The sequence below is a fragment of the Halichoerus grypus genome, chromosome 7 (assembly GCF_964656455.1).
Source record: "Halichoerus grypus chromosome 7, mHalGry1.hap1.1, whole genome shotgun sequence".
NCBI classification, from domain to species: domain Eukaryota; kingdom Metazoa; phylum Chordata; class Mammalia; order Carnivora; family Phocidae; genus Halichoerus; species Halichoerus grypus.
This window is the reverse complement of record NC_135718.1, coordinates 34,535,254-34,823,611: the sequence shown is the minus strand read 5'-3', so window position 1 is coordinate 34,823,611 and position 288,358 is coordinate 34,535,254. Positions and strand designations below refer to the sequence as shown.

At 38.5% G+C, this 288,358-nt stretch overlaps 3 protein-coding genes, 1 long non-coding RNA gene and 1 pseudogene across 7 annotated transcripts; 3 read left to right on the top strand and 2 right to left on the bottom strand.

Moving 5' to 3' along the window:
• The first annotated feature begins 42,991 nt into the window (after positions 1-42,991).
• On the top strand, positions 42,992-109,967 carry TNKS2 (tankyrase 2). 2 transcript variants are annotated; one of them, XM_036092763.2, is made up of 27 exons: positions 42,994-43,473; positions 58,068-58,292; positions 60,434-60,529; positions 63,651-63,687; positions 63,851-63,926; positions 64,298-64,392; positions 67,078-67,144; positions 70,629-70,815; positions 71,870-71,991; positions 74,566-74,657; positions 74,749-74,827; positions 77,684-77,855; positions 80,621-80,700; positions 83,377-83,522; positions 84,390-84,555; positions 85,516-85,735; positions 88,363-88,472; positions 89,179-89,367; positions 91,041-91,293; positions 92,149-92,231; positions 93,552-93,672; positions 96,367-96,464; positions 97,318-97,392; positions 100,082-100,187; positions 102,928-103,114; positions 106,649-106,805; positions 107,632-109,967. In XM_036092763.2, the coding sequence occupies exons 1-27, from the start codon at positions 43,275-43,277 to the stop codon at positions 107,692-107,694; spliced, it is 3,501 nt and encodes a 1,166-aa protein (XP_035948656.2). In that variant the 5' UTR covers positions 42,994-43,274; the 3' UTR covers positions 107,695-109,967. The 2 variants fall into 2 exon arrangements, 1 of the variants encoding a protein (XP_035948656.2); XR_013449677.1 differs by lacking the exons at positions 96,367-96,464; positions 106,649-106,805; positions 107,632-109,967 and having other exon boundaries at positions 42,992-43,473.
• Positions 109,968-142,516: 32,549 nt separating this feature from the next.
• Positions 142,517-149,518, top strand: LOC144382456 (uncharacterized). Its single transcript, XR_013449438.1, has 3 exons — positions 142,517-142,727; positions 143,875-143,978; positions 147,047-149,518. It is a non-coding gene; the product is annotated as an uncharacterized LOC144382456 (long non-coding RNA).
• Positions 149,519-151,425: 1,907 nt separating this feature from the next.
• FGFBP3 (fibroblast growth factor binding protein 3) lies at positions 151,426-156,972 on the bottom strand. The gene is made up of 2 exons (XM_036092769.2): positions 156,793-156,972; positions 151,426-156,488 (listed from the first exon to the last, which is right to left on the bottom strand). The coding sequence occupies exon 2, from the start codon at positions 156,406-156,408 to the stop codon at positions 155,638-155,640; it is 771 nt and encodes a 256-aa protein (XP_035948662.2). The 5' UTR covers positions 156,409-156,488; positions 156,793-156,972; the 3' UTR covers positions 151,426-155,637.
• A 7,113-nt stretch (positions 156,973-164,085) lies between these two features.
• On the bottom strand, positions 164,086-164,746 carry LOC118536074 (CCHC-type zinc finger nucleic acid binding protein pseudogene; annotated as a pseudogene).
• Positions 164,747-167,789: 3,043 nt separating this feature from the next.
• BTAF1 (B-TFIID TATA-box binding protein associated factor 1) lies at positions 167,790-273,842 on the top strand. 3 transcript variants are annotated; one of them, XM_078077372.1, is made up of 38 exons: positions 167,790-168,110; positions 182,447-182,570; positions 187,421-187,535; positions 189,736-189,882; positions 196,459-196,622; positions 199,570-199,706; positions 202,038-202,167; positions 202,415-202,483; positions 203,586-203,675; positions 204,354-204,449; positions 204,546-204,722; positions 205,760-205,900; positions 206,875-206,999; positions 209,450-209,570; positions 220,990-221,094; positions 222,784-222,933; positions 223,232-223,374; positions 223,606-223,780; positions 225,247-225,450; positions 234,311-234,737; positions 235,892-236,082; positions 237,820-237,973; positions 238,054-238,163; positions 239,653-239,854; positions 240,877-241,025; positions 245,935-246,087; positions 246,314-246,435; positions 246,527-246,694; positions 248,331-248,408; positions 248,549-248,678; positions 250,762-250,903; positions 250,990-251,120; positions 253,055-253,180; positions 254,585-254,737; positions 267,959-268,170; positions 269,949-270,108; positions 270,486-270,656; positions 272,290-273,842. In XM_078077372.1, the coding sequence occupies exons 1-38, from the start codon at positions 168,097-168,099 to the stop codon at positions 272,431-272,433; spliced, it is 5,550 nt and encodes a 1,849-aa protein (XP_077933498.1). In that variant the 5' UTR covers positions 167,790-168,096; the 3' UTR covers positions 272,434-273,842. The 3 variants fall into 3 exon arrangements, with proteins under 3 accessions (XP_077933498.1, XP_077933497.1, XP_077933499.1); XM_078077371.1 differs by having other exon boundaries at positions 196,459-196,655; XM_078077373.1 differs by lacking the exon at positions 182,447-182,570 and having other exon boundaries at positions 196,459-196,655.
• Positions 273,843-288,358: the final 14,516 nt, after the last annotated feature.

Here is a 288,358-nt window from a genome sequence, read left to right as displayed (position 1 = left end):
ATTAAAAATTCATTTTAAGAAACTAATTTTTATGGGACACCTGGGCTCAGTCGGTTAAGCGTCTGCCTTTGGCTCAGGTCATGATCCCAGGGTCCTGGGATCGAGCCCCACATCGGGCTCCCTGCTCAGCGGGGAGTCCACCTCTCCTCTGCCTGCCGCTCCCCCTGCTTGTGCTCGCTCACTCTCTCTCTGTCTGATAAATAAATAAATAAGTAAATAAAATCGTTTAAAAAAAGAAAAAAACTAATTTTTAGGACCTGGATATTATTTCACTGCAGTACTATAATTTATTTAATAATTACCCTATAGTGAACATTTCATAATACTTTATATTGGACATTTTCCCAATGTTTTATATAAATAATACTATGGTGATTATCATCATATTGAAGTATTTGTCCACATTTTTTATTATTTTCTTTTTTTTTTTTTTGACAAGGGTTATTTTTTTTTTTTTTTTTTTAAGATTTTTTTATTTATTTATTTGACAGAGAGAGAGATAGTGAGAGCAGGAACACAAGCAGGGGGAATGGGAGAGGGAGAAGCAGGCTTCTTGCAGAGCAGGGAGCCCGATGTGGGACTCGATCCCAGGACCCTGAGATCATGACCTGAGCCGAAGGCAGACGCTTAACGACTGAGCCACCCAGGCACCCCACATTTTTTATTATTTTCTTAAGATATATTCATAGAAATGTCTGTACTAGGAAGTTGCATTAATTCATTTAAACCCATGTATTACATGGGAAATGATTGTTTAAATTGTATCATTGCCAAGAACCTAACTGACTAATTTGCTAACAGGAAGAGAATGATTAGCAGCTACCCTCTAGTAAACCACAATTTCATAAGATTATTGTTTGTTTTACTAAAAGTTGGCCCTTGATTGCAAATCATTAGGAGCCAATGATAATGCAAACCCTGTATGAGTTCACAAGAGTGTTTAAATTTCACAAGCTTTGTATATCCCAGCACAAAGCTGAATTCAGTTTGGTGCTTTCATACAGTCTCTCAACCTTGCTTTTCAAAGAGTGCCCTTCATTTCCTTCTCCACATTTCCAAATGTCATCAGTCCATAAAGGTCCAAATCAAATGCTCTTTCCTTTAGGATCCCACCTTACCAAGAGAAACATCTGCCAAATCCTGCCCTCCTCTGTTCTCCTCAGCCCTCATGGCACTCTTACAACATCGAGCACTCTCTGCTCCATCTTACAATAGTTGTGCCCATATCCCATCTCCTATACTAGGCCATATGCTTTCAGGACACAATCTTTTATTCCCAGCTTTACTGAGAAATAATTGGCATACATCACCGTGTAAGTTTCAGGTGTGTCGCATAATGGTTTGACACACATCCATTGTGAAATGATTACCACAATAGGTTTAGTTAACATCCATCACTTCATATAAATACAATAAGGAGAAAAGAAAAAAATTTCTCCTTGTGACAAGAATTCTTAGGATCTACTCTCTTAACTACTTTCCTATATATCATCCAGTAGAGTTGACTATAGTCATCATGTTGTACGTGACATCCCTAGTACTTATTTTTCTTATGACTGGAAGTTGGTACCTTCTGATCACCTTCCTCAAATTACCCCTCCACTCACCCCCTGCATCTAGTAACCACAAGTCTGATCTCTTTTTCTATGACTTTGGTCTTTTTTGGTTTGGGGGCAGGGAGGTTTAGATTCCACATATCAGTGAGAATCATACAGTATTGGTCTTTTTCTGTCTGACCTATTTCACTTAGCATAATACCCTCTGGGTACATCCATGTTGTTGCAAATGGTAGGATTTCCTTGGTTTTTTTAATGGCTGAATGATACCGCTGAGTAATACTACTATATATATATATGTATATATTTATGTCTCAAAACTTCTTTATCCATTCATCCATCAATGGACATTTAAGGTTCTTTCCATGTCTTGGCTACTGTAAATAAGGCTGCTATGAACATGGGGGTGCAGATGTCTTTTTTGAGTTAGTGTTTTCATCGAGGACAGAATCATTGATTCATCTTCACATCCCACAAAGTACCTAAGGCATAGAAAAGACTCAATAAATAATTCTTGTAGACTTAAATGCACAAACGGTAACAACCCTAACTACACACAATTTCATTAACAACTAACCAAAAATATATATTTCTAGTATTAAAGAGTGAAAAATTAGCTTTTACTCAATGGTATTGAGGAAGTTTGTCTCGAAGAACATAAAGACTACCTTGATAAAAGCTGCCTAGTACTAGATTTGGACACATCAAAACCTAAGTAATTCAATATGATTCACGCAGAAATAACGTACAATTCAGAAATTTAGTTAATCTGAATTTTGCATCTAACATCGTAACTAACTTTATCTACCTAAGGGCTGAGAATAAGCCTAATTATACTTCCAAATAGCAAAGTTTCGTGATTTTTCTTCCTTTTAAATTACTTTTTTCCTGGAGTGCCTGGGTGGCTCAGTCGTTAAGCGTCTGCCTTCGGCTCAGGTCACGATCCCAGGGTCCTGGGATCGAGCCCCGCATCGGGCTCCCTGCTCGGCGGGGAGCCTGCTTCTCTCTCTCCCACTTACCCTGCTTGTGTTCTCTCTCTCTCACTGTCAAATAAATAAATAAAATATTTTTAAAAATAATAAATAAATAATTACTTTTTTCCTTTGGAATTTTTAATACTAATCCTTAACTACTTGATAAATGAATCTGACCACCAGTGACTATTTTGGTGTTCTCTTTTCTCCTGTCAACAGTTAAGTTTATAATGGATTGATATGTGACAATACAAATAGAGCGGCCTGTTAACTTCGGTATGATTTAAGTCAAAGGTTGGCAAACTTTGTCCATACGGGGTCCTACAGTAAGGACTTTAGGCTTTGCAATCTCCCTTGCAGCTACTCAACTCTGATGATGTAGCACAAAAGCAGCCAGAAACAATACATAGACTAATGGGCACCACTGTGTTCCAGTGAAATTTTATTTACAAAAACAGGCAAGCAACTGGATTTGGCCCGAGGACTGTAGTTTGCTGACTTCTGATCAGAATGGTGGGTATATTACTATACATTCTTTTGAATTTTCAGTGTGTTTTAAAGCTTTCATAATAAACTGTTGGCAGGAAAAATATGTCTATGAATTATCAAAAGGTTTTAACTATTATGCAAAGGTTTAAATATTAAAAGCTTATAATTGTCCCCAAGTCTTTGTTTTTATATATGTTCTTTGTTAAAGCCTTCAGATGGTAAAAGCTCTATATCAAATTGTCTCAAGTGTCTTTAGGTTTGGATGTTGAAATCATCCTGATGATTAATCCAAAATGGCAATAGGAAGAAGAAAAATTTCCTCTTTGCTTTTCTCCCTCGGTGCTGCATGGTGACTTTCCACTCAACTGGGACCTTTCTGTTCCTGTCGGGGGGGGAGGTGGATGTTTTTGTGGCACTATTACTTTATATGCAGTGGATGTGCCTTTTTCCGGGCTTGTTTTTTAATGTTCCATTATTTAAAGTTGACATTATCTGAAGTTGACAGCAGTGACTTTTCAAGTTGTGTTATTTCCCTGAATATTTCTGTCTTCATAGTGCTTAAATAATTTGACATATTTTCATTTTCTTCACAATGTGGATTTTTTAAACAGTTTTGTCTGATAGTTGTGACATTGATTATTTGAAGACATTAAAAAGAACCTCAATTTGTAGGTGTTTATAATTTCAGCCTGCTGGATAGAGCAAGATGACAAGCAAGACATAAGACCTCATTTAGGGTATATGTAGCCTTCTTGAATTCAGGCAGAAAAAATTCTGTTTCATCATTGGCTTAATTCATAATCAAAATCAGACCTTGGGAGACAATCATAGTGTCTTTGTTCCTGACAGAATTTTTCTTCAGGCCTATGAAGTCCTTCTGGCCCTAGGGCCAAAACTGTTCCCCATAGAAAACAAAAAATGGGAACACGGAAAAAAATTGTCTATGTGGTAGTATCATTCCAAGCACAATCACAGGTGCTTCTCTTGTGACTCCCAGTCCTCCAGGATGCTAAACGTTGCCTCTCTGCCAAAACTGAAGGTCCTGCCCAGCCTTCCTGCCTCTGGGCTCCTTCATGGAGACCCTTCCCTTAAGGTCTCCCCAGAGGGCTCGGCCCTCTTCCTGTGCTGCAGTCACCTGTACTAAAACCATGGTCGTTCTGGAGAGGCACCATTTTATTTTATTTTATTTTATTTTATTTTATTTTATTTTTAAGGTTATTTATTTTAGAGAGAGAACATGCATGTATGAGTTGGGAGGAGGGACAGAAGGAGAAGGAGAATCTCCAGCAGACTCCCTGATGAGCACGGAGCCCAATGCAGGGCTCAATCCCACAACCTGAGATCATGACCTGAGCCAAAATCAAGAGTCAGAGACTTAACTGACTGAGTCACCCAGGTGCCCCGGCACCATTTTAAATAAAGAAACTGAGGCCGAGAGAGGTTAGATTACTATACTGCCTTCCCTCCTGCTGGGGTGAATCCCCCCCCTTCTGGAATGCTTCTGCCTGGCAGCCCACTACCGTTTCCTGACAAGACTACTCTCTTCATGAAATGGTGCAGACAGTACAAATTCTGAACTCAAAGAGATCAGGGTTCAGCTCACACAACTGCCACTTACTAGTTATAGATTTGGTCAACTTACTTAACCCTACTGTTGTGGCCTGATGATGGCTCCTAAGACACATCCACATCCTAATCCTGGAACCCGTGAATGTTACTTTATTATATGGCAAAGTTTTTGCAGGTATGATTAATTAAGGATCTTGAACAGAGGAGATTATCCTGATTATCTGGGTCGGCCCTAAAGGCCATCCAAGTGTCCATACAAAAAAGAGACATGGAATGTAGACACCACACACACTGAGGAGGAAGCTGTGTGAAGATGGAGGTGGGGATTGAGTGTCGGGGCCACAAGCCAAAGAATACGACAGCCACCAGAAGCTGGAAGAAGCGAGGAATGGATGCTCCCCTGAAGCCTCCAGAGGAACCAGCCCTACTGACTTCTTGACTGCAGGCTCCTGGCCTTCAGAACCGTGAGAGAATTAATCTCTGTTGTTTTAAACCACAATTTCGTGGTAGTTTGTTACAGCAGCCACAGGAGATTAATATACCTGCTCAGACTCCATTTCCTTATCTGTTTAACAGAAATAAAATATGTGCCTTGCTGGCTGTTTTGATAAGATTAACAAATGTAAAATACTAGCTCAATCTCTTGGCACATGGTAGGCATACACAGCCGCTATTGTTCCTATTATAATTATCTTCATCATTTCTTAATATGGATAGAAGAGTATAGGCAGCTTATCCTAAACCCATCACCACTGTTTTAAAAATCAGTCAAACCAAATCCCCAGTGGTTTATCTTTGTATAGGAAGAACTGCATATTTATTTACAGTTTGTATCAAAATACTGCCTCTCATCAAAAAGCTCTTTTCTATACTGTTGCTATATTATTATGAAGTGCCGGATTTATTCATGCCAATAACTAAATAAGCCATGTTGCATTTTTCCAAGTATTTAATTGTGCATTTTATTGTAAATTACATGTTTAAAAATGGAAAATAAACATTTCCAGCTGTTTTGAGGACAGCAAATCTAAATTCAAACTGCTGAATTCTGGAAAAACTGCAGATCTCTTAAAGTATACTGCAATTAAAAAAAAAAAAACAACGTCAACTTTTGCTTATTCAAGACTTGAACATTCACTGAGGTGTAATTAGGGGAGGGTGGGAGTTTTATGTGATGAAAAATTGCCTCCCCACACACAGAAGTGTAGTAGTAGGGGAGTACTCATTCATTTCACCAACGATCATTACGGCACAGTGCCAGACGATGGAGCATGCAAGGATATGACAGAGCCTCTTCACCATGGAGGGATTCACAGGACAGTGAAGGACATAAACATATAAACAGAGTAAAACTCAGAATAAGTGAAGCTAACATTTACCATGTGTCTGCTCTGTGCAAGATACTGTATGACCCTTTACATGCATTCTCATCTCATCCTTACAACAACCTATGAAGTAGGGTTTTGACAAGGCTAACTCCCCAAAGGCCGCATGACTAGTTTAAGAAGAATCTAATTCCTGAGCCCTCTCCCTTAACCAATCCTGCAGAGGCATAAACTACATAATATGAGAACACAGAAAAGGAAGAAACTTACTATGCCTGAAGGAAGTGAGGGGGTTTCGTCTCACAGCTACATTTAAGCTGGACCAAGGATGAATGAATAGGAGTTAAGACTTCATTTTTTAAGGTGGAGAAAAAGTCAAAAGGCACCCCAGCGGGGAGACGGCTGTGCAAGTGGGAGGCATCAAGAAGGGACTATGTGTTCAAGACGGCTAGAGTGTCATTGAGCTTAGTGGTCAGGAGTAGTACACTGTACACAAAGAAGGACATCGAATATTTAAATGCTTTGGCGAGAGACCAGATCATATTTGCATTTTGGAAAGATGCCTAAAGATCCATGTGGAGGATGGGCTACACAAAAAGAAGTCAGTCCTGGAAGCAGGGACTTCTAGTCCAAGATGGGAATCAGAGCACTACCCACTTACCAATTCCAGTTGGATAATCAAACAAATGCAAAAGAAAACATTTTATATTATTGTTGGAAATCAGGGAAGAATGCCATGCACATACCAGAAGACACTGTGGCAGAAGAGATGGCCCTGGTTGGTCACACTCATCTAAAAATGTCTGAAACAAATTTGAAGCTCAGCTGAGAAACTCCCTCCACACACACTACATTAATATTAGACAAAATAGAATCCAATGGAAAAAATAATTTTTAAAAAAGAAAAAAAGGGTAATATTAGATGGATAAAAGGGAAAATTCAACCAAGAATACAGTCATGAGAGCGCCTGGGTGGCTCAGTCGTTAAGCGTCTGCCTTCAGCTCAGGTCATGATCCCAGAGTCCTGGGATCAAGCCCCTCATCGGGCTTCCTGCTTCTCGGGAAGCCTGCTTCTCCCTCTCCCACTCCCCCTGCTGGTGTTCCCTCTCTCACTGTGTCTCTCTCTGTCAAATAAATAAATAAAATCTTAAAAAAAAAAAAAAGGGGGGGGGTGCCTGGGTGGCTCAGTCGTTAAGCGTCTGCCTTCGGCTCAGGTTATGATCCCAGGGTCCTGGGATCGAGCCCCGCATCGGGCTCCCTGCTCGGCAGGAAGCCTGCTTCTCCCTCTCCTGCTCCCCCTGCTTGTGTTCCTGCTCTCGCTATCTCTCTCTCTGTCAAATAAATAAATAAAATCTTTAAAAAAAAAAAAAAGAATACAGTCATGAATGATCATGTACCATATAACATAGCATCAAAATAGATAAAGCCAAAGCTGCTGTAAATACAGAGAAAAGTCTAAAATTGCAACCGTAATAGGAGGCTTCAACATACCTCTCTCTTCTTAGTAGATCTAGTTAACAGAAACAAACATGGTTAGTGTATAAAAGCATAATTGAAAAGAATATATATATATGTATATATATATTTGTATATATATATATACAAAAGAATATAATATTGCAGTTACAGAATCTAAGAAATAAATAGAACACTACATATCTAAACATGTGGAGAAAAACATGTGAGAAAACTCAGAGGAAAATGTGAAGCTGCAAGTTTTTGTATTAAACAAATAAATAAATAATTCAAATATACTTTATTCGAGGAGCTGTAAAAAGTACCAAGAAATAAAGGAAATATGAGGAAAGACACAATGCAGCAGCTCACAGCGTAACCTAATCAATTCAAAGTATTAATTATTTTAAGAAATGGTTCATTTTTAAAGATCAATAAAACTTAACTCTGGAAGGCTTAATCAAGGTAAGAAGAAAAAACACAAATGTACTACATAAGGAATGAGAAATGGGACACAAACAAATTTTTAAAATTTCAACTAAATAGACAATTTTCTGGAAATATGTATAGATATATATTATAAAATCTTTGGTGAAAAGATGATAAATCTAGTAGGATAGTAACCACAGGGGAAGCTTTTTAATGAGTCAAAAATATCCCCTCAAAGATACCAAGTTAGAGTCTCATGTTGTTTCACAGATTGGTTCTTGCAAATCTTAAAGAGGAATACATAATTTATATGCTCAAGAACACAGAAAAAGAAGGAATGTTGCCCAATTCATTTTACCAGATGATATGACTTTGATACTTAAACCTGAAAAAATATGCAAAAAATACAATTATCTAACACATAGATTCAAAATTCTAAATAAAATATTGAAATTATAGCCTAGCAGTATATCTTTAGAATAACTTAATTTAGAATTCAATTAATGTAATTCACCATGTTAACAAACTAAAAATGTAAAAGCCATGTGATCATCTCAATAGACCTAAAGAAAGCATTTGACATCTAATTCTCAGTGAACTAGGAATACAAGGGAACTTTCTCAACACATTAAAAAATACCTATGAAAAATGTACAGCTAATATCAAACTCAGTGGTGAAGGTCAGGAACAAGACAAGGCACTCTTAGCACTGCTAGTCACCATTGTACTGGAGATGCTGGCCAGTGCAATAGGTAAGGAAAAAATAAAAAGCATCCAGATTGTTAAAGAAGAGGTAAAACTGTTGTTACTCACAGATGGCATATTTGTCTGTGTAAAAGTCTGACGGAATCTACAAAAAAGGTACCAGAAACTCATAAGTGAGTCTAGCAACATTGCAGGATACAAGATCAATACAAAAGAAAAAAATCAATTGTATTTATATACTGCAATGAACAATGAAAATTTTATATTTTAAAATAATACTATTCACAATAACAAAATAATATTTTTGGGGGGGCACCTGGGTGGCTCAGTCGGTTAAGCATCTGCCTTTGGCTTAGGTCATGATCTGGGGTCTTGGGATCAAGCCCCAGGTTGTCATCGGGTCCCTGCTCAGCGGAGGTCTGCTTCTCCCTCTGCCTCTGCCCCTTCCTCTGCTTGTGCTCTCTCTCAAATAAATAAATGATTTTTAAAATTTTTTAAATATTTTAGGGATAAATCTGACAAAAGATGTAGAGTGTCTATGCTCTGAAATCTACAAAACCTTGAGAAAAAAATTAAAGAAAAACTAAATACATAGGCATACCATGTTCCTAAGTTTGAAAATTCAATATTGTTAAGATGGTGATTTTTCCCAAATTGGTCTGTAGATTCAACACAATCCCAATCAAAATATCAGCAGTTTTTTTAAGAAGTGAACAAGCTAATTCTAAAATTCACATGGAAATACAAAGGACCTAAAAGCTGAAACAACACTGAAAAAGAACAAAGTTGGAGGACTAACACTAACTGATTTCAATACCTATTAAAGAGCTATAATAATCAAGATAGTGTGGTATTGGCTTAAAGATAGATAAATTGACAATGGAACAGAGTAGAGAATTTAGAAAAAAATGCATACATTAAGAACTAATTTTTGGCAAGTGCTAAGGGGTGAAAAAATTCTTCAAAGAATAGTCTTACCAACAAAGGGTGCTGGAAACTTAAATACTCTATACAAAAAAACAGCAACATCTGATCCATACCTTGCACCATATACAAAGATTAACTCAAATGGATCATAGACCCAAATGTAAGACCTAAAGGTATAAAACTTATAGAAGAAAATATAGGATATATTTGAGAACTTGGGTTGGGCCAAGATATCTTAAATATGACAATGAAAGCACAATCCATAAAAGAAAAAAATGATAAATTGGACTTCATCAAAATTAAAAACGGTTATTCTGCAAAAGACACTGTTAAGAAATGAAAAAGATAAGCAACAGAAAGGGAGAAAATATTTGCAAAGCATGTACCTGAGAAAAGATTTATATGCTGAATATATAAAGAATTCTCAAAATTTAACAGTAAGGAAACAAAGAACCCACTTTTTTAAAATAGGCAAAATTTTTAGGCACTTCACCAACAAAGATATATGGATGGCAAATAAGCACATAAAAAGATGCTCAACATCACTGGTCATTATGGAAATGCAAATTAAAGCCACAAGGAACTACCACTATATACCTATTAGAATAGCTTAAATTTAAAAGACTGACCATACCGAGTGTTGGTAAGGATGTGAAGGAACTGGAACTCTCATACAATGCTGAAGGAAGTGTTAAGTGGTACCACAATTTTGGAAAATAGGTTGGCTCTTTGTTTTAAAAAGTTAAACATTCTTCTCAGGTTTCCCAGCACAGATTCTTTTGCCTGTTTCAGAATTTCATCTAAATAGGATCACACAGTATTATTAAATCATTTTGGGTAAAGCTTCTTTCATTCATCACAATGCCTTTTAAGTTTATCTGTATTGTTGCGTGTATCAGTAGTTCTTTTCTTTTTACCACTGAACAGTATTCAACTGTATGAATAAACTGTAGTGTGTTTATCTATTCTCTTATGCATGGACATCTGGGCTGTTTCCAGCTTGGGGTTATTATGAGTAAGGCTATGAATGTTCTTGCACAAGTCTCTGTGGACCATGTTTTCATTTCTCTTGGGTAGATGCCTAGGAATTAAATATCTGGATCGTAAAGTGAGTCCATGTTTCCTTTAATAAGGTATTGCCAGAACTTTTTCCAAAGTGGTTGTACTATCTTAGATCTTCACCAACAATGTACAGGAGTTTCTGTTCTGAGTAGGTACTGACAGAGCACAATTGTGAGCAACTTCCCGGGGTGCTGGAAATGTCCAAATCTTTATATGGGTTCTGGGAGGCACGTATGCATGTATTTGTCAAAACTCAGCATAGGTACACTTTTGTGTACATTTCATTTCATGTAAACTTTGTATCACAAGAAAAAACTGCAAACAATACTGAATACTGGCTAATGATTTGGTTACTGAAATATATAGGGGGAATCGTACTGGTGTTCGTAATTTACTTTGTAACGCATCAAAAAAAAAAAAAGATTGGACAGAAGGAGGTGGACAGAGTGATGATTGCATTGATATTTGTCTCATAAAGCAAGTAAATAAAATGTTAATGACAGAATTTTATAGTGGGTAGAAAGGAGGTCACTGTAAAAATCTTTTCAACTTCACTATGTGTTTAAAATATTTCAAAAAAATGCTGAAACTGAGAAAAGGTGCAATAAACATATACCTACAACAGGAGCCAACTATTCCACTCCACTCCTGAGTATCTACCCAAGAGAAATTAAAGCATACGTCCATACAAAGACTTGTACACGGATGTTCAAAGCCACCCCCCCCAAAAAAAGCTCATACTGTATGATTTCACTTACATAAAATTCTAGAAGATGAAAACTAATCTATGGTGACAGAAAGCAGAACAGTAACTGCCTGGAGACAGGATTTGGGGTGGATTGTGGAGAAGGGCAGGGAGGGGAAGAGGGAAAGATTACAAATGAGAATGAGGAAGTATTTGGGCCTGACTGTGGTGATGGTTTCACAGTTATGTACATGTTTGACGTCAAAACTTATCAGATTTTACACTTTAAGTAGACACAATTTAGGGTTTATCAGTTGTACCTCAATAAAGCTAGGGGGTTATTTGTTTGGGTTTTTAAATCCTAAAGAAAATATCAGAAATTTTAATCCATCTAAAAAATGTTTTAGAATATTTTAATAATGTAAGATTTAAGCAATGAATGAAAAGATTATATAATATTGGAAAATTATTAATTGCTAAATTATATTTAAAATTTTACATTTTAAATATTTATTTATTTGAGATAGAGAGAACGAGAGAGACAGAGAAAACATGAGTTGGGGGCAGAGGAAGAGAAGCAGGCTCCCCGCTGAGCAGTGAGTCTGATGCGGGCTCAATCCCAGGACCCTGGGATCATGACCTGAGCTGAAGGCAGACGCTTAACTGACTGAGCCGCCCAGGTGTGCTGAAATTTTAAATTTTAATTAATATTTAAAATTCTGTATTTTTAATTCTAAGATAATTCATAAATATTTCGTAAAATGATTTTTAGAAGTTTCTCAAGCTGATATTCAAAATGGTATTAATGGTAAAATCCTATATGGTTTCCCATGAAGTCAAGGATGCCCACTATTGCTACTTTTATTATTTTTTTAATTAATCTGACATTCCTAGCTAATAAAATTAAATAAGTAAATTGAATAAGAGATATAAATATTGGAAAAGAAGTGATAGAAATGTCGTTATTTGTACATGAACTGGTTTTCTACCAAAATTTGTAAAAATAAATCAAATGGAAGAGTAGTGGAAGAAATTCCAGTAAGTAGGTGGTTTGTTATGAAACATGTAAAAATAATCATTTTCATATTTACTAAAAACAACAAAAATACAGAATATTCCAGAATACCTTTAAAATAAATATGCAGACCTGGGGCACCTGGGTGGCTCAGTCAGTCAAGTGTCTGACTCTTGATTTTGGCTCAGGTCATGATCTCATGGGTCACGAGATCAAGCCCAGCATCAGGCTCTGCGCGGGGCATGGAGCCGGCTTGGGATTTTCTCTCTCCTTCTCCCTCTGTCCCGCCCCCGACCCCCCACCCACCACCCCACACCCTCACGCTTTCTCTAAATAAATAAATAAAAATGCAGCCTTAATATGGAAAAAAGTTGCAAGTCTTTATTGGACTTGGAAAACTAGAGAGATGTTTTATGATCCTGGAATAGGAAGGTTCGGTGGTAAGATGTAAATTCTGTAGAAATTAATCCAAAACAACACTATGACAGTAAAAATATCAACAGAATTTCTCTTCAGTTTGACATGATTCAAAATTTTATCTGCAAGAATAAACATACAAGAACAAAAAACAACAATGTTGAGAAGGAATATCAATGCCTGGAAACCTGCCCAACAAGTTAATAAAATGTACTAAGAAAGCACAATAACTTAAATATTAGGCTGGAATTTGGACAGTTGTAGGCAGATCAGTGGAACAGAGTTTAACATCCAGAGAAAGACCAGGATATGATGACAGTAGCACCTCAAATCAACTCAACAGTATAAAGTGTAAAAACTGACAATAAAGACTGTAAACTTCTAACAGAAAATACCACAAACAAAAATGAAAAGACAGATTGTGGGGAGAAAAATACAACATGTGTGACAGAAAAGAAGGTTAGTTATTCACATACAAAAGGATCTCTAACAAAATAATGTGCCTCATTAGAAAAATGTGCAAAATGCTAAACAGTGAATTTTTAAGAAATAATAATGATGAATAGACAAAGAATGAACATAACCATTATTATAAATCTGAGAAATGCATATTAAAATAATGAGATAAAGATTTTCACCTGTCGAATGGGCAAAGATACAAATGCATAATAATACTAAATATTTACGAAAGTGACTTTTTGTTGCATTTGGCCAAAGGGAGGCACCAGAAAGAGATAGGAAGCAGGGGAGAAAGATTGGAATTTTTATTCCCCACATTAGGGCTGCTGTTTGCCATGCTGTTCCTCTACCTCTATCCACAGTACCCGTTAGATGGCCCCCCAAGAAGCTACAGCTCCCATCAGGTTCTAATAATAGCTTCCTCCCCATACCTCTTCAGACCCACGGGCATTAGGTAGAAAAGATTTCCTGCAATACCTAGTCCCTGGATATTCCAGCCTGCTGGTTCCCCTAACCCTGTCCCCACCCTTCTGTAAATGCTCCCTTTATTAAACTAACTCCCTTTAGCAACCTGGTTTCCTGACAGGACCCTGACTGATACATAACCCTACAGTATGAATTTATTGTTTAATTTAGTGTGTGTGTGTGTGTGTGTGTATGTATAAATGCAAATGTGCACTTACATGTAGGTAGAGACACTCAGAAAAATATCAGGATGTTTAAACACTAAAATGTGTTACGACAAATAACTTAGAAACACACACACACACATATATATATACACATACACATATACATAATATAAATTCAATAAATGATAAAGAATGTTGGAAAGAATCAGTCCAAAAAATGCCATCGCTTAGCTTTTTGTCCAAAAAGTCCATTTACACCTTAACTATAAAAAGATTATTTTAGGGGCACCTGGCTGGGTCAGTCGGTAGAGTGTGCAGCTCTTGATCTCAGGATTGTGAATTCGAGCCCCACATTGGCTGTAGAGATTACTTTAAAAAAATAAAATCTTTAAAAATATATATATAAAGACTCTTCTAAAATTGCATGTGAAAAAATTAAAACCTTAAAAGAAGAAAATATAAATTAAAATTTACCCAATCTCGGAGCAATAGGAATTTATAAGCTCCACAGGAAGGTTGGATGGGGAAGGTTTGGAAAAGATGAATCAACCTAACATTTAAAAAACTTAATTTATACTGGCTATAAATGAAACTGAATAAAAGTATATACAAAAAAATAATAATTATTATAAGACCAACAAGAAGTTCAGATCATTAATATAGAAAGGACAATAGCCAATGAGAAAAGAACTTGAATGGAAAGTCCACAATTTTTATACCTCCTTTCGAAACATTCAAGCCCCATCTCTTGTGGCCCCTTCTCAAACCTATGCCTGTTCCTTTGGCTTAGAATTCTCACCCCTTCCCAACCAAATGTTATCCCAGAACCCCACCTCCCCGGCAAGTCTCACCGTATCTGCCAACTTCACAGGCAAACATCTTACCTGGCAAAACCCCAGCCAGAAACCCCCCACCCACCTCTGTGCCTACACCCAGGCAACTTATGTTGCTGGGGAAAACCACACAACCGTGCAGATGATTTGGCTTTGAGTGAATGACCATAAATCCCAATCAGATAGATATCCCGCCCTGTCCTGCTCTTAAAGACAGTAACTGCATTTTAAAGCATTGTCTACAAACTGGATCCACTTCCTTATCTCTCGTTCACTTTCAGTCTCCCCCCATCTACCCCCTTCACTCACCCACTCTAGTAATGTGTTTCTTAATCAGGTTGCCAAATCCCATAGACACTTTTCAGTCTTCATCCTATTAAACTTCTCAACTGTCCACATCCTCCGCATTGAAACGTCATTCTCTTCTGATCCCGTGAAACTTCACTCTGCTTTGTTTCCTCTTTACCTTCCTGCTTGCCCTTTCTCAGTCTCATTTTCCAGCTTCCCTTCTCTTGCCAATGTCTAAAGAGTAGAGTATTCCAGGCCTCTATTCTGGGGTCTTCTCATTCTATATTGGATGATCTCATCCATTCACATTTATTCTAACATCAGTTCTGTGCTACCAACTTCCAGATTTTTACCTCCAAACCAGGTTTCTCTCCTGACCTCAAGACCCATATCACCGCTACATTCTTGACATCTCCATCTGGATGTCTTGTAAGCTTCTCAGATCTGATGTGTTCAAAGCAGAGCTCTTCCCTCTCTGCAGCCTCCCCCATCCAAGCCTGATGCTCCACATATCAGTAAATGACACCTCCAACAAACCAGTGGCTTAAACCAAAAACCTGGAAGTCCTCATTGATATTTCCCTCTTCCTTACCTTCCAGATCTAATCCATTACCAGTTTTTGCTCATTCAACCTCCGAAATAGATCTCAAACCCATTCTCCTCTACTGAGGACTTGGCCCCATCCAAGCCACCTTCATTTCCCTGCCAGACTACTTTCCGAGCCTTTTGACACTTCTCACTCCCACTGTTCCCTTTCTCCAATCCATTCATCACATAATGGCCAGGAAAATACTCTTGAAATGTAAATCTGATCAAAACTCTTCATCGGCTTCCTATTAAAATTAGGATAAAAATCCAGACTCCTCACCATGATTCTACAGTATCTGGCTCCATGTATGTTTTTTACTTCATTTCGTATCCTTTCTGACTTCTCATTCTACTCCAGCCACACTGCTCTTCCTTCAAGTCCTCAAACATACCAAACTCTTCCCATGTCAGGGAGGTCACGTGTGCTTTTCTCTCTACCAAACCATTTCCCATGACTCCTTGCCTGTCTAACCCCTATTTGTCCTTCTGGTCTCAGTTTAAAAGTCATTCCCTCCAAGAGGCTTTCCCCAACCACCACTAACCCCCCCCCCCCCAATCTAAATTTGGTCTATCTATTATACCGTCTTCTTTTTGCTTTCATAGAAGTTACTTTGGTTTGTATTATATACTTATTTATGCAATTATTTCTAATGTGTTTTCCCACTAGAGCTAGATCATATACTGCATGAGGACAGGTGCCAGCAAATATTTGCTTGGCTCATCACTTTTATAACCAGCACTCTGCCAGCACCTGGCACATGGTCTTGGGTTTTGGTTTTTTTTTTCCAACAATTGAATTAATGAATACATTAAGAGTCAGCTCAAGCCTTACTTCTTCTATAATTTCTTTCTCAATCACCCTCCTGTTCCCCCACACTGGTAGATTTCAGCACGTGTTTCCTTGTTCCCCACTGGGTACTGTACATATAACTCACACTTGACAGTCTCACTGAACTTCTTTTGGGTCCTTAGATGAGCCATTACTCTGTTGTTTCTGTGTCTTCACATATGCTATTCCCTCTACCTGCAATACTGCTTTGCTCATTTAACTAAATAATCCTACTCACATGGTCAGGGTCAATTAATGTTAAAGAATGAATTGTGAACCTGCTTGAACAGCTCGCTCCCTAAGAAGGTGAGAGTAGATCTGCTTAGAAGATCTACTTCTTACACTAAAATTTTCAATGTGAAAATCACATTAGAAATAGGAAATTCTAGGGGCACCTGGGTGGTTCAGTCAGTTGAGCGTCTGACTCGATTTCAGCTCGGGTCATGATCTCAGGGTGGTGTAATCAAGCTCCGCATCAGGCTCTGTGCTGGGCATGGAGCCTGCTTGAGATTCTCTCCTTCTCCCTCAGCCCCTCCCTGCCCCAACTCTCTCTCTCTAAAAAAAAATAATAATAATAATAATAATAAATAGGAAATTCTAAAATGACCGACTACTGTTCCCAGAATCACACTTTGCTTCTGAAAGTATTACAGACTTAACTCTATCTCCAACCAATGCAGAGGAAATAAATAAACCAGTTTCTCTGAATTGGCCTCAAGGGACAATGTCAGTGCTATCTGTGCTAACAAAATTTCAGGCAAAAAAGTAATGATTACATGAGAGTGCCTAATTTTCTACATAGCTGATTGGCTTTTTCAGAAGAACAGCCTTGAAAGTATCCAGAAATCAATTGATTGGGTAATGCACACTCAGCAACCCCAAAGTTGACATAGGATGAAAACCAGGGAGACCTTAATAGGCACTGTCCAAGTAAAGATGTGCCCTGAGAACAGAGAAAGAGGAAATGACTGACATATACTGATACAGAGTCAATCATCAATGATATGGCATGCGCTATTTTTTTATAATAACCCTGTCGCAGTCACCATAGGTTGGCTTACTTGGCATCCATCCCTACCCTTTGTTCCTTGGCTTCCTCTACTATAAAAGCTAGGAAAGCTAAATAATCACTTTCCCAGCCTTTCTCAAAACTAAGGATGGCTAGATAAAAAGTTTTGGCTGAATAAGATACCTCCATTCTCCCATTCGCTTAAATCAAAAACTTGGAGTCATCCCTGACTCCTCTCTCCCACACCCCACATCTGCTCCATTAGCAAATTGTTTGCTCCATTTGTGTGATATATTCCAAGTCCAAATATTCCTCACACTTCCACCACTATTATCTTGCTCTAAGTCAGCATTATCTGTTGTCTGAGCTATGGCAATGGTCTCCTATTTGGTCTTTCTGCTTCCATCCTGCCCCCCTACAACCTATTTTCCAAAGAACCCCTGAAGATCTTTTTAAAAATGCAAACCTCATCATATTACTCCTTTGCTCAAAACTTTCCAATGTCTTGGGGCGCCTGGGTGGCTCAGTCGTTAAGTGTCTGCCTTCGGCTCAGGTCATGATCCCAGTGTCCTGGGATCGAGCCCCACATCGGGCTCCCTGCTCAGCAGGAAGCCTGCTTCCCACTCCCACTCCCCTGCTTGTGTTCCCTCTCTCACTGTGTCTCTATCTGTCAAATAAATAAATAAAATCTTTAAAAAAAAAAACTTTCCAATGTCTTTAAATACAATAAAATATAAACTCCTTGCCATAATCTACAAGGCCTTGCATGATCTGACTTCCAGCTTCCTCTGTGGCCACCACTCTGCTGCTTGCTCGCTCTGTCCAGCATCACTGGCCTCCTTGCTGTTACTCAAACATGCCAAGCACATTCCTCATTAGAGACTTTCTGTTTGCTGTTCCCTCTGCCTGGAACACTCCCTCCAGACACATTTCCCCCTCATTTATTCAGACCTCTACTCAACTATCAGGGGCAACTTCCCCAAACACTATTATCTAAAATAGCATGCTGCCCATCATTCTCTACCATCTACCTTTCCTAACTTCATTGCACACATTGCTACTTGGCTTTATCTTTAATATGTATTGATTTCTTTATTATCTCTCTAACACATACATACACACATACACACGTATATACATGCACACTATTTTATTTACCAGTATATCCCCAGCATCTAAAAAAGTGCTTCACATGTAGTAGGAGCTCAATAATTATATTTGTTGAGTTAGTAAAGTTTCCATAGACCTCTGCCCATACTTGAGTTATACCATATCACCATTCTTTATCATTTCTTTTATATTTTCTAGGTTAATAATTATGGCAGACATTGTTCATTGTCCACCCATCACTTAAGCCTTACACCCTGCTTCCATGACAATAAAACTTTGATCTGTTTGGGCAACCATAGAGCCATTGATCTATCCCAATCCTAAATGATGAATCATGATTTTCCTAGACTAGTCATGGTTATTCTATTCCACTTTGCCACGATTGTTATACAATAGACATGCGATCTGATTTTGTCAAAGGGAAAGTTAACTAAAAGGTTTCTCTTCTCAAATAAAAGACAGAGTCTTAGAAGTAACTAATCTTTCGTGCCTGTCTCTTCTTTCCTTCTTGGAGTATGAGTGTGAAGATAAATGTTCAGAGCTGTAGCAGTTATCTTGCAGCCATGAGGTGACATGCATGAAGACTAAAAGTCACTCAGTGAGGATAGTAAAATGGAAAAGTAGAAAGACAATAGGTCCTTGATGACATCATTGAGCCAGTGACTAAACTTGGAACTGCCTACTTCCAAAGTTCTTAATAAGTGAACAATAAATGTCCTTATGGCTTAAGCTATTGTTAGTTTGGTTTTCCTTCATTAACTACCAAATGAAATCCTAACTGATTCAGTTATTTTATTTATGAATGTGTTTGTGAGAACAAATGTATTTTTCCTTTACATAGAACATTCTAGTTAAGAAAAGGAAAGGAAGGGCGCCTGGGTGGCTCAGTCGTTAAGCGTCTGCCTTTGGCTCAGGTCATGATCCCCGGGTCCTGGGATCAAGCCCCACATCGGGCTCCCTGCTCGGCAGGAAGCCTGCTCCTCCTCCTTCCACTCCCCCTGCTTGTCTTCCCTCTCTCGCTGTGTCTCTCTCTGTCGAATAAATAAATAAAATCTTTAAAAAAAGAAAAGAAAAGGGAAGGAAGAAGGGAGAGAGGAAAGGGAGAAACAAACTCAACAAACTAACTTGTGGATGACATAATCCTGGAAGTGGAGTAAATTACAGGAAGGATAATTATGTGTGTGTGTATGTGTGTGTGTGTGTGTATGTATATATATGTATGTATGTAGATATATGTATATATATCTCCCTCACTCATCACCTAGTCTCAACCTCCTCCACTTTGTCTTTATCCAATCTTTCCACTGATATTGAAGGATCATAAACTAAGCCACTGTTTTCATACATCTATCACCACACTATAAAACCTTTAATGGCTTCTCCTAATTTATCAGAGAATGTTCATCTAGTTAGCATTCAAAGATTCTAAGATCCAGTCACACCAATTCATTGAATTTACCTCCCACTATCTCCTAACCTAAGCCTTCCTGCTCAAATAAACAAATAAGAACAAACTCTCCTTATTGAATTCTTATTCCTTATTACATCTAAGTAATTGATCTTGACATTCCTAGCTGCTGAATGACCCAGTAGACAAAGTACATGTTTAAAACACTAGCAAAGCAGAAAGAGAGAGATGACTATAATGGACTTACCCAAAATTTTGCAACCAGAAAATATGGAATAAACCATTTTAATTTCATCATATATGCAGGTTTTGTGCTTTACAGTTTTAGAATTGTTTATTTTGAATTACATCTGGTATACAAACATCATAAATTTTCTTCTAAAGGTTAAATTAAGTGCTGACCATTTAGAACACATCTTCTATCTAAAGCCTGCTCCATCCCTCCAGTGCAAGTCAAAATCCAATTTTCTCCAAATAACCTAAGACCACAATAGGATCTTCTTAATTGCATTTTTAGTTTTTATTAAAAACAGTTTATTAAAAATAATATTTGTTAAGAATATTAAAAACTGGACTCAAGTTTTCACTTAAATATATACACTTATTTGTATCATAAACTGTTCTATGTGAGTTATAGCTCCTCTCTCTTATTAGACTCAAAATTTCCCACTCACAAAATCACCCTCTAGAATGCATCGTACTTTCGCTTTTGTCTCCCACATTGCAACTAGAACAGTAAGAATGCAATGAATACCTTTTGAACCCCTGACCCGCCAGTTTACATGACCAGTGTGCAAATGAATGTTTGAATAAAAGTATTTTATGTTTCAAGAGTTATCTGCAAACTATTAGGCTAAAGATAAATCTCGGATTAAGTTATAGAGCAAGATACTATAATCAGCATCAATAAATGAAGAACTGAATCCTCCTTTATGAAGTTCTGCAGGAGTCCACCAATTTTAACCAATTGCTCTTGCAGAGTCTCTCCTAACAGGCAAGGGAAGAGCCACCCAGGAACTCCTTTGGTCAGACATTAATCATCCTTACCCATTCCCGCTCCTGTCCCTCTCACCCAGCACTACTATTACCCGCATCATCAAAAATATGTCTGTTTTAAATCAGAACATAGATTGGCAACCAACAGCATCTATGCCTTATCAGAACTGATTGCCAACACATGCCAACCCCCCTGCTGCCTATGATTGTCTGCTACCTGCCTCACTGACAAAAACTGGCAGCCAGCTTGCTTCTTCCTCCACTTCATTGCTAGCGGGCTATCCTGCTCCCTCCCTGTTTGGAAATCATGTCCAAAGATGCTCTCCATGAGCTGCCTCCAACATGCCAAAGGGAAGGGAGGAGTACTTTGGCACCCTAATTTTAAAAAGGTGCCAGCCCATGATGTAAAAGGAAGACAATATTCTTCTGCAAATGTGGACACTGCCTATTTCCGTTACTGCAGTCATTAGCTGATGTCTTTGGCAGAGAACATATCGAGTAAGCATTTCCAGGATGGGCCTGCAGCCTTGGAAATATATCATCCAAAACAAAAAGCCAAACTTCTGATTGTTTCTCAACTTGCACCCACATATTCGCCAAGACACCTCATTTTAAAACAAATTTTTTAACAAAGCAAGAGCCAAATTCATATTCCCTCTATCCCCATGCCAATGACAGATCATTCTGATTTTTACTTTTCTTTTTGGCCTGTTTTCTTTCCCTTCTCAATTAAACATTTTCTGTCACCAGTAACTACTGCATTTCCCATTTGCCCATTTCTGTTCCCTGGCCTCATTTTTCCTGTCCTCTACCTGAACAATAGAAATTTAAAAAACTAAACTGAATTTTGGGTAATCTATAATTGAGATTTTAAGGTCAGTATATTAAAAACTGGATATGAATAGGACTTGACTCAATAGATAATTTATTTCCTTATAAATCTGAATATAGATGTGTTTAAGATTCATTATAAAGTACTTCTAAAGAGAAATGTAAAATTTTTCTCAGGAAACTTATTTTGGAAAGTTGTGTACTCACATTATGCCAATATCACATTATGATAGATAATAAAATTGAACTATTATAAACTCTTTTCTATTAGATTCAATGACATGAGTTTAATAGGCAATCCAGAGCTCCAACTTCAACTTCAATTCCAGTGTTAAAATACCTGATTATCATATGCTCCACTTAATGAGTAACTAGCTGGAGAGTGAGATCTCTTTGATTGCAGCATGATATGTACATACCAGACCACTGTTTTTTCCTATTTTTAACACAGTTAAAGAGTAACAAGTATGTTTTAGAAGGCCATGGAAAAATACCACATAGCTAGGAATGTTGAAAAAAAATAAATGCTTCTAATTACAAGTTAAGTTTCTCTCATTCTGGGCTTGATTTTCCTTAGGGTCTTAGAAGGATATTACATGATATATCAAGCCACAGAAACAATAAATAACTTCCACCAACATCCTATTATTTAAGGCTTGGTTGTCTAGTGTGAAAACTAGGTCTTCAAGCACTGATTCAAGCATACCCATAATTTTTAACCTTTTCCTAAGAATTGATCAAGATCTGAGTCCCAATTCTACCACTCAATAGCTGTGACATTAGCTTTTCTGGGTTTCAGTTTTCTTCATTTGTAAAACAGAGTTAATAACCCACTTCACAGAACTGTTGTGAGGATTAAATGAGAGAATATATATGAAATACCTAGTTCAGAGGCTAAAATCTAGTGAATTCCCTTCAAACCCCTCTTCATCTTCAAACTTCCATGCTTACTATTATGAGCCAATAGGGATGTATGTGAGCGTCCTTTCCACTCCTCTATAGAGATGAGTTAAATGAGTATCTTTGTTTATAGGTGGTCTTGCAAAAAATATTGTTTTGTGTGTGCACGTAATTTTAATTTATATAAATAGTATTATATAATATATCTCATTCTACTCCTTACCCTTTTTATTTTTTGGTTTAGGGCGTGGAGGAGTTCTTTGTTTCTTATTACTGTAGTTTGGGAAAAATATAAAACTGTTATGAATTAGTCCTTCATAGCTCCTTTTCAAAAGAGAGATTTTCTAAGTCAGGTATGCCCAGACTTGCTTGGAACAACTTTATCTGAAAAGATTAGATATATGTGCAAAGCAAATACATGATGAAAGCATGCAGGAGTTTTTTTTTATCTGCAGAGGTGAGAGGGTGCAGTGGATGCTCCAGGGTTGAGTTAATCATATTCTTCACAGTCCATTATCATCATTGGTCTGTGCAAGGCCTCGCCCTTATTTAATTTATTCCCTTTAGTCACCATTCTTCATGCCTTGTTCCTTCACCCCCTGATAGGCAGCCATGCCAATGAGTTGAATGGGTATCTTTTTGTTTATTAAGTGTACTTGCAAAATATATTGTTTTGTGGAAAGATAATTTTAATTTGTTTAAATAGTATCACTCTGTATCTTTTCATTTCTTATTTTTGTCACTCTGCACTATGCTTTTATTTTTATTTTATTTTATTTGTTTAAAGATTTTATTTTATTTATTTGACAGAGAGAGAGAGAGACAGCTAGAGAGGGAACACAAGCAGGCGGAGTGGGAGAGGGAGAAGCAGGCTCCTGGCCGAGCAGGGAGCCCGATGCGGGACTCGATCCCAGGACCCTGGGATCATGACCTGAGCCGAAGGCAGACGCTTAACGACTGAACCACCCAGGCGCCCCTGCACTGTGCTTTTAAGTTCATCTTGAGTGCCATGTGTAAATCTAAAATCTACTTAGCCATTTCTAATTCTTTTTTGTTCCCATGGTGTGCAATGATCATATTTTACCTAACCACTTTCCCAGCAATGGACACTCAAGAAAGCATCAAACCACCTACCACCACAAATAATGCTGAAATGAAAATTTCTGTATGAGTTCCTACATTTACCTGTGTGACATTTCTTTGACGTATATACCCAAGAGTAGAACTGCTATATACTAGCAATATAACTGTATGCTATGTACTAGTATACAAGTAGAGTATCATATACTCGCTATAAACCTCTAATTTTATCAAGTAATGCTGGATAACGCCTGTCTAACAGTACCAGCGGTACCTGGGAGTTCCTGTAACATCAAACCTGGCATGACATAGCTTTCTAATAAGTGAAAACTGATATCTCATTGTTTTAACTTGCATTTCTCAATTACTGATACATTTCTTCATGGGCTTGTTGGAGTTTCCTATACTGTAAATCAGGCAATTTGTGTTCCTGTCCTTTGCACATTTTCCTATTAGAATTATTGTCTTTTTCTTGTTGATTTGTAGGCGTTCTTTGGATATATTAAATATTAATTTCTTGTCAGTTTTAAAATTTCAAAATATATTCACATTATGTCATCTATTAATTTTGTCCACAGTATCCTTTGTGGTAACTGTTAATTTTGATGTAATACCTTTGTCTTATGATCTGTGCTTTTGGACTTTTGTTAAGTCTTCTTTCCTTGCCCCTGGGTTACAAAAAATATTCTTTTAAGTTTGCTTCTATTAGCTTTGTAACTTACCTTCCCCATGTCAGTCTTTCAGCCATCTAGACTCCAACTTTGCATGTGAGCTTAGGTGGAATCCAGTTTTATTTTTCTTCATGTACTGAGCCAATTTTCCCAACACCACTCTAATAAAATCCATAACACCCAGTGCTCATCACATCACGTGCTCTCCTTAATGCCCATCACTCAGTTACCCCATCCCCTACTTACCTCCCCTCCAGCAACCCTCAGTTTGTTTCCTGTAGTTGAATCTCTCCATGGTTTATCTCCCTCTCTGATTTCTTCCCATTCTGTTTTCCCTCCCTTACCTATGATCCTCTGCACTGTTTCTTATATTCCACATACCATGATGTTTATAATGCTGAGGTTAAAATACTGAGATTTCATAAGAAAAGTGAATTGTAGTGAAAATGATTCAATAGTCAAGAATTTCACACTGCCAACACTTGATTCTCTTTACTCTTTAAAGAAAGAAATCTATGGTATATTAATGGGCATATTTTAAAACTGCAACCAGATGCTGCAAGAGGATACCAAGAAATATTTCTTAGAGCCATATACAACCAAGGAGTGTGTTATTAGATATTCAAATGTTTGAAAAACTTGAAGCATTAGCATCTGACTGAGAACCAAATGTGCTGTTCAGAGAAAAATCTCCCCACACTTTTGGATCGGTATTCAATCCAAAAATCCAGAACTATCTGACAAAGTCTGCAAACACTTTTTCCCGCTTCTAATGACTTAAAATTGTGATTTAGCATTTTCTAATTTAGAAGAAAATAAAGAGTAAGAAAACAGCTACATAAAACCTGAACTACAGTTCAAGTCATCCATGATCAAACCTGTCAGAGAGTATTATTATTAATTTTAATATGCTTTACTTTTTTAAATGCTAATAGATTTTAAACCTAAAATTGGTGATTTATATATGCTCTAAAAATCCATTAAGTGGCCCGTGGACATCCAAAGTTAGAGAAACACAGGTGATAATAAGTTATGATGAGAGAGTGTTTTACTCTGCGCCTCTGCATACCACTGATTCACAGCTCGCATCCAAGGTTTCCGGCAGGAACCAGGAGAGAGTCACTCTCTTCCTAGATACATGTTGTTACTATACCAAACTATTTTTATAAACAAGAAAACTGTAATTTGGATAAGTAAAACGAGCAGAGTCATGTAGATTGCACACACCAGAAGCAGATCTAACTCAGGTCTTCTCACCCCTAATTCAGATTCTGCTTTGCACCATTCCTTCTCAGAATTGGAGCCTTTGGGTGCATTTGGCATAGAACAGTGCTTTTCGGTTTTGTTTTTTGTTTGTTTGTTGCTTTTTTCTTATTTAGTATTGTTCTTCTCCTCCTCCTTTTTCCTCTCCTCCTTCTCCTCCTCTACCCTCCCCCTCCTTGTCCTCCTTCTCCACCTCCTCCTCCTTCTTCTTCTTTAATATAGGTGGCACATTGCTTTAGCTATTTAAACCATCAACTTAAAGGAATACTTATCCTAGAACTCTAACTGGGTTAATGGCTACTAACTCACTGAAGTTCCTACATCTCAACTAGCTGCAAAGCACTTATTCTCTCTTTTGCACCTATTAATGCAAAGCATCGGTTTCTCTCCCTACCCGACAGCCTGCCTCCCACTTCACTTCCAGACCTGCACATAAAATAAGAAAGCATGTGAGTGCTGGATATTTTTTTATTTCTTTTTATGCCTTGAACCAACATTGTGGTTTGTAGTTGGGCTGAAGATTCATATTCATCCTCTCTGCCAGTCTTTAAAACTCAGTAAAACTATTGCCACTAGATGGCGGTCTTTACCAAGAACTGTAAGAGCTATGCCAGCTGGTGGCAATTTACAAGTTTGAAAGCCTACCTTTTACAGAGGTTAAGTATGTATGTGGCCATTTAGTAGACTTACTCATACAAAGCTTCTATCTAGGATCCCATTTTTTAACCCCCACTTTGGAAAAAGTCAATAAATGTTTAAAAATATAATGTGCTTTCGGGCGCCTGGGTGGCTCAGTCAGTTAAGCGTCTGACTCTTGATTTTGGCTCAGGTCATGATCTCAAGGTCTTGATCAGCCCTGCTTTGGGCTCTGTGCTCAGCCCAGAATCTGCTTGAGATTCTCTCTTTTCCTCTCCCTCTGTCCCTCCCCCAGCTCGCCCACTAAATAAATAAATGAATGAATGAATGAATGAATGAATATCTTTTAAAAATGTAATGTGGTTTTGGGCGCCTGGGTGGCTCAGTTGTTAAGCGTCTGTCTTCGGCTCAGGTCATGATCCCAGTGTCCTGGGATCGAGCCCTGCATCAGGCTCCCTACTCTGCGGGAAGCCTGCTTTTCCCTCCCCCACTCTCCCTGCTCGTGTTCCCTCTCTCGCTGTGTCTCTCTCTGTCAAATAAATAAATAAAATCTTTTTAAAAAAAATGTAATGTGGTTTTTAAAACATAGAACAACTGTGTTTCAAGTTGAAGTTTTTTGTTTTTTTCTTTTTTTGGTTGAAATATATTTGACCTATAACTGTGTCAAGATATCAACACGTTAATTTGCTGTATTCATATGTTTGTAGCAATAATTAGCACCTCTATCATGTTACATATTTGTCATTTCTTTTTAGTAATTGGAATAATTAAGTTCTAGTCTCTTAGCAAATTTGATGATAAAATAGTAGAGTTGTTTATATTCACTGTACTGTGCATTAGATCTCTAGGACTCATTTACTATTCAGTGCAAGTTTGTTGCCTTAAACAACATCTGAAAATTTTCTTAAAGAAATAGGGAGTTTTGGGGCGCCTGGGTGGCTCATTCGGTTAAGCGTCCTGACTTTGGCTCCGATCATGATCCCAGGGTCCTGGGATTGAGTCCCGCATTTGTTTTGCATCTTTTCTCCAGGTGATAAAAATATTTTTAAGTTAAAATATAATCTATTGAGGGCCACCTGGGTGGCTCAGTTGGTTAAGCATCTGACTTTTGGTTTCAGCTCAGGTCATGATCTCATGGGTTGCAGGATCAAGCCCCTTGTGGAGCTACTCCCTGACCACCCCCCAACCCAGGCGCTCAACGGGGAGTCTGCTTGAAGATTCTCTCTCTCTGCCCCTCCCCACACGGGTGCTCTTGTGCACATGCTCACTCGATCTCTCTCTAAGTAAATAAATCTTTTAAAATATATTATAGAATTTATTATGTGCTACAATTTTTCCTCTGGTCATCAATGAGATTGTTGCTTCCCCTCAGATGCCCTCTTATTTATTAATATTTAACAACTTATTATTTGATTAGTAGAAAAAATTGAGCACCTTGTTTGAAGGAGGATTGGTTGGTTGATAGTTTTTCAGTAAACTTTTTATTGAAGTATAACATAGCTAAAGAAAAGTACACAAATCATAAGCAGTTTGATTAATTTTCACAAAGTGAAATGAATGTGTTTTTGTGCAATTGCAGATTTTATGTTTTTAAAATTCATTTGCTATTTGTTTGGTTACACCCAAGTAATCAGCACCTAGATCAAGAATTAGGACACTACCAGCCACTCAGAAGCCTATCTGTACTCCTTCCGGGTGGTCACTCCCCTGCAATGGTGACCATTATCCTGACTTCTAATACCATACATGACTTTTGCCTCTTTTTGAAGCTTATATGAATCTTCTTGCTTCTGTTGCTTCCCATGGTGTTTGTGAGACTAATCATGTTGTTTTCATTGCTGCATATCACAACTTTTTATTCATTCTACTATTAATGGACATTGGTCTTATTTCCAGTTTGGAACTATTATGAATACTGCTTCTTTGAAATTCATAAATATACCTTGGATCAAAGTATGTATGCATTTCTTGGGGTGAGTATATACCTAGAATAGGTGGGATTGCTGGGTCATGTGATTTGCTTATGTTCAGCTTTGGTAAATACTGCCAGTTTTCTGAAATGGTTGTACCAGTCTACACTCCCACCAGCAAGACATGAGTTCCATTGTTCTATTTCCTCCCCAGTATTTGGTATTGTCAGTCTTTTTATATTGTAGCCTTTCTGATGGATAATTAGTGATTGATATCTCACTGTGGTTTTATTTTTTTTTAAAGATTTTATTTATTTGAGAGAGAGAGAATGAGAGAGAGAGAGAGCATGAAAGGGGGAAGGGTCAGAGGGAGAAACAAGCTCCCTGCCAAGCAGGGAGCCTGATGAGGGACTGATCCTGGGACTCCAGGATCATGACCTGAGCTGAAGGCAGTCGCTCAACCAACTGAGTCACCCAGGAGCCCCTCACTGTGGTTTTAAATTGTATTTCCGTGAAGACTAATGAAATTGTTTATATGCCTATTAAGAATGTTCCAGTCTTTTGTTCACTTTCTTGTCATCTTCTGTATCATTTTTTAAATTAATTTATAGGACTTCTTTATATATCTGAGGCTTTTCAAGTCAGTGGTCAGACATAAATATATTCTAACTATCTTTTCCCACTCTGGGGCTTGACCTTTTTATTCTCTTAAAGGTATTTACCAACTTTTTTCCTATGTTAGCACATTCTTTGGGCCCTCTTTTTAAAACTTTGCTTATTCCAGGAGTGCCTGGGTGGCTCAGTTGGTTGAGTGCCTGACTCTTGATTTCGGCTCAGGTCATGATCTCGGGGTCTTGGGATCAAGCCCCACATTGGGCTCTGCACTCAGCATGGAATCTGCTTGAGATTCTCTCTCTCCCTCTCTCTCTGCCCCTCACCCCACTCATGCACTCTCTAAATTAAATAAATTAAATAAATAAATAAATAAATAAAATATTTTTTTAAAACTTTGCTTGTTCGAATTTCATGAATATATTACTCTATGCTTTCTTCTTAAAGCTTTATTATTTAACCATTTATATTTAAATCTAATGCATCTGCAATTGTTTTTTGTGTGAGGTATGAGGCAAGAGCAAAAACTCATTTTATTTTTGTTAACACCAACACCATTTATTAAAAAGACCATCATGGGGCACCTGGCTGGCTGAGTTGGTAGAGCATGTGACTTGATCTCAGGGTTATAAGTTCGAGCTCCACTTTGGGTGTGGAGATCACTTAAAAATAATAAAAAATCTTTTGGAGTACCTGACTGGCTCTGTTGGAGGAGTGTGCAACTCTTGATCTTAGGGTCATGAGTTCAAGTCCCACATGGGGTGTAGAGATTACTTAAATAAATAAAAAACCTTAAAAATAATAATAATGGGGTGCCTGAGTGACTCAGACGGTTAAACGTCTGCCTTCAGCTCAGGTCATGATCCCAGGGGCCTGGGATGGAGCCCCATATCAGGCTCCCTGCTCAGCGGGAAGTCTGCTTCTCTCCTTCTCCCTCTCCCTCTGTGTGTGCTCTCTCTCTCTGTATCTCTCACTCTCTCCCAAATAAATAAATACAATCTTTAAATAATAATAATAACAAATCTTCTAAAAAATAAATTAAAAGACCATCATTTCACTACTGTACTGCCGTTTTATCTTTGTCATAAATGAGGTAACTATATGTGGGTTTCTTTCTGGAATTTTTGTTTTCTTTCATTGGTCTATTTGTCTTTCCCTGGCTCTTCATTATTATAACAACATAACAAGTCTTGACAACTGGTATTCCAAATCACCAGCCTTGTTCTTCTTCAAGATTATAGTATTGACTATCCTTGGTCCTTTGCATTTGCAGATAAATTTTTGATTCAACTTATCAATTTCTATGGGGCAATAAAAACAACTGCTAGGATTGCTATTAGAATGGAATTAAATCAATAAGTTAATTTGGGAAAAATTGATACCTGTGGTAGCTTTATAATGTGTCAGTTTAGGTAGGCAAAACTACATCTTCCAGAATTCCCTTCCCTGATGGTTTTTTGTTAGAGTGGGCCACAGGAGACTTTTTTGGGGGGGGTGGGGGGGTGGCGGGCATGAGATTTGAAGGGCAGAAGTAATGCACAGTCATAACTTTTATGTTTAGAATTCCGGAGCAGGCACTGTTACAGCTCGTGCACGTTGTCACCTACCTCATGGCTCACCTTGTTGGTGTGCTAACAGCAGGGGTGCTGCAATTGCTCCAACTTCCTGTGGGTGCTCTTCCAGCTTCTCTGACTTCTATTAATTTGGTCATCTTTAATTTATCTCCATAATTATTTGTAGTCTTTGGTGTGATGGTCTTGCCCACCTTTTTTATATTTATTACTAGGTATTTGATGTTTTTGATGCCATTGTAGATTTTATCTTTTTAAATTTTATTTGCTATTGTTTGTGGCTGGTAGATAAAAATACAAATTGATTTTTACATTTTGATCATGTATCCTACAACCTTGCTTAAATTTAGTTTTAATAGTTCATGAACACTTTTGGATTTTCTACATACACAATCATGTCATCTGAGATTAATCTGTTTCCTTCTTCCTTTTCTTGCCTTTTTTGGACTGTCTGGGACCTCCAGTACAGTGTTGAGTAGAAGTGATGATAAAAGGTAACCTGTGGGGGCACCTGGGTGGCTTAGTTGGTTAAGCATCTGTCTTCAGCTCAGGTCATGATCTCAGGGTCCTGGGATCAGCCCTGCATCACGCTCCCTGCTCAGCGGGGAGTCTACTTCTCCCTCTGCCCCTCCCTCTGCTTGGTAAACAGGGTAAACTTGTTTCATTGCCCATCTCAAGGGGGTGTTTTTAAATAACTTACTCTTACGTATTATGTTTTCTCCAGGTTTTTTGTAGATATTCCTTATCAGTTAAAAGAAATTCCTTCTAGGGACGCCTGGGTGGCTCAGTCACTTAACTATCTGCCTTCAGCTCAAGTCGTGATCCCAGGATCCTGGGCTGGAGTCCCACATTGGGCTCCTTGCTCAGCAGGGAAACTGCTTCTCCCTCTGCCTGCCGCTCCCCCTGCTTGTGCTCTCTCTCTCTCTCTGACAAATAAATAAATAAAAAACCTTAAAAAAAAAAAAAAAAGAAGTTCCTTTTACTCTAAATTTGCTAGGAGTTTTTATCATCAATGGTTTTTGCATGATCAAATGCTTTTTCTGCATCCACTGAGATGATCATGCATTTCCTCTTTTTTCCATTAATATGGTGAGTTACACTGATTAATTTTCAAATGCCAAACCAACCTCAATTTGGTCATGATATAGCATTCTCTTTATACATTGATGGATTTAATTTGCTAATATTTTGTTTAGGATTTCTGCATATCTCCTCTTGTAAGAGATTGTAATGAAAATCATTTCATTTCTTAATGTCCTTTTCAAGTTTTGGTACCAGAGGTTATGCTAACCTCTTAAAATGAGTTGGAAGTGCTTCATATTTTTCTATTCTCTGGAGGAACTGTATAAAAGTAATGTTACTTCTTCCTGAAATATTTGTAAGAATTCACCCATAAGGCCATGTGGGCCTGAAAACATCTTTATGGGAAAGTTTTTAATTACAGAATCAACTTATTTAGTAGATATGGGACTATACAATCTATGTTGTATATATCATCTTATTTTTTTTAATGTCTATATGATCTGTAGAAATGGCCTCTTTTTATTCCTGCTTTGGAATTTTGTGCTTTCTTTCTCTTTTTCCCTTGATTTACCTTGCCACAGGTCTCTCAAATTTACTAGTCTTTTCAAAGACCCAACTTTTGGTTCTGTTGGTTTTCTCTATTGTGCATTTGTTTTCTATTTAATTAATTTCTGCTCATATCTTTAATTACTTTTTTTTAAAAGATTTTATTTATTTATTTGACAGAGACAGAGATAGCTAGAGCAGGAACACAAGCAACGGGAGCGGGAGAGGGAGAAGCAGGCTTCCCTTCAAGGAGGGAGCCCGATGTGGGACTTGATCCCAGGAACCTGGGATCATGACCTGAGCCGAAGGCAGACGCTTAACAACTGAGCCACCCAGGCGCCCTCTTTAATTACTTCTTCCTACTTTTATAGATGTATTTTGCCGTTGTTTTTCTAAATTTTCAAAGTGACTATTTAGATACTTCATTTTCAGTCTTTCTTCTTTTCCAATATATGAATTTATTTTATTTTTTTTATTATGTTCAGTTAGCCAGCATATAGTACATCATTAGTTTTTGATGTAGTGTTCAGTGATTCATTAGTTGCGTATAACACCCAGTGCTCGTCACATCATGTGCCCTCCTTAATACCCATCACCTGGTTACCCCATCCCTCCACCCCTTTCCCTTCTGTAACCCTCAGTTTGTTTCCCAGAGTCCAGAGTCTCTCATGGTTTGTCTCCCTCTCTGATTTCTTCCCATTCAGTTTTCCCTCCCTTCCCCTCTGGTCGTCTGCGCTATTCCTTATATTCCACATATGAGTGAAACCATATGATAATTGTCTTCTCTGCTTGACTTATTTCACTTAGCATAATCCCCTCCGGTTCCATCCATGTCAACGCAAATGATAGGTATTCATTCATCCTTTCTGATGGCTGAGTAATATTCCATTGTATATATGAACCACATCTTCTTTATCCATTCTTCTGTTGAAGGACATCTTGGCTCCTTCCCCAATATATGCATTTAAAGCTATAAATTTCCCTGTATCTTTTTGGAGGAACACAATTTAACCCACTACACAGCCTTAAATTAATTGTTATTTTTACTACTTCCCTGACAATGCTAGGACTTTAGAACACTTTAACTCCATTTACCACCTCCTGCCTTTTGTGTTATTGTTATTGTACATTAATTCTATATATTTTAAATTGCAAAGAACATTACTGCTATTTTATATAGTTAAAATCCATTTATATTTACACATATATTTAGCTTTTTCATTGCCCTTCATTTGTTTTCTGCATTTTATTTTTCCATCTTGAAGCATTTGCTTTCCCTTTTGCTCTTAGTCTGCTGGGACTCAAATTACATGTATGTCAGACCTGTTCACTATGTCCCATTTGTCTCTGCTGAGATTCTCTTAATCTATTTTCTCCCTTTTTTCTATTTTCTTGACTATCCTCATCATAGTTATATTTTAAAAATTGGCTGATATCTATAATTCTAAATCACCTGTCTGATTTTTCTCTTGTGTTCATGGTCATTTTGTCTTATTTCTTGGTATGCCTGATATTTTTTCTTTTATATTTATTTTTTTTATTTTTTTAAAGGTTTTATTTATTTATTTTTTTTAATTTTTTTATTGTTATTTTAATCCCCGTACATTACATCATTAGTTTTAGATATAGTGTTCCATGATTCATTGTTTGTGCATAACACCCAGTGCTCCATGCAGAACATGCCCTCCTCAATATCCATCACCAGGCTAACCCATCCTCCCACCCCCCTCCCCTCTAGAACCCTCAGTTTGTTTTTCAGAGTCCATCGTCTCTCATGGTTCGTCTACCCCTCCGATTTCCCCCCCTTCATTCTTCCCCTCCTGCTACATTCTTCTTTTTTTTTTCTTTCTTAGCATATATTGGTATGCCTGATATTTTTGATTGATAGTCTGGTATTGTATTGAAAAACCATAGAAGCTCTGGATCATGAGGGAATTTCCAGGGAGGGTTCATCATTTCCTCTGCTAGGTAGGTAGAGTTAAGGCAATCACCTTAATCTAATCGAGACTGACGACTCAAGGTTAGGCTGCAGTTTTACTATAGGCTTTTTCTACCTCTTCATTATTCCCACCCCAGAGTACAGGCTGCAGAGTTCCAACCAACAACTTGGGCAGTTCCCCACAGTCCCCCCTTCATGACCTATCTTGAACTCTAATCCTTAACTCCTTGGTAGACTTAGGTGACCAAAAAACTCCACTCTGCTTTTCAGAAACTTTCTCCCTAGCTTCTTGCCTCCTATACTTTGTTACTTCAAGATTCAGCAAAATGGCTTGGAATAAACCTAATCAATGGGGCTCAGTTTTCTGCCCCTCCAGCCTCCAGTTTGTGTCTGTTTAGATCCACAGGACTACCAAAAGCTTTGATGGTTTCTCTGCCTTCCAGCAGCAACCCTTTCCCCCAAGACTCTTATGGGTTTCCAGCCACATTCCTTGAGCTCATATTTGTGAAATTCCTCATGGAAAAACATGACTGCAGAATGTTAGTTCAGCTCTCCATGGTTTTCCCCTGTTCAGAATCTTGACCTCTCAAGTTCTAAGTTGCCTTTACAGCATCCCCATACCCAAGATTTTTTTTTAATCCAACTTCTCCATTCTTTTTATTTTTTTTAAGATTTTATTTATTTATTTGACAGAGAGATAGAGAGCACAAGCAGGCAAAGGGAGAGGGAGAAGCAGGCTCTCCGCTGATCAGGGAGCCGGATGCGGGGCTTGATCCCAGGACCCCGGGATCACGACCTGAGCCAAAGGCAGCCGCTTAACTGACTGAGCCACCCAAGTGCCCCTCTAGTTATTCTTAAAGGGTGCATTTTTCTGCCATAAGTTACTCTATTGTGCTAAAAGTAGAAGTTCTAACCACAGAGTTTCAGAGCTTCCCCTTCAGTAAAGCTATTGATTATGATTTGGGAAGTTAGACTGCTGAACAAGAGAATTTATCTTTTTTTTTTTTTTAAATCAGTATATGATGGTGTCTAAATCCCAACTGTAATTAGGTGTCCTATAACAAAATATATATTTAAATTATAGAACTTATGCAATATATGTTAAGAAAGAAAAAAGAAGAAGAATGTAGCAGGAGGGGAAGAATGAAGGGGGGGAAATCGGAGGGGGAGAAGAACCATGAGAGACGATGGACTCTGAAAAACAAACTGAGGGTTCTAGAGGGGAGGGGGGTGGGAGGATGGGTTAGCCTGGTGATGGGTATTGAGGAGGGCACGTTCTGCATGGAGCACTGGGTGTTATGCACAAACAATGAATCATGGAACACTATATCTAAAACTAATGATGTAATGTATGGGGATTAACATAACAATAAAAAATTTTAAAAAAATAAATAAAATAAATTATAGAACTTGTCACTGGACACTTCTGTCTGTAAATTAATTTAGAAAAAGAAATATACAGGGTGCCTGGGTGGCTCAGTCGTTAAGCGTCTGCCTTCGGCTCAGGTCATGATCCCAGAGTCCTGGGATCAAGCCCCACATCAGGCTCCCTGCTCCTCAGGAAGCCTGCTTCTCCCTCTCCCACTCCCCCTGCTTGTGTTCCCTCTCTCGTTGTGTCTCTCTCTGTCAAATAAATAAATAAAATCTTTAAGAAAAAAAAAAGAAAAAAGAAGAAGAAATATACAAAATAAAAAACAAATCTTTCTCACAGTTCTGGATGCTGGGGCCGGCAGACTCATGTCTGATGAGAACCCTCTTTTTGGCTTGCAGATGGCCACCTTCTTGCTGGATCTTCACATGGTGGAAAGAGAGATCATCTTTCTCTGTTTCTTCTGAAGGCACTAATCCCATTATAAAATTCCACCCTCATGGCCTGATTACCTCCCAAAGGCCCCACATCCAAAAATCATTACACTGGGGATTGGGGCTTCAACATACGGATTTTGGTGGGGACACAAACGTTCAGTCCGTAGCAGCCATGAATTGTGGTATATGATTAAATCAATCTTCTGTAGCTATATGTGATAGATGCGGCATCTGCCACCCAGATCCCTCTTCAGAAACGGAGGACTTATCCCCTCAGCCCCTGCAAGTGCTGCAGGAGGACAGCCCTCAGCTCTCAGCCTTCTTTGGGGATTGTTTTGCCTGAAGAAAACTGGCCCAATATCCTACCTCCCTCCAAAGGTAGCTCATATCGAGTGACTAATCAGTGCAGGACATATAAGCACCTGTTCCCCTGGCCCAAACTTGGGACAATTTTGAAGGGCTGTCCCAGATCCAGAGTTTGTCTTCAGGTTGGTTGATTGGGACAGCATCTCAGTTCAACTTTCTCCCTCTACCCAATCCTGTTTCTTTTGCCCCCCTTCCCAAGACCACTCCCTATTAAATGGCCTGCACACTAATCTCCATCTCAGAGTCAGCTTCCCAAAGAACCCAAGTTATGACACAAACATTAATACAAGTACATGGTGTTAACCTTTGTTAACATATTTTTCCCTTTTGCTGACCTCTATTTTTCAAATTTTCAACAACAAACATTTGGGGAAAAGAACAAATATGAAAGGTTCTTTTTTTGTTTTGTTTTTTTTCTTTTTTTACAAAATAAGATGAGGATATATTTCTATCAGCTTTAGCAATAACAAAACATGCCAAATTTTTGTCTTGAACATAAAATATCTGAAAATACCATAGAAATTGAAAAGCCAAAATACCATCCCTATTTATCTAGAGAAATTCAAAGGAATACACAGATTAAAGTAAGTAGGCCAAATAAAAAATGCATTTTTATGAAGCCTGTGCATTTAGGTAGGTTTGAAGCTAGGAGGATTTTCTTTAGAATGCTCATTTGCATGTAAAGCACAAACTATGTTTCAGTTTAAATTCATGTCTTCCCTTTAATTTTTATGGGGAAGACAAGTGAGTCACAAACATTCTGTTGAAGGGAAATCTAGTCAGTTGCTTGAAAGAGCACAGCCCAAATAAAACAAGGACTGACTAGGTTGTAAAGAAATGACCTTATGATTTAAAAGAATTGCTGCTTTGACAGTACTTATTTAAAGAAAAATACTGTTGGAAAATTTCCAGTTTCTATGTTCACCATCTTTCATGAGATCTGACATATGTTGAAGTTATGTTTTGATTTGACACAGCATATTCAGTGATGGTCACTCACCTAGTACGAGACATGGAGAAGAAACCTTTGGACGCAGAGCAGATGACACCTCCTTCCGTTTTGTAGTGTATCCTGGTGTCATTTTCTGTGAATGTGGTCAGGTAGACTTGTTTTTGTTGTTGTTGGGCTTTCTTTTTTTTTTTCTTTTTTTTTTTTTTGTCTCTTTTGGTGGGGTGGGGGTGAGCTAAAGCCATAGGAAGAAAAATGTGACGTATGTGTCCAGTATATACTATTTTGTTTTTGTTTTGCAAGAAGAGTTGAACTATTTTTGGTAACAAGAGTAAATGGTGGAAAATGAAAAAAAAAGAAAAGAAAAATAAGAGGCATATAATCAGTTCCCATTAGGTAGTAAGTTAAATACCAAGCCAAAGCTTCCTCACTAAATCATTTTGCAGTGGCGATCTCATTCCCAAGCTCCTGCAACATCACACTTGAGCCGAGATTGCTTAGTAACACTTTTTCATTCCCTCACCACTTGTTCATTTGATCCATCTGCCCAGTCTACTATGATCTTGTGAGCTTTCAGTCCCACACATATCTGTGATTGACAAGCATTTCTTTTTTTTTTCAAGATTTTATTTTATTTATTTGAGAGAGAGAGAGCACAAGAGGGGGTACGGTCAGAGGGAGAAGCAGACTCCCTGCTGAGCGGGGAGCCGGATGCAGGACTCTATCCCAGGACTCCGGGATCATGACCTGAGCAGAAGGCAGTCGCTTAACCAACTGAGCCACCCAGGCGTCCGACAAGCATTTCTTAACAACCATCAGTGGCTCAGTGTATTAATTTCCCAGGGCTGCGTACCATGAACGGGGTGGCTTATAATAACAGAAATTTATTCTTTTGTAAGTCTGGAAATCAAGGTGTCGACAGGGCCATGCTTTCTCTGAAACACTCTATGGAAGATCCTCCCATGCTTCTTCTAGCTATTGATGATTGCCAGCAATCCTTACATGACATTTTCCCTATGTGTCTGTGTCTGTGTGTCCTTTTCTTTCTTATAAGGACTCCAGTGGTTGTATTTAGGGTCCATCTTAATCCAATATAACCTCAGCTTAATTACATTAACAAAGACCGTATTTCCAAATAAGGTCACATATTAAGGTTCAAATTAGACATGATTTTATTTATTTTTTTTTTTTAAAGATTTTATTTATTTATTTGAGACAGAGAGAATGAGAGAGAGAGAGCACATGAGAGGGGGTAGGGTCAGAGGGAGAAGCAGGCTCCTTGCTGAGCAGGGAGCCCGATGCGGGACTCGATCCCGGGACTCCAGGATCATGACCTGAGCCGAAGGCAGTCGCTTAACCAACTGAGCCACCCAGGCGCCCTAGACATGATTTGAGAGGAGATACCATTCAATTCAGTATAGTCTGCCCTCTGGCTCCCCCAAACCCACATCCATCACATGTGCAAAACACATTTTACCCCATCTCAAAATCCCCCCAAATCTTAACCCATTACAGCATTAAATCTAAATATCATCAACAATCAATTTGCTATCTATATGAAAAAAATAAAAGATATTGAAAACCTATCTTATGCCATACTCCAAAATCAAGGGCAGAAGGATTAAGGATGTAAGTGTAAGAAGCAAAAATTTTCACTTTTAGAAGAAAATAAAAAATATGTTTTCCATCTTGGGGTAAGGGAAAATTCCTTAAACACACACAGAAACACAAAGTAGATGAAAATATTCATAATTCAACTATATTAAAGTTAAGACATCTTTTCATTGGGAAAGTAAACAAGCAAACCATAATTGGGAGAAGATAGTTTCAACACTGATGAAGGATTAGTTTCCAGAATATATAAAGAATGCCCATAAGTCAATAGTAAAAGGTAAACAACCAATAGAAAAATGGGCTAAAGGTATAAATAAGCATTTTACTGCAAAGGAAATACAAATAGACCATAAACATGTGAAAAGATACTCAACTTTATTTGCACTTTATATCATCTTAACCGTTTTTAAGTGTACAGTTCAGTAGTGGTAACTACATTCACATTGTCCTATCACCATTTATTAAAACTCCTTCTTTTCAGATTAGAGTTGCAGTGCCACTTCAAGCTTCCCTATATTCATGAGTCTATTTCTGGACTGTATTTCATTCCATTGATTGATTTAGATATTCCCCCTCCAATACATCTTAACACATCCTCTAGGACTATCATAGTACAACTTGGTAGTAAATTTTAATATCAGGTAGGGCAAATCTCACACCTAACTCTTCCTTGCTTTTTTTTGAGATTTGGTCTCCCATATAAATTTTGGAATGTGTCCCGAGTTTAAAATCCCATTGGGAATTTGATGAGACTTGCACTGAATTTATAGATCAATTTGTGAAGAATTGCTATGTTCAGGTTATCAAGTCCTCCCATCCTTGGACGTAGCATATCTCTCTGTTTATTTAGGTCTTATTTAATGAATTTCAATAAAATTTTGTTGTTTCCTTCATATAGGTCTTGCACATTCTAGTTTTATTGCAATCATAAGTGGGTTTTTTTTAAGTATGGCTTATCAAACTACTGTAAAAAGACATTTTTGAAGCACTTGTTGACTTTTTTTTTTTAATATTTCATTTATTTATTTGACAGTGAGAGAGAGAGAACACAAGCAGGGGGAGTGGGAGAGGGAGAAGCAGGCTTCCCAAGGAGCAGGGAGCTGGATGTGGGGCTTGATCCCAGGACCCTGGGATCATGACTTGAGCTGAAGGCAGACGCTTAACGACTGAGCTATCCAGGCGCCCTGCACTTGTAGACATTTTAAATGGACTGGATATTAGATGATATTAAGGTATTGATGTTAATTTGGTTAGGTTAATATGTTCAAATGGTATTCATTATAGTAAAAAAAAAACAACAAGATCTTTGATTATTAGAAACTTATACCTAAATATTTACTAGTAAAGTGACATGATACTTTGTTTAAAAGTTAATAAAAATCATTTTACATAATTTATTTTATAAATAAGGGAAGAGATAAAAGAAGAATGGAAACATTGTGACAATTGTTGAAGCTGGGTAATGGTTACGGGGGAGTTCATTATACTATTCTCCTTATTTTTGTGTATGTTTGAAATTGCCCATAATAGACTTTAAAATATATTTTCTAGGGCGCCTGGGTGGCTCAGTTGGTTAAGCGACTGCCTTCGGCTCAGGTCATGATCCTGGAGTCCCTGGATCGGGTCCCGCATCGGGCTCCCTGCTCGGCGGGGAGCCTGCTTCTCCCTATGACCCTCACCCCTCTCATGTGCTCTCTCTCTCTCATTCTCTCTGTCTCAAATAAATAAATAAAATTTAAAAAAAATATATATATATATATATATATATTTTCTACTTATTTTTTGTTAAGGTATAGAAATGTATATACCAACTCTGTGGTATTTTATTATGGCAGCCCTAACAAACTAATACACTTCATATAAGTGGAATCATACAGTATTTGTCCTTTTTGCAACCGGCTTATTTCACTTAGCGTATTGTCCTCAAGCTTCATCCATATCATACCATATGACAGGAATTCCTTCCTTTTTTAAAAGTGGAATAATATTCTTTTTTTTAAGATTTTATTTATTTGAGAGAGAGAGCTCAAGCACAAGCTGGGGGGGGAGGGGCAGAGGGAGAGGGAGAAGCAGGCTCCCTGCTCCTCAGGGAGCCTGACTCCTGACTTGGGGCTAGATCGAAGGACTCCAAGACCCCAGGATCATGATCTAAGCCAAAGGCAGAAACTTAACCAACTGAACCACCCAGGCGCCCCTAAAAGTGGAATAATATTCTATTGTATATGTATACCACATTTCGTTTATCCATTCATCTGCTTGTGGACATTTGAGTTGTTTCTGGCTATTGTGAATAATGCTGCTATGAACACGGCTGTGCAAATATCTCTTAGAGATCTTGCTTTCAGTTCTTCTGTATATATGCAAGAGGGATTACTGGATCATATGCTAGTCTGATTTTAAATTTCTTGAGGAAATGCCATAATGTTTTCCATGGTAGTCACACCATTTTATAGTCCCACCAAAAGTGTGCAAGAATTCCAGAATTTCTCCACATCCTCACCAGCACTTATATTTTCTGTTCTTTTGATAGTAGTCATCCTAATGGATGTGCAGTAGTATCACATTGTGGTTTCGATTTGCATTTTCCTAATGATCATTCGGTATGTATAAAAATGCAGACTAAGACCTTTTTGAAATACCATTTACATCCACTATATTTATTGGAAAAATTAATCTGACAATACCAAGAATTGACAAGGACAGAGATTTAAAAAAAATACACACTGCTGGTGGGCATGTACATCATTAACAATCTCTTCAAAAAACAATTTGGCATTACCTTGTTAAGTGAACATTCATTTTCCCTCAGCAATTCTATTCCTAGGTAGTCCATTCCTGTGGTGCTTTTCAAACCCTGAGTCAACACTCATTTGTGAGTTCTGTAATCCGTTTACTGAGAATCACAAATAGCATTTTTTAAGCACTGGGGGTGTGAATATTTAACTATTTTGTTAAACTTTTGTTCTATATATGTGAGTGTGTTTACTGGCTGAAGACACCAATTGCATTTCTGTCTCTCAAATAAATAAAATCTTTGTAAAAAAATAAAATGATCATAATAACAAAACTTGGAAGCAAACCAAGTGGCCAGTAAAATTGTAAATTTGTGGTGTATTCATACAAAGCAACTCTATAAAGCAATGAAAATGAATTCATGATACTTACAAACATCTCCTTAAGTGAAAAAAGACCACAAAGACTGACATTTTTATAAAGCTCCAAAACAAGTAAAACTGAACAATATGTTGTTGAGGGATACACACATGGGAAAAGATTAATAAGGACAAATTAGTATACACAGAGTAATAAAACTAGGAACACATTTGGCAAGTGGATGAAATGGGAAAGAAAAGGGTAGATGCAATAGTATTGATGCTGTAGTTCCTACATGTATTCATGGATATTCATTTTATTAATATGCAATATAATTTAAATTACTAAATATATTATGATGTATATATAGTTATATAATTTATATATGTATAAAAATGTTCCTTCCTAAAAGTGTGCATCCTCTATCTTCTTGCACAGTAGTGAGTCAACATTCCCAAACAGAAACTGAATTTCCTGAAAAACAGGTTAAGAAGTTAAAGACAACAAGGGGAAAAATGCTTGTCAGCATGCCAAAGGTCAACATGTATCATTTCATGTAAGCGTACCTTACTTTCAAGCAGTTTCCTGAGGCCAGGGCATGGAGTAGGGAATGGTAGCAGCTAGATCACTACCTTAAGCGTGACAGTTAACTGTGCTTTCCTTCCTTTGATTGTCTATATATATATATATATATATGTATGTATGTATGTATATAGCAAATCATCAAACTTTGTCAGTGATGCGTATACCCAGTGTATCCACACCCCAAGTCAGTACAATGATGATATCCTTATGGGCACATTAGTAACTTCTGAGCTAACGACTTGGGAAGAGTAATTAATCAGAGCCATCCCTCTCAATTATTAATTTAGAATTGGAACAAACTTTCATCGCTTTCCTAATTTTTAAATGAACTTGAGGCAGCTCATCCAAACGTCCCATTAAGTGGAAAGAAATTCATTTGTTTTCGAGATGTGACTCACAAGAAACAACAGAATAGCAGTTGCATGGGGAAGGGAAGAGACAGTAAAGAAAACGGAAAAGAAATCCCTCAGGAGAAAGGGATTGTGAAAGCTGAAAAATGGAAAACTTCCACACTAAGAATTCCAAAATAATATGCAAGATTGGGGGCGGGGAACTTTCAAGGGCTCTTTTCAGTGTAATAACAATAAGGAAATTCAGCTCAGGAAATCCATGCCTTAAGAAAAGACAACCAAAACCATTCAACTTCAGCAAAACCCACTGCAAAGATGGCGGTGGGACGAAGCCCCTCTCCTCCCGCGGCCAAAGGTTCTCGCCTCGCATTTCCCACAAGCCCCTCCGCAAGGCCCCCGCTTGCCGAAACCTGCCGGGCCGGTCTCCCCCCACTGCGCACGCGCCGCACCACGTCACGTGCCCTCCCAGGGCTCAGCGGAGCTGGCAGGAGGGGCCTTGCCAGCTTCCGCCGCCGCGTCGCTTCGGGGCTCGAACGGCGGGTTCGCGCTGCCTCTGCCGCGGAGGGGCAGCCCAGGGTCGCGGGGCCGAGCGAGGGGCGCGCGGCGGCGCGGCCATGGGACTGCGCCGACCCCGGTGACAGCAGGGAGCCCAGCGGCCCGGGCCCTGAGCGCGTCTCCTCCGGGGGGCCTCGCCCTCTTGCTCGCAGGGCCGGGGCTCCTACTGCCGTTGCTGGCGCTGCTGCTGGCGGCGGCGGCGGCGGCCAGGATCATGTCGGGCCGCCGCTGCGCCGGCGGGGGCGCGGCCTGCGCGGGCGCGGCGGCCGAGGCCGTGGAGCCAGCCGCCCGCGAGCTGTTCGAAGCGTGCCGCAACGGGGACGTGGAGCGAGTCAAGAGGCTAGTGACCCCCGAGAAAGTGAACAGCCGCGACACGGCAGGCAGGAAATCCACCCCGCTCCACTTTGCCGCAGGTAACTGGGACCGACGTCGCCTGGCCTCGCCCTACACCCCACCTGCCCACCCTGGCTCTCAGGCCTGAAACCAAACACTGTGCTCCTCTGCCGCCAGCTGTTCCCCCCTAGGACTCCGGTGCTGGTCGTCTCGTTCTCATCGATTGGGGACCGAGGCGAGGACATAGGGCTAGGGGGCGAGCGTGCCCCACTCACTGGAATTTTTTTTTTTTTTTTTTTTGCTTTGTTTTGTATCAACAATACCTGTACCAACTTCCGGTCTTGCTACTCCAAGAGCGTTACATACACGAGAAAGAGTAGGGGACGCAGTAGACCTTGTGGTTGGAAAGGCCAGTTATCTCCAAAATTTATCGTTCTTGCAAGTTCCACGATAACTTTATCAATCCTTTGGGTTAGGGTCTTAAAGGCCTTTGTAAAATACAAGGATGTAATTTAGGAGGAGTAGCTTAATTAGCCATTGACACATTAGTGTTAATGGGTTTATCAGGGTAGTCAGTCATTAGCAAACTGGAAATAGTCAAGTTTGGGTGAACTGAGATCTGACTTAGGGTGGGTGGGGGCGGGTCGTGGCTGCCACATACAAGTTGGGGTGGAAAGTGGTAGGATGAGAGGAAAAGATGGTGGAGGTACTTCAGGTTGGATCTAGAATTGAAATTGGGACGAACCTCGCCTCATTCTGAGAGATCGTTTGAATTACATTTCCTTTAATATTTACTAGGTTGACTTTATGATATAAAGGTATTTAGTTTAATTGAAGAATTTAAAAGAACTAGGAATGAAATACTCAAGTTTATTTCCATAAAACATTTATACCTTTCACTTGGAGAAAAGATCATGACTATATTCTCAGGTGAGCTATGCATGATTGAAAATGGGAGTAGGTTCTCATACTTAACGATAATCATGGTTTTTTATTTTGTATTACATGATTGTTTAAAGTAATTTTTTGAAAAAGCAGAAGGATACGTTTTAAAATGTTCCCTCCTTTTGGAGTAGGCATGATGAGCAGAGAAAGAGTGTAAGAAAAATTTCCATGTTCACAGACATTGCCTTTACTTGATTTGTTTGCTTTAACTTGTCCCTGTTTTAAAATCTAAATCCTACTAGAAGGTATGCTTTCTTTATCAGTTCCAACTTCGTTGGGTTCCTATTTGGGGAGCCTTTTTAAGAGGAGGGTTTGGTGGGAGAACTAGAAACAGCCTGTGGGCAGCAGAAAGGGAAAGGAGAAAAATACTGAAGTCAGATCCCACCTGTTTGCCATTTTGCCTAAAATTTTAGTGATCAGTGCTATCTTTTGTCAGCTAATTTGGATTGTCCTGTTTGGCCATGTAGTCAACATTTAAACAACCGATTTGGCAAATTGTCATAACCAACTGATAAGTAATCCAAAGGGTAGTGTTACTTAGATTCTCTTCACTTGATCTGTGGGATAAAAATAGCCAAGCAAGATCTTAGTTGCTACCTTTCAAGAATTTGGTGTATTAATGAGTTCATATCTGAAAATAGTAATATTTAGAGGTTATGGGATTAGCTTCTTATTGACCTTATTCCTCCTCCACCATCCCACTCTCAGTTCTTTCCCAACATTTCAAAGTACTTTTTTACATAGATTTCATGTGGCTGTGACTGAAATGGAAAATTTGTTTTTGGAACCAGCCTGTCTCACTGTTTATCCAAATTATCTGGTAAGAGGTTATACAACTGAGAATTTAAGGTGTAAAAGGAGAGTAAGAAAATAAAAGTTGCTAATGGTGTACATTAAACCAGAGCATTAAAAGCCCTGCGTTTAAACCCAGGCATATAAGAAACTTTTAAAAAAATTAGCTTTGTAAATTCAATCTGAGTTATTAATTAATGAGAGAACCTATTTTAATTTTTAAATAAATGTATCCAGCTGCATTTTCTCTTATATGTGGAAAATACATTTTATAATCTCTTGTAGACAGTGAGCTGTCACTCATGTTGGTGTGCATATAAACATGCCATTGGAAGCTCAGTGTAGGTGTGGGGACTGTGGAACTGCTTGATGAAGCAGTTCCTGGTGTTTGTACATTGTAGGGTAAGCTGTGGAGGGAAATTCTTTTTTTTTTTTTTTTTTAACCAATTAAAGTTTGGCAGTTTTATGGGGACAGGACACATTTTTGTCTTTCTGTTTTGATTTCCAAGGAATAGGAATGAGATCTGTGCAGACTAAGGAAATGAATCATGATAGAACAGTTTAGGAAAATTTTGGTTTGTCTTCTGATCTAAAATATTTAGTTAAATTAAAAGAAGGGGCGCCTCGGTGGCTTAGTCGTTAAGTGTCTGCTAAGTGTCTGCCTTTGGCTCAGGTCATGGTCCCCTGGGATCGAGCTCCCTGCTCAGCAGGAAGCCTGCTTCTCCCTCTCCCACTCCCCCTGCCTGTGTTCCCTCTCCAGCTGTCTCTCTCTGTCAAATAAATAAATAAAATCTTTAAAAAAAAAAAAAAAAGAATAGGCACTTGCTCCCAGTAGTTAACTCCCAAGGAGTTAAGTTCTTCTGTTAATGAAAAATAATCAACATAAATAGGAACTTTTTTTCTATTGGGTGCTTTTTACTCTTAAACTAGATTGCATTTCTTCCAGATAAATATGATTTAAGAAGCCATTTGGTTTGTTTGTTTGTCTGAAGATTTATTTATTTATTTATTTTAGAGAGAGTGAGAGAGCTCAGGGTGGGGGGTGGCAGAGGGAGAGAAAGAATCTCAAGCAGGCTCTTCGCTGAGCTTGGATTCCAATGTGGGGCTCAATCTCATGACCCTGAGATCATGAGGTGAGCCAGAATCAAGAGTTGGACACTTAACGGACTGAGCCACCCAGGCGCCCCTTCAGAAGCCATTTCTTATGAGAAAAATTGTTTCCTCTTCAGTCCCCCACCACACACAGAGGATATGAATGATTTTTTTTTTTGTAATACATCACAAAACCTGTAGAGGCAAGTTGATAGACAGGGAGGCTGCAAGTCTAATTTTGCCGAAAGCAATAGCATCTGAAGTTCTTGACAGTATAATCCCCTAGAAAACAGCAGATTTCAGTAAAGGAGCTTGGTTCTCTGAATTTATTTCTGAAAAATAAAGAAGAAAGACAAAAACTTTGGGAGAAAGTCATGTTGTCTGTCATAGCCAAAGAAAGAAATACGTAGCATTCTCTAGAATCTTAGAATGGGGTTGGGGGTGGTGATAGAATTCCATGGCTTTGGTCTTTGGGGTGTGCAGAGAGGTATCACTCAGTAGAGAAATATGTAAAACATTTATTAGTTTAAGGAATTCACATGTAGAGATGATGGAAAGAGATGAAGTACATATTTATATGTTATTAGACAATGACAAGTTGAAAAGAGCTTGTATTGTAGAGTTCTAGCTAAACAAGGTAACACTTGTTTTGTATTTATATGCTACTCAGCTATCTACATTGGACTAAACCTGAATTTCAACTATTATATTCAGTTTTGTGTGAATTGCATGTAAAAGGGTTTTGGGGGGGGGTGGTGTCTGTTTTTGTTTTTGTTTTAAAGATTTATTTATTTGAAAGGGAGATGGAAAGCGTGCTAGCAGAGGGGAGGGGCAGAGGGGGAGAGAGACAGAATCTCAAGCAGACTCCCCACTTATGGGGAGCAGGGCTTGATCCCATGACCCTGCACTGAAATGAAGAGTCCAGCCGCCCAACCAGCTGAGCCACCCAGGCGCCCCTGGTTTTGTTTTTTATTCAGAGGAGGGAAGTGGAATTAGAGCATCTGGAATTTATTATAAAAGCAACAGATAGAAAACTAGAGTCACTTTAGAGATGAAAGAAGACTACAGTTAGACAATGTGACTGTCTTCACATATGTAGAAGACAAGTAGAAAAGTGAAGTGGATATTGGATATGAGTTGTGTGGCTTGGGCAATCAAAACCAGCGCCAGTAGGTGAAAGGTTACAAGGAGTCAGACTGCCTTTAATAATCTGTTCGACTGTGGAATTGGCTGGAAGTGTCCAAACAATGGTTGGAACATTGGCATCTTTCGGAGATGTTGTAGAAAGAGTGGGCAGTTGGACCAAATGGTCAGAATCTGGACTGGTATAAGAAAGTGGAATGTTTACCCCAAATGAATGTTCTAGCAAGTCAGCTACTGAAGATATAATAGCCTTTGTGATTGCCATTCATATCCTTTCTCAAAATGGTGCTGTTGAAGACCTCCAAAAACATCTCAATAGCATTTCCTACTTTTGGCTATAGGCCAAAGCCATAATTATAGGAGATGCACAAAATGGACCCATATTCCTTACCTAGGACTAGAATTATAGATTGTTTCCAGGATTTGTTTTTGTTGTGGGAAATGATTAAATCCCACATCAGTAAAAAACCCCAATATCAAGTAAAGACCAGTCGAAGAATTCAGAATCTTTCTTGACTTACCAGATCTCCCAGTATATTACCAAGACTTGAGCTATACCTCTTTCTTCAGATCTTGTTGGACTTAGAGATTGACTTCAGTAATAACTAGTTTGGGGTATTTGTTTCAGTACTGCCCCATTCAAATTGTCAGGATTTGAACAACCCAGAGGCTATGGCACTCTTTTCCAGGTTTCTCCTAGTCTGACCAGAGAGGTAGTGTATCTGTCCCAGGTTGAGCTGAGCAAAACCTTATTCCTTGTATTCCTCATTCTAAAGGAATATGTATGGAAAATACCTTTTCTGGCTCTTGGTAAACTAAAGTTAATAGTAAGTGAGAGGTTTAAAATGGCATCCCTCAGAAAAATCTGGTAAGAGTCCTGGCTGTCTAAGTCAAAGCTGAAGGCTTCTTGATTATACATTCCCAACTCCCAGACCACAAGAGCCTTCTCTGTCTCATGGTGTTTGTTGACGTTTTCTGTTTTAGAGCTTTTCCTTCTGACAAAACCCTGTGTGACACCAGCCTGGGCATCACTGTCATTTCATATCGGACAGGTTATATCAATGGCCCATCCCACATTTGGACTGTAAAAAAAGGGGAGGTGGTGGCCCTCGGTGAAGCTTCCTAAGAGTCTAAATTGGTTTTTCTGTTGTGACTTCCACTGCTCTTTGGAAGCCATTCAAATTAAATCATGTTTTAGTATAGTAGCAAAATAAGATGTTGTTAACAATAGTCATGGTTGGCAATAGTCCTGAAACTGATGACACCGAGATAGTAGTGAAATTTGGCAAGAAAAAAATTGAATAGACTCCTTAATGATCACAAATCATCAACTGCATATTCTCTTGTGAGGGTCATTTGCTTACTCTTCCAACAAAGTATTAGACAGTGTACTAAACAAATGTTTATCAAGTCCTACTATATGCCAGGTACTGGCCTTGGCCGGTGAACAGAAATGAACAGGACGGGCGCCTGGGTGGCTCAGTTGGTTAAGCGACTGCCTTCGGCTCAGGTCATGATCCTGGGGTCCCTGGATCGAGTCCCGCAGCGGGCTCCCTGCTCAGCAGGGATCTGCTTCGCCCTCTGACCCTCCCCCCTCTCATGTGCTCTCTCTCTCATTCTCTCTCTCTCAAATAAATAAAATCTTTAAAAAGAAAAAAAAAGAAATGAACAGGACATAATACCTACCATTAAGTGACACAGTTTATTGATCAGCAAATTTACTTTCCAAATAAGCCTGTTTTGTTTTCCTGCCGGTGCTTTTTAGTGAATTCAAACTCAATGTATGATTTCATCAGTATTTTCAAATGTGGAGCAGTATTTGAAGATGAGTCCTGTTCCATAATTATAAAATAGACTGCGGTGTACCTGAGCAGCCATGACTACTAACTTTAGGCTTCTGATACCTTTGTAAAGAGATCCTTAGGATTTGGAGATTGGCATTAACTCTAAGGATATGCCTTCTCATGTTTTACCTGGCCATGATTGGAATATATCCTGCAAAGCTTTTTTTTTATTTTTTTTTAATTTTTTAGAGTACTTACCAGAAGACTTTGAGCTGTTCTTGAGCCTATTAGAATGAGGATTTCATCAAGGATTAGCCCTCAGAGCTTGAGAAGCATCTTAAATCTAAAGGTTTTGGGCGCCTGGGTGGCTCAGTTGGTTAAGTGTCTGCCTTCTGCTCAGGTCATGATCTCATGGTCCTGAGATCGAGCCCTGCATCTGGCTCCCTGCTCAGCAGGGAGTCTGCTTCTCCCTCTCTGTCTGTCCTGCTAGTGTTCTCTCACTCTCTCTCAAATAAATAAATCTTAAAAAAAAAAATCTAAAGATTTTGCCAAACTCCTAACAATAAAAGATTTTAAAATTTGAAATAGCTACTTACTGACCCCTCTAAATAATTTTTTTTCATGCCAAGAAGTGGCTTCAGACCTTCAAAAGCTCCAACTCTTCATTTAGTCTTTCAGGATAGCAACATGACCTCCACTCACATATTGTAGTCCTTACAATGTGACTTTAAAAACATGCTGATTTTGAGGATGCCTGGGTGGCTCAGTCTGCCTTTGGCTCAGATCATGATCTTGGGGTCCTGGAATCGGGCTCCCTGCTCAACGGGGAGTCTGCTTCTCCCTCTCCCTCCGCCCCCCCCCATTCTCTCCCTCTCTCTCTCAAATCTTTAAAAAAAAATAAAAAATAATTTAAAAAAAATAAATAAGGGGCGCCTGGGTGGCTCAGCCGGTTAAGCGGCTGCCTTCGGCTCAGATCATGATCCCAGGGTCCTGGGATCGAGCCCCGCATCGGGCTCCCTGCTCAGCGGGGAGCCTGCTTCTCCCTCTCCCTCTGCCTGTCTCTCTGCCTACTTGTTCTCTCTCTCTCTCTCTGTCAGATAAATAAATAAAATCTTTAAAAAAATAAAAATAAATAAATAAATAAATAAATAAATAAATAAAAAGTGCTGGTTTCTGCTGTCAGTCTCCATACAGGTTTCAGTGATCTTAATGGCTAGGGAATCATGTTGATACAAAGCTATTGAATTAGTCATCTGTGTCTCAGACTGTTGGTAACTATGTAGCTATAATTCCACCCATATCTTCTCCCCAGCTAAAACTTCAGTTTTAGTATTCAGTCTAGTATTCTTTCATACATGTCAGTATTGAGTCTCTTTAACTCTGGTTTTAAGCAAGCCTCTTTTCTTCCCAAATGATATTTTAACAAAAGGCTACTTCTGGGCACCTGGGTGGCTCAGTCAATTAAGTGTCAGCCTTCGGCTCGGTCATGATCCCAGGGTCCTGCTTCTCTCTCTCTCTCTCAAATAAATAAATAAAATCTTTAAAAAAAAAAAAAAAGGCTACTACTTGACCTGTCTTCAGCTAGATCACCAATCCTTCAGAACAGGTGTCTTCCTAATTGACACTATCTGTTGCAACAACCACATGTTCAACTAAAGTTATTTCTGTGCCCACCTCACCTTTTTTGAGAAGTTAGCCTGTGAGTCTCCATTTTGATTACTTCAGATGTGTTGATTACCACTGAAAAATAGTGATCCTTCTAAAAGTGCTTGGGCACATCAAGTAACTTTCCAAAAGAAGAGATACTTTTACTAATTTTTCTTTATTCTGATTACTTTTCTCTTACTCTCCAGATCAAGAATTCTTTTCCAAAAGTATTTCTTCATCCATGTGGGTACTGAATGGCTGGGGTAGCAGAACCATTAATTGGGGCAACTGTGGATGACTTACTTGGAGAGGACAGTAAGATCAGTGATGCCCAGGCAGAGATAAGGAAGACTCAAGTCAGAGCATAGTGGCAAGAGATTTGGCCTTTTCCTCAGACTTGTCCTTCTTGGCTTCTGCAATGTCATTCTTGCTTAATTTTACTTCTCAGTCTCCTTTTCTCATATTATGATGTATTAACTCAGCAAATATCAATAAATTGCTATGTGCCACACAGTATGAAGGACACTGGGACTGTAATGATAAACTAAGAGAGACTGGTTCCTGCCTTTTATGGAACTTAAGGGTCCAGGAGATAAGTAAATAGTAAATTCAAATTTTAGTAAATGCCAGTGGACATTGCTGTGAACAACAAAGACAAAAATCTCCATTTTTCTGCAGCTTGCATTCTAGTGGAGAAGAGGGGGAGACCAAGTAAACAGAACGTTAAGATAGGAAGTAATACAGGTGAGTAGAATGGACTGCTTTAGGGAGGATGGTCAAGGATGGTCTCCTTAAAGTGGCGACATTTCAACAGATTAAACAATAAGCAGAAGGAATGAATAGTGAGGGATGGCTACAGTGAGTAGTGAGAAGTGCAGAGAAGAACAGAGGAGCAGCCCAAGCAGAAGGGCAGCATGTACCAAGTCCCTGAAGTAATGTTGGCATACTTGATAAGCTGAAAGAAAGCTGGGTCACAGCTTGGAAACTGAAGAGTGGCATGAAATGAAGTTAGAGAAGTAGGTAAGAGCTAGTTCATGCAGCATGCCTTGTAGGACACAGTAGAGTGATTGAATTTTATTCTGTGAGCAGTACTAGGAAGCCAGGGAACTATTTTAAAGAAATATTATATAACTGGGGTGCCTGGGTGGCTCAGTCATTAAGCGTTTGCATTCAGCTCAGATCATGATCCCGGGGTCCTGGGATCGAGCCCCTCATCGGGCTCCCTGCTCAGCGGGGAGCCTGCTTCTCCCTTTCCCACTCCCCCTGCTTGTGTTGCCTCTCTCGCTCTCTCTCTGTCAAATAAATAAAATCTTTAAAAAAAAAAAAAGAAATATATCATTGATAATATAATATAATATTGGTACATATTATATCACGGTTTAAATAATTTAAATAACAATGATTGTTTATTTGTTTTCTGGTGGAGGTTTTTTTTGTTGGTTTTTTTTTTTTTTTTGGTTTTCTGTTTTTTATGTAGGCTCCATTCCCAGCGTGGGGCCCAACCTGGGGCCTGAACTCACGACACCGAGATCAAGACCTGAGCTAAGATCAAAAGTCGGAGTCTTAATTGACTGAGCCACCTGGGCACTCCATGATGATTGGGGGTTTTTTTTGTTTTTTTGTTTTTTTTAAGATTTTATTTATTTGAAAGAGAGAGAAAGAGAGCACAAGTAGGCAGAGAGGCAGGCAGAGGGAGAGGGAAAAGCAGGCTCTCCACTGAGCAAGGAGCCTGACATGGGGCTCGATCCCAGGACTCTGGGATCATGACCTGAGCCAAAGGCAGCTGCTTAACCAACTGAGCCAGCCAGGCGCCCCATCCATGATGATTGTTTTTTAAAGGTCACTGGGAACAGAACTGAAGAGGCCCAATTAGACTATTGAAATAGTTCAGGCTGGAGACAGTAGTGGTTGGGTCAGAGCAAGGGTCATTGGAAATGAAGAGAAGTTTGGGAACATGTTGAGTTTGAGATGCCTTTGAAATATCTAGGTGGAGATATGTCCAGTAAACTGTCTGGAATTCAGCTGAAGAGTCTAGCTAGACTGGAGATTTAAATTTGGAGGTTGTGTATCTAAATGGTACTTAATGCTATAGGAGTAGATGAGATCATCTAAGAAGGGAAAAACGGATAGAGAACTGAGTCTGGAGGAATGCTGACATTTAGAAATTGGGTGGAGGAGGCAAGATGGCCTCAGGCAGATAGGACTGCCCAAGACTTGAACTCTTCCTCTTCTGCCACAAACCTATTTTGTCTTCAGCCTTCCCATCTAAGTTGATGCCAGCTCCACCCCTTTATCTCTCAGTCGAAAAACTTTAGTGTCCTCCATTAAATGTCATCCATCTCTCACTCTCACCTTTTCACCCCTACTCTCACCTCACATCCAATCCATGAGAAACTATGCTGGCTCTACCTTCAGAGTATCCAGAATCTGCCCTATTATCCTGACAGTTGCCACCAGATTCTTAGAGTGGTCCTCGAGCCTATATATCTGGCCCTCATTACTTCTGACCTCATCTCCTACTTTGCTGCTGCTTTCTCACTCAGCTCCAGTCACTCTGGCCCTACTGTTGGCAATTAGGCTAACTCCCTGTCTTTCAAGTCTTTGATCAAATGTTACCATCTCAACACCACCTATGGTGACCTCCCTATTCAACTTTATAACCCATCTCCATACACACACACTGATCACTCTCCTTATTCTGCTCTTTTTCCTATAACATTCTAGCATATTTATTTTTTGCATTTATTGCTCATCTCCCCCCATCCCACAGAATAGAAGTTCCTCAAAGGCAGGGATTTGGTCTCTTGTTCACTAGCATGTCCCAGGCACCAAGAAAAGTGTCTGCCAGATATTCCCTGACCGTTTGTTAAATGAATGGATGAGACAGGAGGAAAACCAGGAGTGTGTGATGAAATGGAAATTTTTAGAGAGGCTGTTTCAGCAAGGAAGAGAGTGCTTAGTTGCCAAATGTTGATGAGGGGTCTGGTCAAATGAAGACAAATATATGTCCCTTGGATTTGGTAACATGGAGGTTTTAAATGACCTTGATGAAAGCAGTTATAAGGAAGAAGCAGAAGCCAGACTGGATTTGGAAGAAGTGTGAATAGGAGATAGAATTGGTGACAGCCTTTAGAGATTTGATTATGCAGGGGAGCAGAGAAATGGAAATTTGAGTTTAGGGAAAATATTGTTCATAAAATGAAAGATGTAGAACATGTTTACATACTGTCAAGAATGATCTAGTAGAAAGAGAGAGGTTGTTGGGAGTGGGGAGAGAACAGAGACCTTGAGAAGGTAAGAAGGGACTAAGGTGCAAGATGAAAAGTGATGGATCTTTGGTAGAAAGTACACCTCTCAACAAAACGGATAGAAAACTAGTGCTTTGTAGTCAGCCTCATTTATTTTCACGCATGGCTTCAAATGCCATCTTGATGGTCACAGCTCTAGCTCATACTGGTTTCCTGAGTTCAAGATCTGCAGAACTTTCTACTTGGTATTTGATCCACAGGCACCTCACAAAGCATTTCCAAAACCAAATCATCTTAACTCTCAGAACCTGTTTTGTTTCTCAGAGATCTGATTGTCACCCCCATTCCTTCTCTGTCCCCAAATTAAGTCACCAGATGCTGTCAGTTTTCTCTTTTTAGTTACTTCTGGCAACATTGTGTACAGTAGCAAAAAATTAGTAACAACTATCCATGAGAAAGGAACTACAGATCTCCAATTGATAATGGTTTGACTTACGATTGTACAATTTTACAGTGGTGCAAAAGTGGTATGCATTCAGTAGAATCCATACTTCAAATTTTGAATTTTGATCTTTTCCTGGGCTGGCACTATGCGGTACAATACTCATGATGCTGGGCAGGGGCATTGACCTGCAGCTCCAGTCAGCCATGCAATCACAAGGGTAAACAACCAGTTCACTTAAAGCAATCCTGTGCAACCATTATGTTACTCTTTCAGTATAGTATCCAATCAATTACAGGAGATACCCAACACTATTATAAAATAGGCTTTGTGTTAAATGATCTAGCCCAGTTGTAGGGTAATATATGTGTCCTGAGCACATTTAAGGTGGGCTAGGCTAAGCTATGATTGACGTTCAGTGGGTTAGGTGTATTAAGTGCATTTTTTACTTAAGAGTATTTTCATTTTAATGGGTTTATCAGGATATAACCCCATCAGAAGTTGAGGAAGATCTGTAGTTAAATTATGATACTTCCAACAAATAAAATAGGTACTGATAGGAGTTGATTTCTGGGATATTATTAGATTTTTTTTTAAAGAAAGATACAGAGCAGTGGTTTGTTTTTTGTTGTTGTTTTTAAACACTACTAGGTATTTGCTTGTTCTTCAGTAACCTCTTAAAATGTATAGCAGTATTTTTCATACTATTTCTAAGAGATACCTCAGCAATACAGGGATAATTTTCTTTGGGTCTTTGTGAGGGCTTTTGAAGAAGGAGGATTCACCCTGAATTGTATCATTACACTGAATTCAGTTAATTTGCAACTCTGTGAGTGCCAGTTATGTACCAGGCATTGGGTATTTTTGCAGTGATCATGCCATATATTGGAATTTTATAAAATTCCGTTAGGAATTGTTAGCTCAAAAAGATATATGCACACCCCTGTTCATTGCAGTGTTATTTACAGTAGTCAAGACCTGAAGCAGCCTAAGTGTCAATTGATGGATGAATGGATGAAGGAAATGTGGTATATGTATATATTTATAATGGAATATTATTTAAACCACAAGAGTGAAATACTGCCATTTGTGACACGGATTGACCTTGAGCACATTATGCTAACTAAAAGAAAGAAATATTGTATGATTTCACTTATATGTGGAATCTTATAAAACAAAACAAAAACCCAAACTTATAGATAGAACAGATTGGTGGTTGCCAGAAGTAGGGGATGGGGAGGGTGCATGGGTAAAGGTGGTCCAAAGATACAAGCTTCCAATTACAAAAATAAGTGCTGTGGATGTAATGTACAGTATGCTGACTTTAGTTAATCACTATATATTTGAAAGTTGCTAAGGGATGAGAGATTAGATCTTAAAAGTTCTCATCATAAGAAAATTTGTAATTATGTGTGGTGATGGATGTTAACTAGACTTACTGTGATCATTTGACAACATATATAAATGTTGAATTATTATATTGTATGCCTGAAACTAATATGTTTTATGTCAATTATATCTCAGATTTTTTTAAGGACAGAAAATGATTCTATTAAAATCTGCTGCCTGAAAACAGTGTTAAAAAACACTATTCACTATTCCATAGACAAAATCCAGATGCTACCTTAGCATGACATATAAAAGGTTCTTCCTCATCTGGCATCTGCCTAATTGGCATTCTGTATCCTATTAGGAATGATTTGCTCTTTCATGCTTCCATGCCTGTGTACATTTTGTCTCTTCTGCTTGTGCTCTTCCCTTATTCTGATCCTTCCCCTCATTTTTCCTCTCCCTATTCTAATGACCCCTTAATTCTTCTGTAAGCCTTCAGCTCAGATGTCATTGCTGGAATCTCCTTGGGTAGTCCTTCTTAGTCTCTGCTTTCCCCCAATTTGGGTATTCCCTTCTTTGGACTCTAGTAACGTTTTATATATACCTCTATTATGGCAGTCATATTGTATTGAAATTCTTGGCTCTTCTTGTTTCTCCCTGTCTTAAATTGTGAACTCTTTGAGAATAAGGAGAATCAGAGATACAAAGATACTCATTTTTGTGACATGGAGCCTAGAAATATTAAAAGAAAACATAGAATCCAGTTAATCTTTGCAGCCATCTAATACTTCCATCAGCTGCAACTAGGCCAGCCCCGGGCATACACCTTAAAAGCATTCTACCGCTGCTTTCTCACTGTGGTCTTAGCCTTGGTGGTTTTAAGAATATTGGGGTAATGGGCGCCTGGGTGGCTCAGTTGGTTAAGCGACTGCCTTCGGCTCAGGTCATGATCCTGGAGACCCAGGATCGAGTCCCGCATCGGGCTCCCTGCTCAGCAGGGAGTCTGCTTCTCCCTCTGACCCTCCCCCCTCTCATGTGCTCTCTCTCTCTCAAATAAATAAATAAAAAAAATCTTTAAAAAAAAAAAAAAAAAAAGAATATTGGGGTAAAACTTTAGATGAGTGAGAAGGGTCTTCTGTCTCTCCCAGCACAAACGTATACCTCCCCATCTGCTTTAACATATGCCTGAAATTCTTTTCATTTCATTTTTTTAGCTGTAAAAAGGTTTTAAGTGCTGTTATGTGAGAATGAGAATGGTAAGAGATTGAAATTCATTGGTACTAAATCCGTAAACCATTATAAATGAGTTGTAGGACTTTTTCGTTTTGTTTGATATGGGGGCAGTTACAGCAGAACTGTGGGACATGGTTTTCTAAAGGAGGCCTCCTACCTAGAAAGAAGTTGCTTGTGTTGTGCATGTGACAAAGTTGGGGCTCCTTTGAAGACACCTGACGTCACACCTTTGCCTAGGATCACTTTTATCTTCCACTGCATAGACAAATATAAACTGTAAGCAGATTTCTTTTGTTGCTATCTCATAGTCCCCCAATTTAGTGGAACCATTTTATGAGATAGATGTGGGAAAGGGATTCTGTAGCAAGAGTTATATACTTAGCCCATCTGAAAATGTATGCACTCTAAATATGCAGAACTCCATATTTGCAATTAGAAATGCTATTCTAGAGTGGAAAACATTTGAATGTTGGGCTTTCGGCCACCTATTTCATAACCATTCTCTGAAGCTAGTAGTACAGTTGACCCTTGAACAACGTGAAGGTTGGGGTGTTGACCCCCTGTGCAGTCAGAAGTCTGCATATAACTTTCGACTCTCCCAAAATTTAACCACTTAACAGCCTATTGTTGACCATAGAAGCCTTACTGATAATATAAACAGTCAAGTAATACATATTTTGTATATTATATTTACTGTATACTGTATTCTTACAATAATAAGGAAGAGAAAATACATGTACAGAACTGTAAAAAATCTGCTTATAAGTGGACCCATGCATTTCAGACCCATGTTGTTCAAGGATCAGCTGTATTACTTAAACTGTTAGAGAGACCCTTGGCTTTCTCGTTAAGATTAGTGATATATTCCAGATCCTCTTTTCATCAGTTATTTTTTGAATTGTTGAATCTTTTGTTATTCTTCATCCAAAGACATTTTAGCATGGCTAGTACTTAGCGACACTAATTAATATATTTTCTTTGGGAAACTTAAATGTGGATAATTTGCTTTCTTCTAGGTTTTGGGCGGAAAGATGTAGTTGAATATTTGCTTCAGAATGGTGCAAATGTCCAAGCACGTGATGATGGCGGGCTTATTCCTCTTCATAATGCATGTTCTTTTGGTCATGCTGAAGTAGTCAGTCTCCTTTTGCGACATGGTGCAGACCCAAATGCTCGTGATAATTGGAATTATACCCCCCTCCATGAAGCTGCAATTAAAGGAAAGATTGATGTTTGCATCGGTAAGACTATTTACTTTCCTGAATTTTCCTGAAACAGTTTGTAACTATTCTAAGTCTAAATTGAATTCATTTGTTAATATGATCAAATTCTGCCAGGCTGAATTTAAATACTAAAGAACACTTTGTGATTTAATCTAACCATTATTTACTGAATGTCTGTTTTTATATGGTACTAAGCTTAAGTTCTTTAAAGAAGAGAATACAAAATTCCTGTTCTCTAGAAGTTTAGATTCTTCTGAGAGAGTAAGACACATGAAGAACCAGGTAAAGTCATGGTGGACGTGAACAGGAAGTGTTAGAGGGAACTGATTACAGTGACTTGGTTGGAGTCAAGTTGCTTCTTCCTGGAGTCTTTCCAGGAAGTAGTGGGAGAAAGATTGAAAAGGTAGGTAGACTTCTTTAAAAGAGCTTTGAATTTCAGGTTAGGGAGCTTGATATTTTTATGTAGGTAGTATGGAATCATTGAAGACTTCTAAGGAAAGTGTCTGATGAGAGTAGCATATTTTCAAAAGAATGATCTGATAGGGGGCTAGGTTGAATAGATGGCATCAGAGAGACCGGCTAAGAAGCTGTAGAATAACCCAGATGAGAAATGATGAGGGCATGAAGTAGGGCTTACAGAAACATTTGAAGGACAAATTATCAGTCGTTTAGAATGCTTTAACAAATGATAGAGAATTTCCTGACAGGTTGATCACTGACAAAATTATCATTGAAAAGGTTGCTTATTTGAGAGTTTTCATTAATCTGGTATTGACTTTTCTGAGCCTACCAGTCAGGGACTGGTAGTAAGCAGGACTCTGCTTACCTTAGCTCTATTTCCTGATGCAAAACAGGGGCAGTTGAAATCCTGGAGACAGATAGAAAACCAACTCTGTGCATTAGGAAAAGTCCAGGTGCTCTAAGCTGGACTTAACTGTTCTCCCCTCATCCCAATGCCCCAAATCACTATTTATACTGGTCAAGTTAGTTCAAGTTAGGTCATTTATAAAGATACAAACACATTACCTAGTAACCTCTGCCCAATTCTCCTTTCCTGTGTGTTATCTAAGTTGCTACTCCCTCTGCTCATAGTCCTTTTCTAGTTCCTGAGTCTCAGGCATATAAATAATCAGCTTTAATAATGTAGGGTTTTCCAAATATAGTTATAGGTCTTCACTGTCCAATATGGTAGCTGAGGACTTGTAATATGGCTAATTTGAATTGAGATGTACTTTTTACAAACCAGATTTCAGAGATTTACTTTGGAAAAAAAAAAAAAAAGGAATGCAAAAATCTCAATTTTATATTGATTACAATATAAGTAAAATACTGAAATGACGGTACTTTGGGTATATTGGGCTAAGTAAAACGTGTTTAGAATAACTTAACCTGTTACTTTTTATTTTTTTTAATGTGGCTACTAGAAAATTTTAAATTACATATATGGCTCACATTTTATTTCTATCGGCCAGCACTATTACAGGTAGTAGTAGAGTGGAATGAATATAACCCTGTCAAAGAACAGGAGGTAGGCTCCCTTTTCTGCATGTTATTTGCCTGTCTTTCCCCAGCACCTTATTTATAGAGTGTGCTAGAATATCCTTATATAACAAATAACAATACAGAATATAGCACAAGTCTTTTTTTATGTGCTCTAGGATGTAATGTAATGGTTTTGATTTGGGGTTTGTTAACCCTACAGAGAGTATTTTTTTCTTTTTTAAAGAATTTACCTGTGTGATTTTATTTTTCTTTTTTAATTCTATAGATCCCTATTCCTGGGCTATCCGTAGCTTTAGAAATTCCATTTTTGTTATGATAGGACAGTCTAACATAGACAGTCGTTCATTTGGAATGAGAGAACAAGCTTTCAAGCAAACTAGCCTTTTATTTCCTTATATACTTTTATCTCCTTAGTCACAAAGCAAAGGAAACCTGACATTGAGCTTAGGGGACATTTATTTAACGTGTCTTGTACCTTAAATAATGCAATATTTTATACAATCTTATCTTTAAAATATAACATTTAGCATGCTATCAGGATATGAAAGGTCTTTAAATAACTCAAAGACTTCTGGACCAGAATTTTTGAGAAGATGATTTACTAAAATCAGATTGTCATGATTACCATTTTGAAAGGTAGTGTTGCTCTGTTGCAGTGCTCTTACAGCATGGAGCTGAGCCAACCATCCGGAATACAGATGGAAGGACAGCATTAGATTTAGCAGACCCGTCTGCCAAAGCAGTGCTGACCGGTAAGTCTATGTACTCATTGGGTATTCTAGGAAGAATATAAAGAATTGAGCTTGCTAGGTAGACGGTCTGCTTCCTGTAGTTAATGACTTCAACTAGATTTTCAAAATACTATCAATTCAGTTGTTACTCTTTTCTACATCTGGACAATTGGCATTTGATTCTTGTCTAAGAAAAGTAAAACTTCTCTTTTTTTCTTTTTAAATTGGTGTTTAGATTTGTGCTTCCTGCCTTATTTCGGTCAGGGGTAATGGATTATTGTGTGTTACTACCATGTCTTCAGGATGTTCTTTAAATGTCCCTGACTTTTCCAAGCAAAAATAAACAATTGGGACTACATCAGAATAAAAAGCTTTTGCACAGAGAAGGAAACAGTCAACAAACTAAAAGGCACCCTACAGAATGGGAGAAGATATTTGTAAATGACATCTCTAATAAAGGATTAGTATCCAAAATATATAAAGAACTTAGAAAAATCAACACCCAAAAAACAAATAATCTAATTAAAAAATGGGCCGAAGACATGCACAGATATTTCTCCCAAAAGACATATAGATGGCCAACAGACACATGAAAAGATGCTCAACATTGGGGCACCTGGATGGCTCAGTCATTTAGCCTCCAACTCTTGATTTCGGCTCAGGTCATGATCTCAGGGTCATGAGATCGAGCCCTGCATCAGACTCCATGCCCAGCATGGATTCTCTCTCTGCCTTTCCCTCTGCTCCTCCCCACCCCACTCCTGTGCGCACGTGCGTTCTCTCTCTCTCTCAAAAAAAAAAAGATGCTCAACATCACTTATCATGAGGGAAATGCAAATCAAAACTACAATGAGCTATCCCCTTACACCTGACAGAATAGCTAAAATCAACACGAGAAACAACAGGTGTTGGTGGGGATGTAGAGAAAAAGGAACCCTTGTGCACTGTTGGTGGGAATGCAAACTGGTGCAGCCACTATGGAAAACAGTATGGAGGTTCCTTAAAAAGTTAAAAATAGAACTACCCGACGATCCAGGAATTGCACTACTGGGTATTTACCCAAAGGATACAAAAACACTCATTCAAAGGGATACATGCACCCTGATGTTTATGAAAGCAGCATTATTTACAATAGCCGAGATACGGAAGCAGCCCAAATATCCATCCATAGATAAATGGGTAAAAAAGATGTGGTATATATACACAATGGAATATTACTCAGCCATAAAACGATGAATTCTTGCCATTTGCAACAACATGGATAGAGCTAGAGAGTATATGCTAAGTGAAATAAGTCAGTTAGAGAAAGACAAATGCCATATGATTTCACTCTTGTGAGGAATTTAAGAAACAAAAAAAAACAAGCAAAGAGGGAAAAAAGAGAAACCAAGAAATAGACTCTTAACTATAGAGAACAAAACTGATGGTTAACAGGGAGGTGGGTGGGAAGATGGGTGAAATAGGTGATGAGGATTAAGGAGTGTACTTGTGATGAGCACCTGGTGATTAAAAAAAAAGGAAAGTAGCTTAAAATATTTGAAATCTCAGAAATTAATGTGACCAGTGAGTAGGTTTATGAAACATCTCCTTTTGAAATCAGAGAATTGATATTTCCAAGCTGGAACTGCCTAAAAATGCTACTTTTCTAAGCATTGCAGTTCTGATAAAAATTTTTTGTAATGTATATGGTTTTATGATAAGGTTTTATATAGACTGTCAGTTTTAAAAAGTAAAATATTTTAAAATCTAAAAAAAAATAATAAATGTCCCTGAGTTTTCCAGATAACATGTTTTACCCCTTTATATACTATTTTTTTAATGTGTTTTAATCTTCTTCTTCTTTTTTTTTTTTAATGAAAACCTTTCAAAAAGCTCTAACCGTTATCTTTTCTAAACAGTGGATTCTGGTCATACCAGTTTCAGTACCTTGAAGCATGTCAGTTAATGTTCTCTCGTAACATATTCATGTCTTTGGAACCTATTAACATGTATAAGGCTTAGTCTCAGGTTCATTTTAGACTGTCAAGCTTTTTTGAATGGTAGTATCCCCTTCACATGTTTCTTCCTCATCAGAGTGTTTCCTCTTAAAAAGCTCTCTGCCATATTGTTTTCTGGATTCTTATCTGTGTGATCACCATTAGAATCATGTCTGATCTAATAGTCAAGAGCCTGAGGGGTTCTGCTGTGAGCTCTTGTGCTTGGACTTTGTGATATTTCTTCTGGTATTACCAGGAAAATTTAGACCAGTCCCCAAAGAGGTTCTAGAAAAGTGAGCTGTTATTGAAACTATCACTTCTGTGTTCATTTCCCCCTTCACTATACCATTTTATTCCCTGCTTTTCTCTTTTTAAAAAATCTTGGGGCTCAAAGAATCCTCTTGCATTAGCAATCTGTATATATTTGTATTGTGGACAGCAATTTGGATTTTATTTCAGCAAATCAATAAACACTGTCCATTACATTAAATTATGTTAATTTAAGTTGTATTCATTTTAAAGTTTTGTTTGTATGCATTTGTAAATATGGAAGCTAAGCTATGGGCATAAAGAGTTTACATTTAATCCTGTTCTTATGTGTATATATTTAAAGTAGCACTATAATATAATTTTGGTGTTGGAAAATCTGCATTCATAAAAATATTAAGGATTATGTCCAGTTGGTAATGCCATAAGATTATCTTTTGTTATCTCTATAATGTTGGCATATTGGATTTTGTTTTGTGTTACTTTTGAATGAAGTTGTGGGTGCATTTTGTCCGTTGCACAAATAACATTGGTTTTAGGAAATTTGAGGAGTAAAAAGAAAAGGAAAAGCTCACAGTAACCTACCACCTAAGACAAACTTTGTTGAAATTTTGGTGTATTTTCTTCTTGGCTTTCCTTTTTTGGTGCATATTGTTTTCAAATAGCTTCATTATGTAATATTGGATTTTTTTTTTTACTTTCATAACAAATGTATTCCATGTTCTTCATATAAATATTTTTTAAACTGCACAATATTGTGTTAATTAATCATTTTGTATTTGTTGGAAATTTATTTCCAAATTTATCTACTTTGAATGTAGTTCATGAGGATCTTTATGCATTAAGTTGTTATTACTTTTGTGATTAATCTTTTTTAATTTTTTCCCCCTAATTCACAGGTGAATATAAGAAAGATGAACTTTTGGAAAGTGCCAGGTGTGTACTGGTGTTATAAATATGTATCGTGGATAACTTCATCATTAATTTTTTTAAATAATAAGCAAACTTTAAAAGAGAATGAATTTTTGTTTGCTCACATACATGTCTGCAGACGGGATCTGATGAATACAAATTGCTAATACGTTTTTTTGTGTGCTAGGAGTGGCAATGAAGAAAAAATGATGGCTCTGCTGACACCCTTAAATGTCAACTGCCACGCAAGTGATGGCAGAAAGGTAGTTCCTTTGACAGCTAAGCTGTTGTTCTTCCTCCTGGTAACATGAAAATGCATTTATCTTACTAAAAATTAAAACATTTGATGAGAATACTGATACTTTCTTTTAAGCAGTAATTTGGATTAATTCTTAAACTTAGTAAAACTTTACTGATAAACATTTAGTTGTTTGCTTCCTACTTACAATAATGAACTTACAAACTTATACTATGCCTTTGGTAAATATGTTGGATTTTGTAAAACCAAAATGAGAACTATGAAGATGGTAAGTTTTTTTCTGGAATTCTGGTATTATATTTGGTTTTTTACCTTTTCACACATTTTTTTTAGCTATTATTGTAATTTCATTCATTTCTCTGATTAATATTTCAGTCAACTCCATTGCATTTGGCAGCAGGATACAACAGAGTAAAAATTGTACAGCTGTTACTACAACATGGAGCTGATGTCCATGCTAAAGATAAAGGGTAAGTAAGCATTGGGAAAAAATGAGGATTTCTTAAATGTTACTGTCTTTATTATAATCTCTGTAACCATATAAAAATCTTCTTGCTAAATAGTGTAAACATTATTGAGCTTTTACAATATGCAGATTGCTCTGAGGACACAGGAATTATAAAACCTTAAAGCCACCACTTTAGAGGGCTTACACTACACTTTAGGAAGCATGACTAGATACCTCACAATATAAGTTCTCTACTAAGTGTGAGGTGATAATAGAGATAGTACTGTAGGAGTTCCCAGGAGGGAACTCTCAGTGATGGCTGTACTGGATAGAAAATCCTTCAGGAGGAGGTGATACTCAACCTGGACTCAGCTCAAGAAAGCAGAGAGTTTAGGGAACATCATTGTGCAAGAGAATTTGTGTGAGAGGATGTGCTAAAGCAGATATTACAGCATATTTAAGAAACAATGACTAGACCAGTGTGGCTGAAGCAGATGATTTACATAGGGGAGAAATGAAGGCTAGGGTTGGAGAAGTAGGTAAGAACCAGGTTTTAGAGGCCTTGATATTCCAGTCTAAGGAATTCACACTGTGAGCCACAGTAGCTGTTGAAAGATCTTAAGCAAGGGGAAAGATTTCTTCTAAAAGAGGAGTTTTAGGGGACACATTCTGGCAGCAATGTGTAAGGTAGTTTGGAGAGAAGGACCAGAGGTCAGAGAGCAGTGAGAGTAATCAAGGGTTCAAGCATAATGAGGATCTATAATAATGTTGCAGAGGAATGGAAATAAAGACACAGGTGCAAGAGATACTATAGTGTAAGAATGGGTAAGATTTGTTGACTCTCTGGATGTGAGGAGAGAGGAATAAAAAGATAACTACATTTCAAATTCTGAAGCTGAGTGACTGATACCCAGTGATACACATACTAAAATCCAGGAGGAAAAATTATTTTGGAAGAATTATTTTGGAACCAGAACTCAGGAAACTCAAGTAGAAGTAGCCAGTAGATAGTTAGGGAATGAAATTGGTGCTCAGGTTAGAAATCATACAATAAAAAATGGTGAGGGTTGCCTGGGTGGCTCAGTCGGTGAGCATCTGACTCTTGATTTCCACTGAGGTCATGATCTTCGGGTTGTGAGATTGAGCCCCGCATTGGGCTCCACACTCAGTGGGGAGCATGCTTGAGTGCTCTCTCTCTCTCTCTCTAAAATAAATAAATCTGGGACGCGTAGGTAGCTCAGGCGGTTAAGCGTCTGCCTTCGGCTCACGTCATGATCCCGGGGTCCTGGGACTCAATCCAATACCAGAAATCCAGAAACCACATTGGGTTCCTTGCCCAGCAGGGAGCCTGCTTCTCCCTCTGCCTGTTGTTCCCCCCTGCTTGTGCTCACTCTCTTTCTCTTTCTCTCTCATAAATAAGTAAAATATTAAAAGAATAAAAAATAAAATCTTAAAAAAAAAGTGGTGAGGAAAGCCGTAAACCTTTAAAGAAAGGACAGGTAGAATTAATGACTACACTGTCAGTGGCCATTACTCACCAGAGGCCATCATAGCAGTGTCTGTGGTAATTAGTGATTCCCCAAGTAAGAGCAGCTTAAAGATACAAGTCAGGATTTTAAGGTTCCACTGTACCTTCCTAGATAGAAAGTTCTTTCTCCATGGCCATCATGAAGGAATTGGGTTTAGTTTATTAATTTACCCTATAGAATCTGAAAAAAAGTTTCAAGGAAGAGCCAGTGTTCAAGCTCTGAGTTTGGAAAGGATTGTAGGAGTAAGCCAGGAGGGAGGAAATCTGTTCTACACCAAGGGGACAGTATGCCCAGAGGCATAGAGGGAACTACATGTGGTTGAGCATACCATCACTAAAGGGTAAGGCTCCAGAGTGTTAGACCATTGCATGCCAGGCTAAGCAGTTGGAACCAGTTTTCAAAAACAAGGAAGAACCAATGAGACATTAAAACAAGGAGTAACTACATCAGGGGTGCCTGGGTGGCTCAGTCGGTTAAGTGTCCGACTCCTGATTTTGGCTCACAGTCATGGGATCAAGCCCCACATGGTGCTCCACACTGGGTGTGGAACCTGCTTGAGATTCTTTCTCTGCCCCTCCCCCCACCCACTGTCTCTGTCTCCCCCCTTAAAAAAAAAAAAAGGAGTAGCTACATCAGATTTACTTTTAGAAAAATCTGGCTACAATTTGAAAAAGAAATTGAAATAGGGGCTGTTTGAGTAGTACAGGAAGAAATATTAAAGGCGTGGTGGTAGCCTTGGAGAAAAAAAAGATGGATGTGAAAGAGACTTGGAAGTTAGAATTACTGGAACTTAGTGTTCAGATGGATGTTAAATTTTGTGCATTTCTATTAAAGATCACAAAAGCCATTTGCTATTTAAATCTAAGTGTGGCGGGCATTTGGGTGGCTCAGTTGGTTAAGCGACTGCCTTCGGCTCAGGGAATGAGCCTGGAGTCCTAGGATCGAGTCCCGCGTCGGGCTCCCTGCTCAGCAGGGAGTCTGCTTCTCCCTCTGACCCTTCCCCCTCTCATGCTCTCTCTATCTCATTCTCTCTCTCAAATAAATAAATAAAATCTTAAAAAAATAAATAAATAAATAAATAAATAAATAAATAAATCTAAGTGTGAATTTAATTTAAATTAAATGAACTAACTGTAATAACACAAGCTTCTTTTCATCCCCCCGCCCTCATATTGTAGTGATCTGGTGCCCTTACACAATGCCTGTTCTTATGGTCATTATGAAGTAACTGAGCTTCTGGTCAAGGTTAGTTCTCTTCTGTTTTTCTTAGAATTATATAAAATCACTTGAAATACATCATATACCTGTTTACTTTGTGTTTTTAGTGCTTGGTGGATATAGAAGGAATACATATAATCATTCTAAGATGTAGATGATTGATAGGTCAACATTTGACTGCTTTGAGATTTTTGAAATACCTTAAGATTTTAAATATAAAATAGCACTGTCATCTTGTGAATAGCACCTTAAATGATTCTATAATTTGTGGCTAACGGTGAAGTTTCAAAATCCTTGAAAATACCAGAAAGCAATTTTTAGTGATTCATATATTATGAAAACCACCGGTTACATTTGCAAGATCTTCCCAGTTATACTTTGGGTTGCAGCAGGCTCATTTGGTAAGCTGCACTTCTTCCAATATGCTGGGCGGCTCTTGTTTAACAAGCAGCTTCCCAGGACCAAAAACAAATTTATTTTGCTCCCTGTTGGATGAAAATAGAAGATACATATTCTCCTTCAGAGTAGGCAGGAGGATGTTACCCACATCTATTTCCTTTTGTCCCCCAGTCTCTGCACATATATTTGACCACATTTTTTAGGCTTCTCTTACTCTGCACCATTCTGCCCCTTTTAATGCTTTCCCTCATTCTAGCAGCAGCCGTCATGGCAAAGATATGTTCCCAATGCCTCCATGCTTTCTTTTCGGCATGTGCTACAATGGGATATTTTCCCACAGAAACAACTTCAACGATTAGATACTCTCTGAGTAGCCCCTAAGCCTTTTTAAATGTATAAGGCGGTGGCTGCAACATTATACATTTGTAGCAGTAATGCTTTTCTTATTGTAAAACTGAATCTTGAATTCAGCAGAACATTTGGAATATTATTATGGATAAAAGTGAAACATGAGAGACTGCATTGGGACCTACAGACAACTGAACTGTGTTTTCCTAAGACCTGATGTTCAATAAATAAGAGTGGCAGGCTGACTAGAGGTCATATGTATAGAGGAGGTTAGCTGAGGTGAGGTTGCAGTTACCAGAGCACTCAAGCTCAGGAGTGTCTGGATTTGGCAAGTAGATAGAGACAGGGAATACAGGCAGAAGGTGTAGGCAACACTGAGTCAGTTGGCAACTCTTGCTAAACAGTTGGCTAGCAGAAGCTGGCATTTAACTGCAAACATTCAGTTAACTGCTTTTCATGACCTGGGCACTGTAGAAATTGTGATGTGATTGCTTAAGAAGCTAACATGATTTTATGCCAGGAGTAGAAGTAATAGTGTCAAAAGCAAATGTAGCAATAGATGGAATGTACTTTTTCTCAGACCACATTGAGACTCTGTTGTTATTCTAGGCACTCAATAATTTCTTTAATGGAGCTTTTAAACTAAAGTATATTTAGCCAAGGGCCGTGAGGGTGAAAGGAAATCTAGAAACCATCTGATAAGAAAGATGAGTGAAGGAGCTGAAGGTGTTTAAACTCAAAAACGTAAGAGTTGCTCTTAAATATTGCCAAGAATATGGATCTCTTTTGCTCCAAAGAAAATCAGTAGATCAAAGTTTAAAATACATATTTAACTTAATGTAGAAAAGAACTTCTAGTGAGACAAGTTATCTAGTAATTATGAAAAGTCATATTAGTTGAGAATTAGTTTCCCATCATTGAAAGTACTAAAGGAGTGAGTAGCTCATTTGCCATCTGAAGGAATGCTATGGAAGGGATTGTGAGAGATGAGAGATTGAACTAGAATGACTTCTGTGGTCTCTCCAACTCCATACTTGGAAATGGCTGAAATTAAAAAGACTAACAATACCAAGTATTAATAAGGATGGGGGAACACTAGAACTCAAATATTGCTGATGGCAGTGCAGAAATAATACAGCCACTTTAGAAGACTATTTGTCAGTTTCTAATAAAAGTAAACCTGTATCTACTATATCATCCATCCAGCAATTCCGTTCCTAGGGACATAGCACGTGTCCATAAAGAGACTTACAGATGAATGTTCATAACACCTTATTCAAAATAGTCAAAAACTAGAAATAGTCCAAATGCCCATCAGCAGGATGATGGATAAGTAAATTATGGTCTGTCAGTACAATGGAATGCTACTCAGCAATGAAAACTATTGATAACGACATGAATGAATCTCAGAAACATTGTATGTGAAGGAAGGTAGACACAAAAGTACATACTGTGTTATTCTGTTTTTATGAAGTTCAAGAACATATAAATCTAATATATGGTGCTAACAGAATGGGGGCATGAATTATCTATAAAAGGAGCATGAGGGAACATTCTGGTGTAATGAAAGTGTCCTGTATCTTGAATTGGGTGATGGTATCATGGATATATACACACACACACATTTGTCACAATTCCTCAAACTATTCACTTAAGAACTATGTTCTACTGTGTGTAAATTATACCTCAAAAAAGGGGAAAACTTAGAGAAGATGCAAGTTAAATCTAAAGCTTCATTCTTTTTTTTTATGTTAATCACCATACCTTACATCATTAGTTTTTGATGTAGTGTTCCATGATTCATTGTTTGCATATAACACCCCGTGCTCCATGCAATACATGCCCTCTTTAATCCCCATCACCAGGCTAACCCATCCCCCCACCCCCTCCCCTCTAGAACCCTCAGTTTGTTTCTCAGAGTCCATAGTCTCTCATGGTTTGTCTCCCCCTCCGATTTCCCCCCCTTCATTTTTCCCTTCCTGCTATCTTCTTCTTTTTTTTTTTTTTTTTAAACATATAATGTATTATTTGTTTCAGAGGTACAGGTCTGTGATTCAACAGTCTTACACAATTCACAGCACTCACCATAGCACATACCCTCCCCAATGTCTGTCACCAGCCACCCCATCCCTCCCACCCCCCACCACTCCAGCAACCCTCAGTTTGTTTCCTGACATTAAGAATTCCTCATATCAGTGAGATCATATGATACATGTCTTTCTCTGATTGACTTATTTCGCTCAGCGTAATACCCTCCAGTTCCATCCACGTTGTTGCAAATGGCAAGATTTCATTCCTTTTGATGGCTGCATAATATTCCATTGTGTGTGTGTGTGTATGTGTATATATACACCCACATCTTCTTTATCCATTCATCTGTCGATGGACATCTTGGCTCTTTCCATAGTTTGGCTATTGTGGACATTGCTGCTATAAACATCGGGATGCACGTACCCCTTCGGATCCCTACATTTGTATCTTTGTGGTAAATACCCAGTGGTGAAATTTAAAGCTTCATTCTTAACTGTTTTTAACAATAAAAGAGTTAAGTAAGGGTCCTTGTGCATACACCTAGCAACCGACTACTTGGTTTTCCATGGGGAAAAAATGTATTTCTGAAATAATAGGTTTAAAAAATGAATTTTGAGGGTATAACCTGTTTAAGCTTGCATGATGTTAAATTACACAGTACTAATAATTCTGAATTCTCTTAAAAAATTGAACACTAAATATATGCTTTACCCTCCCCCCCCCAATCCCTCAGCATGGTGCCTGTGTAAATGCAATGGACTTGTGGCAATTCACTCCTCTTCATGAGGCAGCTTCAAAGAACAGGGTTGAAGTATGTTCTCTTCTCCTAAGTTATGGTGCAGATCCAACACTGCTGAATTGTCATAATAAAAGTGCTATAGACTTGGCTCCCACACCACAGTTAAAAGAAAGATTATCATGTGAGTATAATATGATGAATGTTCAACTAGGATATTAAGATGCCAACAAACTAAAAATTTGTTCTTTCTCATTTGTTTTTAGAAATTTTTAAATAATGGAAAATTTTCCTTACCATGGGTATCTATTGTTCATACTAGCGTATTTAGTCATCTGGAGGTTTCTACTCATTCTACTCTTAAGATGCTATGAAAAGAAAATATATTTGTATTTGTTTTTTCAAGTCAAGTTAAATGAGATGGTAATGCTTTTGAAAAGAATGAATTTGGGTTTTGTTCCTATCTTTGGTGTGAGTTTCTTATTAATCTGCCATGTCATTTGTAGGATCACTGTCTTGTAAACATGGTCCCCAGATCCTAACCATCTAATATTCTTTGGTACCTGGCAGTTGTGTGGTTTTCTGTCTGTAACTGAAGTAAATGTAGTGAGAAACAGCCACCTAGTTCAGATATAGTATTGCTATACATAAATAGGAAACTTGTATTAAATTTGTATTATTCTGGAACAATAAAGGATAATGGGTGGTTTCATAAACCTGATGAATAAAAGAGGAATCTTGAGAAAATACTCTTTGATTTGTTCATCAGTAGGTGGCTCTTGGAAATACTCAATTTTCTGGTCACCAGTTCTCTGATGTTTGAGCAAAAAAATCATCTGCTACCGCCATGATGTTAGTGTACGAACCATGATCACTCTTTGTTTTATTTCTTTACTGAGAAAAGTTCTCTGCTTTGGAAAATTCTTAGAACTCTCAGGTCTGGTAATATATTGCAGTACTCCAGATTCCTACAGACCAAAATAGACCCTGAGTTGGCCATGGGCTAAATCCGTGTATACATTTAGGGATGAATTATGTCATAACTGAGGGAAACTGGTATAGCACTGTCTCTGTTTTGGGGGGTTATATTTGGAGAATATCTTTACAGCTTCTGTCTGACTATTTTGGTAGATAATTTTGAAAATAATTTCAAGAAAAATACTAAGTATCTTTTACTAGGTAAGTCCCATCAATTTGATAATTCTCATGCAGATTTACATGTTTTTCTCTTCATCTAGATGAGTTTAAAGGCCACTCACTGCTGCAGGCTGCCCGGGAAGCTGATGTAACACGAATTAAAAAACATCTCTCTCTGGAAATGGTGAATTTTAAGCATCCTCAAACACATGAAACAGCATTGGTAATGTTTCAGATTAAAGTTTTTAAGATGCAATAACCAAAAACATGTTGAACTGATCATAACGTCCTACTTCTTTTGATGATACAGAGTAACATAACGTCCTACTTCTAGTAAAAGAATTGTTTTTAAAAATCTGTGTTTTTTAAAAATTAATGCCTGAACATATATAAAGAAAAAATGTCAAACAGTACAGAAAAATAGACAGCCTCACCCCAAAAGGCAATACTATTATTCATTTGAGTATCCTTCCAGAAAAAAACTTTATTCATATACTGGCGTATGTGTGTAGCTTTTTTATTATTGTAATAGTACATATCGTTTCCTTTTTTATTATAAAAATTATAAGTGCTTGTGATTGAGAATTTTAAACCCACTGAAAGTAATGAAAAAGAAAATAATTCTGTCATCCATAGGAAAACCACTTGGTTTTCCTTCCAGTATTATAATTTTTTTCAAAATTAGATCTGAAGTCTGTATATATCCCCTCTATACTATGTAAGTAAAGTGTCTGTGTGAAGAGGCTACTTCCCTGGTAGAGGTAATAACACTTCTGTGGAGCTGTAACAGAGTAGATGAAAATCGGACAACCTATGGAAAAGCAGTCAGAAGAGAATGAGAGCTAGTAGGGATAAAGTCGTGGAAGATAGGAAGGCAATGGTGTAATCAGAGACTACCTTAGAAATACCAATTTTTTTGGAAGATTTTTATTTATTTATGAGAGAGAGAGAGGGCACGTGAGCATGGGGAGGGGCAGAGGGGAGGAAGAGGCAGGCTCCCCACTGAGCAGGGAGCCCAATGCAGGGCTCGATCCAGGGCTCAATCCCAGGACCTCGAGATTGTGACCTGAGCCAAAGGCAACACTTAACCAGTTGACACCCACACGCCCCAAATAACAATTTAGAAGGAAGAAAATCAGTCCTGCTCTATGAATTGCAGAATGTGGTTTGGGTGAAGGAAGAGGACCCTAAATAGACCAATGTGTTGCAGGGCAAATTTAACTCATACTCTTACCTAATATTTTGTAGGTAATTAATTTTCTTGGTTATTGATTAATTTTCTTCCTTATACCATGATGTACACTATGTGAAGGTTATGTAGAAACCTATCTATAAAACATATTAAGCCTTTTTGCTAACTTAAGTTGTAAAAAAAATCCAAGTAAAAAAATAACAAAGCTGCAGATTAATAAGAAATGCTAGTGCAAATTTAAAATCATAACATTATCAAGATTGTGCAGAGAAATTTAGAAAAACTGACAGGAAAATTTTCTGGCCTGAAAAGCTAATACTACCTATTATCTCCCCCTAAATATTCTGCTATTAAGCAACTTATTTTTGTTGTTAACCTTAAAACATAGTAGGAGTTAAGTATTGATGGACAGTTGTGGTGCAGGGGCAGTGTCTTCCAGGTTTCCAGACATTATAGGCACTGGCTCAGGATAGGACAGAGGAGTAGATGTGCTATTTTGAAATGGACATGATCAAGAATACTTGGAAATAAACCATTTCCATTCTGTGTGCTGTCCTGATAGATGTCCTGGGATGATTACTTATAACATACCAAAGTAACTATGTTTACCAGTTAGAAATGGTTTTATTGAGGGCAAAGGAATGATTTTGGTAACAGCAACCACAACAAAGAATGAATCTGAAGCAAAGTCATGAAGATCAGATAAGCTTTATAATTAACAACAGGTTAAAATAAGAGAATAAATTTCATATGTACTGTATATTTAGATGTATAGAACAACTTAGCAGTTATCCAGAACTTTTATTCCATGAATTCTCAAGCTTCAATTTAACTTCATATTTTTACATTGATCTAGTCATTCATGCATCCAGACATTTATTGAACGCCTGTTGTAAATGAATATCATCCTCAGAATTGGGGATGCAAAGATTTGGGACATGACCATGAGATACATTCTAGGTTTATAACTAGCAAATCCCTACCACCCGTCTCCTTTCCTCTTTGCTATATCATAGATATAGATGCTACAGACTCCAGTTTAGTGTATCATCTGCTCCCATTGATTTTGACAAACAGGTAGTCCAAGCTCCTTATTCTGTTTGAGCAACTAATTGAGAAAGATGTAAATACTAATCTTGTCAGCTGTTTGATCTGTGCTGTTACCAGGCAGCATCCAGAGCTGATGAGTGTCTTTTATTACTTGATGTAAAGAAACTCCAACCTTTGGAGTGTTTCATTAATTAACTTTTAAAAATAACATAGACACCGTGCTATGTGGGAATAGCTTTAAAAGGAGTGTTGGTGACATTAATTTAAATTTCCATCACATCAGTAGTGGCTTTTTCAAAGACAAAGGGCAACTATAAAACTTGATCAGAATATTTAGTAACATATCTGATAAATAGGATTTGCAGCCCCGGCCAGAATTTGGTAATTGTTGTACATTCTATCCAATAGAAAGCCTTTGAGTAGCAAAGTCAGGTCAAAAATAAAACAAAGAAGTTAAATAACTTCTTAGTTGTTCTTGATTGGAAACACAAATGTTCTTAAGTAAAAATTCGTTCTGTATAGTCCTTGATTAATGCTGCAATTTAAATTATCTAGCATTGTGCTGCCGCATCTCCGTACCCCAAAAGAAAGCAAATATGTGAACTGTTGCTAAGAAAAGGAGCAAACATCAATGAAAAAACGAAAGAGTAAGTCTACTTTTAGTAATTAAAAATTACTGACACTTTTTTTTTTTTTTTTGAAAATACATTGATTCTCGGCTGACTTTTTCTTTTTAAGATTCTTGACTCCTCTCCACGTGGCATCTGAGAAAGCTCATAATGACGTTGTCGAAGTAGTGGTGAAACATGAAGCAAAGGTATACTTCCTTTTTGGTAATCTTTGGTAATCCACTGAGTTATTTTCTGTTTAGCAGATGAAACTCCTGGCTTCCTAAACTGTTTACTCTCTCATAAGTATTACTTTTTTCCTCTTAATCTATACTTAAAAATAGTCTAGCAGATACTTTCCTTTATCTGATTTTTTCCTAGAAAGCCTAAGGATTTACTCAAAAATACATGCTTCCTATATATCCTTCCTTCTCCATTCCTTTTACCCACACCCCACTGGTCTAGTTATCCTTAAGGTCTTTTTTTTTTTTTTCCTTAAAGATTTTATTTATTTATTTGACAGAGAGAGACACAGCGAGAGAGGGAACACAAGCAGGGGGAGTGGGAGAGGGAGAAGCAGGCTTCCCGCAGAGCAGGGAGCCTGATGCGGGGCTCGATCCCAGGACCCTGGGATCATGACCTGAGCTGAAGGCAGATGCTTAACGACTGAGCCACCCAGGTGCCCCTTTTAAGGTCTTTTTCTAATAGAATACTCTTCAGAACATCCTCAGCTAGAGACACACTGATTATGACCAATCGTCTCCAGTCTTCTCTCACTCGTATCTTCTGTTCCTTGGCTACCATGATAACTCTTGTTGTTTACACTAGCCACAGTCTTTCTTACTCTGTTATTTCTGTGACTAAACCAAAGGACTTGGAACAGAAAGAAATAAATTATTTAAATAATTTGACTGAAAACAGTTCCCCTTTTTGTGAAGTCAGTGTTCTTTAATTGGCATTTGTATACAAAGCATTTTATTCTTGGAATAATTATGTTTTCATCAGGCTAGAAATCATCATTTCTTACCCAGGAACTTTAAAAAACACTACTCAGTAAAAGATACACTTGGCATCCCAGATTGGGAGAGATGACAGTCACCTAATTCAACAGTTTTCACAGTTTTTAGCCACGGATCCTTGCCTTTTCCAAACAAAATCTTTAGTAGAAATTCATTATGTAACAAAGAATGGTGCCACTCTGAATGAAGGGAAAAGAAAGGAGTAGAGACCCTTAGCCCTTGGGTGACCCCAAGGCTCTTCCCTAAATGTGCTTTGCAAAATAGTTTTCTGATCTGTCCTTTCTTGGGTTCCCACTCAAGGAACCACTTAGAATTCTTCCTACAACTTCTTGTTTGTGTTTCCTTTCAGTGTCCTAATTTCTCTTTGATTTGGGGGAATTCTTGATAATGTATAATCTCAATCTTTCCTATTGTAAATTATTGAATAAAATAAAGTTTATTCTGCTTGACTGCTTGGCATATCTCGTCTGTCTGTTCTATAACTTCTCATTGATTGCTTTTTTCATACATGTGGTACATTACTAGAATATCTGGATACATACTAAATGTGAGTTGTGAAACTCAATGAAACAGTCCTGACTAGTGGGACCAACCATCCAGGAACTGAGGGATTTCCAGAAACACGGGACTGTCAGTACTAAAACCAGGGAAGTCCCAGGCAAACCAGAACAAGTTCGTCACCCTGATCTTAACACAAAGTGGTACCCAACTAAAGTTTTCAAGTGGATGTATTTCACATTTCAGTGAGTTTTGGTATGTGAATAAGTAGATTAATTGTCCTGAGCAGATTAATTGTCCTGAGCATTTTAAATCAGTTTTCAAGTTCCATAAGCATGGAGACTAGCAATTTATAATCCAGTTTTTTTGGTTTCATTGAGAAAGTCTTACTATATTCCTGTTCAAATATTCTCCAATTCCATGGATATGAATCGGACTATGTGTCAGATCATACTAGTGGCCACAGGGTTGATTACTGAGGAACTTAATTTCTCACTTGTGTTTTAAAAAATTATTTACCTGGTGGGGAAGGGTGCGGGTACAGATGAGATGGGGGAGTTAATGTTTTACTATATTGTCTTATTACATATCCATCCGTTTCTCCCTTTATCCATAAATGTATATATACATATTAAACATTTCAAAGTAATTTGCAAATTGCTATGTACTTCTCCCTAAATATTTCCATGTATTCATCATCTAGAGGTCAGTATTTATTTACAGGTTTTTTGGGGGTGCAAAACTTACATGCAGTGAAATGCACAAATCTTCCATGAACATTTGCTGAATTTTGACTAATGTATACACCTGTGTTACCAAAACTCATCAAGGTACAGGACGTTATTTCATGGCTGAGGCAGGGCCCCATCCAAGGCAATCTCCACCCCTAGATGCAACAACCATTTCATTTATTTCCTAGGTAGATTAGATTTGCCTGTTCTAGGCCTTCATGTCTATGGAACTGTACAATTCATACTCTTCTCCAAGGCTTTCTCCTCTGTATATTTTGGAGATTCATCCATGTACTGATCCTTTGTTCCTTTTATTGCTTAAAAGTATTCTGTTGTGTGAATAGACCATAATGTATTTATCTATACAGATTATATTTGTAAAAAAGGTAGAAGATTAAGCCAGTAGGAATAAATATTTTAATGCTAAGTTAGTCTCTGGCTTTGTTACTGTTGTCTATCTTGGAGTTAGTCTCCACATTTCTGGACCTCAGAGATCCATAAAAACATATGGATTAAACTTCGTTAGGCAATGTCTACCTCTAAGTGCAGTAAATATACTAATACTTTTTAATGGCAAACACAACTGTTACTCAACATTTCCTGCTTTTAACCCAAAAAAGTCTTTTCTGATATCAGCCTTCATGAACTGGTGAATTTATGCTCTAAATTTGAGCAAAAACATTTGTTTTGGCCCTGGATAATAGGCTTCATGAGAGAATAATTGGGATTTTTAAATTAGTAACAAGCGTTAAACACATGATTGGATGGTTTTAAATTTTGAGTTACACCTAATTTTAGCACTTTCTGCATTGTTAAGGTTAATGCTCTGGATAATCTTGGTCAGACTTCTCTGCATAGAGCTGCACACTGTGGTCATCTGCAAACCTGCCGCCTGCTCCTGAGCTATGGGTGTGATCCGAACATCATATCCCTTCAGGGCTTTACTGCCTTACAGATGGGAAATGAAAACGTGCAGCAACTTCTTCAAGGTATTAAATGCTTTCATGAAATCAACTTTTTTTTTTTTTTTAAAGATTTTATTTATTTGACAGAGACACAGCGAGAGAGGGAACACAAGCAGGGGGAGTGGGAGAGGGAGAAGCAGGCCCCCCGCGGAGCAGGGAGCCCGATGCGGGGCTCGATCCCAGGACCCTAGGGTCATGACCTGAGCCGAAGGCAGACGCTTAACGACTGAGCCACCCAGGCGCCCTCATGAAATCAACTTTTTAAAATTAACCTTTAAATTTTTTCACATAGGGGCGCCTGGCTGGCTCATTCAGAAGAGCACGCAACTCTTGATTTCGGGGTCGTGAGTTTGAGCCCCACTTTGGATGTAGAGATTACTTAAATAAATAAAACTTAAAAGTAAAAATAAAGTTTTTCACATACTATGTAGAAGTTGGTAATGAAAAGAAAATGTAGAATATTTGACTGTTAATTCATTATACTCAAGTGTTCCAAATGTCATTAAGTCTTACTATGATTTTGTTCCAGAAGCATTATCTGCTCAAATTCTCTAATAGCTGGCTCTTAAGTTTTTATCTAGAAAGTATTTAAGATGTAATAGTTGCTATTTTTTTTAAAGACAGGAAAACATAAAAAAGTAGGTGTCTCTCAGTTGAGCATCCATAATGATAAATAATACTCTAAAAAAAAAAATAAAAAAAAAAAAAAATAATACTCTAAAGACTGGCCCTGCCTCTTCACTGTTTTTTTAGGTCTTTTATATATAAGGCATATAGAATTTTTGTACAAGGTAACCAACTATTTGACTTATTAAAACATATTTAACTATTGAATACTTGTATATTCATTATATTTTTAAATATTTAGATCAAATATCTATACATTTTACATAGGTTATACATTTCACCCTAGAAATCTGGTCCAATAAATTTTAAAGTGACTTTGACGTCTGAAAGCTCAGATGAGAAGAAATACAGCAGATCAAGCCTCTTGTATCTTTAACATTTTCGATGATCTTTATGCCTGTGATCTAGAAACCACCTTTTGAGAAAAACACTGAATAGATGAAGGCCGGTTGACAAAACAACCTGGAAACTGCCAAAACTGAACTATGAGACTCTTTCAGAATTCCCTTTAGTTCCTCATATAACACACATTTGTTTCAGTGTCAGTTTAGGGGTTATAACACCAGTCGATTCAGTTGCCTCGTGATGGACATTTACAGTCTTACTAGTTTTGTGCTAAGTGCGATTTCTTACCTTTCCAGCTAGTTTCTTTTTTCTTTTTTTTTTTTTTTAAGATTTTATTTATTTAACAGAGCACAAGCAAGGGGAGCAGCAGAGGAAGAGGGAAAAGCAGGCTCCCCGCTGAGCAGGGAGCCTGATGCAGGACTTGATCCCAGGACCCTGGGATCATGACCTGAGCTGAAGGCAGACGCTTAACCAACTGAACTACCCAGGTGCCCCTCCAGCTAGTTTCTAGTAAATTGTCAAGGTAGAGTTTCCAGGTCAAAGGATAACATGTAATTGTTAAATCATCTTCTAGAACAGTTATTAAGTACCATATTATATTCCTACTAACAGCATATGACAGGACTTGTTTGTTAGCACTGGGTATTATGATTCTTAATCTTTTCGTTTGGTGGACATGTGTGTATGAACTTAAGAAGTAATAGATGCTTTTTTTTAATAGAAATATTGTATAGTATAGAAATATTGTCAGTGTAGTTCCCCCATTTCCTCTTTGCCCACTAATGGATAAAAAAGAAAAACCCAGGATCTCTCATTTTAATTTGCATTTTTAAGATATATGTTGCAATATTTTTTCCATTTTTTATTTGCCTTATAACTTTGTTTAATGTTATGTTATTGCCTGACATATTTTTCCAAATCATCATTGGTTCTGCCTTTAGTGTACTACTCTAAGATGCTTTTCTACTCCAAGTATAAAAATACTCACTTATATTTTCTTTTAATATTTTTAAGGTTTAATTTTTTTATCTTAAGGTCTTTAATCCATTGGAGTTTATTTTGTTATAAGATACAAAGGTACATGTTTTCTTCCTTTCCTGTGAGATTTTAAATGAGCTATAAAACAGAATTTCAGATCTGAAAATGACTTTAGTTACCTTCTAGTCCATCTCTTCTCTTTAGAACTGAAAAAATCTGAGGCCCCTTGCCCCAGTTTAGATAGCTACTTAAGGGCAGAACCATGGTTAGGTCTCTGGCCATTGGTCTCCTAACTTAAAGTTTTTCTACCATCCAGTGGCCTTGGTTATAGAACATGCCATCTTTCATCTGTTTTATATTCCATTACATTGTTTAAATCACATTTATTATTCATATTTACACACGTTTTGCTTATTTATATGTATATACATGAAATGTTTCCCCAAAAAAACTTTTTTTGTCTCACAAAAAAAATTTTTTTTTTTTAAGATTTTATTTATTTGACAGAGACACAGCGAGAGAGGGAACACAAGCAGGGGGAGTGGGAGAGGGAGAAGCAGGCTTCCCGCGGAGCAGGGAGCCCAATGTGGGGCTCGATCCCAGGACCCTGGGATCATGACCTGAGTCGAAGGCAGATGCTTAACGACTGAGCCACACAGGCGCCCCTTGTCTCACAAAAATTCTTAACGATGTCTTCCTGGTTTTCCTCTGCTACCATGGAGATTTATTATATAATCTGCCAAACTGTAAAAGAACTTTACTTTGAGATAAGCTGCCTCTCTTAAAGCTTGGTCCTGCCTTTTCCATGGGAGTTAATCACTCTTTCCTTCTCTTTTCAGAGGGTATCCCGTTAGGTAATTCAGAGGCAGACAGACAATTGCTGGAAGCTGCAAAGGCTGGTGATGTAGAAACTGTAAAAGTAAGATATGATCTTATGTTTTTGTTAACTTTGGGTTTTTATTTTCCGTATTTAATGAATCTGTACTGTTGTAATGAAGAGCCTAGTTATTTATATGTGCCTTGTTTTAAAAGATAAATAATGATAATCTAGTTCTCTGAAAGTAAGAATCATTGTTCAATGAAAGAAACTTTTTAGTTTCACATGCATCTCAGTAAATACCTCACAATCACAAATTTAAATAAAGTGCATGTTTATGGAAATAAATTTCATTTAAAGAGCCTATTCATTTGTCCCTTTAAAAGAAAAAGATATCCAATTATTGTCCATTGTTCACATACGACACAACAGGAAAGGGACAAAGAAACAGTGTGTCACTGTGTCGATGTGTTTCTTCTGGTTTCATTTCTTTGCCCTCTCTACCACTGTGTTGCCCCTGTCTCCTAATAATCTTCAGTTCATAGAGCCAGCTTCACTCTTACACGGCCCATCTCCTGTGGTTGTCCTCTGTAGAATAACCCTTCCTCAGGCTTTCCTTTATTTTTTATCATAGAGTCATATATAATGTCTTAATAAAACATATTTGTTACCTACAGAAGTTGTATATCCCAGTAAATAACTCAGAAGCCTAACATTCTGAAAGAGCAAGACTACGTTTCCATTCAACTAATATGGATTAAAATTAACTCAACATGTTTTATGAATGAAATAATTCTTCAGTAATGCGATGGAGTTTGGGGGTTTTTTCCACTTTATTCTAATGTTATTTTAATTCCCAAAGCTAGCAGGGAGATAAAAGCTTTGTTATATTCGCCCATCCCTCCCCCCATTGCCCCTAGACTTTTTCAGAAATAGTGCTGGTCCCATTTGAGGGAACAATGACATATAATAAGTTTTATGAAAATCTAAATTTATTGATTTGTGACAGAAGTAGCTACATGAAGCAATTTCACTATATTTCTATTTGATGTCCTCAATCCTGAACAGATCCACCACACAAAGTCAATTTTAGATTTTCTGAGAATGAAATATGTTGGGCCCATCTGAACTTGAGCTCTGAGGAAACTTAATTCACTGTCCTTTTAAGTAAAGAGATTTTGGGAAGTTGATTTAAAAGTCCATGGTATCTTTTCCTACTGCTTTATCTGTGTAGATAGTACAATCATCTCCAAGTAACTTAAGATTTTATTTTTTAAATAATTTCATTTTTCAAAGAAAAAACACCATTATAATGGAATCTTACTATTTGACATGTTTTATATTTACATTCTCATTCCCTTAAGTGTGGGGTTAATAAGATATTAGGAGGATTTGGTTTCTGTTACTAAATACTGCTGACTTGTGGAAAAACAAGTCACTTGAGTTAAAAGTAGTGAGCTGATTTTTTTTTTTCTGGAAAATTGATTTAAAAATTAAAGGCAGGGGCGCCTGGGTGGCTCAGTCGTTAAGCGTCCGCCTTCAGCTCAGCTGCGCAACGGGCTCCCTGCTCTGCGGGAAGCCTGCTTCTCCCTCTCCCACTCCCCCTGCTTGTGTTCCCTCTCTCGCTGTCTCTCTCTCTGTCAAATAAATAAATAAAATATTTTTTAAAGAAAAAAAAAGAAAAGAAAACTTGTTTCAGAGTACACAAAACTAAACTGAGAAGTAGGGAGTAAAATGGCTGGTAAAAACTACCCAACGTAGCAGCTCTTGACACATGTATTAAAAATACTCATTCCTAGAGCCCAACTTCAAAGCCATGAAATACTGTTTCAAATGGGACCCTGAATCTATATCTTAACAGCCTCTTCTTTGGGAAGCATAAAAAAGCTTTATCAGTCCGGTAATTAAACCCCTTGAGGTGAAACCCACAGATAGCTACCTCCATTGAGTTATTAGGCTTAGGTTATCCCTAAGGGATAGGGTAGAATAGTAAAAAGTAAGACTTTTTACTAATATTGATAGTCTTTAAACTTTTCTTGAGCACCACGATTTATTATTTATGTTGCTTTTCTTCCCCAAACATTTGTACTTTTCATACAAGCATGAATAAAAGTGTTATTCTTAAAGCTTTTCTCAGCCAGGCTTCCTCATCGAAACCAAAGAACACAAAAAAGTACTTGAGTATTTTCTTAATTTTCCCAAGGATCATAAGTGTGGTTCCTTGACTATAAGCATCACCTAGGAACTTGTTAAGTTCTCAAAAAAAAAAAAAAAAAAGAAAAAGAAATGCAAGTTCTTAGGCCCCACCCCAGACACACTAAATTAGAAAATCTGGAGGCAGGACCCAGTGCACATGAAAATTTAAGAACTGCTGGTGTAGAGCAGAACTTTTTAAACTTTAACGTGCTTACAGATCATCTAGGGATCTTGTTAAAATGCAGATTCTGACTCCGTAGATGAGGGCAGAGATTCTGCATTCTTAACAAACCCCAGGATCCAGCGTACCTCTACTTATATTTGTCACAAAATGGAAGTTAGGATTGCTGATAATTGGTACTTTAGATTACATTTATGTTACTATTTGTAGTAGTGGTGATGATAAAATTTACCCACCAGCTTTAGCAAAAGATGATACAGGCGTAGATAAGAGGACCACAGGGATTCCCAATAAATGACAAGGTGAAATAAGAATAAGTAGTTTGAGAATACTGATTTAATGAGATAAGAAATTAAATCAAAATATGTAGTGTTATGTGTATACTGTGTTTCATCCTGCAGAAACTGTGTACTGTTCAGAGTGTCAACTGCAGAGACATTGAAGGGCGTCAGTCGACGCCACTCCATTTTGCAGCTGGCTATAATAGGGTGTCTGTGGTGGAGTATCTGCTGCAGCACGGAGCTGACGTGCATGCTAAAGATAAAGGGCAAGTACCAACAATTGCCATGGCCTCTTTTCCTTTATCTGACCTTTTTAGGAAAATCTGGAAAAACATTTTTTTTAATAATTTTATGATAATTGCTAGCTCTTTTGTTTTCAGGGAAGTCTGTTACCTAATACTGGCTTAAATGTAGCTTCTTAATTTCAGTTAAGATTTTATGATGATTAGCATATATATATGTAAAGACTTATTTGCATAATGCCTTATAATCTTATAATGACTAAGGAGATTAATGTGATTGATTTTTAATATAGTAAATTTTTCAGTTTGCATTGAGGATATTTGAATTCTTCCAGTTTATCTTAAAATTATTTTTTTTTTTAAAATACACAATTCTTGGGGTGCCTGGGTGGCTTAGTCGGTTAAGGGTCTGACTCTTGGTTTCAGCTCAGGTCATGATCTTGGGGTCAGGGAATCAAGCCCCACTTGGAGTCTGCTTGAGATTTTCTCTCTCCCTCCATGCCCCCCCATGTGTGCGCTCTCTAAATAAATAAATAAAATCTTTAAAATACACATACACACCTCAATTCTAGATCGAGTCTATAGGTGTTTGTTACGTTCTCTACAATTTAAAATATTTTTAGGGCAACCCTCTCACATCCCCTCCCTCTTCCGGAGCTTTGTACTAACACTTTACTATTGCTCCCACCAAAAAGAAAAAAATATATATTTTTAAAATTTCCTTCCCACACCCTCCAAAAATAATTCCATTTCTGCTTTCAATAAATTTAGGTTCTATAAAATATAAGCAGTGTGATCCCTTATGCAGTTCAAGAAATTTATCAACTATATGCAATTATCTAAATTAAACATATCTTTGTGTTGCATTGCTTATGTAGTCTTTCATTTCAGAGGCCTTGTACCTTTGCACAATGCATGTTCATATGGACATTATGAAGTTGCAGAACTTCTTGTTAAGCATGGAGCAGTAGTTAATGTAGCTGATTTATGGAAATTTACACCTTTACATGAAGCTGCAGCAAAAGGAAAATACGAAATTTGCAAACTCCTGCTCCAGGTATATTTAAGTACTTACTGTGGACCTAGTTTATTACATAGATGTTTATATTTCTAATAACTTTCAATATAAACTTAAACTGGTAAAGGGGTATGAAGCAAAGCTATCTAATTCTCTACCTAGATTTCAGAATAAATGTCATGAACACTGTATTTTAATCTACGAGGATGTTTACCACACACAGATTTATTACTGTATAAAGTCAGCTATCATCAAGTAACAGTTCTCTGATTATTATCCTAATTTTTCCTATATAGTACTTTAACTCAAAATATTTGATGGATTATGTAATTTATAAGCCAGGTTTATTTGGCACTAATAAAATTGATAGTACTGGTTTAATACAGGTACCCATGTAGATATTTTACAGTAAAAGCAAAAGTTAGGGCACTTGGCTGGCTTGGTAAGTAGCTCATGTAACTCTCGATCTTGGGGTTGTGAGTTCAAGCCGCATTTTGTGCGTAGCGCTTACTTAATAAATACATTAAATTAAAAAAAAGAAATACGTTAAATTTATACTTTATTTCAGGGTTTGTGGAAACGAAAAATAACATACATGAAAATAAGTTATTTATGAAATTCTGCCTTATTTTGAATGTAGTTTAAAATTTTTACTAAATTACGTTACAGGGGCTCCTGGCGAGCTCAGTCAGTAGAGCATGCGACTCTTGATCTCAGGGTCATGACTGAGTTCAAGCCCCACGCTGGGAATGGAGCCTACTTGAAGAAACAGTAATAATAAGTTGAATTGTAAAAGCCCAGTAATATTTAACTGTCTCTGTATTCTTTTTATTATAATTTTCTGTGTACTAAATTAAATATAACAAACGTTAACCTTTAAGGTAGAGTCTATCAGTATAAAATAGTTTTTTTTGCTATAGTTCCACTGACTATTTTCTCATAGATAGACTAAGGGCAAACTTAAGTCAGTTCCTCCTTATCTGTTTTTCACATGCCCAGCATGGCGCAGACCCTACAAAGAAAAACAGGGATGGAAATACCCCTTTGGATCTTGTTAAAGATGGAGATACAGATATCCAAGATCTACTTCGGGGAGATGCAGCTTTGTTAGATGCTGCCAAGAAGGGTTGTTTAGCCAGAGTAAAGAAGTTGTCTTCTCCTGATAATGTAAATTGCCGTGATACCCAAGGCCGACATTCAACCCCATTACATTTAGCGGGTAAGTGAATGAAATTTCACAGATTTAAGCTGGTGACATCTAAGGTTCATTTTACCAGAGTAAAATATTTCCTGAAAGTAAACTGAAAAGATGCAGCTCAAATATCTCCTAATGCCACCATAAACCTGAGTGTGTTTGTGCAGGCCAAGTGTGTTTCGCGTTCACTTTAGTACTGGTGCGGTTACCTGCAGTAAGAACAATGGAAGGAGACTCTGCCGTCAGTATAGTGCTTTGGAATCTTTATTCCAGTCACCATAGTTTTAAGTCCTCTTTGGTGAGTGAGTTTTGGCTATAAAAACTTGAAAAATCAGCCTGCTTGAACAGCCTTTCTCATGGGAAGTTAAAGCTTTCCATTCTTTTGAGGACAGCTGTTAAGCACAAGCAGAAAAAAAATCTTAAGGCTTTCAAAAGTTACATAAACCTATTACCAAAGTTGTTACATTAATTCATGAGGCCTGCCCTAACAAGGTACCACACACTGGGTGACTTAACAGAAATTTCTTTTCTCACAGTTGTGGAGATCAAGGCATTGGCAGCATTGGTTTTTCCTGATGCCTCTCTCCTCGGCCTGCAGATGGCCACCTTCTCACTGTGTCGTCACTTGGCCTTTTGTCTGTTGTGTGCACTTGCCTGGTGTCTCTCACTACATGTCCTAATCTTTTATAAGGACACCAGTCAGATGGGATTAGGGCCTTCCCTAACAGCCTCATTTTAACTTTTATTACCTCTTTAAAGACCTTACCTTCTAATACAGTCACATGCTAAGGTACTGATGGTTAGAGCCAATACAAGAATTTGGGAGACAGTTGAGTACATAACATTTTTGTAAGTTTCACTCATGAAATTGACACAGTCCACCTTTGTTTCTAGTGCAGGTGCACAACATTTCGGTTCAGCTTCTTTAGCTGCGTTGAAAATGCTAAGGAATGGGCCATTAAAATCACTGAGTTTACAGCTAATACTTCAGTGGTGTTACATTGTAGGCATAATTTGACTCAGACAAGTTTATCTAAATACATATAGTTTAAAAAGAAAAAAGTAAATAGAGAAAAAAGTAATGCAGATGATTCTGCCACTTTGTGTAATATGGGAGATGGAAGTCTACCCTTCTCCCTTTTTTTTCCTCTGTTTATTTTAGTCTCATAGTGTGAATAACTGAGTGTGTTCCTAGTATTTAAAAGATAATTTTGGTTATATGTGATTTTTACCTTTAAGTTTTCACCCTCTGTAAGTTAGGACCCCACTGTTCAAGGAAAAGAATTATTCTATCTATATGTCTTTTAGAGAATTTTGGAAGTGATAAGCACAAATGCTAACATGGTGAGAAAAGGCTTTTATACTTCCACTTGCAATCAGAAGTTTCTCGTCCATGCAAGACAGGATGTGACCTGTGTGTATCTGAATTATGCTGTGTATATTTATTTAGATTAGCTTTTCTATATCTTTATGGTAGCTTATCTAGAACATTTAATAATTACTATTTAAACCCATGTTGTTGGGCACCTGGGTGGCTCTGTTGGTTAAGCGTCTGTCTTCAGCCCAGGTCATGATCCCAGGGTCCTGGGATTGAGCACCCTGTCGGACTCCCTGCTCAGCGTGGAACCTGCTTCTCCCTCTCCTGCTCTTCCCCTCTGCTCGCTCTCTCTCCTGCTCGCTCTCTTTCAAATAAATAAAAATCTTTTAAAAAAAATAAAAATAAATCCATGCTGTCTCTGTGAGTGGTAAATAGGTTGTATATACAAAACATTTCTTCCCACTTGTGCAGTATTACACCTTGAGACTTGGAAGGACTTTGGATTCATTGTAATACTTAGCTTATGGTAGTTCTGTGGTTTTGTTTTTCCCTCCTTGATCTTATTAAATTTTTTGGCTTTAAATCCTTCAGCAAAAGAATAAAAACTACAAGAAAGTAAATGTGAAAAATATTTTGAACTGTTTTAAAGTTTCAGGTGATAGCTGGTTTTATTTTGGCGAAGTTCAGTTCCAGATTTGCTCTCAATCTGTGATACTAAGCTAGCTGACAATTCCCAAGATGACAGCTAAGAGGTTATGGTATATTTATAAAATGCCAAGTTTTATTTCATGGCTTCAGCAACACTAGATTTTGCTGCCAGACTTGCAGAGATTATCCCAAAGATCTCTCTCTACAAAATGTCTCTATGTCCTTCTGGGAAAATAGGGTCCTGAGCCCCATGCTGGTGTGCTATCTCCTACTCTGCTGGCCTCTTGTGTTCCTAACTTGGCTTTTATATGCTTGAATGCCTCTTACTTGTAGCCCTTGAGACCATGTACCTGAATTTAGGAAGTTGCATATAACAACCATAAAGGCAAAGACTTTGGTAGAAGATTTTAAAAGGAAAGATACAAGCAAATCCATCAGTATAACTTTTGAGAGTCTCTGAAATGAATGAGTGTCATCACTGAAAGCTTCCAACTTGAGACCAGTGGGCAGTTTTTTCCATAAGATAAATTTTTAATAGACTCCAATGGGGAATATCAGATTTCTAGAAAATCTCTTTATTTTTTAAAGAATGTTTGTGCTTTTTATACAGATATATACAGATACATAAATGTAATTAATTTTTATATTAACAAGTGATAGTAATTTTACTTCTTTTCTAAATTAGCTGGTTATAATAATTTAGAAGTTGCAGAGTATTTGTTACAACATGGAGCTGATGTGAATGCCCAGGACAAAGGAGGACTTATTCCTTTACATAATGCGGCATCTTATGGGGTAAGTTCTTTCATATTACCTTTAAAAATCTCTGGAATTTTCTAAGTGAAAATCAGTATTGCAGTTCAAAGGGCATTTAGTTTGACTTTCTCATTTTATAGAGGAGTAAATATGAGGACTAAAGAGATTAAATAATGTCCAAGTCTCAATTCTGAATCTCTTGTAAGTGAGCTGTGTGACATGCAGCACATCTGTCATTCATTGTATTACCTTTCTTAGCACCTCTTATTTTCAGTGGGATGTTGATGGTTTTGTTTATTTGTTGGTGCCGGGAAACCCACTAGGACTCCTAGGAATCTGTAGAGATTCAGATGCATTGTTCCTGAGTTTATAATAGCCCTAAATGTTATAATCAGTATTGACCATCTTCAATAGTATAGTTGGAATAAGTGAGAAAGGTTGCTGGTTTATAAATTGATGTTCAGCAGTTATAACACTTGAATAAATGAGAAATTGTTTAAGTTGTATTCATTTATTTAGTTCCCATCCTGTGTAGAATTCTTAAATATTTTCTAATTTCTCAAGTTATTAAAACATCTGTAATTTTTAATCAACTACCCATAAATTATGATGTTGGGGAGAAACACAATTTTTCATTTCCAGAGTAGGTTTGAAAATATGGAAAAATAGGTATATAGCTAGTTTCTTTTTAGGAACTAAAATGTGATAATATTTCAGAGTGTAACAGGAGTATTTTCTTTTACAGCATGTAGATGTTGCAGCTTTACTAATAAAGTATAATGCATGTGTCAATGCCACGGACAAATGGGCTTTCACACCTTTGCATGAAGCAGCCCAAAAGGGACGAACACAGCTTTGTGCTTTATTGTTGGCCCATGGAGCTGACCCTACTCTTAAAAATCAGGAAGGACAAACGCCTTTAGATTTAGTTTCAGTAAGTGATGGACTCTTTGAAAAATCTCAGTGCTTTTCTGATTTTTTAAAGTTCGCTTGGTGTATATAAAATGTCTTTGTGGTGAATGTGGCAAAATCTATTTTTTAGCCCAATTTAAACATAGGACTTCTTTGGTGTTAAAATATAATATGTAAATAATAGGATTATCAGTCAGTTATTGTATCCTGAGTGCTTTTGGAAATAGGAAAAAGAAGTACATGGTATAGCTGCTTACATTATAGTTGGGAAACAAAACAGGCGCAGGCCCTCAGTGAAGGCTGTTAACAGTGCATACTGTGCAGAGTCATACAGGACATACGGGTCTTGATGAACTTGCCTAGCCAGGGACATTGCCCTCAAGGTACAGCCACAGAGCCTGCTTCTAGTAGGGATTCCCTTTCCTCCCCACCGCCTCTTCCCAGAGTTCCTGTTGCTTACCTCACCAGTAGTGTTCATGAAACAAGCTTGTTCCTCCAGTTTTCTATGAAGTTTTTGGGTTTTTTTCCTTCTTCTCCAAGGGAACTCGTGTAGGCATCTCCACTGTAGCCTTTACCTCTGCTTTGGCTGCTGGGACACTGGCGCCTCTCTGGCCTCGACCACTGGGGAAATTGACCAGCGTGGTGGAGGGAAAGGGAGAAGAAATTCTTATTGCGATGGGATGGAAGGGAAGTCTCTTCTGCAGATTGCTTTCTACTGAGAGTCCACTGTTACAAGTTACACTGAGAAGCTGATTGAGTTCAGCTGCATTGGGGGTTAAATAGATTTTTCTCAGCAGGCTGACAACCCAACCGTATCTGCAGTATTTCTTCAGGGAAATGTCATTCTGGTTCCAAACTATCTGGGAAGTGCACTTTTCTAATTCATTCCACCCATTTGTTAGTCGACCAGACATAAGTGATGTGAAACAAAGTGCTCTAGAGGACAGGTATGAGCTTTAGAGTCCAACAGACCTGCCGTAGAATTCCAGCTCTACCACTTGGAGTTGTACAGTCTTTCACCTTGCCTAATCTCAAAGCGTCTGTCACATCATCTATAAATGGGGGTTAAATATGTCTGGTTAAGGGGCACCTGGCTGGCTCAGAAGAGCATGCTACTCTTGATCTTGGGCTTGTGAGTTTGGGCTCCACGTGGGGTATAGAGATTACTTAAAAATAAAATCTTTAGGGGCGCCTGGGTGGCTCAGTCGTTAAATGTCTGCCTTTGGCTCAGGTCGTGATTCCTGGGTCCTGGGATCAAGCCCCGCATCGGGCTCCCAGCTCAGCAGGAAGTCGGCTTCTCCCTCTGCCCCTCCCCCCGCTTGTGCTATCTCACTCTCTCTCTCAAATAAATAAAATCTTTAAAATAAATAAAATAAAATTGATACTACTATAACTCATTTCAGTGTTTTTCAGAAAATCATAGTATCAAAGTTAGATTTTTTTTATGCTTTGCCACATTTAACAGGTTTTTTTTATTTTCTGTGTCTTGAAACATGTTCTGAATTGTTTTATATTTAATAACAGTTTGATGATATCACTTGTTCTACTTTTTAAAATAATTGTTTTTATATAATATGCAATTCTAGTGCAAATCTGCTGAGTCTTTGTCATATTTTTAAATGCATTCTGTTGGGTGTAGGAGAATTTTAAAACTTGCTTATCACAGATTTAATCTCTCTCTTAAACACACACTAGGCAGATGATGTTAGCGCTCTCCTCACGGCAGCCATGCCCCCTTCTGCTCTGCCTTCGTGTTATAAACCTCAAGTGCTCAATGGCGTGAGAAGCCCAGGAGCTACCGGAGATGCTCTGTCTTCAGGTCCATCCAGCCCATCAAGTCTTTCTGCAGCCAGCAGTCTTGACAACTTATCTGGGAGTTTTTCTGAACTGTCTTCGGTAGTTAGTTCAAGTGGAACAGAGGGTTCCTCTAGTTTGGAGAAAAAGGAGGGTGAGACATTCTGCAAAAATAACTTTCTGTCTTGTAGCCACATATTTGTCATTTAGAATGCTAACAAGTCATTTTTTAACCTTAAATACAACTGTTAGTATCAGATTAATTAGCATAGCCTTCAAGTTTTAGTCTTTTATTGTTTTCTTCATGTTAGTAGAATTCCTAATGAAACTTTCTCCTTCTGAGTTGAGAGTTCACGAGTCTTATGCCGCTAACCTACTACTTAGATGTAAATATACTTTTTGAAAGGTTTAGAAGTCTTGTGGTTGAGTAGGTCTGCCTTTATTTACCTCTTCCAGTGCATTATTACAGTTACGAAATACCTTTATTCCATGTCAAAATACCCAATTGTGAAGATCGTTTTAAGAGACAGAAAAAGACACACATACTTACAGTCTATAAAACTGTTCTCTTTACTTTTTACCTGTCAAAATTTCTCTCACCTTATGCAGCATTGTGGAACTTGTTTGCATAAACTTTTTTGTGAAGTAGCTTACATTCTCAAAGATAAGGAATTTTTTTTTGAGCAGAAATAAAATTGACTTATTAGTTTCAGTATGGACACTTATTTTAAAGATACAGTTAAAAGTAAAAATTTTTTTAATGAAAAGATTTTTTTTTTTAACCTGAGAGTGCCCCATTGGCTGTTTCTTCTAATGATGTTGAAATTTTGTAGCTTTTTCTTTCTGCAATTTTTGATGCTATGTTCAGATATTCAGTATTATATCCCAAATGCCAATTGGTAATTTGCTTCATCTTTACATTCTTCATGTGTATAGTAATACCACAAAACTTTGATGTTATAATGTTGATATACGTTACTCTGTTCGTTCTGGATTTTTTATTTTCCAGTTCCAGCAGTAGATTTTAGCATAACTCAATTTGTAAGGAATCTTGGACTTGAGCACCTGATGGATATATTTGAGAGAGAACAGGTGAGTAGATGAATTATTTTGCTTGGTTTGGTTTTCTATGGGACCTCAAGGAAAAATTAGGACATACTTGAAATGCCCTGGACCATTCAGCCTGTTTGTGGGGAGAGGAGAATGGTTTTTTAAGACTGGAAATCAGTCACTCTTCTAATTTGGCTATCTTGGAATTTCTATTTAGTTTATTAGCACATAAAGGTGGACTCTCATGAAATTAAAAAAAATACATGGAAACAAATGAAAGTACACATTTCTTTCAAGTGCACATGAGACATTCTCCAGAATAGATCACATGATTAAGTCACAAATCAGGCCTGAACAAATACAAAAAGATGGAGATCATAGCATGCATATTTTCTGACCACAATGCTATGAAACTTGAAGTCAACCACAGGAAAAAGTTTGGAAAGACCATAAATACATGGAGGTTATACAGCTTTGCTATTAAACAATGAATGGGTCAACAGGAAATCAAAGAAGAAATTTAAAAATGCATGGAACAATGGACTCTCATGTAGTAATAGTAAAATAGCTTTCTCCAGTGGAAAGCTTAGCTTATTTAGCCCTTAAAGTAGGTTATCTTTGAGCTCTTGTTTGTTCAGGTCAGTTGTGTCAGTCGCTACCTGCTCTGACACTTCACTGGCCGCTATGGGAAGGCACAGAGGTACACTAGGTATATATCTGGGCTTTTCTGGAACAGTCCCAGTTTAAAGTACACTGTCAGAATATATTTACTGATTTTTTTTGGTTCAGAGAATATGGTTAACGTAGACTTATACCCCTAAGAAACTTTTGATCTACTTATGGAGCTCTAACAATATATGAAGAAATAACTTTGAGGCATGGATTTTAGAAATTCCAAGAAAAAAAGGTTACTGCGTGCTGGACTATTCAGGGAAAGCTTCAAGATTTCTGAATGTCTTCAGTTTCATAAAGTGAGAATAATATATTTGAGGGAAAAGGAATAGTTTGAACCCTGAGGCAGAAGTACTAGTTAGCGTAGTCCAGAGTCTGGAGGAAGCAGTGAAGGCATTGTATAAATAGGTTGGTTGTAGAGTGATGGTAGATAAGTGCATTTTTATTTTGCAGTTTAAGTCAGCTCAGGTTCTTATGCTGAATGAAAATAATTATATTTTTGGTAGTTCATACCTGTAATTTAATTAGCTGCAACTTTTCAGCTTCAGTTTAATAACTGGTTTGCTTTCATTTCTAAGCTGTTCACAAAAATCCGAAGTAAATATATAAATCTAATACATTATAAGAACACCAGTATATGAATGTCTAGCAAATGTAAGCCTTCTAAACAGTTTCATCCTCTTTTGTCAGATCACTTTGGATGTATTAGTTGAGATGGGGCACAAGGAGCTGAAGGAGATTGGAATCAATGCTTATGGACATAGACACAAACTAATTAAAGGAGTTGAGAGACTTATCTCTGGACAACAAGGTATTTCATTTTAAATTAATGCTATCATCAGTTTAACAGTTGGCATAAAGACAACCCTCAACTTACTAAATGATAATATATAAATCTGTGAGAGCAAGTCCATTTAACAGGAAGAACACTAGGATTCAGGAAACCTGGAATCAAGTTGTAACGCTGCTACTGTTAAGTTTCCTGAGCTTCTGCTGGTAATTTTGTGAACCTAAGTAAAATTTCTGGGCCATTCAGAAGTTTGGGAATTTTTTTCGCTCTTAAGTTACTCTAGCTCTAAAATTTTATGATTCTAAAAGATCAGAAACTTGAATATCTCCTATCTTATGGTAATATAATAGGCAACGCCTAGGCATTCAGGCTGCCTATAAAATCTTGTAAATCTCTCTTTTGTTGTAAATGGCTAAATTCTAAACACTTGTAGTGGAAGTACTGGGAAACAGTGTTCTGAGGAAATCTGGCAGAACAGCATTGAATAATATCTTTATTTCTTCTGAATGTTGGTACTTTAAAAAAGTGCAAATTGCATTTGTTCAACAGATGTTAACATTTCCTATGTACCAAGTCCTGGGTATGAAAAGGTGAATTGTTCTAAGTATCAAGACCACATTGTTAAACTGAGGGCGTGATTTACCATGCCTGGGGTCAGACACTTCCTGTCATTGAGGTCCTGGCTATACACATGGAGTTCAAAAAAAACCTAGACTAGCAAAAATGAAGACATTTTCAGGGAAGGATGTATGATAGGATAGGGTCCATCTCTTGAAAAAGAAAAAATACCTCTAAAAATTAGGTGATTGAAGCTAAGGAATACTTTAAACTGGAATTCTGGAATAGGATCAATTAAAGGTAGATGTACTTTACTTGCCTGGTAGGGTCTAAGGCAAAAATGTTTAAAATATGAGGTAGTCTGGAATATGTCTTATAATGACAAAATTGTATAAGAAAAAGGAGGGAACACCCATGGCTCCCTGGAATGTTAGTATACAATATAAAAAACATCAAAAATGAAGAGAAACCAGAACCCTCAGTTGTGGACGGCCATCATGACTCTACTAGAATAATAGGTAGATCTGGTTAGGATAGAAATTACAGTGGAGTACTGGAATAACGGATCATTTAGGATAAAGAGGCAGGTTAAAAAAGAAATTAGGCAGTGTTCGTTCATTAAACATACAGTGTCTGGGATACAGTTATTAAGACTGCATTGAAAGGCTCAGGAAACAATGGCAGAAACAAGATATACTGCCCCCAAGTGGCAGATGTATGTAACTCCATGCCATCTCTGGTCTGTAGTCATTCTGTTACATCCAGCTGCAATTGCAAAGGAACATTTGTTCCTACATGAAGGAGAATTGTCATGACACAGAATGACTGTGTCTGCTCTAGCACATCAGGGTCACTTGCCTGCATAAAGTTACCACCTTTCTTGTCTTCGTTTGAAGCCAGGATTCTATACATTTGTTATACCCAATTTTGCAAAGTGGAACCAGTGGTAGTCTTCTGACAGTCTGTCATTTTGCTGGCTTAGCCCTAGCTATAATTCAGTGCATCAAGTCAATAGATTACTTGTCCTTATCTAAATTGAGCACTGATAAAAGATCTTGGGATGGTACACAGATGCTTTAGTCAAGCATGTGTTGTAGTCTTTATTCTGTTAAGTCTTTATTCTCTGAAATATTCCCCTTTATAAGTCCCCACACTTCTTGTAGCTATTGTAATTCAGCTATAAGTCTTTATAAGAGTTTAGCATGTTGCTGGTAGTCTTGTTATTCAGACCAGTACTCAGAACTAGAATAGTGCTCTAACTCTCCAGGGCAAACTGCCATGCGCTGATCTAGCAGTAATGGATTTGATCCCTGCCTGGGAAAACAGCAGAGCTTTAGAGATCTTGTTGTAAGGACTGAAGGAGAAGTGTGTTACAAATATACCAAAGAAATTAGAAAATTCTTTTTGAGATTCCACATAAGAAACTTTTGTGAGAGTAAAGGTTCAAAATACATAGTTATCTTGACCATTGACGTTCAGAAAACACAACATTCATTGCTGAATTAAAAACTGTTATGGGTTAGAATAAGCATTAAGTAGTTAGTAAACATTATGGAATTATCATTCTGAGATGATTCAGAATTATCTGAGGCTATACAAGTTTCTGTCATAATTCATCCTCATATTTACAAAAATTAAAGACTCAATGCTGAAAGGGCTGTATAGTTAGTGAAGGAAGTAATCTGAAGAAAAAATGTGTGACAAGCGCCTTAAGAATAAGAGATAAAGAATAAAAAGATTTTCTGAACTATTCCCAGAAAACCCTTACAGCTTGTTGAGTCAAAATTAGTAGTCTAAATGCAGTGTGGTGTTCTGATTTGGATCCTAGAACAGAAAAAGGACATTAGTGGGAAAAACTGGTGAAATCCAAATAAAGTCTATAATTTACTAAGTGGGACAGATGCACTGTGGCTATATAAAATGGTAACATTGGGGGAGCATTAATGTCCTTAATGGTAACATTAGGAAGTTGACTGAAAGGTACACAGGAATTCTCTGTATGATCTCAGCCTTCCTGAAAATCTAAATTCGTCTAAAATTAAAAGTTTTTAAAAATCAGTAGTAAGCATCAGATAAATGAAGCGGCTGTTTTTGGTTGATGTTAATTGGGGCATTTTTTTGGCAAATATTTTTTTACCTTCAAATTTCATTTGCTAGGTCTTAACCCATACTTAACTCTGAACACCTCTGGAAGTGGAACAGTTCTCATAGATCTGTCTCCTGATGATAAAGAGTTTCAGTCTGTGGAGGAAGAGGTATGTTCATATACCTTAAATGAATCTTGGTTCAGTAGCTAAACTTCCTAGAGGTTTCCAGATCTTAAAAATGTAGGGTTTTTTAGTTGTCCCTAACTCTTTACCACCTGGAAAACATTCACAATCAGCCTTTAAGGTACACTTCCTAAGTAAACTTTAATTCCAGTAATTTGGTTCAGTACTACAATTAATACTAACCCAGAATTCTGTTGGAGAAGAGTTTACTGTCATTTGGGGAAAAAAAAAAAAATGCCAATATTCCCTCCCTTCATGAAGGCAATTACAAAGCCCAGTATCTCAGACAAAACCCAGAGTATGTGGATGCTACTTATCCAGGAAATTTTTCTTCCAGCTTTCTTTCCACAAAACTCTAGGATCTACTGAAATCTCTGAATAGTGCCTTACACTTTGAAGAACATATGTGTGAGGAACACAGAGATAAAAAGTTGAGTAGGACTGAGTTCTAAAATTCAAGAAACTCCAATTCTCAATGAAGTACAAATTGTGCTTTGTTATGAGGGCAACATGAATGGAAACAGATAAATAATTGTTTTGTTTTTTAGCATGTCAGGTGGTTAGCTTTGTATGTTTAACTCACCTGTGCATCTGTTTTTTCTTTAGTTTGCATTATATAATTTTCACCTGTAGTTTTCAGATTGACTAGCTAATTAGCTAATAGCTATCTCTAGAAAATAATACTTGTGAACTTATAGAACTCATTCCTTAAACAACAAAAATATTAAAATCTCATTTTGTATTCTCAAAAATAGAATCATAGGAGTCAAGAACCATGTTCCCCATATCAGAAAAAACAAAAGTTAATACACATATATTTGACATATTTTTCCATCAGATGCAAAGTACAGTCCGAGAACACAGAGATGGAGGTCATGCAGGTGGGATCTTCAACAGATACAATATTCTCAAGGTAAGAAGTTAGTGAAAATAAAGTTTTCTGAGACCATAGTTTTTCAAAGCCTGAAACGATAATTAACTTTCATAAGAATATAATGGTCTTTCTAGCCTAATAAGTCTTTGACATAGCATCAGAGGCTATTTTGGGAAAGATTATATCCTTGGAAGGTTAAGATTTTCAAAATCCTATACTGTTTTCTTTTTTTTTTTAATACTGTTTTCTTTTTGGTGCTGTTTTTGTAATGAATAATTAAGCCCCTGCTGAACATACTCAAGTTTAGAGGATATGCTTTATCTTGGAATAATGATAAATCCTGTAGGTTTAGGACTTTAAATATATAAACTACTGTTAAGGTACTCTGTTATAACAAAGCTGAATTTTTTTTGTGGCTCAGGAAAGGCCTCCATCTTTATATTTATACCATGCTTCCTTTTATTTGTCTTGTGACTACTCCAGGTTTCTTTTTTTTTTTTACTCCAGGTTTCTGTGAGTCCCCATACATATCACTTTTCTATAATTTTAATAGTACTCCCTCTATATCTTCATCTTTTCCAAAAACAGTCTTTAAAAAATGTTTTAAGTCATTCAAATGAGAGTCCTGTCTTTTTCTTGACAGGACTTTCTCAGGTATTCTTCTCAGGGCCTTTTCCAGCTTTGCTATGTTTTTCTTGAACTACAGCAAGCAAAAATGCATACTCTACTTGAGATGCATAAATATTTTTGTTAACTATGTTGATATATTTTAATTCTAAAATAAGACAATTAAAATGTAGCAAGTGTCTTTATAATACCTAAATTTTAAACTCAAAAATGAATAGTATCAAATCTTTCATCTGTTTTATATTACTGTTTCAGAATAATAAACTATTATGAGTATAATATTAGATATCATATTTTAGAGTTAGTGAATACTAAAACTATTTATTGAGATTGCTATGTTCATACTATTAAATGATTTGAAACAAAAGCACGCATTATTCAGGTAAAGGAATCCTACTTCTGGAATTTCCTTTTTATTAGTTTATATCATAGTATGACAAGAATAACGTCTTGAGATTTCCATTCATGAACATATATAGTAATTTTTAATAAAACAAATAATTATGCCTATTACAGGCAAATTTCAGTCAAGGCTGCATTATCTGCAAGCAGTAACAAAATGTGTAGAGATTTATTAAGGGTAAGGGCAGGAGAGAGAATATGTTTTTGATTTTCAAAATAGTTAAAGTCAAGCAAAGATATGCTGTTTTCTTCCTCTGTAAAGATATTTTAATGCAATATTTAATGAATTTTTCAATGATTTTTGTTTTTTTTTTTTTTTTTAACATGAATGAGATCTCTGTCAGTTGTGTTCGTTGATTACATCTGTGGCAGTATTTTAAGTGTTGTTTTTTTTTTTTTTAAGATTTTTATTTATTTATTTGACAGAGAGAGACACAGTGAGAGAGGGAACACGAGCAGGGGGAGTGGGGGAGGGAAAAGCAGGCTTCCCGCAGAGCAAGGAGCCCAATGCGGGGCTCGATCCCAGGACTCTGGGATCATGACCTGAGCCGAAGGCAGACGCTTAACGACTGAGCCACCCAGGTGCCCCTATTTTGAGTGTTTTTGAGCCAAGACTAAAACCACCACCTGCCAGATGTGCTCTAGGACCAGCAGGGGGTGTAACACCTTTAAACATAGCCAAGAAATAGCTCTAGGATTGTGAATTTTGATCCTAGAAATACTCCAAATGAGACCAGCATCCATCCATCTTTAACTCTTCTCCATACAAAAATTTTAGGAATTGGAGGGATAGGGAAGAGTAGAGGGTGTGTCTCTGTGTCTGTGTACGTATTTTAAAAATGGTGTTTGAGGGTGCCTGGGTGGCTCAGTTGGTTGGGCGACTGCCTTCGGCTCAGGTCATGATCCCGGAGTCCTGGGATCGAGTCCCACATCGGGTCCCGGCTTGGCGGGGAGTCTGCTTCTCCCTCTAACCCTCTCCCCTCTCATACTGTTTCTCTCTCTCTCTCTCTCTCTCTCTCTCTCTCTCTCAAATAAATAAATAAATAAAATCTTCAAAAAAAAAAAATGGTGTTTGGAGAACCTGGGTGGCTCAGTCGTTAAGCATCTGCCTTCAGCTCAGGTCATGATCCCAGGGTCCTGGGATGGAGCCCTGCATCGGGCTCCCTGCTCCACAGGAAGCCTGCTTCTCCCTCTCCCACTCCCCCTGCTTGTGTTCCGTCTCTCGCTGTGTCTCTCTCTGTCAAATAAAATCTTTAAAATAAATAAATAAATAAAATGGTATTTGGTGTGGCTATTCCAAATATTTTTAATTAATAACAGATAAAGATGATACTTTGAGCCAGATAAGGTAGGGAGAGGTGAAAGAGACTGTCTCTTTTTAATACTTATATACAGAACTCAACCTACCTGATCGGAAGATGTTTTAGTAATAATTCTAAATTAGAATGGAAGTATTTTAGTCAATTGACAGTATTCTTGATGTTCACATAAGGCTATATAAGTTTTTGATTTCCAAAATGTAGCTATATTTCTGTCTTTATGTTTGAGACCAAGTATTTTTAGTTGACTAAAATAAAACAGTTTACATTTCAGAAAAAACTTTTGCCTCTCTACTGGCTATGTGGCCCATTTTGGTTGAGATGAACAAGTAGGTAAGTATGACCTAAAGATTTTGATTTTTCCGATTTCTTTTTTATAGATTCAGAAAGTTTGTAACAAGAAACTATGGGAAAGATACACTCACAGGAGAAAAGAAGTTTCTGAAGAAAACCACAACCATGCAAATGAAAGAATGCTATTTCATGGTAAGAGTCCTCTTCCCCGAGATGCCTGGCTGGCTCAGTAGGGAGAACATGCAACTCTTCATCTCAGGGTTGTGAGTTCAAACCTTACTTAAAAAAAAAAAAAAAAGATTCTTCTTCCCCTACCCTACCACCATCCTCTTCTACATTAGTTTTTTTTGTCACATAGGAAATAATGAGTCTATTTTTCTCATGCCATTTTTTAAAAATAAACATTATTTCTGTAAATATTACATTTATATTTGTATTTCCAATCTCTTTTGAGTTTGTATATTTTATAATGGATTTATAAATAGGATTGCCATAAGGACAAAATATAGAAATGGAAATGTTAACTATTCATATTTTCCTATTCTCTTTATATCTATGCTGCATATTATGATCACTCTTGAGAAATGGTGTATTTTACTTTTAACTAGTTGATTGAATTAAAATTAAAATAAGGTCTGAGGGGCACCTGGGTGGCTCAGTCAGTTAAGCATCTGACTCTTGATTTCGGCTCAGGTCATGATCTCAGGAGGTCGAGCCCCGAGTTGGGCTCTGTCTGCGCTGAGTGTGGAGTCTGCTTAAGATTCTCTCTTTCCCTCTCCCTCCCGTCCACCCACCTCACACAAGCTCGCTTGCTCTCTCTCATTCTCTCTCTCAAAAAAATAAAAATAAAATGAAATAAGGTGTGAAAATCGCCTCAGAAGACCGTACACATCCTATTCTGCCTTTGATTCTAAGTGTCAAAACTACATTTAACTTCATTGTGTTAAAAGAGCCATTGTCAGTTAGGGGTGCCTGGCTAGCTCAGTCGATAGAGCATGCCACTCTTAATCTTGGTTTCCTGAGTTCAAGCCCCATTTTAGGGATGGAAATTACTTAAAAAAAATAAATAAAATATAAAAAAAAGCCATTGTCATTGAACTTAGGGAATTTTCTGAGAACTTCTGTAGAATTGAGAGCACCTTTATTCTTGAAATTTCTTGGGTTTTTTTTATGTTGCAAACTAACAGATGTTGATTGGTCTTTCTTTTTTTTTTTCTCTAAGCAGCGTGGAGCCCAATTTGGGGCCTGAACCCACAACCCTGAGACCAACACCTGAGCTGAGATGAAAGGTCAGACGTCCAACTTACTGAGCCACCCAGGCACCCCTGGTCTTTCAAATTTATAGCAAAGATGAATATAGATAGTAATATAGTGTTTATCAAGTCTTCAAGCACATAGTAGCTCCCATCTGTTTTTTCATTTGGCCTTAATTGCAGAAAATTTTTTAGAGACCTATAAAGTTCTATAAAACACAGCATTTAAATTTCACAATCCCCTGGAAGAATGGCTATAGCGGACTGAATTGGTGCATAATATCTAAATAGCATTTCTCATTCTGAAACCCTAAAAATCATTACGATAATGATTTGGCACAGAGTATTTATTTATGTACTGACTTGATGATTATAATGAATGATTTTTCTATTTTATAGTATAAATGATTTTGGTTTTTCCAAATTAATTCAAATAAGTGATTCTATTCTTCAGTGTATCTGTAAAGTGGAATTCAACATATTTTCCTGTCCCTTTATGAACGGGGACCTAATCTTGATGAATCAGTTAACTGTTATATTGGCTTTTCCCAACGCCCACCCCTCACCCTACTCTCCGGCCTGGTTCCCATGGCTACCTCCTTCCCTTTGGCTAAGCTCTCCTTGGCACACATGCAAGGAAGGGGGAGAAAGTAGTCAGTATGCAGAGAATGAAGGAACACACCACATATGCAGATAGAGTCTGGTGTAACAGGATGAAAGGCAGAGAAGTGGAAGGATGGGAGAGAAGAGGTATAAAGAAGAGAATGAACAGGGGCGCCTCGGTGGCACAGTCAGTTAAGCATCCAACTCTGGTGTTTGGCTCAGGTCATGATCTCAGGGTCGTGAGATCGAGCCCCAGGTAGGGCTCCACGCAGAGTCTGCTTAACACTCTCTCTCTTTACCCTGCCCCTCCCGCACCCCCCCCCACACACATACACATGCATGCATGCTCGTGCTCGCTTGCTCTCTCTCTCCCTGTCAAATAAATAAATCTTTAAAAAAAAAAAATGAACATGAGAAGACCACTTTGGGGATGCCTGGGTGGCTCAGTTGGTTAATCTCTCCCTTTGGCTCAGGTCATTGTCCCAGGGTCCTGGGATCAAGTCCCACATTGGGCTCCCTGCTCAGCAGGGAGCCTGCTTCTCCCTCTCTCTTTGGAGCTCCCCCTGTTTGTGCTCACGCTCTCTCTCTGTCAAATAAATAAATAAAATCTAAAAAAAAAACAAAGACCACTTTGGCCACTTTTGATACCTAGAAAATGTACACAGATATGAGTGTCAGTGTAAGACGTAATTGCATTCAGCCTTGCTGTATGAGGTGAATTGTAAAACTCTTGGTTCTGGATTTGTATGGATTTGGGGTCTGGAATTTGATAACTTTAGCATTGGTATTTCAAGTAATCTTTTTTCTAGTTGAATCTATGTGTGTCTTTTTTTTTTTTTTTGACAACTCATCCACCACCTTATTAGAAACATCAATCGATGTTAGCAATTCTTCTAAAGTAGTTATTTATTCTAAAAGCATAAACTAGCTGACAGTTAACTTGTTATCCTTGTTTTTTTATATTCTTTATTGTGGTGTTCATGTATGTATGTTTAAGAATTTAACTCCAAAGAGGATTTCATTTTATTTTTCTTCTAAGATAATTTTAAATTGTTACCCATCTACATGTATTTTAGGATCTCCCTTTGTGAATGCAATTATCCATAAAGGCTTTGATGAAAGGCACGCCTACATAGGTGGCATGTTTGGAGCTGGGATTTATTTTGCTGAAAACTCTTCCAAAAGCAATCAGTATGTCTATGGAATTGGAGGAGGTACTGGGTGTCCAGTTCATAAAGACAGATCTTGTTACGTTTGCCACAGGTAAGAGATTACTTGTTCTCATTTTTTTTTCTTTAAATTCGGTTAACATATGATGTATTACTTGTTTCAGGGGTACAGGTCTGTGATTCATCAGTCTTATACCCAGTGCTCATTACAACACATACCCTCCCCAGTGTCCACCACCCAGTTACCCCATCCCTCCAGCCCCGCTCCCCACCAGCAACCCTCAGTTTATTTCCTGTGATTAAGAGTCTCTTATGGTTTGTCTCCTTGTCTGGTTTCATCTTGTTTCTTTTTTTCCTCTCTTCCCCTATGATCCTCAGTCTTATTTCTTAAATTCTCATTTATTTTGATAAGAATTTGATAAGAACTGGTTTCATATTTGAGAAATTTGGGGAGAAGGGCATCATCTTCGACAACTTTAGGTATCCAAGCCAGGCATGTTTCAGGTTGCTTTTGGCCCTCTCACCAGTTGTAATAATAGCTAGTATTTATTAAATGATCTGTATAGGACAAGCATAGTTCTGAGAACTTGACCTATTTAATTTAATCATTGGAACACCTAGTGTTTTAAAGAATATGGAGTAGAAAATACCTTTGGACTTGAGAGATTTTATTGTGTCCCTTAAATATTATAGGACTGTAGATTTTTTAAAAATATAGTATTCAAGGGGCGCGTGGATGGCTCAGTTAAGCGTCTGACTCTTGATTTTGGCTCAAGTCATGATCTCAGGGTTGTGAGATCAAGCCGCATGTCAGGCTCCATTGCTGGGTGTGTAGCTGCATAAGATTTTCTCCCTCTCCCTCTGCCCCTCCCATCCCCCCTATTTAAAGTTTATGGGGTTTTTTTTTGGTTTTTTGTTGGTTGTTTTGTTTTGTTTTTTTAATTTGAGAGAGAGTGAGAGCGAGAGAGATCACATAGGGAGAGAGAGAAGCAGACCTGCGGCCTATCAGGGAGCCCTGTGTGGGGCTCGATCCCAGGACTCCGAGCCAAAGGCAGACGCTTAACCAACCAAGCCACCCAGGCATCCCCCCCGCCCCTCCTATTTAAAAATTATATATATATATGTATGTATATATAGTATTCATATATATATATAGTATTCATATATATATTATTCAAATGCTAAAATGGCATTACTTGCCAAGCCTAATTATTTCATAGAAATGCATGAGGGAGTGAGAGAGTCTCTCTTCCACTGAGATAGGATCCTAATCCTCTATTTATGATATTACTACTTGAAAAGCTACAGTGAAACATACCAATCCCTTTTAAAAAGCACGTTATTATCAAATAACTACTTCGCACTTTCTTTCTCCACTTTTAGTTACCCTGGTCTAATAACTCAGTTGTTAAAATCATTCAGATAACTTGCCCCTATTAATAAACTCCTCATAGGTAAGTATAAATTATCTTTTGCCATTTGAAAAATTGAGTAAAATTAATTGTTGAGATTTATTCTGTAGTTAGGACACTGCTTATAAAAATCTAGAACAATCTTCATCAAACATTAGCAAACATGAGAATCATTTAGAGGGCTTGCTAAAACAGAGATTCCTAAGCGCTACCTACTCAGTTGCTGATTTAGTAGGTCTGAGATGAGGCGCAAGAACTTGAATTTCTACCAAGTTCCCAGGTGATGCTGATGTTTTCTGATCACTGATGTAGAAGAAAGCCCGAGAGCAGTAGTTCTCAGCCTTGATGACACACTGGAATCACCTGGGGAGCTTTACAAACTACTGATGCCGATGTCTCTCCCCGCCCCCGCGCCAAGAGATTCTGTTAGAATTGATCTGGGCATTAGGAATTTTTGAAGTCTTCCCAGCTGATTTTTGAAAGGTTGCCAAGGTAAAGAACTGTAGTCCTGGAGGAAAACAAGGTCTGTTTTCATATTACCCTTGTTGGTTTCCCCTTAAATTTAGACTTGTGTAGGTGCCTAAAGTCAGCCCTTCTGGGCATGAACTCCCATCCACTTCTGTTTTAGATCATAAATTAATTGGACAGGTTAAAAGGCGTATAATTTCTTGAGATTCTATAAATTGAACTCTGCTGTCTTACTATCTGGAGGTAAAAGTTCTGAGCATTTAACCTATTTGACTTATAGTTAAATAATTCTGATTATAATAAGCAGTGTTTTAGTACCTCTTGTAAACTGTCTTTTAAACGGAATGGTTGGTTCTCTGCAAATAAGTTTATTAACTTAAGACTTTTGTATTTGGATTATCATAGGGCTGATTTTAACTGTAATAGAAATCTATTAGAAATGCTAAGGTTTCCAGCAGGCATATTTAGAACAAAAAGTATAGATAGCCTCTCTTCTTTGGAGAACAGAATCAGCTGGTTCACCAAAATCTTTTCTCCTCTGAAAAACAAGAGAAACCATGAAGTAATTAAAAAAAAGAAGTTCATTGGAAATAAGGAAGGTCAGTCATATGCCTGAGGGGATTGGGAGAGAATCTACTTAAACTTCTGGTAAGGGAACACTATTTGAAGAACTAACATTTTAGCTGAAACCTAAAAAAATGAGTGTTAGCCAGTTGAAGAGTGGCAGAATAGACACCATTTTTTGTGGTAGAGGAAACAGTGTGTATGATGGCCATGGGGTTAAGAAAGTTGGCCTGTGTGAAGAAAGAAAATTAATGTTCCTGGTGCACAATGAACACGAAGCAAGATTTGAGAATCTGGAGCCATTGTAAGGAATTTGGATTTTCTTCAAGTACACTGAGTAGCCTCTACAAAGTTTTAAGCAGAAAAGTGATGTAATTTGATTAATGTTTTATGTGTTGGGTTGTTTTTTTCTAAATAACTGGTTGCTTGGATGGAAAATAGTTTAGCTAGGAATTAGAGGAGAAATAGGAAGAGAAGTTCAGAAGCCATTGTTCCCAGTCCAAGTTTGTTTTTTTTGTTTTTTGTTTTTTTAAAGATTTTATTTATTTATTTGACAGAGACACAGCGAGAGAGGGAACACAAGCAGGGGGAGTGGGAGAGGGAGAAGCAGGCTTCCCGCAGAGCAGGGAGCCCGATGCAGGGCTCGATCCCAGGACCCCGGGATCATGACCTGAGCCGAAGGCAGATGCTTAACGACTGAGCCACCCAGGCGCCCCTGTTCCCAGTCCAAGTAAAAATTTTGGTGATTTGAACTTAACAGTAGCCATAGAATTAAGAGCATGAATTTCAAATACATTTTGAAGGTGGAATCAATTAGACTTAGTTAAATATTTAAGTCTTAGATAAATTCCAACTTTGCAAGTTACTTCATGGGAGTCCCTTAAATCCTCCTTCCCACTTGGGCTGTGGTTTGTGCTTTTGCTCTGGGTACAACAAGATAGCAGAGCCTCCATCTCTATAAGGTTGTTACATTTTCAGTTTATATAGTTAACATAAGAATTAAAGTGGCAAATTCATTAATGAGAGTAGTAGAAGACATTCTTACAAAGTTCTTTTTAAGGATGAAATGCCAAAACCAACTCTGTTTATGTCTGAGTACATTAAAAAACTTAGGTAGCGTACAGAAATGAAACTGCCCTGTACTTCCTTGTTGTCATGGAGATCTTTTCCTTTTCCTGTTACAGGCAGCTGCTCTTTTGCCGGGTAACCTTGGGAAAGTCTTTCCTGCAGTTCAGCGCAATGAAAATGGCACATTCTCCTCCAGGACATCACTCAGTCACTGGTCGACCCAGCGTAAATGGTCTAGCATTAGCTGAATATGTTATTTACAGAGGAGAACAGGTAATTCAGTTTTATTTGTTCATCTTCAGAAATGATTTAGAGCCATACTTCTTACTAGTCTCTTAAATTGACAAGGCATATTGCCTTAAAAACTGGGTTGGGGTTTTTTTTAACTTTTATTTGGAAATAATTTTAGATTTATGGAAAAGTAGCAAAAATAATAGAGAATTCCCGTATACCCTTTACCCAGATTTTCCCAACGTTAACATTTTCTCATTCTCCCGCGTATGTGCAAATACAGATTTTTTTCCTGAACTGCTGGAGAGGAAGTTGTAGGTTTGCTGTGTAACCTTAAATGCTTCAGTGTGTATTTCCCAAAAACAAGGACATTCTCTTTTAAAATTATCAACATTGGGAAAATACCATTGATAGACTATTATCTTACAGACTTTATTCAGATTTTGCCAATTCTGGTGGATCTTTTTCTTTTTTTTAACCTTCTGTAAAATATAATTAATCAGAATCCTGTATTTAGTAGTTAACCTGTCTGTAGCAAAGAAGCGTACAATTCCTTCTTGCTGTTAGTGACACAGATCCAGTCAAAAGCATCTCTAGAGCAGTATTCTGAACTGCGGATATGTAGCAGGATCACCTCAGTTACTAAAAACAAACACATGCTTAGGATTCATCCTAGACCTGACCTGCTTATTCGGAACCTAAGTGGGATTGAAATCAAGGTAAGGATGTTTTTAAGAAAATGTCCTTAGATGATTCAGATCCACACACTAACTTAGAACCTCTTCTCTAAAGATTAGGAATACTTATGGTAAAATCACCTTTCAAAAAAATTTGTTTACCAATATTTAAATTAATCTTTCTCTTCCAGGCTTATCCTGAATATTTAATTACTTACCAGATTATGAGGCCTGAAGGTATGGTTGATGGATAAATAGTCGTTTTAGGAAGCTAAATCCACTGAACCTAAAATCATCTAAGCAGCTGGTGGCCTCTTAAATTTTACTCCTTTGCTGAGAAATATCATCTTGTCCACAAGCCTGTGGCGAAAGGATAAAAAATGTGAAAGAAGTTTAACATTCTGACTTGATAAAGCTTTAATAATGTACAGTGTTTTCTAAATATTTCCTGTTTTTCAGCACTTTAACAGATGCCATTCCAGGTTAAACTGGGTTTGTCTGTACTAAATTATAAACAAAGTTAACTTGAATCTTTTGTATGTTATGCATTGATTCTAACAGAAATTGTAATCCCCTCAACAGAACTCATTTTACTAATACAGTACTGTGTTCTTGAAAACACAGCATTTACACTGAATACAATTTCATTTGTAAAACTGTAAATAAGAGCTTTTGTACTAGCCCAATATTTATTTACATTGCTTTGTAATATAAATCTGTTTTAGAACTGCAGCGGTTTACACATTTTTTTCATATGCACTGCACATCTGTACTTCATCTTGCATCATCATGATTGAGTGAACTTTACATTTGATTCCAGAGTCTGTGTTAAGCTGTTAACAAAGACTTTGTCAGTTGGGAAAGATTGATTTATCAGATTTAATTTGCTGATGGAAGCATTTATCTCTCATTAGGAATCTTTCCCATTGAAGAACTTATTTCATGAATACTCTGGGGATTTAATTTGTGATAACTTTGTATGTATAAGACACATTCCAAAGAGCTCTATGAACCTCCTGATTATTAAAGACACTTCTTTTCTGGGTTTCACATGGGAAAATTTTCTCATTTCATTTTGTGAAAATTAGAGCGAGTGCTTCTTTGTTTTAGAGGCTAAATCCTGCCACTGAGCAACTATGTATTCTTTTCGTGGAGTGTAAATAGGAAGTTACATTTCAGAGGTAGGAAGGGTAATCCTGAATAATTTTCCAATCTGTTCTAATTACCCTAAATCTAAAGGGGAAAAAAAAGCAAATGGGAGTGGGTCATTTTTTTTTGTCCTAAGTATTTTTTTCTTGTTCTTCTTCCTTGGCCTCACTGTTATAGCCAATCTGTACACCATAAGTAGGCTGAACCCAGAACCATGAAATAAATGTAGGTGTCCCAGTTCTCTCCAGGTCACCTGCATGGGCAGGTGCTGTGACACGGTGCTTCCTGGTCCTGGGTAGCCTCACTGTGACATTCACAGTCACTTGGAAATACGCTTTGTGCACACATGGTGACAGGTTTGTTGGGCAGCTCTAGAGGGGAATGCTGTCCCATAAAATGCCATTCCTGTTTTCTGATGGAAAACTTATCTTTTCCATGAAATAGGCTTAACGCTTCTTGGCACAGAAACATGAATTATATATAGCTTGGCAGTCTATTTGTTGACTCTAGCTGCCTCAGGAGGCAAAAGGCAGGTTTATACTGACTTAAGTCTCTGTAAGTGAGAATGTTCCCCTTCGCTCTATGTACCAGTTCACTTTTGTTTTATATTTTATTCCATCTCTAAATTATCTGGCTCTTTACAGTAACTTGTACATAAAGTGCTAGAAAATCATGTTTCTTGTCCTAAGTAAGAGTTAATCAGAGTAAATGCATATCTGGAGTTGTTTCTATAATGTAAATTGTGAGCATTATTTAAGAGGTCAATTTTTGACCTTGAAAGTGCTTTTATACAGCTCTCTAATAATTGCAATTATGATCCTAATTTCTTGGAACACAAGTGGAGTCTGCCAAATTTTATATAATTTTTCAGATTCTGGAAGCTTCCAGATTTTATAATTAGAAGATAATGAGATGAGTTAATGGAGTTTATATTTACATATCTCTCAACATTGAGCCCATACCACTCCCCCTATAAGTGAATCTGGAATTGCTTATCACATAAAGTCATCAAGGTCTCTGAGTTTATATACTGCAGCCTGTGTTGTTTCATCTAATCCATTGCTTAATTACTGTGTTTTCCTATGAATGATTACATTGTGGTTAATATGTTAGCATGGCAATATTTTCAGATAGCTTTTTGTTTGTTGGCAGTTTGGGGGTGGCTTAGGGGGTGGTTGGGAGGATTTTTTTGGAGTGTTTGCATGAAATATCTTACTTTATAATGATGGAATTGCTTTTCTTTTGTCTTGTGATTTTGTTTTTTTTGAAGTGAGATTTAACTTTGTGTGTGAATAGTGCTGTTCTATCCATCTGGGGTGTCTTGTACCGTATCACATTCCATTCCCTCATTTAATTCTTAATAAAGTGTTCATTGGTTTTTCTGGGTAGCATGGTAATTACTGGAATAGTATAAATATGTTGAATGGTCTTTGAGAATATGGATTAAGATTACAATAAACCACAATTGCAGGAAAACAATGTAGTTCTGAGTCTAACAGTGATAGAGTGCAGTTTAAAGTTTGAAATTTTGAATGTTGTGACCATAACTTACTCAGATGCTTTAAGATGGAAGTAACTGTAAGATGCTTTCAGACATTTAATTGCTCCAATACAAGTTTTGGCAAACCTTGAAGCTTATTCCTGGGAAATCTGTCTTCTTCTAAAGAGGAGTGAATTTTTTGTTTTCTTTTTTCTTTTTTTTTTTTCTTAAGTAAGCTCTTGACCCAGTGTGGGGCTTGAACTCATGACCCCGAGATCAAGAGTTGCTGTTCTACTGACTGAGCCAGCCAGCCACCCCTAAAAAAAAAACCTTTATAAATTTTAAAATCTTAAAGTTAGTGGTATTTATTACTCTTAAAAGATAGTAATGTCTCTATTTTATATTTCAGTATAAGTGTTTTTGTGTATGTGATCAATTCTCTGCTTTCCATGGTAAGAAAATAATGGTGCAGATAACCCATGAGTCATTTTGCTTTGAAAGATTTTTCAGCAGCTTTATCTTACTGCTTCAGTTAGGATAATATTAAAGTGTTTGCTTGCTAGTTCCTAAGCATCCCAGTGTCTGATATGATCCAGTTGTTTGCTAGGTGGTGAGGAAAGAAAACATGTAAATAAATTTCCATAAGCTTTTGTAATTAGTATTCCTGACTGGCCCTTTACCTGCTGTCCTGCCCTGTTAGAGAACTAGAGTGACAGAGGAAGCAAGTAGTAGTAGCCAATCTTCACCAGGAAAACGGTCAGATTTTTTTTTTTTTTTTAAGATTTTTTATTTATTTATTTGACAGATACAGCGAGAGAGGGAACACAAGCAGGGGGAGTGGGAGAGGGAGAAGCAGGCTTCCCACGGAGCAGGTAGCCCGATGCGGGGCTCGATCCCAGGACCCTGGGATCATGACCTGAGCCGAAGGCAGACGCTTAACGACTGAGCCATCCAGGCGGCCCACGGTCAGATTTTTATAAAGTTAGACTATAATGTGGCCTTTTCACTATCTGCTCAATCTACACCCCCCACCCTGCCCCCTCCTTTTCATGCATATTCCTTAGGCAGACTGTGACCTAAAATACTTAATTATACCCCCCTTTTTTTTTCAAATTTTTATTTAAATTCCAGTTAGTTAACATATAGTATAGTATTGGTTTCAATTATGCTTTTAGAAGGCTTTTGCTCCCCACAGAGAAGCCACCATTGTCAGAAGTATCTTTCTAAAAAAAAGATAAATTAAAAAAAAAAAAGTATCTTTCTACTTCATCATCCACCCACAGTTGTCATCCTCAGAGCCCCCCGCCAGGTGGTCTTCCAGTAGACCAGTGCCGCAGAGAAGTTCCTGCAGGGGGAGTTGCTCTGCACACTGTTTGGTACCAGCCCATGAAGAGGTGAAAACAAAATTGAGGGGAAATTTTTTTTTTTAAGATTTTATTTATTTATTTGTCAGAGAGAGAGGGAGAGCACAAGCAGGGGGAGCAGCAGGCAGAGGGAGAAGCAGTTTCCCCACTGAGCAGGGATCCCGATGTGGGACTCAGTCCCAGGACACTGAGATCATGACCTGAACCGAAGGCAGATGCTTAACCATCTGAGCCACCCAGGCGTCCCGAGGGGAAATTTTTATAGCAATTTGACATTGCTACAATGTTTTTAATTTCTTTAACAAAAATATTGGTCTGCAACAAATTGGAAGTTAAGAGGAAATAAAAACTGGCCCCTCACAGATCATTTGAAATAGGAAAAATATCTGTTTTGTTAACCTCATACTTATCACTTCACACATCTTGGCACATAATAGTTCCTCGGTAAATTTTTGTTGCGTGAATAAATTAATAGTGATTAAGTGATTGGGTTAGCGATTGGGTTCTAGTGTCAGATAGGTCTAGATTTGAATTTTACCCTGTCCCACACCAACTGTGCAACCTTAAATTATATAACCTTTATAGTACTCATTTCCTAGGGTTGTTGAGAGAATTGAATGATGTTCTGTATGTACCACTAAGTAGTTGGCAATAACTGGTTATTGTAACTAATATTACTGTTTCCTAGAATGCTCCAGGGCTAGTGGTTGAGTGTTCTCAGTTGTCATGGAAACATAGAACATAGAATTTTAAAACAGCAAGAATTATTAGCCACTGATCCCTTCAGTGTTCAAATGAAATCTTTAAAAGCTCAAAATGTCAAGTATATAAATCTTTAAATGCCTGAGAATCTTAGTTTGAAAATTGCTGATAAAAGCACATAGATCTTCTGGCAACCTGGTTGGAGAACCCACAGCCCAAGCCGCATCGTATTCCTACAGTACAGAAAAAACAAGTGGACTCATCAAAAACCATCCATTGTAAGCACAAGTCAGCAGACATAATCTTGGAGGATTAGCACCCCCACAAACTTAAAATAGTAGAGGGCGCCTGGGTGACTCAGTTGGTTAAGTGACTGCCTTCGGCTCAGGTCATGATCCTGGAGTCCAGGGATCAAATCCCACATCGGGCTCCCTGCTCAGCAGGGAGTCTGCTTCTCCCTCTGACCCTCCCCCCTCTCATGCTCTCTGTCTCATTCTTTCTCTCACACATAAATAAATAAAATCTTTTAAAAAAAAACTTAGAAGAACTGTGAAATAAAAATGGTTATAATGATTGGAGCAAGGGAAGAAAGCATACAAACCATTAGAAAAGACACTATGAAAAAGGCAAAACAGATACAAAAAGCTAAGTCTCTTGGAAAAAGTATAATTCGTGAAATTAAGAACACAGTGGACAGATTAAGCCACAGATTGGGCATATCTGGAGGGAATTGGTGAACTGGAAGATAAGTCAGGAAAATACCTGCATTGTAACAGAGGAAGAAATGGGAAATAGAAGAGGGCTAAGAGACAGGGAGTATAGAAGATCCAACTTAAGAGGGGAGGGAAGACATTTGAGGATTTTTCCGCAATATTAAGGACATGAAATTGAAAGAAAACATAACAAATATCTAGGAGGGTGAATGAAAACAAGTCTACTTCTAGACAGGTAGTAGAATTGCAAAAGACGAGAAAAATCTAAAAGCAACCAAAGAGAAAAGACATCACCTGCAAAGGAAAAATTACACTAACAGCAGGCTTTCCAATGGCAGCAATGCAGGCCAGGAGACAATAAAATAAGTGCTGAAGTTGTTGGCTATGAATTCTACATACAGATAAATTAGTATTTAAAAGGGAGGATGGGGGACGCCTGGGTGGCTCAGTCGGTTAAGCGTCTGCCTTCAGCCCAGGTCATGATCCCAGGTCCTGGGATCGAGCCCCACATTGGGCTCCTTGCTCATCAGGGAGCCTGCTTCTCCCTCTCCGTCTGCCTGCCGCTATCCCTGCATGTTCTCTCTAAATAAATAATAAATTAATAAAATTTTTTTTAAAAAAGAAAAGGGAGGATGGAAAAAACATTTTCAGATTTTGCTGAAAGAACATAGGATTGTTCTTTAGGAAAGAAGGCAGTTGAGACCAGAAGGAAGGAGTTAGATGCAAGCAGGATGAACAAAGAAATTGGTAAACAGAAAACTTCTGTAAAAACAGAATAAGTGTTTTATTAACTGGTAGGGAATAATCTTCAAGACATAACATGAAAAAGGCATGAAAAGAAAAAAGAGGTTAACCAATACTTATGATTGGCTACTATTCTATAAAAGGAAAAAATAAAATATGCATTTGCTTCTTTATGCATAAAATACCTCCGGGATACATATGAACTCTTGGAAGGACACCTGAGGTACCAGGGGGACAGAGGTGTTAAAGACTTTTCACTGTATATCCTTTTTTTTTTTTTAAGATTTTATTTGAGAGCAAGAGAGCAAGCATTAGGTGGGGAGGGGCAGAGGGAGAGGGAGACTCCCCACCGAGCAGGGAGCCTGACATGGGGCTCAATCCCAGGACCCTGTGATCGTGACCTGAGCCAAAGGCAGATGCTTAACGGACTGAGCCACCCAGGTGCCCCTTAAGGCACTGTATATCCTTTTATTCTTTTTGAATTGTGTATCAGGGCTATTTTATCTATTTAAATGAAACACTGTAATAAGTGTTGTCTATAAAAATACTGTAGAAGTAAAAAATAGATTTGATGTTTTAAAGACAAGGTGGAATGTACTACTTGACAATAATATAGAAGATGGGAGAAACTTTAAAATGTTGATGAATTTCAGAGTTTGTTAAGTGTGCATATTAAATTTTTAAGGATAATCACTAAAAGTGGAAATAGAATTGTAAAGGTAAAAAGGGTTAAAAAAAAATGAATACTCCCATAGAAATGAAAATAACAGACAAGTCCTGCACTTTTTTCCCATAAAATAACCTAGGGTAAGTGGGAAATACCTGTAAAGGGCTAAGAATAGGCTAGACACATTCCGGGGGAGAAAGGGAGTGGAGATTAAGAATATAATTAATGTTGGGGCGCCTGGGTGGCTCAGTTGGTTAAGCGACTGCCTTCGGCTCAGGTCATGATCCTGGAGTCCCGGGATCGAGTCCCGCATCGGGCTCCTTGTTCAGTGGGGAGCCTGCTTCTCCCTCTGCCTTCCCCCGTCTCATGCTCTCTCTCTCTCCTTCTCGCTCTCAAATAAATAAAATCTTTAAAAAAAAAAAAAAAAAAAGAATATAATTAATGCTTTAGCAACTAAGTGTAATATTGGTGCAGGAATAAGCTCATTTAACCATTTGAGCAGAGTATATATGGGATTTTTATATACACCAGAGATAGCATTACAGATAATGTGGAAAGGAGGACCTTATGGAACAACTGGTTATCCACATGAAAAAATCTATTTGGATACATACACAAAAATTGTAAATGTATTTTATGTAGTACTTATATATGAAAAGCAAAGTATGTTAAATGTTAGGAGAAACTATGGAAGACTTTCTGATTTGGAGAGACAAGAGAACTTTTAACTGAGCTTTAAAGAATGCTAGCCCTAAGACTGATAAATTTAACCATGTTAAAATTAAGAACATGTGTTCATCTAATAACGTCTAGTTATTAGTAGAGAAAGTAAAGAGGCAAGTACACAAAGTGGGAGAAAATATTTGCAACACTTATAAAAGGGCAAAGGACTCAGACTATATTAAAAACTGCATATAATATGTGTATTTAAATCAATTTTATGTATAAGCCAAAAGCCAGCCTCCTGCTTATGGGAGAAACTAAATCAAGAACCGGATGAAGGCTGCCCATTATCACTACTTAGCACTCTTCTAGAGGAGCTAGCTGATACTATTAGTCAAGAGGGAAGGCGTTAAAAATGATAAAGGAGATAGTGAAACTGTTTACTTACAGTTGATAGTATATGAAAAACGCAAGAAAATTGAAAAACTGTTAGAGTAAGAAAATTCAACAAGATGAGTAGGTACAAAATAAGCAGAAAGTAGTAGACTTCCTATTTATGCATAAAAAGCAGTTGTGAGATGAAATGGAAAGATCTCATTTATAATAACAAAATATATATAATACCTAAAAAATATGTAATGCTACTTAGAGACAGAAAATAAGACAGCACAAATAGAATACCATATATGCTATTCCTAGAAAGATTCAGTATGATAAAGATTTTGTTTCTCCCTAGATTAATATATAAATTTGCCATGACCTAATAACATACCGAGCCTTTTCTGTTTTAATTGAAATACAGTTGACACACAATGTTACCATTAGTTTCAGGTGCGCAACGCAGTGATTCCACAAGCCTGCTTACGCCTGCTCACCACGTGTAGCTCCCATCGGTCGCCTACAACACCGTCACGGTACCATTGACTATGTTCCCCATGCCGCACCTTTTATCCTGGTGACCCACTCATTCCATCACCAGAGCCAGTGTCTCCCACTCCCCTTCACCCATTTGGCCCATCCCCCCACCTCCTGCAACCATCAGTTTGTGCTCTATTTATGGATCTGTTTCTGCTTTTTTTTGTTTATTCACTTGTTTTTTAGATTCCCTGTGTAAGTGAAATCATACACTATTTGTCTTTGTCTACATGCCAACCTTTTTGATGGAAGGAGTGGAAAACCAAACATTCTAAAGCTACCACGGAAAAATTAATATACAAGGACTCTTACTAAAAATTCCCTAAGGGGTACCTGGGTGGCTCAATGGGTTGAGCATCTGATCCTGAATTTGGCTCAGGTCATGATTTCAAGGTCCTGAGATCAAGCCCCGAGTCGGGCTCCACGTGGAGTCTGTTTCCTTCTCTCTCTCTCTCCCTGTGCCCCCCTCAAATAAATAATAAATAAATAAAATCTTTTTTTAAAAATCTTAAGAAAAAAGTACTGAAGGACTATCAGCCATATCATATGTTAAAAATATTTTTAAACTATTATTAAAACAGTAATCCTGATACATGAGCTAATCAGTGGAATGGAAGAGGGAGCCCAAAAGTGTGTGATAAGGGAGCCCAGTATGCGATAAAGGTGTAGTATATTATGAAATTGTGGGAAACATAATGGTCTTGCAACAACTGAGCATTCATCTGGACCCAAGGCTTATTCCTTACATCAGAATATTTCAGGTGAGTCAAATGTGTAATGATAGAAAATGAAAAAACAAAATTATAAGAAAAAAGGCAGAACAGTGTTACTCATCTAGGCATAGTGAGGATCTTTCTGATGTAACACAAAACCCAGAAGCTATGAATGAAAGGATCTATAAATCCAACTTAAGAAAAATGTTACGTCTGCAAACAAAAAGGTAAATGGCAGACTGACGAATATTTGCAACACAGACAAGGAATTGATTCTCTTTAATAAAAAGCTCCTGAAAAATCAAGAAGCAAAACAACAACCCAAAAGAAAATGAATATACAGAAAAGGAAATTGGCATTTAAATGGCATTTAAAGAAGAGAAAGGCAACTTAACCCATGTACTGCGATACCATTTTCCACCTCTATTAGCAAAGATCAAAGAATGGTATTCAAAGTATTTAACACCCTGGCCCTGGTCAATCAGAACAGACTCTGAAGACTCCTTCTTCTGCCTGTTGTCAATCCTTCAGTTGGTGGATTGTGGGAGGGGTGTTGGAACTAGAGCGGAGATATCCCAGTGGAGCACTCGGGGGGCTTGGGGCAGCAGCTTGTTGCTGGTGGGTATGGGAGTATGCTGATATTTACCAGTACAATCCCACCAGTACAATACCAGTGCAGTGTAGCTACCTATCACACCTGGTGGAGGAGAGTACCTGTCTTGCATTGTTGGGAAACAGCCTCGAAAACGAAAACAGTATTATTTGCCCAAATTTTAAGTGGGTCCTTTGAGTGAAAGGATCCATGATAAGAAAATACATCACAGCCTTATTTGAAAAGACAAAGTTGTACGTAGCACATCTATCTATCAATAGGAAACTGGTTAAATAAATTATAGCACATTCATACACCGGAAAGTCTGGAGTTATGAAAAGAATGAGCCAGTCCTGTGTGTACTCATCAAGACAGATTATTGGAGAAGGGAGTGGGGAGCAAGACTCTTGATCTCAGGGTTCTAAGTTCGAGCCCCACGTTGGGTGTAGAGATTACTTAAAATATTTTAAAAACAATACATATATTTTGTTTTCATTTTGTTTTAAGATGAGATTAAGTTAGGGAATATCTAAGGGTTCTCTTAAGCTCTAAGTCTGCAAAAGGGTAACCAAAACTGAACTGAGAAGATCCCCAAACCTGCTCTATCTTCAGTCTTCCTCTTCCTGATTCATGGCCTCTCCATTCTTCCGGTTGTTCAAAACAGAAACCTTGGAGTCATCATCATCTTTCCCTCATGGCCCACATTCACCCTTGTCCACCACCGCCCCCCACTTCCAGATCCCATAGTTTTGGGGTTTTTTTATTTTTTAATTAAACTCTAGTCTACTTTCAATTCAGGAACCAGAGTAATCCTGTTGAAGCATCAGTCGAACTATGTCCTGCCTCTCGCTCAGAATTCTGCAGTGACTTCCCCACTTCGCTTAAAAAGATGAAGTCCTTCAAATGCACAGCTTGACATGCATGACCTGCCTGTGCCACCCCTCTGTCACTACTCCCCCCACTCAACCCCTGGCCACTTCAGCCTAAGGAACAGGCAGGCATCTTCCCCCCAGTATTCCCCATGACTTACCCCCCCCCACTTCCTTATTGTTCAAATGTCACGTTCTCCAGGAAGCCACCTTGTTTTAAATTTCATTGCATCCTCCCTCTTCCCCAGCTCACTCCAATCCTCCTTAACCTGCTCTATTTGTCCTATTAAACAGGTTCTAAATTCAATATAGTGTATTGATTATATTTATTGCTCATCTCCCCCCACTGAAAGATAAACTTCACAAGGACGGATTACTGTGATGTAGCCTGGTGCCCAGAACAGTGCCTGGCACATAGATGACAATAAATACCTGGTGAGGGAGTGGGCTTCTATGTTCTTCACTCAGGTCCTGTAGAGTCTACTTAACCATTCTATGGAGAGAGCAGTAGCTAATAGTGGTATTACCAGTAATAACAATCATAAAGACAGTCATTTATCTAATTCACTGCCAGCAATAATGTACTGTCAATACTTATAGTTATTTTTAAAGTTCACCCCGTGACAGTAATAGCAGCAATCCCCGTCGCCATGTATTAAGTCCTTACACCAGGAATCAGATAATCCCACATTGAATATCTTTCAGATAAGGGAACTAGAGCCAAGAGTTAAACTTAATGCCCATGGCCAAGGCTGATAAATCTTTTCAGATTCCCTTTCTTCTGTGTTCCTCAACCTTGTAAGTGCTCTTGGCAAGCTGTAGTCTTTTCTCGAGACTCTGTGGGAATGCCATTTGTTGCCCGAACCACACAGAGATGCAGGATGGGTCAGTCTCTGAGTTTTCTGCTACTTCCAGTTTCAAATCATGGGTCATGATCGCTGTGTTTCTCTCCAGAGCCGGCACTTCTCCGCACCTCAGTCAGCTCGCAGAGGCCGTCAGAGGAGCTTTATGTCCCTAAAGCAGAAAACTAGCCCACCGGGCCTGCAGTGCCTCCCCTCTTCAAACAGATGCTGGGAAGGATGTTTTTACTTAGGATCTCGAATCAACGGAATTTTAAACTGACCAATTGGAAGAACAGATGGATTCTGGATGAAGCTGTAATCCGGAGGTTGAAACTGATTTCTGTTGGCAGTTTCAACCCTATTTGTCAGGAGGGGAGAGTGGGAACTCTTCTGGGGGAGTGTTCTGTCCCAGAAAGAAAAGAATGTTTTCTGTTCTTACCACTGAATAAAGGGAGAATGAATCTAGGCAGAAATGACCTGGCTGAAGTTTAATAGATTTTAATATAAAAAGGCTAGCAGATTCCAGTGGAAGCGAATATAGTCAATTTGTATTTATAGACAGGGATTAAATAAACTAATCCGACAGGAGTCTTTGCAGGCAATTGTTTGGGAGCAAGATAGATCCATCTGCGTGCAAAGAATTGTGAATGAATGAGGATCCATGGCTCAGTGGGCAGGCGGAGCCTGGAGGAGACCACCAGTCCGGATAATCAGACATTCACATTTCCCACTGTTTTGTTCTATTGTATCCAAATGTGAGAAGCTGCTTTCCAGTCCCCCGCATACAAAGCTCTTTATTGGACTTTACTGAGGCATGAACCCCACTGCTTTGCTGAAGCTGCCAGCCTCAGAAGGAGTTTTGCTTGATGGCGTCTGGCAGCTTGGCTGTGCCCCCAAGTAGATTTATGAGCTGTGAAAGATGGTCAAATTCACACCCTAAGCATTCCTGATAGGATTAGAGGGTCGGAGACATGCCTGCATTTGCATACCGCCCTGATACAGGGCACAGCTTTGTGCCTTCCCAGCCCTTCTGGGTGGGGTGCGGAGAGGGGCGCACGAGGTGACACCACGCTCCCCTCTCGCAGCTGGCAACACAAAGGGTCACCAGGAGACTCCAGATGATGTTATTTGGCATTTAACATCTTCGAATGGCAGCATCTCCCAATGAAAAGGACTGAACTGAAGTGGTAAATGCATCCCCTTTCAGGGCTAGCTACCCGTCCAGGACTCCCCATGGAGAGAAAGATCATCTCTTCTCTGGGGGTGGGATTGACTCTTCCAACCGCCCAGATGAGCCCTGAGGGTGGGCCTTAAAAACACCCATTTACATCATACTAATTACCGATTGTTCTGATGGTAGCAGTAAAGCATAGTGATTGTAGAAAATCTGGAAAAGGCTGAAAAATACAGCAAAGTGAAAATCACCCATTATCCCATTTCTGAGAAATAGCTAACCATTACCATTTTGGTTATATTTATTTACAGTCTGCTTTCTAGGCACATAGGCAAGTAATTGGTGGTTTTTGTTTTAACAAAGCCGGATCTTATTGTATAACAATCTTCTAATATTCTATCTGAAGCATTTTCCCATGTTCTTAAGTATCTCTTTAAGAGAAAAGCTTTTTTTTTTTAAGATTTTATTTATTTATTAGAGAGAGAGAGAGATCACAAGTAGGCAGACAGGCAGGCAGAGGGAGAGGGAGAAGCAGGCTCCCTGCTGAGCACAGAGCCCGAAGTGGGGCTCAATCCCAGGACCCTGGGATCATGACCTGAGCCGAAGGCAGATGCTTAACCATCTGAGCCACCCAGGCGTCCCGAGAAAAGCTTATTTTTAATGACTGCATAGTGTTCCATCATAAAGAATAAAATATCTCAGCTTAGGTTACATTAGCCCAAGTAATGTGTTTTACTTCAGGGGACAACGTGCATGAACAAGCGTGTGCCACACAAACAAGATGAAGTATTAAGACTCTCCCCCTGAGTTTAGCCTGACACTAAAAGGCTATAGGAAATTATATTAGGCTAAAGGATATTCTAAGTCTATAATAATTAATTAAAATATGGGCTATCATTGCAAGAAGAGACTGAAAATTATTAAAACAATAAAAAATATTTCAAATCAATGGGGGAAGAATGAATTCTATAATGGTTCTAATACAAGTGATTAGGGGAAAATTTAAATTAAATCCTTACTTCAGGGGCGCCTGGGTGGCTCAGTCGGTTAAGCATCTGCCTTCGGCTCAGGTCATGATCTCAGGTTCCTGGCTGGGATCGAGCCCCCACATCGGGCTCCCTGCTCAGCAGAGAGCCTGCTTCTCCCTCTCCCAGCTGCTCCCCCTGCCTGTGCTGTCTCTCTCTGTCAAATGAATAAATAAAATCTTTAAAAATAAATAAATGCTTACTTCACATCATATTCTAAAATAAGTTCCAAGTGGGGCTCCTAGCTGGCTCAGTCCAAAGAGCATGTGACTCAGTCTTCAGGTTGCGAGTTCTAACCCCACATTGGTGTAGAGGTTACTTAAAAAAATAAAATCTTACAGGGCACCTGGGTGGCTCATCGGTTAAGCATTTGACTCTTGATTTTGGCTCAGATCATGATCTCAGGGTTATGATCTCAGCATCGTGAGATCGAGTCCTATGTTGGGCCCTCTCTCTATATATAAAATAAATAAACAAGGGGCCCATGGGTGGTGCAGTTGGTTAAGCACCCAAATCTTGACTTCAGCTCAGATCATGATCTTGTGGTCATGGGATCGAGCCCCATGGCAGCTCTGCACTGAGCTCGGAGTCTGCTTGAGATCCTCTCTCCTTCCCACTCATTCTCTCTCTCTCTCTCTCAAATAAATAAATCTTTTTTAAAAATTAAATAAGTGAAATCTTTAAAAATAAAATAAATATTCTCTACCTTCCCTCTACCCCTCGTCCCCCCACAAAGAAAATAAAATGAAATAAAATCTCGGGGTACCTGGCTGGCTCAGTAGGTGGAGTGTGCAACTTGATCTCGGGGTTGTGAGTTTGAGCCCCACGTCGGGTGTAGAGATTACTTAAAAAGTAAAATCCAAATAAATAAAAATAAAATCTTTTTTAAAAATAAATAAAAATAGGGCACCTGGGTGGCTCAGTTGGTTAAGCGACGGCCTTCGGCTCAGGTCATGATCCTAGAGTCCCGGGATCGAGTCCCACGTCGGGCTCCCTGCTCAGTGGGGGGTCTGCTTCTCCCTCTGACCCTCTTCCCTCTCGTGCTCTCTGTCTCTCATTCTCTCTCTCAAATAAATAAATAAAATCTTTTAAAAAGAAATTTTTTTAAATAAAATAAATAAATAAATAAATAAATAAAAATAAATCCCAAGTAGATTAAAAGTCAAATATTCTTTTTAAAGATCTAATTTATTTATTTGACAAAGAGCACAAGCGAGGGGAGCGGCAGGGAGAGGGAGAAGCAGGCTCTCTGCTGAGCAGGAAGCCCGACAAGGGGCTCGATCCCAGCCAGGACCCCGGGATCATGACCTGAGCCGAAGGCAGACGCTTAACCAACTGAGCCACCCAGGATTCCCTCAAATGGCAATTTTTTTGAAAGAACAACACTCTGTAGTGAAGGTGCTAAAAATGGGTACGCTCATACCGCAGGTGGGAGTGTATCGGGGGGACCCCTCTGGAGATCAATCTGTTATGTGTAACACCACACAGTAGATGATACTTGTTACTACTTCTTTTACTATCTAAGAACGGGGGCTGGGAGATGTTATTTGAGGGTTTCTAGATTGTACAGCAGTTAAAACATCTAACGCCATTCCATTTTGTCACACTGCCTCATGCATTTGTGGGTTAACGAGCGGTTGGAGAGTATGAGAAGGTCAGATTGTGGCCTGGGAGATTCCGGGTGGTATTGACCATAGGCCGGAGAGTAACACTGCACTTTGTTACAGAGCAATCATGACATTTGAGTCCTAGATCCTAAGACATAGTTATACAAGGAATGCCAATCTGTGCCCTGAATGGGGAGACCCACCGGGGCAGACCAATACAGGCAGAATCCCACATATCCAGCAAGCTGTTTGGTTTTGAAGTTCAGCATAACACTGTGCCCATTGTAAGAAGGAATTATCAGTATAAATCAGGGAAAAAAAGAATGAGAAAGAGAGGTACAACCTTCATTGTCATTTGAAGAGAAGTCTGAGGTCTTCCACAGTTCAGAGGAATAAGAAGGCATGTTCACTGGCACGTGGATCCCTGCGAGGAGGATACAGGTTTAATGCTTGATATGTGAATCCATGAGGAATGTCCTTCTAATTTTATGGCTGTGGGAATGCAAAAAATGACCCAGTAGGGGCTCTTCCATTTGGGAGTTAAATCCCCTGCTGTATTAGACTTCCAATCCTTTAAGTAAACCATGTCTCCTGGGTTTACGTGAGGTAGGTTGTTAGTAACAGTTAAATCAGTGTGGGGAGGATATGGTCTGTGTGTTCGTGTAGAGATTAATGAATTAGCCCAGCCTCAAATGAATAATTTAACAAAGCAGTATAGTCTTCATCTGTTGGTAGGTCTACAGTGAGAAAAGGCTTCCCATATAATAATCCAAAGGGACTTAGCCCTATTGGGTGTTTTTGGGCAACTCTCATTCTGAGAAGCCCTACTGGTAAAAGAGTAATCCAATTTTCTTGAGTCTCAATGCTGAGTATAAAGACTTTTCCTCTATCATTTATAAACCAGTCTTGGGCACTTTTTTTTTTTTTTTTTAAATCCCTGTTCCTGGGCTGCTTAGATTTCTTGATGTAAATAGACCAGGGATATATCTTTTATTGGTATTAGCACTGGTCCGAGACTCAGTATTTGCAGACATTGTGAGGCTTGCTTGGCTGCATGGTCTGCCAAGTTATTTCTTTTAGATTCCATAGACATGTCCTTTTGATGTCCCCTGAGGTGAATTACAGCCACCTCTTTAGGATTGTGTACAGCCTCTAAAAGGGCTATTATTTTAGGTCCGTATTTGGTGGGACAGTCAAGACTTGTTAATAACCCTCTCTCTTTCCAAATTGCCCCATGCGGGTGAGTGCTTTAGCTCCGCTTTCTGGACACATGTATTTGCTGGGAGGCCTTTGGCCTCAAGAGTCTGGGCTAGACTGACTAAAGCATTACCCAACTTTTCTTATCCCCTTTTCCATGAAACCACTGCCATCAGTAAGCCAGTTGTCATCTGCATTATCAATAGGAGAGTCTTCTAAATCTGATCTGCTAGCATAGACAAGACCAATCACTTCTAGACAGTTATGTTCTCTGGAAGTACCACGGTCAGGTCCAAGCATAAGGGCAGCTGGGTTTGAAGTCTGACAGGTCTTAACAACCACGTCGGTGTGTCCAAGAGCACAGCCTGGGATTGCGTCAGTCAGCCCCACCCCCCACCCCCCTTCATTCATTGGTGGCCTTTAGTGTCTAAAACACTTTCAACCTGACGTGAAGTCCTCAGTCAGGAACTGTCCCATAGAAAGTTCCGGAGGCTTCCTCTGGCAGGAGGGCTGGTGCAGCCCCTGCTCGAAGACAAGCCGGCCACCCTTGTGCTACGTTGTCAAGCGGCTCTGAGAAATAGCTAGTCTTGTTTCATTTCCTAATTTCTGGGTAAGAACTCCCAAAGCTTGACCCTATTTCTTGGCTACATATAAAGTGAAAGGTTTTTCTAAATTTGGTAGAGCCAAGGCTGGGGCTGATAAAAGCTTAGCTCTTAATGTTTGAAGGCCATCTGCTGGGCTTTAGTCCAAGTAAAGGCTCTTCATCAGGGCCTTTCACTGAATCAGAGCATGGCTGGGCTAAGAGCCCAAATCCAGGAATCCACAGGCGGCAGAAGCCTGCCTAGGAAAATGTGGAGTTGCTTCTTTGTAGTTGGGGGCTCAAGATATAATATAGCTTTTTTTTTTTTCTGTCAGTAGATGGAGTACAGTGACCTGGTGTTATTAGCTCGTATTCTAAATATTGTACTTTCTGTTTGGATATTTGTGCCTTTTTAGGGGAGATGCGATACCCTGTCTGCCAAGAAATCAAGGTTATAGAATTACTGTCAGACATTTCCTTGGTGGGACTACAGATTAAAATATCATTCACATATTGAATTATAGTCCCTTAAGGCAAGGATATATCAGGTCTTTACTAAATGCATTCGCAAAGAGGGGAGGACGGTCTCTAAATCCCTGGGGCAAGACTGTCCAGGTGGACTTGAAGGTGAGGTCCATTCAAAGGCAAATAGTGGCTAAATCTCTTCACTTAGAGGGATGCAAAAGAAAGGGTCTTTTAAACCAAGTGCCAGTTAGCATCACCTGGGTGAGAAGAGTATATGGATTTGGCACTATGGGATGAATAGGCACCACTGCCCCATTTATTGCTCTTAAATCTTAGACCATGCGACCCATTCTCCATTTGGCTTTTTTTTTTTTTTAAAGATTTTATTTATTTATTTGACAGAGAGACACAGCGAGAGAGGGAACACAAGCAGAGGGAGTGGGAGAGGGAGAAGCAGGCCTCCCACGGAGCAGGGAGCCCGATGCGGGGCTCGATCCCAGGACCCTGGGATCATGACTTGAGCCGAAGGCAGACGCTTAACAACCGAGCCACCCAGGCGCCCCACTCCATTTGGCTTTTTACCGTTGGAGTGTTATAAGGAGATTGACAAGGCCTTAAAATACCATGTTTAAGAAACTTATCAATATGTGGTTGTATCCCAGGTGTTGCCGCAGGTTTTAAAGGGTACTGTCTTTTATAAGCTATAGTAGTTGGGTCCTTTAGGGTCACTTTAAGTGGGTGGGCTTTAAAAGCCCATCCTGGGACATCACAATCCCAGACCTGTGGATTTACTTCCTCCCAGATATTAGAAGGGATATCAGGGTAAGGTCTTGGTTCCCCAAGTGTTAAAGAGAACAAGCTGTCCTTTTCTTTAGTAAGAGCAAATCTGCTCCCTAGTTTATACATCAAGTCTCATCCAAGTAATGGAGTGGGACAAGATGGAAGGACCAGAAAAACATGAGTAACCAATCGACTTTTTGTATTTACAAGTTAAAGGCATTGTCTGATGGCACATTTTAGTTTCCCCTTCTATGTCAAGTTTTATGGTTAGAAAGACAAGCAGGACCAGGAGTGCTGAACAAAGGGCGGAGTAAGTAGCTCCTGTATCAGTGAGAAAATTAATGAACTCACCTCCCCCCTCCAGGGGGACCTGGGGCGCAGTGATTTTGCTGTCAAAGGGAGCCAAGCCAGCCTCAGGGGCCCTTCATGCCAGATCCTCTGGTTCCCGCTCTCGGGCGGGGAAGTGGGTACCTGACTTCCTCTCTCTCGGGAGACAAGGACAGTCTCTCTCCCAATGTCCTTCTTGTTTCCATGCAGGACATGGCCCCGGGAGAGAGCTTTTGTCGGGACATTTTCCGCTCCCTCTGACACATGGGTCTTACCTGACTTCTCGTCTGCAGTCGGCCATTGCCCCTGCTCAGTCTGGTGTGTGTGGGGGGGTCCCCAGTAGGGATAGCCAGTACTCCAGCCTGTGTCTTACCCTGTAACTATGCCTTTCGGTCCTTTCCCTGTCTGAATATAATGTCTCTATTATTAAAAACTCCTGTAGCCACCTCCAGGAAGGATTGGACAGGAGTTTGAGGGCCTAAAGCCATTTTAATTACCTTTCGGCCGACGTCAGGTGCCAACTGATTCCTGAATGCATGTTTAAAATAGTTATTCCCCGGGGGCTGGCTCGGTAGGAGGAGTGTGGGGCTCTTGCTCTCGGGGTCGCGAGCTCGACCCACATTGGCTGTTGAGATTACTTAAAATAAATAAAAATTTTTTTAAATGAATCAAATAAAAGAGTTATTCCCTCAGGCACAGTAGGGTCCAGGTTTGTATATTTATGGATAGCCTCTCTGAAGCGACCCTGAAATAGGGCAGGATTTTCATCAGCTCTTTGAGTGACTTCCCAAATCTTGTCAAAGTTTACAGGTTTCATAAATCCTTTTTTCATTCCTTCTATCAGACAGGTGATGGATCATAACGATTTCTTCCCTGACTATCCTCTTGATGGGGGGGGGGGGGCACTGTGATTCAGTAATTGGGACAGCAGTGCCCCCTACTGGGTAACATTCCCTATCAATCGTCACCAGTTCATCAGCGAACCCTTGAGGCGCCCCCCCATCCCCCGCCCAGATCCCGCTTTTCCTCAGGGGTGCGGCAGAGAGCTAGTATGATTATATATCACACACACACATATACATATATACATATATATGTATCTTGCCAGGTCAAGTCAAACATATTGGACACTTGTTGAAAAACCTCAAAAAACTGAGAAGAGTTTTCAGAATATCATCCTAACTTTTTATTTGAGCCAAGTCTGCCATGGAGAACAGGACATGGACTCTGATAGTGCCCATTTCTCCATTAGCAACCTCCCTTCAAGGATCAAATCCTGATTTAGGGGGTATTCCAGGAAGATAAGGAGTCCCGCTCCTAGTGTGCCCTGCCAGGCTATGTGCAGAAGACTCTGGGGGCTTATAAAGAGGAGGAAAAGTGACAGAATCAATGTCCCCTTTATTTGGAGAGGAGGCCTATGATTCCTCCAGTAAGCTGAGTTCATTAGGAGGAGAAGCAGTGAGAGGGTCAGCGTCCCCTTCATGAGGGATGGCCTGTGATTCCTCTGGCAATCTGGGTTTCTCAGGGGGAGGAAGAGGCCTGTTTAGACAATCATCATCCAATATATCAGGAGGGGGCTTGTTAGCCTGGTTAGCAGCCAAACACATTCTGCAAGAGGCCTTTGGGTTGCAGTCCTGATTTAGGGCCACAAAGGCCTAAACATAGGATGTCACGCATGCAATTTTCACTTGCCTTGTTTCTACAGAAGAAATCTAACTAATAGATGGTATTGAAGTTTAGTGTCCCATTAATGGGCCATTTTTTCTTGTCTCCTAAGGGGTACTGAGGCCATGCAGCATTACAGAAGATCAGTTTTTTCTTTCTTAAATCTTGCAATCTGAATTGTTTCCATTGGGTTAAAAGGCATCCCAAGGGAGAGTCCTTGGGAACTGAAGAAGAAGATCCCATGCTCCTAGAAAAGTAGAGAAGGTCCATTCCTAAGAAAATCCCACCCCACCCTCGACTCCCAGGTGGCGTCCCACGAAGGATATGTCAGAGGTTCCTGGTGTCAAAGCAACCTGAGGCATCCCTTAAACAAAACCGCTATGACGACTGCCCTACCCAGTAGGAGGGATGCCAGCATCCCCCCACTTCCCCGTTGCATCCTAGGCTACAAATGGGTGCCAGTGAATGGACCAAAGAAGAACCCACTGTTCTAACCCATGGAGAACACTAGGAAAACTTTACAAGGGGAAATTACCCAATATTGTAGGCTGAGTAGTCAGTAGGGGTCATTGATGAAAAACAGTAAAGATAGAAATCCATCATGATCTCAGTAACATTCCAACGTATGTAGTCTTTTCAGCCAACTTTCCTAGAAAACGGTCCCCAGTTGGTGTTAATTCAGCCGGGTACTGGTTTCAGCCAGCTCTGAGTGGAGAACTCTTGGCCCCAAGCGGCGAGCCCAGAGATGTGGAGGCAATCACATTAGACCAATGAGGAAGAGACCTTACCCGGGAGTCAAGATCAGCAGCTGTCCTAGTGACGTAGGTGGCTGTCCCGTGCCCCAAAAAGACAATTTGTATAAGAATAGGGATAAAGAAGGGGCACCAAGTTTCGGGTCTGGTTATCATTCGGGCCAGGGTACTAGCTTCCAGCCAAAAGGCCCACTTTCTCCTCCCCATAGAGTAGCCAGAGGCTAGAGGATTGCAGCCTGAGCGATGGACAGGAAAGTGTTCCAGTAAGACCACACTCCTTGAAAAGTCCCTGGAATGAAAGTAGAAGAAGAGAAGGAGTACTCACCAAGTTGGCACTAAGGCTGAGTCCAGTTGAGAAGACTCAGGCCCCGCTTTCGGGCGCTAAAAGGATGTGATGTGGGCCAGGAGCGAATGGTCGAGAAAGAATTCTTGGGATGTTTTCAGTGCAAAAAATTTCCCTTATCACATTATACGAGGACAGGACCCATTGGCAGAAAAAGCTGCACCTCTGTCTGTGAGAAGTGACTGATTAAATACCTTCTAGTTAGTGGGGGACTGAGGATAGCTTAAGTCTCTAAGGAATTTGGAAGTGAAGCTGTCAGGACCGTGAGGGGCTAGCTGCTGCTAAGATAAGGTTACTGACTCCTGCCTAGCAACACAGATGACTTGAGACCCTTCGGATGTATGTCAGCGGGCCACAGGTTTGAAGGACGATTGCTAACATATATCTTGGCGAGTGTTTACGGCTTTCAGGGAAAGCGGCACTAACAAGAGCAAAGCTATGGTGCGAAAGCAATAAAGAAAGTCCTGGAGAGAGCTGTGGAAGCATGACGATCTGCACACCTCACGAGTTCCACCCGGAGACTGTGGGCTGAAGCCAAGTCTGGGCTTCGCTTCTTTTTCTCCCACCATTACCACAAGGGGGGCCATCCTGTCCATGGATAAGCCACGATCACTCTGTGGCCTGTTAGAATATTGTATGCCTCGCATTGGATATTTTTTAAAGCCTGTGTTTGGGCCTCTTGTCTTTTATTTTCAGGATTAAATTGTTAGTGGTATGACATAGGTTTTCAGAGCAGTACCCTAGTTTCTAGCCTTGTGTCTACAGAAAATAAATTCAAATTCTATTATTCAAATAAGGATTATCATCTAGGAGTCATTTAGGTTGTATTATTAAGTAGGAGGTTGTGTAAATCCACTGTGCTAGAGAGGGGTTCCCCATGCTGGCTGTCGGTAGAATCACCTGGAAAGTTTAAAAAATACGGCTGTTTGGGCCTCACCTCCAGAGATTCTGATTCAATTGGGCGAGAATGGACTTAGAGTATTGGTATTTTTTTTTTTAATCCCCAAATATCAGGGGCGCCTGGCTGACTCAGTCAAAAGAGCATGGGACTCTTGATCTCAGGGTCGTGAGTTCGAGCCCCATGTTGGGAGTAGGGGTTATATACATGCATAAATACATACATCCCCAAAAGTTCTAATGTGCAGCCAGAGTGGAGAGATGCAGTTTTTGATTCCTTGTTCAATTGCCTCTCCAACAGGGCTGCTGGCTCCATGTAGACAGGGACTGCTTCGGTCTTGACATGACTATCCGCCCAGCATCCAGCACAATGCCGGGGACATCTGTATTAAATGAATGTAATGATGTCCTTGGGAGTTCATTGATTTGAAGCTTAAATGGCAGCTTGTTTAGACCCAGTACTGGCTTTGGGCAGGGGTGGGAGATGGTGGAGGAGTTGTAGGCTCTAAGAACTAGTTTGAGCAAAGTTTGGAGGTAACTGAAGGAAACTGGTGAAGATAAGCCTATGATAGCTGACCAGGGTATGCGGGGGTTTCGGCAAGGGTTGGGGACAGGCTCAGCTGGCCCTGAGTGTGAGAAGACTGATTCAGTGTGAAAGGCTGAATTTACTTACTCCTTGAAGAACCCTGGGATATCAGTTGTATGAGAAAAGTGAGATGTGGGGCCGGTTAAGAGCTTGCAGTAGAGGCAGGGACTGGCCAAGCCCAGGGAGCTGCGGAGACCCCCATGGTGAGAGGCCCCCATGGTGAGAGGCATGCCCCTGCTTTCCTGTAATTCCAAGCACGAAGTTGTGCTATACATCAGAGCTCTAGAGACTAGAGCAATGATCAGAGGGCAAGACTGATGAAAACTGAGTAAGGGGGATGGGTAGGGGAAAGAAGGATTAAAAAGCTGGTATAGAACAGTTCTGAAACTAGAAAGCCAGAGGGAAGAGATTCGGCTTTGGATTTTCTGCAAGTGACTATCTGAAAGGATGAGGGGAGGCCCAAGGCCTGGCTTCTTTAGAAGTGTTGTGTCGTGTTGTGTTGTGTTGTATTTCTGGCCCGGAAACAAAACCATAATGGCAGTGCTTGGTGTAAAGGAGGGGGAAGCCAAAGGGTAATTTTTATATATTGGCTTGTTTTGAAATATTATTTCATTTTGAATAGGAATTATATTTACCATGATTCAAAATTATTAAAGGACAAAAAGGTATTCAATAATGCCTCTCTCCTCTCCTCATTCCCCAGTCACCGGATTCTCCCACATTTGATAAATGCTATTATGGTTCTAGTGTACCCTACTAGAGATTGTAATATATACACAAGCAAATAGAGTATCTATCTACGAATATGTCTTAGCCCCCCTTTAAAATTCATATTATACACACTATTCTGCTTTTTCTTGTTTTCACTCAATGACTATCTTGCAGATCTTTGCACATAGTATACGGAGAGTGTCCCCAGCTTCTTTACAGATGCACAACATTCCTTCTGTGGGTGGGTCACAGTCCATATTACCAGTCTTGTATTGCTAGACATTGACAATGTTTCCAATATTTGCCATTACAGAAAGAAAGAGAGAGAGAGAGAGAGGGAGGAAGGAAGGAAGGAAGGAAGGAAGAAAGAAGAATGGGGGGCGCCTGGGTGCCTCCAACTCTTGATTTCAGCTCAGGTCATGATCTCAGGGTCGTGGGATGGAGCCCCACATTGGGCTCCGTGCTCAGCAGGGAGTCTGCTTGAGATTCTCTCTCCCTCTCCTTCTACCCCTCCCTTCCCCCACCCTGTGCTCTTGCTCTCTCTCTCTCTAAAATAATCTTTTTAAAAAAAGATTTTATTTATTTTTTTGACAGAGAGCACAAGTAGGCAGAGTGGCAGGCAGAGGGAGAGGGAGAAGCAGGCTCGCCACTGAGCAGGGAGCCCGACGTGGGGCTGGATCCCAAGACCCTGAGATCATGACCTGAACTGAAGGCAGACGTTTAACCGACTGAGCCACCCAGGTGCCCCTCTCTCTAAAATAACCTTAAAAAAAAAAAAAAAAGAATGCTTCAGAACAACTATATGGTCACATTTCGCCTGTGTGAGTATATCTGCAGGATCAATTCCCAGAAGTGGAATTGCTGATCAAAGGGTCAGAGGGAGTGTGGGGGAAACCAAAGTGCAATTTAAAAAAATAAATGCATATAGTAGAAAATTCAAAAGATATAAAAGAGCGTAGAGTGAAAAGCAAGCCTCCCTCCCACACCTTCCCCTGCCACTCAGTTCCCTTCATCGAAACAGTCAGAATTATTCATTACCTGTGTACTTCCCCAGAGATTATGTGCATAATCAAAAATATATATACATATATATACACATATACATACATATATATACACATGTATATATACATATATACATACATACGTATATATATACACATATATATGGGTCATATACATACATACGTATATATATACACATATATATATACGTATGTATGTATATATGTATATGTATATGTATATATATATATATGTGTGTGTGTGTGTGTGTATATATATATATATATATATATATAGTGGTTTCTTCTTTCTTTTCTTATTTTTTTAACCCAAATAGTAGCACACAAAACACCTTGCTTTTTTTTTTTTTCTCTACACTAAATCTCCAAGATACTTCCATGTTGGTATAATGTCGCCTCTGTACAAAGGGGGATTTTCTTTTTTTTTTTTTTTAAGATTTTATTTATTTATTTGACAGAGAGAGACACAGCGAGAGAGGGAACACAAGCAGGGGGAGTGGGAGAGGGAGAAGCAGGCTTCCCGCTGAGCAGGGAGCCCGATGCAGGGCTCCATCCCAGGACCCTGGGATCATGACCTGAGCCGAAGGCAGACGCTTAACGACTGAGCCACCCAGGCGCCCCCAAAGGGGGATTTGCTAACCATACTCAGTGTGATGCAGTTGCACACACTCCTTTTTACTGTGTTTCTCATCTAGCTAGAAAGCAAGTTAGCTCAAGCCTGAGATTCTCATAGAGTTGGAAAAATTTAGAGGTTACATCTGTTTGTAAGATGTGTATGATGTGATGGGGGGTGTTATTATTTAAATATCCTACTTGCATTTCCATCTCTGAACCATAACGTGGGAAGGAGAGGATTCAGGAGGACAAACCCGAAATGAAGCCTCACGAATGCTCTGTACTGTCTGACTTGCCCAGTCCTGGGGACTCCTGGGATCTGTCACTTCAAGCTCCTGCAAGTCTCCTAACCCACTCAGCCTTCACCTGCTTTACGCATTGGTGTTCAGCATAAGATTTTGTTAGAAGCAAGGATTTGTGTCTTGATACACCCCCGTGGATTTCAGAAGAGGGTAGTGAAACCAAGAGAGATTGAGCAAATATTCAAGGTCACTCCGCTGGTATGAGCAGGACCAGAACCTGGGGCTCCCAAGCAACGCCTACATCCTTCTCCTCTCCTGTCTCCTCCTCATCCACAGATTGCGTCCTCCGTGGGCAGCAGGGCTTCTAACCAGCTCTTCTACATGGCACGGGCGCCTGTTATCATGCGCCACCTGAGCGAAAATAACTGCTTGCACAGCGGGTGTTCTGGGCGTCCCAGCAGCACCCACTGGGGGAACATCAGGGGAAGAAGGCAGTAGGCAGATCCCTCCCGCAGCACTCAGTCGTCAGTGCAAGGCCAAGGAAACGGCAGACCCAAGAACTCACCAAAGAACCGTGAATCAAAATGAGACACTCCCGGGTCTTGTCCAGATGATTTGCATGGTAGTTACCAATCGTGGTATTCTTATCAGAAGCATCTGGGCAATCCGCAGGTTAAAAATAGTTTCCCAGGTGCTGCCGCCCGGGGTCACTCTTGGAAGATCAGAGTGGGGTCCTGAAATCTGTATGTTTCCCAGGCTCCCCGAGTGGTTCAAATAGAGCTAATGCTGAGCCCAGGTTTGAAGAAATCCCAGTGACTAGAAGGAGCATGTTAGAGTCAGATATGGGTTCAGGGGCAGCTCTTTCCCTCAAGACACCTGCTCTGAGCCTCAGTTTCCCACAATGTTAAATGTAGGGAAAGATCATGCATGCCTCGCAGGGTGGCTGTGAGGTTCAGACGAGGTAATGTCTGTGAAAATATCTGGCAAATTATTCGCGGCATAGAAATGTGAGGAGGCGCTACCCCGCTGTGCCCAAGAGGAAGATATTTGGAGGAGTCTGATTTATTTTCAGAGCTCAGCAGCAGCTCCCAGTTATCCTTGGGAAGTCAGCTTCAAACTCCATGCTCCTTTTCCTACTGAACATCCTCTCCTTCCCTTGCCAGCGGGCTTGGCTTGTGACTTCATTTGAGGTCAGCTTCCCCTTTCGGGGCTTTGCGCATTGGTTGGTTTCAGAGGCTCGGACTCCTGGCATCAGGTATGGGACAATGAACAGTCCTCTCCCCACAGACCCATTCCCGGCCCTGCCCCTCAGGGTACCCCGGATTTAGGAGCGCCCTTGTGGTTTGAATCGAGGTCACAAAATTGCCTTTGGTGATCCCGCGAGGTCCCGGTTGCGGCCGGCGCGGCAGGGGAGGCCACTGAAACGGAATAGACGCCTTACGTTTGCCTCCCCGCTTTCCTACAGAGAGATGCAAAGGTGTCTAAAGGTTAATCAGATAGAGCCCGAGTGAGGTTGGCTCCCTGGGGCTCTCCCTGAGGGCTGTGATGTTGATTCACAGGGTGTTTAGTGAGGCCTTCAGTAGGACTCTTAGAATGGCAGATAATAGCACCCCCTCCTCCCAAAAAAAGGAGTTCCCACTCTCTGGTCTCTGATCTAATGCGAATGCAGCCTGCCTCAGCCTGGATTAAAGGAGGTTTTCTTTTCTCTCTCCCTTTTAAAGTGTCTGTAGGCTTGGAACTACCATTTAAAACAAGAGATAAATGGCAATAGGCCATTTCATTCCGAGGTGGAGTAAAATCTCAGAGAAGGTTAGCTAGCAGAGAGTGATGGGCAAATCCTTCCCTTCCTTCCCCCTCCCGCCGCGCGGGCCTAGAGCGTCTCCCTGGGCGGAGAGAGCTCGAGATTCCCACCTGCACAGCTGACCTCAGCTGACACGAAGGACTATTCCTTCCTGTGGCCTCCTCCCTAGGCTGGCTGTTCTTGACCTTCCATGGCTAATGTACATGGACTCATCATTTTGGCAGGCCTTGTGATTTTTTTAATAGAAAAGGGGAAGCCATTTGAAGATAGGAACCATAGTTCATCAACTGTTGTCTATGAATGGACAATTACAGCACACAGCTGAAGATGAAGCAGGAAAATCGAGAAAGGAGTGAATTTTTTCCAGTTGCCAAAATGCTGCATTTTGCCTTCTCTTTAGGTGAGGACCTGCCAATACAAGATTTACACCCAAATTCGTGCACAGTGAGTGTGAAGGGCATTTTTTAGGAAGACCTGGGTTTTTGTTGTTTTGTTTGCTTGTTTGTTTTAAAAGATTGATTTATTGGGGTGGCTGGGTGGCTCAGTCAGTTAAGCATCTGCCTTTGGCTCAGATCGTGGTTCTGGAGTGCCGGGATCGGGCCCTGCATTGGACTCCCTGCTCAGTGGGGAGCCTGCTTCTCCCTGTGCCCCTCAACCTGCTCATGTGCTCTCTCTCTCATATAAATAAATAAAATCATGATTTATTTATTTATTTGAGAGAGAGAGAGAGCAGGGGGAGGGGCAGGAGAGGGAGAGAGAGAGTCTCAAGCAGACTTCCCATTGAATGCAGCCTGATGAGGGGCTCCATCCCACAACCCTGAGATCACGACCTGACCCGAAACCAAGAGTTGGACCTGGTTTTCTTATACATCTAGATTTTGATTAGCTTTTGCTCCAACTTCAGTAAACATTTCCTGAATGCTTTTTAGGGACAAGGCAGTACAAAGGAGGAGGGAGCAAAGAACAATTTCTAGCGCTTATTACGTGCCTTGCAGCAAATGTTTGCCTTCAGAAAACGAAAAACCATCAGCTTCACTCCCTTTGCCTTAGTAATTGCCCCGACTTTGCTCTATGTTGGAATTACCTGGGAACTTAAAAAAAAAAAAAAATACTGACTTCACATTCTCACCCCCATTTTGATTTAGTAGGGGTGTGACATAAGCCACCAGGATTTTTAAAAGCTCCCCAGGTGATTCTAATGTCCACAAAGTTAGGGAACCACTGGCTTAACTTCTATCTCTTCCTTCAGGAAAACTTCCCTGACTTTCCCCCTCTCCTATCATCACACACATTCATGACCCTGACCCTGTGGGGTGGCCCTCCCATGGGCTCCTGTGGGACCTGCTACTTAGCCTTTCACAATACTGGTCACTTTACTCAACACTCATCCTTGGGAATACTGAGAGATTCTTGAGGGCAGGACCAGTGTGAATCCCCACAGCCGGGCACATCCTGGGCTCTCTAAATTCCAGTTGAAGGAGTGAATTAATTTTCCTTGTGTGTGTGAATTAATTTTCTATTTGGACATGTCATTTTACTCATTGTGACCATGCCAATTACCTTTCTCTGGTCATAGATAATAAATGTAATTGTGTATTGCCCACTTAATCACACTTCCTCCAATTTTCATGGTCATTGGATCATGTAATAAAAATGAAGCTTTTACAGTATTTTATCTTTAAGGTATTTTATAAATTATTTGAGGAAATACTGCCAGCTCAAGCTATCAAATAACAGATCCAAAAATGTGGTTTTTCACAAGAGAAGGTTAAATGATTAGACATGGTGCAGGAGCGTTACATGTGAAAAGACGTATTTTCATTTAGGTTTCTGTAGACTTGAAACTTGGTTTTTCCCTTTTATTTAAAAAAAAGTTGATAAGATACACTTTGCAAAATTAGGCAAAGGCAAATCAGTAAAAATGTCCATTTTGCTCCGTCTATATGGATTTAATGAAAGGGCGCGCGCGCACACACACACACACACACACACACACACTTCTGAAGTTGAACCACGCTTTATTTCCAAAATCAGACAAAGACACAGATCTGCAAACACAGGCCCCCTGTAACATCACGGAAGGGCTCAGATTACACGGCGGGACGGCGGGGGCCCTCAGAGCGCCCGTAATTGTCTTCACGTTCCCGGCCCCGCATTTCCAGCTCCGGCGACGCCCGCGGACTCCTCAATGCCCCGCTTTGTAACCCCGCGGGGCCGCGTGAATGGCGGCGAAGGTGACGTGACGGCGCCGCGCGGGGCCGCCCAGGGAGGGGCGCGGGCCTGGCCAGTGGGAAGGGCGGACGCGGAGCAGCGACATCACCCCACCGGCATCAGGCCACCGCCTCCATTCAGCGGCGGAATGTGGGCGGGCGGGGGGCGCGGGCCCCTCGGCCCGCCGTTAACCCTGTGCGCGCCCCGGCCCGGGCCCCACCCGCGCCCCGCGCCCCGCGCCCCGGCCCGGGGTCCTCGGCCCCACGTGGGCGCGCGGCTCTTTCGCTGTTGTCCTTTTTGGTTTTAATCTCTCCATTTAATCACTGTGATCACGTCCCCCACAACCATATATTCTCGCTGCAATTCAGATGCTTTAGAAAGCGTTTTAAGGTGATCGGGGGCCCGGGAAGCCAATGCAATGTTGGTGGCCTTTCTTCACTGGAAGTCCTGGCACAAGCGCCCCGAAGGGGAGCCGGCGGCCCGGCAAGCTTTAAACGGCTGCCTCCTTCACACTTTGCACCTGGGAGCACCGAGGCAGAAGCCCTCTTTCTTTTCTCCCCGTCTCTGTAACTTAATTAAATTCCTAAGTAAAGGCGTGATCAGTTTCCAGTTAGTTTTTCTTCAAACTTTTTTTTTTTTAAAGATTTTATTTTTTTGAGAGAGAAAGAATGAGCATGAGACGGGGGAGGGTCAGAGGGAGAAGCAGACTCCGATATGGGACTCGATCCCAGGACTCCGGGATCATGACCTGAGCCGAAGGCAGTCGCTTAACCAACTGAGCCACCCAGGCGCCCTCTTCAAACTTTTTATTTAGGAAATAGTCTAACTTACAGAAGAGCTGACAGTGGAGTGCCATAATATAAATGAACGTTCCATCTAGATTCACCGCTTGGTAGCATTTTGCCTTATTAGCTTTATCATCCGTATAGAGAGATTTCTTGCTCCTGCATCTTTTGAAAGTAAATGGCTGATCTCATGACTTTTTGCCCTGAAATAATTTGCATGCAGCAACTAGGAATAAGGACGGTCTCCTTCATAACCACAATTATCACACTTAAGGAAATTAACCCTAATTAAATAGTACCACTTAAAATATAGGCCACATTTAAATTTTCTCAGTTCAAAAAAAAAAAAAACAACTTTAAAGTAATTTTTAAAAATCCAGAATCTAGGGATGCCTGGGTGGCTCAGTCGGTTAAGCATCTGCCTTCGGCTCAGGTCATGATCCCAGGGTCCTGGGGTCAAGCCCCGCATTGGGTTCTTTGCTCACCAGGGAGCCTGCCTCTCCCCCTGCTTGTGTGCCGCTCTCTCTGACAAATAAAATCTTAAAAAAATAATAAAATTAAAAAAACAAAAACAACAAGGGGGCGCCTGGGTGGCTCAGTTGCTTGAGCATCAGATTCTTGATTTCCACTCAGGTCATGATCTCAGGGTTGCAAGAGAGAGTCCCATTTCCAGCTCTGCAGCAAGGTGGAGTCTGCTTGTCCTCCTCCCTCTGCTCCTCTCCCTGCTCCCTGTCTCTCTCAAATAAAATAAATAAAATCTTTTTAAAATAAATAAATAAAGGGGCGCCTGGGTGGCTCAGATGGTTAAGCAGACGTCTGCCTTTGGCTCAGGTCATGATCCCAGGGTCCTGGGATTGAGCCCCACATCGGGCTCCTGGCTCAGCGGGGAGTCTGCTTCTCCCTCTCCTTCTGCCTCTCCCACTGCTCATGCTCTCTCTCTCTGTATCTCTGTGTCTCAAATGAATAAAATAAAATCTTTAAAATAAATAAATAAATAAATAACTATGAAACAACAACAAACAAATAAATCAAGCTTTTGAGAGAAATCCTTTGTTGCTAAGCTTCTGGTACAAATCTTGGGTTTCACATGCAGACCAATGGGCCTGTCTGCCCTGGGGTCTCACCCTATGCTTATGCAATAAAACTCCCTTTCACAGACCCTTTTCTCCAGAGCCAAGTGTCCCGTGGTGGCTCTTAGTCTTTCCATTTTCTCTTACTTCTCCTTTGGATCCCAATGATTTACTTGCTGCTTTACAACAATTCTGATTAAACCCAAATTAAAGCATTCTGTTTTCTCTTTTTACGTTGACCTTTAAAAACATTTTTGAACTTCCCCAAAGTTCTATCACTCTTGTTCCATGTGTGGACCTCAGAATTCTTTTCCTACAGTCCTTATTGCCTTTTTCTCTTGGCTTAGATACAATGTGTACTGAGTGCTCGCTATATGGCAGATACTATGTTAAGTGCTTTATATACACCTCACTTAATCCTCAGAGCAGTCTTAGAAAGTTGGTACCATTAATATTACTTCCATTGTCTTAACTTTTTTTTTTTTTAAAGTAAGCTCTTTGCCTAACTTGGAGCTTGAACTCACCACCCCGAGACAAAGAATTACATGCTCCGTGGAGTGAGCCAGACAGGCTACATTTCTTTTTTTCTAAGAGAGGGGGTGAAGTGGGCGCCTGGGTGGCTCAGTTGGTTAAGTGACCAACTCATGATTACGGCTCCGGCCATGATCTCAGGGTCTTGAGATCAAGCCCCATGTCGTGTTCTGTGCTCAGCCAGGAGTCTGCTTGAGATTCTCTGTCTCCCTCTGCCCCTCACACTCTCTCTCTCTCTCTCTCTCAAATAACATAAATAAATAAATAAATAAATAAATAAATAAATAATTAAAGTCTTAAAAATAAATAAATAAATGCTCCTAATGCAGTAAGACTTAATTTAGACAAGATATGTGTGGGGCGCCTGGCTGGCTCAGTCAGTGGAGCGTGTGACTCTTGATCTCGGGGTTGTGGGGTAGAACCCCACATTCGGTGTAGAGATTGCTTAAAAATAAAAAAATCTTTAAAAAAAGATAGAAGGGGCGCCTGGGTGGCACAGTCCACTGAATGTCTGATTCTTGATTTCAGCTCAGGTCATGATCTCAGGGTCATGAGACTGAGGCCGAGTGGGGCTCCAGGCTCAGGGGAGCCTGCTTAAGATTTCTCTCTCTCTCCCTCTGTCCCTCAGCTCCCTGCCACTTGCACTCTGTCTCCTTCCCTCTCTCATTCTCTAATAAAATTTTGTAATAAATAAATAAATAAAAATTTAAAAAAGAAGAGCATGCAACTCCTGATCTCTGGGTTGTGAGTTTGAGCCCCATGTTGAATATAGAGGTTACTAAAAAAAAAAAAAATTTATTTAAAAAAAAAATTAAAAAAAAGAGAAATATCGTATGGTTCTAGATATTGCTTTAAGAAATGAAACATTGGGTGTGCCTAGGTAGCTCAGTCGGTGAGGGGAGCCTGCTTCTCTCTCTGCCCGCCACTCCCCCTGCTTGTGCACTCTCTCTCTCTGACAAATAAATAAATAAATAAAAAGAAAAATCTTTAAAAAGAAAGAAAGAAAACACTGCAGTATAAGTGATAGCAATTTGTATGATGAAATTAAATTATTTAAGAATACTTTCTGCAATGTCAATTTATCATATGCAATTCCAATATAATCCTTGAATATAATATGTAAAACTTAGGGTTCATTTCTGAATTGAAGAAATTTATTGACAAATCCAGTTGCTACCGCCTCAGCAGAATGAAGTATCTCAAAATTGAATTGAATAAAAACCATCTAAGAACTATATAGACTCAAAAATTATTCTCTAATTTGGCATTTCTGGCAATAGACCACAAATTATGCTGTTATAATCCCAACAGCGTAATTAGCAATTCTGCTGAAATGAAGACAAAAAATATACAATAACTTGTGAATTATATTTTGCTTTTACTCATCCTACATTCACTGCCCTATCAACAGAACACCAGACATGCACCATAATCATTAATTCCATTGTCTTGGACATTTTGCCAATTTTCATTCATATAAAATCATAGTTTTCATATGTAGATATTTAAAATTTTGTTATTTAAAGATAGAGTGAAGATAGGATAGAATATATTATAAGCTTTTGTTATGATTATTTAATATTTAGACATATAAGTGAACTTCCCTCCATTGGAACTCTCACCCCAGGGCCTGCAAATGTTGGAGAGAGACCTAAAGAGGCAAGTGCTATTTGGTGTGAGGTTTCTGTCTAGTACTGGGGCACCTGGGTGGCTCAGTTGTTGAAGCATCTGACTTTTGATTTCAGCTCAGGTCATGATCTCAGGGTCGTCATGGGATCGAGCCCCGCTGTCAGTGGTCAGTCTGCTTGGGATTCTCTCCCTCTCCCTCTGCCCCTCCCCCTGTACTTTCTCTCTCTCTCCCTCTCTAAAAATAAATAAATACTAAAAAAAAAAAAAAATCTCAGTATTGTCCACCCCTGTTTCCACAGCTCTGAGACCCTTACCTCCATGACCTCTCCTGCTGTCTTACCCTCTCCCTCTTGGGTTTCCAAAGAGACATGAGTGGGACAGAGCTTCTATGACACGTACTCCTCCGTTCAGTGCAGCCCACCCCTCCCCGAGAACCCGGCACAATTTACTAGGGTTTGGACCCCCGTCTGTCGGAGCAACACCACGCAGTATAAGGTGCCTTTGACTCCCACCAGCTCTTATACCTGGGAGGTTAATAGGCAGCAGTGGTTGCCCAACCACATGCAGGGTTCGCACGTGGGAACGCCCCCGGCTCAAGCCCACAAGCTCACAGAGCGCATTAAGTCTCCTCCCACACTCAGATCTGAGCTCTCCCTTTCAATATTTAGCAAGTACTGGGAGATCTGTGAATTTCAATTCAGAACTAATGGCAAACATTGAGATAAACAATAAAATGACAAACAAAGGAACTTTTGTGTCATCGATACTGAATTTTGTAAAACTGAACTACCAAAATAACACCCCGGTCTTGCAAATTATTTTCAAAGTTCAAAGAAGATACTTTAGACACTAAACAATAGTTGTGGTGGTTCAAGTGGCAAATGGAACTGCGTGGCTATTAAAAGAGACTATCTCTTCTGCTATTTTATTGTATTTTATTTTTTTTAAAGATTTTATTTATTTATTTGTCAGAGAGAGAGAGAGAGCAAAAGCAGTGGGAGCAACAAAGGGAGAGGGAGAAGCAGGCTCCCCACCCAGCGGCTCTGATCCCAGGACCCCCGGACCATGACCTGAGCCAAAGGCAGACGCTTAACCGACCGAGCCACCCAGGCGCCCCATCTTCTGCTATTTTATTTATTTATTTATTTATTTATTTATTTATTTATTTTAAAGATTTTATTTATTTGACAGAGAGAGAGACAGGAAGAGCAGGAACACAAGCAGGGGGAGTGGGAGAGAGAGAAGCAGGCTTCCCGTGGAGCAGGGAGCCCGATGCGGGGCTCGATCCCAGGACGCTGGGATCATGACCTGAGCCGAAGGCAGACGCTCAACGTCTGAGCCACCCAGGCGCCCCTCTTCTGCTATTTTAAACAAATTTACCACTAAGTAGTTGTCAAATTTTGAGGCTCCTAGGAACTTAGGGCTGCAGCCAAATGCCCCTGCTGGCCACTGCCGGCCCCTCCCCTCTTACATCCTACCAACCAGGCTCATTATCCCGCCGGCAAAGAACGTCAGCGCACCAGCCTTCGCTCCGCCCCAGCCTTCCTCAGGCAGCCTACTTGCTTTTAGGGACACGTGTAAGCACACATGCTGGCGCTGAGGTCCCCCTTCATTCTGGGTGACTCACTCGAAGTTTTTTATAACACTGTAGGCGCCAGCCATTCAGTTACTCAAAGTGGCTTCACCCTCCAGATTTTCCCAAGGGTTTATGTTGCAGACTTTCCAGGGCTTTGCGGGAACATCCAAACCTATCTAAGGAACCAGTTGCATACCCACAGGTTGAGGCCGCAGGTGTGAGCTAAAGAATTAAAGATAGGACTGTCCTAAATATCTTTCCTCTAGGCACACTGCTGCTGGTAAGTTTTCAAAATATTCCCACCCTCTGTATGTGTGTGTGTGTGTGTGTGTGTGTGTGTGTGTGCGCGCGCGCGCATGTGTGTGCTGTTGTGTTGGGTATTGCTTTGCTTTGCTTTGCCTTTTTTTTTTTTTTTTTTTTTTAATTGAGAGCATTCCCTAGCCTTGGGGCAGGGAATGGAAGGGATGAGAAGAGAGAAGGATAAATAAGTCCTGTAAATGCGGGTAAATATTTCATCCTGGGGTACTGCGAAGGAATACTTACTCATGGTTGAACATAAACTGTGACATCTCCCCCTCCTGGGGATCCCACACCGGCCATCTTCCCTTCACCCCTCGCCCCACGTCTTCAAATCAAAGCACCAGGGCCCTATCGCTGTCTCGATTTGGAGAAGAATCGTTCTCATTGTGATCATTGTACGTGGGAACAAAAGAACTTATGGATCAAAGGTTTAGGGTCTTCAGCCCCACCACGATCACATGACCACCCAGCTCAAAGGAGGCAACTGTCAACTGAAGTATTGGTTGGAAGCTTCTGGCCTTTCACGGAGAGCCCCGGTGGTTACCTAGAAACAGTCCTCTCACGTCATTTACATTGTTTAGCAATGTGCTGCCAACAGTCCTTGGGGAGATTCTGTATTTAGCCATTTCCAGTTGTATGCTAAATGAAAGCATCCTTTTTTTTCTTTTTGGGTCTCTCTGAAACATAGAGTCCTGCTCCCTCCAGCCCCCCAGATTAATTTTGGGTTTCCTTGAGAACTTTGGAATCAGTGGCCTCACACTCCAAAATCCTGGTGGAGGTTTTATTGTCATCATTTTTACATGAGTAAATATTTTACATGATGTAAATGTAAATATTGTTTTAATTGAATAGATTATTTACTGGTTGACATTTTTTAAATGTTAGGACTTTTAATCTAATAATAGCATTAAATGCATTTGTCTTCCTTTATTCAGGTCTTTCCTTTCTGGCCTCAGAAGTGTTTCTGTGTTCCTCATATGGCTCTTGCAAAAGTCCCGAGTTTGTTCTTAAGAATTTTACCTTGTGTTGCTATTACTAATGGCACTTTCCATGATCTTTTCTAACTGCTGTTGCCTGTATATGATGACCACCCATAATATTGCTGAAATGGCCTTCTTGTTTTAAAGGAGAGAGGAGGGCTTTGCTCTGCTGTTATGCCTGCTTTTAAAAACTGAAACAGGGAAGAGTTTGAATGTGGTGAGCTGGAGGTCACAGGAGGGACACACTTGGGGTAAGTTCATCAAAGCCCTGCAGCTGTAAGCATCGGTCAAGGAGTAAGGAGAGTAGCTCTTTGAAGCTTTAAGGAAGCTGTGGAGCTGGGAGGTCAGCTGTGGTCCAAAGCCTCCAAGGCCACAAATGTTCTTGTCTCTTTTCAAGCTGTTCTCATCGAAGGAGGTCTCACATACCCCCTTGCTTCCACATAAGGGATGTGAGCACTAGATCTCATACTCATCAGATACTTCTCTCTTCTGCAGCTACACGTTTCTTGCATATTTCTTTTCATGCCGTTCTTACTAAGGTGGAGGGTTGCTGATCACTATCTTGTGTAAGCGCCCTTTAAGGCTGCAGGTTCCCCTTCGATGCTTGCACTGGAAATGGGGGCACTTACGGCATGTTTGCAATGTGCCAGGAACTGTGCTTTCCATGAGCATCTCACTTAATCCCCCCAACAACCCTATGGGAAATTACTAGTATCTTACTCCCTATTCTACATAGGAGAAAACTGAGGCTCAGAGAGATGAATACATTGTCCAAGGTCACACAGCTGGTTAGTGGGAACCCCAAGACTTGGACCCATGCATATTGGTCTCCGTCACCCAATAGCCTTTTGTGGTAGTGGAAGAAAAAAGACCTAAATTATGCCTCAACCAAACGGAAATTGTTTCTTTTATTAAACGTGTGCGGCAGCCGTGGGCGTGCACTGCTCAGATCTCCCCTTCAGTGAGAGCCCATCGTGAGCGGTGTAGTTAGCTGACCATGTCCAGCAGCAGCGCCTTCAGAATCTACCACAGTGTTTACACGGAAAGCGTGTCCTTCCCAGGCCACTCCCAGCCCACAGCTGTGCCAGCAGGAGAGCTAGAACCAGGCCATTCCTGTCCACAGTGGGACTCCTCCAATCTCTGTGCTGGGGCTCCACACCGGCCAGGCCAAGGTCTCCTCAGAGCTGCAAGAGCCAAGCCTCTTCCTATCCAATCCTCTTTCCTACCGCTCTCCCTGCATAGGACTCAGAGGTTCTCCCCAACATGAGGCTCAAGCTCACAACCCCTGAGATCAAGAGTAGCATGTTCTACCAACTGAGACAGCCAGGTGCCCCTGTAATGTCACTCTTTCTCCTTTTTCTTTGTGTTGGAGTTTCCTTTGTTGGATATTAACCTAGCCCCTTGTGGTAGGCAGAATAATGGCCCCCAAAGATGTCCGTGTCTTTTTTTTTTTTTAAGATTTTATTTATTTATTTGACAGAGAGAGATATAGTGAGAGAGGGAACACAAGCAGGGGGAGGGGCAGAGGGAGAAGCAGGTTTCCCGCGGAGCAGGGAGCCCGATGCGGGGCTCGATTCCAGGACCCTGGGACCATGACCCGAGCCGAAGGCAGACACTTAACGACTGAGCCACCCAGGCGCCCCAAGATATACGTGTCTTAATCCCCAGAATTTGTGACTAAGTTGTGTTAGATAGCTATAGGGTAGTGAGGTTGCAGACAGAATTGAGGTTGCTCATCTACTGGCCTTGAGATGAGGCGACTATTCTTGCCTATTTGGGCAGGCCCAACATAGTCACAAGGGTCCTTTTATGTAAGAGAGGGAGGCTGGAAAGTGAGAGAGCAGGAGATGTGGTAATGAAAGCAGAGGCCAGAGAGAGGTGATGGCTGACTTTGAAGATTGAAGGCAGCCATGAGCCAAGGCATGTGGGCAGCCTCCAGAAACTGGGAAGGCCAAGGAGATGGATTCTTCATTGTTTCTTTTTTCTCAGGTTGGCCTGACTGCCTACTGCTTCTAGCTGGACCTTTTCAAGGAATCTTGTTTTGTCTTTGAACCTTGTCCTGTTGAAGTTTCTTTCAGTCATCAATTTTCTTTCTGTCATTAGAATGCAGAAAATTAAGACAGATTTTTCAGGTGACAGTTTGCCCAGGCAATGAGATATGGTTGCAAGTTGGCATCTTATGGGCCCAGTAATATTCCTGTACATATTTGCTTTCTGGATTGAAAATGCAGGGCAGACTGACAGCCTGCCAAGTATATTGTGACTAGCCATTTCCCATGAGTGCCAAGCAAATTTATAGTCAAATTGGATTGGTCTCTAAATATCTCTTTCTAGTTAAATAAAATTGAGAGAGGAAAAAAATTAATGAAAACTATATCCATAGCAAAAGGGAATATTTTTGTGTATAATAACAAAAGGACTGATTTTTTTTGTGGCAGTTGAGGGGGGCAGAGAGGTTTATTACCATAAATAATGGGTTGAATTGTGTCCCCTACAAAATTCAGTTGAAGTCCTAATCCCCAGTGCCTCAGAATATGACCTTATTTGGAAATAGAATCATGGCAGATGCAGTTAATTAAGATGAGGTCCTATTAGAGGGGAATAGTCTCCTTTTCTGGTGTCCTTTTGTAAGCTCTGTCATCTTTATAAGAAGGGGACATTTTAAAAAAAAAGAGGAAGAAGAAGAAGGGGACATTTAGATACAGACACTTACAGGGAAAATACCATGTGAGGAAGGCAGGAATCTAAAAGCAAAGGAGGGGCGCCTGGGTGGCTCAGTTGGTTAAGCATCTGCCTTCGGCTCAGGTCATCATCCCGGGGTCCTGGGATCGAGCCCCGCATCGGGATCTCTGCTCAGCAAGAGCCTGCTTCTCCCTCTCCCTCTGCTGCTCCCCCTGCTTGTGTGCTCTCTCTCTCTCTCTGTCCAATAAATAAATAAAATCTTAAAAAAAAAAAAAAGCAAAGGAATGTCAAATATTACCAACAAAATGACGAGAAGCTAGGAGAGAGAGATGGGACAGATTATGTCTCATAGTCTTGAGAAGGAACCAACCTTGCTGATACCTTAATCTGGACTTCTAGACTCCAGAATTATGAAACAATAAATTTCTATTGTTTAAGCCGCCCCGTTTGTGGTACTCTGTTATGGCAGCCCGAGAAAACGAATACAATTACTATTTAAAGAAGTATAAGTGTAGAATAAAACTTTATGGAAGTACTCAGGTGATTTCAACTTTGTGATCATTTCCTATGCAGCTAAAGAGATTTTTTTTGTTTATTTAAATAACAAATTTTTAAGAGATTTTCTTTTTCTTTTAAGTAATCTCTACACCCAAGGTGGGGCTCGAACCCACAACCTGAAGATCAAGAGTTGCACACTCCACTGACAGTTCCAGCCAGGTGCCCCAAGAGATTTAGTTTTGTTCATCAAGAGGGAAGTGGTTCCTGTGGAAAACAGTATGGAGATTCTTCAAAAAATTAAAAATAGAAATACTATACAATCCAGTAATTCCATTACTGGATATTTACCCAAAGAAAACAAGAACACTAATATAAGAAGATATATGTACCCTTATGTTTATGGCAGCATTATTTACAAGAGCCAAGATATGGAAGCCAAGATATCTATCGATGAATGGATAAAGAAGACGTGATGTATATATAAAATGAAGTATTACTCAGCCATAAAAAGAATGAGATCATGACATTTATGACAACATGGATGGACCTAGAGAGTATTATGCTAAGTGAATTAAGTCAGAAATAGAAAGACAAGTAGCATATGATTTCATTTATATGTAGAATCTAAAAAACAAAACAAAAGAACAAAGCAGAAACAGACTCATAAATACAGAGAGCAAACTGGTGGTTGCCTGAGCAGAAGTGTGGGGGGATGGGCAAAATGGGTGAAGGAGCATGGGAAACACAGGCTCCCAGTTATGGAATGAATAAGTCACAGGAATAAAAAGTACAGCATAGGGAATATAGTCAGTGGTATTGTAATAGTGTTGTATGGTGACACATGGTAGCTACACTTAGGGTGAGCACAGCATAACAGAGTTGTTGAATCACTATGTTGTACGCTTGAAACTAATGTAACATTGTGTGTCAGCTGTACTCCAAAAAAAAAGGGGGGAGTATTAAGTACAACTATACTTATTTTATGTTCATACTTTGTGTTATGTATCAATGAAAAAGCCTGAAGTCTAATTATATTCACATGTGCTAATTTGGAAACATCTTGAAAATATATTATGTGAAAAGTAAATTGTAGCATAATACATACAGCATGATTCCATACAAAACCCAGTATATTTGTAAATACATATATGCACTAGTACTGAACAAGGCCTGAAACTTTACATATACCTTAAGTTAAGAACATCACACCACTTCTCAGTGGTCTTAGTATCTATCACATCCACAGGGGAAAAACAAAACCCTAGTGGTTCCCACCAAATTATAGCAGTCAGTGGTTACTGCCATGAAGAGGAAAGAGAGGAGAGAGAGAAAAGCTGAATAGAGATTTTCACATTTTACTCTTTATACATCTATATTTTATTTTTCTAAAGATTTTTATTTATTTATTTCAGAGAGAGAGAGAGAGCACAAGCAGGGGGAGCAGGAGAGGGAGAAGCAGGCTCCTCGCTGATCGGGGAGCCCAATGCGGGGCTCTATCCCAGGATCCTGGGATCATGACCTGAGCCAAAGGCAGACGCTTAACCGACTGAGCCACCCAGGCGCCCCAATTATTATTATTTTTTAAGTAGGCTCCACGCCCAATGTGGGGCTTGAACTCACAACCCTGAGATCAAGAGTTGCATGCTCCACCAACTAAGCCATCCAGGAACCCCTATACATTTATATTTTAGAAAACTTCAATGAAAATGTCTTTATCAGAATTTTGTTGGTACAATGTTATGGAAGGCCTTTTAAACACCTCAATACCTTTTAAAATCCTAAAGGCAAGGCTCCTGGGTGGCTCAGTTAGTTGAGCATCCGACTCTTGGTTTAGGCTAGGTCACGATCTCCGGGTCATGCCCAGCTCTGCACTCTGTGCTCAATGCGGAGTCTGCTTGGGATTCTCTCTCCTCTCCCTCTGCCCCTCCACATGCTCATATGCTCTCTCTTTCTCAATAAATAAATAAATAAATAAATAAATAAATAAATAAATAAATCTTTAAAAAATAAAGTCCTAAGGGCTCATGTCCTCATGTCCTTTAAGCCACAGATTCCATGTATGAGAATTTATCTTACAGATACAGTTGCACGTGTGCACAATAAAATAATTTCAAATGTATTTTTATGTATTTATATTAGTTATCTACTGCTACATAACAAATTGCCATGGACTTAGCAGCTTAAATAACACACATTCATTATCTCACACTTTATGGGTCAGAGACAGCTCAGCTGGATCTTCAGCTTCAGAATCTTTCATGAGGCTTCAATCAAAGTATCAACCTGGGCTTCAGTCTCATCTGAGGCTCAGCTGGGGCAGGATCTGCTTCCCAATTCAGAGTTGTTAGCAGGATTTAGTTTCCTGCAGATGTCAGATTGAGGGCTTCAGCTCCTTGCCAGTTGTCAGCCAGAGTCTGTTTTCAGTTCCTTGCCATGTGGGCTTTTCTGTATGGTGGCTTACTTCATCAAATTCAGCGAAAGAGAAAATCAATAGAGAGTCTACTAGCAAGAAAGAAGTTGCAATATTATGTGATATAGTTATGGAAGTGACATTTCATGTCCTTTGTTGCATTCTATTGAGGTTGGAAGCAAGTCACAGGTTCTGCCTATACTCAAGGAGAAGGGATTACACAGGGGTGTGACTACTAGCAGGTGGGATAAATATAAGTAATTATATATACTTCTATACTCATATATACAGTCTGCCACAGTATATAACTCAGAGTGGCTAAAATCAAATAATATAAATATTTATTCTTATTTGAAGGATTTGGATTTAACTTTGATTTCTTTTAGATAGATTTTATTTTGTTTGTGGCTTGAGGTCATAGGTGTTTAGGTTGCAAGGACCAAGAACTTATTGTTTTAACGTAATATGCAACTGTATGTTCCAAATGGAGGACCAAAATATTCAGGATAAAACTACCCCCCTTGTTAAGAAGAAAATGAAAACTGAACTTCAAGATTGGGAGTGAGTAGTTGTCAAATGGGATCATTGCATTCTGCCAAGTTTTCACTAACAATCATTAACTGGTATTCTGACTCTCCCCACCCCTCATCCTGATTATATTTATATATATACAAATATATATATAACAACAATATATATATTTGTTACTTGTTTTCTTTTATTTAACGGTATACCTTTTATAGTGTTGGATATCAGTTTATGGAGAGATCTTTCGTTTTTTAAGTGGCCACATAGTATTGTATTAAGTTGAACCATATAAAATTGTCATTTTTTTGAGGTCAAAATGGTCAAATGATAGTTTCATATGTATTCTGTGAAAGGGAAGTATATGCAAAATGACCTCCAAGGCTGAAGGACCATAAGAGGGAAGAAAAAGGCCAAGAAATCCAGCTTGACAAGAAATGGCTTATTAAGGGGACTTACAGAAGCATGTCTTGGGCTCTGCAAAACCAATAGATCTCCTTGACCCCACCTCCCTTAACACCTACTCTTTTAGCCCTGGAGGCTGGGGGTACCTGTTGGGGGACACCCAGGAGGAAAATGCTTAAGAATATCTGTGTGTCATAGTCGTATCTCCAGGGCAGATCAAGCATGTTATGCCCCTAGGGTGTGCTTAAGAGTGTGGTTAAACAAAAGGAAAGAATGTGGGAGGGAAGGGGCCTGTGTTCAAGGAGGTTTCAGGTCACAGCACAGTCATCATGGTGGATTTGTCCAAAATGGCCTTAGTTTGGTTCACACAATATGGTTTAATCTAACATAAATGAATTTCAATTTACTTAATCAATTTCCCATTGATTGAAGTTGTTTCTAATTTTTTACCAATATAAACAATGTTGCTATAAATAACTTTGTATGTGTTTCTATGCATCCTTGTACTAATAAGCCTTAGGATAAAAATAGAGAACTCCCAGGTTAAAGGGTATGGATATTTTAAATTTTGCTAAAATAAACTGCCAACTTGTCTTCCATTGAGGTTATACCAATTTACACTCCCACCGACGTTACCTGAGAGTTCTTGTTTTCTGGAGGCTTCTGCAGCATAGTATACATTTTTTCCTTATTCCATAATGAGGCACAAACATCTTTATGACTTGCCCAGAATTAGATCTAGAAGCAGAGCTGGGAGTTGGCCCAAGAATTTTAGATTTACATCATTTCTTTTCATCATTTCATTTAGGGTTTCACTCATTTCCCACACCTGTTTTTTGAGTTACACCAAAGTTTACCTCAAGCTAACATCTTCCCGGTGGGTTTCCCAGATAACCAGACCTACACTCACCTTTCATCTTCCTAATCTCCTACATGTAGAAGCCTAATTTCTTTGGTTGGTGTTCTCATTGTTTTCAAAGGGTTTCACAGTGTAATCCTAAATTCCAGCTTGTGGAAGGCTAGTACTCTGTCAGGGTATCCCCACCCCGCTTCCTCAGCCCCAAACAAAGTCCAGGGCATCTGGCACATTATCAACAATTATATGTTTATTGTTTAATTAAGTCATTTAAAAATTTATCATTCTGTAAGGGAAGAAGATGTAATAATATTTATTGGGTACCTATTACATGGCAAATATTGCGTGGTGCTGGGCCGTATTCAATATGTCACATGATTTATTCTTCATGGTAACCCTGGAAGTAGGTAACCCTTTTTCAACAAGAGAAGAGAAAGAAACATGAAGGGATTAAGCAACCTTCTCAAAGTAACCCAGAGTAGGAGGTGGGCAGAACTAGTACTCAAACCAGTCATCCCTGACTCCAGTAGCAGTGCTTGCCCACATCACAGGGGCTGCCTCCTAGGGCCAGGACTAGGAAGCAAGTGGGACTGGTGAGACTCTTTGCCTCGGGGGCAAAATATAATGGAGTACCAACAAACTCACTAGTCAAGATAAATAATGTTTTAATGCAATATTTTTAAAAAATCAAAATTAATGCAAAACAATCCCTGATAAACAAAACATCAAAATTTTCAATTAAGACAGTATCATTCTTCACTGATTTTCATTTCTTGCCTCAGGCTCCAATATAGCTTCCCATAGTACTGTTGCTGATCCTGTCCTTATTTAAAATCATAAGTGAGGTGCCTGGCTGGACCAGTTGGTAGAGCATGTGACTCTTAATCTTGGGATCATGAGTTCGAGCCCCATATTGGGTGTAGAGATTACTTAAAAATAAAATCTTAAAACAAACAAAAACCATAGCTAAGTCATTGGGGGAAAATGTTGTTTTAAAGGATCAAAATGTTGGTGGTATGTCAGGGCAAACTGAAACAGAGACTGAAGGACTTTGAAAGTTGAAAAGACTTTGCCTGGGGGCACCTGGCTGACTCAGGCAGTAAAGCATGTGACTCTTAATCTCAGGGTCCCAAGTTCAAGCCCCACATTGGATGTGGCGCCTACTTAGAATTAATAATAATAGTAATAATAATAAAGAAATAAAAAAAGAAAAGATTTGCCTAGTAGAGATGAGTTCAGAAAAGCAAACTGGGAGGGGCACCTGGGTAGCTCAGTCTGTTAAGCATCTTACTTTAGCTTGGGTCATGATCTCGGTGTCCTGGGATAGAGCCCCGGGTCAGGCTCCCCACTCAGCAGGGAGTCTGCTTCTCCTTCTCCCTTTGCCCCTCCTCCTGCTCATGTTCTCTCTCTCTCTCAAATAAATAAATGAAATCTTTAAAAATAAAGACAAGCAAACTGGGTATAGAGTACATGGGTGTAATTCCACTTTTGCCTTCTATCTCTGTGCTAAATAATTTGGGAAGTACAAGAGAATAAGATGGTTCAACACTTTTAATAAATTCTCTGTCTCCAATAGACTGAGTGACAGATGTCTTGCTACTTCTGATGCCCATGCTGATCCCAGCTCTGACAGTAAACTCGGAGGTGCCCTGGCAACTTTCCCTTCTTTAAAAAAAAAAAAAAAGATTTTATTTTTAAGTAATCTCTACACTCCATGTGGGGCCCTTACTCAAGACCCCAAGATCAAGAGCCACACACTCCACTCCAACTGAGCCAACCAGGTGCCCCTCCCCCTCTTGATGGCACCTGCCAGGGGAGAATACCCAAGTTCTCCCTGTCCATCCTCCTCATTATTTTAGACATTTTGATCCTGTCCTCTCCCACCTACAGATTCGTCCTTCTGGCCCAGCCTTCCAAATCTTTCTAGATGCTCCAGATACAGAAGCCTTCTCTACTTCCCTGGCTATTTCAGTTGTCTTTCTCTGGAGCTTTTCCAACTCCATAATCTATCTTGGGGTATAACATGTAATACTGTACACAGAGTAGTTGTTGATTTTCACGTGTTATTATCACTGTGCAAAACGATGTATAGGATTCTGGAGTGCGAGTAGTGTGCGATAGGAACCTCAGATTTAACCTAGCCTAACTCCCCTCGATGTACATATTGGAGACATTGGGACTTAGTCAAAGTCACTCCAGAAGCTGATGGCAGGATGTGTCCATTTCCCTTTCACTGCAAAAAGAGAATATCAGTCCGTATTCTGTTCTTGAGATGAAGTCCTCGTATAGTTCTTCTTAAAGAGTAAAGGATCAAAAGCAGTAGCAATCTGCATTGTGTACTTGGGCCTAGAATTTGGCCTTTCCTTCTTTCATAGAAGTAAGTTTATTAGACTGTCAAAGGGCACACAAGAAGGATTGGCACTTGTCTTGTATGGAGAGGTAAAACTATCATTCTAGCTATGGTTCTAGACAGGGGTGTTTCATTTCTAATACGCTTCTTTGATGACACCTAAATTTTGCCAAACTTTTTAAAGAAAGTGTACATTGGTCCCTATCTTAAGGGAATGGTCTCTAGCTACTCTGAACTTCCTTTCTCTGGCCAAGATGAATTTTATCTAATGGTCAATGTTACTCAGAATGTGACCTAATAAACCTGGCCTGGAACAATGTGCAATCTGAATATTTTGCCAATTGTATGAATATAAGAATCTACAGAATAGGTAAGAGATAGTTAACATTTCCTAGAGGCTGGTCAAAGAGGAAAGAGTTCAGGAGATGTTTACTATCTGTAAGACTGTTACCTTTACCACTATTTTGAAGGGAAGGGTGTGAGAAGAACAGATGGTCAGCAAAAAAGTAAAAGCCTTATATCTATCAGGGGCTTAAATGTCTTATGGGCTCAGGCTTGTAATATAAATGAATAAAGTTTATTGATAAGATTTGTAGGAGCAGTGCAGAGAACTCTAGAAAACATGCCTCATCTAAAGGGGGCAGCCAATATTTAGTGTCAGCCAATTGTTGCCATATGGGAAGGGAGGTCCAAATGTTTGCAGGTCTAATTTTTTTAAAAGATTTTTATTTATTTATTTGACGCAGAGAGAGAGATAGTGAGAGAGAGAGATAGTGAGAGAGAGAGAGAGCACAAGCAGGGGGAGAGGCAGACAGAGGCAGAGGGAGAAGCAGGCTTCCTGCTGAGCAGGGAGCCCAATGCGGGGCTCCATCCCAGGACCCCGGGATCATGACCTGAGCCAAAGGCAGCCGCTTAACTGACTGAGCCACCCAGGCGCCCCTGCAGATCTAATTTTTTAAGAGAATTCGGAAATCTGAATTTTTACATGAAATTTTTAAATTTTTAAATGCTGGCAACAAATCTAAATTGGGAGGGAAGAAGAAGAGGAAAAATGAAAGAGAACAACATGCAGGCCAAGCAGAGCAATGATACAACCCAGGTTTTGCCAGTTTGTCACTCTTGCTTTATGCAGACTGCTTGTCTTTTCCTAACAACTGGGGACATGTTTGGGAACTTACTTCAAGGTGTACTCAGAACTATATTATATGCAGTCAGAATTTCCATTGCCCTGCCAGTTCTTTAAATCAAGTCATACAGTTTTTATTGAGCACCTAACATGTGCAAAGTTATCATTACATCTTACTTAAAATGAAATATGTTAACAATTAATTACATGAAACAGAGATATAACTTCCGTAATGGCCCAAATGACTCTGAGATACATGCTTAATTTCAGCTATCTTTTTAAAAAAATATGATCAAATATAAAGAGAATTCTTTTTAGAAACCTATGTGAGCACTACAATTCACCTCTGAATTTAAAAGGTTAATGGGAAAGTTTCAAAAGAACATAAGGCATCCCTGTGTTTAAAAGTAACACTTCTAAAAGAATCCAAGGGCAACCACCCTGAAAACCTTCTCATTGGAGGCAGTTTGGACCTCTGAATGGCTTCTATCCCAACAGAAGTCATCTATGACACCAAGCAGTACCCAAGTTCATACTAATTCCAAAAGGAAAAAAAAAAAAAGTTGGGAATCTTGTCATCTGATTGGGTGAGACGTCACTAAACAATTCAACCCGGCTCAGGTTACCAATTGCTCGTGACGACATTTTAATATAAACGTGTTAAACAATATACATAGTATCCTGCTTCCCACATGAGATTTACATCGCTTTCGTCACTTTTCCCCCTTACTTTTTTTCCAGCCTTCCTCTGTGCTCGTCTCTCTCCCAGTCTACGGTTTTTGTACACTTAAGGTATGCCTACTTCTGTTTCCACTATTTCTTCTGCTCTTCATCGGGGTCGGACTTTTCAAAAAATTAAACGTCTCTGCTGTCTCAGAGATTCTCCATACCCCTTACACTCCCATCCCGAGGCCCATCCCCTCCCACCTCCCCAGCCCCATTCTAGAACCTGGACTCCCCACGCTCCATCCCTTATCTCTTGGCCTAAGATGCCCTCAACGTCTCCTCCCCGGCTGCGTACCTCCCCCCACCCACGTTCCTCCCCGGGCCGGGCAGCCTCAGCCATTCCAGAAATTGACAAAGAAGTTGCAAAGGGAGTGCCACTTCTCAGCACAGTAGGTCTCCGTGAGCTTTGCGTTCTCGTCCAACCCGTCGGGATCCGGCCGGGTCCCCAGGGCGCGCTCCTCTTCTGGGTCCGAGGCCGCCTTCCTCTTGCCCGCTTTGGCCTTCTCAGAGGGCTTTCCCCTGGGAGACTTGCTCGCGGGAAGTCGGGCCCCTCCGGCGGGGGCGGGAGCTGGCTCCCGGAGCCGCCCCCGGCTCCTGACCGGGGGCTCGGGATCCCGGGGGAAGCCGGCCGCGGTGGGGCGCACGGGTGAGGACCCGTGGGGCACCAGGCGCAGCTCGGCGCCGTGGCCCTTCTTGCCGGCGCACAGGCGAGCCTTGAGCGGAGCGGGGTCCTGGCACGGCCGCCGCTTCCTGCGCAGCCGTCCCAGCACCTGCTTCCAGTAGTGCGAGCCGCGGGCGGCGTAGGCGGCGCAGCGCTCGGGCTCCCCGCGGTAGGCGCACTGCTGGAGCGCCCCGGCCGGGTCCAGGCAGCGCAGCGCCAGCTCGCTCCCCGCCGCGGGCCCTGGGAGCTCCCGCAGGAGCTGCCAGCTGCACGCGTGCCGCTCGCGGCTGAGGAAGCGGCCGGACGAGCCGCCAGCGGGACCCGAGGCCGGCTCCGCCGCGCTGCCTGCCGCCCCCTGGTCTCTCCGGGCGGCCGCGAGGAGGCAGCCACCCAGCAGCAGCAGCAGCAGCGACAGCGACGCTCGCAGCCTCAGAGGACTCATGGTCCGCGCTCAGGTCGGGTCTTCCGGGACGCCTGGGCGCTTCAGTGGTGGCTGGGCCAGGAGAGCAGCATCCCTCGGACCTGGGGACAGGGGCAGAGACGGCTGCTGCAAATGCGTCTACGAAGTCCCCTTCCCGTACCGTCTACGGTTCGCATACGCTGGTTTCCAGTGGGCAGCAGCAGCCTGAGAGAGACCCTCTGAGAAAATCGCTTACTGTCTAAATAATCGTTTTTATATCTTTCTGAAACCCGTGCAAAGACGAAAGCAAAGCGATGCCTGAAAATTGCCACCTCCACACCCTCCCATCTTCACTCTCCGATAAACTACAAAATCATTTCAGATTGCTATTGGGAAACATGCATTTTTACTGCACTCTGAACTTACCGAGTTCTAGGAGAGGTGGTGGAGTCTTATTAGGGTAGAGGGAATGACTGCATGAGAGATTAGTCCGTTTTCGCCGGCTCGCAGTGAATGAACGTGTTATGAATGGGACAGGAGGGGCCTCCCCCACTCTGCCCCTCCCAGACTTCTCTCACACTGGGAGATTTCCCCCCGCCACCACCACCACACACATACCCCCCCCAAATGTATGAGAGAAGTGACACTGTGACATGAAATATCAATCTTGTATTTAGCTTCCGATGTTCAAAAGAATCACGCAAATTTTAACAAGTCATTCTTTTCTTTCCGTTTACATATTTAATCATCCGGACATGAAGTTAAACAGAAAGATCTAAGTTTTTAAGGGTTAAACAAAAATTTCATGTTAGAAACAAAACAACTGTCAATATTCTAAACCAGGCACTACACTCTCTTCTTCATATCATTCTGAGTTCTGTGTTCTCACCCAGCCTTTGATAGTCTTTCTTATCCTAATAATGTAACCTTAATCCTAATAACTGTTAACTACTAATAAAAATATGCTCTCTTTTATTAATATACCATAGTGTCCTGAAGTTCACCCAGGGTGGGCATTTGGGTTTTGGATTATTCTTAGGTATTATTAAATCAATTATAAACTGCTTGCAAAAATTAGAAGTTTAAAAAATAATTTATTTGGATTATAGTTAGCAGGTAATATTACCAATTCAAATGGTGTAATCTTTAAGAGTTGCTGTGTTCTTGAATCTTGAGAATTTTATATTTAAGCAAAGCTTAAAATATTCCATCACCTTTTTAAAAAAATATTCTCAGTAACAAATGTGTTTTTTTTCATTTCAAGAGTTTTTATACTACTTTACAATTGTTTTATACATGTGAGTACTTTCCTAAAATAATTACCCAAGATGTCAAGAAGTCTCAGTATATTTCCTAATGTTTTGTTGCAGATTATATTTTCTATTACTGAACTCACTTTTTTTTTTAAATCTTTTTTATTTTGTTTTTGTTTTTGTTTTTTTTAAAGATTTTATTTATTTATTTGACAGAGAGAGAGACACAGCGAGAGAGGGAACACGAGCAGGGGAGTGGGAGAGGGAGAAGCAGGCCTCCCGCGGAGCAGGGAGCCCGATGCGGGGCTCGATCCCAGGACCTGGAATCATGACCTGAGCCGAAGGCAGGCGCCCAACGACTGAGCCACCCAGGCGCCCCTGAACTCACTTTTGATGTTGTATTTGAACAGTTATAATTTGATCTACTATAAAAACCAAAATATTTCAGAATTAGAAGAATATATTTAAATATATATTAGCATATATTAAATATATAGTAGTGTATATTGACCTAAGAAAGGAAATTTTTACTACTCTGGTGAGATCAGAAAGATTGAATGACTTATGAGGTCACACATAATTTAGTGATAAAGCCACATGCCACCTGACTTTCAGGGATCAATAATCTTTACATTTCAGGGGCGCCTGGGTGGCTCAGTTGGTTAAGCGTCTGCCTTCGGCTCAGGTCATGATCTCAGGGTCCTGGGATAGAGTCCTACATCGGGCTCCCTGGTTAGCAGGGAGTCTGCTTCTCCCTCTCTCCACTCAAGCTCTCTCTCTGTCTCTCTCAAATAGATAAATAAAATCTTTAAAAAAATAGTCTTTACATTTCAGCTTTGTATTACACTGTTATCACTTTCAAAGTTAGTTATGTTTTTGTTACATCAATCTGATTTATAATGAAAAGCAATTAGTACCTATTAGGTTAACAAATATTAATGTAAGTTTCATAAACAAGAGTAGCTTACTGGGGCGCCTGGGTGGCTCAGTCCTTAAGCATCTGCTTTCGGCTCAGGTCATGATCCCAGGGTCCTGGGATGGAGCCCCACATCTGGTTCCCTGCTCGGCGGGAAGCCTGCTTCTCCCTCTCCCACTCCCCCTGCTTGCGTTCCTGCTCTCGCTAACTCTCTCTCTGTCAAATAAATAAATAAAATCTTAAAAAAAAAAAAAAAAAAGGAGTAGCTTACTAATGTACTTCAAAGATGGAAACCGTCTCTTTCCCAGAAAACTGTATTTGTAGGAGTAAAGCACTGATGAGGAGAGTTAGAGGCTTTTGTCTGTTGCTCTGGCTTTACTTACTGTTACCAGCTACCGAACTGAATTGGAAGAGTTTTTCAGCTAAATAGTGACATCTTGTGACATGCACACTAATTACAATGAAAAAGTTCATTATCTGGAAAGTCATCATCGTTAAGAGAGATATTCCAGAGACCAAGCTTTCTGTCAGAAACATTGTTCACCGAGGAAAAGGGACACACAGATGTGCTTTGCCACATCAAAAAGAGGTATGTCTTACTACAAGTTACATTTTATTTTAAGATTTCACTTATTTATATTGAGAGAGAGCTCATGAGCGCAATCCGGGGTCGGGGGCAGGTGCAGAGGGAGAGGGAGAGAAAGAACATCAAGCAGACTCCACGTTGAGCACAGAGCCCAATGCAGGCTCAATCTCACTACCCTGAGATCATGACCTGAGCCTAAATCAAGAGTCCAATGCTCAACCCACTGAGCCACCAAGGTGCCCCCCACAAGTTACTTTCTGTAAGCTGTGGTCACAACATTTGCCATTTTAACCATTCTTCAGTGTACAGTTCAGTGGCATAAGTACATTCACACTGTTGTGAAACCATCACCACCATCCAGCTCCAGAACATTCTTTATTTTCCAAATGTACCCATTAAACAATAACTCCTCGTGTCTTCCTTCCTCCACCTCCTGGTAACCATCATTCAACGTTCTGTTTCTATGAATTTAACTACTCTAGGCACCTCACAGAAGTGGAATCATACAGTTTTTGTCCTTTTAGGATTGGCTTATTTCACTCAGCAGAATGTTTTCAAGGTTATTCCATGTTGTAGAGTTTGTCAGAATTTTCTTCCTATTTAAGGCTGAGTAATATTCCACTGTATGTATATACCACCTATTAATCTATTAAGGGGCTCTTGAGCTGCTTCCACCTTTTGGCTCTTGTGAATAATGCTGCTCTGAATATGGCTGTACAAATATCTGTTTGAGTTCCTGCTTTCAATTCTTTTGGGTATTTACCCAGAGTGGAATTAATGGGTCACATGGTAATTTTATTTTTAACTTTTTAAATTTATTTTTTTTTTTTAAGATTTTTAAAAATTTATTTGACACAGAGAGACACAGCGAGAGAGGGAACACAAGCAGGGGGAGTGTGAAAGGGAGAAGCAGGCTTCCTGCGGAGCAGAGAGCCCAATGCGGGGCTCCATCCCAGGACCCTGGGATCATGACCTGAGCCGTAGGCAGACGCTTAATGACTGAGCCACTCAGGTGCCCCTAACTTTTTTAAAATAAGGATTTTATTTATTTATTTGAGACAGAGAGAGCACGCATGAGAGAGAGAGAGCAAGTGAGCAAGCAAGCACGGGGGGGGGGGAGGGGCAGAGGGAGAGGGAGAAGCAGATTCCCTGCTGAGCGAGGAGCCTAATGCTGTGGGGCTCAATCCCAGGACCCCGAGATCATGATCTGAGCCGAAGGCAGACACTTAACTGACTGAGCCACCCAGGAGCCCCTACTTTTAACTTTTTGAGGAACCTCCATACTGTTTCCCATAATGTCTGCACCATTTTACATTCCTGCCAACAGTGCACAAGTGTTCCAATTTCTCCAAATCCTTGCCAATACGTGTTGTTGTTTGTTTGCTTGCTTGCTTGGTTTTGTTTTTATGATAACCATCCTAATGGGTGTGAAGTGATATCTCATTGTGGTTTTCATTGGCATTTCTCTAATGATTAGTGATGTTGAGCATGTTTTTCTTCTGTTTATTGGCCATTTGTATCTCTTCTTTGTAATATGTCTGTTGAAGTCCTTTGCCTATTTTTTCAATGAGCTTGTTTTACTGTTGTTGTTGAGTTATAGTTCTTTATATATATAGATATTATATATTCTAGATATTAACCCCTTTAAAAAATTTTTTTTAAGATTTTATTTTTAAGTAATCTCTACCCCCAACATGGGACTCGAACTCACAACCCTGAGATCAAGAGTTGCATGCTCCACCAACTGAGCCAGGCAAGTGCTCCTAAATATTAACCTCTTATGGATATATGATTTGCAATATTTTCTCCCATTCTGTAGGTTGTCTTTTATTCTGTTGATAGCGTCCCTTGATGTACAAGAGTTTTAAATTTTGATGTAGTCCAAGGGAAGACATTTTTAAAAATATCATGATGTGAGATGTGTAAGAAAGCATGAAATAAATATTTTAATATTGATTTAAAAAGTAATCTTGTTTGCATCAGTGATCCAACAGGTCTGTTTGGATTCATACCATATGCCACCTAATAGTTTAGAATGGGGTGAATTTCTTGATAATTTTAGTGATTAACTTCTTAGTCCTGCCCTGTGAATAATACAAAGGAAATATATTACCATAAGGAACTATGTAGCACCTCCTTCCCTTCTAGAGAAGGTTAGCTGCAGCACCTGACCCACAAACTTCTATGGTGAATAGGCCTCCTGCCTCTTGGGTCTCCCTTCCTCCCTCCCTCCTTCCCTCCCTCCCTCTCTCTCTCTCTTTCTTTCTTTCTATCTCTACACACAATGTGGAGTTTGAACTCACAATCCTGAGGTCAAGAGTTGCGTTCTCTACCAACTGAGTCACCCAGGTGCCCCAGGTTTCTTAAGACTACATAATTCTTTCTGCATGTAAAATCAGCTTTGCATAGTTCAATATTCAAATTTTCTTTATTTCTTCAGTATTTGCCTAATCTTGCAAATTATAATATAAGCTTTCTAGGCAAGGATAACTTTTTTAGTTCTTTTGTACCTAATACAATGCTCAAGGCAAAAAGCTGATTGCTTGAACTCTCACATATTGCTGGTAGGAGCATAAAGTGGTGCAACCACTATAGAAAACTGTTTGACATTTTCTTGTAGAGTTACATACACTGTGATCCAACCATCCTTCTTCTAGGTATTTACCCAATGTAAATGAAAACATATGACCACAAAAAGGTAAAAGAATATTTGTAGCACTTTATTCATTGTAATAGCCCCAGAGTGGAAACAACCTAATTATCCATCAACAAGTGAGTGGATAAACAAATTGTAATAAAAATCTGCTTATTACTCAGCAATAAAAAGGAATGAACTGCTGCAGCATGCAACAGTGTGAATTAATCTCAAAACCACAGTGTTGATCAAATGAAGCCAGGCACAAAAGAGCCCATATTGTGTGATTGCATCTATATAAAATTCTACAGCAAATGAAACTAATCAATGATGGAAAAAAATTAGAATAGAGCTGCCTCTGGGGGATGAGTGGTGGCTTGTGTTACCCAGGAAGGGATATAAAGGAACTTTCTAGGGGTTATATATTTCTACATAGTATATATCTATATTCTATATTTTCTACATATTTTATTTTGATAGAGGTTTAGGTTACACCTAAGATTTATATATTTTGTTGTATGTCAGTTTTACCTAAAAAAGAAGCCAAACCTGTAAATAATTATTCAACCTAAGTTAATGATATCAATGTTGAGTGTTTAGGGATAAAGTGTATTGATGCTTGCAACTTATTTTTAAATGTATAAAAAATCTGGATGATATGAATAGAGGGAAATAAGTAGTAGTTATGTTATAAAACTAATATAATAAAATATTAATTGTAGAATCTAGGTCATAGGTATATGGGTGTTCACTGCATAATTTTTTCAACTTTTTTTGTATTTTTGAAATATTTTACAATAAATGTAAAAAATAGAGAATAACAAAAACAATTTTAAAAATTATATTCCTACAGTTAAGAATTAACATATATTAATATCTTGTTATATTTGTGTTCCACAATTTTTTTAAGGAAAAAATGTCACATGACTCTTCCATTTTCATTACCCCTATCAAATCCCATTTTCCTCCTGCCCCACTCCCAGCCAGGATAGCCTGCATTTTATCATAAGTTTGGGGCATATTCTTTCAATACACTTGCAATAATTTTATATTTGTTTATGCACATATATGTAAAGCTCATGTCAAGCACACTCATTGCAAGGGAGCTTGGCTGGCTGAGTCTGTAGCATGTAAACTCTTGATCTTGGGGTTGTAAGTTCAAGCCCCACATTAGGTGTGGAGATTCTTAAAAATAAAATATTAAAAAAAAAGTATGCTCATTGCAGCTTCATTTATAATAGTGCAAAATTGGAAAAACCTAAGTATCAGTAAAGAAGTGAATAAATTAAGGACTTTCATATAATGGACTAGATCTTGGAAACATAATGTTAATTAATTAGTTAAACATGAGCTTATAAATGATACTTTTTGTTCTTTATGGATACACATATATATAGCAAAATGATAAAAACATGGACAGGAAGTATATACACAAACTTCATAAGTTATTTCTGGGAAGGTAGGGAGGAGAATGGGATTATGGCATTTTGCACCATATACATTAAGGAAAATTTGAAACAAACAAAAAGAACTTTAGTCAAACTCCCCTTCCTCCTCCAGCTTTATTGGATAGTTTAAAATTACATTTCTATTTTCTAGGACTTCAGTTGCTTTTTTCCATCTGACTTTTAAAAACTGAAACACAGTTGTCTAAGTGATATAGTACACAAAAATAACAGCGTGATTTCTGTGAAAATGCATTTCTCTGCAATTCCTGAATAACTCCAAATTATGCTAACTCTGAGCATAAATGTTTACTCTGGGTTTTAGACTTAGTCTTTGAAAAAAATGTGTTCTAAACCTTTGCCATCACCTTGTGTACATCCAGCCTCAGTGCTGTGATGAAGTTGTTCCTGTTTGGGCCTTTATCTCAATTTTTCTCACACAGCCATTAACACACATTTGTCTTTTTATTTTGTTTACTCCCACTCAACTGTATGTTCTATGTAGGGCTTCATACAGATGTTACTTGATATTATTTAATAGCTACGGGGTCAGACAATCCAAGGCCATCATTATGCTAAACCTTTAAGTTATTTATGGAAACTCATAGATACTTCCAGAATTGTTTTTACTTCCTACATGGGAACATATCCAAGAAATGCAGATCAGGCTTACTGGTCTGACTCAACTCTTCCCATTCATCAATCCCTATTCACCAGTGGGGCGGAAAGGGGTTCTTTAGCAAAGCATTATACATAGCACCTCTAGCAAACTAAACATAAACTTTTTTTTTTTTTTGGTAGTTAAATGCAGAAAGTCGATTTTTTCCCATTTTCTCCTTCTACATGGCAAGTAAAATTCACGGGCCTGGGAGTAGACTCTGCCAACCTTTGGCCAGTGAAGAGGATTCAGAGAAAATAATACAACCATCAATCAGAAAAAGGAGGGGCAACAAAGGAAAATAATTAAGCTGTGGCTTCCATCGTGCGTTCCTGTGCAAGGTGCCCTGACTCACCACAGTGCTAACAGTTGACTTCACTTGTTCTCCTGCAGTTGATGGCTATGTGACCAGTTTCACCACACCTATCATGCTTCACTTTGGAGCAGTCTTTCTGAATGTATCCAAATTGTCCACAAGAACAGCACTTCTGCTCATCCTCATGGTCACAGTCATGAGCCAGACGGCCTGGTCTGCCACAGTTGTAGCAGCACTGCTCTCTTTCTCTCTCTCTCTCTCTTTCTCTCGGGCTCCTGGCAGTCCTTGGTCATGTGGCCACGTCTACCGCAGTTACAGCAGGCATCCTCTTGAAGATCACAATCATCGGCAAGATAACCAGACTCACCACAGTGATAACAGGTGTCTGGAGGAGATAAGGAACCAAACTGGAAACTTTCCACCTCTGCCACAGCTTCTCATTCCATGACCATGGCCTCCACTACTAGGGCATTCCTGGGCCTCCATAGCCAGATCATCCACACTTGAAACACTCATTGCTGCTCATGGCTGCAGTTAGATCTTCGGTGTCTGAGCAGGCCTGCAGTGGTGGACACTCAGACACAGGCCCAGGGAAGGCCTGCCACTGATTTTTGAAACCACCTTTCTGGTGGTAAAAAATGACAGCTAATATCTATTTAGCCCTTAGTATTTTTTAAGTGTATCATGTATTGCTCATTTAACCCTTACCATAACTTTACAGAGTACAGGTTTGTAATCCATTATTTATAATTCTGAAACTGGAAAGGGTCTAAAAACCATATTTAAAAAATTCTTTTGGCAGCAAAACCTGACCTGAACTGGCTTGCAGCTATTTACAGTCTTTGATTTATTCCTCTTACTATGGCTGGCTATTCATATGTTTTGCTGCAGAGCTATAAATGTATTTGATTATAGGGTGCTGCCCTAGAAGCTGTTGGGTGTGACATAATACAAGGTATATGCACTGGATTACTAAATCCAATCAAAACCTAAAATCTAAATCTAAATCTAAATCTAAATCTAAATCTAAATCTAAATCTAAAAAAACTCTAAATTCAGAAAACCACCTGGCAGGGATTTCAAATATGTGTTGTGGACCAGTATGATGATCATCACCATTTTACAGATGAGACATAGAAGTTAAGTCACTCACTCAAGGTCACATAGTTAACAAAAAGAATAATCAATGTAGTTAATAATTTTGCATGCTTATTGTGGCAGTCACTTGGTTAAATGCATTTTATTCATTATCTCATTTAATACTCACTGCCACCGTAGGAGGTCCTATTCCCATTTCATGGGTGAAGGAACTGGAGCTTAGAAAGGTCATACAACTCCCTTGGACACACAGCTGTTAAGTGTGGTGAGGAAGGATTTAAAAACAAGACAGTCTGACATCAATATATTCGATTATTACACTATCCCTTACAAATCTATGATACTAGCCATTTCCTCTCTTCTAAATGTCATTGCAAACTATATATCTACTTACCTCTGGACATTAAAGAGTAAGATTTTTAATATATATATATCAGATAATTTTAGTCACACGTTAAAACTCTCCTATGACTTTCTACTGCATCTAGAGTAAAATCCAAATTCCTTACAATGGCCCCTTTCTATCTCCTAGTTCATCTCCCCACACAGCCGACTTTCCTTAGGCTTTTACACTAGGTGTATCCTCTACCTGGAAGTCTCCCCAGATCTTCACACAGCTGGCTCCCTCTTGTCATTCAGGCCTCAAGTTTTTCCCTAATTACCGAGTCTAGAGTCTCTAATCACCCTATTTATCCCATCATTCTGCTTTACATGGAATATAAACATGACATTTTCTTGTTTATCTGTTTACCCTTTTTCCTTCCATTAGGATGTAAGTTCACCAAAGTGAACACCCTGTCTGTTTTGGTTTCTTTTGAAGCTCTAATCTCTGGTAGAGTTCAGCAAGTGGTAGGTACTTAATTTTGGCTGAATGAATGAATGTAGTACACAATCAGTTAAGTAGTATGTGCTTTTTAGTTTCAGTGGTGGGAAATACATTGAGAAGGTGGGTGTGAGAAGACTGTGAAATGTGAAGATACTTGAACATCAGCTTAATTGGATTTTGCCTAACAGTACAAACAGTGCCTGACACAGAGCAGGTGCCAAATAAATATTTGTTGAATGAATGAACAACAGTAAATATTACTAACTTGGATCGTGGGCAAATTACTTAAACTTTCTGAGCTTAGTTTCCTCACCTCTAAATTAAAGATTAATGGGTGCCTGGCTGGCTCAGTTGGTAGGGCATGGGACTCTTGATCTTGGGGTTGTGAGTTTGAGCCCCATGTTGGGTGTAGAGATTACTTAAAAATAAAATCCCCCCCAAAAATAAATTGAAAGTTAAAACTCACTTTACAGGGTTGGCCTAGGAATTATAGGAGATAATGTATGCCAAATGCCTACCACATAGCAGGCACTTAAGTTCGTTTCTTTTCCCTTACATTTATATACTACTTTATGGTTTATAAAGCTCTTGTAAGCTTTCCTAGATACATGACCTCATTTTATTTCCATAACCTTCTATGGTACTTCTCACTAGCTTCATTTTATAGATGAAAAGCAGACGCAGGGGTTGAGACAGACTCTTCAGGTAATGAGAAGCCAGTGGACAAATTCTATATGCAGAGTGACATGATAAAAGCAGTGGTTTTGTGTGCGTGTGTTTTTAAAGATTTTATTTATTTATTTGTTGGAGAGAGAGAGCACAAGCAGGGGGAGCGCCGACAGAGAGAGAGGGAGAAGCAGGCTCTCAGCTGAGCAGCGAGCCCGATGTGGGGCTCAATCCCAGGACCCTGGGATCTTGACCCCAGCGGAAGGCAGCCGCTTCACCGACTGAGCCACCCAGGCGCCCCCAAAGCAGTGTTTTTTGATATTGATCTCTTAGTGGTCTCTAAGATGGACTTGACTGAAGCTGGAAAAATAATACCTTTAGCCACTATCATAAAAATCAAGTTTAAGGTGGTAAGGACTTGCACTAAGTGACGGAAGAATGTTTAAAAGCCTAATGAATTAAGCGACTCAATAGCCAGATAAGCCAAAGAAAAAAGGGGCGGTGGCTGGGAATTTTCACATGGGGTTGAGAAAAATCATGTATCTATAACATAGACTACTGAGAAAACAAACTTGGTTTGGCAAAATGGTTGGCAGAAAGCCTTCTCTACGATAGCTATGCAGAACTTCTGGCGATTATGGCAAACACTGGAGCCCGTGCCCTAAGCGCCACTGCAGATCTTTCTTGCTTTCTCCCCTCCCACTGGCATCGCCACCTCGAGTAGAGCACCTAAGTTCTTCAGGATCCTGTTTTCTCTAGCAGTCTGGTTCGATGAGGATCAAGGCAATAAGGAATTAAAAACTAAGTTTCTGAACTTCCAGAACCTTGGCTAAATCGCCTTTTTTCCATCTCTAGGAAATAAGTGTACCCTTATTTATCTCTCCTGCCTCGTTATCGACAACGAGCCACAAACATTTTCTTTCAAGCGCCAGCCGCCGAGCAGAAACTACTCCTACGCTTTCGCCTCACTCGCGCAGCGGAGGCCCTGGCGGTGAGCTGACGTCACTTCCGGCGCGCTGACGCTCAGTCCAGCGTGCCGACGCCTGCGTCAGCAAAGAGCGGGGCTGGGGGCCCCCGGTTTGAAGTCGTGCGGGTCGGAGGACTGCCGCCTCCGCCGCCGCCTCAGACCCCTGCTCCCCGGCCGCGGCGGGGACGAATTCGGGCAGGCGGCGGGGCAGATGCTCAAGGGCCCGCGGCGGGACGCCCCGCGACGCACCGGCCGCTCCCCTCTGACCGCGGCCTGGGCCTTCGCCGCTCTGCTCTCTGGAAACTAGCGCCTCAGCGGTGCGGCGCGTAGCTCGCGGGGAGCCCCGAACCGCCGGCGCCCGGCCATGGCGGTCTCCAGGTGGGTATTGCTCCTGAAGAGAGGACGGGAAGGTGGCCGAGGCGAGGCACGGTCTCCTCTCGGTGCCCACAGTCCTAGAAAGGAGCCGTTCCCATTGTCACTGGGCTCGGGCGCCTTCTTCCACCGACTTCGGAGTTCGCCTCTCGGTCTGTGAGGGTTTGGGCTCGAGTTACTCCTCGTAAATCCGTTCAAAAATGTCTTTTTCTTGTGGCCTGTGCCACGTTAGAACTAGTTTTTCTCTTTCCTCACCATGCTTCTCTTCTCTGGTTTCTCTTCCCCCTTTCAGTTCTAGAGCCTGTTACCTCTCTTAGTGTTCCTAAGGCTGATCCCTAACCTCCATTTCATGGGAAAACTTGGTAGTAACTGTCGAGGTTTGGGAGATTTGAATTACTATTATCTGAGTGAACTTCTAATTATGTTAGAAATTATTTATGGCTTTAGGGATATGTTCTTTCCTGAGGACTTTTTTCTTAGAGTATAATTCTTTTGTTTAGCAGTAAACATTCAGTCGTCCGCACTGTAATCTTTGGCAAGTTCTTGTATTAGCACCGTCTTTCTTAACTAAGGCGTGAAAGATACCACAAATCTTAAATTACTTTATTTTTTTAAAAAGATAATATTTATTTATTTATTTGACAGAGACACAGCGAGAGAGGGAACACAAGCAGGGGGAGTGGGAGAGGGAGAAGCAGGCTTCCCGCGGAGCAGGGAGCCCGATGTGGGGCTCGATCCCAGGACCCTGGGACCATGACCTGAGCCGAAGGCAGACGCTTAACGACCGAGCCACCCAGGCGCCCCTTAAATTACTTTAAAGTGTTGCCTATCAACAGGAACGTCTAGGAAAACTGTAGAAAAGCCAACAAGACGTATAGCTATGGGAGGAAGGTCCCTTCCTCCAATGCGCTTAAGAATGGTGGGAAAACTTTGTTAGAGGTTTGATTTTGGAAATGTAGGTAGGGAATAGTCCCTCTGATAGCAATCAGGAATCACCAAGTTCACTAGAGTTGATGAGGTAAGTTTTCATGAGAACTGGGTCTGTCACATAGACTAAAGGAAGCAATGATACTTCAGAAAACAAATAGTTTTCATTCATTTTTCACAATTGAACACACTTCTTGACGTGGTAGGTGCTCAAGCTGTGTCTGTTTTGCAAGCCAAAAGGATAGCCCATCTCTCACAGACTCCCTAGATAACTGATGAAATAGTGTGTGGGAGAAGTCCATGGGAGTTGGTTTAAGGGGGTTGCTAGGTACCTGTAGTATGGAGCATCTCATTTTTATTTCATACATTAATTGAATCCAGTGTGAGGAAAGTCTTATTTTGGGATACATAAAATTGCCTTGAGAGAATAAAGTGGTAATTTAACTTTTTGCAAATAACTGAAAGGTGTATCTTCTAATTTGTTACCTCCTGTATAAATATATATGTATGTTATAAATACATTGATACAGCAACTTAATATGAGATTTATTTATTAGATGATACAATGTTTAAGAGAATGAGTAGCTCCTGGGGCGCCTGGCTGGCTCAGTTGGTGGAGCCTGCGGCTCTTGATCTAGGGGTCGTGGGTTCAAGCCCCACGTTGGGTGGAGAGTTTACTTAATAAAAAATTAAAAAAAAATTAGCTCATGAAATTCCTCTTAGAGCAGACTGTTTTCACAGTATTGGGTATAGTTTTATAGAGACAAAATGAGTATTTAAAGAGAAACTAATCTGCTTGGCCTATGCTAATCTATTTACAGAAGTTTAGGGCATGTAAATTTCTGAATGAATGAGTGGGTTTTGAAAGCTACTGCCTTTTGTTCGTGACATTGGATTTCAAAGGGTAGTGCTCTTTTTTATGTAGATTCTTACTTTGCCAAAATTCTGTTAAATTCTTCAAAAAAAAAAAAAGCCTGTCAATGGTTTTATGTAAAAGCTACTCCTGTGTATATTTTGGTGATACGATGGTTCAAGAAAGACACTTTTTGAGATACCTTATGTGTTTTGAGGATACTGTCAGTTCTTGCTTTTTTTGTTAGAAGATTCATTTTGAATAGCAAACTTTAATTTCAAGCTGGTCTTCTCCGTACACTAAGCATGTTTCTTTACTAACTGAATTTCCTTTCTTGTTGGTGTATGCTTGTAGAATACAGACTCATTTGAATATTTTATGCAGAATAAGTAGAAAATAGCTTAAGAGATAAAAATCATATTTGCCAGAATCAAATCTAAAATCCTTTTTTGCACTGTAATATTTTTAGGACCTTGTAAATATTTCCAACAGAAGGGAAATGGTTAGTTGGTACCATCATTCCCTCAATTGCCAGGTTCAGGAATCTGGGAATAATAAATGATTTTTCCCTCTCTCCTCTTCCCCCCATCCAGCCATTTACCAAATCCAATCCTGTTAGTCTATTTTTCTAATCTTTCTCTGGCCAGTCTTCTTTCTTTCCATACCAGTTACCACAATCCTGCTCCATACCACCATCATCTCTGATCCAAGACACCTGCAGCAGCAGCCACTTGCTCTTCCTGCCTCCCATGGCGTCTCTAATTCTTCAGCCATATTTTGCTAATATGCAAATTTTAATGTCTTTTTTTGCTTAAAACCTTTAGGTGTTTTCTTTTGCCTTAGCCTAAAGTCCAAATTCCTTAACAGACTTAATCTTACTAGGTTCTCTGTGATCTAGTTCCTGCTTCACCTTTTTAGCTTCACCTTGTGTCAGGTTCTCTGCATCTCTCTCTCTCCCTTTCATTTTGAATCTGTGTTCTCACCTCACATTCTTTATGTCTGGAACATTTCTTTCTTCCCCTCCCACCCCCCTCCCCAAGTCTGGCTAACCTTAGTTTTTAGTCCAGCCTTAGTTTTGGAGTCTAAGCTTAAATGTCACTTTGGGGAGCTTTCTCTGGTTTTACTTCATCTGAGTTATTTGCACCAATATGTACTTCTGTCAATCATTATATATTTTGTAATTGTTTAATTGTTCTCCTCCCTGCTTGGATTTACATACACTCTGGAGAGAAGGGAGTATGTCTGATCTTTCTCTTTCCAGGAGAGTGCTTGGCTCTTAGTAGGTGTTCTACACATTTTTTTTAAACGAACGAGTGATTTTGTTTCCTGTTTTAATAGCTGTCATGATTTTACCATAGTTTATGTATGTAGTAGAATATTTCCAGTGTTTTTCAGTGAGTCCTTATAGTTCAGCTATAGTTTTTCCCTAAGAAGACAAACTTTCACTATACCTTTGAATATTAGCCAGGATTATAATTTTAAAAACACAATGTTATCAAAACTATTTTTAAAAGTGTATAGCATATTGAATTCTGTGATAGTGTGGCCTTTTATAATGCAAATGGGATATGATACAGCTTTGCACTCAGTGTGATCAAATTTTTTAGACCCTGCTTATAGTTTTATAAAGGTCTAGTTTTATACTTTGAATTGTAAGAATGTGGCAAAATTATCAAATACATAGTCAACTCTTGATTTGTGGGAGAGTTGAATCTTGCAAACAAATAAACTTTGAAACTCTCTAAAATTGCAAATATAGTTATAGCATTTGAAGTTCTCTGTAAAATGCAGTGAAGTATTACTGAAAAATGTATGACTCTTTCAGACCCTTAATAAGAGAGAAGTATACAAATGTAGGAGTAGAGAACAATGTTGCCCTTAAGATGTGAATACTGGAAAATCAGCTAAGCTCATTCACTAGCTACTTGCTCCCACAAAACCAACCTCAGCAAAAAGACAAATTAATATGTATTACGGCTTTCAGTGTTGCTTGCAAACAATTGTAATAATAACTGTTAAATCTTTGAATACTGCTGTTTTGCTTTGTGAGCCTTTCTCCAGTATCATTTATCACTTGGTTGGGGTTGGGCCATCGACAGTAAAGGCAGCCTTAGAGGAATTGTTAAGATATGTTTATTACAGAAGATGGTAAATTGAGTACCGTGGCTTATTACAGGTTTTTGTGTGGTTTTTTTTGTTTTTGTTTGTTTGTTTGTTTTTTAAAGATTTTATTTTATTTATTTGAGAGAGAGAGAGAACATGAGGGAGTAGGGTCAGAGGGAGAAGCAGACTCCCCGCTGAGCAGGGAGCCCGATGCGGGACTCGATCCCAGGACTCCAGGATCATGACCTGAGCCGAAGGCAGTCGCTTAACCAACTTAGCCACCCAGGCGCCCTGTGTTGTTGGTTTTTTTTAAGGTTGTTTTTCATACCTTTGCCAGATTATGCCATAATTGGTTGAGGTGACTATTGTATATTGACTAGCTAATAGGAAGATAGTTTTCCCTTGATCATATAAATTTAAAAATACAATTTAGAAAATTTTTCCTCAGTGATCTAAGCTATAAAGGTCATGTCTAAAAGGTCTAGACAGTAGTTATGATATGACTGCATTATTAGAAACTTTCTCAGGCCTCTGACATTTTTGCATTTGAAAATAACGCAGTGTTCAGAAAGCTTTCTGGAAAAAAAGGGAACACACCCTGTTACGGAAGAAACAAATTGCTACATTTGATCAGAACTTTGCTCAGTTTTGTTAATTCTCTCTGTATTGCTGATACTTCAGAGAAACATTGTTTCAACAGTCCTATTCTACCAAATACAAGGAAGTTTCTTGATGTGGGGGAGGTTCCAGTGGATCCTTCCTACTGACAGGGAAAATGCTAAAATGATCTTGATCTCTAGGACAGCACAGGTTTCTTGTGTTTGTTAGGCCTGTTTCTCCATTACTGCTAATTTCAATCTGTTATAGGATTGACAGAAAGAACTATTGTAGATAATAATATGTCAAATATTTTATACTTTAAAAAAGTTAGGGACAAAAAAGCCAGGAGAGGTAGAAGAGGTATACAGAAGCTTTTACACTTAAGTCTGTATGGTAAATGCCTCCCTGTTCTTTGGTTTATTCCTCAGAGTACTTATATAAAGCGTTTTGTTGTTTTGTTTTTAAATTGTGATAAAATACACGTGACATAAAATTCACCATTTTAACCATTTTAAAGTGCACAATTTTGTATGAACTTTTAAAGTAACAGATACTTCTTCTGAAGAACCTAGATTTTATCTTTAAGATAAAGTCATGCAAAAGGCTGTAGCTTGATGGGTGGGTCAAGAGTAGAGGTTAGAAAAAAATGTCCTAAAGGAAATAACTGGTTGTACTATTTCAGCATTCTTTAATGAGTATTTATAGAATGCTTTCTATGTTCTAGGTACTAGAGATACAACAGAGAACAAAAATAGAGTCCCCATTTTTAAAAAAAATTTTAAAAGATTTTATTTGTTTCTCAGAGAGAGAGTGTGAGTGCAAGCATGGTGGGGGGAGGGAGAAGCAGACTTCCTGCTGAGCAGGGAGCCCAGTGCTGGGCTTGATACCAGGGTCCTGGGATCATGACCAGAGCCGAAGGCAGATGCTTAACCTACTGAGCCACCCAGGTGCCCCTAGAGTCCCTATTTTAAGGAGTTATGTTCTAGTGTGGTAGTGAGGGAATGCAGTTTATTCTAGCGTGCACCTGGCCTTGCACCTGGCTTTGGTGTGGTTTCACATCTTCATGTTGATTCTCAGTGTACTGTGTGGTGTCTTAAAGTAATCTTCCTTGTTTAAAGAATATAACATTAACATAGTTTCAAATTACCCACAATATGAACTAGAAGGTATACATTTAAAAACATCAGTCTAGGGGCACCTGGGTCGCTCAGTCGTTAAGCGTCTACCTTTGGCTCAGGTCATGGTCCCAGGGTCCTGGGATCGAGCCCCACATCAGGCTCCCTGCTCCGCGGGAAGCCTGCTTCTTCCTCTCCTACTCCCCTTGCTTGTATTCCCTCTCTCGCTATGTCTCTGTCAAATAAATAAATAAAATCTTAAAAAAAAAAATAAAAACAAAATAAAAACATTGGTCTAGAGAATTTCTTGGAAGTTGTTTCTTTTGACCATAACTTTCTTGCCTAATGATAATATGTGAGACTTAATACAGTGTTTATATTAAATATTTAATTTATTTTCTTATTCCCTAAGTCACACAGAAAAGTAAAAAAATTCAAATAGTTTGTTTTAAATTTTACTGCACTTTTGTTAAATGTAAAAAAAAAAATGTATAACAAAATAGACAAACTTGACTGATAATTCTCTTAGTTAAGGTTACAAAGCTTTCCTTGTGAGGTATTCTGCTAGTTGACCTTTACTATTTTTCTTTTCTTTTTTTTTAAAGATTTTATTTATTTATTTGACACAGAGAGAGACAGAGAGGGAACAAAAGCAGGGGGAGTGGGAGAGGGAGAAGCAGGCTTCCCGCTGAGTAGGGAGCCCGACGTGGGGCTCCATCCCAGGACCCTGGGATCATGACCTGAGCCGAAGGCAGATGCTTAATGACTGAGCCACCCAGGTGCCCCGACCTTATACTATTTTTCAAAGAGATTAAGTTTAAATTTATTCTGAGAATATGGAGGTTGGACGTAGATTGAAGAAGTTATATATATATATATAACTAGGTACTAGCTAGGTACTAGCTTAAAGTCATCTCTGCCCCCCAATGTAGACTTAAACTCACAATGGTGAGATCAAGAGTTGCATGTTCTACCGACTGAGCCAGCCAGGCACCCCTATACCTTTTTTTTTTTTTTTTAATTTTCAACTGGTTTAGGAGTGGAAATGCAACATATACTTGTTTATTAACAATGAAGTAGTAACATAGGACATAGTTCAAAATGCCTATGATTTCTGTCTGTATCTTTTTATATCTTTACTTCATGAATTATCATAATGCAAACAGCTGAAGAGAAGAGGGGTTAGATTGCAGCTGCCAGCATAACCTCTACAAACTTCCACGTACTCTTTCCTTTTTCTAGTCAGTCTTTAGAGCAATTGCCTGAAGTCACAGGTTGGTAAACAAAACATGAATCATGTCTTGTATAATTCTCTCTGAATTAAAATCAAAATTGAAAATGGGCCAGATTTCTTATCAGTAAATTCATAACCAGTAGGTATTATCAAATATAATTGCCTTATATTTTATTTAAATTATTCTTCCAGTCTTTGGTACCTTTCATACAGCTTGACATCTATTACCTCTTTCTCCTCCATCTGTCTATCCTTCAAAAAATGAAGAATGGCATTTTTTTCCTACTAGCAGTTCTGCAAGAGAAGTTTTAGCCAAAAGAAGTATTGTGGTAAGTACTGTGTTTCCTCAGTTAGCCCTTCTTTTAACTTCCTTTCTCTTCTGACCACCTAGCTTCTGTCACACCCTCCCTCACCGAGGCCCCTACCCGCCCTCCAACATAATACTGACCCTGTCTCAATGCCCTTTAGAAACCTTTCCCCCACCAGTTCACTGTACCAGCCTTTTCCATTGTGTCCTGGCCCTGATGCTTACCCTGCTTGCCTCATAGCTGGCTACCATGGGGTAACAGGTCAGACTGCCCTCTTGTCAGATCCTGGTCTGCTCATCCCTTTGTTCTTCCTTTTGTGTGGTGTTTATTCTGCTGTTCTGGATAGAGGAAGGGAGAACTCAAAAAAAAACAACAACAAAGAAGTATTCTTGTATCCCCATTCCTCTATTCAGGGAGGCAAGTTTGGCTACCACCAAGGTGGAAGATGTAAGGATAATTAGGCCTGGATTAGGTGAGAGAGTGAGCTGATCTGTTACCCCCAGGACAGTTGGCTGCTGGAGGAGCAGAGGTTACATGACATGGCATTGGGATAAAGGCTTTGCATAAAGGAGAGGCAAGAGGAACTGTGTGGCTTTGAGACAGGATCAGCATTAGGTTAGAGAGAAGTCAAAGGTCTTTGGCCAGGAGTGTGGTTCTAATGAAGCTGGGTAGCAGGAGACTAAAGGAAAGTTTAGAAAGGGTGGAGATTTTTGAAGGAATACAGTGCCTACTTCATGGTCTCTTTCTCAGTTTGCTATTTGGAGCAGGTATAACTTGATGTTCAGAATGCTAAAATACTGCTGGGCTGATCTTATCACTTACTGAAACATTACCTTAGCATCAGTTCTGTTTTTTTGTTTTGTTTTGTTTTTTTAGATTTATTTGAGAGAGAGAGAGAGGGAGAGAGTGGGAGGAGGGGCAGAGGGAGAGAGAATCACAAGCAGACTCCCTGCTGAGTGTGGGAGCCCGATGCAGGGCCTGATCTCATAACCCTGAGATCATGACCTGAGCCAGACGCTTAACCGACTGAACCACCAGTTCTGTTATTTTTATAACTTGTTTTTACATAATATAGCTATTACAGATTAAGGGTGTTTCTCAAAGGAAGAAAAAAAATTCTAATATAGCTCACTTTTTTTTAGCACACATTCTTTACTTAAAAATAATACTTAAACTTGGCCCCAAGAAACTTGCACTTTTCTTTATAATTTTAATTATAGTAAATACCAACTAAAGAGTTATTTGAATACTGAGCAAAGACATTGCAGAGACACTATGCAAAGTATTTTGGCAGACAGAAAGAATCATTGAAGGAGGTGAAGCCTCATGAGCATAAGACATCATGTGACAGATTAGTGTAAGAGATGCCACAAAACAGCATAACAAATACCAAAATGGTTATTCAAGATGAGAATTCATGTGGATTTCAGAAGAGGAATTCCTCTCTGTCATGCAGCAGTCTGAGATGGTTTCAAGAGGGTAAAGGACTTTAAATCCTGATGTATGGGAGCTAGCTGAAAAATTGAGCCAAGAAAAGACATTCCAAGTGGAGAATGGTATAGAAGATGGTTGGAAGAAATTGTGAAAATCAAAAAGGTCCATGTTTGGGAGGTACTTTTTTGTTTTTTATTACTATCTGATAGGTAATGATGAGCCATTGACAGTTTTAGAGTGAGGTAATAATTTGATCAAAAGATGCTTTAGGAAGTAAATCTGGCAATAAGATCATGTTACCTTGAAGTTAGGCTCACCAGGCAGTTGAAAGTGTGACTCCCAGATGGACTAGATTTGGGGATGATTTGTGGTTTAAACAAATAACAATATAGTTTCCTCAGGGTGAGGAGCCAAGGATTGAATATGGGAGAATGTACGTATTAAGGGTTAGAGATACCAGAGGAAGAATTGAGAATTCAGATAAGAACCGGGTAATATAATGAGAAAACTTAGGAAGAAAAGTATCTTAAAAATGGGGTACTTGCTGATATCAGATGTCATAGAAGAGTCAGTAAAATTGGAATTAACCAAAAAAAAATTGGATTTGGAGTTTACAAGTTCATTGGTGACCATCAGGTGTGCCATTCAGTAGAAGAGAAGAATTGAAACTTGACTGATAAGGATTAAATTGTGTATAGTGAGGAAATAAAAGAAGTGATTTTAAACACTTGTTCATGATGCTTGGCAGTAAAAAAGAAAAAGTATGCTGGAAGATGAAAGTCAAGCAGTTTATTTCCTCTTTAGAGACAGACCTCTGCATATTTGAAGGTAGAAGGGAATGGCTTAATAAGGCAGTGATTTAAGGTATTAGAGAAAGGATAATTGAATGAAGATAGAAGGGGGATGGTATCAAGGAAACAGTGGGACAATATCTAAGCCTTGAAGAGGAGTGAGGATAGTCTTTCCATTTGAAATAGAGAGGATGAGTGTAAAGAGCAATCTTTAGAGGTAGTGAGGAGAGAACTTGAGATAATTTGTGTTCCAAAGCCTAGAGATCTACTCAGTAAAGTAAATAGTCCATTCCTTTTTTTTTTTTTTTTGCTTGAGGAAAGTGGAAATGATTGGGGAGAACTTTGGAAACTGTCCATTTTCTTTTAACTTCTTACACACAGATTTATAAACAGGTTAGTATTGTCACTTCCTTATAGTGTTCATTTTGCAGCCAGCTTTGCTTTCAATCAAAAAAGCAGAATCTGGGACACTGGGTGGCTCAGTTGGTTAAGCGTCTGCCTTCGGCTCAGGTCATGATCCCAGGATCCTTGGATTGAGTCCCACTCGGGGACTTCTGAGGGCTTCTCCCTCTGCCTGCCACTTCCCCCGCACGCACTCTCTCTCTTACACACACAAATAAATAAATAAAATCTTTAAAAAAAAAAACGCAGAATCTCTGTTATGGAAAAAGAATTATGTAGTATTTGAAATCTTTCCAGAGGTGCAGTCTAAGGAACTTGGCATCAAATAAGTCAAAGATATGACAAATGTTATGTTACGTAAGGAAAAGAAAAAAAGAAAAAACTCACAATGATGCAAAACTGTAAAATATGCCTAAATTACCTAGTTTTACCCTCCAAAGTAAGAGGTTAAGTGAAGTTAAGTAAACTTCCCTAAGTCCTCCAACATGTGACAGAAGTAGGACCTTTAAGAGTCTCCTAACTTCAGTCTAGTTTTCCATTTTGCCCCAGTTTTCTATAGGAAAGTCCTAAATCTGTGTGAACTGTACACATATAAGAGAGCCCAATATTGTGAGGGGTTTTTTTTGTTTGTTTGTTTTTTTAAAGAGCAGGAGAGGAAAGGAGAGAGAGGTCGGGCGGGGCAGAGGGAGAGGGAAAGAGAGAATTCCAAGCAGGTTCCACACCCAGCGTGGAGCCAGATGCAGGGCCGGATCTCACAACCTGGAGATCATGACCTGAGCCGAAATCAGGAGTCACCACCCAGGTGCCCCAAGAGCCTGATATTGTTATAAAGAATACATGCAGCAGGTCCACTTAGAGTAGCATAAATTTGACCTAAGACTAACCATTTCTTTGTAATAAAACTTACTTAATTTTTGATAATTTTGCCTGTCATATAATATGGAAGATTTTTTTTTTAAAGATTTTATTTATTTTAGAGAGAGTACAAGCAGGGGGGAGGGGCAGAGGGAGAGGGAGATGCAGACTCCCCGCTGAGCAGGGAGCCTGAAGCGGGGCTCGATCCCAGGATCCTGAGATCATGACCTGAGCCGAAGGCAGATGCTTAACCAACTGAGCCACCCAGGCGCCCCGGAAGATTTTTTTTTTTTAAAGTAAGCTCCATGTCCACTGTAGGGCTTGTCTCGTGACCCTGAGATCAAGAGTCGCCTGCGCTACCAACTGAGCCAGCCAGACACCCATAATATAGAATATTTAAAATGAATTTTTGGGGGCGCCTGGGTGGCTCAGTCATTAAGCGTCTGCCTTCGGCTCAGGTCATGATCCCAGGGTCCTGGGATCGAGCCCCGCATCGGGCTCCCTGCTCGGCGGCAAGCCTGCTTCTCCCTTTCCCACTGCCCCTGCTTGTGTTCCCTCTCTTGCTGTGCCTCTCTCTGTCAAATAAATAAATAAAATCTTTAAAAAAAAAAATGAATTTTTGTCTTGATAATTACAGAAAGTTGTTCATAGATGTTTGAAATTTCTTTTTTTTAAAGCCTTTTTAAATTTTTTATTTCTTAAAGATTTTATTTATTTGTCAGAGGGAGAGAGCACAAGCAGGGGGAGTAGCAGGCAGAGGGAGAAGCAGGCTCCCCGCTGAGCAAGGAGTCCAATGCGGGACTTGATCCCAGGACACTGGGATCATGACCTGAGCTGAAGGCAGATGCTTAACCTACTGAGCCACCCAGGCATCCCAGATGTTTGAAATTTCTTTTTGCAGATTTCATGGACAAAGTCATACGGTCATGGCAATGTGCAGATGTTTTTTGTGGAGGTTCAGAGATGATTCTCATGAACTTTAACATCACAACTCGATTTAAAGATGAAAATAATTCAAGGGGCATTCTGAGTTATGTATGGGATGGGTGAGGGAAATCATTTTATGGGAAAGGGATTTGTGTCTGACTTAGTCTTAGAACTTTTAAATAACACCAGCTGTCAAAAAAATGTTTTCTCCCTTCCTTTTCTTCTACTATCTGAGTCACTGTTCACCAAATCCTGTAGCAAAACCTGATGAATGAATGGGTAAAGGCAAGTATTTAGATAGCCTTGAATTAATAAGGAGAAATACTGTGTTAGCAGGTGGAATGTGTCTGTGTATAGTGTATATATAAAGTAAATTAATTTTCGCATGTCTAATAAAAATTAAGTTCTTTGTAATCATTCTGTGTGCCATTCAGTATATTGGAAGCAGAAACTGTGTTGTATTACTCTGCTTTATGCCACTGGCTTTTTTATTACCTCACATATTTTTCTTGAAATTTGTCCTTCCTACATACCCTTAACTATAAATTTGAACCTTACCTCTTAGTGTTTTGTTCTGAAGCAGTTAAAAACTTTTCATAGTACTCTTAGCATTCTTGAATGAAAAAGATCTATTTTAGTTCTATTTCTTACTACTTACAATGATTTTGTGCTTATTAGTGACTGGCTAGTTTGATAAATACTACCAGAAAAAAGAAAAGAACGATCCTGCCCATTTCATCTGCCTCTTAAAGGTTTATCTTTTCTTCGAAAAGGCTTTCAGAGCTTTGTTGTGTAATTTTTTAGCTCTCAGTGATAGAAAAATAATCCCAGAAGTAAAATATGAGCTTCATTGGGACCTTACTTTCTGTTCCTCATTAGATGAAATTTGAAAATGTATTCATTAAATCTCCCCTTGTATAGGATTGGGCAGTCAATATAACTTTGCCCCTTGTCATCCTCCATCTTTTTAAAAAAATGTTTTTACAGATTTATTTATTTTAGAGAGAGAGCGTGCGAATGCATGCGTGCAAGTGGTGGGGAGGGGCAGTGAGAGAGGAGAAGCAGACTCCCAACTGAGTGTGGAACTGGACTCGGGCTCCATCTCACCACCCTGAGATTATGACCTGAGCTGGAAACCGAGAGTTGGATGCTCAATCGACTAACCCACCCAGGCGCCCCATCCTCCATCTTTTTTAAAAGTACCCATTTATTCCATATATGAAGTATGAAGCTGCCTTCTTTTCATTACCTGTGGCATTCACTTTGCCTTATTGAGCCTGATTAGTAGTGTGATAGGAAAGCTAAACCTATATTATGATATGTGGATAGTTGGTGGTAGTTACTTGTGACTTTGCCTTTCTAAAACCTTAGGATTTTCCTGTATTCCAAAATGACAGTAACACAGTGTTCCACTTCTTACCTATTCCAGGTATAAGGCATTGTGATACTATTCCAAGCTTTATTCATTGGATACATGGCAGAATTGGAATTTGAACTGTGGTGTTGTGGCTCTAGAATTGATGCCATTATGCTGTATGCCTTTGGAAACATTTTACTCAGAGATCTTATTTATTGCCGTATTTATCACTTCTATACAAATGACCCCATATACCTATATACCTTTAGTCTCAACTCTTCCTGAACTTCAGAGCTCTATTCCAGCTATCCGTTTTGGTCTCTCCTAGCTATCCTGTCCCCACCACTAGTAAACTTACCATCTTTTCCCATCATATTTTCTCTACTAGTTCTTCCCATTTTTAAAAATGACATCTTCATTTTCTAAGATTCAGAGTCTGAGAGTCCTTTAATTTTCTTGACATTTCGTTATTGCACCATGTATGTTTATCCTCTGCAGCCTCTCTCCCAACTTCTTTTTTTTAATTAAAAAAAATTTTTTTTTAAGAAGATTTTACTTATTTAGGGCGCCTGCGTGGTTCAGTCGTTGACCGTCTGCCTTCGGCTCAGGTCATGATCTCAGGATCCTGGGATGGAGTCCCACATTGGGCTCCCTGCTCAGCTGGAAGCCTGCTTCTCCCTCTCCTGCTCCCCCTGCTTGTGTTCCCTCTCTTGCTGTGTCTCTGTCAAATAAATAAAAAAACTTAAAAAAAAAAATAAATAAGATTTTACTTATTTATTTGAGAGAGAGAGAGCACACAAGCAGGGGAAGGGGCAGAGGGAGAAGCCGACTCCCCAACTGAGCAGGGAGCCCAATGCCAGGCTCTATCCCAGGACCCCGAGATCCTGACCTGAGCCAAAGGCAGCTGCTTAACTAACTGAACCACCCAGCAGCCCCTCTCCCAACTTCTTTATAGGCTTCTCGCCATGATGGTAGTTTAGGTCTGCACTTTTAGCCTAAAACTCTCTAAAAGTTTTCTTCCATTACACTTCATGCTTCACACTGCTGCCAGATTAATCTTCCTAAAATAGCGCTCCAGTTCCACCAAAACCTTTGTGGTCGACCTATTAAGGTCTATCTCATACACCATTTATTTTATGAAGCCTTTTCAGTATTACACAGTTGGGGATATATAGTATTTGCTCCCTCTGTTCCCACTCTTCAGAGCACTTTGTATTTCTTTTCTGACACAATGTTATTGTATCCTGTATTCTAATTATTTGTGTACTTGCCTTCCTACTTACCCTACCCCCAATTGCAAGTTCCTTAAGAGTAGAGATTCTCCTGTAGCCCTAGAATAGGTCTTCGTTCATAAATGCTCAATACATTCATTGACTTAAACTTACACCAATGAGGAAACACGTTTCAGAATAATCATTATATTTTTGTTATTTTAGGCTTGACCGTCTTTTTATCTTACTGGATACTGGCACTACTCCAGTTACAAGAAAAGCTGCTGCACAGCAACTTGGAGAAGTGGTAAAGCTTCATCCCCATGAACTAAATAATCTTTTATCTAAAGTAAGAACTCTTTTTTTCTTTTAGTATAACGCAGTTGTAGAAATTTGTGGATAGGAATATAACAATAGAAATTCTTACTTTTATTTAGTGGCAGTTTGTGGTCTTCAAATTCCATTAAATATCTTACTATTTCTCCAGATATTTTTTTAAATTTGGTCTTTCTTTTTTGTCACAAGATTTAAAATATTTTGGGTTTTTTTGCATCAAGTTTAATTGTCTAAGTGATTTGACAATATACAACCTTTTGCCTGTGGCACAAATTTGAATCTGACCCAATTTGGTAATGAACTACGTTGTTAATCTAGTTTGTTAGTGGTCTGACTTGTTCTTAACGGCTAGTAATTATATCTAGTTGGCAGTCTTCAAATGTATTGAGTACTCATGGGAAATGATTGAAATAGAAGCTAGCTGTCATTACATTTTAAGTTATCACCTGTTTGAAAGTGGAGGCTTTCTGCTTTGGTGGATCAGTGTTTTTCATAATACCAGCCCATATTCTTTCCCTAAGCAATGGCTGTATTTTTACTGAACTCTGGCTTGTAGAAGTGTGCCTGATGATGGTAAGCAGCACATTCCATGTGTTTAATAATTCTCTGGCATGCAGGGGCGCCTGGGTGGCTCAGTCAGTTGAGCATCCAACTCTTGGTTTCAGCTCAGGTCGTGATCTCATGGGTCGTGGGATCGAGCCTCATGTGGGTTCTGTCCTCAGTGGGGAGTCTTCCTGAAGACTCTCTCCCTCTGCCCTTACCCCCAACCCTCCCTCCTTGCGTGCATGCACATGTTCTCTCTCTCTCTCTCTCTCTAAAATAAATCTTTAAAAAAATTTTTTCTGGCATACAAAGTAAAACCTGGAATGCTTTGTGTGTTGGGGGGCTCGGGTGGGAATAGAGGATAGGGTTGGGGAGCAATATCGAAATCCCAAGACCCCTCTCTTCCTCCTGGCCGGCATTCCTTCTTTCCTTCCTCCCTTCCTTCCTTCCTTCCTTTTAAAGATTTTATTTACTTATTTGAGAGAGAGAGAGAGCATATGAGCAAGGGATAAGAGGGAGAGGGAGAAGCAGACTCCCCACTGAGCAGGCAGGCAGCCCGATGTGGGGCTTGATGCCAGGACCCCAGGATCACAACCTGAGCCAAAGGCAGCCACTTAACTGACTGAGCCACCCAGGCGCCCCTTACCCCCTCCTTTGATTCTCATTTGTCCCTTCTTGATTCATATGAGTAGGAGTTCTAAGGCCTTGTGAATATACAAATCTGTATGATATGGTTCCCACCATGAGGGCTGACAGTAACTGTCTTTTCCAATATATTTACCACTTAGATATTATCAGGATTTTCTAACCAATATGTAGATGAAGAGACAGTGATTTGATATCCACAGGCTCCATGTTCTCAGAATGGAGAAGGATGCATATTAGACACTATTCTCAATGTGTAAGGTAGGGGGATAGAGATGCATACTCATTTCTTCTGACCCCAGAGGAAAAGATGGGGGACTGAATGAGCAGAAACTGGAAACTGGGAGCAAAACTAATTTGTGCTGAACTGAGAAAAGGTTTCCAGCCTTCTGAGTTCTGTTCTGCTTAACTTAGATCCTGGCATATTGGCTGTCATCAAATAATTCCAAAAGAGGCAAAGTTTGTCTTTCATACCTTCTCACCTCTTAACCTCTTTTCTCTCCCCTCAGTGTTTTCCTGTTGCCTTTTGGTTTTTTTTTAAACTGCTTATTGTACAATTCCTTTGTTTTATTTTACTTTTTTAAAGATTTTTAAGATACATTTTTTTAAGATTTTATTTATTTGACAGAGAGAGACACAGCGAGAGAGGGAGCACAAGCAGGGGGAATGGGAGAGGGAGAAGCAGGCTCCCCGTGGAGCAGGGAGCCCGATATGGGGTTTGATCCCAGTACCCTGGGATCATGACCTAAGCTGAAGGCAGACGCTTAATGACTGAGCCACCCAGATGCTCCTTAAAGATTTTTTTTAAGATTTTATTTTCAGGTAATCTCTGCACCCAGTATAGGGCTTGAATTTACAACCCCAAGACTCAGAGTCACATGCTCCACCCACTGAGCCAGTCAGGTGCCCCTCAATGATTTTTTTTTTTATTTTTAAATTTTAAAATATTTATTTATTTGACAGAGAGAGAGAGATAGCGAGAGCAGGAACACAAGCAGGGGGAGTGGGAGAGGGAGAAGCAGGCTTCCCGCAGAGCAAGGAGCCTGATGTGGGGCTCGATCCCAGGACCCTGGGATCACAACCTGAGCCGAAGGCAGACGCTTAATGACTGAGCCACCGAGGCGCCCCGCCCCTCAGTGATTTTAGATATGTGCAGTCATCACCACAACCTAATTTTAAAGCATTTTTATTTCCCCAAAAAGAAACCTCATGCCCATTAGCAGTCACTGTCCATCACTCTCCCTCCCATACCTAGTCCTAGGCAACCCCAGTCTACTTTCTGCTATAGATTTGCCTATTGTGAAAATTTTATATTAATGTGACTGGTTTCTTTCACTTAAAATAATATTTTTAAGGTTCTTTCATATTGAAGCTTGTCTCATTACTTCATTCCTTTTTATTACCAAATATTCCATTGTATGGATGTGATCTGAATATATTATGTGGATATACCACATCTTATCTGTTCATCAGTTGGTGGACATTTGGGTTGTTTCCACTTTTTGGCCTTTGATGAATAATGCTGCTGTGAAAATTCATGTACAAGTTTTTGTGTGGGGTGTATGTTTTCATTTCTCTTGGGTTTATACCTGTGGATAGAATTGCTGGATCATATAGTAACTATGTTTAACTTTATGAGGAACTGCCAGACTGTTTTCCAAACTCGCTCCATTGTTTTACATTCCTAACAGTAGTGTATGAGAGAGCTGATTTTTTTTTACATCCTTGCCAATGCTTGTTATTAACTGACTTTGATTATTTCCATACTAGTGAGTGTTAAGTGATATGTCATTGTAGTTTTGACTTGCATTTTCCTGGTGACTAGTGATGTTGAACATCTTTTCATGTGTTTATTGACCCTTGGTGTATCTTTTTTGGAGAACTGTCTCTTCAGATCCTTTACCCATTTCTTCTTTTTTTGGGGGGGGAGGACAGAGGGAGAGGGACGGAGAATCTTAAGCAGGCTCCATGCCCAATGTGGAGCCCAATGTGGGGCTTGATCTCATAACCCTGAGATCATGACCTGAACTGAAATCAAGAGTCAGATGCTTGACCGACTAAGTCACCCAGGCGCCCCTAGATCCTTTGCCCATTTTTAAGTGGGATATTTGTTCTTTTAATATTGAGTTGTAATAGTTCTCTATATATTTTGGATACAAGCTCCTTACAAGGTATTTCATTTGCAAATATGTTCTTCCAGTCTGTGGTTGTCTTTTCACTTTCCTGATGGTATCCTTTGAAGCATAAAAGTTATTAATTTTGGGGCGCCTGGGTGGCTCAGTCGTTAAGGGTCTGCCTTCGGCTCAGGTCATGATCCCGGGGTCCTGGGATCGAGCCCCGCATCGGGCTCCCTGCTCCGCGGGAAGCCTGCTTCTCCCTCTCCCACTCCCCCTGCTTGTGTTCCCTCTCTCGCTGTGTCTCTCTCTGTCAAATAAATAAATAAAATCTTTTAAAAAAAAGTTATTAATTTTGATTTAGTCAGATTTATCCTTTTTTTCATATCCCTTGTGCTTTTTGGGATCATATCTAAGAAATCTTGCCTGATCCAAGGTCACAAAGATTTACCCCTGTGTTTTCTTCTAAGAATTGTATAGCTTTAGATCTTACTTTTAGACTTATGGCTCATTTTGAGGTGTTTTTGTGTGTGTGTGTGTGTATGGTGTTAGGTAGGGGTTCACAATCATTTTGTTGCCCTAGCACCGTTTGTGGAAAAAACTATTCTTTCCCCATTGAATTGTCTTGGCACTCTTGTTGAAAATCAGTTGACTATAGAGAGTTTTATTTCTAGACTCTCAGTTCTGTTCCATTGATCTGTGTATCTGTCCTTTTGCCAGTACCACATAGTAAGTTTTGAAATCAAGAAGTGTGAGTATACCAACTTTATTACTCTTTTTCAAGATTGTTTTGGTGACCCTGGGTCCCTTGCATTTCCATATAAATTTTAGGATCAACTTGCTCATTTCTGCAAAAAAAGTGAGCTGGGATTTTGATAGGAATTTTGTTGAATCAGTAGATCAATTGAGGGAGTATTACTCTCTTAACAGTATTAAATCTGTAGATCCACAAACATGAGGTGAGGTGTCTTTCTGTTTATTTAGATCTTATTTCCTTTCTTTCAATGGTATTTTGAATTTTTCTGTAATTTTCAGTATATGAGTCTTGTACTTTAAGTTTACATTTAAGTATTTTATACTTTTTGGTGCTATTATAAATGGGATTTTAAAAATTTTATTTTCCAATTGTTTATTGAAAGTATTTAGCAAAACAGTTGATTTTTGTATATTGATTTTATATCTTCCCATCCTGCTGAACTCATTTGTTCTTTCTGCTAGTTTTTACAACTTAACTCTTTGCATTAAGTAATGGGACTTAATGAAAATACACATTTTGCTTTTTACTATATTAAAAGGCAGGTTATTTTTTAAATGTACTTAAGTATCTTTTAACTAAAAGTTTCCTGTTTCCTTTTTTTTTTAAGGGGAGTGATATTTCCTGTGAATGATAGAATCTTGTAAATGATATTAATAATTCCAAGGTGTTTTATATAAATTTTTATGTAAAATCCAACGGCTGCTAAATTATAAATTAATAACAAGTAAATTTGTATTTCTCTGTTCTGGCTACTTTGAACAAACAATATTTTGGTATAACTATTTTATCTTACAATTTTTTAAGGTGTTGATATATTTAAGGAGTACAAATTGGGATACCCGGATTGCAGCAGGACAAGCTGTTGAAGCTATAGTGAAAAATGTACCTGAGTGGAATCCAGTACCAAGAACCAAACAAGGTGCGTTTAAGTGGTAAAAGTAGTTTGCAGTAACAGTCTACCTATAGAATTAACTATACATTTTATATTTTAATAATTTCAATTTTAATTTAAAGGCTTAATTCTCAGGTACAGCTTTGTCAGGAAATGACAATGAATAAGGTGATTTTCACCATACTTTTTTTTTTTTTTAAGATTTTATTTATTTGAGACAGCTTTTGCGCGCGTGCATGCTTGAGGGGTGGGGAGGGGCAGAGGGAGAGGGAGAAGCAGATTCCTTGCTGAGCACGGAGCCCGATGTGGGGCTCAATCCCAGGACCCTGAGATCATGACCCGAGCTGAAGGTAGACAGCCAACTGAGCGACCAAGGCGCCTCTTTCACCTTGCTTTTAAAAAACTACTAGATAAAATATGTTTTCATATATATTTTTAAAATTATTAACTGTACAGTATGCTTGACTTAAAGAGATTATTGCTTCCCTCAGGAATTTATGTCCTAAAAAAAGAAACTAAATAATGCAGCGTAAATATTTGAAGCAGTGTTTTTTCTTGTTGCTGGGAGAATAGTGTAATTATTTTCTAAATTTAAGCACAATTATTTATGGATATTTGGAAGGGTCTTTAGTTTCTAATGTGTCCTTTAGATGTCTTGTAGTAGAAATTATTTTTCTGACTGCCTGCAACAATATTTAAGAATGAGCATATGCTTTTAAAAATTTGTAAAGATATGCACTTTAAGTGAAATTATTTTTTAAAGATTTCATTTATTTGTCAGAGAGAAAGGGGGGGAGCACAAGTAGGGGAGCATCAGTCAGAGGGAGAAGCAGGCTCCCCGCCGAGCAGGGAGCCTGATGTGGGACTCGAACCCAATGTGGGACTCGATCCTGGGATCATGACCTGAGCTGAAGGCAGATGCTTAACTGACTGAGCCACTCAGGCATCCCTTAAGTGAAAATTTAATGTGGTGCAACCTGATTTCATTTTCAAGTCCCTTTGATAACCTCACTTTTATCATACATTTTAGCTTGTCTAAAATTTTGCTTTAATTATCTGGCACCTATTATGTTGAGAGACTGTATTAATTTGTCCTCTCTCATCAAATGAAATACATAACCAGAAGAAGTTATAACTTGTTTTAGAAAGGAGCTTTTTCTTTTTTAGCTTATTTTCCCTGCTTATTTTGGTATATAGAGATGTTAGAACTCAGATTCTTTTTACAAAACATTAAATTAGTTACACCAGCATTAAAATTTATGGTAAGGTTGCTTGTCATCACTGGAAAACTTAAAATAATTATAGTTTAGTTTAATAAATGAATTATATGCAAGTAGTAGCTAAACAAAGTATTTAAAGTCAGTGAACAATTAAAATATATTTAAAAATTTATAATGGCATAACCTTTTTTGAGGAGGAATACAAAACATTTTATGATGCTTTTAGGCCTCAGATGGATATATAATTTTAGCAATTTACCAGGAGATTATAATTTGCTCATATTATGAGGAGTCCTATTGAATGAAGAGTTGCTTTGTGTCATAGATATTCCTTAGCTATAGGGACGAATGATGCTTATTAGCTTATATATGAATATATTCTCTAAATATGTTTGTTTTCCAAATTAGCACTATGATGAACTCAGGCTGTTACCTTGGTAGTGTTTTCAAACAGTTAAACAGTAAATAGAGACTATATATATATATATATACATACACACACATACACATAATATATATTTTTTTAAAGATTTTGTCAGAGAGAGAGAGAGCATGTGCACAAGCAGGGGGAGCAGCAGCAGAGGGAGAAGCAAGCTCCCCACTGAGCAAGGAGCCCAATGCGGGACTTAATTCCAGGACCCTGGGATCGTGACTTGAGCTGAAGGCAGATGCTTAAGCGACGGAGCCACCCAGGTGTCCCGATACAATATGATATTTAACATACATATTTCAATATGGGATGCATTTCTTCATATAATAATATGCCTTTTTAGTGAAAAACAGCTATACATACACCGACATTCTGATAGTTTGTACAAGGGGAGCCACCAACTAAATAGTTTATTCATAAATAAGAGCTGATCATAAATAATTCCACAATAGCTTTTCTACTTCCTCTGCCTTTTATTTTTCTTAAAATGTTATACTACCACCCCAAGTAATGCTGTTTTCTTTCATTCTACACTTTGGCTTTATGATCAAATTAAGTATTTTTCAACCTCATTTAGAATCTACTTCAGAAAGTGCTATGGAAGATTCACCTACTACAGATCGATTGAATTTTGACAGATTTGATATATGTAGATTGTTACAGCATGGGGCATCACTTTTGGGATCTGCTGGTGCAGAATTTGAAGTACAAGATGAAAAATCAGGTATGTAGTAGTCCTATAGAAGAAAATCTGAAATGTTTGTGTTCAGGCTAAATTATCACTTGGTATGCTACATATCATCATGCAAAATCTTAATAGATGTTACAAAATGTAAATTGGAGTATGCAGTTGGGGAAGGGGAGGCATTGTGGGTGGAGAAGATAACCAAAAGTATTTGGTCTAAAAATATGCTATATGAATATTTTCCTCCTTTTAAGTGAATATGTACCATATCTATACATTGTTAATAGATACATATTAGTATTTCAGCAGGCTTTTTATTATGTAATAGAGAAATTATAAAGTGTACCCCAAGAGCCTTGGTTGAATAGATTTTAAAAGCCAGGATTAGTACAGTTTGTGATACCGTTTTCATAACTCTGTACATTTGAGAGGCTTTATGACAGCTTTCTTTTTATCATGTGTTTAAAAAATTTAAATAATTGGATCTCATGCTGGTGACCAAAACAAACACTAAAAATGAAAAAAATAAATCTTGGATAGGAAATCGTCCCACTGTCTTTAAACTTACAGAATCCATCTGGATATAAAATAAATTTTTTGGCCATTCAAGATTGATGCCTTGAGTGGAAAAAACCTTGATGTTTTTGATGGATTTCTGTAAGTAAGTTGCTCTTTTGACTAAAATCAAAACAACAGTTTTTGTTACTAATAAAATTAATCATTACTCAAAGCATATCTATCTAGCTAAGTTAATGAAATGATCACTTGTTCATCTTAAAAAAAAAGTCAAACACCCATTTACTCTTGCTTAAATATGGTTTCTATTGAAATATTTCTGGTTAACCTCAGAACAGCATTGGTTGTTGAAATGTGCAGGTCCCCTTATATGCAAATTTTTTTTCAATAAATACAGTATGGTACTGTAAATGTATTTTCCTTATGATTTTCTTAATGTTTTCTCTAGCTTAGTTTATTCTAAGAATATAGTATATAATACATGTACAAATACATGTTAATTGACTGTTTATGTTATTGGTAAGGCTTTTGATCAACAGGAGGCTATTAGTAGTTAAGTTTTGGGGGGGTCAAAGTTATACACAGATTTTCAACTGCTTGGGGAGTTGATGTCCCTAATCCCCACATTGTCCAAGGGTCAATTGTACTTTAACTATTTTTGGAGAGAATTAAGAGGAGAATTTGGTTAAGTTCCAGAAAAGCATAGTTTTTCTAATAAGGGAGGTAGAAGTCATTTCAAATACTTTCTGATTTGAAAAAAGTTCTCTCTAAACAGTAAGTTTACTAATTTTACTATTGTACTCATATCAGAGATCATTGGCCCTTATCCAGGAGTAAAAGACAGTGTCACCGTTGTCACTTAAAAAAATATATGTAGTTGGGTCTTATCGAGATTCAGATTTAATAGACTGTGGAAAGTTCTAGGACATTGTATTTATTTATTTTTATTTATAAATTTTTTTTAAAGATTTTTTATTTATTTATTTGACAGAGAGAGAGAGAGAGACAGTGCGAGAGGGAACACAAGTAGGGGGAGAGGGAGAAGCAGGCTTCCCGCCGAGCAGGGAGCCTGATGCCGGGCTCGATCCCAGAATCCCGGGATCATGACCTGAGCCGAAGGCAGACGCTTAACGACTGAGCCACCCAGGCGCCCCTATTTATTTATTTATTTTTTTTTTTACTTTTTAAAGATTCTATTTATTTTTTTGACAGAGAGATAGCACAATTAGGCAGAGTAGCAGGCAGAGGGAGAGGGAGAAGCAGGCTCTGTGCTGAGCAGGGAGCCCGAGGTGGGGCTCGATCCCAGGACCCTGAGATCATGACCTGAGTCGAAGGCAGCCGCTTAACCAACTGAGCCACCCAGGCGCCCGTATCTATTTTTATTTTAATTTTTAAAATTTTAAATTTAAATTCAGTTTAGTTAACATATAGTGTATTATTAGTTTCAGGGGTAGAACTTAGTGATTCATCACCCAGTGCTCATTATATCAAGTGCCTTCCTTAATGCCCATCACCCAGTTACCCCATCCGCCCACCCACCTCCCTTCCAGCAACCCTCAGTTTGTTTCCTATAGTTAAGAGTTTCTTGTGGTTTGTCTCCCTCTCTGTTTTTATTTTATTTTTCCTTTCCTTCTATGTTCATCTGTTTTGCTGCTTAAATTCCACATTGTAAGTGAAAACATAATGGGATTTGTCTCTCTGACTAACTTATTTCGCTTAGCATAATACCCTCTAGTTCCATCCATGTCATTGCAAACTGCAAGATTTCATTCTTTTTGATAGCTGAGTAATATTCCATTGTATACATACCACATCTTTATCCATTTATCCATTGATGGACATCTGGGCTCTTTCCATATTTTTTTTTTATTATTAACATATATTATTTGTTTGTGATTCATCAGTCTTACACAATACACAGCGTTCACCACAACGTGTGTGATGTCCATCACCCCAGCCACCCCATCCCCCTACCCCCATCCCCTCCAGCAAACCTCAGTTTGATTCCTGAGATTAAGAGTCTCTTATGGTTTGGGACGCCTGGGTGGCTCAGTCGTTAAGCGTCTGCCTTCGGCTCAGGTCATGATCCCAGGGTCCTGGGATCGAGTCCCGCATCGGGCTCCCTGCTCGGCGGGAAGCCTGCTTCTCCCTCTCCCACTACCCCTGCTTGTGTTCCCTCTCTCGCTGTCTCTCTCTCTCTGTTGAAAAATAAATAAAATCTTTAAAAAAAAAAAAAAAAAGAGTCTCTTATGGTTTGTCTCCCTCTCTGGTTTCGTCTTGTTTCATTTTTTCCTCTCTTCCCCTATGATCTTCTGCCTTGTTTCTTAAATTCCACAAAGCAGTGAGATCCTATGATAATTGTCTTTCTCTGATTGACTTATTTTGCTTAGCGTAATACTCTCTAGTTCCATCCATGTCATTGCAAATGACAAGATTTCAATTTTTTGATGGCTGCATAATAATCCATGGTATATATATATACACCACATCTTTATCCATTCATCTGTCGATGGACATCTGGGCTCTTTCCATAGTTTGGCTATTGTGGACATTGCTGCTATAAACATTGGGGTGCAGGTGCCCCTTTGGATCACTGCATTTGTATCTTTGGGATAAATACCCAGTATAGTGCAATTGCTGGGTTGTAGGGTAGCTCTATTTTCAACTTTTTGAGGAACCTCCATACTGTTTTTCAGACTGGCTGCATCAGCTTGCATTCCCACCAACAGTGGAAGAGAGAGGGTTCCCCTTTCTCTGCATCCTCACCAATATCTGTTGTTTCCTGGCTTGTTAATTTTAGCCATTCTGACCAGTGTGAGGTGGTATCTTATTGTGGTTTTGATTTGTATTTCGCTGATGCCGAGTGATGTGGAGCATTTTTTCATGTGTCTGTTGGGCATTTGTATGTTTTTGGAGAATATGTCTGTTAATGTCTTCTGCCCACTTCTTGATTGGATTTTTTTGTTTTTTTGGGGTGTTGAGTGTGTTAAGTTCTTTATAGATCTTGGATACTAGCCCTTTATCTGATATGTCATTTGTGAATGTCCTCTCCCATTCTGTAGGTTGCCTTTTAGTTTTGTTGACTGTTTCCGTTGCTCTGCAGAACCTATTTATCCTGATGAAGTTCCAGTAGTTCATTTTTGCTTTTGCCTTTGGAGATGTGTCTAGCAAGAAGTGGCTGCAGCTGAGGTCAAAGATTTTGCTGCCTGTGTTCTCCTCTAGGATTTTGATGGATTCCTGTCTCACATTGAGGTCTTTCATCCATTTTGAGTCTATTTTTGTTTATGGTGTAAGGAAATGGTCTAGTTTCATTCTTCTGCATGTGGCTGTCCAATTTTCCCAACACCATTTGTTGAAGAGACTGTCTTTTTTCCATTGGATATTCTTTTTTGCCTTGTCAAACATTAGTTGACATTGAGTTGACAGTCCATTTCTGGGTTCTCTATTCTGTTCCATTGATCTATGTGTCTGTCTCTGTGCCAGTACCATACTGTCTTGATGATTACAGCTTTGTAATACAGCTTGAAGTCCAGGATGTTGTATTTAAAAGAAAAAAACTACGGGTGACTGATACATAACCAAGATTAGGAACCCCAATTTTTGGGCAACTCAGATTTTAATGCTGTTAAGTCGCAGTATGCTGATTAGTGCTCATTAAAAATTCTCTTAATTAGATTTTCTTTACGTGTCTGTTTATCTGTGTTTGTTTCCGCATACACGAAGGACACATCCATGATTAGTATAGGTGCTAGTCTGATTTTCCTTTGCAGTTGTATAGGTTATTTTCCCCAATAGGGCTTTCCCTGGAATGAGAGGACTGATTTTGGGTTCTGTGTAAGTGTCATGGACTTGTGATCCAGCAGTCTTCACTTTTGGATACCTAGTGTTTTTCCCTCCAGGTAGAGCAGTCTTAAATTTTTAAATAGCTTTATTGAGATAAAATTCACATACCATACAGTTCACCCATTTTTAAAGTGTACCGTTCACAGATAGATGTAGTCAGTTTTAGAGTATTTTCCTTATCTCAAGAAGAACCCTATAACCTTTAGCTTTCAACCTCCTACGCCTACTTCTTCCCTTCCCTTCCCTTCTAGGCCGTAAGCATTTTTCTGTCTCTGCCTATTCTGGACAGTTCTTATAAATGGAATTATCTAATATGTGATCTTTTGTGACTGACTTCTTAGAGTGTTTCCAAGGTTTATCCACCCTGTAATATATATCAGTACTTATTTCGTTTCCCTAAATAGTTTTTATTACTGGATGTATCAGTTTTTTAATTGTGGTAGAGTGTAGATAACATAAAATTTACATCTTAACTATTTTTTTATGTGTATAGTTTAGCAATATTAAGTACATTTACATTGTTGTAAGCCAATCTCCAGGACTCTTCATGTTGCAAAACTGAAACTTTATACAGTAGTCCCCCTTATCCACAAAGGATATATTTCAAACCTGAAACTGTAGGTAGTAGTACCAAACCATATATATACTCTTTTTTCCTGTACGTACAGAACTATGATAAAGCTTAGTTTATAAATTAGGCACAGTAAGAGATTGACAACAACAATAATAAAATAGAACTATTATAACAATATATTTCAATAAAAATTATAGAAATCTCTCTCGAAATATCTTCCTGTAATGTACTCACCCTTCTTGTGCTGATGTAAGATGATAAAATGCCTAGGTGATGAGATGAAGTAAGGTGAATGACATAGGCATCGTGATGTAGTGTTAGGCTGCTATTGACCTTCTGACAATATGTCGAAAGCAGGATCATCTGCCTCTGTACTGTTGTTGACTGGGGGTAACTGAAACCATGGACCGTGGTAACTGACAACCACGGATGAGTGGAAATTACTGTACCCATTAAACGATTCCCATTCCTCACTCCCTCCAGCCCCTGGCAACCACCATTCTGCTTTCTGTCTTTATGAATTTGACCACTCTAGGTACTTCATATAAGTAGAGTCATAACAGTATTTGTCCTTTTGTGATTGGCTTGTTTCACTTAACATAATCTCCTCAGCATTCATCTATGTCATTGTCTGTGTCAGAATTTCCTTCCTTTTTAAGGCTGAATATTATTCCAGTGTGTATTTATACCACATTTTGTTTATTCATCCATCAGTAGATATTTGGGTTGCTTCTACTTTTTGGTTATTCTAAATAATGCTATCTATGAACATGGGTATACAAATATCTTTTTGAATTCCTGCCTTTAGTTCTTTTGGTTATATACCCAGAAGAGGAAATACTGGATCACATTATTTCTATTTTTAATTTTTTTAGGAACTGCCATACTGATTTCCATAGTGGGTATACCATTTTACATTCACACCAGCAGTGCACAAGGTTTCCAGTTTCTCCACATCCTTGCTGTGTTGGGGGGCCCATAGATGGTGTATTAAATTAAGAACATGCAGATTATGACCTGCTGAACAAAAATGCATAAACTACTCACATGGAGTTGGCAGGTAGCTCCTCAGCATCGAGTTCCCATTTTGGGGAAGTGAAAACCCCAGGTTGTTTTGATTGCAGGCATGATTTCAGTTCACTCACACAAAAGAAATACAAAGTCACATTGGGTGTGGAGCCTATTTAAAAAAATAAATAAATAAAATGGTTTATTTCCACAGGAGTGGATCTCATTTTATATATATTTGATAATTAACAGTAGGGCAATGGGGGAATCTCAATGAAAAGTCCTAGAGTGTTTTGTTAGCTAGAACACTATTTTTTTTTTTTTTTTTTAAGATTTATTTATTTATTTGACAGAGACACAGAGAGAGAGGGAACACAAGCAGGGGTAGTGGGAGAGGGAGAAGCAGGCTTCCCGCCGAGCAGGGAGCCCGATGCAGGGCTCGATCCCAGGACCCTGGGATCATGACCTGAGCCGAAGGCAGATGCTTAACGACTGAGCCACCCAGGAGCCTCTAGAACACTTTTTTTTAATCATAGTTAGGACTCACAGAGATTGTGAGTATGGTTTGTTTTGTTGTAATTTTAATAATTAAAATTCTTAATCAAGTTTGATCTTCATTTATTAGAAAACTTCTTACCTGATTTGGAGGAAATATATTTCTTTTCTGTTTAAAGGTGAAGTGGATCCTAAAGAGAGGATAGCACGACAACGGAAACTATTACAGAAGAAACTTGGTCTTAATATGGGAGAGGCCATTGGAATGAGTACTGAAGAACTCTTCAATGATGAAGATTTGGATTATACCCCGACTTCAGCAGCCCTTGTAAACAAACAACCTGTAGGTTGTTTGATTGCAAATTATAATATAAAGGTTTTGCCTCATTTTGCCATGTAATTGCAATTAAAAAAAATGCTGTTCTTAATTATGCTCATTACCGCTTGTGCCACCATAATTTAGTGTCTTCGTAAATGGATTTCTAACAACAGATTCTTAAGAGACAAAGTTCAGCCTACCTTGTAGACTCTGGATTGACTGTTAGATAAAAGCTGTGGGGGACTTTTTAGGAGCCACTGCTGTTGAGAGATCCTAGTTGCTTTTTCCTTTGTTTTTTAGTGAAAAAAAAAAAAAAAAAATGCTTGAGAGACTGGAAGATAGTAAGGGCTAGTGTGATGATACTAAAAATCTTTAGAGCTATGACTTATTCTTTTATTTGAGAAAGTAACAGACATGATAACAAGAACACTTTTCAAACAGTGCAAAAAGGTATACAATATGAAGTAAAAGAAGTTTTCAATAATTGATGGACACCCATGTCCCCATGCCCCACAGGCAACCCTTTAACTTGTACATATATACCCGAGTATTTGTGTCTTTTTAAGCCATATTTACCTTTTCCCATTTCATATAGCTGAACATATCAATATATACAGATTGATTATATATTTTTTGATAGCTTCATGCTCTGTTGTATTGGCTGTACCATAATTTGCTCTGTTTTCCTCCCTTTTCTCTATTCTTCCAATTCCCATTGGATGCCTACATGCTGTTACTGCCTTTTTTTTTTTTTTTTTTTTAATGTCCCAAACTATTTAAGCTCCAGTAAAAGCTGTGGCTCTCTTCTCAGAAAAATTCACATGCAAGTGAAATATTACCATTCAAGGGGTTTGGTATTCTTTCCTCTTGCCCCTGCAGTATCTTTTAGGGTTTCCTGGTCCTTGTTAAGAATTCTTGCTTTGTCGGGCGCCTGGGTGGCTCAGTTGGTTAAGCGACTGCCTTCGGCTCAGGTCATGATCCTGGAGTCCCGGGATCGAGTCCCGCATCGGGCTCCTTGCTCAGCGAGGCGTCTGCTTCTCCCTCTGACCCTCCCCCCCTCATGCTCTCTCTCTCTCTCATTCTCTCTCTCTCAAATAAATAAATAAAATCTTTAAAAAAAAAAAAGAATTCTTGCTTTGTAGTCATGAAACACTTACCTTCTCTTTCTTTTGGCCTTTTCTTTTGCCTTTATACTAGTTGTTCTCTAAACTATCAGAATTTGCAGACTGTTTTTTAGGGTTAAGGGAGTATGTGTTGATGAGTAACTTCTGCAGACAAGAAAATAATTGGAACATTCCAGAGGAAAAAAGAGGAGTACAAAGAGGCAGAAGATATGACATCAGGAAGGAATAGAAAGAAGTGGGGTACAAAGGGAAGCATAGGTGTAAATAAAAAATAAGAAAATAGAATAAAGGAGAATAAAAATGTAATGTGATCACAGTGCTGTAATTGTGTAGGATAGAAGAAAAAAGGTGGGCCAGGGATATTAGAGAACATGGGCTATAGACAGAATAGTTGTATATGGGATGGGCAACAGCCAGTTTGAGGTTTGCAGGATCCAAGTTGGGTTGGCCTTATATGTCATAGACCTATGGTAGGAGTTGCTTAATGTTACTTGTTGCCCTAGGTTCATCACTGCTTGTATTTTTGCCAGTGGTCCCTGGACCAGGACTATAGTAGGGCATCCATATGAGTGACCCTGATTGGTTGTCAAAGTGTGAATTTCAGTTGAATATTAATCAGTTGAGAGCAGAAAGGATTTTTAGGCTTGAGTTCAAAGCATTTCTACCTCACAGCCTTTAGAATGTCATGAATTTCGGAAAAGAGCAAAAACAGTAGACAGGGGCCCCTGGGTGACACAGTCAGTTGAGTGTCCCATTCTTGGTTTCTGCTCAGGTCATGATCTCAGGATGGTGAGATTGAGCCTGGTGTTGGGCTCCGAGCTCAGCAAGGAGTCTGCAGAGTTTCTCTCTCCCTCTCCTTCTCTGTGTGTGTGCATGTGCGCACGCACACTCTCCCTCTCTCTCTTAAGTGAATATATAAATCTTTAAAAAAAAACCCAAAAAACATAAAAGCAAAAAACAGTGACTGCTTAAGAGGGAAGGAGCAATATGGGCTAAGTTGACTATAGGATGCTAGATCACTTATGGCTGTAATTTTCAGTTTTTTCAACAGATTATTATCAGTTTCTTTTATTGATGTTCTTTATTATAACTTTTGGGTGGTATTATGGTTATTTATTAATATTTTTTGGTTTTTTTATTTTAAATACAGTATAGTTAACATACAGTGTTATATTAGTTTTGGGTGTACAATATATTGATTCAACAATTCTATACATTACTCAGAGCTCATCAAATAAGTGTACTCTTAATCTCCTTCACCTATTTCACCCATACTTCCATCCACCTCCCCTCTGGTAACCATCAGTTTGTTCTCTACAGTTAAGAGTCTGTTTTTTGGTTTGTCTCTTTTATTTTTTTCTTTGTTCATTTGTTTTGTTTTTTAAATTCCAATTATGAGTGAAATCATATGGTACTTGTCTTTCTCTGACTTATTTTGCTTAGCATTATCCTCTCTAGATCCATCCATGTTATTGTAAATGGCAAGGTTTCATTTTTTTATGGCTGAGTAATATTCCATTGTATCTATATACTGCATTTTCTTTATTACTGTGGCTGTTTTGAAGTATCACCTTTTCAAAACCCTCTCTGTGGGTTATGATCATACATTTGTGCCGCATCTGTGACAATAAAAATTAAGAAACACACAAGCATCTTTTGGGAATTGGAAGAATAGGGAAAAAGGAAGAAGACAGTGAAATTATGGTAGAGCCATACAACAGGATAGCATGATGTCAAAATGTGGTCAATTTGGATATAGTGAAATTAATAGACATAGTCCTCTCCTGAGGCTAAGACTATGGGTATTTAACTTCAAAAGTTAAAACAGCATTCTTTTATTCTTTTAGACTCTCCAGGCAGCTGAATTGATTGACTCAGAATTTCGAGCAGGAATGAGCAATAGACAAAAGAACAAAGCTAAAAGAATGGCCAAGTTATTTGCAAAACAGAGATCCAGGGATGCAGTGGAAACTAATGAGAAGAGGTAGTAATCTTTTTTTTGCTTATTCATTTAAAATAATGATGCTTTATAGCTTAAATCTGTGTCTGCTTGATTTTTAAAAATATTTGCTGACATTGTCTTTAGCTGTGGAATACCATTTGGATTGTCTTGCTCAATTGTCAGAGATTATTTACTACTACTAGGAACTAGGACAGCTTCCCCAGAATAATTTACACATGCAGATTTTTTTTCTTACTATTTATGACCTTTGGATGAAGGCTGAAGATCTTCCAAGGGAAGTGCATTCCAGGTGGAGAGAACAAGTGTAAATGCCTTAATCATAGACTATTCAAGAAACAGAAAGGCCGGGCGCCTGGGTGGCTCAGTTGGTTAAGCGACTGCCTTCGGCTCAGGTCATGATCCTGGAGTCCCGGGATCAAGTCCCGCATTGGGCTCCCTGCTCAGTGGGGAGTCTGCTTCTCCCTCTGACCCTACCCCCTCTCATGCTCTCTTTCTCTATCTCATTCTCTCTCATATGAAGGTAGAAAGTAAGTGTCCATGGCATTTATTTAAAGACTAGGCACATAGGGGGAATAAATAATAAACATCTACTTGGTATAAATTTTTACTTGGGGTTAAGTTGTTTTTTTGTTTGGTGGGTTTTTTTTTTAGTATGAAAATTTTATTAAGCTTTTATTAAACTACAGGGTTTTTTAAGCAAACAACTAGGATTGTATATAGTAATCTAATAAGTTTCTGTTGGCTTTATTCATATAAGCATATTTACCCAAATATTTGAATATTGAAATAGTTGACCTTATTTTTCAGAGTCTATGATTCATTCATTCCACAAATATTTATTGACTACCTTCTAAGTGCTAGGTACTGTTTTAGGCCCTCAGGATGCATTGGTGAATAAAACAGATAAGAATTCTGCCTTCGTGGAGCTTATATTCTAGAGGGAAAAATAAATGAGGAAGAAGAGGGGCACTTGGCTGGGTCAGTCAGTACAGCATGCAACTCTCCATCTTGGGGTTGTAAGTTCAAGTCCCTTGTTAGGTGTAGAGATTACTTAAAGTCTTTTTTTTTTTTTTTTTGTAAAATTTTATTTATTTGAGAGAGAGAGAGCACGAGCGGGGGGTGGGGCGGCAGGGGGAGAGGGAGAGGGAGAAGCAGACTCCCCACTGAGCAGGGCTCCCGACACAGGGCTCAGTCCCAAGACTCTGGGATCATGACCTGAGCTGAAGGCAGATGCTTAATCAACTGAGCCACCCAGGCGCCCCCAAAATGAAATCTTTTAAAAAAAGAAGATAAATAAGTAAATATAGTGTGTATATATATGCATATATCATGTTAATGATAAGGGTTAAGAAACACAAAGGAGATAAAACAAAGAACATGTGGAATGTTTTGTGGGGAGCTTGAAATTTTAGATAGGATGGTCAGGGAGGGATTCACAGAGATGACTTTTCATTAAAGATCAGAAAGAAGTGAGGATGCTAGTCCTATGAATATTTGGAAAAGACATTCCAAGTAGAGGGAACAGCAAGAGCAAATGTCTGGAAGGAGAAACATGCCTAAAAGTTCAAGGACAGTACAGTGACCAACCAGTGTGGCTAGATTGGAGAGAATTAGGGGAAGAATGATAGGGAGTGAATTAGGGGAATAATAATTAGAAATGGTATTAAGGAGGGTCAGATTTCTTTCATCACCTTTAGAAAAATGGTTGGCCAAATAAATCATATTATTAAGATGGAGAGGATATTTATAGAGAATAATGCTGTATATACCTTAACTGTGCTAATTGTCCTTTCTTTTAATACTGAATAAAGTAGTTTAATTTGCCTTATCTTCTGTAATGCTTTACTATTAGGCTAGCCTCAATATTTTTGTTCTGGTCATAAAATAACATTTCCTCAGGTTTTCTGGACACATTTTTCATCGGTCAGTTATCTCTGTGTTTTTCAAGAGCTAGTAGAATTATAGTATGTTACTCAGTATGTTCGTTTCCTTCAGGGTACAAAAGCTTAGTAAAGTTATGCTGGGCCAGATTTAGGTTGTTAGACCAAGACAGTTTAAAACAAAAAGGTGAAGAACTGGTTGTTGAGAAGAAGTAAAAAAGACTTGTTAGATTTGAGATTCAGTTTGAAAGCGAGAATTTATGGACCTATTTTACATTCATCAGTGAGGGTAGGAGAATATATTTTACTCAAAACTTTTTAAGTGGTTACTCTTATTTGATAGTGAAATTTTAAGTAAACTATATAAGTAGAATATGGTAAAACATTTGTTCAAATGATGGATTCTCTTACATTCTTTGTGGTTCACATTATTCCTTATTCACTTTTTTAAATGGTGCCTTTTATTTTTTAGCAATGATAGCACTGATGGGGAACCAGAAGAAAAGAGACGAAAAATAGCAAATGTTGTTATTAATCAGTCTGCAAATGATTCCAAAGTCTTGATTGATAATATTCCAGACAGTTCTTCCTTAATTGAAGAGGTACTATTGAAATGCCTTAAGGTGTCTTTTAAAATTGTTTATAATTTTATTATACTAATGTGTCAGTAGATAATATTTAATAATCTATCCATTGAAGTATCTTTACTTCATTAGTAAAAATTTTAATTATTTAAAATTTTAAAGCTTATTATTAGATCTACAAATAAATACACTTTATTAAATTACTTAAATTGTTAGCATAAAACAGACCTTTTGAATTAGTAGTAATTCTGTTTTTCTTATTCAGACAAATGAATGGCCTTTAGAAAGCTTTTGCGAAGAACTTTGCAATGACCTTTTTAATCCCTCCTGGGAGGTAAGATTTCTTCATTCCAGCTTCTCTCAGCTCTACTTTTTTTTTTTTTTTTTTTTTTTGCTAATGAAGGGAGTCATGTCAAGCGCAGTCTGTTTTTGTTAGGGTCCCTATTCTTCCGTTGTGTACCTCTCAGAACCACTGACCCGGGCAATTCATATCAGTCACCTTCTAAGTAGAAAACTTGAGAGTGATTTTCACCTTTCATATACATTTTGGTCATATTTCTTTAGTGAATTGTTCATTTCTTTTCATTTTTTTTAGCTGTAGTATAAGAACTTGCATATCTCGCCCAAATAGTAAAAACTTCCTTTTTAAGTGGACAATTTTGATTCAGAGCAGTAGTTTCCAAACCAGCTTTTTAGTCTCAGAAATATTTCTTCAAAGAAAATCTTGATCAGATTCCAATATGTAAAAGAGATGAAAGTGAAATTCCTCTAATTGAAGTTGAGGGTTGGTGGTCTCAAAGCATTCTGTCCTACATTGGTTGGCTTCTGGGTAATTTAAAAAGCACTGCTTTGGAATATCTTTTAGAGTTTCTGCTCCTTGATGTACTTCTGTTTAAAGTTATTCAAGTCTTAATTTAAATTGGGTCTTGAATAAGTGGGTGCAGTGTCAGTGGCCTGTTTCCTCCCTTCCGGATGACACTTCAGAAGGCCACACGGTGACGGTGAAGCATTAGTCATGAGACAGTTGAATTATTTTCCTTTCACATTTACCCTGGTAGCTTTGGAAGTTAGTTTTAATATATATATTTCTAAAATATTGATGTTGGACTTAGAACAACATTCTTTCCTCTCTTTTTCTGAGGATAATGCTGAATGCAGATAAAGGGTAGGGAAGTGATAGCCAAATAGATTAATATCTCAGAAGGATTTTAGAATAATTGTTTTCTTAGCTTGATTTTAGAAAAATGCAACATACCCAAATTGTGAAATTAATATATGTAAATTTTCTTGGATAGCAGAAGAAAAACATATTCTTTTCAAGTGTCACTTTATTCTGATTTCTTAAAAATTTAATATCCCTTTTTCATATTGAAGAAAAGTTAAACTCAGTTTTTTAAGCATTTAGCCTCTGACATTTGCTTCTTGTTTGTTTTTAGGTTCGGCATGGTGCAGGCACTGGTCTTAGGGAAATCCTTAAAGCTCATGGAAAAAGTGGTGGTAAAATGGGAGATAGCACTTTAGAAGAGGTAAGTGTAGTAAAGGACCAGTTATTACCAAATTTCAGTAGTTGGCTTCTTTTCCCAAGACAGGGAAGTTAGAGAGTTTGGGCCATGACATAGAAATGATAAATAGATAAATAATAAGAAATATGGAAAGGTGAATATGAGGAAAAAAGTAAAAAGTTAGGAAGAAGTCTATTTATTAACAGAGAAAGAATGAGTTCATGGGAAAGATACGTTCAGAAACATTGAGTAGAAAAATATGTAGAAGCAAGAGTAAGCAGGATGTAATGGATTGGAAAGTAGAGGAAGAGGAATAATAAGAGGATAGTTTGGAGGTCATTAAGCAATATGATTGGTGTAGCATGAGACACTGGTAATAGGATAGATAATAGATACATGACAGATATGATTGAAATCAGAGCAACTTTGAGTAGTTTCTTAATTTCTCTTGGAGTGCAAGTAACATAATAGAATTCATGAATTTTAAAGATTTTGGTATGGTATGTTTGAACCTAATCAATCAACAAACATGATGTGGTTAATTTAAAGGTAGTAATTGGGACTGTGCTATATTTTGGTTATTGCTCCTACAGCTAAAATAGTCTATCCCAATATTTTAGTTTTGATTTTGGACCTGTTTCCTCAGCCCCCAATGTGAAGTATGATCTTGATCTGTTAATTAAAAAATGATTGTTTTAACAGATGATTCAGCAGCATCAAGAGTGGTTGGAAGACTTAGTTATTAGACTCCTTTGTGTTTTTGCATTAGACAGATTTGGAGACTTTGTTTCTGATGAAGTAAGTATCACCTAAAGGAGGCTTTGCCCAATCAAATTTCAAATTCCACAGAATAAATTTTTTTGTAAATGAGTTTTCTTCCTTTCTCATTCATAGGTTGTGGCACCAGTTCGTGAAACTTGTGCTCAGACATTAGGTGTGGTGTTAAAACACATGAGTGAAACAGGAGTTCATAAGACTGTGGATGTGCTGCTTAAGTTACTTACACAAGAACAATGGGAAGTTAGGCATGGTGGTCTGCTGGGAATAAAGTATGCTTTGGCAGTTCGTCAGGTAAACACTTCAGGTTTGGAAGCATGTATGGGAGAGTTTTTTCTCCCCTCTTAGTTTATTTTCTTTAATTATATGAAATGGCCCTAGATTCTTAGTGTTACAGATAAGCCAGTATTTCAAGATTTGCCTTCTTGAGGTAGTGTCATAGACCTAGGTAGAGCTAATAAGAATTTAAGTACAAATCAAAAGATGGTTTGTTAGGTTTGGAAACCTGTTCCTGTTTCATAGCAAGACCAGTTCTCAGGGAGATTCCTAGTGTATGATCCTAGGAGTAGCCCCTGTGGGCTAGCTCTTTTGGGGAAATTGAAAGAAGAATAGATTGGAGCTAGAAACTAGAAGGGATGGCTTTTCCTGCCTTCTTCTCTCACACCCCTTTTGGTTGTCATTGGTGTTGAATAAGAAATAGAAGTTGAGGTTCTAGCACCAGTGGTATGTATGTGTGTGTGTGTCTGTGTTCACACAGGGAGTTCATAGTGAAAACATGTTCTGATGTTTTAAGCCACATTGAATAATAAAGTACTTGATACTGTTGTAGTCTTTTTCAAATGGGATTAGTTACACATAGGCTTCTATTGATGTTATTTTTCTTTTTTGTTTATATGATTCCTTTTTTTTTTTTTTTTTAAGATTTTATTTATTTGAGAGAGAGTGAGCATGAGTAGTGAGGGGAGACAGAGGGAGAAGCAGACTCCCTGCTGAGCAGGGAGCCTGATGCATGGCTCAATCCAAGGACCCCAAGATCATGACCTGAGCCAAAGGCAGATGCTTACCGACTGAGCTACCCAGGCGCCCCTGTGTGATTCCTTTTTAATAAAGATTGGGATTTATGGGGCGCCTGGCTGGCTCAGTCAGAAGAGTGTGTGACTTGTGATCTCGGGATCGTGAGTTCGAGCCCCATGTTGGGTGTAGAGAGTACTTAAAGTAACTTAAAAAAAAGATTAGGATTTATGTTTTCATGTGGTAAATTTAGTAAAAAATGTTTAAGCACAATAATTGAATTATAGAAAATTAATCTATTTTGATGTACTGTTTTACAGGATGTAATTAATACTTTATTACCTAAAGTTTTAACTAGAATCATTGAAGGACTTCAGGACCTTGATGATGATGTCAGAGCTGTTGCTGCAGCATCATTAGTACCCGTGGTAGAAAGCCTGGTGTATCTTCAGACACAGAAGGTAAATTAAATATTTTTGCATTTTCTTCTATAGAGCTTGTTTACATTCAGGGTGTAGAGTATTAGCAAAAACATTGAGTACTTTTTTCTCCTTCATCCTCCCCCCCCCCTTTTTTTTAAGATTTTATTTTTAAGTAATCTCTATACCCAACGTAGGGCTCAAACTTACAACCCTGAGATTGAGAGTTGCATGCTCTACCAACTGAGTCAGCCAGGCACCCCATCCTCCATTTTTCTTATGACAGATAGTGCTCTCATGTTGCAATTTCAATTATATATTATTCTTTGAGGAGTGAATTTTGTCTACTAATCTACTTCCCCATCATGTACAGAATATACATAGGGAACTTCTTTGAGAAGAAAGCAACCATTTCTTCTTTATTTCACTCCTGGTTTTTAGATATATGGAATTTTTTTTTGTTTTGATTTTGGTTTTGGCTTTAGGTTTTTTAAATCTAGTCTCATTTTTTGAAATGGCCTCTTTTAAGATCTCTCTGACTTCCTTTTGTATATCAAAACCAGAACACGTATATTTAGAAGTGCAGCAAGCAGTATTTACTTAAAAGCTCAAAAACTAAATTTGTCTTTTCATGATGATTAGTATTGTTTTAAATATATTAAAGTTACTTTATACAGAGGGTGATATCTTGTGTGTGTACACTGTATTGTTTTCAGAGTTTTTTTACATAAAAGAGAGTATTGGCATAAAATGGAGTATTGGCTATCTTAATTCCTGAATTCTCCCATTATGAGCCTGGTTAGAAAGGGAAGTGCCAAAGTAGAGTTGAGTGGCATTTAAAGAGGGGTAGAGAATTACTAAACGCAAATAATGTCTCTGCAATTTTGCTCAAAACTGGTACTCTCCAAGGGCATGGGAATTGTATGTTTTTGAATCAGTAGTGGCTACAGTCTGGCATGGCTTGTGCATATTTTGTGTAAAATAAATAACTGTTTTCTTAATAACTGATCCTATAGGTACCCTTCATTATAAATACACTATGGGATGCTCTTCTGGAACTAGATGATCTTACAGCTTCAACAAATAGTATTATGACTCTTCTTTCATCCTTATTAACTTATCCTCAGGTCCAACAATGCAGGTAATTATTTGTAGTTAGTGGAATAAAGTAAAAAGTGTTTACATACATTTCCAGATAAACCTAAAAATACAATAGTGTAGCATCTTTAAGAAAAGCACTGTAAGTTGGGGATGCCAAAGAGTACTATTTCCAAGCAGCCTTTTCTTCTTTACTCTCTAACCACCAGCACATTTGGGGCAGGAACTTAAAAAGGTCATATTCTTTACCCTTGGGCTACTTTGGTTATATAATTCTTCATCTTGTTCATCCTATGATAGTTAACTTCAGAAATAGGATCATTGCAGATTATCTTCATCTCTAGCCCCAGAATATAGAATTTCAGCTTTATTTAGAGACATTTAGCTAATAGAATTATAATTGAATTATCAGCATTACATTTTCCAAAATTTGCTCCTCTGTGAACTTTTTCTTGTAATGTTCCTTCCAGGTCTTGCTCTTGACTTCCATGATTTTACTGATCAGGAAGGGAATGCATAATAGTATAATATAATTAACAGAGGTAGAGACTGAGTGAGGCCAAGACATAAACCAAAACTTTTAAGTGTCACCTGTTTTCCTGTCCTGATAATTGAAATAAAGTTCAGCTAATTAATGTATTCCCTACCTTTTAGACTGCCACTGAATAATACTCTTTCTATTAATAGTATCTTTGGAGATACTAAAGAAAAAATTCATATGCAACTTTAAAAACCACAGATGAGAAAATTAAGTACTGTCTTAGCCTAGTGAGGATGTTTAGTGAATATTCATATGATTATGATTATAAATGATTTCTGGCTCTGTGAGTCTATTTCCAGTGAAAATCATAGATGTGTTAAAAATATGTACAGAATGTTTCAAATAATACTGACCCTGATGGAAGTACTTCAGTGTTAAATTCAGGCCTACAAGTTGGAAGACCAGAGTAAGTGCCTATAAAAGCAAATGAAGAGAAAAAGTGGTAGTGCATATATGGTATTTCCTAATTTTCAGGTACTTTTCAATTAGTAGTAAAAGCTATAGGGATTAAATGAGTTCATCTATGTGAAAGCCCTTTTCAAGCCACAAAATGCAAGAGTTTTTAATTAACCCTAAATCAGAGGTTGGCAAACTTTTTCTGTGAAAGCCCAAGTGGTGGTAGTTTTGGTTTTATGGGCCATGTCATCATTGTCAAAACTACTCAGCTATGCACATTTTAGTGCAAAAGCAGCCATAGACAGTACATAAAGGAATGAACATGGCTGTGCTCCAGTAAAACTTTATTTTAAAAAAACCAGGTCGAGTGGGTTTGGACCATGAGCCTTTGTTAACAGCTGCTCTAAATAAAGGATTTAGGATTAAAAAAAAAAATCATTGAGTAGGTAGTGTCAGGAAAGCCAGATAATATAAGAAAATGAAAGTAGTAATGAAAATTCTGTTAATTCAATGTGAAATAATGTAGCTTTAAATTTTTTTCAAAGTTGCCATATTAGAAAATTTGCTTCATATATTATATTTGACAGATACTTTCCAGCTTATGTAAGAAATGCAGCATGTCATTGGGAGCATGAACAGTTATTACACTATTACCAAGACCTTGTTATAATGCTTTTACATAGATCAAATCTGTTTTAGGTCTCTGTGTGCATGTATTTAATTTACAATTTTATAAGTAAATTTACTAAATGTGTAAGTAAATGTAAGAAGTGATGTTCATCAAACCTGCAAATAATGAGAATAGTGTTAAAAGATAGGCCTCCTGAGGTGAACCACAAAAGAACAGATAGTTACACCTGCCATATTCTTTTTTGTTCATGCCTTTTTCTATAGTTACATATTTCAAACACTATTTATAAAAAAAAAATCATTTCCTAATCCAAGGTAATTTTTATAAATGACTCATGGTTGTGACAGGAATTCTGTGGTCCAAATTGTTAGCATAGATGTGGCTTTGCTTGTTTTTCCGCAAAGTTCTAATCTGTGAGAAGGAAGATATTTGAGTTTTCTTGACTTAGTAATGCTAAATCAGGATAGCAAATTTCAAAGCTACTACCATACCATCTCTTGCTCATTTGATATGTGGCAGAGGTGACCCCAAAGGGGAATGTAAGTTAGGTGCAACAATTAACAGTCTTGATTTTGTGTAATCTGATTACCAGTTAAGATACATGTCCCATTTTCCTGAGTAAGAACAGATTGAAATTAAGGGCAGTTATATTAGAAAGTTCTTATTTGAAAAAGTAATTCATGGCATTAGTGCCATAGAACTTAATGTTAATATTTTTTTATGACTACGTTTGCTCTGGCTATTCTGGTTCTGTAACAACAGTTCTGAACAAGGATGTTAAATGAATGTTCATATGAAAATTGTATTATGTTTTTAAAATTTATTCATCAAGAAAGGTACTAGGTCCATATGGACATATTTAGATAATGTATCAACAGAGTTTCAACTGAGAATGAGTAAGATTAATTTGTGTTTTCTTTATTAGTATTCAGCAGTCACTCACAGTTTTAGTTCCACGTGTCTGGCCTTTTTTGCATCACACTATATCATCAGTTCGAAGAGCAGCATTGGAAACTCTGTTTACGTTATTATCAACACAGGACCAGGTAAGAACTAATAACTGTATAGTGATCTTGAAATTATATAAAATAATTTTATAAATCTGACCACCAGGTTATCCATGCTACATATTCAAAGCTCAGGAGAATGCTGGGCCTAGTAGAAGTGGTATGGTGACCATGTAGACACATAAGAATCATGAGGGCAGAAATATTTTAATATTTTGTTCTAGATCATAGTCCCAGTGCTTGGAATAGTGCTTAACACATAAGAGCCTTCAACAAATATTTGTTGAGTGAAAGATTGAATAGTCTGTCAGAGATCTGTTATTCAGTTTTTGCTTGCTTTGTGTGGTTGACAGCTGGATGGTTGGCAGAGCTCATCCCAGGTTAGGCTACATTTAGAGCTCTACAGTGACTTCTAAAGACTGATGATGAAACTCCTAGGCACTTGCCTCCTCTTAAGAATTACCTAATCTTTTTTTTTTCTTAAAGATTGTATTTATTTATTTGAGAGAGAGAGAACGCTCACGCACAAGCAGGGGTAGGATCAGAGGGAGAGGGAGGAGCAGACTCCCTGCTGCATAGGGAGCCTGATGCAGGACTCAATCCCAGGACCCTGGGATCATGACCTGAGCCGAAAGCAGATGCTTAACCACTGTGCCACCCAGGCGCCCAAGAATTACTTAAACTTAAGAGCATGGTGTTTCCAAGGATAATATACTTCAGGAGTCATACATGGAAGTGCCTAGAAAGATCTTTCAGGTAATATCACTGTGTGAATGGAGTCTGTGCTGACTTGAGGAGTCTTTGCCCTGCCTGTAAAAGGCTTCACATTTCTATTTTAAAAATAACTATAGGTCAAACAAAATACTAGAATTTGGAGAAATACCATTAGGAATCCATTCTGACATGCTGTTATTTGTTGGTACTGCAGATTGAGCCAGTCATCTTTCAAAAGCAGTGGTTGATTTTTTATTTTATTTATTTATTTATTGTTAGACAACAGATTATGGTATGGGTATATGTCTCTCGTGTTCACTAATCATGTATTTCTGTGTGATTTAGGAATATTAAAAGAGGGGGGGATATTCCATGTAGACTTGTTTTAATCTGCAGCATGGTATTGTGTTGCACTTATGTGATTCAGTATGTATAAATTTTGTTTTGCCTTTTTTTTTTTTTTAATTTTATCTAATCAGACTCTTCTGAGGAAAAACTACCAGGTTTGTTTTATAATCCTCAGTTGATCAGGCATGACAAAACTGACATGAGTTGTTTTGAATTTTCACTTCTTTTCTGTTTTGTGGTTTTGTCTAAATGTTCTGATGGAAGTATTCTTAAATTTACTTTGGTTAGCCTTCTTGAAATTACCAGATTTCTTCACTTCATGTTGTTCTTTATTATTCTTCTAATAGACTTTAAGAGCAGTTTTAAGTTTACCGAAAAACTGAGTGAAAAGTACATAGTTTTTTTTTTTTTTTTTAAGTACATAGTTCTCTGGGCGCCTGGATGGCTCAGTCGTTAGGCATCTGCCTTCAGCTTGGATCTTGCTCCCAGGGTCCTGGGATTAAGCCCCACGTCGGGCTCCCTGTTCGGCGGGAAGCTGACTCCTCCCTCTCCCACCACTTATGCATAGGTCTCCGATATTTGTTAAATAAATTTGTATAAAATTCTATGCAGGGTGTTCTGAGAAATTTTTTAAAATTCCAACATTGTTCTTATTCTTACCTTGCAAAAGTTTACAGTGTAATTGTGACAAGACTCTTCTATGATAAGTTTAATAACCTCTGCAAAGAGTTAAATAATGGAAGAGCAGAATATGAGAGGTGTCAGAAAGCAGCATTGAGGGCTAAACTAAGTCCTGAAAGACCAGAAGGATTTAGGTGATAGGGTTAAAAAACTAATCTTCTGTTCTCCCTAATTATCTAATATCTTCAATATGCACTTTTACAAACATACCATTTTTCTGAGTAATATGTCAGTTTCAAATTAGGCAAGTATACAGAATGTGTTTTGGAACAAAGAGCTTTTCCAGTCTATTCCCTTTAGACAATTAAATGTATCCTGCTTTTGTATTTTTCTTCGTTATTCTGGTATGTGCATGATCCTTTATTTTTTGAGTTTTCATGTTTATTGTGTTTCCAATATCCTTTTGTGGTAGTTATCTATACCTCTAACTTCTTTTTCTCTTCTTGAAAAATTTTTAATGATATCACTAATGAAACATCCTGTTTCTATCTAGCTTCTGTCTTCAGATTGTCTCTTTACTGAAAGTCATGCTATCAGCAAAACTTAATATTGACGCATATAGAATATTTTGTGTTTTGTCACTGCCCTGAGCCTTTCTCTCCATATTCTCACCATTGAAGACTTAGAGCTTGGAATTTATTACCCACTCTCAGTACATCCCAGTTTTGGCCCCCACATATATGCTTTACTGTATTTATTTGGTTTTTCTATTTTTTCAAATAATAGTATAAAGCCAAACCCTTTTAGAAAACTATTTTCAGGGGACTCCTGGGTGGCTCAGTCAGTTAAGCGGCTGCCTTCGGCTCAGGTCATGATCCCAGGGTCCTGGGATCGAGTCCCACATCGGGCTCCTTGCTCAGCGGGGAGCCTGCTTCTCCCGTAGCTACAGCTACAGTTTTGATTACTACAGCTTTGTATTATAACTGCTGCTCTCCCTGCTTGTGCTCTGTCTCTCTCTCTGACAAATAAATAAAATCTTTAAAAAAAAAAAAAACTATTCTCAGGGTGTATGGGTGGCTCAGTTGGTTAAGTGTCTGCCTTCAGCTCAGGTCATGATCTCAGGTTCCTGGGATCAAGCCCTGCATTGGGCTCTCTGCTCAATGGAGAGCCTGCTTCTCCCTTTCACTCTGCCTCTCCTTTCCGGTTGTTCTCTCTCTCAAATAAATAAATCTTAAAAAAAAAAAAAAAACTTTTCTGGGCACCTGGGTGGCTCAGCCGTTAAGCATCTGCCTTTGGCTCAGGTCATGATCCTAGGGTTTGGGATCGAGCCCCACATCAGGCTCCCTGCTCGGTGGGAAGCCTGCTTCTCCCTCTCCCACCCCCCTGCTTGTGTTCCTGCTCTTGCTGTCTCTCTCTCTGTCAAATAAATAAATAAAATATTTTAAAAAAATAAATAAAAAGTAAAAATAAAAAAACAAACTTTTCTCAAGACCACAACCTATTCCCATTTTTTAATTTTGGGAAGTTTTTAAAATAGACAAAAGAGCAGGGAATTATAAAACAAGATTTATATATCCATCATCCAGTTATAATTCTGTTTTATTTGCTTCAAGATTTTGTAACCAAAATATTAAGAATAAGTTGTAATCCCCTTAGAACTTCACCTGTTTTCTAGTTTACACACGTTCTTCCTTCTATATATTTATAAGAAATAGTATCCTACTTTCCTTAGTAGTTTGCTCCTCCTTATGGTTTGGAATCAGGTTTTGTAACTTCAGTTTCTACACAGTAATGGTATTTGTAAAAGGGGAGAATTTGAGTTAAGGATAATTTGGGGGACTGTAGCCTCAGTTACTTGCAAATTGGTTAGTAATTTGTTATTGCCTAGTACATTAGAATTAAATTCTTGTCTCTTGGTCTTTTGTTGTTTGGCTCTTATCAATCCTTCCCCCTGCTATTTCCTAATATATAACCTGGAGTCAAGAAAAATTTTCAAGTCCACCCCTGTATCCCAACTGTAACCATGTTATATTTATTTGATAAGAATTTTTTTTTTACTGTGACAATGTTGTATTTATTTGATAAGAATTTTTTTTTACTGTATCAATGTTATATTTATTTGATGAATTTTTTTAAAAATCCATTATAGTTAACATACAGCAGTATATCATTTTCAGGTATACAGTATAGTGACTCAGCAATTCTATACATTACTCAGTGCTCATCAAGATAAGTGTACTCTTAATCCCCTTCACCTGTTTTACCCATCTCCCCTCTGGTAACCATCAGTTTGTTCTCTATGGTTGAGTCTGGTTTTTGGTTTATCTGTTGTTTTTGTCGTTGTTTGTTTTCTTTCTTAAATTTCACATATGAGTGAAATAATATAGTATTTGTCTTTCTCTGACTTATTTCAGTTAGCATTATATCTCTGGATCCATCCATGTTGTTACAAACGGCAAGATTTCATTCTTTTTTATGGCTGAGTAATATTCCTTGTGTGTGCGTGCACACGTGTGTGCCTGTGTGTGTACATGTGTATGTACCCACCCCCCACATTTCCTTTATCCATTTATCTATGGATAGACACTGGGCTGCTTCCGTATTTTGACTATTGTAAACATTGCTGCAATAAACTTAGAGGTGCATGTATTTTTTTGAATTAATGTTTTCATATTCTTTGGGTAAATACCCAGTAGAGCAATTACTGGATCATTTGGTAGTTCTATTTTTAACTTTTTGAGAAACCTCCATACTGTTTTCCACAGTGGCTGCATCAGTTTGCATTCCCACCGACGGTGTCAAGGATTCCTTTTTCTCCACATCCTTGCCACCACCTGTTGCTTCTCATGTTGTTGATTTTAGCCATTCTGACAGGTGTGAGGTGATATTTCATTGTAGTTTTGATTTGCATTTCCCTGATGATGAGTGATGTTGAGCATCTTTTCATGTGTGTGTTGGCCATTTGGATGTCTTCTTTGGAGACATGTCTCTTCATGTCTTCTGCCCATTTTTTAATTGGATTATTTGGGAATTTTTGGTGTTTTGAGTTTTCTAACTTCTTTAGATATTTTGGATACTAACCCTTTATTGGATATGTCATTTGCAAGTATCTTCTCCCATTCAGTAGGTTGCCTTTTAGTTTTGTTGATTGTTTCCTTTGCTGTGCAGAAGCTCTTTATTTTGGTGTAGTTTCAGTAGTTTATTTTTGCTTTTGTTTTCCTTGCCTGAGGAGACATACCTAAAAAAAATGTTGCTACAGCCAGTGTCAGAGAAATTACTGCCTATGCTCTCTTTTAGGATTTTTATGGTTTCAGGCTTGCATTTAAAGGTCCTTAATCTTTCGAGTTTTGTTTTTGCGTATGGTGTAAGAAGGTGGTCCAGTTTCATTTTTTTGCTTGTAGCTGTCTAGTTTTCCCAACATTATCTGTTGAAGAGACTGTCTTTTTCCCAGTGCATATTGTTGCCTCCTTTATCAAAGTTTATTGATCATATAATCATGGGTTTATTTCTGGCTCTCCATTTCATTGATCTGTGTGTGTGTGTGTGCCACCACCATACTGTTTTGATTACTACGGCTTTGTATTATAACTTGAAATCTAGGAATGTGATACCTCCAGTTTTGTTCATCTTTTTTCAAGATAACTTTGGCTGTTCAGGGTCTTTTGTGGTTCCATACAAATTTTAGGAATGTTTGTAATAGTTCTGTGAAAAATGCTTTGGTTTTTTTTGATAGGGATTGCATTAAATCTGTAGATTGTTTTGGGTGGTATGGACATTTTAACAATATTTGTTCTTCCAATCCATGAGCATGGAATGTCTTTCCATTTGTTTGTGTCATCTTCAATTTCTTTCATCAGTGTTTTGTTTTTCAGAGTACAGGTCATTCACTTCCTTGGTTAATTGTATTCCTAGGTATTTTATTATTTTTGGTGCAATTTGTAAATGGGATTGTTTTCTTAATTTCTCTTTCTGTTGCTTCATTATTGCTGTATAGAAATGCAGCAGATTTCTTGTTCTTTTTGTTTTTTAAGATTTTATTTATTTAGGGACGCCTGGGTGGCTCAGTCGGTTAAGCAGCTGCCTTCGGTTCAAGTCATGATCCCAGGGTCCTGGGATTGAGCCCCGCATCGGGCTCCTTGCTCGGCGGGGAGCCTGCTTCTCCCTCTCCCACTCCCCCTGCTTGTGTTCCCTCTCTTGCTATGTCTCTGTCAAATAAATAAATAAAATCTTAAAAAATAAAAGATTTTATTTATTTTTTTGAGAGAGAGAGCACAAGCAGGGGAAGTAGCAGAGGGAGAGGCAGAAGCAGACTCCCCACTGAGCAGGGAGCCCGATGTGTGGGACTCGATCCCAGGACCCTGGGATCATGACCTGAGCCGAAGGCAGATGCTTAACCAACTGAGCCACCCAGGCGCCCAAAATGCAGCAGATTTCTGTATATTGATTTTGTATCCTGTGACCCTACTGAATTCATTTGTCAGTTCTAGTAGGTTTTTGGTGGAGTCCTTAGGGTTTTCTCCATATAGTATCATGTTATATCTGCAAATAGTGAAAGTTTTACTTCTTCTTTACGTATTTGGATGCCTTTTGATTCCTTTGATGAGAGTATTTGACACATGACTCATCACTTGCCCCCTATAATTCCCTCCCCTGCACATAACCACTGTCCTTCCAAAATATTATCTCCCTTTCTTCCTCTTTCTGTCTTTCCTTTACTTCAGGGAACAGGTGCCACAAAACAATTCCAATTTCTACAACTCACTGTGATTTTTTTCTTTATCTAAAGTCATTAATAAGTGACCATTTAATGGTTATTGTTACTCTTAGAATCTCAGCAACATTATTTGCTTTCTGAGAAAATATCAGAGTAAACCATATCTGATGGGTTGTATCTGTTATTGTATTCTTCACCACAGCTTTTCCTGATGTGTACTCATGTTTTTAAAATTATTTTTAAAGATTTTTTTTATATCTATTTGAGAGAGAGAGAGAGTGTGTGTGCAAGAGTGGGGGTAGGGACAGAGCGAGAAGCAGACTCCACCCTGAGCAGGGAGCCTGACATGGGGCTCAGTCAATCCCAGGACCTTGAGATCATGACCTGAGCTGAAGGCATACGCTTTACCGACTGAACCACCCAGGCACCCCTCCTGATGGTTACTATTGATTGCTTCATAGCTACCTGCAAACTGTCTTGTAATACAAGTTCACAGTCTCTTATTTGCAGTTTTGAAATCCAAAGATTTTTTTGTAAGGTGGATCAACTTACAAAACTACTCATTTGGTGTAAAAACTTGTTCATTCTGAAGAGAGACTGTTCATAAGTTTTTATCCTACTAAATGTGCCCATTCACAAATTTTGCTTCAGAAATATTAACATACTTTATTTGGGTGCTACCTCAGACCCTGTTTGAGGATATTACATAGCATGCAGCTCATACAACCTCATTATTCTAAAATTAGAATAATTCCGAATTTCAAAACACATTTGGCCCCAGAGAATTTGGATGAGAGATGATAGACCTATGGTGATAAAAATCTGTTCGCACTTTAACTTGCCTTACTTTTTCTTTTTTTTTTTTTTTAAGATTTTTAAAATTTATTAGAGATAGAGCAGGAACACAAGCAGGGGGAGTGGGAGAGGGCGAAGCAGGCTTCCTGTGGAGCAGGGAGCCCGATGTGGGGCTCGATCCCAGGACCCTGGGATCATGACATGAGCCAAAGGCAGCCGCTTAACCATCTGAGCCACCCAGGCGCCCTTTGCCTTACTTTTTCTGAGCTGCTTTCTATTACTATTGTTTCTTTAGTGGTGTAATGAAAAGATCGCTTAACTAAATAAAGAATCTGGGTTCTAACCTCAGCCCTACTATTTGTTAAATTTATGACCTTGGTCAAGTTTATTTAACCCTTCTGGTGATAATCTCCACCCAGTCTTTCTCAGAGTTACATGGGCTAAGTAAGATAATGTACATGAAAGTGCTTTAAAATGTTAATGCTATACAGATATAAATAATAGTACAGATAGTAAGAACAATAATTAGCACTTCCAGTTCTGGGAATTCTTTTTCTTTTTTTTTTTTTAAGATTTTATTTATTTATTTGACAGAGACACAGCGAGAGAGGGAACACAAGCAGGGGGAGTGGGAGAGGGAGAAGCAGGCTTCCCGCTGGGCAGGGAGCCCGATGTGGGGCTCGATCCCAGGACCCTGGGATCATGACCTGAGACGAAGGCAGATGCTTAATGGCTGAGCCACCCAGGTGCCCCAAATTCTGGGAATTCTTTCCTAACAGTTTGGAACTCTTATTTATATGCTGAGGTGTAAGAATGATATTTAATTATAGTAATAATCCAAGTTATTATTGAGGGCTTACTTTATGCTGTGAACCCTGGTAAGCATGTAACATGGGTGGCTGCTGCCATTCCTGTGTTGCAGATGAAGGAACTGATGACCAAAAATTAAACTTCCCCAAGTTCGTGTACCTACACAACTCACAGTAAGTGATTTGGCTCAGATTTAGATCCAATTCTGGCTGACTTTCAAAAGGTTTTAAATTTTACATGGAGACAAAATGGATTAAGTGTCTATTGAATTGCTTTCTCACTTTTGTATATGAAGTCATCTTAAGTACAAAGTGAAAAAATGAACTCATTTTTAGATTACTAGCAGTTCTATTCTGGTTTCATTTTCTAACTTCTCAACCCTTTCCTCTCAGTAACTGCAATGTTGAGGCTAAACCTGGCTGTAGCTCAGTGCATCAATACCCCTTAAAGACTGATGCCTTTATTTCCTTGAAAGTATTCTGATTACCTCCATTAATTTTTTTTGTTTTGCTTTGAAGATTTTATAACAAAAATGTCCTTAATCTTAAAATTTATCCTATCATGAGTATGTATGCAGGCATGTACATCTCTAAAATATCCTTAAATAAAAAGACAGTTAATACAGTTATTTATGAAATCTTATTACCATTAGACTTCTCTGTGATACACCATAGCATCTGTGATGTTAACACGTGAAAGTATTGGCAAGCCTGGCCTCTTAGGGCACATGAAATAAGAACTTTTAAGCAAACCAAACTAGTTTTCATTTGGTAGGGACATAAAATCAAGGTGTAACTTTTTTTGTTAAACTGGCAGTTTGGCAATCAAAGTGAATTTTACCACTTGATTTTCCTTTCTGTATTGTCTCTTTAGCCTATGACTGTGTTTATACATATAAGAGTGTATCTATGAGTCTGTATGTTTGTCAGTGTACTACTTTACTGGCATTGTTACCAATAAGTGTTATAGCTAGAACTTGACTCAATCTAGAAAAATATGTTGGACGTTAACCTTTTGTTCTGCTGACTGGGTCAACTTTTCCGTTCCACTTGCATCACAGCCACTTTATGAGTCATTCCAAAATTTCAGTTACGTACAGCATTGACTTGTTTGAAAGGCAAGCTTTAGCATGAAACTTAAATTTAGCATGAAGATATATATATGAGATTGAGTTGGAATCCGAGGACCTAGGATGTAAGAAATTTCTCATATGCATATGTAGAAAGGGAAAGAAAGACCAAAAGAATACATTTAACTAAGACTGGCATTAGAGAACATTATCATAATTAGGTATTGGCCAGATTTTACAAAGGTATTAAAAGGCAAGAGCAGAGGTTAAATATTTAGCTGACTTGCAGTAAATATTGATTGGACAAATGAATAGAACAGGGCATTATAAATTATGTAAAAATATAGTTTGCTTCGTGTGTGTGTGTGTGTGTGTTTCTTTTGGCAATGGGCCAAAATAGGATTTCAGGCCAAATTAATGAGAGGACTCAGTGTGATTCATCGCTTTGTTGTAGCTTCTTTCCAAATCTCCTCCCCTGCAACCCCAAATCATTTGATATGGAGATAAGAAATGATGAATTTGCCTACAGGCAGGAATCAGGTGTTCATGGGAGTGATGATCAGACTGCTGCTTTTTTTGTGCATCTGACCATGTTGTGGGAAGATAAAAGAAGGGGCATAGCAAAAGGGTGCTGGTAAGAGCTTACCCTGTCAGTTTTGCAAATTAGGGATTTAATACCAACTACAATTGTAAGAAATTTCACATATTACTAACTATTCTCTGTGACATGGGACCATTTCCTGTAAGAATTCAACAAATATTTTAGTGCCTACTATGTGCTTACAATTCTTTAGATACTGATCGGTAAGAGACAAAGTCTCTGCCCTTCTGTAGAGCTTAAAACAGGAAACTAAACAAGACAGGAGAAACACAGACAACTGGACAAGCTCTAATAACATAACGAGGTAAGTATCTGGTAGGGGAAGTAGATGATGCTGTTTGATCCTAGCTAGTGAAGTGAGTGAAGGTCAGAGAAGGTACCCTACTCACTGAAAGTGAAGATAAAGCTGAGATCTGAAGGATGAGTAGAATTTAAGCAGGTGAAGAACAGGGTCAGGAAGGAACAGCATGTGAAACTCTGGAAGCAAGAGAGAGCATGATGGCACTAAAGAGGAAGTGAAAGGAAATTGGCTGGAGGGTAGAGTGTGAGGGAGTATAGATGGCTAGAAGTTTCACCTTGATTGTCTGGTACAGTGAATGGTCTGGTAGTCGTCTTTCCATTTGTCATCAACTCTCTTTACTCTGAGTTCCAGGAAGGCAGAACACAGCAAGGAACATCAATCTTAATAAAGCAACTGGGAAGAAACTACCCCATCTGTGTCACACTCCATAACCATCAGTCATTTTCCTCAGTAATTCCCAGAAATGTCGTCTCCCCACCCCCACTTGATGCTCATTAAAAAAATGTTGGGGACTACGTTTAGCACTAACATGAAGTGGTAATAATCACTCTGTTAATTATTTAACACAGACCAAAACATTTTTTTCAAAAGCCCTTGTAAAGCTTGAATTTACTTATAACTTGAGTAATAATGTTCCTGATTATAGTTAATTTAAACTTGGTGAAGTAAACAGACTGTGGTAGGAATTTTTCTGTATTTTAGTTTACACTGTGCTAGACTAATGCTAAATGGTCATCAACACTTTGTAGATATTCCCTAAGATTCGGGGGGATATTTTTGATAAGTAGAGTCCTAGTTAGTAGCATACTAAAAGTCTACTAACTACTTTAAAAAAGTTCTGGAGAGAGGAATTTGAAGGAGGATAATCTCTAAAGGACTGAAAAATAATAATATGCTCTTCACTGTACCAGTTTCCCCACCAATCTAATTAAATAAACCTATAAATACAAAGCAACAGTATTAGATTTTCGGCCTATATCATGCCTCCTGGAAGGCAGGTGCAAAATTAGTGAAAATAAGTGGGCCAACTTTCAGATCTACAAGAGACAGATTGGCCCTGGATGGGCCAGATTATACCTTGCAATTTTTATAAGATAATATTGAGCTAAAGCCATATTATTTTTTGCAATCATATCGAAAAGGAGATGCTTGCACAATTGTTCAGGTGAAGTGAATTTCGCCTTCAGATGTTTTCCCAGCCTTATCTTGTATTTTCTACTAAGCAGACTTTATGCTATGCTACTAGAGAATCTGCATTTTAAAAATACTAGTTCTCATGATACTTAATTTTTCCAAACCATTGGAATAACAAATATGATACTGTTGCTCCAAAATCTTGTAAAAATTTGTCACCCAGTCGAACCTTTTTGATAAAGCCATACCATCTTTTCATGGTAACACTTGTATTATTTGACTTGTAGCTCTTCAAATAAGCTAACACCTAAAAATTCTATACTATAGATTTGATGCTGTTTTTGTTTTCAGAACTCTTCATCCTGGCTTATACCTATCCTGCCTGATATGCTGCGGCACATTTTCCAGTTTTGTGTTTTAGAAAGCAGCCAGGAAATTCTGGACCTCATTCACAAGGTACATAGTGAATATATCTGTATTCTTTTCCCCGGTAACTTGGTAGATTTTTTAAAATTTTCATAATTGCTGTACTGTTGTTGGTCGGAGATTTTAAGAAATTGGAAATCAACACATTTGAAAAGTGTGATCTATGTGACAAGGAAATAGGCTTCTTATGGAGTATAATAGTTAAGTCTACTAGGCAAGTGTTTTAGGCACTTTCTGATAGCCTCGATACAGAAAATAAAATGAAGAAAAGACGTCTTTATCACTTATTTTGCTGTTTATCCGTATGGTTATTGATTCTGTGAAGTATCTTTTGGGATTCATTGGTAATATATAGAGTCTGATTGTTGTGGTTTAGGTTTATATTTTTTTCCCTTACTTAGCAAGATTGGTCAGTCATGTGTTAAAATCTTTAAAGAAGAACCATTTGATATAATTAATAATATTTATTGAGGGAAATGGTACTGTTGTAATTCAGTCTTGAATCATTGCCTCTGAAGCAGCTCATTGTTAACAGCCTTGTATTAACAGTGGTGTTATTTCTATATGTTTTTAGTTATATTTAATGTTAGGCATCAAGAAAGGTACCTTATTGAGTAAGATCATGAATTAAGACTTAAATTGTTCTTAATTTATACTAGGATATTACCATCTCTAACTTTAGCAGAGGATATCTATCAGGAGCTGTTATATCTTGAAGTCTGTGCGTGTGGTTTTTTAAAAAGATTTTATTTGGGGGAGAGAGCATATGAGTCGGTGGGGCAGAGGGAGAGGGAGAAGCAGACTCCCCGCTGAGCAGGGAGCCCGATGCAGGGCTCGATCCCAGGACCCCGAGATCATGACCTGAGCCGAAGGCAGATGCTTTTTTTTTTTTTTTTAAAGATTTTATTTATTTGAGAGAGCACGAGAGAGAGCATAAGAGGGGAGAGGGTCAGAGGGAGAAGCAGACTCCCCGCTGAGCGGGAAGCCCGATGCGGGACTCGATTCTGGGACCCCGGGATCATGACCTGAGCTGAAGGCAGACGCTTAACCAACTGAGCCACCCAGGCACCCGAAGGCAGATGCTTAACTGACTGAGCCACCCAGGTGCTCCTGAAGTGTGTGTGTTGTATATAGGGCTGCATTAGTATCAAGCTTTATGATATATGCAAAGGATTTCAATGACTGAAATTTTGACAACTTTTATTGTTATGGGTATCTTATATTTTAAATGATTTTCACAAAATACTGAAGGAAATTCTTTCTGTTCCTCTCTTTAAAACTTTCTTTTGTATTCTGTAGTATACAAACCTATCAAGCAGTATTTAAAAATAAGCCTTTATATTGACTTTTAAAATTCATCTCTGGGAGCGCCTGGGTGGCTCAGTTGGTTAAGCGACTGCCTTCGGCTCAGGTCATGATCCTGGGGTCCTGGGATCGAGCCCCGCATCGGGCTCCCTGCTCGGCAGGAGGCCTGCTTCTCCCTCTCCCACTCCCCCTACTTGTGTTCTCCCTCATGCTGTCTCTCTCTCTCTCTCTCTCTGTCAATTAAATAAATAAATAAAATCTTTAAAATAAAAAAAAATAAAAAAATAAAATTCATCTCTGTGCTTGCTATTTCCTACTTTTTTTTTAAATTCAGTATCCCTAAAAATAAGTATTAGGTTTTATTAGCCCTCACTAGGAAAATTTCACTTTTCATGTTTCTCTTTTACTCTGTAGGTTTGGATGGAACTGTTGTGCAAAGCTTCAGTTCAGTATGTGGTAGCAGCTGCTTGTCCATGGATGGGTGCTTGGCTTTGCTTAATGATGCAGCCTTCTCATTTACCTATTGATTTAAATATGTTGCTAGAAGTAAAAGCTAGAGCCAAGGTAAGTGCAGAGGGACATAATGTATTTGTATGTTCAGCTCTATTAATATGGTAACCATGTAAGAAATTTGTATTGTTTTATTTTAATGAAGTGTGATTTAATTAATTTAATGTATGGAGAAATTATTTTATGAGGAACTTTGCAAATGCATAATAATTTTTATCCATTAAAATTTTGTGAAAACTGTTTTTTATTGGGAGAACAAGTGAAAGTATTTTTGTGTACAGAGGAGAATTCCCTATTAAATTTTAATGATTGATTTTTACTTAATATTATTTTTTCTCCTCTTTCCCTCTAGGAAAAAACAGGTGGTAAGATACGCCAAGGCCAAAGCCAAACAAAAGAAGTCCTTCAGGAATACATTGCAGGAGCAGACACCATCATGGAAGACCCCTCCACTAGGGATTTTGTGGTTATGCGGGCCAGAATGATGGCAGCCAAGTGAGTATACAAAAATTCAGAAGCCTTTTAACCAGAATATTCTAATGTGTTTGTCAGTACTTCCTCCAGCACACTAGTTACAGAGTAAGAAAAAGTGTAAGAAAATGTTTTTCATTTTCTTGAAGTTGTAAATAAGATTTATATCTTTCTATGAAGATAAAATAGGAGTTATGTCTTTGTTGGGAAAAGTTATAGCTTCAATAAGGGGAACTTCTTTTTTCTCCCTCATAGATTGTTAGGAGCGCTTTGTTGCTGTATTTGTGATCCAGGTGTAAATGTGGTAACCCAAGAAATTAAGCCAGCTGAATCCCTTGGCCAGTTACTACTCTTCCATTTGAACTCCAAATCTGCCTTACAGAGAATTAGCGTTGCTTTGGTAATCTGTGAATGGGCTGCTTTACAAAAGGTAAGATTTTGCCCAAAAAGTAATGAAGACAAATTAAGTAAACCAATTTCCATTAGCTGTTAGGATTATTTTCATTATATTTTACAAACAAAAAAATTTTCTCTATATAAAAACTCAACAGTTCTAGAAAAGTATTCTAAATTATATAATGTGAAACATTGTTTCTCTTCCATTTGCTTTTAACCTTAGAATTTTTTCTTAGGACCCCTAGTCTGGTACCTGAGACTACTAGCTATGACCATATTTAATGTTTGCTCTTGATACTACAATCTGTTAAGAAATGTCCCTCCTATGTGTGGAAGCCATCCAGAAACTGTTGGTCATTCATTCCTTTATATCTCAGATGTTCCTGAAAACTATAAAAGATGAGAGGCTTTGAGTAATAGAGATCCATTTGTATGAGTAGTAGCAAGGGCAGAATTTTGGGTCACAGGAAGAATAAAACCTCCACATTTAAATGAAGATCTTCATGTTTTCAAATAAGCCATTCCCTGCAGCCCCTTTAACCTTTAACTTCTAATAAAATGTGTGATTTTGTGTAAGACTGACTTCTGTAAATCAAAGAAACTTCCTGCTGGCTTTGTTTATTCCATTAACTGGAATTCTAGAAATTTAACTGTCTGCACTTGCTGTGAGAGTTTCTTGTTACTGCCTCTTAGCAGTTTGTCAAAGCTATAAGCTATGTCTAAAAGTAACTGAGCCATGCTCTGTTGCAACTGAGACCCCAGCTTTGCCTCTGGAAAGAAGCAAGGCTCATCTGTTTTTAGGCAGGACTCGGTGTGCTGGAGAGGCAGTGATGCTGTGTTTTTGTGCCTCTCAGACTCAGCAGCAAGTGTTGACAGTTCGGTTTCTGGACCCTCACAGAGCTTCTCTGGACTTACTCTGTGAAGCCCAGGCTGATCACCCAGATCCCCTCATGGCTCACCACTGAGGCCATTCCCCCTCTGGTTGGGGCAGGCAACAACCAGAGAGAGTGGGAAGGGTTAGTTAAATTTGGGGGCAGGTAAGTAGCTTTTAAATTATATATCCATTTCTACAGTATGGCATGTGAAGCTATGGGTTCAACTGTTAAGAAATCTAATAATGAGTTTTCAAATAACATTTTTAGTGCATGCTAAGTGTTCTTTTCTGACTGATTTCTTTTTACAGTTACATATTTTTAAATCTGTGCTATATGTATGTAAACTTCATATAAATTCAGAGTAAAGTAAGAGTAATTAGTTGCAAAATTTAATGGAATTGTAGTTCCATGTGCATGTTCTGAAGTCATTCATATTAAAATTTTAGAGTAGTTTGTGTGATACCTTTTCTCTGTGCAACTAACGATGTTGTTCTGGGAGGTAACAGAACATAGATTCAAAATGAATAGGAATTTAGAACTTTGTAGTTTGCAAGTGAAGATGTATATATCTCTAGAATTATGTTTATATATTTGCCCTGAATATTTTTTGTCTGTTATATTTTAGGAGTGTAAAGCTGTTACCCTAGCTGTGCAGCCACGTTTACTTGATATCCTTTCAGAACATTTGTATTATGATGAAATTGCCGTTCCATTCACGCGAATGCAGAATGAGTGTAAACAGCTTATTTCATCATTAGCTGATGCACATATTGAAGTTGGTAATAGAGTAAACAACAGTGTTTTTACAATAGATCAAGCTAATGACCTGGTGAGTAAAGAAGTGACTTTCTTAATTTTAGATTGAGCATGAAATAAAGTTTAGAAATTTGTCATGTGATGTTTACCACAAAAACACTAATTTGTTGAATCTGTCCATGGCCTGATAGCCTGCCACCCATACCCTATAGAAAAGTTACTTCATTCTATTGACTTTTTTTGAACTTAGAGGATGGGGAAGGAATTTTCTTTAAATCTCAGATTCTAACAAACCAGTATACCTTTATCAGAGAAAGCTGTTCCATTTTTTGGTCATTTCTCAGTTTTGCTTAAAACTGGTGGAGTAGAGGGGCACCTAAGTGGCTCAGTCAGTTAAGGGTTCGACTCTTGGTTTCGGCTCAGGTCATGATCTCAGGGTCCTGAGGTCAGCCCTGCATCAGGCTCTGCACTCAGCATGTAGTCTGCTTGAGATTCTTTCCCTCTCCCTCCTCGTCTGTCCACCCTCTGCTTTTACATGGACTCTCTCTCAAATAAAAACAAAACAAAACAAAAACACGAAAACTGTCAGAGTATAGAAAAAACTGCTTCTATATAAGTTGCTGAGTATTTCTCATCCCCTCTCTCAACTTACAATGAAAATATTCAAACATAAAGAAAAGGTAAGAAGAGAATTACACAGTGAACATTCATATACTCACCAACTAGATTGCATAATTAACATTTTACTAAATTTGCTTTATCACATATATATGCAGCTATCTACTTATCCAGCCATCAGTCCATCTTATTTTTTTGATGCATTTCTAAGTAAGTTGCAGAAATCAGTACACTTCAGCATGTATATATATCATTAACTAAAATTCAGTATTTGTTTTTTGCTCTATTGTGAGGTTAAATTTATTTACTGTGAAGTACACAAATTTAAACTATTTGATGAATTTTAACAGATGGATATACCTATGAAACCCAAACCCGTATCAAGTTGCAGATATACCATCACCACTTCACAATCAATCCTTGCCTATCCCTGCCCTCAAGTAACCATTGTTCTGATTTTTCCTCCACCATAGATTACTTTTGCTGATTCTAGAATTTCATATAATTGGAATCATACACTCTGTGCTGTTTGGTTTAAGATTTTTTTTTTCAGCATGATGTTTTTAAAATTTATCCATGTTATGTGTATCAGTGACTCATTGTTTTTATTGATTAGTTTTATTCCATTGTATACACCACAGTTAAGCTCTTTTGATGAACACTTGGGCTGTTTCAGGTGTTTGGCTATTATGACCAGAGCTGCTATAAACATTGTTATACAAGTCTTTTTGTAGACCTATATTTTCATTTCTCTTGGAAAGTATGTATGAGTAGAATTGCTAGATCATAGGGTAGATGTTTATTTAGTTTTATAAAAAATTGCAGACCTTTTCCCAAAATGGCTATATCATTTTACCTTCTAACCAACAATATGTGTGAGTTCTGGTTGCTCCACATCATCACCAACATTTGGTGTGGTTTTACTTTGTGTTTCCTTGATGACTAATATGTTTGACACTTTTTTTATGTCTTATTGGCCATTTGTAGATCTTCCTTTCTGAAATGTCCAGATTTTTTTTTATTTTTAATTAGGTTGTCTTTTCATTATTGAGTAGTAGGAATTTTTTTTTTTAATTTATTTATTTGAGAGAGAGAGCGAGAATGCGAGCCAGGAAGGGTAAAAGGAGAGGGAGAGAGAATCTTAAGCAGACTCCATGCTGAGCACGGAGCCCGACACTGGGCTTGATCTCACAACCCTGAGATCACAACCTGAGCTGAAACTAAGAGTTGGACACTTAACCAACTGAGCCACCCAGGCTCACCCATTTTTTTTTTTTTAAATGTATCCTGGAATACCAGTCCTTTGTAAGATAGATGCTTTCTGAATACTTTCTCCCAGTGTGTGGCTTTCCTTTTCATTTTCTTAAGTGTCTTTATTTAGATGAGCAGATATTTTTAATTTTGATGAAATTTAATTTATCAGTTGTTTTTTTTTATGGTTATTGTTTCCTTTGACCTAAAGTGCCTTTTCTTATCTCCAAGTTGTGAAGGTATTCACCTACATTTTTCTCCTAAACTTAGCAGTTCTAGCTTTTATGTTTAGATTTGTCATCCATATTGAATTAATGTTTATAGTGTGAAGTACAAATTGAATTGTTTGTTTTTCATAAAGATAACCATTTTTTCTAGCATCATTTATTGAAAAGATTTTCCATTCCCCATTGGATTGCTTTGGCACCTTTGTCAAAAATTTGTTGAATTTTAAGTGTAGATCTGTATCTGTACTCTATTTGTTCAATCTATTTGTCTCTCATGCCATCCCCAATGTCTTGATTACTGTAGCTTTGTACTTAGTAGGTTCTTGAACTTAGGTGTAAATGAGTTCTTCCTTTGAGTTACAGGATCAGAAACTGAATCACTTCACTTGTGTTGGTTCCTGTGAAAGAGCAGTCTTCATTTCTTATCCCCTTTTCTAATATTAGAAAATAGTTGAAATTTTTTTGTCCTTACCTGTGAGAAAAAGCTAAAATTGCTTTTTTTTAAAGTTGTTTATAAAGTTGTTTTTCTGATTTTTGCTGTTCTATAATTTATCCATTTCCCCCTTTCTTCTCTCTCTTTTTTTTTTTTTTTTTGCCTTCTTGGAATGAAATCTCAACCTTCACTCTGTCTTCCCTCCCTACTGAGGGAATTTTTTTTTTAATTTTATTTTTCTTACGATGAAAACTTCTAAGGTTTACTGTCTTAGCAACTTCCAAATATGGTAATATTATTGACTATAGTCATCATGCTGTACATTACATTCCCATAACTTATTTATTTTATAACGGAAGTTTGTACCTCTTGACCTCCTTCACCCATTTTGCTCTCCTCCAAACCTCCCTCCCCTCTGGGCAGCTACCATTCTACTCTCTGTATCTATTAGCTTTATTTGTTCATGTGTTTTTTAGATTAAACATGTAAGTGAAATCATAAGGTATTTGTCTTTCTCTGATGTATTTCACTTGGCAGAATGCCCTCAAGGCCTATCTATGTTGTCACAGATGGAAAATTTCATTCTCTTTTATGGCTAAGGTAGTATTCCATTGTGGATATATACTGCATCTTCCTTATTCATTCATCCATCCATGAACACTTAGATTGTTTCTGTATCTTGGCTGTTGTGAATGATGCTGTAGTGAACAGAGGGGTGCATATATCTTTTCAAGTTAGTGTTTTCATTTTCTTCAGATAAATATCCAGAAGTGGCACTGCTGGGTAATATGGTAGTTCTATTTTTAGTTTTTTGAGGAACCTCCATACTGTTTTCCATAATGGCTGCCCCAGTTTACGTTCCCACTAACAATGCACAAAGGTTCCCTTTTTTCCACATCCTTGACAACACTTGTTATTTCTTGTCTTCTTGATAAGCCATTCCAGTAGGTGGTGAAATGTTATCTCATTGTGGTTTTATTTGCATTTCCCTGATGTGAGTGTGATTATAGAGCATCTTTTCATATACCTATTGGCCATCTGTAGGTCTTCTCTGGAAAAATTATTCAGATCATCTGCCCATTTTTTAATCAGATTGTTTTTGTTTTGTTGTTGAGTTATATGAGTTCTTTATGTATTTTTCATATTAATTCCTTATCAAATACATGATTTGCAAATATCTTCTCCTATTCAGTAGGCTTCCCTTTCATTTTGTTGGTGGTTTTCTTCCTGTGAAGAAGCTTTTTAGTTTTTTTTTAATTTATTTTTTAAAGATTTTATTTATTTATTTGAGAGTGAGCAAGAGAGAGAGAGAGAGAGAGAAAGAAGGAGCAGGGGGAGGGGCAGAGGGAGAGGGAGAAGCAGACTCCCCGATGAGCAGGGAGCCTGACATGGGGCTCGATCCCAGGACCCTGGGATCATGACTCCAGCCGAAGGGAGACAGTTAACTGACTGAGCCACCCTGGCCTCCCCCGCCTTTATTTTTCATTTATTTATTTATTTATTTTAAAGATTTTTATTCATTTGACAGAGAGAGACACAGCGAGAGAGGGAACACAAGCAGGGGGAGGGGGAGAGGGAGAAGCAGGCCTCCCACAGAGCAGGGAGCCTGATGCCAGGCTCTATCTCAGGACCCTGGGATCATGACCTGAGCCGAAGGCAGACGCTTAACGACTGAGCCACCCAGGCGCCCCTCCCCCCCCTTAAAAGATTTTATTTATTTGAGACTGAGGCGGGGAGAGGGGCAGAGGGAGAGGGAGAAGCAGACTCCCAGCTGAGGCTGCCAAGGCTCCATCCCAGGACCCTAGGATCATGACCTGAGCCAAAGGCAGACATTTAACTGAACTATCCAGTTCAGAGAGAGAGCGCGTGAGCCTGCGTGTGTTTGAGTAGGGGGAGGGGCAAAAGGTTTGTAAAGCCCTTTAGTTCCACTCTGAAGGCATCCCTCCCCTGCTTAAAAACATTATTTTTGTTTTCCTTGATTTTAGTTTTTTTCCTTTCTTTCTGTTCACACCTTCTCTAAATTCCTCATCTCTTTCATTATTTCTCAATAATGGATATAGTCCCACTTGGTCTGGTTGGTTTTTTTGGGTGTTTTTTTTGTTTTGTTTTGTTTTTTTGCTTTTCTATGGAAACGTTTTCCTTTTAAAGCTATCAGGGGCACCTGGGTGTCCCAGTCGGTTAGGTGTCCAACTCTTGATTTCAGCTAAGGTCATGATCTTGGGGTCGTGGGATCCAGCCCCACTTCGGGCTCTGTGCCCAGTACGGACTTTGCTTCTCCCTCTCCCTCTGCCCCCCCCCCACTTGCACGTACACACGCTCTCTCTCTCTCTTTAAAATAAAAAAATAAATAAAATCTTTAAATAAAAGTAAAGCTATCAAATGACCCCTTCTTCAGGCTTTTCTTATTCAAACCTCTTACTCTTCAGTGAAACTACTGTTCTGTTTCATGGACTTAATTAAGTGGTTTTGACCTAGTACATCAGAATCTCAGGAAGAAAGTATTGAGCGAAGGGCTATTTATTTTACTTTAAGGTTTTTATTTTATGCCTGCATACAAGAGTACATACTGTAAGATTCCATTTATATGATGTTCTAAAAGGCAAAATCAACCTATAGAAATAGGAATAGGAAAACTGGTTGGTTCTTAAGCAGGTCGGGGGAGGGGTTGACTAAAAAGGGGCAAAACTTTCTAGGGAATTAAAATGTTCTGTATTTTGATGGGAGTGGTAGTTACATGGGTGTATCAACAAATTTTACACTTTTGATCTCTGTAAATTATGTGCAAATCATTCTATGTAAATTATATCCGACCTAAAAGTACTGGCAAATAAAAACACTAGTCTTGGCTCACTTAAAAAAAAAGTTTTTATTTTAATTCCAGTTAACATACAGTGTTATATTAGTTTCAGGTTTACAATATAGTGATTCAGCAATTCTGTGCATCACCCAGTGTTCATCATAACAAGTACACTCCTTAATCCCCATCACCTATTTCATCCACCTCCCCAACCCAGCAAGGGCAATTTTTTAATATTTATTTATTTATTTATTTATTTAGGGCAATTTTAAAAGGTTAGTCTTATTCTTGGCTTAGAGCAGCTATTTCATTAATCTTTCCATTGACTCCCTATTTTTCTCTTACCTGCCAAATATAAACATTTCCCTAAGATCTTTCTTTGTCACCATTCCCACAATTTAGTTCTTATCCTTGTGCCATGCTTTCTTCTCTTGATCTCTTGAAGTTCTTCTATTAGGGATTTTTAGTTGCATAGCTCATTGTCACTTCAGCTTAACACAACCAAAACTGGAATTTTTTTTAACAGTAAAATGCCTTTTTCAGTTTGCCTTTTACAGTTGTAAATCTTGCTACCATTTCCTTTCAGAAAGCCTCATATGTTTATCTTTTCTCGGTTTTCATTGCCACAACCTGGTCAAGGGCCTTAGTACTCTATGACTAGGTCCTGACTCATCTCTAATGCTGCAGGTGGTCTCTGGTCCATTTCATCTCCCACGTTGTGCCAGACTTGTAAAGCCCTTTAGTTCCACTCTGAAGGCATCCCTCCCCTGCTTAAAAACATTATTTTTGTTTTCCTTGATTTTAGTTTTTTCCTTTCTTTCTTTTCACACCTTCTCTAAATTCCTCATCTCTTTTCTTTTCATTATTTCTCGAACTTCCTCCCCTTCAGCGTAGTTAGCTTTTTTCCTTGCAGAAGTGTACCATGCTCACTCACTTCCTGTGCCTCACTCATTCTCACTTCTGAGTGTGAGATCCTGTTTCTTTTGTCAGGAATTGCCTGCCCTCAACCCTCTGTGTTTATCCCAGTTTCATCTCTTTAACGTTCCTCCATCTGCACCCTATACTCAGGCCATGATCAGCTGTTCTCAGTTCCCTGGAGAATGCCTCACTTTCCACTCACCACCTCACTTTATTTGCCAAGATGTCCTTACAACTCCAGACTTAACCCATTCTTTAAGAACCCCATCACAAGGGGCGCCTCAGTGGCTCATTTGGTTGAGCATCCAATTCTTGGTTTTGGCTCAGGTCATGATCTCAGGGTCATGAGATCAAGCCCCATGCCCAGCTCCGTGCTCAGCACAGAGTTTGCTCGAGCTACTTTCCCTCTCCCTCTGCCCCTCCCCCTGCTCACGCATGCGCACTCTGTCCCTCGAATAAATAAAATCTTCAAGAAAAATAAAAATCACAAGTGTTAACTTCATCTGGCAAGCCTCCACTAATCTTATCCCCTGAGAAGAGTTAAGCAACCCATGTGTCCCACAGTAACTTGCACTTACCTCGGTTATATGTTACATTGTCTTGTTTACTTCTGTATCTTTACATTTTTTGAGTGTATGAAGACATTGTCTTACTCATCTTTTAGTATTTTTCAGTAGATTCTTGTTGAATGAGTGAACGAATTAATGAATTTGGGGTGATTGGAAAGCTTTTCCTTAGCTTAGAATCATTGAAAATTGACAGAAGCATAGTATATTTAGGACAGTCAAACTTTTAGCAGTGAAATCCTGTTTCTGATAAATCTTATGCAGAACTCAAATAAATAAAATGAAGTGGAAAGTATAAGCTGGTATGTGATTGTGTTTCTTTGTAGTGAGCAAATGGACAAGGTCAAGTAGATACAGCTCAATTTAAAGAGTTTCGTATTTTATAATCATAAAAGGAGATCTTAATTAAGTGTGCCTGTTTTGTTTTTCATAATAAGAGGCCAGTATTATCAGTCTTGTCCATAATAGAATTATTTGTAAGTCTGAAAAATTTAGGTTGTCCATTTAAGAAAAAAAAAAAAGATTCTTCAATGTTACAGGCTTCTCTGACTAATATTCATCAGACTGGATCTATTTATAGAGCCTCTAAATGATTACAGTTACCGGTCAAACAAGAAGACTATTTTTGTTATGTAAGCCATCACACAATCTCTAGATGGTAATTAAAAAAACATGCTCATACAAAAACTTGTACATAAATCTTCACAGAATCATTATTCAGTATAGTAACTAAAGGGTGGAAATGATCTTTAAATAATGAATGGATAAATACAATGTGGTATATATCCATATAGTGTGGGATATTTGGCAAGAAAAGGGAAAGAAGTACCACATTTGGGACACCTGGATGGCTCAGTCAGTTAAGCGTCTGCCTTCACCTCAGGTCATGATCCCAGGGTTCTGGGATTGGGTCCCACATCAGGCTCCTTGCTCAGCAGGGAGCCTGCTTTTCCCTCTGCTTGCCGTTCCTCCTGCTTGTGCTCTGTCTCTCGCTCACTTACTCGCTCTCACTCTTGCTCTGAGAAATAAATAAAATCTTAAAAAAAACACTATAAAAAAAAGAAATACCACATTCATCACTACAACACTGATGAACCTTGAAAGCATGCTAAATGAAAGAAACCAGTCACAGGAGATTACATACTGTATTAGTCCATTCATATGAAATGTCCAGAATAGGCAAATCTATAAAGATAGAAAAATATCTAAGTGGTTGCATAGGGCTGGAAAGAAATGAGGAATGATTGCTAATAGGTATGAATTTTATATTGGGGATGATGAAAATGTTCTAAAATTGTGATGGTTGTACAACTCTGTGAATAGAATAAAAATCATTGAATTGTACACTTTGTGTGTATTATATATGTAAATTATATCTCAAAATTGTTAAAGATGTATTAAACAGTCATTTAATGTGACTTGTAAAGTTGTCTGATGTCACAGGGTTATAGCTTTAGGCAGCTCTTGGTAAGTAAAATATTCATGACTATTGCACCAGTTTCTTTCCCTTTTTTATGCTCCCCCTGCCCCAACCCCTGGGCATTTTCGCGAGAAGGGAGGTCAAAGAAAGAATGAAAATAATTCAGTTAGCAACACTTAGCCACTTAGCAATAGCTGCCCCAAAAGTTTTTAAATTGGGAAGAATATTTTTCCCTGAAAGGAGGTTTGTGAGATTTGGTATCCCTTAATTAAGTTAGTTTATATTTGCTGATAGGTTTCTCATTTCACCAAACTACTATGTTGGCATTCCATGTAATTTTCTCTTAAACTTATTAGATATATTTAAGGGATAGGTAATTTTGTTCATCTCGGTAGACTTTGTGTGTGTGTGTGTAGTTAACACACCAGTGTTACATTAGTTTCAGGTATATGACATAGCATAGGCAGTGTAGTCAGTGGTATTGTGATGGTGTTGCATGAAGACTATCTTAAAGAATACAGTGCTAATGTTAAGTCAGATTAAAGTTTAAAACTGGGATGTTTTAGATATTTAGTTTACTGAATACTAAAATAATACTAGATATTGTGAAACTTAAAATTGAAACAAAGCTTGCTGTTGCCCTTTAGTTTACGGACTGTTTGATTGATCTCATTAATGATTTTTAATTTCTCTTTTTTAATAGGTCACTACTGTTTTTAATGAAGTCACATCATCTTTCGATTTAAATCCTCAAGTGTTACAGCAGTTAGATAGTAAACGACAGCAGGTCCACATGACAGTTACAGAGACCAACCAGGAGTGGCAAGTGCTGCAGTTGAGAGTGCATACTTTTGCTGCATGTGCAGTTGTGAGTTTGCAGCAGCTTCCAGAGAAATTAAATCCTATCATAAAGCCATTAATGGAGACGATTAAAAAAGAAGAGAATACACTAGTGCAAAACTATGCAGCTCAGTGCATAGCAAAACTACTTCAGCAGTGTACAACAAGGACACCCTGCCCCAATTCAAAAATTATTAAAAACCTCTGTAGCTCACTTTGTGTGGACCCTTATCTAACTCCTTCTGTCACATGTCCAGTACCAACACAAAGTGGCCAGGACAATTCTAAAGGTATATATCTAAACCTACATTTGGGGTAGAGAATTAACCATTTAAATTTGTTTTCATTTACTGTAGGCATCATTTAAACACAAATCCAGTTTATGTTAGAGCTTTTCCCATTTTGCATATATTGGTAATCAAATAACAACCCTCTAAACTCAAACTATTCATAAAAGACCTGATATTTCATATAAGATGACTGAAATTTATGAAACAGGTGTTAACCCTTCCCTCTCTTTCCAGATCATTATAAGGTTTTACTGTTTATGGGGCTAGAAGACTTAATTGTATCAAATGTTGAATAAAAATTCTTCCTATAAAACTCTGGTTTCTCTAATTTAGTGCATGTCTTATAAGTGAACTCGCCTTTAGCAAATAATGCGTAGCCATTCTGATTTCATCTGGAAAATAAGAATTGCTCTCTGCAGGCTAGTATCAAGGACCAATGTTTCTTTACATGCCTTAGTCCTATATGATTTTTTTTTGTTTGTTTATAAGATTTTGGAAAAGCAGATTATTCAAAATGTAATAAATTTACAACTTTGGCACAGTATAGGTCTTAAAAAAATGTGAACAAACGAAAGAGAAAGTGGCACTTTGAATATTCTTATCTTAAAACTATAATAGGGTCAAAAACTAATGATGTAATATATGGTGATTAACATAACATAATAAAAAACATTTAAAAAAAATACTATAATAGGGTAACAGCCTCCCTCCCCTCCCCCTGCCAACCCCTAGTGTTATTTGAGCCAGTAATTTTGGCAGTGGTTGATGTTTCTGAATTTATGGTGACTGTGGACATTTCTTTTAGAACTTGCTTGCAAGTTTTTGTTTCTTTTTATGCCTAGAAGCAGTCATTCATTTTTTAAAAATATATACTTTGAAGGCTCAAAATCATTCTTGCGTGTCATATTTCTTGTTAACATGATTCTACAATTTTATATTAAGTATGGTCCTATGCAAATATCAAAACATTTAACTTAATGTTGTAAATTATTGACTGTTTTGTTACCATTTCATTGGCTAAAGAAAATGTCATTGGCTTATAAAAATTGAAGCTTAAAGACATAGTTTTAAAAATATGTTGTATCTGTTTTGGAGCAGGAAGCATTTGGTCACCTATATTATGCTAAAAAGTTATTTAACTTTTTTCCTTTTAGGATCCAATTCCGAAAAAGATGGGATGCACCATACGGTCACCAAACACAGAGGTATAATTACACTCTACAGGCATCAGAAAGCTGCTTTTGCTATCACAAGTAGGCGAGGTCCTACCCCTAAAGCAGTAAAAGCTCAAATAGCAGATCTTCCTGCAGGAAGTAGTGGAAATATCCTTGTTGAACTTGATGAGGTAAACAGTTGTTTTGGGTTTTTCTGACTACTCTGATTTTTAAACAGATACCTTACAGATTGAGAGCTAAATTGTCATATGAGCCTCCATTATTTTATTTTATTTCATTTTTTTAAATTTATTTTAAGATTTTATTTATTTATTTGACACAGAGAGAGAGAGAGAGCGAGAGCAGGAACACAAACAGGGGGGAACGGGAGAGGTAGAGGCAGGTTCCCGCCGAGCAGGGAGCCCGATGCGGGGCTCAATCCCCGGACGCTGGGATCATGACCTGAGCCGAAGACAGACACTTAACAACTGAGCCACCCAGGCGCCCCGAGCCTCCGTTATTACATTTTTATATTTTTAAGTGATAGAACTGGAATTAACCTTTTGAGTACCCCCACAACATGATCCAGAAAAACTGTAAACTTCTTCAAGTTTCTGTTGATACTTTTTTTTTTTAAGATTTTATTTATTGGAGATAGAGTGAGAGAGAGAGAGAGCACAAACAGGGGGAGCAGCAGGTAGAGGAAGAAGCAGGCTCTCCACTGAGCAGGGAGCCCGACGGGGGGCCGATCCCAGGACTCCGGGATCATGACCTGAGCGGAAGGCAGACACCCAACCGACTGAGCCACTCAGGTGCCCCTCTTGATACTTAATTTATAAGTGTCAAATAATTATCACCTGCTTGACTTTTAGTCAGCCTGGAATTTATTAAATGTGTGATATGAGGTAGGGATCTAAATTTATTTTTCCATATGAACAGCCAGTTATCCCACTATTGAATCCTTTCCTCCCTGATTTATAATGGCACTTCTGTTATATATCATGCTTCATATATGTGAGTATGTATTTGGGCTTTCTTTTCTGTTTCATTGGTGTACTTGTCTACAGTACAGTCTTCTTTAAGGACAATTAAAAAAGTGTTTTTTGAAATGTTTATAGTCACAGTATTAACGGTGGAATGATGCTTTAGGTAGCTCCTTTGGTTGGCATGACATAGAAATTTACCTGAATTCAGCAATAAACTATCAATGCTAAAAGACATGTGTCTGATAGATTTCTGTAAAATATATTTTTTAAGTTTCTTTTTTAAATAAAAATTTTACCTTCTTACCTGTATTTCTTTTAAAATACTCTGTGAATGAATGTTTTTTTCACTGATTCTATTCTTCCCATAATAGTTTTAATAAAAAATTTACTGTGATTTTGGTATTTATATCTCTATGGTTTACATAGTTCTTCCTTTACTTAAAAAGTAATTGTAAAAACATATGCCTCTTTCTGGAGGGACAGTTTTTTTGTATTATAATGAAATTATTGCCAAGTCAGAGGTTATTAATCTTGTGATTATACAGATGTTTTTATTGTATACTTTAAGTGAATATAAATAAAAGGACAGATCATTTTATCTCGTTATCTTCTCCCTGGCTGGTAGGTTTCTTTGGGGCAGGGAGAAGGGAAAAAATCGTCACTTAGGACTATCACTAGAAACTGCATATTCTTCTTTTCCGTATTTTTCAGCTCCAAAGAAGTATTTTACTTTGGCTGGAAAAATCTAGTTTGGGGTTTTATGCCCATGTAAATTTAATTATTAAAAGACATTTATAGTGATAAAAATGTTTATAGTTGCTTAATTGGTTAATGGTAACACCATGAATTCTTAGATGGTGACTTTTAAATTCTCTTAATAAAATTTCAAATCCATTATACTTTTTTAAAAACTCTCCTTTATCAACTAACATTTCATTTTAGGCCCAGAAACCCTATCTGGTACAGCGAAGAGGAGCTGAATTTGCCTTGACGACTATAGTGAAGCATTTTGGTGGTGAAATGGCAGTGAAGTTGCCACACCTCTGGGATGCTATGGTTGGTCCATTGAGGAATACAATCGACATAAATAATTTTGGTGTGTACATATTTTTCTGAGTTGGACTTTGAAAAATTATTTGTAAGATGATACACACTTAAATCAATATATTTTAATAGATGGAAAGTCCCTCTTGGAAAAGGGAGATGGTCCTGCCCAAGAATTGGTGAATTCTCTGCAAGTTTTTGAAACAGCAGCAGCCTCAATGGATTCTGAGCTTCATCCCTTGGTAACTAACTAATGCAGGTGTAGTTTTCTTCTAATAAAACAAGTGGTTTTATTAAAAAGTCTTAAGGCTTAAAATGTGTAACTTTGATGTCATCCCTAGTAATTGCATTTTCTTTTATGTGGTATAACTAGCTTCCTTCTTTATTGACAGCACATTTCTTGTGGGCTTTGAGGCAGAATTTGGTGCATGAATGTTAGAAAACTCACTGTGGGAGCTTAGAATATGGAGCAGTGGGGACAGGGCTCTGATGACACAGAAGCCAGGTATAAACGGAAAGAAAGTTACAGCCCTATTAATTTATGCCATATTTAGTAATACAGCTCCAAGAAAGGAAGAGCACAGTTAATAAAACTTTTTCCTAAGGTAAGTGTAAAGGTAGAGGAAGTTACCTGCCTGAGATGAAGCTAGTTAGTGGCAAAGAAAGAACACTGATTTGTGTTTTTTTACTATTAACTAATTTCCAAAAAAAAAAATTGTGACAGAGGGAGGAGTAAAATAGACTAGAGAATTAAATATCTGGTTTTTCCATAGAAGAAAGCAGTATTCTTTCCATATAACTACAGTAGGAACTCTGCAATTTACAGCGCTGTTACATGTGCTAGCTCCAATTCCTTATTGATATCTAACAGAAAAGGGTGAATCTAGGAGAAAGAGAAGAACCTTTTCTGTTTATATATAGTAATGAAGTTATATCTTTTTACTTGTTAAATTTCGCTGATTTATCATTAGTAGAGAAGGGCAGAATCCATCTGTATGCTCTCACCCTTCTATGATCAGCTTAACATTCATCTGAGCTGCAAGGGTACTCTATTCAGCATGTACCTGACTCTCATTAAGATTAATCCTGGTATTCCATGCAGCAGGCATTTATTAATGAGATATATCATGCCCTTGTGATCATAATGCCTATGGTAAGCCAGGAGGTTAAAGTGGGAGATACCTACCAAAGGATGGTGCCTGGAACAAGATCAGAATCACTCAACCCAGTGAATAAAAAGTATGTATTTAGGGGTGCCAGCCTGGCTCATTTAGTAGAGCATGTGACTCTCGATCTTGGGGTCGTGAGTTCAAGCCCCACATTGGGCATAGAGCTTACTTGGGAAAAAAAACCCAAAAACCAAAAACATATGTACCTAAACCTTAGCCGGAGCTACCAAACTGGGAGGGGACTGGTGACGTGTGATGTCATTTCTCCAACCTCAGGAAAATCTTATAGGTACCTTTTAATGTGCACCCTGATGCCTTAAAAGGAACAGAGGAGAAGTTATGCACCTTTTATTTTAAAAAGAGTTTCAGTACCTTAGTTTGGATTTAGATTAATTTTTTATTGAGGATGTTTTGACAATAATGTTTGAAGTGATTAGAGATATTCTTGGATTTAGAGTCATTTAGAATATCAAGAACCTCTCAGTATGGGTTATAATAGTTATATTTTACACAGTAGATCCCCTAATGAATATTCTGATTGTTTTGAACTTTTTGTTTTTAGTTGGTACAGCATTTGCCTCATCTTTATACGTGCCTTCAGTATCCCAGCACTGCAGTGAGGCACATGGCTGCTCGTTGTGTAGGCGTCATGAGCAAAATAGCTACCATGGAAACAATGAATATTTTTTTGGAGAAGGTTCTTCCATGGCTGGGAGCAATTGATGACAATATCAAACAAGAGGGTGCAATTGAAGCACTTGCATGTATCCTTTCTTCTTTTTACAAACTTTAGAAATTATTTAAGGATGACTAAAATAAAATTCATTAATTCATTTAAATGTTCATAAATAACCTGTCTTGTTCCAAAAACAAAACTACTCTGTTATATTTTATTTTGAAGTATCTTTATATTACATTATAAATACATTTACAAATATATTTACATTTTATTTTGAAAATTTTCATACAGAGAGTTTTAAGAATTACTATTAATTTTAAGAGATCTTTTTTAATAGGCAAAAATAATTTTAGGTACTTTATGAAATATATTTCTAGTAACTGATTATTGGTTTATAATCACTGTTGTATTAATACTAATCAGACACTGTGTATGTAGTCCGTATTTTATAAACATACTATGTTTTCAAAGTTCATTATGTGGGTGGAAAATGACTAACTGTAATAAATAACTAGAAATAAATATACAGGCAAGCTTTTTACTATGGGTACAACATCCATTGACATTCTTTAACTCGAAGTATCTGAAAGATATTTCTAAGAGCAAGAAATATGGATGGAGATCAAATCAGTAGAAACTCTGGTTCAGAAATGCTGAAGATTGCAGGAGGACTGAACTTATTGGGCCCTGCTCTGTCCACTTTATGATGGTCAAGATCCTGGTTGGAAATTTGGAATTAATCTTTGAGTGACATTGAATTGTGCTCCCTTGCTTGCAATGTAGCTCATTTTATTTTGGTATTGGAATTCTAGCAACTTGCAAGAATTTCTCTATGAGAAAAACCTGATTAAAACTTCCTCCAGCCTCTTTCAGGTGAAAAACCTAATTTTATGGTCTTAATCAAGAGAAAATTACATAATATTTACAAAGGAGGAACGGTGCACAAATGCTGTTACAATTGAATCATAGATCTTGAGAGACAGTCTATTCCCTCATGATATAGATGAGAAAATGGAGAAACATTTTAGAAGTTAAAATCTTGATATATCCGTTTATGAAAACATTTACCTCAGAAAAGTTTGAAAATTTCCTTAATAACTTACTCAGGTGTAATGGAACAACTGGATGTTGGTATTGTTCCATATATTGTCCTTTTAGTTGTGCCTGTGTTGGGAAGAATGAGTGATCAGACAGACAGTGTAAGATTCATGGCTACACAGTGCTTTGCAACACTAATTAGACTCATGCCACTTGAGGTAAGTTGAAATATTTGGTTTACAGACTTAATGTTTTCTATAACTTCATCTGTAATAATTGTAACTCTTTTAAAACAATGTCAGGTTAAAAAAACCATTGTGAATATGTTTACAAGCATTAGGAATTTTATATTTTAATGGATATATATATATATATTTATGTTTTTTTTTTTTAAAGATTTTATTTATTTATTTGAGAGAGAGAGAACGAGAGACAGAGAGCATGAGAGGGAGGAGGGTCAGAGGGAGAAGCAGACCCCCTGCTGAGCAGGGAGCCTGATGTGGGACTCGATCCCGGGACTCCAGGATCATGACCTGAGCCGAAGGCAGTCGCTTAACCAACTGAGCCACCCAGGCGCCCTATATTTATGTTTTTAACATAGGGTTTCAAGTAAACTATGATACCTAAAAAAAATGATCATTTATTGATGCTATTCTAGAAACAGAATTGTTTCTAAGTATCCCTGGTAACATCTAGGTAAAGATTCTGTGCCGACATTTACATGAAAGGTAAATTTGAGAGATGATAAAAGAAACTGTAAAAAGCAAATGAAGTGTCTGTGGGAGTATGGAGAAAGCAGACTAGAAGGTTGGTTGGAGAATTTTGGAGTATATTCATGGGCCGGAAATAAAATATGTGGCCAGTACAGGAAATAGAAGTGGCTTGAAGCAAGGGAAGGACCAGGACCCTGCCATCAAACTGCTTAAAATATTTTGATGGAATTTTTATAATTCAGGAAATAAGTAGATACACAGTTCATCCATGTTGTAGTATGTATCAGTACTTCCCTTTTTTGGCCAAATAGTATTCCATTGTATGGATGTGCCACGTTTTGTTTATCCACTCACCATTGATGGACTTTGGATTATCACCTTTTGACTATTACAAGTAATGCTACTATGAACATGCACTTATAAGTCTGTGTGGATATATGCTTTTATTTCTTTTGAGCAGGTATCTAGAAATGGAATAACTGGGTCATATGACATTGAACTTTTTGAGAAATTGCGAACTGTTTTCCAAAGTAACTATACATTTTAGATTCCTACCATAAAGTATGAGCATAAGTTGGATAGCCTCTATAAAAAAAGGTTTGGCTATGTCTGCTGAAGTTGAAGATTCCCATCCCAGTAACCCAGCAAATTCACCCTAGATATATAGCCTAGAGAAATTCATACACATGTACCAAGACATATCTTCAAGAATATTTATCATAGCATTATTTATAATAGTCTTAAGACCACTCAAATGTTCATCATTGGTGGAGTAGATATGTTAACTGGATGATAATGGTGATGATGATACTACAAAAGAATGAACAAAATAGAAACACAACAATATTAATCTTTAACATAAGATTCCCATTTTTATGAAGTTCAAAAATAGGTAAAGATACATGGGATGCATACTTAGGTGACAAAGGTATAAAGAAAAGTAAGAAAGAGGTTGCCATGAAAGTCGGTAAAGTGATTACCTCTTGGGGAAAGGAGAATGGGTTGTCACTGAGAAGGAGCATATGGGATCTTATAGGATTATGGCAGGGCTGTTTTTATTGATCTGGTAATGGTTATAAAGTTGTTTTATAAAATTGTACATTTATTTATATATTTCTCTACATGGTTTATTCCACAATAAAAAGTATTAAAATAACTACCATGACAAAAAAAAAAATACTAGACTATGGGCGCCTGGGGTGGCTCAGTCACTTAAGCGTCTGCCTTCGGCTCAGGTCATGATTCCAGAGTCCCAGGATCAAGCCCCGTATCGGGCTCCCTGCTGAGCTTCTCCCTCTGCCCTTCATCCCGCTCGTGCTCTCTCTCTCTCTCTTTCTCAAATAAATAAATTTCTTTGAGCAAAAGAGTAGATGCTGAAAACAGTATTTTAGGAAAATTAATCTAACAGCTGAAAGCAGTTTAATAGCTGTTTATGGATTAAAGTGGAAGTATCCCAAAACAGAGCCCAATCCACTGTGAGGTGATAAAGTCTTTTTTAGATTTTGTTTTTAAGTAATCTCCACGCCCATCATGGGGCTCGAACTTAAAACTCTGAGATCAAGAGTCGCACGTTAACTCCAACTGAGCCAGCCAGGCACTGGAGTCTTTTTTTTTAAAGGGGAGACTAACAATATTTGATCAACAGATTGGCAAAGTAAAGAGACTTTGACCTTTAGAGATTGAGAAAAGATTAGTAAAATTCTCTTTGATGCCAAAATTACAAGAACGTGATCTGTAGTTTACTTTTGGCTATGATAGAAACACAGGGACCGGGGCACCTGATGGGCTCAGTTGGTAGAGCATACAACTCTTGATCTCAGGGTTGTAAGTTCAAGTCCCACATTGGGTGTACAGATTACTTAAAAATAAGATCTTCAAAAGAAAAAAGAACAACCAAAATTATCTTCCCATCTTAACTAGAGGAGTACACAAAATCAAACAGTGGTATTCAGGTATTAAACAACAGGCAACACAGAATAGTGATTCATGAGAGAAGAGAAACAAATGAAGTGTCCTAGCTTGCTGCCTGGAGTGAGTTTCCAGCCCATAAGATGGGGAAGTGAAACCTAAACAGAGCCTCACAGTCTCACCAAGTTAAATGGTCATGAGTTCAGAGTGTAGGTAGGACAAGATGGCTAGAATTTGCAAGGCAGATTACCCAAGAAGTAGTAGCTGCACGAAAAAGAAACTCCAGAAGTCCGCACCAGGGCTGAGTATTCATCTGGGCATATTTATGTTTGAGACTAGGAGAAAGGATGATTGAAAGGCATAGGTGGCTCATAAAGGGCCAGGAGTAGTTTGTGTTTCCACCAAGCTGAATCAGAAGACCTTCCACCATTTAGAGTATTAACTACAGTCCTTAGAAGTATATTGCCTGTGTAGTGGGATCAAATTAGCCCTTGGCAAAATCTTTATTTGGACCTACCTTAACAAAGTTTTAAAATAAGCCTTAAAAGAGGGATTAAAATGATTTCAAGTAACTTAAACTGGAATATATATTTTAATTGACTTTAATTGAAATTCTGTTTCCAGAATTTTCCATTTCTTTCTCTCCCCACCCCCCCCCCCCAGAATTTTACATTTCTTAATTTTAGAGACACCACAGGGCAGTAGGACTCAAACTTTTTGGTCTGAGGATCTCATTACATTCTTAAAAATTGAAGACCCCAAAGAGCTTTTATCATATTTTCTATAATAGAAATTAAAACTGAGAAATGTAAAAATAAAAAATTAATTCATTTAATAAACCCATTAGATGTTACCATCAGTAACATTTTTGAATGAAAAAGAACTTTTCTAAAACAAAAATAAGTTAGTGAGAAGAATGATATTGTTTGACATTTTTGCATATCTCCTTTATGCCTGGCCTAATTACAGATAGCTTGATTCTTATATTTGCTTGGGCATTCACTCTGTTGGAAAATATTTCTTGGGTTGAGGGTATAGTCAAGCCTCAGAGATAGGTAGTTGGAAAAGTGAGCAGCCTTTTCAAATAATTGTGGATATTCTTTTATCTGATAGCACACCAAAACTCAAAAGGAGAAAGCTTATTAAATTTATGTGCAGTGTGGAATCTAAAATCCTATCAATGAATGTAAAATCTCTCTACGTTAAAATTTATTGGTTTATCTTTCACTTTCCAGTAGATCTTTTACCCATACATTTTTTTTTTTTAACATAAGCATTGGTCACTTGGAAAATATTGGTTCACTGAGTTATGTCAATCTTTTAAAGTTGGTATATTTCGTCATAAAATAGCAAAAAATCAGATTCATAATATCACCAACAGAAATTCTTTTTAAATATTGGGACGCTTATACTTACGTTCAAGCTCACAATGCTGTTTCTTTTGGAAGATTGAATTTTATGACTGACAAGTTATGTCAGTTGTTTTCCTTGAAGTGACAGATTTATTTTGAGAAAAATGTTGGCCAAGTAGCCAAGTCAGAATAACTACAGTTTGTCAGTCCATTCAAGTAAAATTGTCTATGAAAAATGGCTCAGTCAGATCACAATTTAAACAGTCTTACAAGTGCTTTTCCTCAGCATATTGTATTTTGATAAGCAGCAAAAGTGCTTTATGTGAACTTCGCATTTTGTTGCACAGAATATTAAAAAGATGTGCATTCAAGGATTGAGGTCTAATAAAATTACTTTTACTGCTTTAAGGACATTCTTAGGTGAAACTAGCTTTTTAAAAAAAAATGCTGGTGCATGGCTGTAACACAGTGACTACTGGTACATTTAATGCTGTTGCCTTGATTCTTTCTGAGACATAAGCAGTTTTGCCTACCATTACTTTTGCAGCATCGGTGTAAATGTCAACACAGTGAAAAAAAGTAAACAATGTCTTTCTTTTATTTCTTTTATTATGAAATAGTTTTGACCTCAGTGATTCTTTGAAAAAGTCTTGGGGATCCTGAGGAGTCTGCAGAGTATATCTTGAGAGCCAGTACCCTGGGGCATCATAACACTAAAATTGAGAAGCTCCAGTAGCAGCATTGTATTTAAAATAAGTTATGCTGCCTCTTTATCAAGTAATGCCTGGTATGGGGAAGAAAGTTGTAACTGTGTTCTTTGAAATACCTCAAATGTGTTTATTTAGTAGTCCCATGGCACTTTTAATACCTGTCAAATTTAAACTATTTATTGCCCAGTCTTTAAAATTATTTATTATTTATTATTGGGGCACACTTCCTCTGCCCCCGCCACCCCCGCTTGTGTGCTCGCTCACGTGTTCTTTCCCTCAAATAAAATCTTTTAAAAATATATTACTTATTACTTTTATTTATTACTATTTTTGAATTATTTTTCTCTATTATATTTTGATAAGATTTGAAATTATTCATAATCTGAATATGAAAAAATTAACTGTGGTAAATAGTTTTAATACCCTTTAAAAAAATCACTTCAGGCAGGCATTCCAGACCCTCCAAATATGTCAGAAGAACTAATCCAATTGAAAGCCAAGGAGCGACACTTTTTGGAGCAATTATTAGATGGGAAAAAATTAGAAAATTACAAAATACCAGTACCAATCAATGCTGAACTCAGAAAATATCAGCAGGTAAAGTTTTATACTTATCTTATAAATAGAGATTATTCCTTTCAATGTACTTTGAAGAGTTTTTAAAATTGACTTAGTAAAAGCTTGTGTTTAGTGTTTATACCCATTTATTTCTCTTTTGCCTATAAAAATAAAGATTTTTGGTCTGTGCATACATGTTTTACAAGAAAAAAATTTTTATGATCTGTTCATATTTCTAATTTTCCTCTTTCTCCCAATCTTTCAGGATGGTGTGAACTGGTTAGCATTTCTTAATAAGTATAAACTTCATGGAATTCTGTGTGATGACATGGGTTTAGGAAAAACTTTACAGTCCATCTGCATTCTAGCAGGAGATCATTGTCATAGGTAATTTAAAATATTATTTGTTAGAAAGAGCTTTCAGATGCTAAGAAATGTAAACAAGCCAGTTAATTCATTGTGTTTTATTGCTGTAAAGGGCCCAAGAATATGCAAGATCAAAATTGGCAGAATGTATGCCACTTCCATCCTTGGTGGTTTGTCCGCCAACATTAACAGGTCACTGGGTGGATGAAGTAGGTAAATTTTGCTCCAGAGAATATCTCAATCCATTACACTATACTGGACCTCCTACTGAAAGAATAAGGTAAGAACTATACAGCAAAAAATGTTTAATCTTTTGCTTTAAGAACTTTAGGATAAAATTTATTAAAAATGAACTCTAGTTTTTTTGGTTGTCAGAAACTTTAAGTTATTTAAGAAAGATGAATATACATTATAAAGATATAATCAGTGAGACTCATGAACGTTTAAGGACTTCAGCCATTTGGGTGTTCCAAGTATTTGACCTAGCAACCAAAGCCATTCTCTGTGCCCTTCTTGAGAACCTTGTGATCATAGCATATCTTTCTCTAAGAGCCCTCTAATCCCCAGAATGCTTTTGCTTTGAAGTGGCTGCTCTGGCTGCCCTGATACCATAGCACTGCTAGAATTCTATTAGCTTTATCCTTTTTCTCTTAAACTAGTACATCCTTTATGTTCTAAATACAAATTTTGAAGAGCAGAATTTCATTGATTTCAGTTCATCTTTTAAAGCATGGAGAGTCTTAGGTTGCTGATTAGTCCATAGATTTGCTCCCCCTCTGTATATGTAATAGCTAACATATGCTGGGCATTTATTAGCCAGGCATTATTCTTAGTAGTTTCACATTTATGTAAAATTGTGTATTATGTATTCGCACAATCACCATATGAGGTATGGTTATTATTTTTGTTCCCAGTTTGCAGATAAAAGTCTAAGACATGGGGCCTGGGTCCAAGGTCATACAGCTAATTAAATGGGCAGAGTGAGGATTTGAACACAGGCAAGTCAACAGCTTGCACTCTTAAAAGAATTTAGTGTCAGAATTTATTCATTTAAAAGTACAGAAACTCAAACTAGCTTAAGCAAACAAGAAATTCATCAATTCACTAAATTGAGAATTTCAGGGGTGAATTCTTGCTTCAGGCACATCTAGATGGCTCTCATTTGCTCTTCCTCCCCATACATAGCTTGTTTTATTGGTCTCTGCAGTTGGTGGATAAGGTGATCATAGATGGGAGCGCCTGGGTGGCTCAGTAGGTTGAGTGTCTGACTCTTGATCTCAGCTCAGGTCTCGATCTTCAGGTCATGAGTTCAAGCCCTGTGTTGGGCTCCAACATGAAGCCTACTTTAAAAATAAATAAATAAATAAATAAAAGATGACCACAGACAGTCTTAGAGCCACATTCTCTTAGCTGGGCAACTGGAGTAAACAGAGATCTTCCTTCTTTCCTCATGATTATATCAATACTGGAAATGACTGACTGGCCTGTTTGGGTCATGCTACCAAACCAGTCTTTGTGGTCAGGGGATAAAATATTGTGAATGGCTCAGCCTGATTCATTGCTTCATATCTTTGGTGATTATGGGCACTTGTGGCTCCTTCTCACCCCCCAGCACAACATGAAGTTTGGAAGGAATAGTGCCTTTAAGGAAGAGGTGTTAGCAAATTGTCCACCAGTTTGAATCAGGTACCCATCTCTTTTCTAGTCAGACTGAGTTAGGCTAACAAGGCCAAGTCAAAAGAAGAATGGTCTTCAAGTGGCAGGGTCATGGATGTAGAGTAAGCAGAAAGGAAAGTTGGGCTTAGTAGGCACATTGAAAACACCTTGTAAGATGGTAGTGGTAGCATCCCCTTTGAAATTATATTACAGACTTTGCAGGTTCCTTGCTTCCTAATCTTACTTCTTTTTAAATACAGGTTACAGCATCAAGTAAAAAGGCACAATCTGATAGTGGCTTCATATGATGTTGTGAGGAATGACATAGATTTCTTTAGGTAAGAATTAAAATTTTTTTCTTAAGAAAAACTTAGTATCAAATTTGAAGAGAGTTAATATTTTCCTGCCTGAAAGACTCTTCATATAGTTCTTGCCATATACTAAAAGATGCTAAATTTTTTTGCTTATTCTCCCTTAGAAATATTAAATTTAACTACTGTATTCTTGATGAAGGCCATGTCATCAAAAATGGAAAAACAAAATTGTCAAAAGCAGTAAAACAACTGACTGCTAATTATAGGATTATTCTTTCCGGAACACCAATCCAGGTAATTATTAACTGTTCTCTCTCTCTCTCTTTATATATTTGCCATGTGGAAAGAAGCCTTGACATTTGGCCGTGAATTAAAGAAGTATTTTTCTTTTCTTTTCTTTCTTTTTTTTTTTTTTTTAAGTTTATAGGAATGATAATTTCCAGTAATTGTGTTTTATAATGGTTCATTTGGTATGTAACAGTATCTGAGCAAACCGGGTTTTAAAAAAAACAATATGAAGGGATACCTGGGTGGCACAGTTGGTTAAGTGTCCGACTCCTGGTTTCAGTGCGGGTCATGGTCTCAGGGTCATGAGATTGAGCTCCCGCTCAGCGTGGAGCCCGCTTGAGACTCTCTCTCCCTCTGCCCCTCCCCACCAAGCTTGTGCTCTCTCTCTCTAAAATCTTTTAAAGATTTTATTTATTTATTTGATAGAGCACAAGCAGGGGGAAGGGGCAAGGGGGAAAGGGAGAAGCAGACACCCCACTGAGCAGGGAGCTTGATGTGGGGCGCTATCCCAGGACCCTGAGATCATGACCTGAGCCGAAGGCAGACACTTAACTGACTGAGCCACCCAGGTGCCCCTAAAATAAATAAATCTTAAAAAAACAAAACAAAACAAAAAGGCAGTATGAAGAGCACTGGGTGATGTATGGAATTGTTGAATCACTATATTGTATACCTGAAACTAATACAATACTGTATGTTAACTATTCTGGAATTAAAATAAAATAAAATAAAATAATAATAAAATGTGATTTTAGGCTATGTAAATAGAAGTCTTGTGTCCAAAGTATGGGAGACTAATCAGACTTTATTCCACACTGGCCATTCTCCTTCTATGGATGTACACCGCAGTCTGATTTAACATTGAAAAGCTAGAGCTGGTTCAGAGGGGAATCATCATATAGTAGAGGTGTGAATACCTGGGGTTAAGAGGGAATTGGAAGAGATTACAGAAGCTTATGTTGGAAAAGGAAGGAGATGGGTAAATTTATAGAAATATTCTGATACATTTGAGAGGTTCTATTATCTTCTGGAGGAATTGGTTGCAAATGTTCACATCTAGCTTGGATAGCCAGCTCTAATGGGAAGATACCCTTCATCATTCTCCAAAGAGTGGAAGGGTGAACACCAAGTGACCTCTAAGATTCCTTCTGATGCTAAAAAAAATTGACAGTTCTTTATTTACATCTTTGTTACTTTTCTTTTAAATTTATTTTTGGTGGTGGACTGATTATTATGTTAGGGTTTTTGTTCATTAAGTGAACGCTTTTTGTTCACAATATTACTTTCACAACAAGTTTGTGTTTTTTTTGTTTGCTTACAGGCCCTCTTTTGTTTCTCCCTTCCCCACCTGAACATTTTAGCTCTGAAGCTTATAAGGGTTTCTGCACTGAAGACCCATGGTAGCCCAGAGTTAGGAGGCAGAGCCTAAGTGGGATTAGAAGGGGAAGACAACCCACTATGGTGAACCAGAGCCCCAGCAGGATGAAGAGGGCTTCCGGAAGGGGATAAGGGGGTGGGATGGTACCTTAGGATCCACACATACTGGGAATGCATCTAAAATGAAAAAGTGCTGATTTTTTCTCTTTCTTCCTTTTTTAAAAATGAAACTTCAAGAGTAGAATTGGAAAGAACCTGTGCCTGTTCATCATGGCCCTTGAATACTGGATAGACTTGACCTATAATGAAACTCTTCTAGGTTTTCCTTAAGAAATAGTGATGTTGACCAAGTTCTTTAAATCTTGCTATTAATTTTAGTGTCAAAGATAAAAGAATCAGAAACATATTCATCTTCCTGCTCTTCTGTTTATTACTTGATAGATGCCACCAGTAGGATTTAAACACTATGGACCAAGGCTTATTCTGGTGGAAGAGACTTGAGAATTCCACCCAATAGGATAGAATATTTTCTCCAAGGATACTGATGTGAATTTTACAAATTAAAATACGGACTTACACAATATATGTAAAAATGTGGTTGATTACCCCTCATGTATGTCATTATAGTGGGCTTTCATTAATATTCCATTTTTCAAGTGTAAGGAAATAATCCCAGTACAAAAGATAACTGATGTTCCTTTCTTATGTTCAGAACAACGTTTTGGAGCTGTGGTCATTATTTGATTTCCTCATGCCAGGATTTTTGGGGACTGAACGCCAGTTTGCTGCTCGATATGGTAAACCTATATTAGCAAGTAGGGATGCTCGAAGCTCTAGTCGAGAACAAGAAGCAGGTATGAAAAAGATATAATTTTGTACCGTGCAAGTGACTATACCTTATTCCTAACTTTTTTGAGCCATTTTCTCTTACTGTTAACAGGTGTTCTTGCGATGGATGCACTGCACCGCCAGGTCCTGCCTTTTCTTTTGAGAAGAATGAAAGAAGATGTTCTACAGGATCTCCCACCCAAAATTATTCAAGACTACTACTGTACTCTTAGTCCTCTCCAGGTTAGAAATCTGGTGATTGTGGTTGGTGGTGGTATGTTTATTAGGAGAATGCTTTGAATAAGCCATACAGGTATTGAATAAAGGGAATTAGACTTTGGTTTTATCACTCAAATCTAGCTTCTGCTTTCATAGACTTTAGGAATATTCTGTTCCAAACGTGTAGAGATAGGACCTGAATGAATCTGTTTGGACATGGTGGATATACATTTGAATATATGCATTTTGAATATGGCATTAAAATAAAAGCCAGTATCAATCATAGTTGCTTTCTTATATGTTGAATTAATTGGAAAAATTGCAAGGTTAAACTGATAAAGAAATGAGCCAAAGTTTATAAGGGCCAAAAATCTGCCTGTAATGTTATATCTTCACAACAGCATTATAAGTATTGTCAATCCCCATTTTTGCAAATAAGGAAAGAAAAGCTTAGAAAAGTTAAGTAACTTGCTCGAGGTTATAATAAATATCAGGACTGAGTTTCAAACCTGGGAAGTGGGACCGCATCCCTTTAAAAGTACTGTTACATTACCAGTAAGTTTTTGAAATAAGACTTAGCTTTTGTACAGTTGTGATTTTGTACAGAGACCATTATCAAAGGAATTTTTTTTTCCCCAAAGGAATTTATTGTATGCCTTTCCTTCTGTAGTATTTTGTGAGGGGAAACTGTCCCTTTTCTTAGTAAGACATGGCCTATAGTCAGAATTTTCTGTTTTAACTTTAGGTTCTAGGTTAGTATGCATCCATCCATTTCAGTATTATGAGTTGATTTATTATGATAAAATGAATTAAAGGTATACAGACACACCCAGAAACTTACTTTTTTTTCCCTCTCCTATCTATGCAACTTGAGTTAGCTTAGCAGGACACTAACCTAGATGCTGAGATCTCTGTGTTCATTTATATTATCTACCTCATCTGTCTGGGCCTCCATCCCTCACTTGTAAAAATTGGATTAGTATTCCTTGAAAGGAATATTTTAGGAGCAATGAGATGAAGACTGTTTGAAGTAAGTATAATAAAGAAAAGGTGCCATATGAAAAAAATCTATGGTAGGGGCACCTGGTTGGCTCATTCAGTAGAGTATGCAACTCTTGATCTTGGGGTTGTGAGTTTGAACCCCACGTTGGGTATAGAGATTACTTAAAAATAAAATCGTAAAAAAAAAATCCATGGTATGATGGTGGTATAAAACACATTTAAGTAGCCTGAAGGAGAGGAGCTGGGAGGGAAGTGACATTTGGCTTTATTTAGCATTCATGCATTTTTATACTCTGACTTCTGTTTTTTAGCACTCTAGATTTTCTTCCCTTTCATATTGTTTTAGCATGTACAAGGCAGGAACCCAGACCCCAAGGTAATGCTTCAACGTTCATGAGTTCTCCTTTTAGGTAGTAGTAGTATTCTCTTACTTCTTTTTACCTTTTTTTTTTTTTTAAGTTTTATTTATTTCAAAAGTAATCTCTGCACCCTACCTGGGACTCGAACTCACAATCCTGAGATCAAGAGTCACATGCTCAACTAACTGAGCCAGCCAGGCACCCCAGCAGTAGTATTCTTTTAAAACTTGGTCTTTTGGCATGTACTTACAGGGTACCACATAACTTAGAGAAGATTTTCTCATTTCTAAGGGTTCAGGTTCTCTTTTATTGGTAATGTATTTATTTTCCTCAACAGAGTGGAAAAATTGAGTCTAGGACTATTTGATTAGTTTTTAATATTTTAGCAGCCAAGCTTAATGTGTTATGCTTGTATTCTAAATGTAATTTTAAGGAATTTACCAAGATGCAGTGGATAATTTGTAATCAGGAGTAAAGCATAGGTATCATACTTTCTTTAATGAGGGCTGGTTTAAATCAGTGCTCTTACTGGCATTTGCTAGCTATGTTTTGAACAATTGAAAATAAATATGCTTTTGTGGGGGTGCAATTTTACAGGTTCAGCTCTATGAGGATTTTGCTAAGTCTCGCGCCAAGTGTGATGTTGATGAAACAGTTTCTTCAGCGGCACTTTCTGAAGAAACTGAGAAACCAAAGCTTAAAGCTACAGGCCATGTATTCCAGGTATAGATTATAGTCTCCTTTTTAATTCTTGAAGAATCATATTCTTCAGTGCAGCAATTTTTACATGGAATACTGAAGTATGGGTTTATTTAAGTTTTTTCAATATTGTATATACATTCTTGAAAATAAAAAGTACTAATTTATTTTCATATTTATAATTAGTAATTAATAAGTAATTTAATATTAAAATTATACAAAATGCAGTATGTCTTTGTATACTACATGAAAAGAGTTTTAGAGAATCTTTTGCTTTATGTTAAAAAAATATTGGAATGCCTGCCATAAGGCAGTAATTTTTGTAAGCTCACGGGTTAATTAAAGCACTGGAAAAAACAAACTCCTTCCCTTGTAGCGTTCAAAAAGGAGTAAGTAAAACACATACTATGTAAGAGAAAATAAAGCAGAATATGGGGTTATATAGTATAGGAGTTGTGGTTTTTAGTAGAGGGATCAGGAATGGCCTCACTGAGAAGGTGACATATAAGCAGAGATCTAGAGGACTGAGGCATGCAGATATGTGGGGGGAAGTGATTTCCAGGCAAGGATACCAAAAGTACAGACGTGTTGAGACATGTATGCCTCATGTGCTCAAGGGAATAGCAAATGAAAAAGAGAAAGTGTCAACTCAGTCTTTCTGTCCCTTTTGAAATATTCCACCATAGAAATCCTCCCCAAACCCCTTTGCCACCAATAAATTAAATACTGTAACACTTTTAAAGACAGAAGAGGGGGAAAGGTAGTTGTGAAGGTTGATACCTCTCCCACAGTTTCTATCATAGTGTCCAGCAGTCTCTTGAGGCTTGTCAGTGGAGCTTTCTAATACAAATCTCAAGACCCAAATCATAAGCCAAGTAAAAGGCAAGAGAAAGAATGTAGCTGAATTAGAGAAAAGAAAGGACCGTATAGGGTTTCTTAAACACAGCCACTTGAAATAACCACCTCATTCCACCTTCACCTCTCCCTGACTTGCTGAATTAGAATACTGGGTAGGGGAGAGATTTGCAGATTTATAAGGTCCTCAAGAAATTTTTATATCCACTGAAGTTTGAGAAACCCCTAGGAAATCTTTAGGAAATGTTGCCTTATTCCAGAAGCATCTGTAAGCATTATCAGGCACGTTGAGTGGGAAAGAGGTCTTTCTGTCATGAGAAGCTCATTGTCTAGTGAGGGAGAGAGACGTAAACTGTACAATTTATACAAGCTGTAAATGCTCTCATATACTGCACAAGAAGCACAGATGAAGGCATCCCAGATGAGATATTTGAACTGGTTCTTGAAGAATGAGTAGGAGTAGCAAGAAGAGGAAAAAAGGCATTCTATGAATGGAATAGAATAGGAAAAGATATTGAGACACAGACATTTCTGGCATGTATGGACTTGTATATACTTTTTTCCCCCTTGAAGGCATTACAGTACTTACGTAAACTGTGCAACCATCCAGCATTAGTCTTAACACCTCAACATCCAGAGTTCAAGAGTACTACTGAAAAACTGGCAGTTCAGAATTCTTCTCTTCATGATATTCAACATGCCCCTAAACTCTCAGCTTTGAAACAGGTAAGTAGGTCTCATGAGTGTTAGATGTGTGTTACACATTCTTCATCTGTAATACTGGGCAAATTGGCTTTTCCAAGAGATTACTGAAGTGTTTACCATTTCTTTTATTTTTTAATTTGGTTTGTTCCATTTTTGGTTTAGCTTTTTAAAAAAACTGTGGTAAATATATATAGTATAAGACATGCCATTTTAACCATGTTTAAGTGTACAATTCTGTGTCATTAATTACATTCACAATGTTGGGCAGCTATCGCCACTATTTATTTCCAAAATTTTGCCATCACCTAAGCAGAAACTCTGTACACATTAAGCAATAACAACTTCCTATTCTCCTTTCAACCCCTGGTACCCTCTAGTCTACTTGATACCTGTATGAATTTGCCTGTTCTAAACATATCATATAGGTGGAATCACCCAATATTTGCGCTTTTGTGACTGGTTTATTTCACTTGGTTTTCAAGGTTCGTTTGTGTTTGTAGCATCTATTAGTACTTCATTTTTATGGCTGAATAATATTCCATTGTTATTATTATGTATATACCACATTTTGCTTATCGTGTTGGTGGACACTTGGGTTGTTTCCACCTTTTGGCTATTGTGAATGATACTGCAATGAACATGGGCTAATAAGTATCTGTTTAAACAGCCCCTCTTTTCAGTTCTTTTGGATGTAGACCGAGGAGTGGAATTGCTGGATCATATAGAAATTCTATGTTTAACTTTTTCAGGGACTCTCAGACTTTTCCATGGTGGTTGTATTCCCACCAGCAATATGCCACGGTTCCAATTTCTCCGCATTCTAGCTAGCACTTCACTTTTTTTTTTTTTAATTGTAGCCATCCCAGTAGGTATGAAGTGCTTTCTCATTGAAAATGCCTTTTAAGTTCTTGGACCATTTTTAAATTGTGTAGTCTGTCTTTTGGTTGAGTTTTAAGAGTTTTTTTTATATTCTAGGTATTAGGCCCTTATCAGATACATGATTTTGCAAATATTTTCTCCCATTGTGTAGATTATCCTTTCACTTTCTTCAATACTATCTTCCATGGTTTCTGATGAGAAATCCAATATTAACCTCACTGAGGATCCCTTTTACATGACGAATTCACCTTTCTCTTGCTGCTTTCAGGACTCTCTTTGAATGGTTTGATTGTAATATGTGTCAGTGTGGATCTCTGAGTTTTATCGGGAGCTGCCTACTCTGCCAGTTTGCTCATGTTGCTCTCTTGGAATATAGCTTTCAGAAACAGAATTTTTGAAAATTCTAAGATTTCAAAAGGTTAAACTTTTAAAAAGAACCAATTTCAAGCACCAAAATGTTGAGGCTAATACATTTAGTTCTAACTCGTCTTAAAAATTAAGAGCTTACTATAAATCTGGACTTTAGTAATTGTTTTTGCTTTCTGTAGTTATTCTGGCCTAAAATTTTTTTTTTTTTTTAAGATTTTATTTATTTGACAGAGAGATAGCGAGAGAGGGAACACAAGCAGGGGGAGTGGGAGAGGGAGAAGCAGGCTTCCCGCAGAGCAGGGAGCCTGATGCGGGGCTCGATCCCAGGACCCTGGGATCATGACCTGAGCCGAAGGCAGACGCTTAACGACTGAGCCACCCAGGCACCCCTGGCCTAAATTTCATTGAGAATAACTAATGAAAGATTTTAGATTTCACGTGGGTTAATATAAAAAATGTTATATAATGACATATATGACATCCAGGCATGTATCCTTATATTACTAAATGTGAAAGAATGGATTTTTACCATAAAATGGAAGAATGACTATTGCCTTTAGATTGTTTATATATGGAATAGTTTTCTTATTTGACCAAACTAATTTTGTATATAAAATGTTCACAGTTTTCTTAACATAGCTGATACACATTTTTTTTAAAGATTTTATTTATTTATTTATTTATTTATTTATTTATTTATTTATTTATTTATTTGATTGAGAGAGAGAGAGAGAGCATGAGTGGGGAGGAGGGACAGAAGGAGAGGGAGAAGCAGACTGCCTGCTGAGCAGGGAGCCCAATGTGGGACTCGATCCCAGGACCCTGGGATCACGACCTGAGCCGAAGGCAGACGCTCAACTGACTGAGCCGTCCAAGTGCCCAACATAGCTGATACATTAAATAAAGCTATAAGGTATACTTAGTCAAGGAATCAGCTAATTAGATTTCCAAAAAAATGTTGAATTTCATCCATACTTTCATTATAGGCTTTAAATTATTTTTAGTTTATCTTTTTGCACATTATTTTTTCTCCCTGCAGTTATTACTTAAACTGATCTCTCATTTTAGAATGCTTGTCATTCTGAAGTGTCTGGAATTAAGATGCTTAGGAACTCTGCAGCTTAGGCCCAGATTGTTTCTGGCCATACCTATGGAGGGCTTTTCTAGAACCTCTCTTTTCCATTTTCCCAGTTCTTTTCAGCCATTGAGAGCAAAGGTTCTGTCTTAGGGAAGAGAGAACTAGCTTGTTTTCTTGCTTGCTTTCATCTAAAATATGTCTGTTCTCTGAATTATGGGGAGAAGTCTTATTTGCTTTTTAAAAATCTGCCACTAGTATAGAAACATGTTTATCAGCAAGTAATAGTGCCAGAATTATCTAATATTGCCAGAATTTTAAAATTTCAGGATACTGGAATGGTGAACTGAAACTGTAGGTGAAATTTAATGGAAATAAGCAAAGTCAGTTTTAAAAAACTTAGATACAAATTCTGTCAGACTTGGCAAACATTTCATATAGTGTAAAGTTGAGTTTGATTTGATGGCAGGTTCACTATAAACTTGTATGAATTAGTTACTGGTAAATAAAGCTAATAGGATCTTGGGCGGGATTAATAATAGTATAATGGCCAAAATGAGGGCATCATAGTTTCACTTTTATACCTGTCACACCAAACTTTGAGTATCATTTATAGTTCTGGGCACTCTTAAGTGGAAGATCAAAAGAATCTGGAAACCATCTTATATGAGGAATAGTTTGAAAAACCTGGGGTAATTTAGCCTATGCTGAAGTTAGGGCAAGGTAAAATTAAATTGCTCTCTAGGGAGGCAGTGGCCTCTCAGACACCCATATCAGGTGGCCTTGGTAACCATTTTCTAGAGTCTAGTAATCAGCTTTTCAATGCTGCAAACTAGATTTTGTCAGAATACTTGGAGCTCATCAAGTCTCTCAGGGCAAACTCAGGTTTATAAGAGATTATTGGAAAAACCAGAATGCCAGTTCTGCTGCCAGACAAGAATATTTATGTCAGATGGTATGTCCATACATCCAGTAGTACAGCTACACTGGAAGAAGATACTAGGAAGATTGTATGGTAAGTGTGGACTTGGAGGAGTCTGAGGTGGATGTTCTTAATATGACTGGTTATCTGTAGGTTTGATACTGTTGCCTAAGGGATTAAGATGATTGAATGTGCATGACACACACATTCTGATAAATTCTGACTCTCTAGAACTCCTCTTTTATATAAAGAAGCCATGTAGAATGTCCCACTGATACCACATTCTTTATACTGGATACCACCCAGTTATACCCTCCTAAAACACCCCAGATTTTTAAAAAGAAAGATAGTAATCTGATTGCAGATTTAGGGGCAAGGGATAGAGATAATTACATTTATCAGATTTCTTTATTCCACCTGGAGGAGTTCCTTGTAGTATACCCTATATGTACTCTATATCAAGGAGGGGGGAAAGGCTTAGGGCAATCTAATTAAAGTTTACAATTTAAGGGCTACTAAGGTAGAAGAGAAAGAACATTTGTTTTTCCCCCAGCATCAGATTATGACAACACATGTGAAGTGTTACCTACCAGGTAGGCTCATTAAGAGACAGTGCCCGAAGTTTTTATTGGGTGTGATCATGTAGATTCCCTCTGCCTAGTATATATCAAAATTCTAGACTCCCAGAAAGGAAGCCAGTCTCAGCATAATCCTACTGTTTGCACAACAGTTTAAGCACAATAGGCCATCCTTAATCAAGTAGGAAACAATGGAAAGACTCAAAACCCAAGTTTTTCAAGACTTGTTTCAGCCAAGGACAGACCTTTCAAGCTGGACTTTCTAAGAAAAGCATTTCAGGTCTGTTATGTTAACTTTTTGTTCACAATAAGAGTTTTACACTGAATTTGGAGTTTTCCTGGGTGGCCTTTTGGTTATCTTGCCCATCTGAGCTTCTGGTTTTCTTTCTTTCTTTTTTTTTTTTTTTTTTAAGATTTTATTTATTTATTTGACAAAGAGAGACACAGCGAGAGACAGAACACAAGCAGGGGGAGTGGGAGAGGGAGAAGCAGGCTTCCCGCCGAGCAGGGAGCCCGATGCGGGGCTCGATCCCAGGACCCTGGGATCATGACCTGAACCGAAGGCAGACGCTTAACGACTGAGCCACTCAGGTGCCCCTGAGCTTCTGGTTTTCTAAGTAACTTTAGTGAGTAGAAAGGAGAAAGCCTCCTGCATTGAGGTCTTATATTTTGGGCAGAATTCACTATCTTAAGGTCCTAGGAATGAAGAAGATTAATACTGGGTACTTCAGTTTCCCAAACAGATGTAAACATGATTCTCTTGGATTTTGTTCACTTATTTGGATGTTTGTTCGCTTATTGTACCTGCTGTGTACCAGGCACTAAACCATAATGTAGCAGGAAATACAAAAGATCTATAGCAGCATGGTTCTTGCTGTTAAAGATATTGGTCGCTAGCTATACAGTAGTAAGCTCAGGAATCCAGGAGATCTCACTAGATGTTTTTGGTTCTCTTTTTTGTAATTTTGATTTCTGCCAGATTTAGCTGCTCCATTATGTTTTCTTCACACTGTTCTTTTTTTTAATTAAGTAGGCTCCACACCCAACGTGGGGCTTGAACTCATGACCTTGGGATCAAGAGTCACAAGCTCTACTGACCGAGCCACCCAAGCGCCCCCACTCTATTCTTTTTTTTTTAAAATATGCCTATTTTTTATTTTTATTCTTTAATTTTTTTTTATTTTTTAAATTAACATATAATGTATTACTTGTTTCGGGGGTACAGGTCTGTGATTCATCAGTCTTACACAATTCACAGCACTCACCATAGCACATATGCTCCCGAATGTCCATCACCCAGCCACCCCATCCCTCCCACCCTCCTTCTCTCCAGTAACCCTCAGTTTGTTTCCTGAGATTAAGAGTCTCTTATGCTTTGTCTCCCTCTCTGGTTTCCTCTTCATGTTTCCCTCCCTTCCCTATGATCCTCTGTCTTGTTTCTCAAATTCTTCATATCAGTGAGATCATATGATAATTGTCTTTCTCTGATTGACTTATTTCGCTTAGCATAATATACCCTCTAGTTCCATCCACATCGTTGCAAATAGCAAGATTCGTTTTTTGATGGCTGCATCATATTCCATTGTATATATACCCCACATCTTCTTTATCCATTCATCCACTGATGGACATCTAGGCTCTTTCCATAGCTTGGCTATTGTGGACATTGCTGCTATAAACACAGGGGTGCAGGTGCCCCTTTGGATCACTACATTTGTATCTTTGGGGTAAATACCCAGTAGTGCAATTGCTGGGTCATAGGGTAGCTCTATTTTCAACTTTTTGAGGAACCTCCATACTGTTTTCCAGAGTGGCTGCACCAGCTTGCATTCCCACCAACAGTGTAGGAGGGTTCCCCTTTCTCCCCATCCTCACCAGCATCTGTCGTTTCCTGACTTGTTAATTTTAGCCATTCTGACTGGTGTGAGGTGGTATCTCATTGAGGTTTTGATTTGGATTTCCCTGATGCCGAGTGATTTTGAGCACTTTTTCATGTGTCTGTTGGCCATTTGATGTCTTCTTTGCAGAAATGTCTGTTCGTATCTTCTGCCCGTTTTTTTTTTTGCTTTCTTTTTTAAATTTTATTATGTTAATCACCATACATTACATCATTAGTTTTTGATGTAGTGTTCCATGATTCATTGTTTGCGTATAACACCCAGTGCTCCATGCAAAATGTGTCCTGCTTAATACCCATCACTGGGCTAACCCATCCTCCCACCCCCCTCCCCTCTAAAACACTCAGTTTATTTCTAAGAGTCCATAGTCTCCTGGTTTGTCCTCCCCTCCAATTTCCCCCCCTTCATTTTTCCCTTCCTACTATCTTCTTTTTTTTTTTTTTTAACATATAATGTATTGTTTCAGAGGTACAGGTCTGTGCTTCATCAGTCTTACACAATTCACAGCGCTCACCATAGCACATACCCTCCCCAATGTCTATCACCCAGCCACCCCATCCCTCCTCACCCACTCCAGCAACCCTCAGTTTGTTTCCTGAGATTAAGAATTCCTTGTATCAGTGAGATCATATGATACATGTCTTTCTCTGATTGACTTATTTCGCTTAGCATAATACCCTCTAGTTCCATCCACGTCGTTGCAAATGGCAAGATTTTGTTTTTTTTGATGGCTGCATAATATTCCATTACACACACACACACACACACACCCCACATCTTTATCCATTCATCTGTTGATGGACATCTTGGCTCTTTCCATAGTTTGGCTATTGTGCACATTGCTGCTATAAACATTGGGGTGCACATACCCCTTTGGATCACTACACTTGTATCTTTGGGGTAAATACCCAGTAGTGCAATTACTGGGTCGTACGGTAGCTCTATTTTCAACTTTTTGAGGAACCTCCATACTGTTTTCCAGAGTGGCTGCACCAGCTTGCATTCCACCAACAGTGTAGAAGGGTTCCCCTTTCTCCGCATCCTTGCCAACATCTGTTGTTTCCTGATTTGTTTTTTGGTTTCTTTTTTTTTAAAGATTTTATTTATTTATTTGACAGAACACAAGTAGCCAGAGTGGCAGGCAGGGAGAAGCAGGCTCCCCACTGAGGAAGGAGCCTGATGTCGGGCTCGATCCCAGGACCCTGGGATCATGACCTGAGCCGAAGGCAGCTGCTTAATCGACTGAGCCACCCAGGTGCCCCTCCTGATTTGTTAATTTTCGCCATTCTTTCTGACTGGTGTGAGGTGGTATCTCATTGAGGTTTTGATTTGGATTTCCCTGATGCCGAGCGATGTTGAGCACTTTTTCATGTGTCTGTTGGCCATTTGGATGTCTTCTTTGGAAAAATGTCTGTTCATGTCTTCTCCCCATTTCTTGATTGGATTATTTGTTCTTTGGGTGTTGAGTTTAGTAAGTTCTTTATATTGGATACTAGCCCTTTATCTGATATGTCATTTGCAAATATCTTCTCCCATTCTGTCGGTTGTCTTTTGGTTTTTGTTGACTGTTTGCTTTGCTGTGCAAAAGCTTTTTATCTTGATGAAGTCCCAATAGTTCATTTTTGCCCTTGCTTCCCTTGCCTTTGGCGATGTCTCTAGGAAGAAGTTGCTGCAGCTGAAGTCAAAGAGGTTGCTGCCTGTGTTCTCCTCAAGGATTTTGATGGATTCCTGTCTCACATTTACGTCTTTCAGTCATTTTGAGTCTATTTTTGTGTGTGGTATAAGGAAATGGTCCAGTTTCATTCCTCTGCACGTGGCTGTCCAATTTTCTCAACACCATTTGTTGAAGAGATTGTCTTTCTTCCATTGGACATTCTTTCCTGTTTTGTCGAAGATTAGTTGACCATAGAATTGAGGGTCCAATCCTGGGCTTTCTGTTCTGTTCCATTGATCTATGTGTCTGTTTTTGTGCCGGTACCATACCGTCTTGATGATGACAGCTTTGTAATAGAGCTTGAAGTCCGGAATTGCAATGCCACCAGCTTTGCTTTTCTTTTTCAACATTCCTCTGGCTATTCGGGGTCTTTTCTGGTTCCATACAAATTATAGGGATTATTTGTTCCATTTCTTTGAAAAAAGTTGATGGTATTTTGATAGGGATTGCATTAAATATGTAGATTGCTCTAGGTAGCATAGAGATTTTCACAATACTTGTTCTTCCAGTCCATAAGCATGGAACGTTTTTCCATTTCTTTGTGTCTTCCTCAATTTCTTTCATGAGTATTCTGTAGTTTTCTGAGTACAGATCCTTTGCCTCTTTGGTTAGATTTATTCCTAGGTATCTTATGGTTTTGGGTGCAATTGTAAATGGGATTAACTCCTTAATTTCTCTTTCTTCTGTCGTTGTTGGTGTATAGAAATGCAACTGATTTCTGTGCATTGATTTTATATCCTGCCACTTTCCTGAATTCCTGTATGAGTTGTAGTAGTTTTGGGGTGGAGTCTTTTGGGTTTTTCACATAAAGTATCATATCATCTGCAAAGAGTGAGAGTTTGACTTCTTTGCCGATTTGGATGCCCTTTCTTTCTTTCTTTCTTTTTTGTCTGATTGCTGAGGCTAAGACTTCTAGTACTATGTTGAATAGCAGTGGTGGTAGTGGACATCCCTGCCGTGTTCCTGACCTTAGGGGAAAAGCTCTCAGTTTTTCCCCATTCAGAATGATATTCGCTGTGGGTTTTTCATAGATGGATTTTATGATATTGAGGTATGTACCTTCTATCTCTACACTGTGAAGAGTTTTAATCAAGAAAGGATGCTGTACTTTGTCAAATGCTTTTTCTGCATCTACTGAGAGTATCATATGGTTCTTGTTCTTTCTTTTATTAATGTATCACATTGATTGATTTGTGGATGCTGAACCACCCTTGCAGCCCAGGAATAAATCCCACTTGGTCGTGGTGAATAATCCTTTTAATGTACTGTTGGATCCTATTGTCTAGTATTTTGGTGAGAATTTTTGCATCCATGTTCATCAGGGATATTGGTCTGTAATTCTCCTTTTTCATGGGGTCTTTGTCTGGTTTGGGGATCAAGGTAATGGTGGCCTCATAAAACAAGTTTGGCAGTTTTCCTTCCATTTCTATTTTTTGGAAGAATTTCAGAAGAATAGGTATTAATTCTTCTTTAAATGTTTGGTAGAATTCCCCTGGGAAGCCATCTGGCCATGGGCTCTTGTTTGGTGGGAGATTTTTGATGACTGCTTCAATTTCCTTACTGGTTATGGGTCTGTTCAGATTTTCTATTTCTTCCTGGTTCAGTTTTGGTAGTTGATACATCTCTAGGAGTGCATCCATTTCTTCCAGATTATCTAATTTGCTGGCATAGAGTTGCTCATAATATGTTCTTATAATTGTTTGTATTTCTTTGGTGTTGGTTGTGATCTCTCCTCTTTCATTCATGATTTTGTTGATTTGAGTCATTTCTCTTTTCTTTTTGATAAGTCTGGCCAGGGGTTTATCAATCTAATGAATTCTTTCAAACAACCAGCTCCTAGTTTCGTTGATCTCTTCTACTGTTCTTTTGATTTCTATTTCATTGATTTCTGCTCTGGTTTTTATTATTTCTCTTCTCCTGCTGGGTTTAGGCCTTATTTGCTGTTCTTTCTCCAGCTCCTTTAAGTGTAGGGGTAGGTTGTGTATTTGAGACCTTTCTTGTTTCTTGAGAAAGGCTTGTATTGCTATATACTTTCCTCTTATTTCCTCTTAGGACCGCCTTTGCTGCATCCCAAAGATTTTGAACAGTTGTGTTTTCATTTTCATTTGTTTCCATGAATTTTTTTAATTCTTCTTTAATTTCCTGGTTGACCCATTCATTCTTTAGTAGGATGCTCTTTAGCCTCCATGTATTTGAGTTCTTTCCGACTTTCCTCTTGTGATTGAGTTCTAGTTTCAAAGCGTTGTCGTCTGAAAATATGCAGGGAATGATCCCAATCTTTTTGTACCGGTTGAGACCTGATTTGTGACCCAGGATGTGATCTATTCTAGAGAATGTTCCATGTGCACTAGAGAAGAATGTGTATTCTGTTGCTTTGGGATGGAATGTTCTGAATATATCTGTGAAGTCCATCTGGTCCAGTGTGTCATTTAAAGCCTTTATTTCCTTGTTGATCTTTTGCTTAGACGATCTGTCCATTTCATTGAGGGGGGTGTTAAAGTCCCATACTATTATTGTATTATTGTTGATGTGTTTCTTTGCTTTTGTTATTAATTGGCTTATATAATTGGCTGCTCCCATATTAGGGGCATAGATACTTAAAATTGTTAGATCTTCTTGTTGGATAGACCCTTTAAGTAGGATGTAGTGTCCTTCCTCATCTCTTATTATAGTCTTTGGTTTAAAATCTAATTTGTCTGATATAAGGATTGCTACCCCAGCTTTCTTTTGATGTCCATTAGCATGATAAATGGTTTCTGCCCCCTCACTTTAAATCTGGAGATGTCTTTGGGTCTAACATGAGTCTCTTACAGACAGCATTTCTGTGGGTCTTGTTTTTTTAATCCAATCTGATACCCTGTGTCTTTTGAGTGGGGCATTTAGCCCATTTACATTCAGGGTGACTATTGAAAGATATGAATTTAGTGCCATTGTATTGCCTGTAAGGTGACTGTTACTGTATATTATCTCTGTTCCTTTCTTGTCTGTGATTTTTAGGCTCTCTCTTTGCTTAGAGGGACCCCTTTCAGTATTTCTTGTAGGGCTGGTTTGGTGTTCATAAATTCTTTTAGTTTTTGTTTGTCCTGGAAACTTTATTTCTCCTTCTATTTTCAATGACAGCCTAGCTGGATATAGTATTCTTGGCTGCATATTTTTCCATTTAGTGCTCTGAATATATCATGCCAATCCTTTCTGGCCTGCCAGGTCTCTGTGGATAGGTCTGCCGCCAGTCTAATGTTTCTACCATTGTAGGTTACAGACCTCTTGTCCTGAGCTGCTTTCAGGATTTTCTCTTTGTCTCTGAGACTTGTGAGTTTTACTATTAGATGTCAGGGTGTTGACCTATTTTTACTGATTTTGAGGGGGGTTCTCTGTGTCTTCTGGATTTCTGGATTTCTCTGTGTCTCCTTCTTCTGGGATCCCAATTATTCTAATATTGTTTCATCTTATGGTATCACTTATCTCTCGAATTCTCCCCTTGTGATCCAGTAGTTGTTTATCTTTCTCAGCTTCTTTATTCTACATCATTTGGTCTTCTATATCACTAATTCTCTCTTCTGCCTCATTTATCCTAGCAGTTAGAGCCTCCATTTTTTATTGCACCTCATTAATAGCCTTTTTGATTTTGACTTGTTTAGATTTTAGTTCTTTTATTTCTCCAGAAAAGGATTCTCTAGTATCTTCTATGTTTTTTTCAAGCCCAGCTACTATCTTTATAATCATCATTCTGAGCTCTAGTTCCGACATCTTACTAATGTCCATATTGATTAGGTCTCTGGCAGTCGGTACTGCCTCTTGTTCTTTTTTTTGAGGTGAGTTTTTCCATTTTGTCATTTTGTCCAGAGAAGAATAGATGAATGAGAGAACAAAATGCTAACAGGGTAACAACAACCCCAGAAAAATATACACTAAATAAATCAGAAGAGACCTGAAACCGGGGGAAAAGAAAGGAAAAAAAAAAAAAAGAATATGATCAGGCTGGTGAATAGAACAGAGCCACACACACTAGATTTTGCGTGTATTTTGTTCTGTTAGAAGCAACTGCCTCCCAAAATTTTAAAGAAAGAAAAACTTATATATATACAAAAATAAGGGTAAATACGATGAAGGGATGGAATAGGACTGTAAGATGAAAATCAAAAACGATTTTTAAAAAGGAATTGATAAGAAATTGTTGAAAAAAAAAAATTAAAAAAAAAGAGAATGTGATCAGGCAGGAGACTAGAACAAAGCCGTACACTAGATTTAGGGTATACATTGGTCTGTTAGAAGAAACTATATCTCAAAATTTTAAAGAAAGAAAAAAAAAATAAGGTTAAATACAATGAAGGAATAGAATATGACTGTAAAAGTGAAAATTAAAAAATTTTTAAAAAGGAATTGATTGAAAAAGAAAAATTTTTTTAAAAAATAGAAAATTAAAAAATTAACTTCGAAAGACTAAAGAATCGTGGGGAAAAAGCCATGAATTCTCTGTGCTATATTCCCCTTCGCTGGAGTTTTGCAGTTCTCATTGATCGGTAACCTTGGCTTTGGCTGGCTGTTCTGGCTGATCTTCTGGGGGAGGGGCCTGTTGCAGTGATTCTCAAATGTCTTTACCTGAAGCAGAATTTCTCCACCCTAGCCAGGGGCCAGGCTAAGTGATCTGCTTGGGTTTGCTCTCAGTAGCTTTTGTTCCCTGAAAGCTTTCCGTACAGCTTTGGAGGATGAGAGTGAAAATGGTGGCCTCCCAATGTCTGTCCCCAGAGGCGCCGAGAGCTCGGGGCCCCGCTCCTCAGTGAGCCCTCAGAGAAAAGCAGTCAGTCACTCCTGTCTCCCTGGTCTCCCGTCACCCTCTGTAATCACCTGGCCTGTGACCGAGCATTTCTGTCTCTGGGACACAACCCCGTTTGGAGTCTCCAAACCCAGCAGATTTCCTGCGATGTGCTCCCGTGCCGCTCCTCCCTGGGGGAGGAAGGGGGTTCTCCCCGGATCTGCAGCTTGTTGGGTCCCTGCTGGAAGAGCAGTGGCCCGACTGTGCAGTGGATCACGGTTTATGGCAACCCCGAGCTGAGAGCCCACTCCTCAGCTCAGTCTCTGCAGCCGGCTTCCCTGTGCTGATACCTGGGAGCTCTGCTGCACTCAGGCACCCCCGGTCTTTCTGTGACCCCGAGGGTCCTGAGACCCACTGTCCCAGTGAGGGATTCACACCCCCGCTTAGCCACTGGAGCGACATCCCTCAGCGGAGCAGACTTCTAAAAGTTCCGATTTTGTGCTCAGCTGCTCTATCACTTGCCGGTAGCTGGCTGACGGAGGCTTCCTCCCCCCACGGTCTGTCTTCCTAAATATCGCCTCGGATGCTATTTTTTTCTTCAATCTCCTGTTGAGTTCACAGGTGTTCAGAATGGTTTGATAACTGTCTAGCTGAATTCCTGGGACCAGACGAAATTTAGGTCTCCTACTCCTCCGCTATCTTGCTCCTCGCCCCGACTGTGTTCTCTTATAACTTTCATGAACCATTTTGCCTGAAGATCTTCATTTTCAGTAAACATTTATTGAGACTCTAGTGAGCCTCAAGTAACTCAGGACAGGGGAGAAGGGCCTATTAGAGAACTTCCTGAAGAGGTGATCAGGAAATTCTAAGCCTGAACACCTCAAAAACTAGTTCAAGAGGCTGCAGGGTAACAGATTACAGCCCAGAGTGCTGATCTGCTTCCCAGGTGACAGATAAGCTTAACCTTTTCTTACCACAAGGAGAAGTATTTGTCACAGTGAGATTGGTTGCCACTTTATTGAACACCTGTGTAACAGTTGATTCTTTTTTCAAGTTGCTGTTGGACTGTGGTTTGGGAAATGGCAGCACTTCAGAGAGTGGCACAGAGTCTGTTGTGGCCCAGCACAGGATACTGATCTTCTGTCAGCTTAAAAGCATGCTTGATATAGTGGAACATGATCTTCTCAAACCTCACTTACCCTCTGTCACTTATCTGAGATTAGATGGCAGCATACCTCCTGGTCAGAGGCATTCCATTGTTTCACGGTAAGTGGCTTCTAAAACTCTTAGAAAGCAAGCTATGGTCAGTTGTTATTTACATAGAAGTTTGCCTCATGAAACATTTTCTTTGGCTAAATATCTACACATGTGTTATTATTGTATAATTCAACCCAACTAAACCCATTTTAAAATATAGAACTCCAGAAATACAATTGAATAGTTTTGGTTAAAAAAAAAAAAAAGGGCATGACATTATTAGGAAGGCACTCTGAAGGGCAGGGAAGAAATTTACGGCATCAACAAAAGATAGAGACAATGACTTTCCCCCTTACTTTTTTTGGGAGGTTAGGGTAGGAGGAAGCAAACAAGTGGCTTAGCTAAGATCTCTAACATCCCTGTGTCTCTGCTGAGAACAAGTTGGAAGCTGGCCCAGGTAGGAAGCAGAATTGGTGAGTGCAGTGTTTAAGTGTGGTTTGCATTCTCTACTTTAGAAACCTCAGGGGTTGGGTTTTTAAATGCAAATTCCTAGGTTTTGTCCCAGACCTTCTGACTTTAAGAGTGAGCATTTTTTACAAGCATCTCTAAGAGATTGTTAGGCACAATAGTATTGGAGACTCACAAGGGGCTTTGGAGATACACAAACCCAGGCTTGACTCCTGACTCTAGACATGTTCTGTTGAGCCCATTTATCAAAAATAATAATATCTATAAGGACAATGATAATATCCTTATAGAGCTATTGTAACAATGTAATGCACATAAAGTACAAAAACCCATCGTTTGATTCACAGTGAGAATGTAATGCTTGGTAATGATGTTAGTTTTTCTTTTTCCTAGAAGCTCTTAGATGTCAGAACTTCTATTAGTATCTTCTAGGATTAGCACAATCATAGCAACCACCTCATCCTCTAATTTTCCTGATTGATCTAGCCTTTCCCCCAACTCTTCTGTCTCCACATGTTAAAGGTTCATAGTTGGGTTTTGTCTTCATTAGTGTTTATTTTTTTTATTTTTTATTTTTTTAATTTTATTATTTGACACAGAGAGAGAGACACAGTGAGAGAGGGAACACAAGCAGGGGGAGTGGGAGAGGGAGAAGCAGGCTTCCCGTGGAGCAGGACGCCCGACGCGGGGCTCGATCCCAGGACCCTGGGATCATGACCTGAGCCAAAGGCAGATGCTTAATGACTGAGCCACCCAGGGGCCCCTGTCTTCATTAGTGTGTAATTACATTTTTGCAAGTTAGTCGTAATCTGGCATCCTAAAATATAACCCAGTTGACTTATTGTTTGTGAAATTTCTGAAGTGTTCTAGAATATATTCCTTTTATTACTGAATATGTATGCATATTAAAAGAAGGTTTCATCTCAAGTCGTCACAGAAATGTCCACATCATTTTTTTTTTTTAAGTAAGCTCTATGCCCAGTGTGAGGCTTGAACTTACAACCCTGAGATCAAGAGTCACATGCTCTACTGACTTCCCCAGCCAGGTATCCCCATATCATAGATTTTTTTTAAGATTATTTGAGAGAGTGAGTGAGCCTGCAAATGAGAGGAGGGGCAGAGGGAGAGAGAGAATTTCAAGTAGATTCCTGCTGAGCGTGGAGCCCAACGTGGGGTTTGATCTCATGACCCTGATATCATGACCTGAGCCAAAACCAAGAGTTGGGCGCTTAACTGACTGAGCCACCCAGGCACCTCCCCCACATCATAGATTTTTAAAGCAGTGTTCTCATTTGTGCTCTTTAATTTTTATTAAACAGTCCAGTTTGTTACAGAAACCTTAGAAATGTACTAATTTTTTTTAATATCTATACTTTTAGGTTTAACAATGATCCATCCATAGATGTTCTTTTACTTACAACTCATGTTGGCGGCCTGGGGCTTAACTTAACAGGCGCTGACACAGTAGTATTTGTGGAACATGACTGGAATCCTATGCGTGATCTACAAGCCATGGACCGGGCCCATCGCATTGGGCAGGTAAAAAGTCATCACTCACAGGTGTTAACTTGTACCCTGGCAAAATACTCACTCAGAAAAGCCAGGAATCCTTGGCTTAAGTTCCTTCTCTGATGCCAAGTGTTGTGACCTTAGGCAAGTCACCCAGTCTGTGGCACCACTTCCTCATGCGTTAAATAAAGTACTTGGGCTAAGGAAACCTTGGACACTGTCCCTTCCTAATACTTAATTCTCTGCAAAATGATAAAATTTTAAGCTCATGAAGCCAGATAAATAAAATCCAATCCTAATTAGATAGTAGTTAAGTGCTTAGTGCTAGTATGCAAGCCCCCTGACCTGGTGAACCTCAAAGCTTACCAGTTTGCGCTACAGTTGTTTAACTTCTTTTTGTCCTTCAGAAACGTGTGGTTAACGTGTACCGATTGATAACCAGAGGAACGTTGGAAGAGAAAATAATGGGTTTGCAGAAATTCAAGATGAACATAGCAAATACTGTTATTAGCCAAGAGAATTCTAGTTTGCAGAGTATGGGGACAGATCAACTTCTTGATCTGTTTACTCTTGATAAGGTAAAGAACTTACGCAATTTGCTATATCTTTAATGTGTTCACAGACTTCCCTGGACTGAAAGTATTAAAGTAAGCCGCAAAAGACATTCACTTTAGTATTAACTAGGCAAGCCTTTGAGGGAATTTTTGATGTCCAGATAAAACTCTTAAATTTTGACTTTCTGTTTTTAGTGCCTTGCCTTGAGGTTTCTTAGCCGTTTCCTGCTAAAAGACAGCTATCACTGGAGTCAGCTAGACCTGGGTCTCTGTTTCTTGCCCTGCCTCCTATTAACTGGTGACCTTTGGCAAATTAACTTGTCTGCTCAGAGACTTCTCTGCCGTTGGGAGGATAAAAATGCTGGTATCACTGCATGGTTGTAAAGATAAAATGAAACAGTATATGTAAGCACTTAGAAAAGGTACCTAGTATAGATTCTCAGTAAATAGTAGCCATTATTGTTATTTTGGATGATGGAACTAATACATCAGATAACAGTCCATAATCAAAGGATCTAACAGCTTAAAAATATTGGTGTAATAATGTACAACCAGTAGGGTTGGAGTTAAAGTCCTGCATAGGTTCAGAAAAATCCACTGCACACTCAGTATAAATTGTGGTGAGAAATGGCCTTATATAATTAAACTAGCTCTAATAACAGAATTGTAATGTCCAAATAGAAAGTAGTTCCATTGTACTCTGTGTGTGTTAAGCCCACATTTAGAATATTAGGTCTGGTGCTGGGTGCTGCATTTTAAACAGTAATTAATAAGTAAGTCCCCAAGAAATGGCCCAGATGGAGGAAGGTTCTTCAGTCATGTGGTGTAAGTAAGGTTGAATAAGATACATGTAATTTACAAAAAAGAAGGCTCAAAGAAACCTAGATCGCTATTTTCAAATAGCTTTTATTCTGTTTGAAAGAATATTGGTGACTTTTAGGAAGCAGAACAGTGCTCAGGGGATGTTCAAAGAAGCAAAAGCTATCGCCATAAAGGACCTTATTGTGACAATTGGCAAAATTTGAATATGGACTATATAGCAGTATTAAGTTTCCTTACTTTGATTATGTAAGAGAACATCTTTGTTCTTAAGAATACAGGCTGATTCCTGTCTAGGGATAAAAAAGTATAGTATCTACAACTTTTTTTTTTTTTTTAAAGATTTTATTTATTTATTTGACAGAGATAGCGAGAGCAGAAACACAAGCAGGGGGAGTGGGAGAGGGAGAAGCAGGCTTCCCGCTGAGCAGGGAGCCTGATGTGGGGCTCGATCCCAGGACCCCGGGATCATGACCTGAGCCGAAGGCAGACACCTAACGACTGAGCCACCCAGGCGCCCCAATATCTACAACTTCTTAACTCTCAAATGGTTTGAGAGAAAAGCTGATAATTTATATATCTGACTAATATACACAATTAATGATGAGTTCTTTGTAATGTTCTTATAATTCTTCCTAAATAAAAAGCTTAAAGTGGTAAAACTGTTAGGACTGTGGGAAAACAGAATTAGGTTATCTTGAGATCACAAACTTGCACTTTAAGTGTTTAACTCTGTTGAATGAGTGCAGTGTTAGAAACAAGTGTGATATTTTAAAGGAGAATATTATTTCTTAAGTTCATAATCTTTCATTTTATCTTTCTGCCAATTTTTCTTAAGGATGGCAAAGCAGAAAAAGCTGACACTTCTACTTCCGGAAAAGCAAGTATGAAATCAATTCTTGAAAACCTGAGTGATCTTTGGGATCAAGAGCAATATGATTCAGAGTACAGCCTGGAAAATTTTATGCATTCTCTCAAGTAACTATCAAATATTGTAAATGCAATTGCTGCTAGTTCAGTTACATTTCTGCTGATATTCAGCAAATTTCAAAGTTTATGGTGAACTTTTAGCTCAATGTGTAAATAGATCTGAAGAATATTCAGCATAACGCTGGTTCTTGTTTCACTGGGGGGAACAAGTTATTCTCAAATATTTGCACTGTATTAAATTTAAATGTTAATGTGAAATGGTTTAAATTTTACATGCTGAATAGCTGCAGAGCAGAGGAACCAAACCAGGTTTACATGTGCTACCATGAGGTGTTCTTACTGGGAACGAGCCTCCTATCTTTACATAGTCACTTTGTACAGGATAGTATCCATGTGTACTTTAGTGTTCATGTACATTTTTTTCTTTTAAATAGAACTTGTTTTTATAAATGATTAAAAATAGGGCTTTTTTTGTATAAAAGCCTTAATGAGCCATAATTTTAAGAATAATGACTATGATATTGGTCACTCTTAGAACATGAAAATCTTCGACAATGAATTGAACCTGGCCGTTGGTAGAAACCTTTATATATTTAATGCAGATGCATAGTGTTTTTCAAATCTTTAACATCATTTTGTCAACTTTTAAAATATATCAACTATTCTAAATACAGGTAATGGTCTATTTAAGGCTATCATAACATCCTATTAATAGGGTGTTTTTTTAATTTATCTAATGGCTAGGATATAGCCAGATTCAGAGAACATATGTACTCAATAGGTTTCAATCATATATATAATATATTTTTTGTAACTATGAACATATACAGTTTTCCAGAAGTAGATTTTACACTGTTTAGAATTTCAAAACCTATGGTGAAAAGACTGTTTATTGTAGTAATGCATGACTGAAGCATAAAAGGGAGAAATAATTCCTTTATATACACAAACATACATAAATACACATATCTATATGCACAGACATACCTATCCTGCATCCTACAAGGTGCTTGGTATTGGCACTAAAATCATGTAGTTCTACTGGGCAGCAATAATAATTGGGCATGAAGCTGATTAGTGTTAGAAAAGTAAGCTCAATGGTGAGGGTGGGTATATATGTATATAGATATGCATGTATGTGTATGTATATAATTTTATAAATTTCACACATAAATTAATACATGCCTGTGTGCATATATATGTATGGGATATATTTGTATATACGTGTACAGGTAATAAACATCCCCAAGGTTTGTGGCTGGCCATACACATAGGCATTGGTTTAAAAACCATCAGACCTCAGCTGTAAAATAACTTTTTTGTTTAAAAATAATTAAAGTTATACTGTTCTGCAGCATTTAGACATGGACATTTGTCACGTTTCAGTAGCTTTGACAACCATACTGTAACATTAAACCTAGCATTCCACAGAGAATAAAAAATAAGATTGAAACTGTAAAATATATGCAACTGTGTGTTATTTGTAGGAAATATCACTAGAAAAAGGAAAAGACAAATTATTAGTTCAGATACAAAGGTTCTAAAAAAGCTCAACACCTTTTTTTCTTACTAACTGGTTATTTCTTCACTGTTTAGTATTTATATTCAGATTATAGAAGACCAAAAGGAAACTCTTATCTAGAACATCCATCGTAATAGCACTGGGTAGCTGAACCAGTATACCTGAGTTAAATTTTTATTTGCCATTTACATAAGCCAGCTATTTAACATAGCTCATAATAACTGATATTTTCTAAGAATATGTAGGCAACGATATATAATTAGGAAGGGGCAGAAGAATTCACACCATAAAAGTTAAAGGTCTTTGAAAGGTCAGGTATTTAGGTAGTTTAAATTTTGAGAGTAAAATATTTCTAGTAGCAAGCATAGACAGGAAAATGATTGCCTTTCAGTGGAAAAAGACGGGTTGGAGGTGAGAGGAAGACTTAGTGTAACCTTTTGAGTTGTATAAAATTAAATCACACATTCCAGCTTTCCAAATTAAACTGACCCATTTAGAGTCACAGTAGTATAGCTTAGGAATAAAGGATACATAGGGAGAACTGAACTGAGTACTATATGATATTAAAGATATTTATAGTTAATTTTGTGGATGTTAAAAAGTGTGCATGTGGGAAACAAAACAAGCATAAGAGAATGTTGATATTTTAAGCTGAGTAATGGGTTCATGGATAGCCATGGTGTTTATTTTTAACTTTTTGAAATTTTCCATAATAGCAGTAGTATTTCCTGTAGGAAAATCTTACATTTTTAGCGCTAAAGAAACATTAAAATTTGGGGTTCTGGGTATAATTTTTGTTACATTTTGTTACATGTATATATCCACAAATATTTCTCCAAAAACTAGTCTAGTCTTTCAACAAGAGCTTATTATAATGGTAACAAGGGTAAAAGTACTGTATAGCCTTGTTGCTTCTGGGTGGTTATATAAGCTTATTCAAAAGTAAACACTTCTAAAATTTTATTTATTTGACAGCGAGAGAGGGAACCACAAGCAGGGGGAGCGGGAGAGGGAGAAGGAGGCTCCCTGCTGAGCAAGGAGCCCAATGTGGAGCTGGATCCCAGGACCCTGGGATCATGACCTGAGCCAAAGGCAGATGCTTAACAGACTGAGCCACCCAGGCACCCCAAAAGTAAACACTTTTAATAACACTTTATGAACTATATAAAATAGAGGCAAAACTACTTTTACCCACAGGTAAGAGTAGTTACAGGCAGGGGAACTATAAGAAGAGTGTAAGATAAATTATAGAAAAGCAGCCAGTGTGGCATTGCACGTTAGAAATAACTTAATCCCAATACAATCTTATACCTCCTGATTAAAGGTGGACCTCAGTTTCTCAGACTACATACTGGCCTTGGTGGAATCTACAGTGAAATTGATTGCAGAAACATGTTATCAAGTACCAGAGTACTCGTGAATCTATAAAGCAAAAACTTGAGTTTTGCCACTTAATAGAAAATGTTTGCTATTCACACAAATCAGAATCAGTCACCATCTCTAAGATGACAAAAATTGCCTCCTACTTCAAGACAGTTCCTGCCAGTGTGTGGTAGATTCCCTCAAACCAGGGAAGTTCTATTGAAAAATGTAGGGGCTGAGATTCTATGTAGGAACAAGAGACTTGCTTTCAGGCTTTAGCAAAAAATGGAGCTATAACTTAATTCCCTTTATAAAGCCTCATAGAGCTCGTGTATTCAAATGGGACTCACACAAATTGTCCATCAGCCCGGAAACACAGTATATGAGAAATCAAGAGTCCTAGGCTTGTACCCAACACAGGTAAGTTTAAGGTCTGGGTTTATGCTAAGTGTATACTGTAGGAACCACAAATCAAGATAATAATACAAAATTACCCTTTAGGGACAGTTTCAGATTAGGGTCCCATTGGACTCCCATAGGGGAAAGATTCTAAGATTAAGCTTACACAATCTACAGGAGGCAGTGAACTACCAGGAAGAAAAGTCAGGAGATGCAAACAGAATTAGTTCTTAACTGCAAATAGAATAATCTCAACAACCATAAAGTAATAATGATTAAGATGATAATTATAAAAAAGGCACATTTCAGAAAGATCCATAAATGAATACTAGAATTGAAAATCTCATAGTTATCAATGCAGATTTGACACAATAGGAGAGACTTTGAACTGGGAGACTGATCTTACAAAATCACCTACAATGGAATATAGAGATGAATTAATAGAAACTATGAAAGAGCAGGCAAAAATCCTGGGAGGTGGAATGAAAGCGTATTACACTAAAATAGGAGGTCCAGAAGGAAAGGGAGATTATGGGACAAGAGACAAGAAGTCACCTTTGACCTACATCTATTTCTTGCACATCCCTGTATCCAATCCCTCAGCAAGTTGTACCATCTCTAGCTCTAAGATAAATTCCAAATCTGTTCACCTTTCTCCATTACTACTCTTATGGTTCCCGTCATCTTAACTCTCTTGAACTACTATTTTCTAGCTGGTCTTCCCTGCTTGCCAAATCCTCCAGTAGCTTCATCTAACACACTGAATGTGAACTCCTTATCACAGTCTACAGGACTTACAGGTTCTGGCCCCAGCCTCTCTTTGATTTTCTCTAAATCATATCCCACCATATTTACCCCATTCAAGTCAATCTGTCCTCCTGCCTGTACCTCAACATAAAACCAATATGTTTCCATCTTGGTTTGGTTCTTACACAGCAGTGGTATTTGGGAAGATATAGAAGACTAAAAAGGGAGGAAATTTGGGAGAGAAGAAGGGTTAGGAAATCAAGAATTGTCTTTTGGTCATTAAATTTGAGACTTCTGTTACATATCAAGGTAGAGATGATGAGTAGAGTATAGGTTATAGTAGGTTATAGGAATTTAGAGTGCAAAAGAAAGGTCAAGACCAGAAACAAATTTGGAAAATAATATTTGAAGGCATGAGACTAAGATCTGGGGGTTTGTTTATATAATGAAATACTATACAGCAGTGAAAAATCAATGTGTAAGAAAACATGGATAAATTTCTAAAACAAGGGTGAATGATAAAATATGTAGTTTGCAGCCATTTATATAAAGACTAAAAACAGGCAAAAATGAAACATTGGGGAAATACGAATGGTTATCTCACATTTGAAAAATAGAAAATTAAATGGCAGTCATCTACACATCATTTATTCGTCATTTTCTACTCTGTGCCAAATACAGTGGGAGAAGCTCAAAGACCAGTGAGGAGGGAGGATACCAAGGTCAATAGCTGGTACAGTTATATTAATTTCAGAGAAAGTACCCTTCAGGGCAAATGGTATTATTTGTAATAAAAGTGTATCTCGATGCAATCCAGTTAACCTGTTATAACAATTCCAAATTGATACACACCTCAAAATCTATGATGCAAAAATAGACAAAACTACAAAAGAGAAATGGGACAACTTGAAGGTCACAGTGAGAGATTTTAACACACCTCTTTCAGTAAAGCAAGCAGACCAGGAAAAAAAAAAAAGGCAGCAGGATATAGATAATTTTAACACAATTAACAAACGTGACTTAATTGACATATATATATATAGAGATACCCAACAACTCCAGAATACATTCTTCGGAAGCTTCTGTGGAATATTTGCCAAACTGACCATATGCTGAACCATAATGCAAGTCCTGGCAAGTTGCAAGAAATCTTACTTTGTGTCTACTTCCTCCAAGAGAGTGTAGTATGGGCATAAAGATAGATCAAAGATACACTTGAGGTCCTACCCAGTGCAGTAAGGCCATAAAAGGAAAGCACAGAGATTAGCAAATAAAACTTTCTACTTATAATGACTGTATAGATTGTATAAAATTCCAGAGAATCTACAAAAACCTACTAGAAATAAAGGAGTTTAGCAAGTTCTCAGGATACAAGGTCAATATACAAAAAGTTGTATGTCTATATACTAACAATAAAAAATTGGAAATTGAAAATATTAAACATACTGTATATAATAGCACCAAATCAGATTAAATAGGTATAAGTCTTTAAAAAATCTGTTTTAGGGGCGCCTGGGTGGCTCAGTCGGTTAAGCGGCTGCCTTCAGCTCAGGTCATGATCCTAGGGTCCTGGGATCGAGCCCCATGTCCGGCTCCCTGCTCAGCAGAAAGCCTGCTTCTCCCTCTCCCTCTGTCTGCCACTCTGCCTACTTGTGCTATCTATCTGTCAATAAATAAAATCTTAAAAAAAAAAAAATCTGAAAACTACAAAATGCTGATGAAAGAAACCAAAAAGACTTTGAAAAATGTAATGGATTGAAAACTCAATATTGTTAAGATTTCAGTTCTTCTCCCCAGACTGATCTGTAGACACAAGGCAATTCCAATCAAAATTCCAGCAGGGTATTTTGTAGAAGTCAATAAACAGATTCTAAAATTTATATGGAAAGGCAAAAGACCCAGAGTAATAAAAAACAATAAAGCAATAGTTGGGAGATTCACACTGTTAGATTTTAAAGCTTATAAACAGGTAGTAATCAAGAGTGTAGTATTGGCATTAAAGATAGATCAATGAACAACAGAATCGATTGCCTACAAATATACTCACTTTATATAGTCGATTTTCTACAAATGTGCTAAGGCGAAACAATAGAGAAAGGATAATCTTTTCAAAACATGGGTATTCATATGCTTAAAAAAAGAAAACCCAACAAGTCCAGACATACCTTATACCTCATGCAAGATTTAATTCAGAATTAATCATGGATGTGCATGATAAAACTAACTTTTAGAAAGAGGAAACAATTTCTGTGATGTTGCATTGGGCAAAAGATTTCTTAGAATACCAAAACATCCATAGAGAAAAAATTATAAATCATACTTTAAAAAAAAAAAAAGAGCTTCCACTATTTGAAAGATACTTTAGAAAGAATGAAGAGCCAGGGAGAACATATTTCCAAATCACATCTGATAAAAGGCTTGTATCTTGAATATATCAAGAATATTATAATGAACTCCCAAAACTAAGTAAACAACCCAAGTTTTTGTTGTTGTTGTTTTAAGTAATCTCTGCACCCAACATGGGGCTCAAACTCACAACCCCAAGATCAAGAATTGCATGCTCTTCTGACTGAGCCAGCCACGCACCCCTAAACAACCCAGTTTAAAAACAAAGATTTGAACAGACACATCACCAAAGAAGATCTCTGGAAGGCAAATAAGCATGTGAAAAGATGTGCAACATCTTTAACAATAGTGTAGTGGTATATCACCACCATTACATACCTATGAGAATAGTTCAAAAATTTTAACACAATATAAACTGTTAAAAAAAAGATGCAGAGCAACTGGAACTCTCATACACTGCTATTCGGCATGCAAAATGGTACAGCCACTTCGTAGTACAGTTTGGCAGTGTCTTATAAAGGTAAACACACACTTATAGATGACCCACTAATCCCATTCTTCGGAATTTACCCAAGTGTAATAAAAACATGTTCGGGGCGCCTGGGTGGCTCAGTCGTTAAGGGTCTGCCTTCGGCTCAGGTCATGGTCCCAGGGTCCTGGGATCGAGCCCTGCATGAGGCTCCCTGCTCCGCGGGAAGCCTGCTTCTCCCTCTCCCACTCCCCCTGCTTGTGTTCCCTCTCTCGCTGTGTCTCTCTCTGTCAAATAAATAATCTTAAAAAAAAAAAAAGTAAAATAAAAACATGTTCATATAGAAACTTGTACACAGATGTTTACAACAACATTACTTATAAAAGGCAAAGAATAACCAAAAACCCCAAATATTCATTAACTGACAGATAAACAAAATGTGGTATATTCTTACCAAATGGGACATTTTGCCACAAAAATTATAAAGTACCGATTCATGCTACAACATGGATGAACCTTGAGAACATGCTAAGTGAAAGAAGTCACAGAAGACCACATATTCCATGATTCCATTCATATGAAACATCCATAACAGGGAAATCTATAGAGATAGAAAACTAATGATTGCTTAAGGCTGGGAGTGTGGTATAAGTGGGTGATAGGTAATCTGAGGTGATGAAAATGTTCTAAAATTGGCTGTAGTGATGGTTGCATATATCTGAAGATATAAAACCCAGTGAATTGCACACTTAAACATGGGTGAATTGTGTAGTGTGTGAATTATATCTCAATAATTATCTGTTTAAAAAAAGCTTCTAGGGAAACCCAAAGACGAGGGAAGACAAAAACAAGACACTAGAGGAACCTGAAGCCTGGAACACCCACAACTACAGCAAACATGAAACTGAATCTAACTCAGATAAACAAAGTCTCACACTAAAGGCCCATTGACCATTCATGTCCAACTTTCAACAAAAAATTACAAAACATGCTAAGGCAAGAAAGACACAATATGAAGAGACAAAGCAAGCAACACTACCAGGCTCCTATGGCAAAGATTTTGGAATTACCAGAAATTCAATGTAACTATGATTAATATGCCGTGGGCTTTAATGGAACACGCGAACAACATGCAAGAATAGATGAAACCTGAGACAGAATTAAAAGTAAATGCTAAAAATCAAAGCACTGTAACAGAAATGAAAATACCTTTAATGGGCTCATCAACAGACTTGACACTGAGTCAAGTGAACTTGAAGATACTTCAGTAGAAACTTCACAAACTGAAATGCAAAGAGAGGGGAAAAAAAGAATAAAAAAGATGGGCGCCTGGGTGGCTCAGTTGGTTAAGCATCTGCCTTCAGCTCAGGTCATGATCCCAGGGTCCTGGGATCGAGTCCCACATTGGGCTCCCTGCTCAGTGGGGAGCCTGCTTCTCCCTCTGTCTGCTGCTCCCCCCTGCTTATGCTCTCTCTCTCTGACAACTAAAAATAAAATCTTTAAAAAAGAAAAGGACAGGGCACCTGGGTGGCTCAGTTGGTTAAGCCACTGCCTTCGGCTCAGGTCATGATCCTGGAGTCCCGGGATGGAGTCCCGCATTGGGCTCCCTGCTCAGCAGGGAGTCTGCTTCTCCCTCTGACCCTCCCCCTTCTCATGCTCTCTCTCTCTATCTCATTCTCTCTCTCAAATAAATAAAATCTTAAAAAAAAAAAAAGAAAAGAACAATACCCAAGAACCAAGGGACAATTATAAACAGTGTACCATATGAGTAATGGAATATCAAAAGAGAGAGAAAGCAAAAGAAATATTTTAAAGTAATAATGACTGAGAGGGTTTTAAAATTAATGTCAGGAAGCTCAGAGAATGGCAAGCAGAATAAATACCCAAATCTACACCTAGGCATATCATATTTAAACTGCAGAAAGCCAAAGACAAAAAATTTTGAAAGAAGCCGGAGAAGGAAAACTTAACTATAAAGGAACAATGATGAAAATTTATCAGACTTTTCTTCACAAACTATGCAAACAAGAAAAGAGTGGAGTGAAATCTTTAAAGTGGTGAAAGTAAAAACCCCACCAACCTACAATTCTGTGTTGAGCAAAATTATCCTTTAAAATGAAGGAGAGGGGCGCCTGGGTGGCTCAGTCGGTTAAGCATCTGCCTTCAGCTCAGGTCATGATCCTCAGGTCCTGGGATTGAGTCCCGCATCGGGCTCCTTGCTCAGCAGGGAGCCTGCTTCTCCCTCTGCCTGCTGCTCTCCCTGCTTGTGCTCTGACAAAATCTTTAAAAAAAAAAAAAAAAAAAAATGAAGGAGAAATAAAGACCTTCTCAGACAAAAACGGAGGGAATTTGTCACCAGTAGACCTGCCTTGCATAGAGTGTTGAAAGAAATTCTTCAGGGAGGAAGAAAATGGTACAAGTCAGAAACTCTGATCTATATAAAGGACAAACATGAAAAGGAATAAATGAAGGTAAAATAACACCTTTAACTTTTTTTGTACTTAACTGATCTAATAGAAAACTGTTCAAAATAATACTAACAATACAAAAACTAATTCAAAGGGCTATATGCTCCCCTATGTTTATTGCAGCATTATTTACAATAGCCAAACTATGGAAGTAGCCCAAGTGTCCATCAATAGATGAATGGATAAAGAAGATGTGGTATATATACAAAATGGAATATTACCCAGCCATAAAAATAATGAAATCTTGCCATTTGCAATGACGTGGATGGAGCTAGAGACTATAATGCTAAGCGAAATTAAGTCAGAGAAAGACAAATACCATATGATAATCACTCATGTGGAGTTTAAGAAAAAAATAAACTAAAGGGGGAACAAAAGAGAGAGAGACAAACCAAGAAATAGATTTTTTTTTTAAAGATTTTATTTATTTGACAGAGACACAGCGAGAGAGGGAACACAAGCAGGGGGAATGGGAGAGGGAGAAGCAGGCTCCCCGCTGAGCAAGGAGCCTGATGCGGAGCTCGATCCCAGGACCCTGGGATCATGACCTGAGCTGAAGGCAGACACTTAACCAACTGAGCCACCCAGGTCTCCCCCAAGAAATAGATTCTTAACTATACAGAGCAAACTGATGATTACCAGAGGGAAGGTGGGTGGAGGGATGGGTGAAATGGGTGACAGGGATTAAGGAGGGCACTTGTCATGATGAGCACTGGGTGATGTATGAAATTGTTGAATCACTACATTGTACACTTTAAATTCATATAACACACTGTATGTTAACTATACTGGAATTATAATTTAGTAATAAAAACAGCAACAATGTACTTGGTGATTATATGTAAGTGACATGAATGACAGCCATGTTACAAAGGACAAGAGGAAGGAACTGGAAATACTCTCTTATATCTGCACTACCCATGAAGCACAGTATAGTGTTATTTGAAAGTGGACTTAGAGTAGTGCCAATGTAAACTGCATACCCTAGGGCCACCAGTAAAAATTTTGTAAAATAAGTAAAATTGACATTATATGAGAGAATCTTATAATTTGCTCAAAAGAATACAGAGAAGGCAGAAAAAGTTTGGGAGTCTTTAGAAGAAACAAAAAATGAGAACAATGAGTAAAAAACAGCTGTAATACGGTAGATTTTAATCCAACTATATCAATAATCACTTTAAGTGTAAATGGCCTAAATACACCAAGGCAGAGACTGAGAGAGTAGATTTAAAAAATAAGACCCAACTACATATTATCTACAAGAAACCCACTTTAAATATAAAGACATAGATTAAACGTAAATGGATGGAATCACTTCATACTAACTAGGATGGTTACTATCAAAAAAACAGGGGCACCTGGGTGGTTCAGTTGAAGTGTCTGCCTTCGGCTCAGGTCATGATCCTAGAGTCCTGGGATTGAGCCCCTCCCCATGCTTGTGCTCTCTCTCTCTCTCTCTCAAATAAAATCTTTAAAAAAAAGGATTGGGACGAATGTGAAGAAATTGGAACCCTTGTGCACTGCTGGTGGGAAATAAAATGGTGCCACCACTATGGAAAACAGTATGGTGCTCCCTCAAAAATCAGAAATATAATTGCCATATGATCCAGCAGTTCTACTTCTGAGTATCCAATAGAATTGAAAGCAGGATCTTTTTTTAAAAATATTTTATTTATTATTTATTTGACAGAGAGAGAGAGCACAAGCAGGGGGAGCAGCAGAGGGAGAGGGAGAAGCAGGCTCCCTGCTGAGCCAGGAGCCTGATGTGGGGCTTGATTCCAGGACCCTGGGATCATGACCTGAGCCGAAGGTAGACGCTTAACCGACTGAGCCACCTAGGCGCCCCTGAAAGCAGGATCTTGAAGAGATATTTGCCACACCTATTTTCATAGCAGCATTATTCACAATACCCAAGAGGTAGAAGCAACCAAAGTGCACCAATGGATGAATGGATAAACAAAATGTGGTACAGACCCACAATGAAATATTACCTTTAAAAAGGAAGGAAATTCTGACGTGTGTTACAACATGGATGAACTTTGAGGATATTACCCTAAGTGAAATAAGCTAGTCATAAAAAGACAAATAAACCTTGTGATTCCATTTAAATGAAGTATCTAGGGTAGTTAAAGTAAGTAAATTCACAGAAACAAGAAGAATGGTAGTTGCCAGGGCCTGAGGAGGAGGAAGTGGGGAGTTGTTGCTTAATGGATATAGAGTTTCAGTTTTGAAGGATTAAAAATGTTCTGGAGATCCACTGCACAACAATAAATATACTTAACACGATTGAACTGTATACTTAGAAATGGTTAAGATGGTAAATTTTGTGTTACATGGCTTTTTTTTTTAACAATTAACAACTAAAATTTTTTTTAAAGTAAAGAGATGAAGGGATGGCTGGGTGATTTAGTCCACTCTTGGTTTCAGCTCAGGCCATGATCTCATGGGTCATGAGACTGAGCCCCACGTTGGGGATCCATGCTCAAGGGGAGTCTGCTTGAAGAGTCTCTCCCACTGCCCCTCCCCCCACTTGCACTCTTTCTCTCTCTCTCAAATAAATCAATAAGTCTTAAAAAAAAAAAAAGTAAGAGATGAAGATATACCATGCTAACATAAATCAAAAGCTGCAGGATAGTGAGAGGTGGGGCTGGAGCCTGGATGCAGGGGTGGGAAGACTGGACTCCTGGGTCTAAGGGAGGAGGAGACTGGGAGACAGGACTCCTGGCCTGAATGAGGAACAAATTTGGAGTTCACCCTCTGGTTTAGATGGTGACTGAGTTCTTGGCGTGGTTGGAGATTAAGGAGCATCTTTCAACTGACATGATTATAAAATTTTTCCTTTTTTTTTTTTTTTAAAAGATCTTATTCATTTGAGACAGAGAGAGAGCAGCATGAGCAGGGGGAGAGGTAGAGGGGAGAGGGAGAAGCAGACTCCCTGCCAAGCAAGGAGCCTGATGCGGGACTCGATCCCAGGACCCTGAGATCATGACCTGAGCCGAAGGCAGATGCTTAACCATGTGAGCCACCCAGGCGCCCTAGAAGCTTCATTTTTTATCTTTGAAAAAAAATTTTTACAGGGCGCCTGGGTGGCTTAGATGGTTAAGCGTCTGCCTTCGGCTCAGGTCATGATCTCAGGGTCCTGGGATCGAGCCCCGCATCGGGCTCCTTGCTTGGCAGGGAGTCTGCTTCTCCCTCTCCCTCTGCTTCTCCCCACCATCATGCTCTCTGTCAAATGAATAAATAAAATCTTAAAAAAAAAAACAAAAAACTTCTCTACTCCAAAGCCACTCACCAGAATCACCACTGTCAACAACAACAAAAGAAAGCTGTAGTAGTTATATTAATTTTAGACAAAGCCGACTTCACAACAAGGAATATTATCAGGGATAAAAAGGGGCATTACATAATGATAAAAGGATCAATTCTCCAAGAAGACATAACAATAACAGTTCTTAAGATGTATGTGCCTAAAACAGAGCATCCAAATATGTGAGGCAAAAACTGATGGAACTGCATGGAGAAATAGACAAATCCACTATCATAGTTGGAGGCATCAATACATCTCTATTTGGTAATTGACAGATCCAGCAGACAAAAAGCCAGAAAGGATATAGAGGTGGGGCGCCTAGCTGGGTCAGTCAGTAGAGCATGTGATTCTTGATCTCAGGGTTTCCCATGTTGGGGGTAGAGATTACTTAAAAATAAAATCATTAAAAAAAGAAAAGAAAAGAAAGGATATAGAAGAACAGAACAATACCCAACAGCAGAATATACATTATTTCTCAAGCTGACATGGAACACTGACCAAAATAGGCCACATTCTGGTCCATAACACATTCCTCAATAAACTCAACAGAAATCATTCAAAGTATGCTCTCAGACCACAGTGAGATTAAACTGGAAATTAACATAAAAATGCTGGAAAATCCCAAAATACTTGGAGATTGACAACACATTGAGAGGGAGGCAGAAGGGCAGAGGAAGAGAGAGAGAGAATCCCAAGCAGTCTCCATGCCCAGCACAGAGCCTGATGTGGGGTTTGATCTCCCACAAGCCTGAGATCATGACCTGAGCCAAAATCAAGAGTCAGATGCTCAACTGACTGAGCCACCCAGGCGCCCCAAGATGTTTATTTATTTAAGTAATTTCTACACCCAATATGGGACTCAAATTCATGACCCTGAGATCAAGGGCCACATACTCTACTTGACTGAGCCACCAAGGCACCCCTGAACAACACATTTTTAAATAACCATGGGTCAAAGAAGAAATTAAGAAAAATTAAAATATATTTTTTTGAAGATTTTATTTTTTGACAGACAGCGAGAGAGGGAACACAAGCAGGGGGAGTGGGAGAGGGAGAAGCAGGCTCCCCACTGAGCAGGGAGCCGGATGCGGGGCTCGATCCCAGGACCCTGGGATCATGACCTGAGCCGAAGGCAGACGCCTAACGACTGAGCCACCCAGGCACCCCTAAAATAATATTCTGAATTAAATGAAAATACAACATCAATTTGTGGGATGCAATGAAAGAAGCACATAGAGGGGAAATTTATAGCATTGAATGTGTACATTAGAAATGAAAGATTTCAAACCAAAACCTAAGCTTCCACTTCAGTAAACTATAGAAAGAAGAGTAATATTAAAAAGAAGAAGAAGAAAGAAGAGTAATATAAACCTAATGCAAGCAGAAAAATTAAAATTTGAGTAAAAAAATCAGTGACACTGAAAACAGGAAAAGTGATAGAGAAAAAAAATCAATGAAACAAAAACTGTTGGTTCTTTGAAAAGATCAATAAAATTGATAAACCTTTGTCTAGCTAGAAAAAAAAACAGAAAAAGAGAAAACATGAATTACTAATACTAGAACTGAAGGAGAGGCCGTAGAGGCCACCACTACTGAGCCCATGGACATTAAAAGGGTAATAAAGGATTGTGAACAACTCCATCCCCACAGATTTGATAATTTACATGAAACAGATCAATTCTTTGAAAAGTATAATCCACCAAAATTCACACAAGGAGAAATAGATACTCTGAATAGGCATATATATATTAAAGAAATTGAATCAATCATTAATAAGTTTCCAAAACAGAAAGCACCAGACCCAGATGGTTTCACTGATGAATTCTACCAAACACTGAAGGATAAAATAATACTGATACTCTACAATGTCTTTTAGAAAATAAAAGCAGAATGAACACATCCCAACTCATTCTACAAGGAGAGCATTATGCTCATAGCAGCCCAGATGAAGATATTACAAGAAAGGAGGGGCCCCTGGGTGGCTCAGTCAGTTAAGCCTCTAACTCTTGATTTTGGCTCAGGTCATGATCTCAAGGTCGTGAGATCGAGCCCCAAGAGAGAGGCCCGCCTGGGGCTCAGTGCAGAGTCTGCTTATCCCTCTCTCTCTGCTCCTTCCCGCCCCCCATCTCTCTCTCTCAAATAAATAAAATCTTTTAAAAAGATATTACAAGAAAGGAATACTACAGATCAATATCTCTCATGCAGATGCAAAAATCTTCAAAATATTAGCAAATTGAATCTAACAATGTATATATATAGAATTATACACTATGACCAAGTGGGATTTATTGCAGGCATAAAAGGCTGACTCAGCATTCAAAAATCAATTAATATAATCCATTACATCAACAGGCTAAAGAAGAAAAATCATATGACTAATAGATGTAGAAAAAGCATTTGATAAAACCCAACACCCATTCATTATAAAAACTAGCAAACTAGGAATAGAGGGTACTTCAACTTGATAACAACTACCAAAAACGTACAGCTAACATCATACTTAATGCTAATCAACTAGATGTTTTCCCCTTAAAACTAGAAAGAAGGCAAGGATATCTCTCCTCTTACCACTCATTCCTATTCAGTATTATACCGGAAGTCTAGTTAATACAATAAGAAAAGGACATAAAAGACCTATGGATTAGGAAGGAAGATAAACTATCTTCATTCACAGATGACATAGGGTTGTCTGTAGACAATCCCAAAGAATCAAACACCTCCTGGAGGTGATTATAGCAAGGTTGTAGGACATAGGGCTAAAAAGTTCATTGCTTTTGTATATACCAGCATTAGCACCCCCAAAATGAAATGCTTAGGTATAAATCTAAAAAGCACGTGTAGGGGTGCCCGGGTGGCTCATTTGGTTGGGTGTCTGCCTTCAGCTCAGGTCATCATCTCAGGGTTGTGAGATTGAGCCCCGTGTCGGGCTCCATGCTCAGCGCAGAGTTGGCTTGGGATTGTTTCTCTCTGCGCCGCTGCCCCCCGCCCCGCCCCTCACCTTGCTTGCACACACGTGTGCACACACATGCACTTCTAAAATAAATAAATCTTAAAAAAAAATAGGCATGTGATTAAAATAAGTCTAATTAGAAAATGGGCAAAAAGACATTTCACTGAAGATGACATAGAGATGACAAATATGCATATGCACATGAAGAGATGTTCAACATTATCAGCCATTAGGGAAATGCAAACTAAAAGCACAATGGGATATTATTGCACACCTAACAGAATGGCTAAACTAAAAAGTAGTGACAAAACCAAATGCTGGAGAAGATACAGAATAACTGGATCACTTATACATTTTGGTCGATATGTAAAAAGGTACACCCACTCTAGAAAACAATTTGGTAGTTT

Bases quoted from the DNA above. Each gene is read 5' to 3' on its own strand.
- FGFBP3 (XM_036092769.2), bottom strand. From the start codon at position 156,408: ATGAGTCCTCTGAGGCTGCGAGCGTCGCTGTCGCTGCTGCTGCTGCTG.
- BTAF1 (XM_078077371.1), top strand. The intron at 238,164-239,652 runs GTAACTAACTAA...TTTTGTTTTTAG, and splicing joins ATTCTGAGCTTCATCCCTTG to TTGGTACAGCATTTGCCTCA. The intron at 250,904-250,989 runs GTATGAAAAAGA...TACTGTTAACAG, and splicing joins TAGTCGAGAACAAGAAGCAG to GTGTTCTTGCGATGGATGCA.
- TNKS2 (XM_036092763.2), top strand. From the start codon at position 43,275: ATGTCGGGCCGCCGCTGCGCCGGCGGGGGCGCGGCCTGCGCGGGCGCG. The intron at 77,856-80,620 runs GTATTAAATGCT...TTCTCTTTTCAG, and splicing joins CGTGCAGCAACTTCTTCAAG to AGGGTATCCCGTTAGGTAAT. The intron at 100,188-102,927 runs GTAAGAGTCCTC...CATGTATTTTAG, and splicing joins TGAAAGAATGCTATTTCATG to GATCTCCCTTTGTGAATGCA.